Here is a 288,358-nt window from a genome sequence, read left to right as displayed (position 1 = left end):
ACACTCCGCTACCAAGATTAAAATGAAACAACTGCATCATGTATGCTTGGCGAAGCATGCTAGTTTGGGTGCCAGCTCTGTCACACCGACAGCATCCTGTCCTCTGGCAGAATAGAGCCAGGGTTGCAGTAGGAAAGTTTCCACAGCTAAATTCTCCCCATGATTCGTTTCCTGGAATGGCTTATTTCCTGAACATGGAGAAATAATATGCAGATGTGTGTTTTGAGCAATTATCATAACGGAAGGGAGGAAAGGATGATATTCTTTTCGTTTCATAATCAAGGTTTAAGAGCATGAAGGTGTGTTGTATCCAGATGTCTTCATCAGGCAGGTTTCTTATAATGATAATTCCTAAAACAGAAAGTGTGGTCAGAATTGTTTTTCTTTATCAAGTTATATCACTCCATTCTATAAAATATTCAGAGTATTTTTACCCAAGGTTATTTAGTATTGGTTTTTTGAACTTCAAAGTATATTCCCACAGCATTATTTATGCCAGATATGAAGAACACTTCACCCCACCTCCACCCCTGATATTGTTGAAATGCAACTCTCATCATTCCTGACCATTAGCCTGGTGAGAGTCAAATAATATTTTGTATGGGGTGGGGGGAAGGTATCGCAGGTTTCCCCTTCCTAGTTTAAACTCATTTAGCAAATACAGTGGTACATCAGGTTACATACGCTTCAGTTTACATACGCTTCAGGTTACAGACTCTGCTAACCCAGAAATAGTGCTTCAGGTTAAGAACTTTGCTTCAGGATGAGAACAGAAATCGTGCTCCGGCGGCGCGGCAGCAGCAGGAGGCCCCATTAGCTAAAGTGGTGCTTCAGGTTAAGAACAGTTTCAGGTTAAGTACGGACCTCTGGAACGAATTAAGTACTTAACCCGAGGTACCACTGTAAAATAGACTTGGGTGCATATCAAAATAGAAAGGAGGTGAACAGCTGGTATTAATGCAGATGCACATTTACCTTGTTATTTTTGTCCCGGCTATATGTGGACAGGCTGGATCTGGCCATGGTTCTTAACATATATTGTTGGCACCTATCTGTCTCGAGAGACAGTAGAGTGTGCCTCTAAGAGTGAAGTCAAACTGCTGCATTAGCAGCACTGAAGCTACATTCCACAGTGTGCAAGCCTGGACATTATGTATAGAGGCCCTGGGCTGCTTAGACAACAATACTTCCCTCTCAGCCTCGCTGATGTGGTTCAAAGGAAAACAGAGCATTTGGCACCAACTTGGCTGCAGGAGTTGCCAAAAGGAGGCATACAAGGACGCCATCCAACCATCTCATTCCTGATTTGTGTTTACTCCTTAGCCTTTTCTTTTCCCGAAGTACGTACTTGATTGAGTGTTCAGTTCTGTCCAATATGCACGTTAATAACTAAATAGTCTTTTAGGAAGATGACAATAAGAAGATGAACTAGTGCACATTTGAAATCTTTATTGGGAATGAGGTTCTGTGGGTTAAATGTTGTCATGACATGAGATAGAAGCACGGATCTTTATGGGCAATATCATGTCCTGCTCTGTTAGTATTTATTCAATGGATTTATTGACAATGATTCTTGTGTCAACATAAAATACAACTTGCTTTCATTGTTGGTTTTACAGGGTTTCTGGAATAAAGGGGCCTTGTGGCTTTTCAAAGTCAGCAAGTGTGACTTGGAAAACAAACCTGCAACAAACCATTTTAGCTTAATGAGGCATTTCTGTAGAAATAGTTGAGAAAAAATGCTGTACTTAAGTAAGCAAGTTATTAATGTGTCATTCATTTTGGACCTATTGCCTTATAACATCACCACTTTACTTTGTTTGGGTTACCACAATGACACATGCTGAATGTGCTTCCAAATGGAAGGTAGGCTGCTTCAATTAGGAAGCTAACGCTCACCTTACTGAAGAAATTAAAGGACGGTTCCAAAGACTCCTATATTTAGGTGTTCATAAATAGTCAGGCTTGTGCTGTATCCTTCATCCTAACAAAGAGAATCCCTAGTTCCTTGCAAAGGGCACAAGTTGATTTTCCTAGGCAAATGAATGTCATGGAGGATTGCATTAGGCTCTCAGTAGTTCTTTGACCTTATAAAAATTATGAGCTATGAAGTGAGGATGGCCTAGTAAATTCAAGAGCTTATACTATAGGACGTTATTAAATTGAATGAATGAATGCTAAACCCATGAAACAGGACTGTCAACCAGTCAAAAAACTTAAGTTGATTAAGGTCAAGGTTCAGCAACAGAGGAGCTATAGGATTTGGAAGAAACGCCACTACCCTGGAGAAATATCAGATACACTGATGAAACAGCTGGAGTGGGATGGAGTCATGGGTGGGAAATGAGTGACATAGAAAAGGAGTACAATCAAGAATGGTGAGTATGCGAAGATAAATCTGTCCATGTATTTGGAGTATCAATTCTGTGAAAGTTTGTGCAACAGAGTAAGCTTCTGATCTCCTTGGTAGTCCACATTTTTAGGCTATCTGATACATGTATTCACTATTTTCAGAAGAAGAAGAAAAACTGTTAAGTACCACAATAGAAATGTTGACATCCTGTCCTTCTGCAAGGAGAATGAGTAGAATGTACTTTCTTAAATACATCTAATAATTTATAAACCTCGTCAGCTTAAATTTTAAAGTGTGCAGCACATTGACTCATATTACTGCCTTCTATTTCAATATCGCTCTTATTTATGTTATCAGCAAATGAAACATGCCAGTGTAGAAAATGAACTTCCAAAGATTCAATACTGGAGGAGCATTTATTTATCTGATGTGGCAGCAGAATTTAATTTTGACCTTTATTGAAATCGCCTCTATTTAATAATGTGAAAAAGATAAACAGAGAGGTTTCAAAGCAGATTCAGGATTTACTATGGAGATTAACTCATTACAACAGGATCATAGTTTACAACACAAGTTCATACATGTCTGCACAAAACTAGCTGCGACTGAGCTCAGTGGAGCTTGTTCGCAGGAAAGTGGATATAGAATGGCAGCTGTAATCCACTGTTTCAAGAGACTGCGGCCACAGTGGCATACATGAACCTTTTTTGACTACAACACTCTGTTATGACAGGAGTGAAGACCAGAGGTCAAATATGGCATGTGCAGTTCTTTGAGCGCCTAGAAGTGTTAACAAATGCTAAGTGCTCAATTGCTCAATTGCTAGACCATAAAACTCAGGGTCATGGCTTCAAGACCCACATTGGGTGAAAGATTCCTGCATTGCAGGGGGTTGGACTAGATGATCCTTGTGGTCCCTTCCAGCTCTACAGTTCTAAGAACTCCATGTTTGGCTCGCAACATGGTATCAGGTGTGGGGCAGGTAGAAACATATCTAGATCAGAGATAGGGAACCTGCAGCCCTCCATTGTAGCCTACTTAAATTTCCATCACCTCGGACCCTTAGCTGTTCTGGTTGATGCTGATGGGGGGAGGTGGAATCCAACAACATCTGGTCCCCCCTGTCTCTGACCTAGGTAGAGCAAGCTGGTACCTTTTGTTGACCATTTTCTGTCTGGCAGCAGATGGCACTAGCCTTTGGTCAAATGGGCTGGTGTTCTATGGGGGAACAGTCTCCTGCTCCAGCAAAATCTCTAGATGAGATGACAAATTTGCCTTCCAGTTCTCTGTGTGTTTAATCGAACTCTCTCTTTTGTTGAGTTGGCCTTACTTCCTAGTTGTAAATGTGCATTAGATTGCAGTTGGGTAGGGCAGTAGTCCTATAGTCTAGCTATGATGACTCCATTAGTTCTAGGATGCCTTTCATTTTGCCCAGCCACCCTTCTCCCCGTCTTACCAAGTCCTCTCCTTTTTCACAGGCAATTAGGCCATTGCATTATCCATTTCCCCCCTGCTCAAACAAAAGGGTGCCCCCCACATAGGAACAACTGTCTTGCTAGATGTTAGTGTCAAATGTTAGTAGTTGTCCCAGTGTATTAGCTGAAACTGCCCCTTTCATATTCTAAATTGACTTTAGTTGTAAAAAAATACTGACTAACATGTATTAAAAGTCTACTTGTTCTGAAGCCAGAAGTACAATTTGTATCCTCAGCCTCTGCTCAATACACTGTTATAGATAATAAATTATACAAAGAAATGGTCTCCGGTGTTTTGGGGTAGAACAGAGTTGCATTATAAATGCTTCTGTGTCATAGTCTGAAACAAGTAAAATCTATATTCATGATTTGTTTGTGCCTTTTAAATAGCAGTTATGGGATTGAAGTAAATATATTCAGTGCTGGGTGGGTGGAAGAGGAGGATAATGAAATTCTTTCCAGCGGAGAAAAAGAGAACAACATTATTTAGAAAAGATCCACACAGGAAATAAATATTCAGATTTGAAATGCTGGAATTCTAGTCAAAATTATTAACTAGACTCTATGGCATAACCTTAACAGTATCAATTATAAATATTTGCAACTTCTATTTTGATGAGACTTTGTTTTCAATAAGCTAATATAATAACCCTTTTATTCATAGATTTGTATATTGCCAATTGTACTCATGAAAATATATTAGAAACAAGAGCCCCGTTAAAGATGCAGTCCTATTCTCTTGAGCTCCACTTCTAAAATATTTGCGACCCACTGCCTATGGAGCTGTAGCAGGAGTGGGAAACTGAACCTGACCATCAGGCCTGATCTTTTATTTGTCACACCCACCTGTTGGGTGCCCAACTTTGTGCCCACCTGCCAAACTCAAAGGGGCTTGTTGATCAGTAGTTATAGTGAGCCCCTTTGAAGTCAGCTATCAGCTGATCAGTGCTGACAGCAAGCTCAGTTTCCAATCAAGTCCGTACTGCATCTGAGTCCAGTGGAGTCACTGGAGAATCAAAGGAAGTCCTGTTACAGCAGCATAAATCAATAAATAACTTCTGGAGCAGCTTTATACCAACCAGAAGAGGGTACCAGAGGAAGCGACCACTTCCTTGCCAGTGCAATGCTGCTATCATTTTGCCCACCAGTGTGGTTTCTGCTTACACACTACCAAGACCAACTTTGTTGCTGCCCCTGCAGGAAGCCAAGAGAGTGTTTGGCTTCCTTGACTGAGCAGATATGGAGAAAATACCTTTCAGAATGGAAATGATTTCTGCAACAGACAGAAGCCAGTCCAGTTCTTCAAAGAGGCTAACATTGCCAAGTGTTTGGTTTGTGTGGAATGGCACAATGATTAAAGAGTGATGGTTCAAATATTCTGGGTTATACATAAACCTCATTGCTATGATTCCTCTGTAATGAAGTTGATGCCTTAATCATCCATGGGCAACTGGGGGGGGGGGGAACCATGCCAAAAATCTCCAAAAAATTTAAATAAATGGTGCCACAATTATGGTGTAATGAACTTGGCAATTAACAGAATTAACATGGAAGAGGATATGAGCAGACTGAAGTTCTAAACATTGTCTGTTGGAAAGCAAGAACCTTTTTGTCTTGGAAAATGCATGAGAAATGCAATACAAGTTTAGCAAGGTAGACCCAGCAGAATTTTTATATGTGCTATTTTAAAATAGCAGAAGCCCCCAAGGCCTTCTCCTGTTTTAGCTAGACTGTCCTCTTGCCCCACAGAGCAAGATGCCCTGTGAGAAGGACCCTGATTATTATACTTGGTGCTGAGGCTTGTTTGTATAACCGAAGCCAAGCTGTACAGGAATTTAAACATGAATTTATCAACATCAGGTCTGAAGCTGTGGGGTGGAGATGAAACCCCTATCCTGCCTCTGGCTTCTCCCTGCAGTTCATTCCCTGAGATCATTTCATTTTCGTGCAAGCTTTGATACGAAAGCCTGGTTGAAAGCAAAGTGTAAGGGGAAAGTGAGGGCCTGAGAGAGGTTCAGTACTCTATCCACACATTTGCTTCTGGACTTCCCAGAAGCATTTGGTTAGCCATTGTGGGAAACAGAATGGTGGACTACATGGGCCTTTGGTCTGGTCCAGCAGGAGCCACCCCTCCTCCACTCTACATGTGACTGGGGCAGCCCCGTCTTAATGACTGAGGTCTGCTATACAGCTGTTTCTCCCTCAAAAACTTCCCTCAAGGATATTTCTGTGAGTACAACATGTTTCAAGAAGCAAATCGAGGCAGTCAAAAACATGGGCTTTCGTATTTTGAATGGGAAGCCAAATTCTGACATTGATTAATAGACCGGTGCCTTTATCAATCTATCAGAGAGACAGACTCTCCATAAGCTGATTCCTTTCAGCTTCGATATATACAACCATATATATTATCACTTATGGCAGCCACTTACAGAAGCCCTGAGGGACAAACTGCAGAAGGGAATAAATAAGTAGACCCAGATAATCATTCACTGAAATTCCGTTTTATTTTTTCATAATACTGCATGATTTCAGATCTTAGCAGAAAGTGACAGTGACATTGTAAGAACCACAGTTGAGAGGGAAGGTTCTTACGTATTTGAACTATTTGATCTCCTTTTCTAACATGGTTGGTAGATGTGTGCTGCAGCCCATAAATACCTAACCAACGACGGTGTTTGGCACAAGGGTGGCATTCTGCATATACCATCCTATCAGGTGGTCTGTTCCACAGTGTTGGAATCAGGCCTTCAGTGCAGCGGTACTTATTTTTGGAACTTCCAGAGCATATCAGAGAGGCTACTTCTCTATTGTGGGTGTGTGCAGTGCTAGATTAAACCCTGTGGAGGCCCCATGGCAGTCAAAATTTTGGGGGGGCCCTCACAAATTATTTCCTCATATGTTTTTTTATTTCACCAACCAACAATTATAATAAACCAGTTTTGACCCACTGTTGTGGGAACCCTAAATGGCCTGGGGACCACAGGCCTATTCTGCCTATTTGGTAATCTGATACTGGGTGTGTGTTTGTTTTCTTTTGTCACCTGCTAACAACATTCCCCTTTCAACAAACCTTATAAAATCTTTAACCCAGTTGCCTTCTGCCCTGGATCAATTTTTTTGGATGTCCTCCTTTTTAAACTGTTTTTATATTGTTACATACCACCTCAATCTCTGATGACTGGCTGTACAAGATTCTAGGGGTTGCAGGCCTGCTTATCCAGAGTTTGAGTTTCCTTTGGGACAATAGGCACAATGGAGGCTATAGTGCAGGGGTCAGCAAACTTTTTCAGCAGGGGGCCAGTCCACTGTCCCTCAGACCTTGGAGGGGGGGCGGGGCAGAGGACTATATTTTTTGGGGGGAAATGAACAAATTCCTATGCCCCACAAATAACCCAGAGATACATTTTACATAAAAGCGCACATTCTACTCATGTAAAAACACGCTGATTCCCGGACCGTCTGCGGGCTGGATTTAGAATGCGATGAGGCCAGATCCGGCCCCCGGGCCTTAGTTTGCCTACCCATGCTATAGTGTCTTTATGGCTTATTTACACACATGTACAACCTGTCGGAATCAAGCCTTAGTCAGAGGAATTTGCCACTCTCCAGGCACCCGGCTTGAGTTCCTTGTTGACCTCCCCGTCTGCGACTCCCGGCAAGGTCAGGCGAGATCTCAATCGGCGATCCTCCTCTAACGTGAGAAGAACACACCACCCCTCCCCTGCCATCCCAGGGAGGGGAGAGAGACAGACAGAAATGTATTTACATGCCTTTATTTCTGTCCTTCCAGCAGTACAGAGAAACGTGTCTGCACTTTCTTAACACCAACAGCAGAGAGAGAGTAACTCCTCCCATGTACTTCCAGTACAGGTCAGGTGACACACTCTGAGCTAACATCCGGTGCTCAGTGGTGTGAATAGACTGTTCCTTTGTTCCCACGGAACAGTCCCAAAACATCAACATCCTGTTTGGCTTTCCAGCCACCTGGAGCTCGCTGCTGCATTGCTCCTTTTTCGTAACCTGGAGGGACTCATAGCAGCAGCAGCAGCACCCCAAAACACACCAGCTTACTCCATAGTGGCAATATCAGCATCCTTCCCCTACAGCCTCTCTTGCTCTGTTGAGTACATCCCAGCTCAGTGTTCCTCTCTGCTTCCTGGTTATAGTGCAGGTCATCAGCACCACACTCTAACCAACTGAACTATCCTTATAAGTTTGCAGGTTCAATCCCCATATGGGACAGCTGCATATTCCTGCATTGCAGAGAGTTTGACTGGATGATCCTCAGAGACCAGTTATATGTACAGGTATATGATTCCACATTATTAAAAAATGCCAGCCTACTCAAGAAGTGCTTGTTGTAAGTTTTGTGAAATCTCATTCAATTTGCTTTTTTATTAAATAATGGAATACGGTACAAGAAGAGCCAGTCATTTGTGTCTATGCTTAAAAAAACCAAAATAAAAGCAACATAATAAAAAACAGAGTTGTCTTGAACTCAAACCTATTCAGAGTAGACCCAATGAAATTAGCCATGTCCATTCATTTCCATGGGTCTACTCTGAGCTAGCACTGGGTGCAACCCAGAGATAGCAACTTCACAAGCTTAAGAAGGCAGGTGTTTCTTTCACCAGCTCACTAAATAAATAATTCCCAACCAGGCCTCACAAATCAGCAGCACTTACACTGCCAAGCTCAATAAATAAAGCAATGCTTTCCACTGCTATTCCTTTTTGGTTCCTGGGAAGCCAGCAAATAACCACAACGAGGTCTGCATGTGAAAACAGCTGAAATGTATGGGCCTATGGGCCAGTTATTGCAAATACAGTATTTTAAAAGACCGCAAAAAGGGGGAGGGGGCAATTGCCAGAAAAAGTTGTTAAAATAACAAAAGACTCCCCAGATTCTAAAAGAAAATGCATTTACTATGTGGCCTGGCTCAGAGGTAAGCCATCAATACATTCAAGATAAAAGGATCAACTAGAACATGAAATAAGAGCATGAACGTAAATGTTCTTCAGTAGTGAGATGTAACAGGAATAGAGCAGTGGAACCTCAGGGACCAGCAATGGCAGAAAAATATTGCATAGCGTGGACTTGCAGTCCTGCAATAATTTCTCCTGGATGACTTGCTAGGTAAGTTTAGCTAATACCCGCAGTCTAACTCATCATTGTATTATGTGGAAGAATTACAAAGCATTTAAAGCGATGACTCCAGTCAAGCTATATCAGGCATAGACAAACTCTGGCCTTCCAGATGTTTGGGACTACAATTCCCATCATCCCTGACCACTGGTTCTGTTAGCTAGGGATGATGGGAATTGTAGTCCCAAACATCTGGAGTTTGCCTATGCCTGAGCTATATAGTCTTTTTGCTTTCCAAAATAATGTTTAAAAAGGAAAGGGGGGGCACAAAGTTATACAATCTGGACTGAGTTTGAGAGGAATGCAGATTCCAAAGGATTTCTACAGAATTATTGCCTGACATCAGCTTTCAATTTGATCTTCCCTCAGCACCCTTAACAAACTAAAGCTCCCAGAATTATTTTGGGGGGAGTCAGAACTTTTTCAAGTGGCATCATGATATGAATGTGGCCATTAGCTGGAATCTTGTGTTTGATCCTGCTGGTGGGAGCGATGTGCTAATGGCATTACAAGATAAAGGAAAGGGTTAAGACAACGATAATGCCTTTTATGGGTTTTGCTATTAGATATCACACCTTAGAAATTCAAAGACTGTCCTTTCATGTAGGGACTGGCAGGCAGCCCACATGTAAACCATCGCATCTGATGAATGTGCATTACGTTTAATCAGTAAACATAATTATACATGTCACTACAAATGTAAATGTAATTACAAATACAGTGTACATGGACTGGGAGGCCACAGCCAATTTCGGCTTCCCAGTGAGAAAGCACAAGAAAGCACATGTCTGATTGTTGAACGTGATGCCTTATTTACAAGAAATACCTAAGTGGGAGTATGGAATTTTGTAATATAGAATCCCCCGGAGCCATAGAAAACACTACATATCAGTTTAATGGTCATGACTTCCTGGGAAGCAGTGTGCCATTTTGGTTTGCCATAAAGAACAACCTCCCTTCCCCCTCTGTGCACCGTTCCAGGGTTTCTCCACCCCACCAAGCCAAATTCAGGAGGCATGGCGGGGTTTCTCCCAAACCCCTGAGCTGATTTCAGGGAGGACAGGGAGAAACTCATTGCACAAGCAGAAGTCCTTGCCTGGGCTTCCTCTGATGGGACTCATTAGTTGAATCCCATTCTTTTCTTTTTCAAGGAAACTGTGAAGGATTGCTAGGGACTGCTGGAGTGAAGGAAATGCTGTGAAAATGCCACAGAGCCTTGTATAAAAGGAGCTCTGGAGGAAGGGAGAGGGATAGTATCAGAAGGGCAATCTGGAGTCCCTTTCAAGTCTGAGAGAGAGCCAAAACTCCTGAAGGAGGAACTTGGATGCCCAGAGAGCTGTGGTCCTTGTGTGAAGATAGGAGCCGACTGGACTTTCTGGAAGGGGAATGTGCAAACAGGGAAGCAGGTCTCATTCATTAAACTTGCTTACCCCAAAGTTTGCTTACCTGGAAATGTGGAAAGGTCTTAGAAGGGAACTTCATTCCTGCTCCAGAAAAAAGTTGTAGCCAGAGCTGCCAGGAAAGGCATGACCATGCTTGAATAAGTAAAGCAAGGACTGTCTGCAGAAGGCCTTCTGAGTGGGATCACTGGCATGAAGTGGGATATTTAGAGTGTGCTGTAAGACCTAATGCCTAATACAAAGTGTTGAATTGAGCATTAAGTTGAGTCAGGTCATGTATCCATAGCAGTGACCAGAGGAGGAATGACTACTGGGAGGAGCAGAGAGAAGAAACGCTGTGGTGCATCTGCAGCAACACAACTGGACACCTTCATCTGCCCCAGGTGCAACAAAACATGTCTCCCAAAGCGGTCTCTACAGCCACAGCAGGCACTGTAACCTTCCAACAATTTGACTTCACCGTTTGTATAAAAGTAAAGGAGGATGGTGAGAATGGACATTGGTCCATTAGATGTGCCAAACAGAAACTTGGATATGTAGATTAACTTTAAAACAATTTCAGCATGTAATATAGTGTAAGTCCATACCTCTACTCGTGTTTGTTGTGAAGAGCAAACTGTATGTGCGGGGACCAAATATGAGTGGCATGCTGGATTATGAAACCTATGAAAATATGAGATAAAGTACCGGTCACTGGCAGACACAGAGGAAGAGGACACATTGTCAGAGGAGCACTCACCCCATCAAGGCTAGAGGATATGGCCTTGCCTGACTCCTCTGGCTCAGAGGACACTTCTCCAATTCCACCCTTACTACCTCTTCACAGCCAGAAGCTACAGAATAGGGCAATCACCCTTTAAATGAACAAGACAGCTCCTTAAAGGTCATACTGAATAGGATGTATTTGGCCTGCCAGCCTTCATAAGGCCTTAGATGGTTTAATACACTGTTGAGATAACAGTGTTTCAGCCAATACTGGCTACGGGGAGCTCTCCAGGGTGCTGACTAGGATGTTGTAGCACTTAACGTGGACCAAACCAGACCACTGGACTTGCCTTACCAGGTCGCTGCTCTTTGTGGCATGGCAATGAGTGCCCTGGCTTCAACCTGGCCTCCCCGGCATTCTAAACCAGGAGAAGGCAGTAGAGTATCCCGTTGTAGTGCTAGCCCAAGACATTTTGCTGCCTGAAGCAGAGCCCAAAGCCCCCACCTCATCTGCTTGGGCCGACATGGTGGAAACTGGTGCCACTTGCAAACAGTAAGGTAGGAAGGAAGCAGAGAGGCCAACAGTGGGTGGAGCCAGAGAAAATGGCTGCTGGAGCCAGGGCCAATGATAGGTGAAGCTAACTAATTCTGGTTTTCACCCTTTCCTCCTCCTTTTTGGGTTCTACAAAGGAAACACTGAGACTAAGGAGGAGGAGGCCAACAGCCAGTAAGGAGGTAGGTGGGTGGAAGGACAGCTGAAGGCAGTCTGAGCTTGAGAACATTATAAGAGCCCTGTTGGATGAGGCTAAAGCCCCATCTTGTTTGGTCATAAATGGCCCTAAGCAAGATAAAGTGACCAACAAATTCATAATAATAATAATAATAATAATAATAATAATAATAATAATGGCCCAGCATTCTGGTTCAATAATGCCTCTGCGAAGCCCACAAGAGGGGACTGATGGCAATAGCACTTCCCTACTCATATTTTCCAGAAATTGGTATTCAGAGTCATACTGCCTCTGATACAAAATAGAATATTATATCTAACCAGTGCTATTTTTCTAGAAAAAGAGGTGCTGGAACTCACCATGAACACCTCTCTTGTTCTCTTATCATGACAATGGCATCCACCTGAGTGGTGCCAGAACTAAGTTCTAGTGAGTTCTGGCTAGGGGGAAAAAGCCCTGTATGTAAGACTGGTGACTGGTAACTGTTGATCACCTTACCCTTCATGAATTTGTCTAATCTCCCTTTCAAGCCATCCTAGGCAGTAAAGAGAGGGAGGGAAGGTTTTGATTGGCTGCTGTGAGGGGCTTGCCTTCCACACGTACAGAAATGGAGTGGAAGCAGCCAGATTGCATGCTTGCAATTCTCAAGAAGCAAAGGCAATGAGACAACATGCATGTTTTAAACTATACACTTTTTTTAGTATGTCCCACAGACTGGATTCTCAGAGGTATTGTTAAAAGAGTAAACATCACTTAAATATCCTCAGGAGGATTTTATAGATAAGAAAATGCTATGAAGACAGTTGAGAGCGCATCTGATTTGCATATTTGTCTCGAAGGGATGTGAGGATAAACACACTAAGGAAGGTAAATCAGTTTGCACGCAGCGTTAGGCCAAATGAAATGCATCTCCTTGGAACCACACCTGATCGATTTTAGTAGATCTCAGCTGGAAATGAGAATGTGCTTTATTGCATCCCCCAGTGGTATAAAAATAAAGGGATATTTTGAGCAATTATTTTGGCTGCTCTCCAATGTTAGTCATACTTGGAGCAGAGCCATTTATCTTAATGGGTTTACTCAGAGTATGACTTCATAGGATTCCACTATTTAAGCATTTTGTTATAAGTTATAATCAGGAATTTAAAAAAGGAAAAAGGAAAATTATGGAGACTTAGGATTTGAATATTTTGCAGCCTTTGGTAGGGTATCACTAGATGCTAGGATTTAATGTGGACCGTTTGGATGGCTGTTTACATATGCAAGCATGTTTACAGTTTACATATATATTAATTAGTGCATTACATACTGAAAGCTCAAAAGCAATAATTCCAGAGTAATGTGCTTCATAGAAAATTTCCCCTTTTTGCTTCAGAGTAGTCCTATGAAGTCTACGAAATTGCTATGGAGAAAGTGTTTCAAAGACCGGAAGCCAGGCACCGCTTTTATAGCAGTGTAATAACATAGATTGCAACTAAAATAGCCTCTGTTGCAGAAGCCATTTCTGATATACTGGAAGAAAAGATGCAGCATCAACGATGCAGAAAAAAGAATGCTAAAATATATCTCCATTCTCCAAATCCAATTTATTGAATAAGTAATAATAATTAACTCCAGATACTGAGACTATATTTTTAGTGCACCATCAGCACTCCCTGCTTCCTGGCACTCTATATCTATCATCTATCTATCTATCTATCTATCTATCTATCTATCTATCTATCTATCTATCTATCATCTATCTATCTATCTATCTATCATCTATCATCTATCATCTGTCTGTCTGTCTGTCAGTTTCCATTAGTCCTGCCCTCTGGATCTTTGCACACAACTGCTTTAGAGGACGTTTGCCTACTTTTCTGCCAAAATATGGAGATGGGTGCAACACTGAGGACATGCAAGCCAAAGATTTTACTGTATGGTGAAAATCACATGCAAAGCTTCAGCAGCAGTTTGTATATATGTATGTGTGTGTGTGTATAATTTTTATTCATTTTTCTTTATTCAGTTTTTGAAATACACAAATGCATAAATAACAAATACATACATTGATAACATCTATATAAATCAGATAATATCAGACTTAGAAACCTTACATCTCAACATACATAAAAAGGAAAGAAAAAAGAAACAAATCAGAGAAAAGACAAAGACAAAACAAAGACAATAACAATAAAAGATTCAATAACAAAAAGTATCTTCTGTTTGATACAATTCAATATGATTCAGTCCTATCATAATATTTCTCATATATATATATATATGTCCAGCAGCACCTTAGAGACCAGCTAAGTTTGTTCTGATACCTTCCCATATGGATTGAATTGCTTTACCTATTTTAATTACTGTGATGTGGTGGACTTCCACCTATCTCGTAATGGTTCATTTCATCTTACTATAATTTTTTCCTATATTTAATGTTTTCTCCTCATCTTGGTATGAGGGAGCGATGTATCCCTATTTACAGAGTTATTCCAAACACAACCAAATCTTAGACGGGGACCTTGTTTCCCTAAGTAATTACTGAAGCATTCCTACTCTTTTTTAATATTGCCTACTGGCTTATTTCTTACTGATTCCATCATTTTTGCGAGTTCCAAGTACTCGCAAAGTTTTAGCTGCCATTCCTCTCTTGAAGGGATATTCTCACTCTTGTAGTACTGTGCCACTAACACTCTAGGTTTCAGCAGCGTTTTTTTTTTAATTTCAGTGACAGTTTGCAAGAATGGTTATTGAATTAGAATGACCTAGTTCATCCCTGGCTAACTTTTCATGGCCTGAGGGCTTCACTTGTGATTGGCCGACCCTCCAAGCGCCACATAGCAGTGACTGGAGCAGCCAAGACAAATGGTTCAGTTGCCACTGTGTGCAGAAACAGGCAGACACACACCATGCGTATACACACACAAACAAACACACAGATGTACAGCTCCCTGCTCTGCCAATCCATGCCACTCAGGAGATGAATGGGGAGCAATTCCCTCCCCAGCCTAGCGCTGTGATACAGATGCCTCTTGCTATTAGCAGGTGGAGAGGTGTCCTTCAACCCGCTAGCAATTACAGCATGCAAGAGGAAGCAGCAGCACTGTTGAAAGGTTCAGAAGAGTGTCCTGCAAGGGCCAAATCAGGCCCATTGGCTGCAGATTCAACATTCCTGATCATGGACTCATAGAACTCCTATGTGCTCTTACCTGGGACTAAGTTGTATTTAACTTTCTCAATAGACATCTTTGGATGCATTGCATGTCTTGAGACTACATGACTCCCCCTTGTTTTTGCTGCCAAACCCACTAACATGGCTACACCTCTGGAACTGAATAATAAAGGATGCTTTGATCTTAAAAGTAGTCAGGGACTGAGCATTCAGGCATCCAAGGCTAAATCTGCTTCTCATAAAAATTAGCAGCAGGAGAGAGATAGAGAGAGAGAAAAAAAGCATCCCTCAGGAGATTGGTCTAAGAATAGTCATAGAAAATCCCATTGGCTCCACTCTACTTTCTGCTTTTCAGCATGCAATTTAGATTTAAGTAGCACTGGGATCAACTTGAGCCAAGTTCGTGGTGTTTCTCTGTATTTGCCTTTGCTTCTTTCTTTTTTGTAATTTCTTTTGTAATGGTGGAACTTAGCGCTTTTTCCCAGAGTGCCCTGATGTATGGCTGCTGGTTGTGAAAAGTCATTATCCTTTTCCCTCAGAAGAGTTCTGTGAACGCGGCTGTCATAGACGGAAGAGACAAAAAGCGATTGCCTTTTAAAATAAAGGGAAGTAAAGGGAGGGAAAAGGCAGTTTTGAAACAACAGCACTTTTCTCAAGGATGGCAGTAAATTATGCTTACTGCGTAGGAATAGGATGCAGAGATGGAACTCCAGAATAAGCAAACAGATAAAAAAGCAATGAGCAAACAAATCTGCAACAGAAAAAAACTATTTTCAGTGAGGTACTTTCCCTTCCTACTTGAGTACTGTAACTGCCTTTCAGTGTTTTGAATCTAGTTTGCTTGGAACTGTGAAACTATATTTAAGTGTATCGGTCTTCTGATGAGGAAAAGGGAATGCAGTAACACAAATTATGAAAAGCTCTATTTAAATTTGTGATAATTGGAAGATATTTTTCTCACTCATTTGTGGTACTTTGTGCAGTTTTTGTCTAACTAGCATGCTTATATTGTTGTTGTTGTTAAATTTCTATACAGTGGTACCTCAAGTTAAGTACTTAATTCATTCCGGAAGTCCGTACTTAACCTGAAACTGTTCTTAACCTGAAGCACCACTTTAGCTAATGGGGCCTCCTGCTGCCGCTGCGCCACCGGAGCACAATTTCTGTTCTCATCCTGAAGCAAAGTTCTTAACCTGAAGCACTATTTCTGGGTTAGCGGAGTCTGTAACCTGAAGCGTATGTAACCTGAAGCGTATGTAACCTGAGGTACCACTGTACTGCCTTTCATCTGAAGATCATAGGGTGGTTTACAACATAAAAGCGCAAAAATACATACCATAATAACAAACAAAAGCAATATCCCCCACAGTATTATTTTTTATTACTTGGTCTCTCTGAGGCCCATTCCTCACATAACTTTTTTATATGGTAAGTTCAACATGAGATTTTTTGCTTCATCCCAACAGCCAGATCCTATCCATGCTCATTCAGAAGAGTCCAAACAACATCTTGATCCTAAATAAGCATGAATAAGATTTGAGCCAATTCTTAAAGCATGGCAAGATTGCTCTATGTGCATAAACAGCCTTCCACATGCAGAGTATGCAGATGCAGATTCACATCAGGGTGAACATCTTCATCCCAATTGCCATGCTCATCTGGAATGACTGAAGCACTGGTTGGATCTTTCAGTGCAAGTTTGCATTACCATCCAAGTCTGACAGTTGTTAGATGTGGCTGGTTGCCTACAGCTACAGCTGAATTGTGACCCAAGGTATAGTCAATCTGGTTGGCCACTGGGAGCACAGGGTGCTGGATGAGATGGGCCTTTGGCCTGATCTAAGGAGCCTGAGCCAGGCTGATCTGAGGTGGTCTCGACCCAACCTGGTCAAATTCCAGATCCACCCCAACCCGTTTGGTTTGGACTTTGGCCAAATTTGGTGCACAGCCCTATTAGCTTCATGCCAAATTTGGTTAAACTCATTACAGTTTTGAAAGTTCTGCCCACCATCTTCATTCAAAATGGTGTCCAATGGTATCTATATATAGACCCAAACCCCAGTCCTTGATCTTAGGAACTGCCATACCAAATTGAAATGGTGATATCTTCAGAGGCATCCAAATCAGCACAGTTTGGAACAGTCTCACAAAAGGGGGTAATGTTATGCCAAATTAGGTTAAGATATCTTCAGAGGCATCCATCTACATTGGTAGATCCAATACAATACAATCCATGGCTCACAAGTTATTGTGTTTGGAGCAGCTGGGGAGGGAGATGGTGGTAATAATAATAATAATAATGATAACAACAACCACAACAATCCTATGCTGAACTCTGAAATAAATGGAATATAAATGTGCTTTAACTGGCCTGAATCATGGTAATGGTTAAAAATGAGAAAGCCTGAGAATGCAAAGCAATTCATCAAGACATAGAGACATTTGGAAATGAAAGATTGCAATAAACTCCGGAGAGGCGATAAATTCTGCAGCAAGTGTTTATGAGGTTGCTAGGTGAAATAATAATTTTAAATAAGTTTAGAAGTGAAATGATATGCAGCACAGTGCTAAGTAACCAGAGGAAGAATAAACGAACCGAGAGTGGCGATCTGTGGTTGAGGGACTTCAATAAATGTATGAGTTTATCATTAAATCTCATTTATTGCTATCAGGGGAGAATGCACATAGAACTTTCAATGAACTATGATAATTGACCACCCAGGGAAATGCTTAAATGCACTTCAATAAAAAAGGCAAGTAATTGTAAATGCTCATGGGAACAAAAATTGCTGTGGTGTGTTTAGGAAATATTACGAGTTACTAAAGGAAACTGATAAATCATGCAGGCAAGAAATGTGGTCTGCTGCTTACAGATTATGATACCTTCATTCAAATAAAAGTAGACAGGTAAAACTAATGCGTTGAGGGCCAGTTACCCTGCTGACCATCTAAAGATTTGCATGCCAAGACCAAGATCATTTGTACTGTTCTACATTGCAACGTGTTGTATAGCAATTCCAATAACCTATAATCTTGATAACAGGGTGTGTGTGTGTGTGTGTGTGTGAATATTTAGCTATGCTAGACTGTATAATAAAATCCACCTGGCAATCAGAGGGAGTGGTGAGACAGGAGGGTCAATAGCATGGACCCATCTGGCTGTGAGCAGCTGCCATTTGACTCCTCCTCTTGTGGAATTGCCTCCATCAGCATTCCAACATTCCGTCCGGTTGCATCAGATGGAGGAGAAAGGACAGAGCCATGCCCTCTGCCATTGCTTTTGGCATATAATACATCATTGATATCTCTGATTGAGCAGCAGCTCCAATTATATGAGCACCTACACATCCACACACACTCATGGCTGCATGATATAACATGGAGGAGGCAGGGCTAGCTGGTGTGATTCTACCTCCTTTCCACAATAGCTAACCAGAATTTCTTTGAAATGTCAGATGCCATGGAACAAATGACAGTGGAAAGCCAGGATGCTAACATGCTGTGCTTCTTTCCAGAGGCTTCCGTCAGCCTCCGTTGGCAACATGGTGCTAGACTAAAGAGATCCAGCAGGACTCTTTTTACGAATATGTTGGGCAACTTTTGCTCTGAGTCACAAGAAGATACAAGAAGTACAAATGCCTATACAGTGGTACTTCAGGTTACATACGCTTCAGGTTACAGACTCCGCTAACCCAGAAATAGTGCTTCAGGTTAAGAACTTTGCTTCAGGATGAGAACAGAAATCATGCTCCGGTGGCGCAGCAGCAGCAGGAGGCCCCATTAGCTAAAGTGGTGCTTCAGGTTAAGAACGGACCTCCGGAATGAATTAAATACTTAACCCAAGGTAGCACTGTACACGCGGGTGCAGTCTTATTGTATACAGGCTGGTCCAACTGAACAAGCAATCTCAGCAGTTGTTGGGGCAGCAATCATCTCAGGGGTAACAATGAAGCAGCATGTGCCATTTTGAAGAAGGGCAGCCCAGGATCCTCACACAGTTCTTGGATTCTGCAGTGCAGTTCTATAGATTGCTGACAGATGTTTCCTACCTACCACGTTGCAGTCATTGCAAACACTGGGTTCACTATTGTGCAGGGAGCTAGAAGGCCTTATGAGAAGAGACTGTATCGCCCAAGCCAAACATAGCCAAAGCAGCACACTGGGTAGTTGCTAGGGCTGCACATCAGCTTCTAACAAATCCCATATCCCAAACTGAATCAGGTCAAACTGGGATTTGCCTGGGGTGGGTCAAGACAGTCCAACATTGCCCCAGGCTCAGTTCACGTGGCACTGTCAGTAGGGTGGTGGTCAGGCAATCAGGGTTTTCCTCCTTGTGGGTGAGGAAAGGAGTGTTGAAGAAAGAGACACAGGCCTGTCATTCTCTCCCCCCACCTTCACTTACCGCCAATTACCTGTTTAATTAAACCCTGATTAAAGATGCAGTGGGGGTGGGGAGAAGGAGACACAGATGCACCTCTGTCTTCCTTCCCCTTCTCCTCACACTGACTGCATGTTTAATTAAGGTTTAAATCACTAATTAAGTCTCCCAATTCTGTTTAGGGCCCAAATCAAGTCTGGATAACATCAGGTTGGCTCTGGGCCATCTTGGGTTGGATCAGTCCTGATCTGAGGTCCTGAATCAGGCCCCAAATCAAATCAGTGTGTGCGCGCACACACACACACACACGCACACACACACACACACACACACACACACACGCCTATTAGACAACAAGCCCAGAGTCTGTGACTACTAGGCCTAACCATTTGTTTACTCAAAGGACACTTGATCAATTATCCAATTCTGGTCAAATATCTTCAAGCCCATTTAAGATCCATCGAGTTTAGCTGGAAGATAGTTGAGAGCATATGCTAATCTAGCCTACTGAAATCAGTGGGATGCAAAAGTCTCTAACTTTGGCTGGATTGTTACCCAACGTTGCCGCTTGCAGTTATAAAATAATAGCTTGCCAAACTGACGTGCATTCCAAACCTGACTGTCTCCTCTCTCCCACGTTTATGTACCAGCTAGGACTTTTACATTCAACACCCTTCATTATTCCTGTGCATTTCAATATTGGGGAAGGATGTGGGAATATTAAACTCACCGACATGGAAGGCTTCATAAATGAATTCCATTTCACAACCCCTGCTAATTAAACTATAACTGATGTGAGATAATTTTAAATGAGACCTGAATGATACTGGGAATTACATCTACATTTGGCACTGATTTTCACTGGAGCAGTGTACATTTAATGTGTGCCAGCTAGAATCCAATAGGCAGAATTTGACAAATGAACAGGATACATCTCTTGAAATAAAATAATGTATTACTCATCAAGAAAGGGAGCAGGGTGTTTGGAATTAATACACTCATTTATTAAGGAGATTTATGGATGATGGCAGGCTTCATGCCTTACAAAATCAGGCTCACCCTGGCTGGAAACCAACTGGGTTGAAGTTGACAAAAAATTACTGCCATTAGAACACTAATAAATAACAATAATGAGGTGGAAAGTCAACTAAAACTCCCTTGAATTAGATTGCAGGCTTGGACAATGAAGTTTCAAATCACATGCTGCTCTAGACACCATTCTTTCCTGATGACATTCAAACGGCATCCAACCACGCAAAGCTGGAGCGCCTCCAATGTAACTAGAGGCAAACACACCTTCACCAAAGAGATTCAGCCACTAGCATCCTTAGGCAGCAATCCAGATCTTCTGGTCTACGTACTCAGCAGCTCCCACTTCTTTCTGTGAAAGGACAAACTAGATGGAATGACAGAGATGTGTCAGAGTTGCTTTTAACTTTTGCAAATAGTTGTGGTAGAGCGGGACAATGGTGGCAGGCACAGCAGGTTTTTCAACCTAGTCTGAAAACTACCCATCAAGCTACTATTTTTCCTGTTAGGAGGAATTTATGTGCCAAAACAAAAACTGTGGTGATAGACCATGCACACATATATGATGCCATCTTAGAAGAGGCATTCTCTCCCACGTCTCTTCTAAGAATGGACACCTGCACTTTTCAAATTAACTAACCTGTTACCTGATTATTTGGGGTTGCACTTTTGGGTGATTTTTAAAAAAGTTGATTAATCAAAAAATGGATTAAGATTGCAGCCTTGATGCAAAATCACATCAACATTCGGCCCTCTATCTTAGCCACATGGTTGTCATCCTTGTTTCTGGAATGCTCTTTTGTTTCCTGGCAAAACCTTCCGACTTGCACACTGACTAGCACCCATAAGCTTTATAACTTCTGTGACAGAAGAGGGGGCCAAATCCAGTCTTCTAGCCCTCTCTATCAGGCCCTTGGGAATCTTCCTAGGCCCCACACCCTCTTCAGGTCATACCTCTTGCTGCAAAATGTCTTTGAAAACTAAGTTAAAGCCTTTTGCTGGTGTGGAGGATGGAGGTGTATTTGTGTGTGTGTGTGTGTGTGTGTGTGTGTGTGTGTGTGTGTAGAAGCCTCTCACCTTTGGGTGGCCGAAATGTAGTCTATTGTACAAAAGTTAAATCCATATTCTTTGCTCTAACCACTTCTACCTTTGCTGCTCTACTCTCTACTGCAAAGTTGCCCGTGCGGGAATGTGTCCCTCTGACTCAAAATGGTTATTCAGGATGCCTCCATTTGATCAGGTCTCAGGCTCTGGTAAAGGCAGAAATAAGGATGAGAAGGAAATGCTTCTATCCACTGCAAAGGTACAGTTATTGTAACCTTTGAAGAACAAGACATTATCAGGCAGTGAGAAAGACAGGAAATCATGTAGCAGGGGCAATTCCTAAAGAAGGCTCCCCACAAACACCTATTTGCAGCAGGGAAGGGAGGATGCTGCAGGCAGGATGTGGGCGCCCACATCTGAACTGGGGGTCAGCGATTCTTCACTCCTGCTGTCAATTAATCCTCTGCAAGGAGAGCTCCTAGAAAATAACCTCTTATCACTCAGCAGCAAAAGGAATAAAATAATATATCAGCATGTGCAATTTATATTGCTCCAAAAGACTTCTATCTGGTATGTATTGATTCGGCAAGCTCCTGAAAGATATCGATTCTGTCCCTTATGTAGAATGCAGTGGCTTTTGTTTTCCGCTCATTTAAAGAGGTGTCACTTTGAAGCAAGAGGTCTGCTGCAGTAAGTCTGAGAAAATGCTCTGTGATTCCAAGCCTTACATTCTGAGGATCTGCATAAACATCTTCGTGACCAAGGCAGACGCTGACGTCCTCAGACAAACTGCACCGTTATGTTCATACCATGTTTCGAGAATGTGTTTAAGGCTGCCCATGCTTCTTCCCCTGGCCCCAATAAGGACCACAGTGTGGCTTAACCCTTTCCCTGTGCTGTTTTTCTGCTGACAATTTCCCTCCTACCAAAGCTGGCATTTGACCCCAAGGTACAGCAGGATAGGGGGAGAAGGGACAACCCCCTCCCACACAGCACAACCCCAGTCTTGATAAGTGACCCTCTCCAAGTGCCTTTTGTTAACATAAGCATGGTAAATAGACAATAATGGTATTTAGTTAAGCACACGATTAGCTTACTGCTTAGTTGAATCAGCAGCCGCAATTTGTAGCAGCATCTAGCATTCCAAAGATTCAGGTCACCTCCACACCATTTGTTTAAAGCACGTTGCTTCCCCTAAAGTACCCCAGGAACAGTAATTCCCCCCTTTACAGAATGGCAGCTCCCAGCACCCTTAAACTACTGATCCCAGGATTCTTTGTGGGGAAGCCATAGTCTTTTAATGTGCATTGGATGCACTTTAAATGTATGGTGTGGATGTGGTCTCAGACACAGGAGCTGTTCCCAGCTCTACCTTGAGATGCCAGGGAACAATCCTGGGACCTTCTCCATGCTGTGCTTGTATTCTAACAGTCCTTACCCCGAATCCTGAGCATTTCTGCAGTGCTTTTTGAGTGTTCAAAACCCTTCGCATCTATTGTCTCAGTGATAGCAATTGTCTCAGGCAGTCCAGCCAGTCTTAATTCAATAACTGTTAGTGGCATTAGGAGAGACTCTCCTGTCTATTGCAAGCCCAAAATGCAAAGTGCCTTCAGGCAGGGCTGTAGCTAGCGGGTGGTGAGGTGGGCCCCGCCAGGGGCACAGGCGATGGGGGGGGGGACACGAAATTGGCTAAAAGATATGTCCATAAATATAAATATTGGTTATTGCCTCATAAGAAATGGTTTTTAAAAGAGGGTGAATTAAATGGTGCGGGGTGGTGGTGGTTGGAGGAGAGGTGGAAAGAAGAGCTAATTTGTCCCTGGCTAGGGGGTGCAATCTGGACCGTCCTGCCAGGGGTGCAAGATCACCTGGCTACAGCTCTGCCTTCAGGCCCTGCAAAGTACCATGGGCATCCCAGGCCAGTGCCCTACTGCACACATCCTGCCATGGAGTGGAAAGGCAAGTTTAGATCCAATCAGATCCAGGAGGTTAGGAGAGGGAAAGGTGGAGGAAGTAGCTGCCTGGAGTGGTATGTCAAGCTTCCACGGGTTCTGAAACTGGGGGGAAATAAAGTTGCCAAAGTGTGCTAGCCCAGCCAGCTTCTTCCACTTTTCCCAGTAAGTAAACAGGATCCTCTGAAGGCTTTAGGATCCTCTGTGTTTGAAATTACCTCCTTCTGCCACCCCACCCCACCCCAGATGATTCAGTGCATGGTTTAGCATGCAAATATGAACCAACGCTTCCTGGTTCCATGGGTATTTCAATGGCATGGAGTGGTATCTAATGCTAATCCTACGCAGAGTTAACCAATTGAAGTTAATATACATAAGCTAACTTAACCATTCTTTAATTTCTGTGGGTCTACTCTCAGTAGGGTTTAGCTGGATACAACCTGGAGTCTCACATTTCACTGAAGCCAAATACTGAATCCTACCAGAAACCTAGAACAATGGTCAAACTGTAAGATTCTTAAAAGACCTTAATAAGACCTTGGTATTTTATAAGCCCCTTGTCACCTCAATCTCTCTCCTGTTTCTATTTGGCTTCCACAGTGGCTGTTTTCTGTCAGCTTTCACTTAGTTTTTATTTGGATTCTTTCCCTCAACCATTTATTTGTTAGATTTCCATCTTTCTTTAAAAATTAACCTTGGGGCACATACTCACATTATGTTGGTATTTTAAAATTGAGAGCCATGCTTTCCCAGAAATATAAGACACAGCTAAGGCACTGGACTTTTATTGTTATTGAGCCAGTCTAATGAAGCAAGCCTCATTTAATTTAAACAAACAAACAAACAGCAATGTTTGTTCCATCCGATCTGTAAATGGCATATTCCTTTAACCTTGCTCTGTAACCAACAGCCTGTCTAATAATTGGCTCATGGTAAACATGGGGAAATATGGGTGTCAAAGACCATTGGGAAAGATCAGATTGCAAATGACTTTTAATTACATTGTGAATGTATATAAATAAATAAAACCCCTCATTTTCCCCTCCAAAATCTGTGTGCTACCCTTCTCAAAACCCTCCCCATGGTAAAGAACTGAAATGAAGCAATAAATACAGAAGCATCCTTGCACTTCTTCTTTAACAGGTTGAGCAGGGATTTTTCTTGACTGGGGAAGGGGAGATCTGTGTTCATCTTCCTTGCTGTCTGAACAGATTTGAAGCAGATATTATTTCGAAAATTAAAGTGGGCCTCTCTGTTGAAATTATTTGGAAAGATGAAGCAGCCAGAGTGAGGTCATCTGTTGACCCACGCCAATTTTCTAAGATGTTAATTTACAGGAAGTGCTAAATAAGGTAATGAGTTAACATGGGCAGATGGTAGTTTGAGAATTAATGGCTAAAACACTGGCTCAAGGTTTCATTTGAGAAACATGAAGGGCTGTGTTATCATGATGCTATAAAGGATGACACAATATCACTAGCTGCCAGGTCTCTTCTCTTTTTAGATTTCTTCATATTTTCTTCAGATGCATCCACAGCATGAATGAAGCTTTGACAGGATGAAAGCAAATGGAAAATGGCATCAGTCCATGTTTCCTCATGAGAGAGAATGCAGCATAGCGTGGAACCTGTGAACCAAAAGTGCTCAATTCCAATCTTATTTATCCTTGTCATAAACAGCCCCTCAAATTTTAGTGTGAGTTTGGAGGGGATATGATAAGATTGGCCTTTTGGGTTTTAACTTGTGGGTGGCAGAAAAACGTTCAGGCTTTGTGCCACAAACAGCATGGGACTAGCAATGGATTTAGACTGGGAACCAACACAGATGTATGTGTGTGTAAAATTCAGTCAGATAAGGAATTGCCCTGATTGGTCCAGAATCTCTCTCTCTCTCTCCCTTTATGCTCACCAATGTATGGTGAGCAGGGGACATGGTGACTACCAGTGGTGGTTGATGGCCATTGTTGCTGGTAGGGCAGAAGGCAAGGAGCCCAAACAGTAGGTGGAGCCAGAGTCAATGGCAGGCAGAGCCAAATAATGCTAGTTGGTCTCCACCCTCTTTCCTGCTGAGTTGTACAAGGGTAACACTGAGAATGAAAAAGAGGAAGAAGCTGACAAACAGTGCTATCCCTTGGACCAGTTGTAAGTAGGAGGGCAAGCAAGGGCAGGCTGGTTGAGGGCAAACTGAGGCTGGTGGGGCAGTGCCTCATTTGCCCTGATGGACCAGCCTGCAATGGTTACTTACTGCACATGTTGGCAATGAGGCCAGTAGGCAACATGTCCCTCCAGGTGTGAACCCCATTCCCCCATAACTCAGTTCTAAAGGTGTGCGCGCAGAATTTTACATAGGCACTTGCCCTTTCCTATCCACACACACACACCCGCTGTAACCTGTCACGCACACACTAAAGTCACTCCTGAACATTGAGTTCAGGAGCAGAAGAGCAGCTTCTGAAGGAGAATGGGGTTGGGGGCGACGTCACATGTGTGATGTCAGGACCCCGGGAGGAGCCAGGGAGCAGAGCCGAATGCAGTGGCAGCACAGCTTCAGTGGTTGTGGCTCCTCCTGCTGCTGCCGCCACCACCCCTTTTCTGCCACCTCCTTTCCCTCTGTGGCAAGAGGAGAAGGAGCCAGCCACTGAAGCTGCATTGCACGTGGCTCTGTGCTTGGCCTCCTCCACTTTTGAATGTTTGGGGGTTCCCTCTGCCCAAAAATATTGGGGGCCCAAAAGGACTTGGCCCCTAGGAATCGGCGCCCCTGCTCCAGAGCAGTGTGTGGCATAGCACAGGGGCTACAGCTGTGGGGGAGAAATTTGTGGCCTCCAATACTTGAAAATGGAAGAAGAAAGTAATATCGCTGAAGTAGCTGAAGGATAATGCCCGCAGTTTGAAAGGATGACATTGTTGTGCAAAGTCATAGGATTGGTTTTGTAACAGATTACATCGGAGGTCAATTTTCTCAGAGGATGGCATTGATTACTGCAGTTAATAGCATGCAATATAATTAGCAAATCTATAGCAGGCTCTGGGTGTGAGCGGAAGGGGTTTGTGATCTCCAAAAGGTTCCCCAGTCCATTTTTTCAAATTGCCTTTAATAAAGACTGTGGAGGGGGAACCTTCAAAAATGTGGAACTTTTAACGAGGCAGAAAGATTTGATAACTGGAAAAGAAGCTGCAGCATTATTAGATAGAATCCAGTGTTATTACCTGAGGTGTCTTCAAAGTGAACGTACTCCTGACTCCAAAAGACTCTGAAGAAACTTGCCAGACCCCACATTTATTGTAAAGTACTCTGGGGTGGGTTTCCCTTTTCTTCTCCTCTAACCATCACAACAAATGTGTTTGCTGAGGGGCAGAATCACATCTGAGCACTGAGAAAGGACAATATTCCCAGCACCAGAGCTGCTGCCTTGGGGAGAGGCATTTGAATCCCCCTCACAAAGGTAACTCCTGCACATTAATTGAAGCTGTCTAGAGAGGGGACAGCTATGCTGAAGATGTTCACAAAGGCATCAAGAATGGGTAATCAATCTGACAGGATAAACAGGGAATTTTGTACATTGCACTATCAATAGACATTTTTTCCAACGTATTGACCATTGTTTCTATGCTTATTGACCAGGTCTGAATTTTAATTCTCCTCCTTTATTCAGAGATAATAATAATCATCTCTCTTCCCACAACACTAAACATGTTCCCTGCAGGTGGGCAACCCAAGACTTACGTATACAGTACAGCTGCAAATAAAATGTTTTGAATGTGTTGTAAAGTGCAATATACAATTGTGACACCAGATAGTGACTGTGAGCTATAGCAAATTCAATGAATTTTTCAAAACGATTTTTAAAAAGGCATTTTCACAAAGTTTTTAACATGTGCGTAGTTTTCACCCTGACTTCAGTTTATTTAGTCTCTGACTCCTTCAGAAGCTGCCCCATTTTTCCACCCTATCGGAGTTTTTGCCCTTACCTTTATATCATTTTTCATTTTTCCTGGCTTTCCAAAGTGCTCTCCCCCCATCTGTTTAGTTTCAGAACTTAAAGAGGCAATGTTTTATCTGATTAAATACTAATTGATGGCTATAGATATAGCTATTTTTTTTAAAAAAAACCATTTTTCCTGGTTGTATGGCATGAGAAAAGGGTGCTTTCCCCTTAGCTGAGAACAAATGCTAGGCTTCTGCCACATATACTGTACGTGTGTTAAAGGGGAATGTAAGTTGAGTGGTTAATGTCCATAACAGCTGGTCACTGTGCATGTTCACTAGGCCACATGGAGAATTCAGCTCATTACCTTTCCATAATGAGGGAATTGTGCACATTTCCTAGTTAGTATACATAATCCCCAACAGGCATGATGGAATGTGTGTATCTTGACTGCAATATGCACAATCTCCAGTCACTATGCACAGTCTCCAAAAAAACCATGCATTTTTCTATTTCTTGTTCAGAAGTATGCAATCTGTGGCCCCTAGGCTGTTTCTGGCCCCCTCTGTAATCTTACACAGCCCACTACATACCCTCTCACTGATCACCCAAACAGCAGGAAGAAGGGGGAGGAGTCTACATAAAGATTAACTTATTTCTGCAGTTCAGCCCCCTTTTCACCACTCACAGCTAGTCCCCAGTCAGTGGAGCAGAACAGCTCAAGGGGGGATGTAAGGAGAACAATATTTTAATTTGTATTTACCCCTTAATAATATCTGTAAAGGGAAAGGGACCCCTCACCATTAGGTCCAGTCGTGGCCGACTCTGGGGTTACGGCACTCATCTCACTTTATTGGCTGAGGGAGCCAGCGTACTGCTTCTGGGTCATGTGGCCAGCATGACTAAGCCACTTCTGGCGAACCAGAGCAGCGCACGGAAATGCCGTTTACCTTCCCACCAGAGCGGTACCTATTTATCTACTTGCACTTTGACGTGCTTTCAAACTGCTAGCTTGGCAGGAGCAGGGACCGAGCAACAGGAGCTCACCCTGTTGCAGGGATTCGAACTGCCGACCTTCTGATCGGCAAGCCCTAGGCTCTGTGTTTTAACCCACAGAGCCTCCCATGTCCCAAAATGATATCTGTAGAGGCCCATAAAACCCCTACCAAGGGGATCGTGCAAAAGCTCCTGTTACAAGTTTAAATATTAACTTTCCATTTAATCAGGATAACAAGATGAACAAATAAGATGTCTGGAGTTTTAAGGGTGCTGAAAGTGTTTAATAGAGCTTTTGTAGCTGTGTGTGTTAGAAATGGGTGGCATTTTTACACAGATATTGGTCTTCAGAGACAGCTTGTTGACAAATTAGGCAGATTTTATGGTAGAATTCTATAGTCACACAGTGTTTAATTGCTGTTCTTGTAAAAGCTTTTTCCTTGAAGGTGTAAAAGCAATGGAGGGAGGATGATTTTGAGTGTTAAATGGGGTTTAAGCAACCTTTCTGTCTCGTCTTCCCACCCCACATTTCTCCATGGGAACATCTGGCTTCCTGAAGATACCTTTGGTGTTTTTATTTTTGTTATATTTTTGTGTGTCTTAAATCATCAGGGGAAAGTGTTACCAAGGGACTCAGCTCTTTCAGGGCTGGTGTGATTGTGGGCAATGAGATGAGACAGGCTTGTGCGAATCAGGAATACAGAAACATGAGCTGAGGGTCAAGGTAGATGTGGTATTCATTATTCACATCTTCAGCCTTAGTGTGAAAGATTTAAGACAACAAATAAAACAAGGAGCAAGCTAGATCAGGACTGTGTCTCAAAACCTTTGCCCCCAGGGTGGCCTAGTTCAGAATCCTCCTTCTGCACCCAAATGCTGGCTATTTGCAATGGGGGGGGGGCTATCCCATTCAATCACATCCAGTATGGTTTTCAGAGCACTGGGAGTGACAGGCTACTGAGCAGAGGCAGAACATCAGCAAACATTTTCAGCAGGGGGCCAGTCCACTGTCCCTCAGACCTTGTGGGGGGCTGGACTATATCTATATCTATATCTATATCTATATCTATATCTATATCTATATCTATATCTATATCTATATCTATATCTATATCTCTATATATCTATATATCTATATATATCTATATCTATATCTATATCTATCTATCTATCTATCTATCTATCTATCTATCTATCATCTATCATCTATCATCTATCATCTATCATCTATCTATCTATCTATGAACGAATTCCTATGCCCCACAAATAACTCACAGATGCATTTTAAATTAAAGGACATGTTCTACTCATGTAAAAACACGCTGATTCCCGGACCATCCACGGGCCGGATTTAGAAGGCGATTGGGCCGGATCTGGCTCCCGGGCCTTAGTTTGCCTACCCATGGTCTATCCCTTGACCACAAGAAGCTCTCCCTAAATCCCTCCATGATTTCCAGGCATCCAGAACATGATGTCCCTTTCTATTTTCAGACTTTTTGTTTTTAAGTTATCCCTTCCTTCCTCTGAACTTCCTGGCCCTGACATGGCTACAAGTTACCAGTGGGTACTCATTTCCCCGCTAAGCCTTGAAGGTAGATTCTGAGGTGGAATGGAGAGAGGAGGGATACGCCTCTCCATCCTTCACCCTGAAATCCTGAGAGCAATTGGTATGCCCTGCAGGTGTAATTAATTCAAGAAAGACAAGAGGTGTAGCTGCACATCATACATGAAGCACCACGTGTATTTGGACCTAAGAATAGTATTGCAAAGAACCAGTGTTGGGGAAAACACAGCCATCTAGTCTGCTGTATGTACGGTGCCAATGTCAGGGAAGATCAAGGGGAATGGGATCAAATGCAATTCACATGATTGTATAGAGACAGCACTGGGTTGCTGTTAAGAGATGGCAGATAACAGGGTCGTCCCCGCCCCCCGCCCCGTTGCACTGTTAGGTTTTATATTTGTTCTGCTACACTGATATGTGAGTGAATTATTTAATGGTGCCACAAGACAGCACCTTACAGTGTTGTTATTGGAAAAACTGTACCTACTTGTGACATTTATCAACAAAACAGTACATGACAGCTTCTTTTTCCATCTCTGCTTCTTCATGATGAAACTGGATCAAATTCATTAGATCCCCTCTTGGCATGACACATAGTCAATTCTTGGTATGAATGGTGTGTTAACATGAAGGGGGCAACAGGGTCATGCTGGATCTCAGAGTGCACATGGGATATAGCAACATCCCTCACAACTGTTGTATCTACACCTCCACCATTACTGTCCCTTTGCTCTTAAACTTAAAGCGTTCCCAGCTTGTAATACTGATGTACACAACTGCCATATTATTAAAGGTTAAAATAAAACAAGGAACCGCAAGGAGTCATCTGTGATCAGCTCACGCCTCTCTATTTGCAGAAACCCTACCCCTCTCTTCCCCTCACAGAACCACAATTCTCAAACTTCCCTGGGAAGATGGATTGACAGTTAAACAACTCTGGGAATTGTAGCTCTGGGAGGAGAATAGGGGTCTCCTAACAATTCTCAGCATCCTTAACAAACCACAGCTCCCAGAATTCTTTGGGGAAGCCTTGAGTATTTTAAGTGGGGTCATAGTTCTTCAAATGTATGGTGTGAATGGGGTCTGGGTGAACAAAAATGTCTTTGCCCAGCGCTGAAAAGATACCAGTGTAGGCATCAGAAGAACATACCGGTGGAGCATTCTGTAATTTTTTTGCAGGGTGGGGGGACAGAAGAGAAGGCCCTCTCCCTCATAGCCACTTTTGAATATTAGAGTGAGGGGACACTTGAATAAAGTCTCTCTTAATGATGTTGGGAATCTGACTGGCCACTATGGGAACAGAATGTTGGACCATCAGGCCTCTTCTCATTCTCTTATCAGATGATGTTGGTGGGTACTTATGGGAAGATGTGGTCCTTTAGGTGCTAAGATTCCAAGGCACACATAGGGCTTTTTAGGTCAAAGCCAGCACTTTGAATTGGCTATTAGCAAAACCCTCTTCTGTTGGATAACATTGTGCCTTGGCTGCAAGCCAGCAGATGATACCAGGGAAGAGGAGCACCAGAGTGCAGAACGTTTTCACACTGAAGCTCCTTTCCTGCTCATGCAAAATGCAAATCATCAGTTTATATACAGCTCGCTGTTCTCAATTCAAAAACATTTCCCCTTCAAAACAATTTGAGCTGCTAGCAGAGAGTGAATCCATTTGCAAACATATGAAAATGCATAATACAATCTCTCTTTTTTGGAAGCACCTTTCATTACAGCAGTTGGAATGTGTTAAGATATCCTGACTAGCGGTATTTTGACTGCCAGCACTAAAATATGCTCAGCAAAAAAACAAAAACAAAAAAAATTCACCCCCACCATCTGCTCCACCTGGAAGAGACCTCTGCTTCAGAAGGCAATGCAGCCTGCTAGCTATTGAACCCAGTTAACTGGGTAGTGCTTGCCTTCCCTCTTCTTTTTCAAATTCCCAGCAACTTCTACCTAACTACACTGGGCAGAATTCTTTGAGCAGGAAAAATGTGCTTTAAATGTCCTTTAATTATACAGTGTGCATACAGCCTAAATTGCCAAGCACACAACAACCAGACAGTTCTCAAGGGTTGAACCAAGTTATCTAGCTACCTGAAGCAAAACAACAAAAAGAGGTTTTTGAGACTGGCCTAGTTGCTTGGCAGCTGAGGCAGAAAAGCCCATAAGCACCTCTTCTTGGGCGGAAAAATACAAGAATGATGCATTCAGCATTTCCATGACACCCCAAATCAGTTGCCTGAGGTGGACCCCTCACTTCACCCATCGGTAGGACCAGCTCTGGTTGTGCTTAACTTAAAGACGCTTGTACATCATACGTTTAAAGCACCCACCCACATGCATACCAAGAACCCTGGGAACTGTATTCCACTCCTAACAAAGCTTCAATCCCCAGTACCCTTAACAAAATATGGTTCCCACAGGAGTCTTGTGGGATTGCTTTAAAAGTATGGTGTGTGCACCCACTAAGAAACGCATCAGAGTAAATGGTGTAACGGAAAGAAATAGGAACTCCATCCAGCTGTTGTTTTTAAAGCACCTATTTCTTTCCAAATTTCTTTGCACCAAGGCTCAAATGTTACAAATACAATGTTGCTCCTTTCCATCATTTCCAGGAACCTCTCAAGGAGACCCTCAGGGGAAAGCTGCTGTCCTTTCCGCTCCCACCCCCACCATGCGCTGATGGAGAAGGAAGATTTAATTGTTTTCTCCAGCAGGTCAGTCAGCAAGAGATGCCAGGAGGTTCCAAGGCAGAAGCCCCTGGGCAAAACCTCTTTTGTCCTCTGTTTGAGTGCTTAGCAAAATCGGAGAAAAGACATGCAGCATGCCTGACCTTGAAAAACATTCAGCCTGATCCTGTGCTTGCTTACTTGAAAGTAAACTGCACTGGTTCCGATGGGTCTTACCCCCTATTAGAATTTCACCAAATATTTTCCAAGCAAGAGAGAGCACCCAAATTCTCCCACAGTTTTCTCCAAAACCAAAATTTTAAAAGTTTGATGGAACCTGGGGGGGGGGGATTTTGGCTCAGCCCTAACTGAGATTTAACTGGAAAAGGATGCCAGCTACAGCTGGAATGTCACATTCGTGCCAAAACACATGGCTTGTCCTAGGCATATTACCCTCCACTTGCCAAAGTGACTTGGAGCTACACATCTCTTGAAAGACTTGAGGTGATACAAACTTTTCCACAGAGTTTGCTATGTGATCGTTGTTTCACATGCACAAGGCCTACTCGGTCATCATTATGAGCATGCTGTACATCAAGTCAAGCCATTGGTCCATCGAACTCAATATTGTCTACACTGACTGGAGCAGGGTTTCAGTCAGGAGTCTCTCTCACACCTATTTGGAGATATCAGGAACCGCACCTTTCATGTGCAGAGCAGGTGTTCTATCCCTCAGCTACAACTTCTCCCCACATGCGTGAGTTTACCTGCACTTGCACCACTAATATTGCACCACAGCTGCTTTTCAGTAGCGTAGTATCTCTATGCATCTTCCAAACATGATCAAAGAATCGTAGAATTGTAGGATGGGAAGGGACTCCAAGGGTCTTCTTACATGCGTGTAATATGGACCATTTGAATGGGGAGAAATAGCACCAAACTCCAAAGATTCTGGCGCATTCCATGCAGTAGCAATTGGTGGGCCAGCAGCGCTTCCACCATTGTGTCACTGCAGCTAACAAGGAGGAGTGAGACTGGTGCTGTGCAAATGCACAAGTGGAGCCAAGTTTCCAGTACATTGGCTACCTTGTCCCTCCTGCTCACCCTCCCAGTAAACCACAGCCCTGCCCCACTGACCACTCCAAATCAAGCCTTTCATGAAAGTATCATTTGGGAAATACTTCTTTTGTACCAAATACTTCTAGTGGCTACATCCTTTCCCCACCTCTGAGAATTGCCTCCAGAGACTGTGCCAGCTCTATGGCCTTATCAGATTTTATTATTTACAGCCTCCTAAAATGCCAAACGCCTAACCTTTCCTGGCTGTTCTCAAACACCCGCGGCTCTTCCTGCACAGGCAGCTCTTCCAGAAGCCGATTAGAAATGGCAGTGCCATAAATGCGGCTGTAAATTGTGCCCATAACTGCACAGGAGAAGGTATTGTTTGATGCAGCCACAGAAGCCTTTCATTGTGTGGCCTTCGCTGCTGGTAGTGACTGAGATTTTACCCAATAAAAGCTCTGTTTCTTGGTGCAAATGCCGTCCTCACATCCTGTGTCATCCATGCATACATTTCACTTTAGCAATACTGTCCTATCCTCTTCAGACATTGCTCTGGAAGTACAAATGCAGGTGTGTGAGTCACCCAACACAACATGCTTCTCCTGTGGAGTCTCCTAACATTTAAGGTCACTCCGAAAAGGCGCAGGTCACAGTGGCTTTGGAATCAGACCACAATGCCATAGTTAGCATTTTCTGTACCTAGGGCAGGATCCTGAGTCTCCTTTGTGCTGAAGTCATTTCAAATCCCATGCATTTGGGATCATGCATCGTAATAAAGCTGCAGTGGTGGCAGCAGAGGCACAGCTACTGAGGCACACAAATTTCCTATTGAAATCAATCTCATCTTTCATATATGCATTTTCTTCCCAGTGAAAGTAATTCCTCCTGTGTGCTTGGTACACTTTAATAGCCACATTGTACAGAAGTGATCAGTGAAGGTTAATTGTGTTGTTGTTGTTGTTGTTGTTGTTGTAGGTTCCAGGAAGCATTTACATTTTCTGTTTGAGCAGAGACCAGGGGCGCCAACTTGAATAAAATATTGCTGGGGGGGGGCAGGTAAGCCCCACCTCGAATAATCAATCACATGACATGGAACCCACCCATCAACCTTGGGGGACCCCAGTCACCTCAAATATTTTATGGGGCGGGCAAAGGGACCTCAGCCCCTAAGAGTTGGCTCCTGTAGCAGAGACAGTTTGGAGAAGTAAGGAACTGAAACTGTGGCCTGTGGAAAAAAGAAAACCACTTGGAATTTAAGAAAGGAACCAAAATCAAAGGCAAATCCCACTTCTCAATGTTTATATGGAGCCAGGTTTCAAAACAGGAGCCAGCAGCTGAATGTACATGGGTAGGTTCTTCTGGATTTTATTCTAGACATTATACATTATTCTGGACATTATACAGGAGGGTAGGGCCAGTGACCACAAGTGGGCATAACCTGTTCTTGTCCTGTTCATGAGTATTACAACTGCTTAAGAATGCCTTGGCCAGAGACAAGACTGTGACCAAAAACTACTTCAGTGCTGGCTGGTGCCCATTAAGCCTGGAAGCCAGGGATCTCAACAGCAGGTAGAGCCAGAGTCAAGGACAGAGTTGGAAACAGCTAATTTGAGTTTTGTCCTCTTCCTTCTCACTGCTGAGTTATACAAGGGCAACACTGAGAAGGAGGAAACTGACAGGCAATGCCACTCCCTGGACTGACTGTAAGTAAGAGGGCGGGCAGGTGGGGGCAGGCTGTGTTTGGTGGGGAAGCACCCCTTCTGCCCCAATAGACAAGCCTCCACTGCACTTGCTAATATATTGACTCCTGTCTTGGAAGCAGTGAATGTAGCCAAAGGCTGTAACTCAGCCTGCCAAAGCAGAGAAGCCGCGTCTACCTTTGATTTTCTTTGAGGTGGATGTGCCTCATTGCGCTCTTTCTCAGAACACTCTTCAAAATTCTAGAGGATGGCGTGGGGGAGAGATTTCCTTGATATTAGAACATGGACCAATTAAAACCCAGGCATTTGTGAGTAGCATGTGGGAGAGACTGATAATAAATAAGATTTTTTTTAGCAAACAGATGCAGGTTGGAAAAACATATAAAGATGAAAATATGATCTGTAAATATAAAATTATAACCTCACTTCTCGCAGTGAGGGAACCGCCAGAAGGTCCTCGGAGGTGGACCTCAGTGTCCAGGCTGAGTGATGGGGGTGGAGATGCTCCTTCAGCTATACAGGGCCGAGGCCGTTTAGGGTAGTGTGGGTGGTTTCCCCTCACAGGGTGCTGAACTGAGGGGATGCAAAATTGAGAATATCTATAATTGATAAGATCCATTTGAGGGCACCAGATTTTGGCCTTGCACAGGGCGCCATATTATGAAAGATTATTGAGTCTGCCCCTGCAGAAGGTCCCTAGTTAAATCCTTGGCATCTTCAGGTAGGGATGGGAGAGAATCCTGCCTGAAACACCTGGACAACTGCTCCAGATAGGCAAGACTGACGTTGATGGACCAGCCGTCTGACTCAATACAAGGCATCTGCTTGTTCTTTAGGCTACAATCTTATGCCCAATTTTCTGGGCTAAACCAGTTGAACTAAATGGGTCTTACTTTTAAGTAGATTATCTATATGATCAAGGTCTTAGATGTTTCATGGCAAGATGCGGGAGGCTAAAATGGTTTGAATAAATGAAACCAACAAAATAATTAAAAGGCTTCCTTAAAGGTAAAGACAGCAGCCAGCTTAGGTTTATTTTGCCTCAAGCCGGCTTACTGTGCAGCAGGGGTTTATTTTGCTTAGACGATGCACCCTAAGTGTGGCTCACCTGTACTGCAAATAAAACATTACAACTCAATAACACAATGCATTGTCTAGTTGCAAGGCTGAACTTACCATCTGTTACAGCAAGAGGAAGTGGAACTTTGCAGGAAGGCCAAAGCACCCCAAGTACTCTTAGATGGCTATTTTCCAGATGAAAGATACATCTGGTACACTGAATAATCACAAGTGCCTGTTTCATCACATTGAAAGTACAGTGTGTGCCAATGGCAAACATATCCGGCAGATAATGTTGTCATTGTGTCTGGGGAACAGGAAGCAGTTTACCTACATCGAATCTGGGGAAGTGATCTCAAGTGCTTATTGACTTAACTTCTTATTGATTTTTTTCATAGATGTTAACTATGGTAAAGAAATTCTATGTTCAAACAAAACTGACATTAACAGAGACAACAAATAAGTCAGTCTGAGTCTGAGATAGCATCTCCTCTGCTCAGATTCCTGCGTTGGAAGCCCAAGAGGCCACCAAGTTCTCCATATGCAAACAAAGTGGAACTTCGTGTATACCCAATTTTATGTGAATGCTTTCCTGTGGAAGTGAAAGATAAAATACCTGAGGTGGATAAGCAGGTTTGGGACCATAGCTGTCTGATGAGAGCCAATGGAAAAACTATTGGTGACTCAGCTGGCCCAGGGATGAAAACTATGCAGGGAACAACCAATACAGTAATTTGTAACCCAATAACCCTGTCTAATGATGGCAAGCTCAGACATTTTCCTTTTTTTGAATGGGTGTTGTGTTCATTTATAGTCTGCATTACTTGGTCTTTTCACTTCACTTTATAAAAAAATGTCCTTTCCTGTCTCTGATCTCAGGGTGGGCAAATATGCATGCGTCTACACTGAGCTTGCCACATCATATATCTCACAATGATCCAGCACACACACAAATGCCTGCGTAGTTATTAGTCGTTTGGCGTGGGTGACACCATTCTATGTTCCAAAGCACAAGGCACTCTCTGAAGGGTTGCTCTGCCATTTTTAAAATGGGTTGACTCCCTGTTTTAGGTGTCATTCCTGCAATTGGCTTCTTAAATACCTTGCTCCATTTTTATTTTTATTTTTTCGAAAATGCAATCTGGTAATTCAAGCTACAAAGCCCGAAGCCAACTCTGGGTCCCCATAACCAAAAAGAAACTGCATGAAGATGATCTGTGGCAAATGGTTTCTCAAGCTTTCTGAAAAATAAAAATAGTTCACTCTGGATAGATAATTTTAATAATGTTAGTATAGCTGTGATGCTTTCTGCCGGTTTGTACCAAAACAGAGACACCATGTGGTTATAAATCCCATTCTGAGCTCTTTTTTTGGAGCCCAGGTTGGATTGCAGAAGCTATTTTAGCAGCCAAAATTCACTATGAAGTTTGGGTGGACCAGAATTAATGTATCTGCCAACATGTTTCAAAGGGCAAACGCCCCAGAGGTTGGGGGGAAGGAGGGAGGAGAGTGAAACACAAGTATGAAATTATAAAGTCCTTGACCTCAAGCATTCTTAACATTATGAAGCAATTTGTATTTTGATGCAGAACCTTTCCATCATAGCAAAGCATAGTATACTGAACGAATGCTAGGAACTGGGCAAACACACTTCCCAGTAGACAATCATATTAACAAGAACAGTGCAGGGGGACGTGGCTGACTTTGGTATTTAATAGGCATTCAAAACAAGAGCAAGAAAAAAACTGGAGAACATCACAGTTATCAGTGCTGTGTTCAAATTAAAGTTTATTTGACTTTTATGACATTTATATTTCTTTAATGTTATTGAAGCCCAATCTCCAGGGTGTCAGTGAAAGTGTTTTGGCTTCCAAATGACTCTTAATGTGTTCATAGAGACGCTAATGACATTTTGAAAACCTTGGCTTAGAAGCAAAAACATTTCCTTTGGTTTCACAATAGTCTCAAGAACTGGCAAGAGTTAGATGTGGCGTGGAGAGGCGACACCAAGGGAGCTTTTGAAACAAGATTTTCTATAAAATGCTTATTTTAAAAAAAAGTTGAGGATTTCCTGAACCAATGTATAATTTCATTATTGACTTGTTGTCCTTGTGTTGTTGTGAGTTGAGTACTACTGCTACTAGTAATATAAATGGAGCTGGTATCTTTTCCACAGTATTTAAACCATTTAGAATCATGAACATATGGATCAATCACCTTACACGTGATCATTCTTGCAGGGGTGCCCTGTATATTATTGGTAACTGTGTGATTGGTGGCTATTTATTTATTATTTCATAAAATGTATTGTCAGCGCTGCCCAAGGTCCCAGCTCACACAAGACCAACGCTGCTTCTTTCTCTAGTATAAAAGTCTTTATTGAAGTTCAGTTTCACTTCCAGACGCGCAGCGCGCAACGCTACGTCTATACCTTAGACCTTCGAAGTTCCATCTGAATCTCCTCCCCCCTGACACCAGTTTAAGATTCTAGCCTTACTCCACCTCTTCCTCTGTTCCTTCCTTCTCTGGGTCCGCCTGCTAGTCGGAGTCTCAGCCCTCCTAGACTCCTCTGACGCTGAGTTCCCTGAATCTTCTCCCTCCCGCCTTCGGGCCTTTGGACCTGGCTCCCAATCCGGGTTTTCTGCTGTCCCACGCTCCTCCACATTTGAACTTGGCGCGCGCGCGCAGCCTCCCACTTTCCTTCTGACCGTTACACTTGTGTCACTGCTCCCTCTTTCGGGGAGGCTAGCTGGACCTGGCCTTCCCTCCGTTCCCCCACTTCCCGATGGGGGTGTGGTTACCCCTGACTCATCTTCTCTCCCCGCTGGAGGAGAGGCTGATCCTGGCTCATGTGACTCTTCCCCCCCACTGTGCTCTGGTGGGGGAACTGGTCCTGATCCTCCGCTGCTCCCTTGGGAGTCCTCGCTGGTCCCTTGTTTCTGGAGCGTCCCCCCTGGGACCCCCCTCGCCCTTACCAAAGGCGCCCCCTTCTGGGAATCTTCTGATTCGCTGGAGAAGCTCATGGAATCTCTCGGGCCACTGTCATATTCCCCTACGCTCCCTTCTGATTCCTCTCCTCCGCTCTCTATTTGCTCTCTCCCCTGCGCTTCTGTTCCTGAGCCTCTGACATCCATCCCCCCCTCGAAGCCCCCCCTCCCTCCCTCCCCCTCTTCGGGTGTGGGTTCCGGGTGCTCCAGCGCTGGGGGTGTGAGTGCTGGACGTCGTTCTCTCCCCCTGGTGTGCAACCGGCTAGCGGGATCAGGCCCCCCCACAATGGGTTCGTCTACGTCGACTTCCTCTGCTTCCATTTCTCTGCTGTCGTGCTCAAATCCAGGATCCTCCCCCCACACGTCCATGTCCTCCTCTCCACCCGGTCCCTCGGGTGAGGCTGTGTGTAAGGGCCCCCTCAGCAGTTCCCTGCTCCACCCCACTTCTGGTTGAGTGTCCCACCAATAGGAGCGGTCTGTGACAAACCCCGAGAGCGACCCCTCCTGGGAGCTCGTTCCAGGCGTCGGCTCCTCATCTGATGAGAAACCCTGGAATGTGCTGGCTGACAGTGTGGGTGTGAAAAGCCAGTCGTCGAAATACTCCGCCAGCATGGGTCTGTGTGGGAAGAGCGAATGGAACTCGTCTTTGAGGTAGTGCTCCTCCACGGCATAGGACGGCACCCACTCGTTGGCGCTGGCCGGGGTACCCTCCCTGGCGAGGAGATATTCAACTCCCTCTTCCCCCCATCTGGAGTCCAAAATCTCCGTGACCTCGTTGAGTGGCGTCGCCCTCTGTGGTCCCTCCCCTGTTGGCGATGTGCTACGTGGGGCTGGTGCGTTCCCTGGCTCCTGAAACCTGTGGGGTGCCTTGTAGGGTGTGAGCACTGACCTGTGAAAGACTGGGTGCATTCTGGAGCCCTCCGGGAGTGTCAACCGGTAGGCCACTGGATTGATTTGTGCCGCGACCTGGTAAGGTCCCAGCTGCTTGTGTCCGAGCTTCTTCTTAGCTAGCGTTCTGGCCGGCACTGCCTGAGCTGCTAACCAGACCCAGTCCCCTACCTGGATGTCTTCCCCGACCCTCCTGTGCCTGTCTGCCTGCATCTTGTAGGCGTGTTTCGCGAGTTCCAAGTGCCTTCGGAGTTGCTCATGGACCTCCTGTAACTCTGCGGCTAAGTGCTCTGCCCCCCGTGGCTCCCCCTCCCCCTCGGTCTCCAACCCCGGGAAGGTTCTGGGATGGCGCCCATTGTTGGCGAAGAACGGTGTCACCCCTGTAGACCCGTGCTTCGTGTTGTTGTAGGCAAACTCGGCTAGCGGTAGGTAGTCCACCCAGGTCGAGGGCTGTTGATTGGCATAGCATCGCAGGTACTGCTGCATGATGGCGTTGACCCTCTCCGCTTGTCCGTTGGTCTGCGGGTGTCGTGCCGACGCTAAGTTGATCTTGACGTTCAGGATGCCCAGCAGCTTCTGCCAGAAGTTCGAGATGAATTGGCGGCCCCGGTCGGACAGGATGGACCGCGGCAAGCCGTGAGCTTTGAACACGTGGTCTATGAACAGCTTGGCGGTTTGTTGCGCTGTGGCCACCTTCGCGCACGGAATGAAGTGTGCCATCTTGGTGAACAGGTCTACGACCACGAGTACCGCTGTTTTGCCTCGCGAGCTGGGCAGATCTGTAACAAAGTCCAGGGCCACTTTCTCCCATGGTTCGAGCGGCGTCTGCAGCGGTTCCAGCAGACCCGCCGGCTTCCTGTGTACTGGCTTGGCCCTCTGGCAGGTGTCACACCTGGAAACGTAATCCGCGACTTCTCCCCTCACCTTGGGCCACCAAAAGTCCCTGGTGACTAATTCCGCCGTCTTGTCCTTGCCGAAGTGCCCAGCGCTGGGCGCGTCGTGCAGCTGCTGCAGGACTCTCGCGCGAAGGTCGTCTCCCGGTACGTAGAGAGCCCCTTTGCGGAGGAGTAGTCCGTCGCGGATCTGGAACTCGTCGTCCTTCGCTGTGCCGTTTCGCACCTCCTCCATCTTGGATTGTGCAAACGAATCCGCCTGTAGCGCGCAACGCACTGCGTCCAGGTCCACGGCGGCTGAAGCGCACACCCACACCTTTGGTGCGAAAATGTGTTTGGCCGCTGCCGGTGCCGCTTCCTCGAGATACTGCGGCTTCCTGGATAGCGCATCCGCCATGATGTTGTTGTCTCCCGGGATGTATTCTATCCGGAAATCGAAATCCGCAAAGAACTCCGCCCAGCGGATGTGTCTCTGGTTCAGGAACTTCGCCGTGCGCCAGTACTCCAGGTTCTTATGGTCCGTGCGGACCTGCACTGTGTGTCTGGCTCCGACCAGGAAGTGCCGCCACGCCTTGAAGGCTGCATGAATGGCCAGCAACTCCCTGTCCCAGATGGTGTAGTTCTGCTCCGACTTGCTGAGCTTCCTGGAGTAGAATGCACACGGTCTCCATTCCCCTTGCGGATCTTGCTGCAACAGGACCGCCCCCACCGCTCTGTCCGAGGCGTCCGTTTCAACCCACATCGGTTTGCTGGGGTTTACGTGTAGCAGCTGTTCTTCGGACGCGAAGAGACGCTTGAGCTTCTGAAAGGACTGCTCCGCCTGGTCCGTCCAGGTGAACTTCTTCTTGGAGCTGAGGGTGTCCGTGATGGCCGCCGTCTCCTTCGCGAAACCCTTGATGAACTTGCGATAAAAGTTGGCGAAACCGACGAACTTCTGGACCTCCTTCCGATTGCGCGGGCTCTTCCAGTCCAACACCGAGCGGACCTTGGTGCTGTCCATGGCGAGTCCCTTGTCGGACAGCTTGTAGCCCAGGAAATCCACCTCTGTCGTGTCGAACTGGCACTTCTCCAGCTTGGCGTAAAGTCTGTGCTCCCGTAGTCTCTGCAGGACCTCCTTGACGTCCTCCTCGTGCGCCTCCTGCGATTCCAAGAAGATCAGGATGTCATCTAAGAAGCAGACGCACTTCTTGTAGAGGAGTCCCGCTAACACATGGTGCATGAAAGCTTGGAAACAATGGGAGCCATTTTGGAGACCAAACGGCATGACTCGGTATTCATAGGTTCCTAAAGGCGTAAACATGGCTGTCTTCCACTCGTCGCCCTCTCGCATGCGTATAAGGTTGTACGCCCCTCGTAGATCCAACTTGGTGAAGATCCGTCCCTTCCTCACCGTCGCGAGCAGGTCGTCAATCTTGGGCATGGGGAATGCCGTGGGCTTTGTCCTGGAATTGATGATCCGATAATCCACTATGAGCCTCCGTTCGGGCGTGTCCCTCTTTTTCACGAAAAACACGGGACTGCCCCCCACTGCTTTGGATTCCCGGATGAATCCCCGCTTCAAGTTGCGATCTATGAACTCCCTGAGTTCTTGCATTTCGTCTTCAGACATGGAGTACAGTCTCCCAGTCGGCAGCGTTGCCCCCGGCAGGAGGTCAATCTTGCAGTCGTAGGGCCTGTGGGGAGGCAGCTTGTCCGCTTCCTTCTCGCAGAAGACTTCCAAAAAGGCCTTGTACTTGTTGGGTACCGCTTGTACCATGCCTAGGTGTAGCTGCGGTTCATCCTCTTGCCCCTCTTCTTCCTGGCAGGTCTGGATGCAGTGTGCTGCGCAGTAGGAAGAGCAGAAGGTCAATTGCCGCTGGTACCATGCTAATGCCGGGCTGTGCCTATCCAGCCAACTCATGCCCAACACTATGGGCGTGTCCGACAGGTGGGTGACGTTGAAGCTGATGACTTCGCGGTGGTTCCCAATTTGCATCACCAGAGGCGATGTCTGCTGTACCACCTCTCCTCCCAGTATCTTCCTGCCATCTACCGTGACAACATTTAGGGGCATCGTGGCTGGCAGGAGTGCTATGCGATGCTGCTTGACGAAGTCCACTCCTACAAAGTCTGCATTGCTACCAGAGTCAATGGTAATAGGGACCTCCAGGGTGAGCCCATCGGGCAGCTGGAGCGATGCGGTGAGTTGCACCACTGGTTTGGGTGGGAGGGGGTCTGTGGGCTGCAAAATCTCTGGGGGCTGCTTCACTGACTCACCTGGTTGACCCCCAGTGCTGTTGTTTCCAACCAGGCTCCGTCGTTTCCCTGCAGTTGCTCCTCCTGCTGAATTGCTCCTTTTACAGTTGCTGAGGCTGCAGTGTGCTTCTGGATCCTCTGGGGACACTCTTTGGCCATGTGCAGTGCACTGTCGCAGATGTAACACTTCCTGCTCCCTCTAGGAGCCTTCGCCTTGACTGCTCCTGGTGTTTGGGCTCTGCTTGCTGTCTGAGCCCTGGCACCTCCTATCTCCATCGGCTCTTCTCCCCTCCCCAGCGGAGGCGTGGATTGAGCGCGCTCTGTCTCTCTGGGTAGGAAAGGAGTTGTTCTGGCTAGCGTGTTTGCTCTTCACCCCTCCTCCTTGCTCCAAGGGCGTTCTTCCAGGCGCACCCCAATTGCGAGCGCCCTTTGGACTACTTCTGTGGTGCTTTGGGGCCCCTCTCCCCTCGCCAGCTCATCTTTCACGGCTCCATTCAGCCCCTCCCAGAACAGATCCCTGACGGCAGCTGAGTCCTTCTGCCAGCCCAGCACATTTACTAACCCAAAAAAGCGGGAGTAATACTGGCGCACCATTGCTTTCCCTTGCCGCAATCCATGCATTTCCCTTCTAGCCACATCCACATCTACCGTTGATTTAAAGCAAGCGTCCATAGCTTCAATAAAGGTGCTTGAATCTTTGAGGGCGGGATCATTTTCGCGTAATAAGGTTCGCAGCCACGACTTAGCTTCCCCATGCAGATGAGTGATTATGAAACCCACTTTCTCCTCCTCATCCCTAAAGTCTTTCCGAAGCAATTTGAGCGCGAAAACTACTTCTGCTCTGAAGTTAGGGTACTGCTGCAGGTTCCCGTCGAAGTGAGTTACTATACTGGCCCCCCGTTTCCCGAGGCCAACTCCCTCCGGCTTGGCTCCTAGCTGCCCCTCCTTTCCCCAACTGTCCCACCTGGCTTGCAGATCCTGGCAGAGCGCAGCTGTTTCTCCTTCCTTTTTCTTAGATGCGGCCAATTCTGCGTAAAGCGCTGAGACTGCCTCCTGCAGTTGCGTCACTTTCTCCTCTGTAGTCATCTTTGCCTATCTTCGTCAGCTTGCAAAACACCAAGTTCTTCCCCCTCGCTGTGCCCACTCACGCTGCGAGGGTTGAATACTTTTTATCGGAGATGGAACTTACTGTCAGCGCTGCCCAAGGTCCCAGCTCACACAAGACCAACGCTGCTTCTTTCTCTAGTATAAAAGTCTTTATTGAAGTTCAGTTTCACTTCCAGACGCGCAGCGCGCAACGCTACGTCTATACCTTAGACCTTCGAAGTTCCATCTGAATCTCCTCCCCCCTGACACCAGTTTAAGATTCTAGCCTTACTCCACCTCTTCCTCTGTTCCTTCCTTCTCTGGGTCCGCCTGCTAGTCGGAGTCTCAGCCCTCCTAGACTCCTCTGACGCTGAGTCCCCTGACTCTTCTCCCTCCCTCCTTCGGGCCTTTGGACTGGCTCCCAATCCGGGTTTTCTGCTGTCCCGCGCTCCTCCACATTTGAACTTGGCGCGCGTGCGCAGCCTCCCACTTTCCTTCTGACCGTTACACTTGTGTCACTGCTCCCTCTTTCGGGGAGGCTAGCTGGACCTGGCCTTCCCTCCGTTCCCCCACTTCCCGATGGGGGCGTGGTTACCCCTGACTCATCTTCTCTCCCCGCTGGAGGAGAGGCTGATCCTGGCTCATGTGACTCTTCCCCCCCACTGTGCTCTGGTGGGGGAACTGGTCCTGATCCTCCGCTGCTCCCTTGGGAGTCCTCGCTGGTCCCTTGTTTCTGGAGCGTCCCCCCTGGGACCCCCCTCGCCCTTACCAAAGGCGCCCCCTTCTGGGAATCTTCTGATTCGCTGGAGAAGCTCATGGAATCTCTCGGGCCACTGTCATATTCCCCTACGCTCCCTTCTGATTCCTCTCCTCCGCTCTCTATTTGCTCTCTCCCCTGCGCTTCTGCTCCTGAGCCTCTGACATCCATGTACCACTTGATAGCTTTTTTTAAATTAAACAAAGCTCAAAGCAGTTTACAAAAGGATAAAAGCAGGAAAATCAAGAAAAAATTACAGCCATACTTCAAAACATACAAAGTTAAAATGCTAAACAGGTTAAAATTACCTCAACTTTCTAAACATCTGGGTTGTCTAAACACCTGCTTGATCTTAGTAGGCAAGGAGTCCCAAAGTACAGGTGCTGCAATGCAAAAAATCAAGTTCTTATAAATGTGGAATGCTTATTATGTGGCATTTGCGGTAGTGATGATTCCGCAGACAGAAGTGGCCAAGTGGGGTAAATGTGAGGTGAAGTGACATTGTAAGTAAACTGGTCCCAGCTTGTTTAGAGAAAGCAACTCTTAAAGCCCCTGCTGTGGTCCAAACAAGAGAGGCCTCAATTATACCTCTATGAGGGGTATACCCCCTCCTGCAATTGTTCCTTATTATGCAGCTAACTATTTTGGTAAATTCAGTTTCATTGTCCCCCAGTATTTTGGGTTGGTAGAGTTCAGTTAAAGAGAAAATCAAAACAACGTCTTGTCCACCAAGCGGATTGAAGTGAAATTATGAGCACAAAAAGGAAACAAACTATTGGCCAGTATCAAAACCAGTCAGGCATCGCCTGGTATGATCTGTCCAGGGACAGTGGCTATGGAAGTGAAAGAGAACTGACATTTCCTCACACATTCTTCCCAGTATGGTTCTCCTCGTAGAGCAATATTTGATGCAAGTTGAAAGCAAATGAGTATTTGTTCCTGCAGAGATCTTTTGTTTTCAATTATTGGCAAATATGGTGTTATGAGTTTGTGGGTGCCAAACCTCTCTAAATTCTGGGATTCATTAAGTGTTACAATTTAATCAAGGCTCGGGTTGTTGTTGTTGTTGTTGTTGTTGTTGTTGTTGTTTTAATATTCTTTATTGAGTTTTATACTGATTAATTATATACATTTTCCATTTGTTCTTCAAAATATGTTAATTTATACACAAATGTAAACCAAAATAAATCAATACTTCTTCCCACGTGACTTCCCTGCACCTTCATGTGGCTTCTTTCTTCTTCCTTATCTTTTTAACCGTGTTGTTTTCCTTATTTCACTTCTCTTACATTAGATATGTTAGCTATCTGTTGTTTACTTTGCAAACTTTAGTCAAAACATATCAAAGATTTTGTTTGAGAACAATGTTTTTCCAGATATTCTTTAAAACAGTCAAGGCTTGGGTTGTTAAACTGGGTGCCACACTTTTAATCCCTGGATCCCAGTAAGTGCTGAAAGCTAATTAACTCAGGCCAGCCTCCTTACTCCTTCCTGTTTTCACATAGAGGGGAAGTCCTTAACTCACTGAGGGTTTGAGACCCATCAGCAGGAAAATAGATTTGGAAATGTTATGAGGTAAAATGTCCAAAGGACTTGTTAAGATTTCAGTAAGCAACGTGCTGGTTACCTATTTCCTTGCATGGACTTCTTTCTATCTATCTATCTATCTATCTATCTATCTATCTATCTATCTATCATCTATCTATCTATCTATCTATCATCTATCTATCTATCATCTATCAATCTATCTATATCTATCTATCTATCTATCTATCTATCTATCTATCTATCTATCTATCATCTATCTATCTATCTATCTATCATCTATCAATCTTATACAGTTCTAGTCTTCAGTTAATTGGATTCCAGGACATACATTTCTCCAGAGAAATTTGTTGACATGGGGTCACAGCTGCCCTGTGGCAAGGTAAGTCCTGCTGCCACTGAGCTTGAGCTGCTGTGCTTGGAGGAAATAACTGAGCATTTCTACAAGACAGAGAGACATAAAGGGAAGCTTTAGGAAACAACAGCACACTCATCTGGAGAAAAGAATATCTGGAGAGAAATTGCATTCTCGAGAAACCAGGTGAATGGCACTAAAATGTACCAAGACAAAGAAAGAGGGAAATAAACTGTCTTATGGAACCGGGGAAAAGTCCTTGTGTAACATTAAACTGTACCTTGTAGGGACAAATTGAGACCAATTAGGGAGCTGGGAGGGAGTCTGAAGGCCATTCCAGGCACCATTTTCCCCCTGTGCAGCTCTTGCTAATCAGCCAAAGAAGGTTCCCCAGTGCACTTTCCCATTATTGGTCAGTTTTTCAGTGTTCGCAAAGTGAGCCAATCAATTTCCCCTTTAGTTGCTGCCTGCTCAACATCTATAAACCCCATGGTGAGATACTGATGTGCACTACATGGAAGACACTCTCAAATATATAACATAACTATCACAAAACTACCTTGTAAGATGAATTCCCCCCCCCCAAAAAAAGGGGGGAACAAGGTGGCCACATAATTTTCACATGTGATTATATATAAATGACTGTATGCTGAAGTGAAATTCTGGCTTGAATGTTTTCTAACCAGGAGGAACTTCCTGCATCGGGAGACATTTTCATTTGGCATGTAGGAAGAAGGGCTAGGTTTCTGAGTTTCGGAATTGACAGAATGATAGAATTGTAGCATTGCAAGGCACCCCCATGTGTCATCTAGTCCAAAACCCTGCAATGCAGGAATCACAGGTAATCAATCCATGAGAGATGGCCACCCAACCTCCATTTATAAAGCTCCATTGAAGGAAAGTCCACCACATTCCAAGGTAGTCAAGTTCCATTGTTGAACAGCACTTACCGCCAGAAAGTTCTTCCTAATATTAGTCGGAATCTCTTTTCTTGTAATTTGAATACATTGGTTCAAGTCCTACCGTCTGGAGCAAAAGAAAACAAGCTTGCTCCATTTTTCATGTGACAGCCCTTTAGCTATCATATCACCTCTCAATCTTATCCTCTCCAGGCTAAACATACCAGGCTCCTTCAACAGTTCCTCATAAGGCTTGGTTTCCAGATCCTTTATCATCTTGGTCACTCTCCTCTGCACATGTTCCAGCTTGTACCCTTCTTTAATTGAGGTGCCCAGAACTGGACATAATATTCTAGGCAGGGGCAGACTTTGGTCTTTCAAATTTCAGTGGCACCCTGTGCGAGGCCAAAATCCCCGTCACCACTCGCCTTCTGTTCTGCTCAGTTCACTACATCATAGTTGCAACACCCTAGGCTCAGCACCAAGTGTGACGGAATCAGTCACACTGCCCTAAATCCAGGTCTGCTCCAGGTGTTATCATCTGATGGACAGGTGAGTGCAGTTCAGGAGAAATGACCTAAGAAGCCTACTTGGACTGCCTGGTGTGCCAAGATAGACTTGTGAGATGGAGGTCCTCCCCTCCCCCGATGTTAATAAAACTGCATCTCACAATGGCACCACAGTCTCCAGTGACTTCCATTCCATGGAAACCCAATCTGAGGTGTGCACTGACACCTCTGAAATCTCTCACAGCTCAAAGGCTGGGGAGCATATAACAATACAGAAGATATTCTTACGAACTGCAGTGAAACAAAACCAAAAAGCAATCTCTTGGAGGTGGAAAAATTATGGGGGAAGACAAGCTCTTGCCCTGAAAATGAAATGCCAACCTCGCCAAGCAGGAGGTTCTCTGTCCTGCTCAGGAATCTATAGACTGTGGATGGTTAATAGTTAAGCTCATAACAAATTGATTTGGGCTTCCTGACCCTTAGCATATTGAATGACTACTTGAAACAGAGTCATGCTGGTTTCCTGGAAAGAAATGCTACCATGGTGACAAATAACCTGCTCAGTCTTAGCTACAAATATATCTCTTTTCTGCTTAGCAGTAACTGGAGCTACATGGCCTCTGGGCAGCAGGAAGTTTTAGAGGAGTGATGGGCCAGGCCTCCTGCTGTCCGGCCGATGCTGCTGTTCAGAGCAGACAGGGAACATGTGGCCCTCCATAAGCTGTTGGGCTGCAACTCCCATCATCTTTCGCTAGCACTGCTGGAGTTCAACAGCATCTGTGTCTTTCAAAGGGTGAGGGCCTGGTAGTGGTTACGTGAAGGTGCATTTAGTGGGATTGGGGGTGTATTTACGAACCAGGCAGAGGGCCTTCTCGGTAGTGGCTCATGGCCTGTGGAACGCCCTCCCATCAGATATCAAGGAAATAAACAACTATCTGACTTTTACAAGACATCTGAAGGGAGCCGTGTTTAGGGAAGTTTTTAATGCTTGATGTTCTATTGTGTTTTTAATATTTAGGGAAGCTTTTAATGTTTGATGTATAACAGTATTTTAATATTTTTTTGGAAGCTGCTGGTGGCTGGGGAAGCCCAGCCAGATGGGCGGGGTATAAATAATAAATTATTATTATTATTATTATTATTATTATTATTATTATTATTAAGAATTGACTTTTTGATTATCCTGCCACCCTTGGAAGGTATATACTGAGAACATTGTCTACTGTCGCTGGCAAGTGGCTCTTTGAGGCCTGAACAGAGAAAGCTATTTCTTTGCTCTGCAACTTGAGATCCTTGCCAGGGATTAGATTTCAGCATACCAAGCTCTACCACTGAACTTTGGCCCCCATTATAAGATCTGTTCAAATATTAACAATAGCCTCTCACGGGCATCTTTTTTTTATAGATGAGGTCATGATTTGGCAGTGAGTATTTCTAAATATTCCAGAATTATTATTATTTTTAATTTGTGGAGGCACGAGTGAGATTCTGGAAATGATTTTTGGTCTTCCCGGGACAGGTTTCTAATATTTTCTCTTCAGTCTCTCTTACAGCCACACATCACAACCAAAATGCTGTCAGAAAAATAAATGAAATAGTTTATTGCTTTTGGGCTAATGCATGCACGCACATCCCAAAGCAAAAATAAGCATTAAAGTAAGTACACACAGAATGTGTTATCATGAAAAACTGTTTATGAATCTTCCCTCACAAAAGCAGAGCAATGAATTTATTTTAATCCATATGATCTTCCAATGCAGTCAATAGCTTTCACCCTTCCAGTGCCTATTTAACAAATCTGTCGATTCTATATGATTCTATATTCAACAATAGAAGTAGAGTTTTACTGGAGTCGTGTTTTAGGGGCTCCAGATAATGCATCTTCAAATAGCATGTTGTAGCATGTTGTTCTCCTTTGGAAAACTGGCTGGGCAATATCTTCCCACTCAGTTCAGAACCTTATAATACCCCTTCACTTTCAACAGCCGCAGAGAATTTAACCTACATTTCATCAAAAGGCATATCAATTCATGTAAATGGATAAGGGACAAAGAAGGGTGGCGAACAAATCCCCACCCCATGATTAATTTTCCTTCTTAGTTTAAAATTGGCTCTCTGTGAATAATCAACTAAAGCGCTAACAAATTATTTTGCCAATTAAAGCTTGCAACCCCAGTTAAAGGAGCCGGAGAGGCCTTTCAACTTTTGCTCATTGTCTTACCCTAGAGAAGAGGATGCAGTCGGAAAGCAGGTGTAGATAACAGGGTTTGGGCACTTTTTAATTTTTACTTTAAATCAGAGTCGTTTTAATGAGGCAGCTGCTGCCAACAGGCGTAATACAGAGAAGCAAGCCAAGGCACGAAGGCCCTGTCCCAACAGCAGAAGCGAAGCAGATTTGCTTGTTTACACTCAGATTAGTTCTGTTTCTGTAATTTCCCTTCCTTCTCTAAAATGAGAAAATGGCACAGCTCTCAACAAGACAATAGTCTACTGCCAATCACTGTGATTGCAAAGACACGATGTGCAATTTAAAAAGAGCCTCTTTGCCACTTGGTAGGATGAGGGAGATGACCAAAGTCCTCTGGAGTGGACACTGGACTTAGTCCCTCTGTTCTCCCTTTCCCACTGAACAGGTGCAGGACTGAGGAGAGGGGGAGGAAAGCTGGTATTTCAGGGACCAAGGGTGCAAAAGGGGCCAAGGGGCTGACTATCTTGCACACGGTCTTATGTAAATCTTAACAACTTATGTATTTTATGTTCAACGCACGCACAGTTCCGAACAACGATTTGTGAACTTGTGCCGTGAACGTTGCCCCCTCTATACGAACATTCATCCCTGCGCTTTGACAGTATGACAGTGCAGTCACATCTTTTTACACACAGTTGCATTTGTATGTTTTTGTTAGTGAACACCGCATGAATGCAACAAAGTTGTGTGGTACACATTGTGTTGTGTCGCACATGCAAGTTTCACGCTTAAATTGATTGTGCAGGTGCTTCTACTATTGATATTAGAACCAAAGAATTGTAGAGTTCGAAGAGACCACAAGGCTCATCTGGTCCAACCCTCTACAATGCAGGAATCTTTTGCCCAACATGGGGCTCAAACCTGCAGCCCTGAGATTAGAGTCTCATGCTTTACTTGCTGAGCTATCCCAGGTCCCTAGTCTTTGTAATCTTAATATTTTCAACAGGTATGACTAATCATATTTATTACTTACATAAATATGAGTTCACACATTTATTTTATATCCCATGCAACATTTTTAAGGTGGTCTGCCCTTGCTGGTAGACCTGGCATTTTTTCCACCAGGGCCCAAACCTGTTGTTAGTGGCCCTGAGCAGGTGACTGCTGATGTTGTGTGTATATAACTGGAGTTGCATGCACACAGTTGGATTTGGCCCATGGTGGTTGGTTAGCCACTGACCTTGCCTTAAATCAGGGGACTTCTATATGCTGTTGGACTACAAATATCATAATCTTTGCCTACTAGTCATGGTGGCTGGGGCTGATGGGAATTGCAGGCAGACAACTTCTGGAAGGCACCTTGGCGACTGTTGGCATCCGTCTTTCTTGGGAGACAAAGGAGGACTGTGCCTTTGTGGGTGAAGTCAAACCATTGGAGAGTTTCAGCTCCTGCTGTGGCTGGCTGTAAAGGCCAATATGGGAGAGACATGTTTTGTTGCAGCTGGGGCAGATGAAGGCGTCCGGTTGCGCTGCTGCAGATGCACCACGGCGTTTCTTCTCTTTGTGCTCCTCCTCCCAGCGGTCATTCCTCCTCTGGTCATTGCTCTGGAGACACAATTTGACTGCCTGTCTCTAGGCATTGAGCTCATCTGCAAGGGCTTCCCTCAGGGCAAGGTTGATGTTGCCAGCCTTCATGTCACATTTGCAGACATCTTTGTAATGCAGAGTTGGTCTGCCAATGGGCCTGGTGCCTGAACCAGCTCCCCACAGAAATCTTGCCATCTTCCATTCTGTTGACATGACCAAGCTAGCCTAGATATTGCTGAGACAGGAGTGTAAACACGCTGGGAATGTGGACTTGGGAGAGCACATGTTTGCTTGCAACCCTGTCCTGCCTTGTGAGGCCCCAAATCTTCCTGACTCAGCACATGTGGAAGGCGTTGAGGTGTCACTCCTGGCGGTTAATGCTGGATTAAATAAGAGCAGTCAAATATGTGGAGGTGTTGTCTCAGCATTCTGAAACAGCACTGTGTATCAAATGTCTCCTTCACTCTCCTGCCAGCTGAACCTCACCATTCTCAAACCCATTATAATCTGAACTGCATGTCCTCTCCTTCACCCTCCTGGCACAATTCCTGTCCAGCACCTGCTGTTTTCTCTGGTGCGGGGGGTGGGGGGAAGGCAAATGGGAAACTGGAGAAGAATATCTGAAATTCCAGTAAGAGATTGCAAGAGGAGGGCAAATCTTCAGCTGCAAAGAGGTTGGATTCCCCTGCCTCTCTTGGGGGGGTTCTCTGCTCCTCCTAGGTTGTGTAGCCCTCCTATTCACAAATGGTTTACTGTTGCCCCTTAACCTTAGGCCCATGACATTTGCCTCCCAAGCCCTTTCTGTTCTGCATTGTTTTGCAGTTCACCATTGCTAAAACAGTGAGTTGGGCATTTTCCCCACTTGGTTGCAATTTAGATCCTGCCAAGAACTTTTACAAAAATCTTTACAATTGAAAACTCTGTCGGTTATTTTTTTTAAAAAAAGGCTCTTGAAATAAGCAGAATGATGGCGCTCTTGTTTCCCTGTGTTAAAATTACCCCTAACTACTGCATTATATTGTTCACCAAAAGCAATTTTCTTGGACAGAAGTGCTCCATTAGCTGAAAAAGAAGGCATTACCAAACTGCAGCAGTGGAAGAATTCTGACAACCATTAAAAGCAACTAATAAGGAACCAAGATCAGAGTATGTTAGTCTTGCACAGAAAACGTGGCCTGAAGACAAGAACCTAGCAAAACATAAAAATTGACACAGGAGCAATTTAGCCCTAACAATATGCATAAGCTTTTACCTTCTCCCTTTCTATTAGTCATGATCAAACCTTGCTCAGTGGTAAGGAAAGAAAGAGGAAGCGTGTTTTTTGGGGGGTGGGGAAGAGAGGGGAAATATGTTCTTGCCTGAATGGAGGGTAGAAAGAGATGTGTGGGTATGAAGACATTGCCCCAGGGAGGAGGAGGAGGCATCTGACACTACAAACAAGCAGGGAAGCAGGTGCAGCAGTCAGACCCAAATCTGCTGCCAGTCCCCCCCCCCCTCACCAGAAGCGCTGCTTGAGGCAACTGCCTCAGAAAGGGCCATGGTAGCACTGGCTCTGACACAGGGTGTGCATGGCGGGAGGGGACTGCAAGTCTCATTGCACAGGTGAAGGTTGTTGCAAACATGCAAGGAGTTAGGCAAATACTGTCCTTTCCATTTACACAAAGAGATTTTTTTTAAAAAAAAATAAGTGTTCATTTTAGTAGTAAAACACTAATTTAGGAATCCTTGAAGTAAATTTTATACAAAAGGATAGAATGGCTTCATGGGTCAAATAATCAAACAAGATTATTTTGACTTCAATAGCATAAAGGCATTGGAAGTTAGAGGGGGTGGCCTGTTTTAGTTTAATGCTTCTCACCTCCTCCTAGGTGAATTTGAAGAGAAGATAACGGATTAATATTAAGGGTGTTTTTTTTGGTGAATGTCAGCTCAACAGGAGGTGCATGACTCAAAGGGTCCCATGTGAATACAAAATGAATAGAACACCAAAGAAGATGTGGAGTAAAATGTTCCAAAAATAAGGGTCGGGATAAGCCTCCTGTCTAAAATCCAGATACACTACGCTAAAACATAATCAAGCAATAATTTGCTAGCTTCCAATTTAAACAGGAGTGAAGCTTTCTGATGGCATGGCAAATTTTGACATTCAAAATTTAGATTCATAACATGGATGACATAATTCATGTTAATTTCCCGAGTGCGTACTTTATCCAATAGAACCACAAGTATGTGATAGAGCAAATCAAACAATATAGCCCACCAGTGCCCCCTGGTGGTATGAAGAGAGGATGAAAAGATGCTACAGCGACAGATCTACTTCTATGAAAAGCTATTTAATGGAAATAGAAGAAAACTAGAAGTTACTCTGAGAAAGTCCCCAATTTCTCCTGGGCATCTGTTGGTTTATCATGATCTGTAAGTAAAAGATTTAACTTATCTACTATGTATTTTGGGAAATGGTTTGTCTGTCCATTTTTCTTCTGTGGGTATGGCCACCTCTTGAGATATTATTGTCAAACTCGTCATGAGCGTTCTTGAGGTGTGTGTTTTTTTTTGGGGGGGCAATGTGCCATTTTGATTAAAATGGTGGACCAAAGCATGACTTCGGTGTGACGCTGTCCATTTTGGGGTGGTTTCCAATGACAGGTTGTGTAGATTTGGACTAACACAATGGGACCTGCTCTCCTCCTCCCCATTGCAGCTGCTTGTACCCCCCCATCTGGATGGTCTGTTCTGCTGATGAGCTAACCACTGTTGCATGGCAGACCCCATTGATCAACATGCTACAAACACCTTTGGAGGGTTACTATGATACTAGCTCATCCTGCTTTTAATAGCAAATCGGGATCTTGATTTTCAGTGAAGCTGGCCCAAGATGCCATCATGCAGCCAGAGAGAAGGGAAAGCACAAACCGCACACAGAGCTGCTGATCACAAGTCTCTTCATCAATTAGTCTTTCTGTTTGGATTTCATGCCAATTGCTAGCAAAGGAGGTTACAAAGACATACTTAAGTCTATCTTAAAATGGTATCTGAGCTTAAGAGCTCAGATTAGGTAGAAGTTCTCAGATTGCTGGAAAAAGATGAGTGTGCCCTGGCAAGGTAGGAGAATATATAGCTGTGCCCTCCCTGTCAGTGCACAGTGGGAGTGTCTCTCTCAGAGTTCTCTCTAGCAAGTTGACAGGAAAACTCTGTGAGCTTCAGCTCCTATCATGTGCCTGTCTAGCAACACATGAATTGTTAGGTTTGACTGCATTTTAAATATCCCACACTTGCGACTGTCCCACAGAACTCAGTGGGCCTCACTTCCAACTAAACAGATAACGATGGATTGTTTTAACGACGTAGCATTTTAGAAGCTTAAAACAAAGCAAACGTGGGCTTTAATCTATGACAACACTCATCCCTTCAAGAATCAGTTTCCAAATCATTGGCTTTCCTAGTTTGCCATAGAAAACCTCCCTACCTGCTTTTAAATACATATGTGAAGGGGCTCGTGATGTCTCAGCTAAGAGAACAGCTCCAGAATGGCAAACTGCACTGATGTTTTTCTTAAATCTCTCCTTGCCAGCCAAAGTATTCTGCTGAGCAGCATTACTGGGAGTTGTGACAGGGCTATTACTACCACCTAGTGAACATGGAAAGATGCTGGAGGCGATTATGCCCAAAGCACCATATTTTCCTTCCCAGTCACTGCACTTGTCACAGTTTGTAAAACTGCCAAATATCAGTAGGCCGGGGGAAGAAAAAGATTAATCTTCACTTCATCTTTAATACTGTTGGAGAACAATCAGCAGCACAAAGGGCCATCAATTGTTTCCTTTCACTTGCAAAGTTATATATAATTTTAACATCAATTTTTAAAATAATAATAATAATAATAATAATCATGATTGTATGAAGTTGAAAGTATGGCTAATAGTCAGGGATGTAGACTGAAGTTGGACTTGAGCAACATGTGGAAGGGCACAGGACCCCTCCATCCCAGACCCAAATGCTGCTCAGAAAAATGATATTTTACAAACAGATTAACAGAGGCAAAGGGGTGCATGTCCTGAGTACGGCTGCAAGTTAAAGCAGAGATGGGGAACCAATTTTCCCTCCAGATGTCCATTGACCATGGGGCTGATGGGAGTTGGAGCCCAACCACAGCTGAAGGGCCTAAGTGAACAGGTTTGTGAGCAACTCTGGAAGTGTACAAAATTTACATTTTACAGGTGATTGTATCATAAAGCCTTCACCCAGGTCCTAAGCCGCATAGGGCTTTAAATGGTGAAAAATCAACAAAATTGAATCTTGTGGAACCGTGTAGGAGAAAAGCCAATCTCTGTACAAATGATGAAAGTTGCCTAAACTGTGCTTCTCAAACCCATCACTACAAGGTAAGCCCGGGAGGTTACTGCAGCTGGTCTCAAACGCCTCTGAGCAGTCCAGAAAAATGGCCATGGGAACATGTCTACGCCAATGGATATGCCTACGGAATATGACCTGCTAGGATTATTAAATGTATAGGCCACTTCAAAGCATAAAGTGGTGTGCAAGATAAAAACAGAACAAAACACAAAAACGCAAGCCCTGGAAATAATAAAATAATAAAATCAATTTGACGTTTCTAAAAGCAATTCAACCAATAAACAATGAAGTTATTCCCATGGAATCCAAAAGTAAATGATCAGGTCACACTTCGGGGAAAGTCTTCTCAAACATTCCAGCATGAGATGGCTGTATTGATTTCGGCTTGTAATTCATTCCAGGGAGCTGGAACTGCAACACTAAAAGCCTGTTTTGACAACAGCCTGGGGCATTGAAGTGCTGTCTGCAGTGGCCTACTTGAGGAGCACGGTTACCAGGGATATATTGAGTGAGGTGGCTCCTTAGATATCCTTAGACCACCCTGTGATCTTCAGCTGAAGGGTGCTATAGAAATTAATTAATTAATTAATTAATTAATTAAGTCCTTTAGATATTGATAGGGATAAAGGAAGAATGTTTGGAACACTTTTGGGCGCAGACCAATTGGATTTGAGGCTCCCTATCTTGCTTGCAAATTGGAATGAAATTGGAATGCAACTCCCAGATTATTCACTAGGCCCATATTTCACTACACCGTTTCAGCGCACAAAAACATGAATATTACATTTAAAAATGCACATTTTAGAGACTATTTTATGAATGCATTAAAAATGCAGATGTTACGCAAAAGGTTTTTTTAAAATCTGCAATTTAAACGGGGTATTTTTGTGCATCCTTCCATCCTTTAAAAAAAAATCTACAAAAAAGAAGAAAATATTGATCAAAACTGAAATGGAATGGAATTAGGCTACTGAGTCTAACCCTATTAATTAACTCAATTAACTTTACTGGTGATATATGCCTTTTATATTAGGAGGAAGTGGTTCTAATGCAGTTCAAAGGGACAGGAGACAATTGGATAGGAAAACATTATGCAATTGACATGAGGATTTAAACTTTTCAAACGAACGAAACCTTTTTATTGTGGACAGTTCATTTTTGGGGCAGTTTATTCAATGCAAAGCACTCCCTAACAGTTACCTGAAAGTATTGCTCTACATTTTACCACTGATGTTTAGCATAACTTCTAGACAGTTATTTGGGCAGGCAGGCACACATCTTTTTGGCAATACTGTTTTATGACGAAATCAGAACCCACTACACAATCCAGCCAAAATAGAATGTACCTCAAATACAGCAGCTCTGGCAGACAATTTGTATGAGTGGGCGAAAAACAACAACACTCCTGCAATCAGAAGGCAGCGCCTTCCAATTCCTCCACATACTCCATCCTGCTCTAGACTTCGTGGACCCGTCCCAGGAGTGGGTTGGGTTTTTTTGCTGGGGGGGGGGGAAGGAGGTGTGCAGGCTTTTTGTGGAGGCTGTACTAGGTGTGTGTGTATCATTGTTGCATGAGGAGAGGTCAGAACAATCTTCTCTGGATGCAATGCAATGATTTTAAATGGGTGTGCTAAGCAGGCACTTATCTTCCTCTCACCAAAATAAATGGGACTTCACAGAGCATCCATTTAACTTTAATTGCGAAAACGATTTTTTTAAAAAATGGATTTAAACAAACATTTACAAGGCATTTGATTGTGAAACCTGAGATAGTCATGAACAAGGCAAAGAGAAACAAACTCCACGGCGTATTACTGCACAATCCAAAACTAGTCTCTCATTCCAGAAAAAAGGACCGTACACAGTGTCTCCGGATCTCTAGGGGTTTATCATAAACTTCAGATATACACACCAACTACATGCAAGGCTTCCCCAGATTTTCTTATACACCTGAGTTCTTTTATATAAAAGAACTAAATCAGTGTAAGTTTTAAATGATAAAGCACAAAATCTCAATTGAACTGTACACCAGATGTGGTGAACCTCCAGCCCTTGGGCCTAATTAGGTACACCAGGCCTTCCCATTTGGCTTTCCAGGCCATTTGGCTACGCCATGCCCACCTGCTAATCACATGACACTGGGTAATTCAGTTTGTTAGAATGTGGTGCTGAGAAAACCACAGGTTACAGGTTCTATGGGACATCTGCATATTCCTCCATCGCAAGGGGTCAGACTACAGGATCCTCAAGGTCTCTTCCAACTCTACAATTCTGTGATTCTATGAAAAAGGTTCATATATGATGTCAGGTATGGACAGGTAAAAGGCAGCTGGTCTGGTCCAAAAGGGGCTTATGGGGTGCCACCAGTCAGCTGACTGTCAGAAGCCCCATGCACAGCGCTTCAGAACTGTACTGAGCTTATGAAGTGGTGATGATCAACAGTACCTCAAAGCATAGTGCAGGGTTCTTTGAAAGCACTTTGGAGCCTGACAAGCAGCTGATTGTTGGGATTTCAAAGTATCCCCCCCCCCCGCCCGAATCTTTGCAAGTGACTGGCAAAGAGTCCTGTTCTATGCTTTGAAGTCCCACTGATCAGCTGATTGTCAGGCTTCAAAATGTAGCACAGGGCTCCGAGTGTCAGCAGATTGTTGGGACTTCAAACCACGATCTCACTGACATCACTGTGACACCAGGTGCTTGGCAGGTGAGTGGCCCTACCCATCTGTCAAATTTGGCTGGCAGGGGAGGATGAGTAGAATCTGGACCACTGGCCGGATTGTTCTCTTCCCCTGCTCTACCCAATACAAAGGGGCAACATTTTAAAAGTACTATGCAGCACCTAAGGTTTTTTTCAAAAGAAGAAACTGACAGAAATATAAAATGCTTTGAAGAGAAACAATAATCAATAAACAAATAAAATAACTTAATTACTATCTAGTAGACAAAGACCACACAACTTACAACTAGCAGGCAATGTGTCTTAAAATTTTTGAGCAGACATAATACTTTTAAGTCCAAAGAAACACTTGTAATTTCTTCTCTTTAGTCTCTCCCTGCCCCAAGGAGAGTGTTCACCACTCTGAACAAATTAAAACGGAAAACCTTTAACATGTCAGCAAAATACAACATACAATTGCAGCTCATGTCCTTCAGAATTAACATGTCCTTTTGCAATGGAACCTTAGCTGAATATGGAATGCCATCTATGGCTTTGGACTAGAGGACTGCGGTTTCAGTGGTGGGTTCCATTGTCTCAAAATTCACAATGCACAGTCAAACCTTACGCTTAATGATTGAAATAAAGGGCAGAATCCAAAGGGTTGTGTATTGTGTTCCCCATGTACACTGGGGGCTCTTGGCACTCCCCACCCCACGATGCTCTTGAATGTCAGAAGACCTTCTGGAGTGGGACTCAAAGTGGTGCGAAAGCTACAGAAAGAAAGCAAAGACCAGCACATGCGCATGTGGGCTTCCTACTCATGCACTGGGGTCCTTGGCATTGCAGACAAAGTCCTTAAGACAGGAAGACACACAGGTAAAAATACTAACGATGCTCCATTAAAAGGCAATTTCATTTCTTCTTCATATGCAAATCTACCAAAAGGGCACCACTTCTGAACAACTTCTAATTTAGAAGAATCAATTTCAGAAAACCTATCCATTTTACATTTTAATAATGCCTCAATATCTTAAAATACCTTCAAGAATTTATTTCACATGAATACTATAATGTTATAACTGGCCAAAACAGGATTTCATTTAAATTGCTCACACAGTTTGAAATGCATCTTTCTCAATAGGTAATTGTTACTGTGAAATTCTTACTGTATTCTGTTTCACATACTGTAGTGTATGCTGAATAAGAATCCAGATCTATAAGACATTAGACTTTAAAAGACCATAAAGGAATTTAAGAAAATTATGATTGGCACAGTAAAGCAAAACATGTGTTTCACTGGAACTTTTTCAGTAATTAAGATTCTCTAACAGCATTTTCAGTTCTACAAGAGATTAAGCACAGTGAACAACAGGAAAAAAATCAGTTTGAAAGTGCCTGTCTTTTCCATTTGTTTCCCATAACCTTACTCAGAAGTACCACTGATTTTGGAAATTGTGATCAAGTTAATATTAATATTTACCTTATTTATTTTAAAAAAGGAAACCATACACATGTATATCTACACTGCAGTGTATCATTACCATTATATGATGGGTTTCCTTGCGAAAGTTCTTAAAAGTTCTTATTTTTAACAGTTACTGCCTTTGGGGGATTGCCTAATTAAACTACGTTTCAATTGGGAATTGAAAAGCTGCATACTTCTGAACAATTCCATGTTTGATTACAAGTAATTCATTGTGTAAAATCCTACTTTTCTTTTGCCTGCAGACAAAACTTCCATTGGCTGCAACTGGACTTTAGGATATAGCAGATCAAGTTTTTAATGAGAAAAAGCCAAAGGTAAAAAGGGCCTGCTGTTCTGCAACTAGATAAAGGCAAATTAAAATTGTGAGGAATTAAATGAATTCCACACACATATTCATTCAGAATACTGTTATTAAACACTCATATCATGTACGGGTGCTGCAGAGCAACCCTTCCACTGTATATTCTTTCTATATTTAATGTTTTTCTGCCTGGTGTAATACCAGCACTATTGGTCAAAAAGATTAGGAGAAAAGCAGCATAAAGTTGTCATGCACAGAAAATGTTTCTTTAGAAAGGGCACAGGAAAAAAATCAAGGCACTTAAGACAAGAATTCTCTCTCCAGTTCATATATTGATGGCCGGCACGCTTTACTCTTCAACCTACACAGAGGCACTGTAGAGTCACTGTTTTGACCTTCTACATCAATATCCAGCAAAGATGGCATATGGGATTTAGTTCTCTCATCAGTGTCTGTCAGTGAGTTAACCGTTGAACCTCTATCACGCTCTGAACCGACAGACTCAAAAGGGCTTGACTTCCGACGTTGTGGAATAGCCTGCCAAGGATCTAGCCGACTTCTTAGAGAAGAGGGTCGAGGTCTTGGTATAATGTTGACAATTCCTTGCTTTACAGGTGAAGTATTGCTTCTTTGCTGGAGAGATGGGCAGTGAACACTCTCTGGAGCCCCATTAGCAATTCCATTACCTAGAGTGGAGGGAAAAGGCAACAAAGACAAATTTAAAACAACCCTAGGACAGTGCATATACAGTGTATATGCTAAGGGGAACTTAAGATGAGCAGTTAATCTGCACAATAACTGGCCATTGTACACATTCACCAGGCCCAAAGGAGAATGGAGAATCCTTCCACGATGACATTGACATATATTTTGATCAGGCAACATTCAAAGACTGAATGTGCACCTCTCTGCTGAATTTTGCACATTCTCCAGCCACCATGCATAATCTCCAGCAGGCACTGTGGAATATTTTGTACATTCACTCAGCCATATGCACACTCTCTAGTCATTTTGCATAATATAAAAAAAAATGCCCCATTATTATTATTATTATTATTATTATTATTATTATTATTATTATTATTTCTTGTTCAGAAGTGTGCAGTCTGTGCTCTCTGGGCTGCTTTTGGCCCGCTGCCTCAAAATATATACATTCCCCAAAGCCTAGTGGAAATTATGCATAATGGTCGGAGAACATATAAAAGTCCGTCACTGCATATACATTTTCCAAGGCCTGTTGGGGATTATATATATTGACTGGGAAATATGCACAATTCCTTCTTCGTGGAAGGATTATATGCACATTCTCCATGAAGCCTAGTGAATGCACATAACAGCCAGTTATTATGCACATCAACGGGTCAACTTAGCTTCCTCTTAATATATATATTAGAAATTAGCTAACGTTTTTAGCAAATTGAAAAGTAAGGCAGCTGTATAATAGATTACATCACCAGGGAGGCTAACTAGGTGCGTGTGTTACGTATCTTTTGATGCCAAGCAAAAACATTCCTCTTCTCCCAGGCTTTTTGCTAATTAAACAATCTATGGGCTTTTAAATTGTGTGGGGTAAGGTTATTGCTTTTGTTTGTTACTATGGCATGCATTTTTGTGTTTTTCTATTGTAAAGTGACTTGTGATCCTTGGATGAAGGGCAATATAGAAATTATTAAATAATGATAATAATAGTCATCATCATGTCAGAGTACTTTCTTCGTCTCAGTAAAGAAAAGAAAACAAATTACAGATTGATTGATTGATTTTGCTACTCACTTATGGAATGGCATGGGTTTCCATCTGACACGGTTCGTCTGTGACCCAAAACTCTTGCTTTTGAGGAAGAGGCATTGGATATGAATTGAGATTCTTCCTTCAAAGGAAGATGGGGAGATGGCACATTAGAATCAGCAGCAGGATCAGCTTTGGCCATTTGTTCTCTTTTACTCGCAGGACTTTCAGACAAAAAGTGTCTAATGGGAGCATCTCTGTTAAAGGGCAGCGTGCTCGTAATTGTATCTTCACTGTCAGACTGAAGGAGGCATTTAGTGGAAGCAGAAGAAAGAGAGAAAAGGTTCACAGTACTTGCGGGTGGACATAGTGAAGGGATGTGCGCTTCCTCCTTCTTGGACTGCAACCTTACAGGGCTTGCACTTCTGTGAAACTTGGAAGCTCGCTGAAATATTCCATCACGCCTTTTCTTTTCCTCCTTGGGCAGTACTTCTTCAGGAGCCTGAAATCTGTTCAGCTCCCTAATATCCACGCCCAGTGCTACTGATGCAAGGAGGACCCCGCATCCATAAAGCACTGTGTCAGTTTTCTTTTTCTGAAATGTTCTGCTGAGGCTGTTTGTAGGGGTCATTTGTGGAGTGCTATTTGCAGAACTTGCTGAATTTCTTTCTTCAGAGCTCTCCTGTTCTGCAGAATTAAATCCTTGGTCATCCTTCCAAAGAGGTAGATCGATGTAGGCCTGATTTGGCAACTTTAATTGCTTTGGTCGCTTAGTATCCAGACCTTCAGAGGAAAGCCTCTGTTCTGTATAGAGACATTAAGTTGTTTACATTCAAGTATAACATTCTTTTCTTTACCACCAGTATGTACTTTAAAAAAAAGCTTAGCAACTGTAATATCTCTGCAGAGTTGTGAAGTGCATTCAAACACCAAAACAAATAAGAGGAGAAGCTATCGTGTATCATATGGCTTGCTTAAGTAGAAACCTTAATCACACACAAGTAAACAATAAAGCAATTGCTTTTCAAATTGACCACCCAGATAAACTGCCCTTCTGAAGAGCTAGATGGCAAATTTCTTTGGTTTTAATTTTTAAGTTTTGGTTTTTAGTTTTTAAGAATGTAGTTGCTGGCTGTATGCTCATACCATCTATTTTGCTATTTCTCCTGTGTTCATGAATGTCTCTGGGGTAGCAAATAAGACAAATAAAGTTGAAATTCTGCTCAGTGGTGGAGCTCATGTTCTGCATGTGAAACCCCATATGAAACCCCAAGCTTCTCCATTTAAAGACTTTCAGGTTCGTGACAAGACTACCTAGATCATGATTTGCTGCTGGCTACATCACATGGCAATGACTGGACATTAGTCACATTTGTGCATCATGGCTTAATATGACTTACTGAAAATGAGCAGATTATTGATGCACACTGTCCAATTGCTCCATCATTACTTCTCCCCTATGCTTCATGTCCAAATCAGAAGCTGTGGCTTGCTTCTCTCTAACAAGCCACAGTTGCAAGCCACCTTAAAGCTGTGGTTTGTTGTCTGTTCTCAGCAAGCCACAAGAAGCAAGAAAGTCTGGCTTATCATGATGTGTGAACATGGTTTTGTCTCTGAACATGGTTCCACCTTAAATCTCATTTAGAATATTTCTGTTTTAGGGTTTTTAACTACTCTTATGAACTCCATGTTTAATTCTGAGTGCTGATGCCCACAAGATCTTGAAAAATAAAAGGAGTATTTCCATATATAGCTATAATATATCACTATATATAGTATGCACACTCACCTTGGTCTATGAACAAAGACGCTAAAGGAACACCTTTCTGATTCTTCATCAAAAGTGTTGGCCAAGGACTACTGCCATCTGAGAGAGGTCTTATTCTGAAACAAGAGAAAATCTTTAGTATGAAGAAAACCACTCTTGATAAACAGATAGCTAAGAAAATGAAAAACCTTAACGGGACAAACCAACAGAACATGATCTGGCTATTGTTGCAGTTCCTATGCAGCAGTTAAAAGTTGGCTTGCTTGAAACAAATGATTTGGACTTTATTTAATCCCACCCACCCTTTTCCTGCAGTGAAACATTTCAGTTCAACTACTTTTGGTGATTGAAAACAAAAATTTCAGGACATTCCTACAGTATACAAATAGAGCATGACCTTTTATATATATATAAAGTCCTATAAACTTGTTGAATGAAATCTTCAGTGATTTAGGACAGTGGAAAATCTTCCAATTCAAGGTTTTCTGGAAAACCCACATCTCTGATACAAATGTTACAATGTTAACCAGGAGTTTGAAACTATTCATTTTCCTGCACTGCATTAAGAGATAAAACCTATTCATTTTCAAGATCCAGAGTCAGTAGTTTGTAGCTAAGCCACAGGACTTTTGTATAATTGATGGTTCCCAACATTTTCTTCAAGCAACGAAGTGAGTGAGATGGGTGCACTTTTTCAGAATAAATCTGAGCAAGACATCTCTGAATGTTTAACCCCTGGCATGCCTCAAATTGTGTGCCTTAAAACTCCAGTAATTCATGTTTGCATTAAGTTAAAAACCTAGGATGTTTTCAAGTAAGAGATTGTTTCTGCCCTCTGCCCTCCTCACAGTGTTTGAATTTTGCTGCCAGAATTTCTGACTCTTATTCATTACAGCCAGTGCTTTTTTTCCTTTAAAAAATATTTAGGGGTACTCTCATTTTCCTACTCATATCAAAATACTGCCCATCAATGAGGCCAAACTTAGATTCACAAAATGTTTAGGGGTATGTGTACCCCTGCATCCCCCCCAGAAAAAAGCACTGATTACAGCTGTTCAATTAGGCATAGACAGATGCATCCTAACTGGACCTGCATCAGGAAAAAGCCCAACCAGGTTTAGCCACTATAAGATGGAAAGTAAGTATGCTTTTGCAAGCCTCATTCAGTTCAGTTGTACTTGTTGACTCTGATTTCCCAACACATTGGCTATATTTGTGCATCACACCAAACCATGGTTTTGTGTGCTGTGCACAAGAAGGAATGAGCCAGAACAAGCTTCAGACCTGAGTGCTCCCTCTGCCCTCTCTTTTGTTCAGAAGATTTCACTCCTGTTTTAATTAACCACAGCTTCCTGTGTTGTCCAATCTGGAACCAGAGTCAGCATTAAGTATGGATAATTTAAACAAAACAGCTTCAGTACTCCCAGATTACTCTGTGTACAGTACACAGTACACAGAAGGAGTGTGTGTGTGTGGAACACTTCAGTGTCCAGAGTGGGCTTCTTCAAGAATCATTACACCACCACTTCCTTCAAGGCCCCTAATACAGTTCCCTCCCCAGGCAATCCCCAACTAGCCATGACGGGCAAAAGTCGAGACTACAGATCAAACAGATTCAAATATACTATACTATACATACTATAAAATGTATGTATAATTTTACATATGCATACTGGTTTTTATTAAGGTGCTGTTGCATTCATTTTACAGTGGTACCTGGGGTTAAGTACTTAATTCGTTCTGGAGGTCTGTTCTTAACCTGAAACTGTTCTTAACCTGAAGCACCACTTTAGCTAATGGGGCCTCCTGCTGCCGCCGCGCCGGTGAAGCACGATTTCTGTTCTCATCTTGAAGCAAAGTTCTTAACCCGAGGTAATATTTCTGAGTTAGCAGAGTCTGTAACCAGAAGCGTATGTAACCTGAGGTACCACTGTATTCTAAATAGCCCTGAGACTTCCAGGTAAAGGACAGGATATAAGTTTCTCAAAACAAAAACAACCACAAAAACACCACCTTTGTATTGCATTCCTCATGCCACATACCTCTCTTTACAATCCGTACGCTCTTTTGTTTGAACTGAGCTTGGCCCCCATGTACACCCTTTCTTTTTGAAGCCTCGCTTGACATCTTCAAATTCTTCCTGATGACAAACTGTGCTCCTTCCCCACGTTTTGTTGCTCTCATCTGAGGTCACTGCAGAAAGATGAAAGATCTCAAGAGCAAGTCCAAGAAGTATGGCTTTATAGCAGTGCATATCCGAAAATACCCGATGCTTTAGCATTCACATTATGCTACTGTAAAAGAGATTACACCCCCCCAATTAAAGGACAGCTAAGATAAAATCAAATTCAAGCAGGCAAAAAGTTATTTCATCTATGAAGGTAGGAGGTAAGAAAAGAAACTAAGCCAATCAACAGAAAATATCCGATTTCTTTTCATGCTTTTGATTTTTCCTTATACATCTTGGCAAGCTATAGTTACTGAGCACTTGTATCAGATATACATGTAGAATAATGCCTTTTGTAATATAACTTAATAGGACAAAGTCATAATATACAGTTAATGCATTTGCATTCATTTGAAACACAATCTCTGGAATGGATATCCAAGTAAGTGCTCAGGCTATCAGTGCATACAAATTTAGCTTAGAAATTAATTTAACCAACACCTTTTATGATTTAATGTGGTCTTGCCTTTTTTCTTAACCCCACTGGGAAGTTCATATTCGCTTGTGATATCTACATCTTGGTGGTATACATATATACTGTTTCTTTGCCCATTAGCTGTATTTGGGTCAGTTTTGGAAATCACTGAAGAAAGAATTAAGAGAATAGAGATGAAAATACCAAGTTGCACTTCAGCTTGGTATTAAGCAAATACCATATTCTTAACCAGGCATCCCAAAGTACAGAGGCCTTCCATTCATCCTAGGAATAGCTTCTCCAGCTCATGGAGATGAGAGGTAAGTGCTCACAGCTGATTACTTTGTGATCCATTTTTAAGCAGTCAAATCCTATGGTTGACAGCACCACCACCACCATCATTAACAACACATCTTTAGGACTGGATATAACAGCTGCTGAAATAGTGCGATATGTATTGTGTTGTGGCAGCTTTCCAGTTCAGACACGACACCACGCTATAGTCATCATGTTTCATCTAATCCAGTGTAACAACCTGGCCACAATGTTGCACTGATACAGCAAAGAGGATTGGGCAGCCACACTGACAAGAGCTATTTTGTACATTGCCCAGATAACTACCAACAGGGAAAATAATAATTATTTACTAAGTGAAGTGTTGCTGTGCCACACAATACTATTATACAACACAGAAACAGGAATAGATGTGAGTGAAGCATGTTTAGATGGAATGTAGTTTGTAGCTTGGCCATATAGAGTTGAGAGAATTTTACTCAAAAAAATCCCTATATTCTCATTATACCTTCCCTAATTTTTCCTAAACATATTGGACTGGACTCTGAGTGGAAGAAACCTTGCAGAATGATACTTCTGCACCACTTTCTATCCACAGTCAGTCATCTGCCTGACCAAAAGTCACTCTGAGGGTGAGAGATCTTCTGGAATGGGCTGTCACCCCAAATTGGATAACAGTACCTATCCAATCCTATACCCCCCCATCACACACTATTCTGAATTTCAAGAAGTTGCAGTGCAAAGGAAGGACAAGGCAAATCCTCTTCTGCAAGCTTTCTCTTACTTGTCATTCCAAGATCCAGCCCATTGGATGATGTACAATAGATTTAGGTGGCATACATGTATGAGGAAAACAAAATTGGTAAAGTTACACTGTAACTTTTTGTGGGTTTTTAATGCTCTCTGTTCAGATTACAATCACAGGGATCCAATTACTGGGATACAAAGATCCATTTTTACAGGAGGTGACTGCATTAGAAAAATTAAAAAATATCTCCTGTATACATATCCCAAGACTCCTTGGAACAACCTCTATGCAGGATTTGGCCTAATGTGCATGTGGCCCCTTCAAGGGCTTGCACACCACAGACTCCATAACTGTACAGCCAGCATATATTCTTTTCTTCTCAGTTCCGTAGATCCCAGGCAATTCTAATATTCTAACTCTAACATTTTATGTTCTTGAGAAGGATTATGGTGGTGGTGGGAAGCTTGCAGACTTACTTGTTCAGTGAAAGAACTACAAACTCGTTTACAAAATCTGCCCAATTCAAGGAGTCTCTCAAAAATATTCAAGAGTTCACAGTCTAATGAATATTCAACATATAGTTCCAATGTATAATTTTTAAAGAAACCAAATTTAAAGATATAGCCTCTCCTACTTCAGAAAACTTCCAAGTTGGTAATGACCTTTACAAAATCAAATCAATAAAGCCTGATTAGAAGCATTACCAACAGTTAAAAATAAATCCTGCATGAGGAAGAATTTGCGTTTTATAGCCCTTTTGATTATTTTCATTAAAAACCTGAAGTGACAGGCCCTGGAATTTCATTTCCAGACAAAGGTGACTAGACCTCTGTTTCTAAACTGTATTGAAGGGGCTCCCATTCCTTCCATTATGCCACTGCAGTGCAGCCCAAAATTAGGTGAAGGGAGAAAATGTACCACAGAATAAGAAAACAGTTTCAACTTCAGCCAAATAAGTACACAAGTTAAATGTCTGTAAGAACTCCCCTTCAGCTTTATCTATCAAGTCTGAAAGAACAGAAGATAATGGGAACAAAGAATTAAGAAAATGCTGTTCAAAGAGAAGAAAATAATCTTTTGTTTACAAGACATCCAGGTTGAACGACAGACAGACAATAGCCCCTTTCATTTCTGGGAAACAGGAGTGATAATTTATTACCCTCAAACAGAAGACACTGAATAATTAACCAGTGTTAGGCTGTGTGAAAGGGGAAAACGCTTGGAACTAAGCTGAATGTAAAAGTCCCTTCATGCGTGCACAGAGGCAGGCAGACACACACACACAACATACAGTAACTCTACTGAAAATCTCAAGATGCATTCCAGCAAACTGCCCACCTATATTCATATTTCTTTTCTCAAATATATATATATATATATATATATATATATGAATAACATTATTTAAAATTCTACCTACAAGTTCAGTCTTGGGCACAATTCAAACACCAAGCAACAACCAGAGGCTATTCGTGTTTAATTGCACAGTCCAAATTGACAAACCATGGTTTGTAACATGCTAGGAAACCAGAATCAGAAGTTGATGGCTAGTTTGCAATCCAAGGTGCTGCAGTCTTCAGGTTTTCTGAACTGACCAGCCATAATTTGTGGGCATCACACTACCTCCAAATGCCACAGCACCTTGAGAAAGGAATGCTGAGCAGGTGGGAAAGGGAAGCAAAAAAGCAGTTCTAAACCAGTTTGGATCAGAAGCTCAAATCATGGTTTGTGGCTGTAAACTATTGTTACCAGAAACCATAGTTTGGTGGAATGCCTATTTTAAGCCTCCGACATAGTTAAAGTCACTATCTAATTACCATTGTTAATGCTAACCACAGTGTGCAATAACCCTGAAACTAATAACAAAATCTTTTTTGAATTTGAGAATTTTCTGTCCATTGTTTTAAACTATCATATCTTCACCTTCACCTTGTACTGGCTAACAATACTTTACAGTATACTCCTATACATGTTTGATTGGAAGTAAATCCCACTGAATTCAATAGGGCTTACTGCCGGCTAAGTGTGTATAGGATTTCAGACTTAGGCTGTATTAAAATGTACTGCAAGATCAGGAGAGTTCAGGCATTCCAGATTAAGAAAATCAAGATTAGAGGGAGGGGGGCAATACCTGATTTAGACTTACATTGTATAGCTCGAAGACGGGGAATTATGAGGGGGCTACTTGGTGGACTAGAGCTGTTACTGTTTAAACTTCTTCGCTTATCCAGGTTCGGGGAGGCTTGCACTGTTATCTTGTGTTGAAAATCTATTATAAATAGGAGAAGAATGTATTTGTATGAGAAAATAAAAACCCAAATTCAAACTAACATGCTACTTCTTTACATATAACAATAGTTACAGGCATTATTATTATTTTTTAAAAAAACACCTTGGTATAAACACAAAATTGATTATTCGTTGCACCTGCAATTTTGCCTACCTCTAAAGAACTTGGTGCAGTGTTTTTACAGCATAATCACAACCTAGCTTCAACACAGCAGTGGTGCACTGCTTTTCATGTTGGCTCATATTTAATTGTCACTAAGTGCCAGAGAGACAACTCGGAAGGTAACATGCAACACAATCCTAGTACGACTCTTTGAATCCAGTGGTTCTTACTCCCTGGTAAACAGGTACAGGAAGAAGAGCGGCCGCAGCTACTGAGCAGAGGAAGGAATCCATGTTTGCTGCTCTTTCACAAACCCTTGACACACCAGTAATAAATACTTTGGCGTGAACAAAGATATAATATGTTATCAACAGGGGAATTCCCTACCAGAATTCTACTTCAAAGCAACATTCCCCAGTATATTTTGTTTCCCAATTCAGGAAGTTTAATTGGCTGGTAGAACAAAATTCTAAATCAAACACAAGGGAGGTCTGTGCTAACGCCTCAATATCTTAAAACTGTTGCACATTTGTCACACTGAAATGCATAATATGATATCAGTATTGTATCTAACCTTTCAATAGCAACCTCTGAAACTTTCAGCCCAGTATTTGAAATCTGCAAATGCAGTAGCCATCCTAAATAAATGCATAGATGAGGAAAATCGAACCTGAAGGCAGACTGATTCTGTGGCCATCTTTAAGCTTTAATCTGCTTTTTTTGAACTTTCCCTTTCTCTTCTTCACATTGGGCTTGTCTTGGTTTAACTGGAATATCAAAATATTGAGTTCTCGCTCCAGTACATCGATCTCCCGTTCTGCTAACTGCTGCTCACGCCGCTTCAACAACTCTTCTTGTGACTTCTGATGGAGGGCAGCTCTTGTCAATTCTTCTTCTCGTGACCTCAGCTCCTAACAAGAGTTATAGAAATACTAGTTAGGACACAAGTCTTCTGCCATGTGATGGGAAAAAAATCCGTAAGTATTTTACCTGACAACTTTTCAAACAAGAGGGAGATAGGGTGAAATCTCCCTCTTTCCACACCAAGGCTATTTTTAAAAGAGGTGGTCAACCAGACTCTAGCCAGGCTTTGTTGGATTAAGGACAAATGGGAATTTGGGACATTGTTTCCCTCATCAGTTTGTTTTGTTTTTAGTTAACCTCCACAATGTGTTCTGAAATGTGACTCTAAATTATTATTTTAGCAAGTAGACTGCAGAAGAGGAAAAGTATTCTGGGCTCGGCCCAGGATGCCTAAAGGAGCGTCTCCACCTCCATCATTCAGCCCGGACACTAAGTCCCAGATCCAAGGGCCTTCTGGTGGTTCCCTCAATGTGAGAAGTGAGGTTACAGGGAACCAGGCAGAGGGCCTTCTTGGAAGTGATGCCTTCCCTGTGGAACATCCTCCCTTCAGATGTCAAGGAAATAAACAACTATTTGACTTTTAGAAGACATCTGAAGGCAGCCCTGTATAAAGAGGTTTTTAATGGTTGATGTTTTACAATTTATATATATATATGCTGTAAGCCATCCAGAGTGGCTGGGGAAACCCTGTCACTCTGGGTGGGGTATAAATAATAAAATTATTATTATTATTATTATTATTATTATTATTATTATTATTATTAAATACAATGCCAGATAACTAAGATCTAGTAGGCATGCCAGTGTCCCAAGAGCTCCCCTACTTTTTATGCATAAAAACTTTTAATATAGACTATGAAAGTCAACTTGGATGGCAGCTTAGGAAGTTTCCCATTAATATTTGTAACAAAAGAATAGTTAGCCCAGTGTAGTGTGTGTGTGTGTGTGTGTGTGTGTGTGTATACATATAGGAAAAGGCAAGATTTCAAATTGTACAGAAGCTTCTTTTCTTCACAATTAATTGCTCACCCAATGAAGGCTTTGTTTTTTATATATGATTAGTCACCCAACTTTTAAACAATTACATATACATTTGTATATAGTAAGCCTGCAACTTGTGTGTGTTCAGCTTTACGCACATGGCAAAAAAATAAAAATAAAAAGTGGGGTGACTTTGGCAATCCCACCTGCCATTAAGCCCAATGTGTTCTGACTATACACCACCCCACAAGGATAAAAGAGCAATTTAAAAGAGTTAAAGAGTACCAAGAATTAAGAGGGGAAAAGATCCAATTCACTCACTTTTTCCTTGGTCCTCAGTTCATCAAATATCTGTTGAATTTCCAGTTTCCAGTCATCTTGCATGGAATGGAAAGATTCTTGAGGCATCTCAGTCAAAACAGCCCCCTCAATGGCAGTAAGCTGCTCAAGAATCAAGGTAAAGGGCGGTCGGATATGGGGATCCTGAGCCCAGCACACTAAAATTCATCAATTGCATCAGTTAGAAGAACAGGGAACAAAATCTGACACAATAATAATAACAACAACAACAACAACAACAACAATTTATTTATTTATACCCCACTCCGGGCGGCTTCCAACGGAATAGTAAAATACAATAGTCTATTAAATATTAAAAGCTTCCCTAAACAGGGCTGCCTTCAGATGTCTTCTAAAAGTCTGGTAGTTGTTTTTCTCTTTGACATCTGGTGGGAGGGCGTTCTACAGGGCGGGTGCCACTTCCGAGAAGGCCCTCTTCCTGGTTCCCTGTAACTTGGCAGCTTTTAAGAATTCAATTATTATTTTTTAGCATTTCTTTTGAAACATTTATATACTGTTTCTAAACAAAACTCAAAACAATTAATAGAGCACTTGCTTGTTAGAATAGGGTTTGCTTGAGATTGCATTAAATGAGGCAATTTCCTCAGACTGTCCAGAGCTATGTATAAAAGGTAGCACGTGACTTGGATGCATGCACAGATTATTTTAGGCATGACCTGTTAAATAACTTACGGTCCTTTCACTTTGAAAAAGTGAGACCCCAAATAATTCACCATGCGCATTTTCGCCTGGGTCTCACACAATCTTCTTTTTGCAATGGTGACCCGAAGGCACAGACCCATGTCCTATAGATTAATCCAGGCTCAAAATATGGAAGGATGGCACACAAGAGCTTTTAAAAATAAGGATTCCTTCACTTCCCCCATATGAATTATTCAATCTGTAGATCCGCAAACATCCTGCATCGAGAAAATCATGCTACACCAACAAAATAAACTGCTTCTGATGTAACTTTTCATTAACTTTGAGCATTAACTGCACTGACTTGCAGACTTTAAGCAAGTAGCTCAGTTGGCTGGACCTCAGCGCTGAGAACACCAAGGCTGCAGGTTTGATCTCTGTACGGGACAGCTGCATATTCCTGCATACTAGATGATCCTCACGGCTTCTTCCAACTCTACAGTTCTATGATTCTAAGCCACACTGTCTCAACCTGAGCTACGTCACAGGCTGTGGTGAGGCTACGCTGCTATTCTGAGCTTCTTTGGAGAAAGGGCAGAATATAACTTAATGAATAAATGAGCAAGAAAGCACTTCCAAAGATGAATGCAGCTTTTTAAAATGAAATTACGTTCCACTGCTGAATGCGTTAAAAAAAAGTTTTTAGTACTGGACTAAAATGAAATGGGAAGCTGGTGTTTTCTATACCTTAACGTAAGTGATGACATTTCTAAATGAAATGCTAAAACTAAAAAAAAATGTACACATATTATAGACAACATGCGAGTTATCTCATAGCATCTCTCCCCCCCCCCCCTTTAATAAGCAGCACAAGTACCTTTCATTAGTTTAGCAAATGGTTCGGGACATGTGGATGGAATGGGCAAAGTAAGCTTATTGACAGCAACACCGTAAGCCACAGCAAGACCATCAATGCCTCGGTATGGAACTTCTCCCGTAAGGAGTTCCCACAGCAATACGCCATAACTATAAATAAATGTTTATTTGACAGTTAAATACATGGCTTAATGAAGGGCAAAACAAAAACTAAAAAGGTCATCAACCCGTCTAGAAAGAAGGAAAGCATCCAAACACACCGCAACAAAGGACATGCCATCGCCATGCTCTACATCCTTCCAACACATGGTTGCAGCTAAATGAAATGCCTCACGGCCACAGGCATGTTACTTGGAAGCAAATGAAAATCCAGCTACATAAATAAGTGTTCTGCATATCTGAAAGTGGTTTCATCATATTTGTTTCCATAAAGCCTTCACCTGGCGGTCCACAAAAAAGGAAGAACAAACTGAATAATTCCTTGAAGTGTTTAAGATGGATGCTTGATCTCGTTCCTGCTGCTGTTTTATTGTTGTTCTGGTGGTTGTGGGTTTTCACATGCCTTGTTTTAATTATACTGTAAATGAAACCTGGATAGCTCAGTTGGTTAAGAGTGTGGAGCTGATAACATCAAGGTTGCAGGTTCGATCCAAGCTGCATATTCCTGCATTGCAGGGGGCTGGAGTAGGTGATCCTCAGAGTCCCTTCCAACTCTACAATTCTATGATTCTATGAAACTGTTTTACGCATGAAGGGATGAGTGGGGTGGTGGTATTCTGCCTGGCAAGCAAAAATGCTTTACCAGACAGAACAATTGCCTTAGTGCAAAGTTGAATTCCTCTCCTTGTATATCTCACCTCATCTTTCAGATGTTAAAAAATGCACATAGGCGTATAGAGAGATATTCCCCCTGCTCTCTAGAACGCAATATAGTGAGAACCAATATATCGAGAAGTATAGTGAGAACCATTAAGGGAAGCCTAGAATCAGCAGAGTGCCAGAGTGACTGACTGGGTGAGGTTTAGGAGCCAGGACCTTGTAAGTTGTGTACACCTCGGTGGTGCTCCTCACTTGCAGCATGTACCCAGGCACCACACCAGGAACAACTACACAACTTTAGGTTGCCTCAAATTTCATCCAGCTGTACAAAAGTTATTTAAAAAAATAAAGAGAATATTGAAAACATAATTACCTCCAGATATCACTTCCTTTAGAAAACATGGATGATTTGATAACTTCAGGTGCCATCCATGCATAGGTTCCCGCAGCACTCATTTTAGTTGTTCTATGCCACTCTCTAGCCAAGCCAAAGTCTGTAATCTTCAGTGTTTTGTTATGAATATCATCGTTCTCTATCTTCTCAAGCAACAGAACTGAAAAAGGGGGGAGGAATGTATAGATCACCATTAATATGAACTTGACCCATCTGGAAATGAAAGCATAATCTGTCTGCAGCCAATATGGAGCCAAGTGTTTCCCTTTTTAGAAATTAATGTTAAAAATTTAATTTAATAAATAAAACTAGGACAACGTGGATTTAGCTCATAGTAAGAGGTTCAGAGTGCAATTCATCAAGGATTAAAGCTGTGCCTGTCCCACCCCCAAAAAACCTGATGGTTTGAGTAGATGCATATGCTTTGAACGATGATTTACTAACATAAGGTGTGGAATGTTGAAGGAGTAGACACCTACAATTAAGAGAGTTCAGATGTCACACTAAACCATAGTTTAGCATAATGTAAATAAGCGGCCTGGAACCTTAGACTTGTGTGCTTCCCTTCTCCTGAGTAACTAGTTTCAATGGCTAATTAACAGTAACTGCAGTTTGTCAGTTCAGATGATATGACAAGCTGAGGTTAATGGAAGGCAGAAGCAAAAGCTGGCAAACTCATCCCAAGATTGGGAAGGAGACAGAGGGTTACATGAGTCAGAAGCTCACTATATCCTACTAAACTGCAGTTTAGTGTGGTGTCGAAATACACCAAATAGTGCAGATTCAATTTCCAATTTTGGAGCTAATTCTCCTCACAGTTTAACCTAGTGATTGATGGATTGCAGCAGGAGAAGATTTATGTCAGAACCCTCACACATACAAAACTAGTGAATCACAGAGGCAGCTAAACTAGAACTACGACGCTGAAATTTCTCATATCCAGTTCACACTATCGTTGCCAACAGCAGGAACTATGTTTAAGCACTTGAGACAGACATGGTTCAAAGTCCAGTGTACAGATAATGAATTGCGATTAAGTTCTTTTCCTGGCCATATAAATTGCAAAGCACCATTAACAGGTAACCAGTTAAAATTATCTAGGGCTGTGGAATGCGTTCAAGAAAAAGGCGAGGTGACCTCTAACCCTTGCAACTGTGGAGAATGTTTAATATTTTACTATTCATGTATGCATTTATTTAAAAGAAGAAGACTCTGTCACTGATCCATAACAGTGTGCCTTGAGGCACAAGTGAAGTACTGAATAAAATTATATTGAAACTCAGTGCCCATGACAGAAATAATTAGAAGCAGGAAAATGTGGTGAACGTAGTGATATGAACTTGCTGCCCTTTGTACTTTAATGAAAGGCCTATTGTTTTGCATTCTACACAGGCAAAGCAAAATTCCACAAATTCCATGTCAGTCAATCTGACCGAAACCAAACACAAACTGACTTGGAAAGGTAATAACTGGCATATGGCCAGGTTTCATTTTAATGGGAAAGAGGGGGCAGCAGGGAAGAACTATTTCCCATAAGCAGGATGAAGAATTGCAGTCACTACATATACTTTGTATAATTTCCCCCCTCCCTCCCGTTTGTCAAATTGGGTGGCAGAGCACTTGACATAAACAAACTAAATAGGCGCCAGTGCCTCGTGACTGAACAAATTCTTGTGGTCTGTTGCTTAGCAACCTGCGCTAGGCCATCCCTTTTGGACTTCTACAGATATTTGCCCCTCATTAGCTTCATATCAAAACAAGTGACCTTTGCAACCTTGGGCTTATTCTGTGCACTCAACCATACATGACTGAAGTTCACAAATAGCAGATGCAGAATCTGGAAGTTACTTTAATACACATGCTATATGATTCAGGTGAGGGACTCTGCATGCAAAATGCGCTTCACCAAAACGAAAACAATTTGTAGAACTTGATCACTAAAATCACAATGTCAATATTTGCCATTCCGACTTCAGATTGAGCCCAATCCTAAAGGCTACACTTTGCAAACATTTACTTTGACGCTAAGAGAACTCAGGAGGAAAGTGTGCTTTCAGGACTAGCACTATGTCCATAACATTAACATATTTTAGAACGCACCTCTATAACATCAAGCCCAATTACTAAAGTGGATTTTGTGTATGCGTGCCACTTACTGGTATTTACCAACTACTATTTAAAATTTGGGTGCACAGAGCCATTTAAAAACCTACTCCTTTGGATTAACAGCCATAACATTTTAAAACAAGACCAATTCAATATACACACAATAAGTTATAAGATTATCTGTAACAAACCAAGGATGTTTGTAGTAGAGGAGCTACATGTAAGTCGCTCTTTTCCATTTTAATCTCTCCCATTCCTTGGTGGAGCGTGCTACCACTCCATGGGTCCTGTGAGTGCAAACATCACTTCCCTTAGGGAAGACACCACAGCAGAGGCTATAAAACTACATGAATTTGGGGAAGAAACAAGATACCACTCAGCAAGCACATCAATCCATCAATATGCTACAGCCAATAAACCAAAAATAAAAAGTATACAACACACAAGAATCTCAGAGCAAAACAGATTGTTCTTCTGTGTCACTTTATAGGCATATAAAACTACTATGATATCGAGTGAGTCCTTGTTAAGACGGCATGTCCAGTCTCAGGTGGTGAATTCTTCTCACTGATAGAAATTTAGTCACTGCAAGTTTGTTTGTAACTTCCATTGGATATTTAACATAAAACTGAACTGGTCTGCCGGGTAGTTTGGTCAACAAAGGGCTAATCAATCATATGCTGCAAAACTCCAGCATAGAAATCACATGTTCTATAAATTCTACCGCTTGATTATTGCAGGGGCTTACCCTTAAGGAAAGAGCAGCAGAGCATACATGCCTCAAAACACTTGGGATGAAAGAACATGAAATCTGGCTGTAAGAAAAACTCTACAATGCATAACAACAACACAGCCAAGCACATAGTAAAAGTGTGATCACCTGAAGTTGAGAGTACAGAAAGTTTTGTGATGAGTCGCAGGGAGGACATAATGAACCCAAAGCCCTTTGAAATCGGGCTGTAATGTTGGGTTGAAAGTGTGACAATAAACTGGGGGGAAAGGCGTTCAGATTTCTCCTAGCGAGCCACCCATTATTGGCAAGTCAGCAAAGTGTTTCATGGTAATTATGCAATAGCACAATTACTGATTGGCAAAAGAAAGCTAATGCTGTAAATGCAGTATGCAAGTACAAAATGCAAGGTTACATACTACCCCAGGCTTCCTCAGCCTCAGCCCTCCAGATGTTTTTGGCCTACAACTCCCATGATCCCTAGCTAGCAGGACCAGTGGTCAGGGATGCTGGGAATTGTAGTCTCAAAACAACTGGAGGGTCGAGGTTGAGGAAGCCTGTACTACCCTGTAGCAACATATGCCTTGGTTATCTGCATTGATTTGGCTCAAGGTGGTCCGTTTATTGGGCGGGGAGCAAGGAACAAGATGATACTATTGGTAAATTTAGGGCATTGCTTTATCAAATCACAAATCTCTGCCCTCCCATATTCCCTTCAGCTTGGCAGACAAGTTACAATGGGCCACACCAATCCATAGAAGTGTCAGATTTCACTACGCTTTGCGGGATAACCCACCATCAAGTTTGATAGCTGCTTGTGGGATATTAACATGGCCATACCTGTATCTATCAAGCCTACTGGATCTCGATGCAGCTTTAAACCAACAAATCATAATCAGCAATGGAGGTACAGCTGTTGAACTTGGTGGATGATCACAGGATTTTATGGGTCACACTGTTCCTGGACTCTCTCACACATTCTCCCTGTCTCTCTCTGCTTTGCTTGTGTTCATTTCAGTCTGCTAGGTGCCAAAACTCACAGATTAAAGAGAACCCCATCTCAATATCCATTTCTTATTGCTTGGGTTGTTGTTCTTTTAATGAAATTCCCCCTCCATCTCCCTTCCCCCTCCAATTCTCCCCCTTGCCCATAACATACAATGGGAAAACTGGTGGTGGAATGTACTGGGGTGGGGAAGGGGGAGAGAGGAATTGGTGAGTGTGGACATTCACCATATCACAAAGATGTATTCCAGCCCATGTCTCTTTTTGTAGATTTTATTACGGCAGCTCTCATGACCAACAAGACAAGCTATTGTTTAATAAATCATCATCATCATCATCATATTTTTTTCTAGCCCGCCCATCTGGCTGGGTTTCCCCAGCCACTCTGGGCGGCTTACAGCACATACAAAAACACAGTAGAATGTTAAACATTTAAAACTTCTTAACACAGGACTGCCTTCAGATGTCTTCTAAAAGTTGTGTAGTTCTTTATTTCCTTGACATCTGATGGGAGGGTTTTCCACAGGTGTTCCTATCATTTTAAGAAGCCACTTGCTCAATGTTCATGACATTTTGTATCTTATCTAGAAGAACTGTCCATGATTAAACTTTGTGCTCTATAGGCGTGGATCCAGACCAGGTTAGTGATGCTTACAACCCACTGAAATCTACATGGAAAGCTCAGGTCTCATTAAGTTCCACAAAACCCAATGGAGTTTTAATTTGCTCTGAATTCAACCCCCAAATTCTGTGTTTTCAATCACTTTAGATGAAACACGTCATTGCTATTCTTGCCTTTGTAGATAATAATTGTTGAAAATATGAGTTAAAGAACAGCATTATACAGCTAGGAGCATTAACATTCTGACAATAACTTTACACAAAATACAGGTTTCAAAATTGTTTCATTTCTTGAGTAACAACCTACAGGACACAAAACATTGCTGCTGCTGCAGTGCTTTGGAGGAAGCAAGGAGAAAGCTGGCTGGCTTATCAGGCTTGAGTTAAAAGCACACCTGCAAAAGTAAACATTTCATTAGCACTGAAAAGAACAAAGCAGAGTTGTTCTGCCAACACTGGCATGTCTGGGTCTGAAGCTGCAGCATTAGTTAGAGAAAGAGCCCCTTGGCAATAAACTTTGAAGTGAGTAACTGATTTGGGGTTTTCATTTTAGAATGCTAAGCTAGTTTCTCAATGGACATCTGAGTCATTTATGAAACAGGGGGAGGAGCAGCTCCTTGCTAAAATGAAGTACATATTTTATTTCAAAGATCAGCAAGTGAAGTTGTGCCCCTGTGAAAAACTTGAGCCTCACAATGGTGGGAGAAACTTTCTCAACTTGCAGAATAATTTTACACTACCAAAGATGTAGTCCTTTTGTACTTGCACATCCATCAAATTCCTGCAATGAACTGAAAATCTTGTGTCCTCACCGTCCCTCCTGGCTGATACATGCATATTTTGGCCTCGTCTGCCGAGCTCATCTGCATTTACTTAAGTCTCCCATGTCCTTCAGCCCACTCTTTCTGCCTGGCTTCTTCAAGCTACAGTGGTACCTCGGGTTAAGTACTTACTGTATTTTTTGCACCATAACACTCACTTTTTTCCTCCTAAAAAGTAAGGGGAAATGTCTGTGCGTGTTATGGAGGGAATGCCTATGGGTGGCATGCCTACGGATTTTCCTCCTCTAAAAACTACATGCGTGTTATGGTCGGGTGCGTGTTATAGAGCGAAAAATACGGTAATTCATTCCGGAGGTCTGTTCTTAACCTGAAACTGTTCTTAACCTGAAGCACCACTTTAGCTAATGGGGCCTCCTGCTGCTGCCGCGCCGCCGGAGCACGATTTATGTTCTCATCCTGAAGCAAAGTTCTTAACCTGAGGTACTATTTCTGGGTTAGCAGAGTCTGTAACCTGAAAGGTATGTAACCTGAAGTGTACGTAACCCGAGGTACCACTGTATTAAAGGTTTCAAGGCTTTTCTCTATTGAGCCACCTTCCAGATCATCCTGTCAAATGGGCATCTTTGACAGAAATATGTGAGATGGTACACTATGAATTAAAATTCAGATATAGCACAACCCTGCCACTCATCAGCAAGTAGTTGGATAGGTTATTGCAGCAGTCAGCAATGTGGTGCCTCCAGATATTGTTGGAATACAATTCTCATTATCTGACCATGGTCAGGGAGACTGATGGGAGTTGGAGTTCAACAACATCTGGAAAGCACCACATTGGCTGCCCCTGGGTTACAAGTTTTTAATATTAGGTTTTAAAAAATGCACAGAGTCTTTGATATAGCTCCAAATATAGTCCCCACACTTTTATTCACCAAACCAGGTATAACCAGCAGAGGTCTGGCATCTTGTATTAGAACTTTGTTACCTTACAAGTGACTCGTGAATTCAAGATTAGTAACAGAAGAACTTTAATTTTCTACAGAAAGATTAAGTGGACAGATGATAAACAAAGAAGTTATTGGTTGAGCCATATTAAAATAATTAGCTCATTGGCACAAAAATGCCCCCCATTAGTGGGGGAAGCAGAATTCTGTATACATGCTCATTTCCTTAAATCATGTGTTATAGATAATGTCTCCACAAAAGGGCCAACAAAAGGTATTGCATTTTGTTTAAAAGGTGTATTTTCTTACTCTCGAAGGTGAGAGCAACCGTTCTTTCCATGCATGTTTCAAACAGTAAGATTATTTTAATTTTACAGTATTACAGTCGTTCAAAAGCTGATGAACTTATTAAGATACTAATAACGTGAAACAGAACTGTAACATCAGCTCTATGCACCTCCTGCAAACGAAAAATTCTACATGCCAGAAATAATTGATAGGGCCTTGCATCCTGCTCCAAGAGACACACTCAACAGCAAGATATGTTTTGGCAAGTTGAATCTTTTCTACCCTCCCGGCCACTGCCTCTGTGGCCCCATATTATCACTGCAGCACCATTCTGCATTTGCATTTGCATATGCGTATTTGTTTTATGTGCATAAACAAAGTAACAAAGAGTCTTGTCTTAAAGACTAACAAATTTGTTATGGCACAAGCTTCTGTAGACAAGATCTAGTCCACAAAAGCTTATGTCATATTATATTTGTTACTCTTTCAAGGTTCCACAAGGCTCGCAGTAGTTTTTGCTGCAAAAGACTAATATGGCTACGCCTCTTGAAAAATCAACTTTCCCCCTGAAAGGCAAAAGTTTGAGGATCTGGTTAAGTTGTTACTTGCCCACAAATAAGCAATGAAAAGAGCCAGTCCCCATGGCAACAATCCATGTGAAGGTGGTACCATCTAAAAGCCCTTCACTGCATGCAGTCATACTCACATATTCTCCACATGACAGCAACAATGCACAGAAAGCAAAATGCTACATAGGGATGCTAATGTTGTTTAGGCAGAAGTATATGACAGGGAAGATTTTAGACATGGAAGTTTCCATGCAGAGCACAAATGGAGAATCTGTAGTCCTCCAGAGGTTGTTGGGACTTTTAAATCCCACCAGACTCAGTCAAAATAAGACTGCATGCTGATTCACAAGTTCAAAATCTCCATAATGCTACTACAAAGTGGCACACTACCAACTCTGTGTCCAGTTCTGGGGGTCATACTCTAAGGAGCTGGTAAAGAAACTGGAACATGTTCTGAGGAGAAAAACATATGAGAGTACTGCAAGACTACCAACACAGAATTGCCTAAAGGTTTGTATTCATACAGCTATGTATACCATACACAAAAGTTTTCTTACTTCTATTTCTTATAAGCAACCTACCTATCTGATCATAATGTTAATACCCCCAATAACTTCAATTTAGAACTCTGACCCAAAAAAAAAAAATTGGGGGGTGTCAGGTGATCATACCACAGATTTTATTTAGCTTTAGTTTTCCAAGTTTAATTTCCCATTAGAATGTGAGTTATTTTCCTTTGTTTACTTCTTCTGATGTGTCAATAATTGTCACAAGAGATGGGTTTTTGGACACAGCGAATTGCAAAAGATTATACTGGAGAAACTCTGTGGAAGGGTATTATTCCCCAGTCCTTGTTGGATTGGGGAATAATACCCTTCCCCAATCCTTCTCCCTAAACTACTTAGATTTTATTTACAATAAAATTGTATACAAATTGTATACAGCTTAGTATACAAATTATGTTAAATAAATAAAAATAAATGTATTTGTACAGCACATGTATGGTTTTGTACAGGATGCTGTGATGGACCTAGAACCAATTGCATTTTAAAAACACACATATGAATGGAGGTCAATTCTATCATCAGTGACTGCTAAAATGGAATTTCCATGCTCTGTCAAAATGCCTCTGATGTCCAGATGTTGGGGGGGGAGGAATAGTAATCTCCATCATATTTTGAGTTTCCTGAGACACCTGGCTGGCAGCTGCTGAAGATATAATGATAGACCAGGTAATCTTTTAATCTGATCTAGGACAACACTTCTAATGTGCTTATACATGTGCAGAACAGCTATAGAAAATTTACTAAACCAAATACAAGTGCTGGTTATTCAGCAAGGAAAGTGAAAATAATCCATTTCAAGAATCTGTAGGTCAGGGAGCAAATATTGTTTAGACTAGAACAAAGGTATTCTATGATGGAAACCTTTACAGTGGTACCTCGGTTTAAGAACAGTCTGGTTTAAGGACGATTTGGTTTACAAACTCCGTAAAACCGGAAATAGTGTCTTGGTTTGAGAACTTTACCTTGGACTAAGAACAGAATCCAAATGGTGGAAGGGCACCAGCGGCGAGAAGCCTCTTTAGGGAAAGCACGCCTTGGTTTAAGAATGGTTTCGGTTTAAGTTTCGATTAAGTCTGTAAACTGAGGTACCACTGTACTATGGTTCCTGGTCTAGTTTGTCAGAAATAATGTCACCCCAAAACATCAAAACAAAGAAATGCTTGACTTTGCTTGTCATTAACGCATAGAGGTTCTGCCAGATCTAGCAGAAAGGGATGTGATTAACCTCTGACATCAACACAATTCCCAAGGGATTGCTTCCTTATTATTTTCTCATGCATCCTCTATTGCACCACACAGAGCAAAAGAAGCACTAGTATAATGCCTAGCAATCAATAAGCCTTTGGGTGCATAAGGCAGGGTGTGGGTGGAGAGAAATTATTACATTTGTCATAATTTCTAATCAAACCTCAAGGGAAAGGCTATCTAATCGCCAAGCATATGTGCTTGGCTTTAAGATGAGACAATAATGGAATGCTCAGTTTCACGAGTCATAAAGGAAGCTGACTAAAAGGATGTTCAGGATAGCCTGGGCATTTCCTGTGCTTTGCTGGCTCAAACTGAAGCAGCTTGCTGCTATAAATGACCTGCACCTTACCTTCATTACTGCAGGCAGAACAACTCTGCTGCAAAACCTCATGACTCAACATATGTAGCCACCTCTAACCATTACACAATTTTATGATCCGCCCCCAAACCCCACCATATAGTACAATATTATGTAATGGAAAACAGCTAATAATTAAAATAGTAGCAGGAATGGCTAATGGGTTTGCTCCGCTAAGCAGCTGGAGGGCCAAGTATGCATGACAAGTCTCTGGCAAGCTCCAAAATATGCCACTAGCCTTCTTATTTAGTTGCTTTCTCTTCCTGCCATAGTCATTATATCTTTCTTCTCATTTATGCTGCACAACACTGTGCTATATCATGGGGTCACCCGCTCATTCCCTTACACACTTTGGCTCTCTGAAAGGTCACCCAAAGTTGTGGCCACCAGCCTGCTTGTTAGGCTGGGGAGAGAACTTGGCAGCTATTCCTTATGCATCCCCATTCCTTCTGGACACCAAGTGGAAACACTCCTGACACGGACCCTGGGTTCCTATCTTTTTGGTACCTTCAATGCTGATTTTAATCTAATGAACTTGTCTCTGTTGATGTCCAGCTTCTTTTGTGACATTATGTTACTTTGTTTTAAATTATGTAGGCCACCTGATCATAGTTTTTTTGTGGAAGCTGGAATATAAATTCCTTAAAATATATAAAAAATTAAAATGAGATTTTTGAAATTAAGGCTTAGTGGTAAAGAAGGTGAAGGCACCTGTAATGGTTCTAGGGGCTGCTCGTGCGTAAATCAGCGCCACACCTGGCTGGGTTACCTGGGTGAACTCTTTCTGTCCGGACAGCCACTCACCCGTGGCTGTCTCAATCGCTGGCAGAATCCGTCAGTGGGTATTTCTTGAACTTCTTCCAGCAAAGAAGCTCTTTCACGCCTAGTCTCCGCCTACTCTCCCTGCGCGGAAGCCTTCTGCGCAGGGAGGGTGTGGGCAGCGGAGGACCCATGCTCTCCCCGCTGGTCTCCGGCGAGGAGTCATGGAGCCACCTCGCCGATTCCCCCATCTGCCCCCCTTCTCCACTGGTGCTACGCTGATTTCCTTCCCCAGAAGATGGGCTGCTTCTCTCCCTCCCGGGACGCTCTCCGGAATCCCTCTGGACCCCTCCCTCTCCCTCTGGCTCCGATGGCAGTTCCCTGACAGCACCCATTTCTCCAGATGTCCATTCTTTTCAGTTTGGTGATTGTGCTTTACCATTGGAGCTTGCTGGTTGGACGTACTCCAAGGATGATATCCAAATGTGGCCTCCAACATCTGCAGATGGGATCTATGCTTATTCTCCACCCTGCAGCTCTCCCCCCCCCCCCCAGATATGCTCCAAGTCTGGAGGATTCTTTGGAGGAATCCATGACTGTTTAAAACCACAAGATACTGAAATGTATGGCACAGATGGGGCCACTGTTTCAAAATCCATATAAGGGCAATATATGTATCAGGCCAAAGAGTATGTCACAAAATTGTATTCAACCTTTCAGGTTCCCCAAAACTTCTCATCAGGCTGAACAAAGTGAGGCAGACAAGAGAGAGAGGGAGATAATTTTTTAGAAGTTAGCTGGTGAAAAGCTATGAGTCTCTATCCTGTAACCTTCCTAACATGGAACGTGGGAGGAGGTAGCAGACATGCAAATAAAGCTCTGTAGGTGCCATGCAGGTTTCAGGTTGCATTCAGCAAGGCCTTTGGGAAGGGAGAAACTCACGATGGCCAATTCCCCATTTCTAAAAGTATAAAAACCAGCACTTCTCCTACCCTGAAGGGAACTAGCCAGATTTTGTTTACATCTCTAAAGAATTTAATTGCATCACAACCAAGCTGCCTTGCATGTAGCAAGGCTATCCTACCCCATTTGTGTGTGGATAGCAGATCATGTTATTATTGCTGAAAAGCAATTGTGAGACCATTGTGCTAAGGCTAGAATGCAATTGGGATATATACCGTATTTTTCGCTCCACAAGACGCACCTGACCATAAGGCGCTCCTAGTTTTTAGAGGAGGAAAGGGGGAAAGCCCCGTTTTTTGGGGGGATCAGCTCACAGTTGTGCAGCTTCTTTTGCAAAGGGGAAAAGCCCCCTTTTTTGAGGATCAGCTCAAAGTTGTTGAGCTTACTTTGCAAAGGGAAAAAATCCTGTTTTTATGGGGTTCAACTCACAGTTCTGCAGCTTCTTTAGGAAAGGAAGGGGAGCCATTTCTACAGTTTCCAGACAGATAATCTAATCATCCAGTCACATGTTGCTGGGAAAACAAACAGCCTCCATCTGCAGAACATTCAACAATGGAGGCCGGGGCAAGGGGGCGGGGCCTGAAAGAGGGCCAGCGATCGACCACACATTCGCTCCATAAGACGCACAGACACTTCCCCTTACTTTTTAGGAGGAAAAAAGTGCATCTTATGGAGCGAAAAATATGGTATTTGGTTATTCTGAAGAAAGCCCAGTTGGAAGGGTGTTTATGACTCAGGGGTTAAGCGTGTAGCTTGGGAGCAACCCTGCACTCTAGAGATAACTACAGAATGTAGCACATCAGCATCTGCACTATCTAATCCAACCCTAAACATGTTTATCCAGAACTTAGGTCCCACTAGGATCTATAGGACATACTTCACGGTAATATATTTAAAACTGCAACTTTGAGGCATTTTCATTTCTTCCCCAGAAATAAGGCAGTATTTAAAGATAAAATCAGTTTTGCAAGAGAATAAATATCTAGCTTTTTCCTTGGGTGCTGAAGGAAGTGCTTGGAGGAGTCAAATGAGGCCTTTCCACCTCTCCTGCTACCTTATTGGAACTTTCCCATAATCTCATTACATTTAGTCATATTTCACATTTGAATGATTTTCAGCCTCATATTTATGGACCATGACAGAGGGATGTCCATTCATGCTTAAGCTGCACACATAGAATTTGGTTTAAGAGGACTTCTTTCCATTCCATTTCTGGTAGCAATTTCCAGACTGCAGCTGGTGCACAGATCCCAAACAAGTGACAGAACACTTATATGCAGTGTGTGTGCATGCATAAACATCTGCACACAAATGCAAGAAGGCACAAGCTTCTGACCTGCACACATAATGTCAAATAAGAAATAAACAACCCTTATATGCTACACAAGTGAAACAGTGGTTGTGTTCACATGTCACAGTAAACCATAGTTAACCATGACATGCGGATAGTTCTTCCCCAGCATATGTGGGAAGATCAAGCCACGATGCCTGGCTTCATTTTACATCCAAATTGGGTCACCCTCCCCCCACCAGTTAATTCCTAGAATGACCCTGTGAAGTAGGTTAAGAGGCTGTGATTGGCCCAAGGTCACCCAGTGAGCTTCATGACTGAGTGGGTATTTGAACCCTGATCTCCCATGTCCTAGTCTGATGCTCTAACCACTACACCACACTGACTTCCTAGAGTACTTCTGCTATGGAGCATCTATATAAATTAAGTAGGTAAACAAATATGGGGGAAATGTCACTTAGAGAAGGATCTGAAATATTTTATTTGAAGCTTGAATTTGTTTTATTCTGGATTGTTTTATTTGATGTTTTAATATGTTGTAAACCACTCTGAGATTTTTTTTCTTTAAAATACAAAGTGATATAGAAATGAAATTAATAACGATAAATTTATTCTATTGTGGCAACTACAATGTAGGTTTAATGTGCCATTTGGAGATTAGCTTATATATCCAACACGGGTGGGTGCCTTGAGAAGCAGCAGCCTTATATTAAGTCAATAGGATGCCATTGCAGAAGCTTAAGGGGACTAACGTAACTACTGTAGTGTGAGTACGGAGGGGGGGGGTCCTCCTTTAATACTGGTCCAACAAAGTAAACTGGCCATGTCGTAGCAGGAAAATGTGGAAGCTTTCTTCACTCATTTTGAATTTTCAAACTATTCCACCATTGCTTATTCTACGTGTTGCAACAGGATATTTTGAGAATAAGAAATTCCCCCTCTCTTTTCCACTTGAAAAGCAATGGGATCCTTCATTATGAGCTTTCAGGATGTGGCACGAACCCCACACCCCAAGCAACACTGATCCTCACAATCCACATTAATAATAATAATCGGTAGCAGCAGCAGTTTATTATTTGTACCCCACCCATCTGACATGGTACACAAGGACAGGTAAAGACAATGAAACACTTTTTTTTGACAGTTCTGCACACTTACCGCCCTTCAAATTATGACATTAAACACCTCAGGCACCTGGAAACAATAATAAGCTATTGGTGAAGTAAGACTGCTTCCTCCCAGATTTAACAAAATGGCACCAAACAACAACAGTCCACAGATTTGAGCAGCATTACTATTTTAGATTTTCAACATTTACAAGACAGGTAGTGTATATAAGCAATAACCCTAGTCTAAATATAACTCCTAAAACAAACAAACAAACAAATGCTTTTGTTGTTTTTATAATCAACAATGCTGAAACCAAAATTTCAGAAGAAAAATGTCACCCAAACCCTTTTTCTTTAAGAGGAGAGGCTGCTCAGGTTTTCTAAGAATGCAAACACAGCTAAAAACTGAACAGCTTGTGCATCTACAATGGTGTTGCGACAACAGAAAAGGAACTTCATGCAACAGAACTGGATTATCTTGTAACATAGAATAATTGAAAGGCAGATTCTGAACAGGAAAGGAAAAAATACTGATTTCAAATCCCAATACAAACGCCTCGAGTCTAACTTTTGCTTTTGAGACTTGACTCTTTTATCCAACTTGACTCAAGAGGTTAGAGCTTCATTGTGGCATTGCCAAATCCAGGTCTTACAGAAAAAATATTTCATTGCCTTCATTTAGAACACCACATTGTTTAAAAACAATGTTTCTCACAGTGCTGTTCGGGATTGCAACATTTAAAAATGGAAAGGAAAATGTAACTTGTCTCACTCAGTTTTCAAACTATTTGAACACTGTACTTACTGTTGCTTGACTTGAGGTCTCTGTGAAGGATGGATACTAAGGCTTCTTCATGCAAGTAAAGCATCCCGCGAGCTATCTGCACGGCCCAGTTGACCAGTATATGAGGAGGTATCCGACGGCCCCAGTGACTCCCACTGGTGGAGGGAGAGGCCCCTGACAGAGCTCTGTTGAGGGGTCCTCCCCTAGCATATTCCATGACCAGGCAGAGGTTGGGCTCCTGCAAACTTACACCATGAAGCTCAATAATGTTGGGATGTTTCAGCATGGAGAACAACTTTGCTTCCTGCCTCACACTCTCTGCCGTGGCCTTGATGTCCTCATCTGGGTCCTGCCGCGCTGCTTTCACCGCCACTTCTTGGCCCTTCCATTTTGCTTTATAAACTTTGCCAAAGCCCCCAACTCCAATGATCTCCTGCAGTTCCAGATGCTGGAAGTTAATCTCTTCTAGAGAACCCAAATGGTCTTCACCACTGACAGGATGCCCATCGCCCATAGCTTGGGCTTGGGCTTCATGCCCAGACTTTTCCAGCAATCCCAGCGGGGGGTGTTGGTAGCGTCCCGGCTGGTAGGTCACATAGTTGGCTGGGAAGATACCGAGGCGGTGGCGGATCTTGCCAGCCCACCAGCCATCATCTCCGGAGACCGCCGCATCTTTGGAGAGAACCTCCACCACTTCCCCTCGCCGCAGGCTCAGCTCATCTTCCCCGGAGGCCTCGTAGTCATAGAGCACGGTCCAGAGCGGGCAGGAGGTACGGCCGGTGGTCCCCGAGGTCCCTTCAGCCGCTCCCTCGGAGCTCACCAAGGCCATGGTCAAGGCGGGGGCCCAGATCTCATCCCCTTTGGCCTCAGCATTGGGAACAGTCAGGGAAGCCTCTGGAAGAAGACCATCCCCCTCAAAGCTTCAACTGGGCAGGAATGTGATGGCAGAGGAAGTGTAGCAAGCTAGAAGGGAGCAGCAAAGGCATTGGAAGAGCAAGGGCAGGAAGTTGGAGTGTGAGGGGGGGGCAGAGGATTGGAGGGGGGGAGTCAGGGCAAGAGTCATAAGGAGGAGAAAATGAATGAAAGAACTAGGTGGAGAGTGGGAGGGTCTCACAGTCCAGGAAGCCTAAGCTGGGAGGCTGTGGGGGCTCAGCGGAAGGCGCCCAAGCACGGGAGGAAATGGAAAGGTCTCTGGTCCACAGCCTGGGGACGGGAAGCAGAGAGGTTCGGGGACAACGCAGGCCGGAAGAAGGGAAGAGAAAGAGCGAAAAGGCTTGACCGGAAGGGCAAAAGGCGAGCGCGCTCCGGGGTCTCCCAGGGAAGGCAGGAGGGGCCAGGTGAGGAGAAGGAAGGCAAAGGGGCGCGCGGAGAGAAGCGGGCGGGGCGGCGGCTGAAGCAACAGGTAAAGCGGCCCGCCTCCGGCAGCGAAGGCAGGAAACCGAGGTCCGGGGGGGGGCGAGCGGTGTGGCCCCCTCTGCTCAAAGCAGCAACGCCGAGAGAGGCGAGCGAGGGCGCGCGACACGGAGCGGCGAAAGAGCAACTTTCCCAGCCAACCTCCTTCTCCGACAGCGGCTGCTCCCGAAAAGAAAAAAAAAAGAAACCTCCTGGCTGGCCCCCGATTGGTTGGCCCCAGCCACGTGACGCAGGGCCAGGTTGTGGGCGCAGGTCGGAGAGCCAAGCCGGGCAGGTGCCTGGGGCTGCTCTTGCCCTTCGCCCGGCGCAGGAGCGGCGGGAGCGAGCGGCGCGCGCGCGCGCGACAGAGACCAAGCAGCCTCTCCGGGAGAGGAAGGGGCGCCAGGAGGGCCGGGGGGCGGGCGGGCGCTGGAACCAGAGCGCCGGCATCAAGGCTCGCTCTTCGCCTGAAACCCGGAAGGCTGGACCTCCAAATGGATGGGGGCTGTTGAGCAGGGGCTCCCCTCGGGTGCGCGCGCGCAGGAGACGGAGAAATGGGATGGGATGGGGGGGCGCAGCAGCAGGAAACTCCTGTGAACCTATTTCATAGACTCAGAGAATTGTAGAGTTGGAAGGGACCCCGAGGGTCATCTAGTCCAACCCCGTGTAATACAGGAATCCTTTGCCCAGCTTGGGGCTTGACCCACCCACGACACTGAGATAAAGGAGTTGCGCCCTCTACCGACTAAGCTATTCTGTTCTGAGGAACTTTGGGGTGAAATGGACGCTCACTTTCACCCCCAAAGACCCACTTTGCCTCCTGCCTCGACTGGAATCCTGTACTTCCTGCCTCTCCAGACTAGGGCGAGGCATCATAATACGTGGTAGCTTGTTTTCAACAGCCTTGGACATGACAGGGGTCAGGATCTCCTATGTTGTTCTGCTGTACAGAGAGAGATGGGGAGGGGGCGTGTTTGTATATACTTTTAAAGCACGTTCAAAGCACATTCCTTCCCTCAAACGAATTATGGCACTGTAGTTTATCTCCCACTAAGTTACAATCCCCAGCAATCCTGAGCGAACTACAGTGCCCAGAAAGAGAAATAATATGCTAGAGCACTTCGTAAGCGATAGTATCCCAGGGGCACTTTAATCGCTTTGGCCCAATTCCTGTAAGCTGCCTGTGTTTTGAGACCACTTTATACCCAGACACAATTCTAGGCAGAGCATGTTAGGCAGCACAGTCTTTGGGTGGCATAAATGCCTGATTTGAAACAGAGCAAAGCTTATTTACTAGCAAACCTAGTAAAATCACTGCCCCATATTGAGGTTGTGCCTACACCTCTGACCTGAGTACACAGAAATCTGCCTTATATTGAGTTAGAAACAAACCCCCGGGTATGCAATAAGAACTAATCACAACAATACAAACACAACACATAGGGTAATAGTTCGTAGAAAATATATAATAGAATAATGATGTCATTCAAATTATAGGAGTAAGCCAATCAAAGTTCTTATATACAATATAACAGAGCGAGGACTGTCAAGCCGTGTGTTCAAAACAGATGTCTAAGGACGGTCTCACAATAATCTTTCAAAAGTATCAACAGAAGACGTCTCAAAAGTTTCAAAAGTAAAGTTTCTCAATAGTTTTTCAAAAGTTTCAGCGGAAGACGTCTCAAAAACCTCAAAAGGACAGGATCTCCGGAATGATGCTACTGTTTCGTAATACAGTGGTACCTCGGGTTACAGACACTTCAGGTTACAGACTCCTCTAATCCAGAAATAGTACCTCGGGTTAAGAACTTTGCTTCAGGATAAGAACAGAAATCGCACTGTGGCAGAGGGAGGCCCCATTAGCTAAAGTGGTACCCTCAGGTTAAGGACAGTTTCAGGTTAAGAACAGACCTCCAGAACAAATTAAGTTCTTAACCCGAGGTACCACTGTAGTCTTCATCAGCTGGAAATAAGATACAAGGCATACAACCAATGAATGATAACAGAACTGAGCTACCTGCGTACACATTGTAAAATAAAGCAGAATGTACAAAACAGAATAAAAAAAGGTACATACCCAATATTTTACAACAGAATATATAAGTAAGATTCATGATAAGGATCTGTGCTCACTAGATAGTGTAGTTGCTGATACTTGCTACACAGTTGCATAGGATATACGAAGTAGGCCTGGAGATGCTGGGAATTGAGCCATTGACCTTTTTCATGCAAAGCAGGTGCTACAGCTTCCCCACTAATGAACCTGGAATGAAGATCAGGAAGTGGAACTGTCTATCTCATCTGATACTTTCTTTACCTCCTTCCCAACAATCCCTGTTTATAGCCTGAGAAAATATTTGGAATTGTTGCGTTCAGTGGGGCTTGTTGGCAGCAATCTGTCTTGAGAGACAATGGAGTATGCCTCTGGGGGTGAACTGCTGCAATAACAGCACCAAAGTGACCTCTCTGGGACGCAAGCCTGCAGGAGTTGCCGGAAGGAGGCATACAAGGTGCCATTGCATCGCCTTAGGGACTCCACTCTGGATCTGTGTATTGTTTACTCCTAGGAAAATGTGTGTAAGACACTTATTAGGTCACTTATTGAGGTTACATTCTTCCTTGCCCAGGCCTTCATCCATTAAACAATCTATGGCCTTTTTAAAGTAGAGGGGACTTCTATTATGATGTTTTTCTGTGGTTGTTTTATTGCTTTTTATTATTATGCTATGTAAATTAATGTTTTTAATGTACATCTCCCTGCGATCTTGGGATAAATTATTAATTAAATAATAATAATAATATCAGATAATTCAAATATATGTCTAGTCAGAAGTAAGCCCTATTGACTTTTTATTGCCAAGTAAGTGAGTCTAAGATTGCAGCCTTAATGACGCTTCCAGGCCACTGTTGTATGTGCAAGATTTGGGGGTGCTTTGAAAAAAATATTGAATAGTAATGCCACTTTTAGGGGTGATATCTAGAAGGAACTATAGAACCATAGCATTGTTTTCAAGGAAAAAGGAAGATGTTAGGAACCTCCAGGGAAACTTCCTCGGCTTGGCAGCGTTTATTTATTATTTGCATTTGCCAGTCACATAATAATAAAAAGATTTACTAAGCAACATACAATGACAGTGTAAAACAAGTTTAAAAACACAACAAATATAATAAAGCCAACCCAGCAACCATTCAGCAATAAAACCCAAGTCAGCATAAAATAAACATATGTCAGCCACTGACAGCCAGTTCAATTAACCCATCAAGAGAGCAAACGCTAAAAACGAACCACTTGCCATCGGTCTGCAGAGACTAAAATAAATTATGTATTCTCTGGAGTCCAATTCATGTAGGAGGAGCATGTTGGCAGGAAATTCTGCCAGCCACAGAGAAAATGTTAAATGCTGCCAGGTACAATTATCTTTTGAGTTCATTGAGACATTATTATCTTGAGGTTTCTTGTTAAGCTGCTTAGTACAGAGGAGCCTTGTCCTGGCCTCCAGAGTAATGCTAATAGGGAGCTGGTTGAAACTGAATGGATGCTTGAGGAGGGTGAATTAAAGCCAAAGAAGCTGCAATTCTGCTTGAACAGCAGTTCTGCTTTCAAAATGAGACCATCTAGAATTATGACGTTCCTGCCATCATGAATTTGGGCTTATATATATTACATGTCTAGAGCTGTGTTCAAATTGGTCCAGTAACAGCCCACTTGCAAGCAAAATGTGCAGGGCTCATTGTCCCTCAGCCCTCAAATTATCTAGTATATTTGATTCCTTCACTCCTTCAACGGTCAGGTTGCAAAAGGGAAGGAGAGAGATGCCATTCCCATCTGCTGGGCTGGGAGATAAACTCCCATTTGTCCCCTTCCTTGAACTGTTTTTTTGTTTAGGATTGTAAGAGGTGGGTTTTAGCACCTCTTGAGAATTTATCCAAGATGAATTTGACTTGGGTGCATGGTTGTTTGGTCAGAAGTGGCTGTGTGAAATTTCAGTCTTGCTGTCACACACTGTAAATGGGCTGGGAGTTTACATGGACTGCCATTCCTCCCCTCTTTTTATTTCTTTACTCTGATGTAGTGAAATACAAAACTATTCTAATTTGTGATCTCTGGTAATGTAAATAAATCCATCCATGTCAGCTCAGACAATGGGCAGATCATTTTTATTTCAGCAGAGGAAGATAAGCTAAAGTGATGAAAAGTGATCAAACGTTCACTATTAAATAATATTTTAGATGAATTGCTTGAAAATGTCTAGGCTGAATCTTGCAAAGTCTATGGACATTGAAAGACCTTATTTCCATATATACTCTCGTGTAATCATTGTAGTATATTATATTACACATTGTAACAGGCATTCACTACATCTGGGGAAACCAGAGGAGCAGAGGCTTGGGCAGGAGAGAGGAGAGGAGGGCATAAGTGTGTGTCTGTGGTGGTGGTGGGGGGTGGCAAGGGGCAGAGATAGGCCATTCCAAGACCTAGGAGAGAGGTAGGATAAGGTCCATGGAGAAAGTGTGAAGGCGAAGCAGTCACACTGATGATGGGACGAAGGGAAAGAATTATTGTGAAGATGAAAAGCTAACAAGGGAAAATGTCTTGACAATAAAACTGAGCGTTCCCCAAAAGTCAACACAGCAGTAAAGAAAATAGTTAAATGACTTACATATTCTGAGTTATTTTGAAAGCAGTGGTAAAAGTTGTGTGTCAAAATACATAAGCAGGAGAAGCAATAAAATAGAATTTCTATCTTCCTTTCAAAACTGTTTTTGCAGGTACTGTATATAGAAAAGTTCTCCTATCGCACCCCCTAGTGGATATATTGTGAAGCACATACAGCTTTCTCGGGCTGGAATGCTCACGTCTGCTTTGCACTGCATCCACAGTACACATTTAGTGCAACCTTGAGATGCTTAATAGGAAGCATCACACAGACAGCTTGCATTCTAAATAATATTTATGTTTTTATTTGTATAGATTCGTAAACATATTTAGCAGAAAGAGGCCACTCTTCTCCTACTCCCGGGTCCCCAGATTCCACTGGACTTACAACCACCCACCATTCCCAGCCAGCAAGACCAATAATCAGGGACTGCGGCGGTTGCAATTCAACCACATCTGAAGTTGGGGCAAAGCTACCGATCCTCATTGGGAAGAGGCGGGGGAAAGACTGCGCTGGGAATGGAGGGGTGAACGACATCGGTTGCACCCTGGAAACTAAACGGGGGAGGAACCGAAGGAGGGAAGGGCAGCGCGGCGTCCAAGAATCCTGGGAGCTGTAGTTCGCCCTCACGGAGCTCCTCTTCCCAGACCCCTTAGCAAACTACAGTTCTCGGGATTCTTCAGGGGTCTGGTGTGAAATCTTCCCAAGCGGAGAGATGGGGAGTCCAGCCATGGAGAGCCGATGAGCGGCAGGAGGGTAGGACGCCGAGGAGAAAGGCAAAGGAGAAAACGGGCAGAAAGGAGCTGCTCGCCCAGCGTGGGAATCCCTCGCGCGTCAGAGCGGCCACGTACTGCGAAAGGCGTGGTGGGCGGAGCTTCCCATCTCAGGGACCGCTGGCATAGAGGGCGCCGCGGAGCATGATGGGAAAATCCTTCTAGCATCCGGCATGGAGGTCCTGGCGGCCGGCTCCAAGCAGCATCTCGGCGGCGGTGGCGGCCGGGACCAGCAACGACCAGGAGAGTGAGGCGGCGGTGGCGGCTTCCGGGGTCGGCCATGGTGTCCCAAGCCGTGCAGCTGCTCCGGCAGGGCGTGTGGGCGGCGCTCACCGGAGGCTGGTACCACGATCCGGAGCAGAGCAAGTTCACCAACAGCTGCCACCTCTATTTGTGGCTTTTCCTGCTCCTGCTGCCGATGGCGATGCACCTGGTGAGGAGGGAGCCGGCGGGGAGGGAGAGGCCCAGAGCCCCGGGGACAACGACCCGAACCAGGTTCTGTGCGGGCAGGTGGCCCCGCAGCTCCCCTCCTGCGCCCGGGATGTGGGCCCGGAGAAAGCAGGGCTTCCGCTCAACCCCGGGAAGTCCCGGTGGGCAGGTGGAGGCAACACAGCATGGGGAAGAGAAAGGAGGATTATGGGGATTCAGAAGGTGTCCTATGAGAAAACTCTAGTGACGATCCTTCTCCCAGCTGGTGCTACAATTAAACTATTATTATGTGCATTTTAACAATATGCCAGTAATATTTTCATCCACTATGCTCCTATATTTCCCAAGGCTTATTCTCTCTTTTGATTTTGTTCTGCTCAGTGGCGTAGCGTGGGGGGTGCAGGGGGGGCCGGCCGCATCGGGCGCAACATCTGGGGGTTAGGGTTAGAGGGCGCAAATCCACGGGTTAGGGGGCGCAAATTACTTGCCTTGCCCTGGGTGCTGACAACCCACCCTACGCCACTGGTTCTGCTATCGAGTATGTTGGGTGTGGGAACCTTTGGGTTGCTGGACTGCAACTCTCATAATCCCTGGACATCAGTTTTGCTTGCTGGGGCTGATGGGAGTTGTAGTTCAGCAATGTCTTGTTGGCCAAAGCTTCCCCAGCCCTGGACTAAGTGCTGAGTGGCTCTTTGGATCCTGACCAAAGTATCTGCAATTGTTGTATCTCTTGCCAGTCTGAAGAAATTATATATATATATGTGGAGCATTCTAACACCCACACATCCCTGCAAGTAAGCCAATTTTTGTTGTTGTTTAGTCGTTTAGTCGTGTCCGACTCTTCGTGACCCCATGGACCAGAGCATGCCAGGCACTCCTGTCTTCCACTGCCTCCCACAGTTTGGTCAGACTCATGTTGGTAGCTTCGAAAACACTGTCCAACCATCTCGTCCTCTGTCATCCCCTTCTTCTTGTGCCCTCAATCTTTCCCAACATCAGGGTCTTTTCCAGGGAGTCTTCTCTTCTCATGAGGTGGCCAAAGTATTGGAGCCTCAGCTTCACAATCTGTCCTTCCAGTGAGGACTCAGGGCTGGTTTCCTTAAGAATGGATGCGTTTGATCTTCTTGCAGTCCATTGGACTCTCAAGAGTCTCCTCCAGCACCATAATTCAAAAGCATCAATTCTTCGGCGATCCACCTTCTTGATGGTCCAGCTCTCACTTCCATACATCACTACTGGGCAAACCATGGCTTTAACTATACGGACCTTAAGCCGATTTAGGTAGTGGTTAAGAAAATGAGCTAAGAGGTTCCTGCTCCGTGTCTCATATCAGCCACTGAATGGTCTCATCAGCCTCATTGCTCCTCCTACATCTGTAACATGAAAATGATTAGCAATATTACTATAACTTACAACAGGGGTATCATATGTCATAACTGCTCCAGATGCTATTGGGACTCCAAGTCCCATCAGTCCCAGCCAGAATGGCCAGTGGCCAGTGATGATGGGAGTTGGAGTCCAACATCATCTGGAAGGCCACAGGTTATCCACCACTGCCTTACAGGGTTGTTGTAAAAATTACATTTCAAGCACTTAGGAAAAGCACCATGTAAATGCCAATAGTATTGTATAATTGTTAGGAGAACATTAGCAGGGTTATCAATAATCAGTCTTGTTACAAATTTAAATTGTCACACTGCAAGTAAATGAAATCTACTGGCAAACCAATGGATCAGTTGCATTAACTCTTCGTTATTCTTATGTTTAGGCATTCCCTCCCAATGCCATCACAGCCTTTGTCTACTGTAGTTCTGTGACTGTGCTTTTCACGATCATCAAAGTGGTCAGTTATCGCCTGCATCTTATGTTTGACAAAGGAGAAGTGATTCAACAAAAGGTCTCATGGAAGGAAGGAAAGCAAAATAAAGAAGGTAGAAGAGATAATGCAGTTCGGCATATAAATCTCAGGCAAGTTTTCTTCCTCACTGTGTAAGGTTATCCTTGGTGCCCTCTGAAATAATGAGGAGGCGTACATGTAGGGAAACAAGCTTCTGCATGCAAATAATTTACTGTGAGCAAATAGGCTTCCTGCCTTTGTCAGAAAATTATGGATGGTGCCAAGCAGCTGTTTAGGAGAGGGAAGGGAGGTAGATTAATCCCAGCAGAATCACTGATTGACTGCCAATTTTCTGACAGGCTGATTTGCACATATATTTGGAACAGGACTGGTGATGCTCATTGTGAGAAAAAGTCATCCCTGAATTCTTTCTTCTTTATTATTTTTGAATAGCAATAACATTGGGGACAGTTGTGCATTTGAAGAGCTCAAGCGTAATGGTTCAACACCAACCATCCACAGCAGCGTAAAAGTGCAGGCTATCCTCTCACATCACTCTTCAGGAGTCCTGGTTAGTAAAGCTTTTTCCACAATGTTGTTCACTCTACATATGCCACTGGGTTTCTCTGACAATCAAAATGTACTATGGGTTTTACTGTAAAAATAGTAGCATACCATCTCCATTGCCTGGCAAAGCAAAATGCACAATGGGATGTCATTGTGCTCCAAGTTTTGCCATCCTTGCAAGCAGCAGCTAGTGAAGCTGGGCAGGGAAATTCAGAGTGTTGTGGTGCCAGGCCATCCGTTTTGTTTTACTGATGTATACATGACAGGGAAGGGGGAATAGTGGGGCCGGTGTATTTGGTGATACCCATATACTGTAGCTCCAATAACATCTGGTTCTGGTCATCATTACCAATGCACATTTGAAAAGATCCTGTTTTAATTACTGTGTATTAATTGGATTGCATATTTTATTTGTGGATGTCTATATTTTAATGTTTTGATGGGTTTATTTTATTCCGTTATTTTAATTCTGGGTGTCTATATTAATGCTGATGTAGTAGCCTTCCAAGTGGTTTACAAGTATAGAACCCTATGTTAGCATTAAGCAGTATATGAAATAATAATAATAATAATAATAATAATAATAATAATCATTCAGTGGCCAAAAATGCTAAAGAAGGAGAAGGAAATTGAAAGATTCAGAATTCTTTTGTTCTCTCCCCTTGTCCCAAGATGTGATCAATGCTGAGTACTGTGATAGTGATAATGACTGTTAGTGAATGGGAGGAGAGGAAGGGGTCATTTGGGGTGAGTCTAGCACCTGCTTCCCTCTTCAAGGGCTCTAACAGGTCCACTTGCTTAGTTGCAGAAGACAATAGGGAAGCTTTTTAAGTGTGCACAACTCTGTGTGAAGCAGACCCACTAGAATGTGGCAATAAAAAAAAAATGATGTGAGGTTTTACCCATTAAACCAGTGTGGGGGCATCCCTGGCTACATTTTCCTGTTCTGTACATGTACATGACACCAATGTTGGCCTCAGTGGGAAGCTAACTCGCGTGGGTAGCAATTGTGTAGAGCTTTGAGATGGAGTCATGATTCAGATACATTTCAAATAACAACAGTAACAATATTCTCCAATTTACAGGTTTCAAGTATTCAGTTAGAGTTATTAGTATGTGTTTTTAAGTATTGCTTGCTGACTCTTGACATCTGAAAGGGAAAAAAAACTTTCTTAACTTGTGAAATGTACTATGAACAAAATAATTAGTTGCAACACCACCACCACATCCTTCATTGAATGTAGAGTAATCACATGGCTTACCCTGAGACATCTATGAGATGTTGGGTGCAATCCTTGTATTCTGTCTTTATTATTTCTGCCATTGATTTTAAGTGGGATATAGGCTATACTTACTATGATTTGCTAAAGTACTCTGTTTTAAATTATGCACATTTTAAATATAACATGGATCACATAATCCATTTGCTTCATTTTTAGGAGCTGCCAGCACAAGAAACAATTGAAGATCTGAAAGGTACCTTATAGATAATGTTTGTTACTATTGTTAAAAGTGTTTCACCCCAAAAACTGTATACCTCAGAGTTTAGAGCATGTTCCTAAAATAAACGGTAGCAGTGAACTTTATATAACTTGTAAACGTTTACTATTTATATTTTGTTTAGAGAGCATGTTCATGCCCCACTGAAAGCAATAGGACTTAAAGGCTTAGTTGTGTACTGCCCCATTGATTCTAGTGGGGATTTTCTGGACTGCCTAGCTTGACTGAACTTCATATGTGTTTGTGTCCCTTCTTATTAGGAGTAATGCTTCTGGAAGACCAGCCTGCCCTACCGGTTTCATCTACCTCACCCTGTGTCAAAGCAGATATTCTGTCTGCTTCTATGGCACTTATGTCAAGTTCTACCACATCAGCAATAGTGGCGAAGCCAAATGCCATGGAGACATTTATCAGCGCGGCGACCAGTGAAAAGGATGAGAAGGTGCAGCTTTCTAGTTATAGTGCAGTGGAGGATACGCCTCTTGATAAAGGTGTGGTTAAGAAATTGCCAAATCTTTCCTTATCCCAGTATGACATTATAAAAGCTGGCATTTCCTTTGAGTCTTGGAGCACTGATAATTCAGTCATCATTTCTGAGCATCTAAGCAACCCAAAGTGTTTCCGGAGAGAAAAAGTGCTGGATGCGTCTGCTCAAGACATCACTACCACTAGTTGCCTGCAGTGTAATACCGTGGCAGCCAAGGGAGTGGATGGACCTCTGGAAAGTTCCTACCTTGATGACATGAAGGTTCACCTTGATGATTCGGAGAGCGAGGTAGCTGTTGCTCTCATTGACAATTCTCTCTCTGGAGATCCGCTTACACTACACGAACCGATTAAAATTGTGATCACTATGAGTAGCACCCAGAACTCAACCACTGACCTGGATGGCTCGCGTCATTTGCAAGTTTTGGGGGCTGAAATCGGATCCAGCTCGGATCCAGAGTCTGGTGTTGTCATGGCAGACCAGCACAGTAAGCAAAGCAGCGAAATGATGAGAATCCCCGTCATCACCTTTGAACTGTCTGATGACAGCGGAGGCCAGGCTTATCAAGAAGCGAGCGAAAGTTTGAGAACGCCAGACAATTTAAACGTAGATGCCTCATCCAACCAGTGTTCGGGCTATGAATCTGGCGAACAGGACAATAATGCAAAAGAGGACGGTGACAACCCAACAGATAATCACGAAGAAGTAAGCACTTGCCCGGAGAATGCCTCTGAGAACGTAGAAGTCCTGACTTTACATTCCAAAGAAGGGCAGCAGAATTTGGGTGTACCCTCTTACAAAACGGCTCATGAGAAAAGGCACGCTCGCGTGCTCAGTGTGGACAGTGGGACTGATGTTTTTTTAAGTAAGAATTCCTCGGAGACAGTCAGCGATAAGGAGAAGCTTTTGCCAACCTCTAAATCTGACCTGGAAGCTAAAGAAGGACAGATGCCAAATGAATCTAATTTCTTGGAATTCGTCTCGCTGCTGGAATCCATTAACACCTCAAAGGCAACCGCGTCTGATGGCAAACCAGAGACTGCAAAAGATAAGCGGATAACTGGAGGTATGCTGCATGCTTTCAAAATTATGAGCCATCTCTGCACTTAAGGCATTTCTGAGCACTTGCATTAAGAGCAACTTGCCAGTCAAGGGATGGTAGCAGATAGCAATAAATAGTCCAGAATGTAAAGTGTGGTGTTTTTTAAAGCTGAAAATGGAGTTCCATATGCTGTTGTGTGCCGTACAGAAGATTCTTAAACCACATACGAATGAGTTACACACAAAAGTCCGCAGTTTGTGTAATTGATGTTTTCATTGCATGTTATGATTTGTATTGGATATTTTACAGTTATATGTAAACTGTTTTGAGGTCCCCTGTGGTGGAAATAGATGTACAAAATCTCTGAAACACTACATGAAATAAACAGTGCAATCCTGTGCTGCTTTGTCTAGCCACAGCCAGAGAAGTGTGTTAGCTAGTACCTTGGATTAGCTCCTATACCACAGTGTCTCCTTGTACTGGAACTTGTGCTGTGATTGCTCTGAAGTCAGCCCCACTAAGCCCTGAATAAATACGCTTACACTTACGGTGTAAGTGAAATTCAAAAAGCAAAAAAACGAGGGGGATGTTTATTTATGTTAGCGTTGCCTGCAGGTTCTAGTCATGGGTCATTTTGCCACTGACACAAATTCATGGAAGCATGAAGGAAAAGATGGCAGGTGATTTTAACCCCATATATACATACATATACATATATATATATATATATAATTATTATTACTTTTACATCACTACCTATGTACATGGTGCTATATAGAAGTTTATAAGCCAGGATTGGGGGACATTTTTTTTCTCTTTCAAAAGCCATGTTACTTTTCTCTTTCCCAACTGTTTTTCTCCCTCCTTCCCATTCACATGAAACTAATATGAGGGTCACAGGTAACTTACCTGACATAAACAGATCCTTGCCCAAACCTGTTCTGAATACTATATGACTTTGAAAAATTGTCTGCCAGACTGTAGTTGTTTTCGTAGTTTGGGTGTCTCACTCCTCATCAAAAATACTCTTGCTCTCTCAAAAAGAGAAAGCATGAAAACAACACATTTCCAGTGTCTTGTATAAGTAGCCTTTCTATTTTTTAGATGGCTGCACAACAGAGAAAAAGGAAGAAACTCCAGAAATGGATAAAAACAGTGCACATGGATCTTCAAAGCAGGATAAGCCAGAGATGCAAACTCAAGACTCTGGTAGTATTAATCCAACTGCCCCGGAGCCTATCAAGTTCACTGCTCAGTAAGAAGTTTCTTCTCCTCATTGACTGTGTCTGAAATGATTCATATCAGTTGCTTACAGTGTCTCTATTTTGCTTTTGTGCCTAGTTACCAGAGTACCAGGCTCCTCATTGACTGTGTCTGAAATTATTCATACTGGTTGCTTACAGTGAGAATAATTAATTTCAGTCTCTCTATTTTGCTTTTGTGCCTAGTTACCAGAGTACCAGGCTCCTCATTGACTGTGTCTGAAATTATTCATACTGGTTGCTTACAGTGAGAATAATTAATTTCAGTCTCTCTATTTTGCTTTTGTGCCTAGTTACCAGAGTACCAGGCTCCTCATTGACTGTGTCTGAAATTATTCATACTGGTTGCTTACAGTGAGAATAATTAATTTCAGTCTCTCTATTTTGCTTTTGTGCCTAGTTACCAGAGTACCAGGCTCCTCATTGACTGTGTCTGAAATTATTCATACTGGTTGCTTACAGTGAGAATAATTAATTTCAGTCTCTCTATTTTGCTTTTGTGCCTAGTTACCAGAGCACCAGGCAAAGGCAGATCATTTACCGGGTTACTTCGCAGCAAGATAGTTCCCTCTTGCAAGTCATAAGTGGGCCTGAGGCTTCTATGCAAGAAGAGATGTCTGTGGATGCAATGCATGTCTTCATAGATGAAAATGGTAAGCTCCGTAGAGAACTTGGGAGAAAGGGAGAGGTATCTATGAATAAGGTTGCTTAATTTTTTTACAAAATGCATTCAATATTTATTGGATTGTAGGATGGTTATATAAGTACCTGGGCATGAGATCCACAGCCTTGTATGCAGAAGGAGTTCATACTCTGGGTGGATCGCTTAGATCACTGTATTCATATGCCCCAAACATACACACAGACTCACTAAGCCAAGTGGATTTTAGAACTTGAGTCTTGTCCACACTGGAGTTTCCCAAAAGGGAACACCTACTGGTATGAATGGGAAAGATGGAAGTTGCTTCTCATATGCTATTTAAATGCAGGCAGGTGTGGTCTAAAGGTAAAGGTACCCCTGCCCGTACAGGCCAGACGTGTCCGACTCTAGGGTTGTGCGCCCATCTCACTTAAGAGGCCGGGGGCCAGTGCTGTCTGGAGACACTTCCGGGTCATGTGGCCAGCGTGACAAAGCTGCAACTGGTGAGCCAGCACCAGCACAGCACACGGAAATGCTGTTTACCTTCCCGCTAGAAAGCGGTACCTATTTATCTACTTGCACTTAATTGTGCTTTTGAACTGCTAGGTGGGCAGGAGCTGGGACCAAACGACGGGAGCTCACCCCGCCGCGGGGATTTGAACCGCCGACCATACGATCGGCAAGTCCTAGGCACTGAGGTTTTACCCACAGCACCACCCGCGTCCCTAATACATTCTAATTCAAACTGGGGTGAGGAAATGAATTAGCAGCTGAATAACGCTGAAATGTTGACAAACGGTCACTGCAAGTGGATTCCAGAGCTTCGTTGACTTTGGTGGTTCCCCGGTCAAAGTCTAGATGATTTGTGGAGTAGCAGATTGAATAGAGCATCGAGGCATCACCCCTGCTTCTTCACCAGAGCAGACTCCCCTTTCCTTTTCTCAGAACCTATAGTGTCTATTGGAGTGGACAGAAGGTAGATCAGGATCTTCTGGTAGATCTCTGGATTTGAAGTAGACAAGCAAAGATTTCTGTTTAATAATAACAACCACAAAATTACTTTCCTCCATCCTCCTCAATAATACTGCTAAAATGGGGAAAGTGAAGTGGGTAAGGATTGTGACCTCCATTTTGTTCTGGTCCTCAAAACAAATTATGGGAATAATTTATTGGATGTGTATATCATTTTCACCTGGCCTGGTTACTGGATCTGAGCAACAAAATAGATTCCACAAGGCTGAAATCTGCCTCCCCCCGACATAAATAAAATGGGAGGAAACTGAGTAGTGGGCAGCTGTGGTATGACTTGCATCAAAGCATGCTTGCAGCCCAGAGTGTTTAAAAGACTCTGCTGCAGCCGTGGGTCATTGTAATGAAATTCCACCTTAAAGGAGTGTACAGGTCACTGGCAAAGATACCTTAGGGCAAGATCAGTGCTTCCAGCAGAAGGATTGATCCACATGTTCCCTTCCAGTTCTGTTATTTTACAGTCTTAAAATTCAGTGTGTGAACAAATAATTACACCACTGAACTGACGGTGGCTTCTTCTTTTCTTAAAGGAGAAATTAGATCCTGTTACTTAAAGGCTGGCAGTCAAAAAGAAGGAAATATGCAAAATCCAGCACCCAACTATGATTGTATTTCTCATGCTCAGTAAGTAAACTCTTCTGTTAGAATGTATTAAGCTGTTCCTTTTCACATGGGTTGTGAAAGAATTCTGCAGTGAACAAAAAGGCAAAATGAGTACTTGAATCTGCTTTTTAAAGCCATAGCATTTTACCCCGTATTTTTATGGCATTTTATGATTAATTATGATTAATTGTGCTTGCATATATTGCTGTGCAGGGCCTTGACATTTAAATGAGTGGAAGGTTTATACAAATTATTATAAATAAATAAATAAATAAATAAATAATATAAAAATGCCCTCATGGCAATTTATGAAGACCTTAATAAAAGATAGTTCCTGATCTCAAGATTATAATCTAAAAGACATTGAACAGAAGGGAAAGGGTTTGGGAGAAGGAGAAAAGCAAGCCCAGGTACTTGTTATCTTTTGTTTGTGGTACAGTGGTACCTCTGCTTATGAGCACCTCTGGTTACGTATCCTTCGGGATACGCATGTGGCAAACCCAGAAGTATTTTTCTGGTTTTTGCCGCATGCGCATGCACAGAAGTGCTCTACCGCGCCGCGCACATGTGCAGAACAGGCACCTCCAGTTGCGAAAACCTCGGGATCTGACCGAAGCTCCGGAACAGATCCCATCCACAACTGGAGGTACCACTGTATTGTATATATAGGAGGAGTAAAAAAAGAAAGAAAGAACTGCATTTCATGATAAATGTATATTCCAGTAGCTGTTCTCAGATTTGCAGAACTGTATATTGGGAATATCATTTTTAGGAAATGAATGTAGAACATTACACCAAAGCAGGCAATTGGTGTGTCACTCTCAATACTGTCTATATTGTAGCCTATGTTTCTTGGGGAAATGGATGAATATTTAAACCAACTTTAACAAAGTAGACTTGAAACATGACTGTTTAAAGTGGTATGTTTGGATTTTTGAAACTTTTCCAAAAGAAGCTCGACAACTTTCTTTGCCTGATTCCTACCCCCCAAAAGAAAATATGGCAACCCTACAGTGTATTTGGATCCTCAATCTTAATAATGTCTCCTCATCATGGTATATTCATATTGAATGAGAGAGGAGGGATGGGTCTTGCAGCATTCAGTATATGGACAAAAGAACTTGTTTCATAAGAATGTGAGAAGAGTCTTGCTGGGTCAAACCAAAGGCCTCCTTAGTACAGCTTCCTGTTCTTGCAATGATCAACCAGATGTCTATGGGAAGCCAAGAAGTAGGACATGAGCACAGCAACTCTCTCCCAAATCATTGTTCCCCAGCAATTGGTATTCAGAGGCATATTGCCTCTGACTGTGATGAGGTTATATAGGAAGATTTTCCACCAGCCTTTGCTCTGATAATTGGCTGGAGAAAATAATGCAGATTAGGTATATGAATTGAACAGCACCATCTTGCACTTCCATAAATAATTATGCTCCTGCCAGTTCCTCACTCTTTTATTTGTTATACCCTCTTGATTTTCATCTGTCATTTACAGTATGAAAATGACATGTTTCAGGGCTATTTCTAGTTCCCTCAGTCTAGACAGAAGACATGTGGCCTCCTTGCTTACTTCCATGCAGGGCTGGCCTTAGACACATTTGTACCAGGTCACACATAGACTGGGGTTGTGGCCATGCAAGCCAGAGGGAGGAAAAACTACTTTTATGATGGGACTGTTTAACTTCGCAAAAAAAAATAATAATATTCTGCTGGCTTTATGTGTATGTCTGCCAGAAGTGAGAAAACTTGAGGCTGCTTTTCTGTCATGTTTGTATTCTGCCTCCTAAAATACATAGATATATGAAATATTTAAAATCAGAAAAACATACAAAAGTGATACCAAACTGTTGAAATCCCCACCAACGTTCATGTCTCCATAAGGCAGACAAACAACAAGTATTCACATTAATTGTTAATTTGTGCAAACATATTCATTGGGTAAATCAGATGAAAAACCATTATTTAAATTGCAGGGGCAGCACATCCTGTTTTGTCATGTGAAGTGAAACTGCCCTGTCGTGCTGCTGCTGCTACCCCCCCACCTGCTCCTGCTGCCTCCTACTCTGCCGCTGCTGCACACCTTGCCACATCTACCACTAGTGGACCGGTGCCAAATTCAGGCAAGACCTTGCCAATTTTGGGTGAGATCTCATGGGACAGGCATGCAGCCTAGGGGGCTTATGCCTCACCTTGCCTAATGGCTGGGCCAGCTCTGGTGAAATGCTCCCAGGGCAAATAGCAGCTCAAAGTGGATGAGGATTTTCATTTGGATCAAGGGGTGTTCTGGTAGAAAAGACTTGTCAAAGGTCATAAAAAGTCAGAAGAGGATAGAATGTTGTGCCATTACTTTCACTGCTTTTCAGTCTAACCTACCTCATTTTGTTGCTGTGAGGACAAAATGAGATAATCTCATGCATGCCTTCCTGTCTCCTTGGAAAGAGGATGGGATACAAATGGGAGATAGCTGCAGCCATCTTGTCATTCTGTCTTCTGCTACCACAGCGGCCACATAGATGCGTCTGATAATTCACAAGCAGGTCACGATGGATGCAGCTATTCTATGTTGTCGATCGGTGATATCTGATCATCCTCTGGTGCTGCCTCTGACAGTGACAGCAATTGTACTTGAGTTTTCTTTACCAGGCAGACCTCCCAGTCTCTTCTTTTTTGCACACTCGCAGCCCTTACTTTGACTGGCCTTGTGACAACTTTATAATGTAAATTTCCCCATCATGCAGAGAGAATTCATTTGAAAGCCTCGTGATTAATTTGTCGTGTTTGTTTTGAGGGCACGTTACTCTTTCCGGTAGAAGTCAAAGCCTACAGGCTACAAAGAATTAATTGCTGCAAAGAGAGATTCTCTGCAAGTGGCTAGGAGGAAGGTTAATTTTAAAACACTCTGCTAAAGCAAGTTCTTAAATACTGCAAAATACAAGTGTGTCTGGCCTCAGGCATGTGGAAGAGTTTCAGTCTAGTTGCTCTGTGCACTTGGTTTGGATTCATTCCCCAAAGTAACTAGCTGCAGAATGCTCTGTACTGTACAAAGGCATCTGTCTGAATACCTTAACGGTATCAGAGATCTCCTGGGCAATTACATCCATATCTGACAGTTTTCAACATCACAATGCTCTCCAAACTCTCTGCAAATGTACTCTGCACTCCAGGCTTTTTTGCTGGAACAGAAGCAGACATTATTGTAAAGTTCTTTAGCACTGAATGGCATCAAAAAAGCAGGCTTCGTCTCTCCCCAGCTACCAAGGTGATTTTAAATGACAGGGACATCCTTCAATTCTAGCAGTAAGCCGCCGATCCTTATTACTGATGCAGAGCGGATGCTGGCATTTGACAGGTTTCCACTGCTGCACAGCCGCACACATTTTCACCAATACACAGTGAAACTCTGTGGGATTATGGGACATGGAGGTTTAATTATTAACAGCCAGCTAGGTGCCTCCAGGAGACGTTCACTCATAGCATTTTTATTCTTAAAATACACTTCTACACTGCAATCCAATGCAGATACATTTCACTAATTTAATCAGGGTTTATTCCCAAAAAAGCATATACAGAATTATAGCTTCAATACCTTTGACTGTTGCTTAAAATGTCTGTTCCTATGATGTAAAAAAAAGGTAAAGGACCCCTGGATGGTTAAGTCTAGTCAAAGGCAACTATGGGGTTGTGACGCTCATCTCACTTCAGTCCGAGGGAGCCGGCGTTTGTCCACAGACAGTTTTTCCGGGTCATGTGGCCAGCAGGACTAAATCACTTCTGGTGCAACGGGACACTGAAACCAGAATAGCGCACGGAAACGCCATTTACCTTCCCACCGGAGCAGTATTTATTTATCTACTTGCACTTTGTGCTTTCAAACTGCTAGGTTGGCAGGAGCTGGGACAGAGCAACAGGAGCTCACCCCGTTGCGTGGATTTGAACCGGTGATCTTCTGATCAGCAAGCCCAAGGGGCTGTGGTCTAAACCATCTTTTCCTATGATGTATCTGATCCAAAACTAGAGAGGAAGTAAGTGGAGCACATATAGCTCTGGGAGAGCAGGGACCACCCATCTATCTCCAGTGTCGAGAAACTTTCCATTCACACAAAGGAGATGCTTGCTCAGTATGTTTCCTGCATTTGAAGCAAACGGAGAAGGTACTGTGTCATTCTTTGTGCCCACTGGAATTGGAATTACAAATGGGCCAGGAGAGAACCCAGCCTAGCCTTCTCCTGAGCCTTTAGCATCCACTTGATTTGTGGAAATGACCAGCCAACGTTTTAGCCCTGCTCAGATCTGTAGATCTAGTTGCTTTTAAAGACACAGTAGATGTTGCTGGGCTTTTTTCTTTTTTTAAACAAGTTAGCAACCCTAACTATAACTGCTGTTTTTTAATAGATACCCTCTAGACACATGAAACTTGTGTCATTGGTTGTGCTGCAAATGAGTCCTCAGTGAAAGTTCAGCATAGAAAATTGGCTTATACCAAGTGACTGCAGTGTTTCATCTTGTCCAGCAGCTCTCCAGGGTTCCAAATAGGAATCTTTTCCCATCCTTACCTGGAGAATCCAGGGATTGTACCTGGAGCCTTCTGCATCCAAGCACGTGTACCAGCACAGTGCTACATCATGATGAAATCTAAGCTGTGGCATAAGACTATTTCATGTTGGATATCTCCTTATGTTGTAGGAAAGCTCCTTTTAGGCTTAGCATTTAAAGCTTCAGAGCTCTTCTAAAAACTCTATTTCATTGTTACTATGATAAACAGTCAGTTTTTCTTCCTCGTTTGTGATCAGCCAGTCTTCCTTTCTGGCTTGGTACTTTCATGTGTCTCTTAGTATGGAAGTAAAAAATTCAGACAGCATTTATTCAAAAGTAATTGCTTAGAAATGATAAAGTAAAAAGAGTCTCCTTTCTGTAGTTAGTCTATCATGCCAAGATAATTTGAACTGTATCCATTCTCTTTTCTCCCCCGCCCATCCGCTCACAAATCAAACAACATATAATATATCTAATGTGGGATGTTCAGAGAAGGAGAAAAATGTTGCAGTTAGGTTTTATTGGCACTTGTTAATGCACTCAACAGCTGGGAATTTAGATCATGCCATAGAAGTCTACAGAAAAAGAAGAAAAGGAATGGGGGAAGCATTGCCACATGGTGGCAGCAAATGTCTTTCAAGGAGCGACTATCTCTGCAGTGATCTAAACTCTGGTGCATCATTTAGATTAGAAGGTCATAAGGGAGGGACATCAATCTTCTGAAGAAACAGGAGGGGTCTCTCGAGAAAACAGAATGGCTAGAATTGTTATCATCTTCCTCATCTTGATCTATCTTTTGAAGTATTTTTCAGAGAGTGCGAGTAAAGGTGATTGAAATTATTGGGGTACAATCCTGAACAATTGCATTTAACAAAGATATGATTTAACAGCACTTGAAGATACGTGTGTCTGTATATATAAAATTTATTTACACCCTACCTTTCCCCCTAAAAAGACTCAGATAAAAATAAGAACTGCTAAAAACATGGGGAAAACAATAATTAAATTAAAACTGCACACAATTCTCACTATCCAAACTCTTGTCATATGAAAATTCACTTATCCAAACACAACAAATTCGTCCCCAAACCTTGCTGTACACACTGCAGATGCAGATATCCAAACAGCTGGACCTGCATTTAGTACTGTAAACAAATAAGCAGCCTTAACCTAGCCTTACTGTTTTGTGTTTTGCTGCTTTGCAGCAGCCATTTCACCAGAAACCATGGGGCGGGAGTGGGTGGGTGGAGCTAAGATAAATAAGAGAGCATTTTTTCCTTCCTTGTTTGCCATTTGCAGAGTTTCAGAGGTTTTCCCTGGGTTTTCCCAGGTTTTTTCATCAGTTTATGGTCAAAATCCCATGCCCAGAAATGCATTAGAAATTAGACTAAGTAACTTGTTATGGGAATGTTCGCCTAACAAATGATTTGCTGAGAATGCATTGTGTATAGATAGTGAGATCTGTGTTTATATACATATTTTTAAAAATCTATAAAAATCATACCAGGCATATGCACGTCCTGTCCTAAAAGAGGCATCTCCCCACAAGATGGAATACCTCATTTCATGAGGTGCTACCCTCAGCTTTTATATGTTTCTATTTAAAAGAGTTGTTGTTATATCTGCTGTCCAATTAATCTGGGATCGGCACCTTTTAAAATCAATCAAAACACTTTAAAAAAAAATCAATTGAGTGAATGGACTAGTCCACTAAAGATTGGCTTCATAGTCTTGTGCAACAAGTGTCAACAGCACATTATTTTTACATTGCTAACTGAATAATTAACCAAGCAAGTTTTTAACTGGCAGGACAGTCCAGTGCATGTCTGCTCAGAAGGAAGTCACATTGCATTCATTGGGGCTTAACTCTCAGCTAAGTTTGCAGCCTGAATGCTGAAAATTCCATGTTCCTGTTCCATTTGCAGCCTAATTAAGAGTTGGTAGAGATTTCCAGTAGCCTCCTGCATATGGTTTCTTGGAATTGAGCCGCATTGGTGCTTTAGACCCTAGCAAGTGTGTTTTGAATGGTAGCCTTAAAAACTTGTTTCTCCATTTCAGTAGAATGCCTTGTGCATGCTGATTTTTTCCTGTATCTGAGGCCCTCAGTACTTGGATTAAAATACCAGTTGACACGGGTTTAGTCGTTTTGGTTCAAGCTATGTTCCCTGAAGCAACAGGATTTCCTGTGTATTGGTTATGGATACTCATGATGTGCCTATAATGCAACAGATGCACTAGATTGCTTTCCTCACCAAATTAAGCTATGTACAAAATCACACCGTAAATGAATTAATTTCTAGAGTGTCAGTAGAGGGCACTGTATACCTTTTGCATAGGTCATGCATACATAACATGCCTGTCAAGTAGATTGGTAGTTGCTAATTTACCTTTCGAAATGCATTCATTATTCCATTGCAGATATTAATTGTCTGTGGTAGCTATTTACATAATACAGCAGAATTTTAGAAATACCAAACCTCTTTTTCAAGATCCTACATTTATGATGTTATTTTTTTGGGGGGGGTGCATCTTTTACTTACTATTTTATTATATATTTTAAATAAGCACTAACACAGTGTCTAGACTTCTTACTGTTTATGCACTGTCATCTGAGATGGTACTTTAAAAAGTTAAACAACACAGGAGTGGGGGGGGGGGCGGAGGAACATGCCAAAACTAAGTTGAGCAAGAAAAGAAGCAGAGGGAATGTGGCGCACCTCCGTGATAGAGAATGTGCCTGGTGGATTGGGCATCCAGTGATTAGCAAAAACACATTCACCAAGTGGAGATCTAAGGGTAAAGGGACCCCTGACCATTAGGTCCAGTCATGGCCAACTCTGGGGTTGCGGCACTCATCTCACTTTATTGGCCGAGGGAGCCAGCGTACTGCTTCTGGGTCATGTGGCCAGCATGACTAAGCCGCTTCTGGCGAACCAGAGCAGTGCATGGAAACTCCATTTACCTTCCCGCCAGAGCGGTACCTATTTATCTACTTGCACTTTGATGTGCTTTTGAACTGCTAGGTTGACAGGAGTAGGGACCGAGCAACGGGAGCTCACCCCGTTGCGGGGATTCGAACCGCCAACCATCTGATCAGCAAGTCCTAGGCTATGTGGTTTAACCCACAGTGCCACCCACGTCCCAAGTGGAGTTCCAGTGCAAGTTAAAGATTAATGTCATGGATGGGCTGGATGCCGAGGAGCGGCTGGAGGCACCAGCCAAGGAACCCCCTAGGGAACCGCCAGAGGAAGAAGGCTCTGAGCCAGGGTGGGACGACAATGAGTGGTCAGAGGTGGAAGGAGTAGACTGTTGGTGGTGGAAGCTGAAGAGGTAGCGAGTTTAGTGAACAGGAAGATACTATGGCAGAGCACTGTTCAGATGCCAAGACAGAAGTGGGGGCTGGAGTGGAGTGAGGCCAGGAGGCAGAGAGGCTGGTTGCGGAAGATGCAGTCTCCCTCTCCTGCTGTGACCAGCTCTCCTCCTCCCGGCCTCCTAGAACACACAGAAAAATGAAATGGGCAGAGCAGAGGAGGGTGAGTGCGCAGGCACAGCCTGAGATTGCATGGGAAATGTTATGTATTCAGCGGTCTGTTTGCCTGAGCTGGAGTCTGGACTAAGGCTTCTGAACCCCTGTGTTCTGATTCGACACAGAACATCACAGAACATTTCAGGATTTGGGCCTCTGCCATTGGCCCTTGAACTCTGAGTCATGATTTGCAGCTTGGAAGTTTAGACAGCCAATCACTTTGGGAGTGGGAGTGGGAGTGGCCCAGGCCTTCAGGAATGTATATAAGCAGTTGCTTTGCCCCGTTGTCCAGTTCTGTTAGTTCGTTAAAGGTTCTTGCTGTGTCTTGCCTCGTAGCAACCCACCTACACTTCAGGAAAGACTCGGTATAAGGAGTGGGCACTGGGAAGGTGTCCTCACAAATGCTTCAACAAGGCAAAACTTCCTCGAAAGAGTTGCTGATGTCACTAGACTGCGTCTTAAATCCCTCCTCAATTGGTCCCTTATGGCTCAGGTTCATGGCTTGTATCCACCAGAAGCCATACATTCGGTATTGTGGGCCTAATTCTATAGAACTCTGCCCCAGCCCATCTCCCTGTTGAACTTCAGACCTTTCTGCGATTAATTTAATTGATTTAATCCACTGTGTGCTCTTTGTAATCTCACTGTACAATGCTTAGAAGCTCTGGTGATTAAGTGGTATATATATAGCTGGAATAAAATAAGCAAAATATATTCACCTCTGCAAAGAAAGCATTCCCCGTTATTTATGACTACTGTATTGCTGTCATCCTTGTATATAAAGCCTCGCTAAACTGTCTCTGTAACTGAGATTCCCTATCCTTGCAAAATGCTACTTCCAGACAGTGACCTCTAAGGTACTGAGTGGCCTAGGTTTTAATCACTCTGCAGAAACTGGGTGAGGTTGCATAAAACCATTTGGGGAGCTGCAGGTTGTACAAACACTCCCTCAAGCTCTATAGTCTTTTCAGTGCCTTAATGAGGCACTCACTAAAAATTAATTCTAGTCCTTTATCTCCTTTTGTGCGCAGTGAAACCCATTTCAGCTCCTCTAGTACAACTACCTCAGAGAGCCAAGAAGCATCTTCTGATCATGGGCCAAGTGCGTTGCAACAGCAGCTGCTACTGATGGTGGCGCGGAGAACCCTTTCCGAAACCCAACGGGTACCTTGTAATATCTCAGTTCCTAACACTTTGTATAAATATGTCCCAGGGAAGGAGATTTCTTTTAAATGGGCCTTTTCTGTTATTGCTGGGATTAGGGTGACTTGTTTAATAATCCTGTAAATATTGATGTACATACTTGACAGTTATTTCAGGATATTTGACTACTTTTGCATGCTTGTTCGGAAAAGATCCCATAAATACTCCCAGCAGGGAAGGAAGGCATTCCTTACTGATGGGGTCAGAGCGAACCTTTTCTGAAACCCCCACTCTTGCTGATTGTCTGGATCAGGCTGATTATGTATTCATTGTATTAATATATTCATTTATTGTTCATTATCTCTTTAGTTGATCTCCTGATGAAGAGCTGTTTTGTCTTGAAATGTGTAAGGAGAGTTTGCCTTTGTGTAGGATACACTGAAGTGTATATATAGGTGAAGCTTTTGTGGGTTTTTGGTTCAAGGTTTGTGAATTGGCAAATCTGATAGAACTATTGCTTCTGTAGGATAGCTTTGGGGATGACTGCTGTGTGAGTATAGGTGGGGAAATCTTATACAGCCGTACCTTTGTTTTCGAACAGAATGAATTCCGGATGTCCATCTGACTTCCGAAGCGTTCAGAAACCAAGGCACAGCCTCCAATTGGCTTCCGATTGTGCAGGAGTGCCAAAAACAATAGCGGAAGCTGCATTAGATGCTTGGCTTCCCCAAAAATGTTTGAAAACCGGAACACTCACTTCCAGGTTTTGATCATTTGGCAGCCGAAATGTATGAGTATCAAGCGTTAGACAACCAAGGTACGACTGTATATGTATGTGTGTGTACACACACACACACACACACACACGTATTCCTGTGCTTCCTGGGAGTGGTGTGCATCTGTTGGGGCTCTTGCACTTGGATCAGGAGTTTGATGGCCTGGGCCAACAGCCTAGCTAAGTGGGCTACAATGGAGGCTGGAATATTGGGGTAAATGGAGCACTTCTTCACCAGCTTCAGTCTGCCCTCAGCCAGCCCCCACCTTCCTGATTCCTCACTTGCAACAAGCCCAGGGGGTGGCCCTACCTGACAGATTCCTCTTCCCTAGTCTCAGCAAGGAGGAGGATGGGGACAAAAGAGGAATTAGTTGGCTCTACCGTCCAATGGCTCCAGTTCCACTTCCTGTGCCATTGTTTATGTAGCCAAAATGCCACTATCCATGCACATGAGGCAGGTATCAGCAGACTTGTGTGAACTGCAAGGTCTGCAAAACCTTTGGAGGTGGGGAAACTCCTAAGGGGAGCAACGACAGGGAGAATCCACACTGCGGCATTTTCTTGCAGTTCCCACTAGTGAATAGTAAAAATTTGGCTTTCCGCCCTTGCCCATGTTGCTTCATGGTAGCAAGTATGTGCATGCAGAAAGTTTTCATTTAATTACTTCATGTGTTTTAATTCAGTTCAGCTTTTTTTGGTTATAACTATAGGTCATCACAAATATAAAAAAGGGGAGATCTCCATTAATTAATGAATGAGATGAGACTCCATTTTACTTCAATGCATGCATTTCTCTTCTTCTTTGGTAATCACTCATAGCCAAGTAACATTGTCTTCCATGAACACAGTCTTAAAAGTGAGTCCATAAGTGACTGTGGAGGCCAATTCCACACGTCCTTCTACAGTGGGGACATAGGTTTCTGGTTGGGAATTGATCACGGTGTGGGTTTGCCAAACGTGCCTTTCTCTTAGCATGTTTCTCCCTTTCATCTTGAGTTCAAGCATCTTCAGAGTCCATGGCACCTTTGGTAAAGGCTGTTCTCCGATTGGAGCACTCGCAAGCCAGTGTTTCCCAGTTGTCGGTGTTTATACTACAGTGGTGCCTCGCAAGACGAAATTAATCCGTTCCGCGAGTCTCTTCGTCTTGCGGTTTTTTCGTCTTGCGAAGCACGGCTATTAGCGGCTTAGCGGCTATTAGCGGCTTAGTGGCTATTAACGGCTTAGCGGCTATTAACGGTTTAGCGGCTTTAAGAAAAAGGAAACAAACTCGCAAGAACTCGCAAGACGTTTCGTCTTGCGAAGCAAGCCCATAGGGAAAATCGTCTTGCGAAGCGACGCAAAAACCGAAAAACCCTTTCGTCTTGTGCATTTTTCGTTTTGCGAGGCATTCGTCTTGCGGGGCACCACTGTACATTTTTTAAGATTTGCCTTGAGAGAGTCTTTGAACCTCTTTTGTTGACCACCAGCATTACGCTTACCATTTTAAGTTCAGAGTAAACATGACTCCACATTTTGTTGCAGTTCCCATTAGTAAATAGTAAAAATTTCACCCTAACATGGAGTTTCCATGCATAAGAGACATTATTACTTGTTGATTTTTTTAAATTATACGATATGCTTCAGATTGGCCAGAAACCTTCCAAAATCTGGCCAGAATAATCCTCAAATAGAAGAAGGGGAGTTTTTCTTCACTAACTGATGGAGAAAGTTATTTTTCATCTTTCACATAAAGAACAATGTTGTTGACATTTTTAAAAAAAATTAAAAAGGAAGTCAGAGCATATCCTTGCTTCCCCCGCCCATCAGCTGAAATAAATCCACTAAGAGCCCTTTACAAAGATAGTTTTCCCTTCGGGGAGGTGTTAGAACAAAGCATCTAGAAAAGAATCAGAAGGCATTGGTCAATATTGGTGCTGGATAGCTTGAGCCACAACAATGGTTTCAGAAGCAGCTTTCAAATTCACAGATACTGCAGATAATAACCCTTTCACGAGTCTTGAATATTTATGTATTAGATGGCTCAGCATGAAGCAGTTGTGCAGAATGAAGAATCTGCTCCTAAATCTTTCTTGTTCTTCCATGAAGATGTTATTTTCTATTGTCCAGGCTTCAAGTTTAACTAACAGATACCTCGCATATATTTTAGCAACAGTATCAAACTGATTGATTGGTGTATAATTCAGTGGTAAAATTTTATCTTATCTTCTGTTTTATATATGGGAGTGGGTTTAATTCATTTTATTATTCATCAATTTGCTTTTCATTTGTTTTCACAGCCGATACATAACACTGGGCAACAATTTTTTACTTTTTGAATGTTGTCTAGATTTCTACAACTGGTTTAGGGTATTTTTGCACTGCTGAATCAGGAAATGGCATCCGTTTCTCTCCATCAGGTCAGGTTTACTGTAAACTGAATGGTGGGCATTGATAAAGGTAAGTACACATAAATTGCATGTTGCTTCACCATTTTTCAAACTTCAGAAGAAGAAGAAGAGTTTGGATTTGATATCCCGCCTTTCACTCCCCTTCAGGAGTCTCAAAGCGGCTAACAATCTCCTTTCCCTTCCTCCCCCACAACAAACACTCTGTGAGGTGAGTGGGGCTGAGAGACTTCAAAGAAGTGTGACTGGCCCAAGGTCACCCAGCAGCTGCATGTGGAGGAGCGGAGACACGAACCCGGTTCCCCAGGTTATGAGACTACCACTCTTAACCACTACACCACACTGGCTCTCACAAGTTCAGGGCTTGAACTTCCGTTTCTTGGAACTCCAGGAATGCTCAGCGGCAGGGAGGTCTCTCTTCAGAGTCCACCAGTAGTCAGCCATCATGACTGCGTCCCAGCAACCCTGATACCTGGTCTCCATCTCTTTCATGTCCTGATGGAATCTCTCCCCCTGCTCGTCAATCATTGAACCCAGGTTCTCAGGAAACCGGTCCATATGTGAAAATAGGTAGTGCATCTTGACGCTCATGTTGCAGCCCAGGTTTCTGAAAGCAGTCAGCATGTTGTTGACAAGTTCTGCATAGTTTCTGGCCTTATTGTTGCCAAGAAAGTTCTTCACTACCAGAACAAATGCCTTCCATGCTTCCAGTTCCACTTCGTTCACTGAGTTTCTGAACTCTGGATCTCTGATGAGCTGACGGATCTGAGGACCGTCAAAGATGCCAGCTTTCAACTTCTCCATGGTCAATCCTGGAAAAGCCTGGCACAAGTAAGTAAAGCAGTCACCATCCTTGTCCAGAGCCTTGGTGAACTGCTTGATTAAGCCGAGCTTGATGTGCAGCGGTGGGAAGAGTATTCTGTCTCTGTCCACCAGAGGGTCGTTGATGACGTTCCTTTCTTTGCAAGGCACCAATTCCTCCCGCACAGGCCAGTCCTTCTTCGTGTAATGCTGAGCATAGTCCCTACTATCCCACATGCACAGAAAACATGGGTACTTGATGAAGCCAGACTGTTGTCCCAACAAAAAGTTCACCATCTTCAGGTCAACATAAATAAACCACTTATGCTGATCATAATCAATTTTCTCCAGTACATACTTCACCGCTTCATAGTTCTCCTTCAGTGTACTCGAGTGAGCCAGGGGTATAGAGGCAAATTGGTTGCCGTTGTGTAGCAGAACACATTTCAGTGATCGCTTGCAGTGATCGCTGTCAATGAACAGTCTCCAATCTTTGGGTTCGTACTGTGGCACTCCAAGCTTGAGCAGAACCTGCGCAATATCTGCACAGTACACCAAGCCCTTCTCTTCCGAGAAAAAATGGAGGTACTCTTGATGCCTGTTGCGGAAGAAGCTGATGCGAGCACTGTCCGAGAGGAGGTTTTTTTCCTTCAATCTGGATGCCAACAGTTCGGCAGAGTCCTTTGACAAGCTGAGGTCGCGAACTAGATCATTCAACTCCTTTTGGGAAAATGGATGTGGAGCATCATCTTCAAGAACCACTTCTTCATGTCCTTCAACACTGGAGGCATCTTCGTCACTAATGTCAGGAATTTCATCACAATGAGCTACAGGACGACGTGCTGATTTAAGATCAGGATACTTCGTGGGGCGGCTGCCCCATTAACTTAGTTTTGATCCCCCAACTTTATGCTTTGCCACACCAATTTATGGAAGATTTCGAGGGTTTATGACTTCAAACTGATCCCTTTTCGACATAATCACCCAGAACTATCGGACCTGAATACTTCTTGTCATTAAAATAATCATTTCCAATCAAAACAATTATTCGACATAGCATTTTACCCCCACCAACTTCTTCTAAAATGCTCCACACAAGCGTACATGTGAACAAAAACGTAAAAAAACGACATGCGGCCATAGCTCAAAAACTTGACCTGATTGAGCAAAACCAATGTGATTTTTGGATTCAGCGCATCAGATTCGTCCTAAATCAACTGAAAAAACGCAGACAACAAATTTGTTGTTGACCAGTGTAATTAGTTCATTCATTTTCATTTCCCATTCACTGTCGTTTTCTACTTCCTTAAGTGAAACTTAGCTACATACTCTTCAGCTGCCTGTAACTTTAGTGTTTTACATTTTGAAAAACGGCATGGTATTTTTTAGCCTCTTTCTAACTTTCCAAAGGATCAGACCTACCACATTCCAGAAAGATAGGACAAAGTATACCCATGTTATAGGCAGTTTAAAAATGCACACCTTGTCACTAATGAGCTATGAATGAAGTGAATGGGAAATGAATGGGTTTTTTTTAAATCAAAACTTATTCATTCAAAAGTCTACTCACTTTTTCAATAGAAACAAATGAAATAAAATGGGGCTTTCTGCCTGTTCCATTCCAGACTTTGGCTTTTGAACTCAAGGATTCTAGAGTGGAGAACACCCTCCCTAGGGTTTGTTTTAGGTCAACTTCTGGCTTTGTTAACTTGTATTATTCCATCTGAATGTCTTATTCTGATGTGATATAATACATGACTGTAGCATTGTAGGAACCATACCATTGACGCAAGTATTACTTTGGAAGTCGACGGCTGTTAGATTTGGGGCAGGGGCAGGATAGCAGTCAACCTGTAACTTTAAAACAGGATCTGACTGCCCAATGAAAACATAGCTTATTTTCTACTGTGGTAATTTTTCATTAGAAAGTATGTTAAACTTTTTAGATGGTGGTTTTGATTCCGAAAGGTTAACCGATGATTAAATTGAACAATGTTTTTTAAGGAGCAGAGAGTAGTTAGAAAACAATTTTAGTATTTCAGAGAAATAAAGGTCAAAGGAACTTATTCCAGCATCTTACAGTAATTGAGTTTGTGGTTTGATAGATTCAAATCACATACAAAACCTAAAGGTCAAAGAGCAATCTTGGCTGAAGTGGGCTCAATAAGTATTTTGTTCCTGTATATTGTAAATGGTCTGTGGCACAACTTTATGACTACAATGAAAGATAGACTAGTTTCTTCTATGCACACAAAATTGGGTTTCATTCATGGTGCAAGCAAAATGAAATCTATTTTTAAGAAGTTCAATATAGAGACTCGTTCAAAAGTATCCGCTGGAAAAAGAAAACAGTATGAAATTGCATAGCTTTCTCTTAGGCAATACACATTTATATTCATCTTTTATTTTATTTTAAAGCATCTCAGTGAAGACCTTGAGGATTCATCATGTTCATCGGCACAAAAGAAAATTAACAGGCAGTTTTACAAATTTATCGTATTTCCTGGCAAATGGATAAAAATCTGGTATGATCGACTTACCTTGCTGGCCCTGCTAGACAGGTAAACTTTTCTTTTTTTTAAATTACTATTTTACAGTGACATTTATTTGTTCCTTAGAATAGGGCTGGCATTTCAGATTCTGGGAGGTAGACCAAAGGGACTTAAAAGGAGGCGAAGATTCAGTGTGAAAGGTCTACTCGCAGATACGGTAGAGATTAAATTGTGAAACACTAGCATATTTTTGAAGAAAATTCATTAGGATATTTTCTTGTTTCATTGTCAGTTAGCAGCCTTGTGCTGGGCTTTGCTCGGGAATGCCAAGAAACCAAAATGTTTTCGACGCAAATAAACTAATTTTGAAAATGCACAAAGGGTTTTTAATATCTTTGACAATGCTAACGTTTATATAGACCCATTTATTGTAGCAATCATACAGAAACTGTGGGTTGCCAGAAATGCACGTGCTCCTAAGGAATAATCACATGTAATTTGAAACATGAGGAACATTGATGGTCTTCCTACCTTTTTAAAAAATAATACCCTTGCCTGTCACTCTGACTCAGCAATATTTTGCATGTACTGTGACTTCAGTACACACATCTTGCTTTCTCACTCGTAAGGGCTGTTCTGTTTCCTTTGGTTGTGGGGGCAGGGGACAACTTTGCACAAAGAAGCCATCTAAGGATGGAGTATTGTGTCTTCATCAGGGCATAATACAGATTTGTTTTAGGGCATCCAGAGAAGGTTAAGCCTGATGCAAATAACTGAGATGGTAATATTATTATTATTATTATTATTAGTTAGTGCACAGTTATGGACTTAAATTCCATTAGTTTCACTTAATTTCTTTAGATAGCACATTGCACCTGCCCCCTCCTCTCCCTAATGTTGCTATAAAGATATGTTATACATATGGTTGTATTTCTCCTTTGAGTAAAACACTTGTGTTTTATTTCTATAGGACAGAAGATATCAAGGAGAATGTTTTGGCAATTCTACTAGTGATCCTTGTTTCTTTTCTTGGCTTTGTAATTATGAACCAAGGTTTTTGTAAAGACATTTGGATCCTCCTGTTTTGTCTAATCATGGCAAGCTGTCAATACTCCCTTCTAAAGGTAAAAGTAAAAAAAAGACAAGTTCAACAAATACATATGGGGTCCTGTAATTCACTGATAGCTAATGCGGTGAATCTTGTTTTGTTTTCAGAGCATTCAGCCTGATCCTGCCTCACCAATACATGTAAGTTTCATCCAACAGATAAAAGCTTTTACCGGTGACATATCTATTCTGTCAGTTGGTTCAGCTGAATTTCTGGAAATAGTTGAAATAAGCCATCTCTTTAGAATCCTAACTCCATTTTTCCAACTTAAAAGTTAAAACTCAATAAAATGACTTTTTTATTCTGATGATGGATACAAAGTAATTAGAAGAAGACTCAGGTTGACTGACTTGCATGTGACACATGTTTTCTCCTTGCTAAATTAACTTGTACTTTGTCATTCTGCATGTCTGAATCACCCTTTTCGCATGAGCACCAAAGTACTGTAGTACTTTGGGAGAAGCATAATTAAAGAATCAATACTGGAGAGTTATGATATATACTAGGAATTTTTTTATCAAGTGGCATCAAGCTGAGTTGCATGGGATCTGCTAATTGCAGGAACAGAATTCACTTATTCCCAGCTGACAAAGTGTGGCTTCTGATGTTACTCAGAAGCATTGAAAGAAAATGTGCAAATGACTTGCACATCTCCTTTCCATGCTTCCAGACACTGTCTGAAGCAGTGACTCACATCCTTCTCTCCATGGGGAGATGTGTGCTGGAGGTGCATCTTGAAATCACACATCTCCCCCAGTTTTGCTGCCTGAGTCATTTGTTTTGGATGTTAAATGGGTTTCTGGTAAGATGAGTTATGCAATTACTTGCTCATCTACTTATTTGGGCTTACACAGGTGATATCAAAAGTCGCCCACAGGCCATTATAGAGGGTTCTAAAAATCCAGGTAGCCATTATTATAGTGAGCAGAGAATAAGGATTTCCCTTTTTAAATTGGCCTTGGTGTACAGAATTCTTGGAGACTTATTAGCGATGGTAACTATGAATTTAAGCCAGAAGTCCTTTGTAATGGCACATACCACTGTGAAAATTCAATTTGTTGCCAGTTTTAACTTGTCCTCACTCAGGGCTCAGGGTAGAATTTAATGTACTATTTGATTCTCTGCAGTAAAAGGTGTGGGAAAGGGGGAAAAAAGATTGTGGCATGTGACCGTTTAGATACTTATTGATACTTATTTTGTAGGTTATCAGCTGGCTAGGCTTAATGCTGATTAGAAGACTGATGACCGCCCCCCCCCAGCAAATAATTGATTTGCTACTTTTACACACAAAATAATATGTAAAATAAAACTCAACATGCACCAGTGGACAATATCGTTAGATATAGCACTATGTGTGTAACCTTGAACTCACATACTCTAGTATTGTGTGTGGATGTGTTTCAGAAATGGTTGGAAGCCTGATTTTTTTTTTAAAAAATGGAAATTGTTGACAATGCTGGTTGAATTAGTTAATTATGTCTGCCTTGTTGAGCATAGACAGAATGGCATTTCTGTGGCTGTTAAACCTATTTATTTTATATGCTCGTATGCCACACAATAAACAAAGTATCTAGGCAGTTAACATACCCATAAAACGGCAAAAAAGTGCTTAACATCTGGACTGTAGTACACAATAGAAACTGGGTTGAGCCATATATCAAAAAAAGTTTGTGTAAACAGATGAGTCTTGAGCAAACATCTGAAGCAAAGTACTGATGGTGTCTGCTTAATATGAATAAGGCAGGGGCTTCACGACTGGATGCAGACAGACTGAATGCCCTGTTTCTTGTAGAAGGAAAGCAAGCATCATGTGACACTCTTAACAGTTCTTCTCCAGCTGAGCATAAAGACCAGGCAGGTATGGGGCAAGTTAGTCCAAAGCTGTTCAGAGCTGTATATACTATCAGCAGAATCTTGGATTTGACATGATAGCTAGTTATATGCAGTTGAGTTATATGCTGGTGATGGGAAGCTGCCATCAACAACTAGGCAGCTCCATTCTGGTCTCGTCACAGCTTCCAGATCAAACACAACAGGCCCATCTAGAATGAATTAACGTAGTAGTCTGATTTTGAGTTTGCCAACACCTGAATCACAGTGACCAGGAATCGAGGAATGGGTGTAGTTGTCTCATCATATGAAGCTTATAAAAAGGTATTCTAGCCACCTAGACCACTTGGGCCTCAGTGATATAGATGGATCCAGGAGTACCCCTAGGCTGTGAACCTGGTCTCTCAGAGGAAGTGTGACCCTGTTCAGAATAGGTAATCCCCTGGACACAGAAACCACCCACCCAGAGCTCCCCCATTTTACCAGGAATTAAGCTTTATTTATTGGTCCTTATCTTGCCCACTACTGCATCCAGGCACCAATCCAGTCCTTACACAGTGCCACCTGATTCAGATGTAATAGGGAAGTAAGAGCTTCATCTGTGCACTGATGACACCTCGTCCTCGTGACTGCTTCTAGAGGTTTCATTGAGATGCTGAAAAGCATTAATGAGAAAATAATACCCTGTGATACTAGATGCCATAAACACCATGCGGCCAATGACTTCTCTCAGTACTACCCTCTGGGCTTGACCCTAGATTCTATAATTGCAACCACTAGCCCAATATTCTCAACTTTTGAGTGGCACCCACACTTAACTGGGAATGAATCTGGGATCTCTCTCACCCATTTGTAGCTCTTCCCAAATTTGTATAAGCCCTCCCTTGCATCAGTCAGAAAGACTGTAAAACTCGAATCCAGAACTCCATGGGTTCAAACTTAAAGACTCTGCATGATCCCAAATCACCAAGTCATTTTGCTGTCAAAGTTCACTGCAATTCATGTCACAGCTAACATGCAAATTAGCTAATCCTGAACTTCATTGTGTTTCTTTTCCCTGCAAGCATAAATAAATCACAAAGCATATGGAATTGCTAGATACATCAGAGCTGAAAGGCATTTCATGCTTAGATGCAAACTGGGCATTGCTATTAGAGAGCACATTAGTTTCTAGTTCCAATCATTACTACATATGATTTCCAGTGATTTATAAGAAATAAATATTCAGACCTCGCTAAAGAGGTAATTTTCTCTGTGCTAAATGTAAGTTCTGTTTGTCAGTTAAACCATATAAAATAGCATGAGCGGTAATCAAATCAGTTGCATGGGCAGACATTAATAATGTGCACATTTGTTTTAAAATGAAAAGAAATTGGCTTAATCAAAATTGCATTATAATAACATCAAAGCCTGATTTGAAAGTACTGGCAGAGACAAAGCACCTAATGATTTTTAATGAAAGCATTTTTCTAATGCAATATTGGGGACCTAAGTTCAGCAGTGGTAGTCAAGTTTTATTGAAATACTAAATTTATGATTTCTTTTATGAAATGCTATTATATAGGGAAATCTGCCCTATTTTTGATTTCACTGATTCTGATGTCTTTTTAGTATGGCCATTTCTTTCAAACCACCGTGCTGTGCAATTATAGGCTCTCCATATCCCCTGTTTTGCAAAGGCTTTGGGAGGAAAGACGTGGCATCTGTTGTGCCCATCGTGACTGTAATATGAGCCCCCTCTCCACCCCTATCGCCAGCTATATCCAAACAAATAACTCAGTCCTATGAACATCTGGATGGAATCTGTGGATGGATCGCCACCCACAGAATGCGCCTATGGAAGAATAGGAGAAGCACTTTAGCTAATTCTCTCTGCAGCCTCCTATGCACCCCCTGAAAATCTGTTTGGAATGTTAGGGGACCCTCTGGAACTGTGTGGGAAGAAACTCGATGGGCAAGGGCCGAAGGCAGAATCAACAAAAGTCACTTCACATACAACCTTCCTCCAGCAAGGAGCTTCCACTGGATCTCAGTTCCTTCATTGAACAGAAGAAGGAGCCTTTCTGTTTGCAGAGGGGCAAATCCCACCAAACCTTGGGATTGCATGGATATGCACGGGACTGGAAAAGAGGGTGCAGCTACTTTGATCATCCATGCTGCTTTTATCTGTCATGTTAAGCTCAGTGGCGGAGCTTCATGCTCCGGCACCGGGGGGGGGCCGGAGAGCAGGCGGGGGCAGGGCTGGCGCACGTCCTGGGGGCGTGGCACCCCACCAGGATCGCTTTGCTGGGTGCACTCCCCCCGCACCCCTCTTCCTCCGCCAGTGGTTAAGCTAAGACAAGTTTTAATTGATGTCACACAATCCATAGGTGTTCAGACCAAAGTTCCTTCCAGTCCACCCAACATCCTGTGATTCAGGTCCTCAACATGCCTCATAACAACAAAAGCACAAGTCTTCTAAAACTGGATCAGTACCACACTAAACAGCATCATCAAAAAACAGAAAGGACTTCTCTGCTAACCACATCACCCTTCCCCAAACACCTTGTAAAAGGAGATCATTTTGACCAGTCTCCTGAAAATCTGAATGGACTTTGGAAGAAGGCTCCATAAAGTTTTTGCGCTTCTACTTTCCCTTCTCTTCTGTGCCCAAGTCTTCTTCTTCTTGTTGTTGTTTTCAAAACCTCCTGTATATTTTTCAGATAGCTTTACAGCAGGTTTTTCCATGACAAAATGGAAAAGCAAGGCACATATATAAGACATCTGAAACAGAGCAGTGCTGCATAATGTGTTACAAGCACCAACATTTTTTCACATTTTATAATACATGCAAATGGAAGCACAGGCACCCTTATGAATGGCTCTGCAAGTCGGCCTGACAGGCTGCCATATTGTACTTCTTCATAATTCACAGAATTGCATTAAAGTGAAAGCACACAAGGCAGGTTGATGCTAATGCCAGGACACACAACAGCAGGGAAATTAAAGAATGATTGGAGTCCCCACATGTTTGCCCTTCAGTATTAAAACAGCTGGGGGAGACTTGGCATAACTGTCCCCGAGTGGTTTCCCCCAGGATTTTTATGTGAGAGCTATAAGTGCTCTTCATCTCAGGCTGTTTCCGTGGGTTTTGCAGTTTTGAAAATTTGCACAGACTTCTTAGTTGGGGGTGGAGTGCCCCTTCCAATGTTATGTTACCTGGGAGCTGCTGTGTGGGTCCTTTCTGTGTCCTTCCATACCAGTGGGTATCTGACAGCACACAGGAAAAGTGAAGATCACATCTTCTCCTGCTGCCACTTTTGAGGTTTCCAGTATGAATCAATGCTGATCTTCCTATGTATCCAAGATCTTCCGGCATTGCTGGGCTAAGGTTACCAGATTTTTTTCAATGAATCGGGGTACACTTTTCAACTTCAATGGATTTTGTATGCGGACTGATTTGTAAATCTGGGGACTGTCCCCGGGAAACGGGGACGTCTGGTAACCTTATGCTGGGCAGCATGGGAAGAACATGCAATACAGCAGCTCCCAGGGTGCTCAACATAATGTTACAAGAGACACCCCCAAAAGTGGGGCGGTGGTATGATCCTTTGACCACTTCATCCATGGCATCAGTGGTACACGGCTTGTGGCTCCATATAATTGCTATTAAGCTGGTTCACATGTAGCATTAAACCGTGTTAAAATAAACTCTGGCTTGACATGGATGAGTAGCAGGCTTTTGCACACAGTGAATACCAGTGCATTGCTTGTTCGCTTTAAACCATTTATTTTAACTATGGTTCAGGATTATGTACAAACCAGGCCATTGTAGTTAATGACATATACATTTGGATTTTGGAATAAAAAAGAAAATCATAATATACTGCTATTCTCTGATATTTGAGATGCATATCCTAAGTTTTGTACTTTTCATGTTTTGAGATATGGAAATATTTTTGTGATGTACAATATGAAAATTTGCACTTTGCGTATGAAAGGGTATAATGGCAGCATTAAATATATTTTTGTTTTGTCTGCTCTTCTAGGGGCACAACCAGCTGATAACATATAGCAGGCCTGTGTATTTTTGTATATTGTGTGGCCTTATTTTATTGCTAGATGCAGGATCCCAAAACAAAAGTCCCCCTATTTATACGGTATATGGCTTGAAGATCTTCTCACCAGGATCATTTCGGGCAGCCAGAGACCATGTGATTGGTGAGTTAAACATTAATAATGGGCAGTCTGGTGCTCTTATTTTGTCACTTCTTTTGCCTCTTTGCTTTTTATCTCTGGGGTTCAGAATGTGGTAGAGAATAAACCTTTAAACATGGACGGATGTCTTGTGTGTTGTACATGGTCAAGCACTGGTAACCTCTGATCTGTGTAGTGCAGGGACAGGGAAATTCAGGCCTCTGTATCTGAACCACAAAAACTTCCCCAAGCCACACCCCTCACTGGCCCTGGGTGTAGAAACATCCTACTATGCAATGGTAAAAATGACATTTGTTGCCCCACCCACTTTTGCCTCTGGTCTCGCCAATCACCGCCATGTTCTTCTTGGAAGGTTGAAAGCTCCCTTGGGTTGAAAAAGGTTCCCCACCCTGATGTAATGGAAGATGCTGCTGAAGTTATCATAATAGCTGGGGGTGTTTTCAGAATGTTAGGAATGTTCAGGTGTTGTTTAATGTCTTTATTATGCAGTGCCATGTTTTGTTTTGCTTTTTTAAAAAAGAGCCTGAAAAGAGGTGGGACGTCTCTTTAAGGTATATTGCTGCTGCTCACCCTCCCCAAGCTGCCCCATGTCTCCTCTCCCCACCTCACCCTGCTGACCTCCTCCAGCTGCTCCAAATGCATGTTTGTGGAAGAGAACTTGCAGCTGGAGTCCTGAGAGATGGGGAGAAGCGTGGTGAGAAAATTCCAATAGAAAAGTGGTGAAAGGGTTAAATACCCCTCTGAGATTACTTCCCTGCTCCAAACTGACCCCTCTGGAAGATGCATTGAAATAGTATTTAGGATTGTAACTTGAAACTTCTCAATCATTGGGGACAGCACTGGAGACCATTTTGTGTTGTCTTCTGCCATTGGAAGTAACATGGGGTAGGTAGCACAAGGGACTGGGCATTCTCTGTCATTGTGCCAAGGTAAGGATGTTGCCACAGAAGTCCACCCAGTTGTATTTCTGCCTACCTTTCAGGGTGCCGTGAAAACACCCAGTGTGCTTTTGGAATGCATATTTACCAATTTTAACAATACCATGTTTCAGATGCTTTAAACTCATTGGAGGAAAACTGAGATAAAAATGTGAATAAATAAACGTTTACTCTATGTATTTTATAAATTCTAATTTTGTTTTTATTCTCGGGGGTGGGTGGGGATTGTTAGCCACTTCAAGATCAAGCATGTTATTATGAAGTAAGAGTTTTTAAACGTGATAGACAGAGAATCAGAAGTCTTCTCTTTTTCTTTTCTTTCTTTTAGTTCTTATGTTAAAAATGCTTGATATTTGATGTTGATTTCTGTATTTTTTTTATTTGTTTTTCAATAATAAAAATAGCTTTAAAAATAGAAAAGCTAGGTCCAGCAGGGGAAGTACTGGTACTTCCCACGAGTGGTGTGGACTCATTACGTGGTTGTGTTCTTGCATAGTGTAACTGTATTATGAGTTCTGGGTGGTGCTGAAACTCAACCACATTGGTGAACAGATAGCTTTTGTGCCACCCTGGCTGACATAACAAAAACACTGGGCTTAGTCCCTAGACCTGCCAAAGCTTGCTTGCCTCCACAACCTGACCCAGAGGTCTCTGGCAGACCTAGCCCTAAAGAGGAACATTGAGGTTTGGTAACTCCCTGGGTATATCTTGTAAGGTCACCTCCTTGACTTAAAAATAATAATTTATTATTTATACCCCGCCCATCTGGCTGGGTTTCCCCAACCACTCTGGGCGGCTCCCAGCAGAATAACAATAATAATAAAGCGATAAAACAAACATTAAAAACTTCCCTAAACATGGCTGCCTTCAGATGTCTTTTAAAAGTAAGATAATTGCTTATTTCCTTGACATCTGATGGGAGGGTGTTCCACAGGGCGGGCGCCACTACCAAGAAGGCCCTCTGCCTGGTTCCCTGTAGCTTCACTTCTCGCAGTGAGGGAATCACCAGAAGGCCCTCGGCGCTGGACCTCAGTGTCTGGGCTGAGCGATGGGGTTGGAGACGCTCCTTCAGGTATACTGACTTCCTGCAGATATACTGACTTCCTACAGCCACTGATGAGATTCCTACAGCAACAGAGGAAATCCACCAGTGAATGATCAGTCCTTTCTGTGATAAGCACTGGCACATATATCTTACAGCTCTGACATGCCAGTTTTACAGTTCTCTTGTTCTAGTCTCTCACAATGAAATGGCTTGTCTGCCAAACAATCTCTCTCTCTCTCAGCATTTGGCCCTTCCTCATTAAGGGTCACTTATATTATGTTTTTGGGGCATAATATAATTTTATTCTCTCCTCCCACCCTATTTTAATGATGGATTTAATTTCCCATCTTAATAAGTGTGTAATTGGGCAAATGGTTCCCTTATTACTGAAGAATGGACCTTTTGACTCCAGCAGATGTGTTTTCGTTATTTCCTATAGTTGCTTGGTAACCTGTTGATTCGGCCTGCTCATCAGTTAGCACTTAGGGTTGGAAGAATTTAATAAATAAGAGATAAGGAGTTTGGCTGATGCATTGGCTGATGGCATCAAAAAGCCCGTGAAGCCCTAGTACCAAACTAGTCTTGTTGCGCCAATCTCCAAAAGGACCTCTCCAAACTCAGTGAATGGACAATAAAATGGCAAATACAATTAAATGTAGGCAAGTGTAAGGTGATGCATGTTGGGTCAAAAAATAATCATCTTTATTTCACATATATGCTTATGGGATCTAAACTGGAGGTGACAGACCAGGAATGAGACATTGGGATCATAGTTAGCTACCTTGACGAAGTTGTTGACCCAGTTTGTGGTAGCTGTGCCAAAGGCAAATTCCATGCTAGGGATCATTCAGAAAGGCATTTGAAAACATATCATTATGCCATTATACAAATCTTTGGTGCAGCCAGATTTGGAATATTGTGGTAAGTTCTGGTCACCTCACCTCAAAAAGTATATTGTAGAGCTGGAACAGGTTCAGAAAAGGGCAACCAAAATGCTGAAAGCCCTAAACGGCCTCGGTCCAGTATACCTGAAGGAGCGTCTCCACCCCCATCGTTCTGCCTTGACACTGAGGTCCAGCTCCAAGAGCCTTCTGGCGGTTCCCTCACTGCGAGAAGCCAAGTTACAGGGAGCCAGGCAGAGGGCCTTCTCGGTAGTGGCACCCACTCTGTGGAACGCCCTCCCACCGGATGTCAAAGAGAAAAACAACTACCAGACTTTTAGAAGACATCTGAAGGCAGCCCTGTTTAGGGAAGCTTTTAATGTTTGACTGACTATTGTATTTTAATATTTTGTTGGAAGCTGCCCAGAGTGGCTGGAGAAACCCAGCCAGATGGGTGGGGTATAAATAATAAATGATGATGATGATGATGAAGAAGAAGAAAGGGATGGAGCGGCTCCCCTATGAGGAAAGGTTGCAATATTTGGGACTTTTTGGTTTAAAGAAAAGGTGACTAAGAGGCAACATGATGGAAGTTTTTAAAATTACGCAAACCTGGAGAAAGTGGTTTGTGATCCCCCACTCCATAACACTAGAACTTGTGGACATCAGATGAAGCTGAACGTTGGAAAGTTCTGGAAAGATAAAAGAAAGTGCTTCTTCACACAGCACATACTTAAACTATGGAACTCGCTGCCACGGGAAGTGGCAATGGCCACCAACTTGGATAGCTTTTGAAAGAGGATTAGACAAATTTATGGAGGGAGAGGGCTGTTGAGGGTCACTAGCCACAATGGCCGTTCTCTCCCTCTACGGTTGGAGACAGCAGTTCTTCTGAATTCCAGTAACTGGAAGCTCTTGCGCTTGAATCCTGATTACTGATTTCCCCCAGGCATTTGGCCACTGTGAGAGCAGGTTGCGGGACTAGATGGGTCAATGGCCTGATCCAGCAGGCTCTTCTTATGTTCTTACATGCAAATATGTACTCATAATAGAACTCATATACCTGTTCAATAGCTGCTCAAGAGAGGAGTGCAAATGAATGCCAGCATAAGCACATGATTCATCCAGCGGATTTATCTCACCACCACGTTTATTTTAATTTTATGCTAGACAGCTTGATATCTTCTTTTGTTTTCTGTTGGAAAGGTGCATGTCATTAGAATCCCTTAGGGACGTCATATTACAAATCGTTGTTAACTGCCTAGAATAAGAAAACCTTCCTTTCCCCCACTCCGCCTTAATTCTCTCAACGTGAAGGCCTAGTGAGCCTTCCTGGGCCAATGTTTACAAAGCTAGATGCCTTCACTGTGCTTGCCCAGTACTGAGCCATGCAAGAACTGGCACCCTGTAAGAAAGGAGCCAAGTAACAGTGGGCCAGGTGCTGTATAGTAAAATGTGAAAGTTCGCACAAGCTGACTTTTGCTCCCCCGGCCCATTTATTTTCATTTTCATGGCAGATTAGAATAAAAAATGTAGCCTGCCCAGTCTGCTTAAGTAACACATGGTTTATTCACAGGGGGAATTGCCAGAAATAACAAAGTGTCCCCCTGCCCCACCATAAGAAGCAGAACAAACAATCTGTGTGCAATTTGAGACCCAATTTTCTACAGCCTCCCTACGGCCCTGTTAACATAGCTGTCTGATTGCTTTTTTCTTGAACTGGAACTATGACCCGACAGGAGGCGCCTCCCCCTCCTTTTCCCCATGGATTTCAGATCAGATTTTTGTTGGATTTCTCATGATACGGCTCCAGCGTAACTGACTTTGCAGCAGTTTACATGCTGTCCTAACACAATATGCTCCCTTCTGCCTGCTACATATTTGAAATTGGAAACGAGATAAGCGATTTCCCTCTGGCTTGTGTCAGATTGGCTCATAAACCAACCAAGATGCTTCTCCAAATATCTGAACACTCAACCCCCTCCCTCTTTTCTTCAACTGGTGTTCTAGGAGCAGCAAGGAGAGGCGATGGAGGGAGGTCTTCCCACTTCTGGTGTGATCCACCCCATAAGGCCTTGCAATAGCTCATGGGAAGGATAGTTTTCTCAATGTATGCTGGCCTTGCAGTCACATATTCACCTCACATTTGCACTAATTGGTCATCTGTATCTAGTCTTATATCCATAGGCCAACCACTCCTGAACAAGATGTCCTTCTTATATGTCTACCTAAACAGCCAATCATTTCGTTGCATCTTGACACTAAAAAGCTTCTACTCTTCGAGCTCTGTACTAGCCCACTAGGATGTTGACCCCATAGTGTAGGGAATAAGATCAAGGCAGTCTCCAGACTTCACGAGGGTGTAATCGTTTCTTCCCCAAATTGTATTTTTATTTAGACCATAGATCAAGCAATTATTACAGTTTCATATAATGATACTCAATATATTTATATTATAGCCTTTTCATGTGGCAACTAATAAGATAATAACAACAGCAACAAAGGAGAAATGTGTAGGTAACAGCTTCAGTGGAGTCCCAACAGTTTCCCCAAATCCCTTTCTTGATTTTGTACTCTTATGACATAATTTTTTTCCAGGTGCAGGCAATAATCTAATTTTCTGACTCTCTGCATGTTTAATTTCAGGATTTTTATTTTGCTTTCCTGCCATTTCCCTTCTTGGCCTTTTCCCACAAATCAACACTTTCTGCATATATCTCCTGGAACAAATTGATATGCTGCTGTTTGGAGGTTCTGGTAAGTAACTTATATTGTGTAGATAATGCCTGCACGCAACAACTCTCTCTCTTCATGATCATCAACACGGATAAATATGGCGACCAGAAAACCTTTGGTGTTGCCTCTTTGGTAGCAAGAGCTTGGGACACCGGGGTCTGATGGCACTTTCTTCCATCTGTGTCCCATTGAGCAACCAGTCAGGTGCACTAAATGCACATAGTTCCAGCCTACAGCAGCCTTAGTGCGTTTCTGGGAGATTGGGGAGAAGTGATGTTAAACAAGGCCCTTCTCCTCAATCACGGTTCTTCCTCTAGCCCAGCCTTTCTCAACCTGTGGGTCCCCAGATGTTGTTGAACTACAGCTCCCATCACCTCTAGCTAGCAAGGCCAGAGCTCAGGCATGATGGGAGTTGTAGTCCAACAACATCTGGGGGCCCACAGGTTGAGAACCACTGCCTAGCCTCTCCATGCCTCTCCTCTTCAACTGTTTTACTATCCCATCACAGGTCTCGCTGTTGTGGGCAGGCACTGTGGTGTGGCGGAGCTGCCTGAGGCTGCCCACAGCCATGTCCTGTTCAGCAATCACTTTGATATGTGTTGAATTAGTAATGCTTCAGGTTGTCATTTTGGTCTCTCCAGGTCCAATAACTTATTCGATTTTTTTGACTTGGGCAAACCCTTGTCATAAGTGGCAGGAATCTGTCAAAGAATCATAGAATTGTAGAGTTGGAAGGGACACTGAGGATCAACTGGTCCGACCCTCTGCAATGCAAAAATATGCAGCTGTCCAATGTGGGAATTGAACTTGCAGCCTTGGCATTATCAGCGCCACGCTCAAACCAACCGAGCTATCCATGATATACTTTAATTTGCGCCATAACAGCTATATCCAGAGAGGAAGCAGTGCCTTTTGATTTTTGTATTTCAGCTGCTGCCGGGATGATCTCTTCGCTGTACAGTATTTCTCGGAGCTTCATAGTTGTGATTGTCCTGTACGCATTCTGTTTCAATGCAGTAAAGGTAAGAAGGGGAGTGATTCTGGTGGCAAAACAGGGCAGCTGCTACTGTGGTTCCAGTCTCAGTTTCTCTGTTTCCTTCTGTCTACAGACCTGTATAGATAATGCTCAGATTTGCAATATTTTCCCTCCTTGCAAAAAAAAGGGGGAAAGTTTGTGAAACTTGGTGTATTGTGCATATATGCTTCAACAAGGAGACCCTGCATCATAACTTACGTTTGTGGAACATAAATGTGGAAGGAAGGCCACTGTGCAAGTGGAGCATCTCTTGTGAAAAATGAAAAAGGAGAATTTAAAGTGGAAGGAGCTGGGAAATATTGTATGTGATTATGGAGGAGAGAACGAAAATCTTAATGCTAACACATTAATCAGCTGCTTTGTATAGTTTTGTGCTTTCCGAGGGTTAACTGAACTTCCAAATCGCCTTTGGTAAATACCGTTAAGGACAATCCTTTTAAACATGTTCTGCCATTTGCACATCTTTTCACAGCACAATCAACTAAATTACAGCAGGCAGGTGGCTTTGTAGATAAGCAATCTTGCCCATAGGCTCGACTTCATACTGCTTTGAAATGTGCTCATAATGCTACCCTGAAGTTGGAGTGCGCTGCAAAAGATTTACAAGATATCTCCTTCAAATTACACATATTAACTGCAGACTTTCTGTTCACACAGGAAAATTATGCCTCATTTGAATTTTTATGACTCTGTTCTTTTTGAAGATACTCCTAAAGCAGAAAAATTAGGCATGCAAAAATGATACTACTTATCTCACCTTCTAACCTTAGTCCACTCTGGTTTGGAATTTTCATACCTCTTTATGGTGTGTGAAGTGAAGGCCTACGTGAGCCTGATTTCCTTTCTAAAAATGACTTTCATTTCCATTTCAGGGCATTCTTGTAGTGGAGTGGTGCATGCTCCAAATTCAGTAGAAAGGGCACTCAGATTGCATAGTGCTTTCCCTCCTGCTTTGCTTGTGGTCTGCATAGATAGAATATAATAAGAAATACACACACAAACACTTTCTCCACACAGAGATTACTTGTCCTATTGATCAGTGCAAGTGGTCATAGACAACTGAAAAATGATAAATAAGAAGGAAACATTTTGGATGTGTTTTAATTGTTGTAACTCACCTTGGGAAACTTCGGGTAAAGGGCAGGTGATAAATTGTAATAATAACAAACAAACAAAATAAATAATAATAAATGAACCGAGCAGATGTGGAACAGAAGATATATTTGGGTGGGTGCGCGCGCGCACACACACACACACAAAATGCTATATTTCATATAGCATTTTGCTGCTTGTGAAATGTAAAACCCAATGTGTTAAAGCACACAAAACACAATTTCATGCAGTTCCCAGGATTATTGGGGAGGGGGATGTGCTTTAAATGTGTGGCGTGCATGCAACTTAGGTGACTGCACCTTCAATACAATTCAACACCACATCCTCTCCAGTGTGGTGTAGTGGTTAAGAGTGGTGAATGAATGATAGAATGATGTTGGATAGAAATTAAGTGGTTTCCAGCTGTAATGCTATAAGGGAATATGAAAAATGGATTATTAATAGGTAAAAATTTAACGTTTACAATATTTTAAGATTAAAGACTAGGATAAACAAAGAGGGTAAGGATTTGCTGAACCAACAAACCGAACTGGAATACAAAAAAGGGAGGCGTGAGGAGGTCCGGGAAACAAGCTAATGAAAAATAAGTAATGGAAAGACTGAGTGGTTTTTAATCATTTTTATTTTGTATTTTGTTTTTCCCCCCTCTTTTTTCATTTTTATTATGTAACATTTTGAAAATTTCAATAAATATCTTACAAAAAAAGAGAGTGGTGGACTCACAATCTGGTGAACTGGGTTCGCGTCTCCCCTCCTCCCCATTCAGCTGCTGGGTGACCTTGGGCTAGTCACACTTCTCTGAAGTCTCTCAGCCCCACTCACCTCACAGAGTGTTTGTTGTCGGGGAGGAAGGGAAAGGAGATTGTTAGCTGCTTTGAGACCCCTTAGGGTAGCGATAAAGCAGGATATCAAATCCAAACTCCTCCTGCTCTTCTTCTCTCTTGTAAATTATCCCTTTTGAAACACCTTCTTTATAATGGCCACCTCTTTCAGTGCATGTATTGAAATGGGACTGGATTGAAGCTGGAACCTTCCTTATGCAGCGTGTCTTCTCTGTCACTGTTCTGTGGCCCAGCCCCTGAGTTTGCATTTCCCTCAGAAGCACTGAAACACTTTTTGGACAACTGCCTGGCTTCAGAAGGCAGTGACTTGCACCAAAGTTGTCAGATGGGAGTTGTGCTGTCTGTGAAGGAATAAGTAGTAAGGTGGAGACTCAAACCTGCCCACCCCCTCAATCGAAAGGAAGGCCTAGTTAGCATCTTCGTTGCAGGATCTACCAGGAGATGACCAGCACTGTCCATCAACTACCTAATAGGACCCCATTCCAGTTTTAACTTGGGCTGTTCCTTAGCCTTTGACTCTCTCAAAATTAGCCCCCCAAATCAATGGGAAGTAGGCTTATTTGTGGCATGATCCAACATGGAGTTATGATGATACCCCATGAAGTCACTCATACTATTCAAATAATTCCCCTGTATCTTCCTGGTAATGGTTTTTCCTAGTTTACAAATGTTTATTATTCATGCCCAGCCACTTATTTTACAGTAAGTCTACACTGGAAACTGATTTGCTATCCCTGCTTTTAGGCACGCTTAGTGGCAGTACATGTGCCGGGGTGCATTCTGTGCATATGTTCTCAGGCGCATTGAAGTACAAAATTGATTTACAGGCTCCTGTAGCTAATTACTGTTCAAGGCTTTCTTAACAGGTGGAATTGGCATATTTAAATTCTCTCACACCCATTGATTATATTAATGAGGCATGAAGTTCTTTGTGAGGCCCACTTTTTAGTACCAGTAACTTAATCCACACCCATAACTTTGACTAATTTGTCTTAATTAACATTTCTGAGCGGCAAACTCTACAACGTAAAGGTAATCTTCAAACAGCTAGAATTCTCGGTAGAGTTTTAAAACACGACTTGATATCCACAGAAGCACGTATAAAAGAAATCCATGATTCCATTACATTCTGTTTATAGAGTCAAGAGAAAAACATGATCTGTATTTACAAATACTTCAGAATATGTGAGGCAGTTTTGGAGACAGGCTGCAAATTGACAAAAGTTCTTTAAATTAGAAAACTTTGGAGTCTTTCCTACAGCTATTCGAAAGATGAAATAGCTTTCAAGTTTTACTATCTATTATGAGTGATATGATTCTCACAAATGTCAAAATGAATATGATTGTGATATTTCTTCATGGTTTTCCTTAGCAACTTGGTTTTGAATATGTACTGAGTCTTACCTTATCATTTTATTTATATATTAAACTTATATAACCCCCCCCTTTCTCCCAAAGGAGCCTGGCTGTCAGTCACACAAGTGATAAAACAACAAAATAACTTCTAAAAGCACCTTAGATTTAGGAAACTATTATTAGAGTGGCAACAGAGAAACGTCTGGACCTCAAAGCAGAAGGAGAAAGATAGGCATTGCTTGCCTATACAACGATGGACCACAGAATGCTGGCATAATTAGGCCCAATTTTACTAGATGTGCAGGCAATGGCCATAGTGTGAAATGCCACCAAGGGAGGCTGCTCCCTTCAGCTTTCAGTGGGTGTGAGGCAGCTCCCTATACAGTTCCCACCAATTTCTTTCATTTCTAGCTTTGCAATGGAGACATCGAAATTGTCCGCAATATGGCGGGAGCTATATAACACCTGTGGTTTGCCACATGAAGCTGCTTCTGTGTGGTTTGCATTGTTGTTTTACAGAACCAATACAGCAGCAGTTGTCTATATTAAGCAAGTGATGGAAGACACTGGTGTTTTATCAACTGCTTTGCACTTTTAAGTGTTTTAAGACTACTCCATGTCATTGTGCTGGAAGGGAAATGAGATGGATTCACTATAAAGTATTCATTGTTCCTCTGGGTCCGCAGGTTTGTAGGAAGGAAATCGGTGGTCGGTCAGCGGGGTGGGCGGGTAGAATCATCTGACTTCCTGTGGTTTTCCTTGTTTCTTTTGCTGCTAACTGCTGATTTGAAAAGCTATTGTGGTTTATATAAGGATGCTATTGTGGTTTATATAATTATGCAGTGTGTCGGAAACATCACAACTTCTCCCAGATTAGAATTAACAGTGTAATTCTTCTAATATGTGGTGTTACAGTTGAATTTAAGGACATTTCCCCACCCCCATTTACTCCTGCAGGAGCCGTGGGACGCTCAACACATTCCTGCATTGTTCTCTGCTTTCTGTGGCCTTTTGGTTGCCCTTTCATACCATCTCAGTAGGCAAAGTAGCGACCCGTCTGTTTTAATGTAAGTCATCGGCAAATCCTTTTATAGATCTTTGTCACTATGGCTTATATTGATGTTCCTGTAAAATTAACAGAAATGGAATGATGTGGCTTTGATCTGTGTGGTGAGCATACCTATGGGAGGAAAATCATCATGAAAACCAGAAGCGAGAGGGTTCTGTGAGGTTACAAACCATTGCGCTTGATTGATTTTTGGTTAGATCCAGAAAGTCAATTCTTACATTTTTATGAGGGGAAAAAATAGCAGGCTTCTTTCTTTAGGAGGTCTTTAGGAATCTGTCTAGATGTGTAGATCCTGGGCTGTCTAGATCCTGGGTTGGGACATTAAGAGTGCATCTATATGACATGTGACTTGACAAACAGTGTCTTGACTCGCTGATCACAGTGATGCTCTGGGAAGCCCAAATCTGCACAGATTTTGCACAAGAATGGAATAAACACCCATTATAGCTCTTTAAAATTCCCCCCAAAGTACAAACATGTTTCCCCTTGTTGAAAACGTACCCACTTTTCATTCATGCTTATTTACAAGAAAAGAAGCTCCTGCGTTTTACTTTAAGTGAGGAGTTTTGTGTCCTTGAAATATTTGCTTGCTTGCCTTGTACAGTATCTAATCTCCTCTAATACCTTTAATCACATCTCTGCAGTTCGAACTGCTCTTAAATATCTTGTTTGGGATTAAAACACTTATTCTGATATTTAAAAAGCATCAAATATTCATGGACTAACCACGATTAAAGTGCATAATCCTCTTCCCTCCCCCAAATTACTTTGAACTAAATTAAAGGGTATTCAAGGGATTGCAAATGTTCAGATGAGATGCAGTGCCATAAAGATGAAAAAGAAGTTGGAACACAAAACTAAATTTGAAATTAGCATTCCCGCCCCCCATTGATACAGCAGTTCTTAACCTCTTAATTATGACTGGTTGAAAGAAAAGAAACACTAACATTAAGTATAATTTTGCAAAACCCTTAAATCAATTCTCAAATTGTTTTCAGGTTATTTTCTCTAGTGCATTTTGCATATGTGCAAAAAAATGTTTTTTAAAAAATGTAGGTGCTAAGGATGTGGGGGCAAACTCACACTTTGAAAATGATACTTTTTTGCGTCTTATATTGTGTTTATTTAACTCCTTTTTGCTCAGTCTCCACATACCCAATTAACCATTGCACAAGGGGGAGAGTGGGGATGAAACTGTTGGTCCTGACTGCACAGACCCCATCTCTGCATCCCACTATGTCTTATGGCCTGGATGCTTGCATGGAGAGTCTGCTGTACCTGAATAGGCTCCCGAGACAATGCAGAATCCTGATCTTCCAGGTTTCTTATTTCATGGGGAACCTCAGAGTGGAAGGTCTGCCTCTCCCCATATAAACCATCCCAGACTCTGTGGTCATCATCTGAGACCCTTCTTCGTGTTCCTCTCCATGTGAGAATGGAGGGTGGCAACACAAGAAAGGGCCTTTTCTGTAGTGGCTCCTCATTTGTGGAAGGTTCTCCCCAGCGAGGTTCTCCTTGCACCTTCATTATATATTTTTAGGCAACAGCTGAAAGCGTTCCTCTTCAACCAGGCCTTTGGCTGATTAATACCTTTTAAATGTATCTTTGGGAAAGGGGGGTATTGCTTTGTTGTTATTGTTTTAATTATTTACTTGTGTTCTTACCTTCTATTTTATTTTGTGATCTGCCCTGTGATTTTGTGATGAGGGGTGGTATCGAAATTTAATAAATATAAATAAATACAACCTCCTTGTGGGTACCATTGTTGACTTTCTGTCCCTGACACACAGAGGGCTGCAGGAACAGTGACATGAGGCACATGGGAACCCAATGGCTGCATCTCCGCTCTCCCCCTTGTATGATGGTAATCACAGTTGGGGGGGGGCAGGGAGAAAATAACTATACTTGTACCCAGACCAGTCCTGTAGTGTTGGCCTGTTAGTCATGAGCAGTCACTTTCAGCCAGATCCTGAAATATCTCCATGTGATGGTCTGTTGAGTGGTGATGATCTTCTGTCATGGGTCACTGTAGCGCATCAGAGACTGGGTGGGGCTCACATATTTTTGTAGTGGCTTCCCCTTGTTTTACCCAGACGAGTTAGAAAACATAGCCACTAATGCCTAGTTTGCCCTATAAATAGCTCATTTACAAGCTGTTATATGAAAATGTCCTAAATGAGGGGTTTTTTGTGTGTTTTTTTAAACCAGGTCTCTTATTCAATGTAAATATTTCCCTCACTTTCTGCATCAACATTTGGAAGATTCACAAACTGATCCGCTACCCGAGAAGATGAGAGAGTCAGTGGTAGGTTTCGTTTCTTTGTTTTTACGGGGAGCCCATGCAAAGGCGTCATCTGAAATCCCACAACCATGCTGTGATATTATTTCACACACAAAGTGTCAAGATGTCTGGTCAAATTATTTAAATCTCTAGCAGAGAAGCAAGTCTGGGGTAGAGCTGTGAATTGCTTCAGATGAATGACAGTGGAAGAAAGAAAGGCTTTACAGACGACAAGGCTGCTTTCCTTGCTCTTAACTTTTCCTCCTTTGGCACGTAGACGGAAGTCGCTGGGATTCTTCAGTGCTGAGGGTGTTGCAAAATTGCATCTTGTGTGAATGGAAATCATTATGTCTTCCATGAGAAAATTAGCAGGAGTTGCATATGACGCCCGTGGTTAAAACAGGCATTATCCGGGGTGTTTATTAGAAACAGAACCTTAAAGCAGTCGTGTTGGGTCTCTGATTTTGCTCAGAACAGCAGTGAAGCCTGAAAGGGGTTTAGCTTTCCCTTCCTGCGCCACTTCTCCAATCTAAATGTGCTCCTCCAGAACTGTTAGCTCATTATGGAAAAAGCACATGCACAATGTCGGTCCCTGTACCGGTATTGGAGAAATACCATAGATAGCTAGTGATAGAGATCCTTGCATGCAGAAGGCCCCAGGCAGCACTGGGGAATACCCCTATCTGAAACCCTGAAGAGCCTCTAGCATTCATTGCAGACCAGGGGGTAGAAATAGTGCAAGGCCCAAAATCACATGAGAATCCTTCATGAGTAGAGAAAGCCCCCATACTTTTGCTCTCAAATGAGTAGAATGCTATTAAGGCACCAGGTGATGCATTGGAGGGGATGGGGTTTGGCAGCATGCCATTGCCCTCCTTGTGTGTGTGACATGTGAGGAGGACAAATTCCTGTGTGCTCTGTATGTGTGCATGGAAAGTCGTGTCCATCACTGGCGTCTGGCCCCTGGAAAGTTGGCTAGGAGGGTTTAGCGCCCTCAGGCCCCAAAATAAAAAGGTTCCCCACTCCTACAGTAGTTACTTCCAGGCTAGAGGGACCAATTTGCTAGTCTGGCACAGTATCCTATATTCTTAGCTATATTTTTCCACACTAAGATTAGCGGGGAGGATTTTAGATGGAGAAAACAGGTGTGTCAACAGGTTAAACAGTCGCTTCCCTCCACTGCTATATTAATAAAAATTGAAGGCCCCTGAGCATACTTTGCATCCCCTGCTTTGTTTCTTTTTAACTTCAATCATAGACCCCCCCACACACTTCACACACTTCTTTTGTCAGCTTACGACAAGCTGCTTTAAACTTGAGTACTTCACTGGGCGAATGCTGCTACACGCCAACCCAATCGCCACAAGCACTGTGAGATTCCAGGGGTTGTAGATGTGCCTTAACCCAGCCAGGGCTTGTTTTCCTTTTGGACAAATGAGGCATAGCCAAGACTCTGGTGTCTTTAGGATATATGGCTTATTTACACATATATACAACCTGAACCTAGAGGGGCTCACAGCACTAGCACCCAAAAAGGTCCCTGCTTCTTCCATAGCTTTAGCTTTTCACTCAAATGGACAGCAAGCATCATCACGCCCTGCCCCTCTCCAGTTTACATTTCTGCTGCTGGTCTGAACCCTCTGCTTTTATCCCCTGAGGGATAAAAATGTGTTTTCTAGATTATTGAGTTGGGGGTTATAGGCAGTGTTCTGTGTGTTTTAAATACTACTATTGTTAATGTTTTTATATGCTGTTACTTTTCCCTGGATCTCTTCTCACTGGTGAAAGGTGAATTAAAAAGTAACGATTAATACAATATAATATAATATAATAATGTAATTAATAAATGATGCAGCCCTACCACGAAGCAGCACGAGACAGCTACTTCAGGTAGCTGACATTGTTAGTTAAAGTAATTAAGAAAGTAAAGTAATAAATTGAAATATTTATTCCCAGAGGTAGGGAGAAGGCCTTGTGGGATTTTCTGCCTCAGGTACCAAAGTAGCTTGACACATCAACTTTCAGCTGCGGAGGTGGTTGCTACATTGCCTGAGGTAGCAAAAACTACTGAACCAGCCCTGGATTCCTCCAAAATTAATTAAAGGACATTTTTGACAACTCTAACAGCTACAGACACAATTCCTGCTCCTCTGCTTAAGTTTGTAATAGATACCGTTAATGGACTGACACTAGCATCCAAGAGTTAGCAGAAATCCCCACGTCACAGCAGTTGCCTCATTTTGTGTCCATGCAGTGATTTTTCTATTTATTCCAAAGTCCTGTCCACGTGGCAACTTCCTGCACTTCTGATTGGGTACTGTGGACCAGACAGGGATTGCAGAAAAGACCTTGGAAAAGGCATATTCCTTCCCTTGGCATCTTCAGACCCAGATTCAACCTTCAAGATATTTGTAAATCAAGCATCCCCTTAAGTGTTGACTATGGTGAATTGAACAATATTTTGCAGTGCCCAACCACACTTGAATATAACTTGGTTTACAAGTTACAGCTTCCCTTAAGTGGGATTTATGTCCCTTGTGGCTTGCAGAGTCGAGCTGCATCAAGTAATATTGTTAAATGTTGAATTGAAGTTGGCATGTGAAAAAGTAATATAACATATGTGTGTTCCTGCCTATCCAGCCTGATGATTTCAGTTTGGTAATAAGGAATGTAATAGCTAACGTGTGTTACACATGTTTGTGTGCGCACACACAGAGAGAGTATAAAATTATGTGGATGATACTTATTTTTAAGTTGGGTGCCTTGAAATCAATACCATCTGAGCTGAAGATAATTGGTCGACTCTTCAGGATGAATCTAGAGGGATTTACTATTTAAAATAAGCCTCTCTGATTCCCCTCCAAATTAGCAATAACTTAGCACTGCATTTCCCAGTGACCTTTGCTACATTTTTGTTGCTTGAATGGCACTGTAACAATTGTCAGCCTTGGTGACTGGAATCAACAAGGCGGCTGCATTGGATAATTAACCACTCAACTTGGAGAATGGAACTTCCTAGCTTTATAATTAATTTCATAGGCATCCACATGGTTGATTACTGCATTAACCAGCAGCCTAAGGGTATTCATGTGTTACATTCAGACTCTAACTTCCTTCCTGGACTGTAGCAGTAGTGGAGAATCACAGCTCCAAAAAAACCAAACAAACCACAATTAAATGCAAAAAGAAGAATTGCATAGTTCTCTCAGATTTGAGACAGGGTGGCATGAAATTGGCATTTTCTTTGTAGAAGGTTAGACGAAAGTCTAAACTATCAAAAATCGCAACCCAAATCCCACCAGGCTCGTTTTTACTGGGGGTTTTCCCCCCTTCCTGTTATACATATTCCAAACACAGTGGGCTGAATCTATAGTCACCCTGCTGCATCCACACTGTTGGATTCTGTTTTGCATATCTATTGGTATCCAGATCGCATCAGTGGATACAAATTTCAGTGCAAATGTGCATCGCACCATATCCAATAAATCTTGACTCCAGCGGGAGAGAAAACAATGTTGTAGATGCAAACCCTAATTGGTGGGCTTCGGTGGTGTTTCCAAGGGTGTTGGTGGTCTGCCTACTATTTTTATGCCTTGGGGGGATGTTTTTGGTTGTGTGTTTTTCTGCTTCTGGGCTTAGCACATGTACAGTATAGAGGCCATTCATTCCACTGCCAGAGTATACTAAATTCTTGAGACTAAGCAATTGCTCTGCCCTTTTGTTTCCATTTTCTGTTGCTCTTCCCAACTGGCATCAAGATGTGGCTATACTGCTCTATGCTCATTAGAGGGCTGATATAAATAGTATTATTATTATTATTATTATTATTATTATTATTATTATTATTATTATTATTACATAACGTTATGCTTTAGGATAAATAAAGCAGCAAAGCTTCAGCCAAGGAGGCAATAAATAAGTGGTTCATTCGTGCTGTGCAGCTTTATCCTAACAGTTACCCTGACCCTTAGGCTAAGTTGAGAGAAAGTGATTAGCCAAGGGGAACTTTATGGCAGATTGGGGGATTCACACCCAGGTCTCCCCAACTCCTAGTTTGACTCCGCTCAACCCACTAAGCACTGCTCCTGTACAATCCCCATGCATTTCAGAGGTGGAGTGTGTGTGTGTGTGTGAGAGAGAGAGAGAGAGAGAGAGAGAGAGAGAAAGAGAGAGAGTTTCCTGTGTTAAAGGCAACTAGAGCAATACTTTGCCAACTTTTTTACCTGAACAGCAACTGGAGAATGCTTTAATTCAGGGCTTGTCAACATTTACGGGTGACCCATGGGCATATTTTGGGGGTCCCAAGACACATTTGCAAACTGGAGAAGCTGTTGTGGGTGGCTCACACCCACCCAACCAACCAAACACTGCAGTCTATTATGTTGGCTACAGCAGAATGCCTTTTTTCAAGCCCCATTTCAGCCTGCGGGGTTGCGGGGGGAGGGGACTCTGTGTGTGCCAGGGAAGGCCTCTGCCTGTGTGGATGCCATGCTGGCAACCCCTTCTTTGAGCAGTGACTGATGTGAATTTCATTGCAACTGTCAACTTCTGAAGATGGAGTAGCTTCATTTAGCAAGTCAAATTGGTCTTAACTTGAGTTTGATCATTTTAAAATTATATTCACAGAGGGAAACCTTGAAATCAGATCTCATTGTGTGCTCCGTGGCGGCTGTGCTGTCATTTGCAGTCAGTGCCAGTACTGTTTTCTTGTCATTAGGGGTAGGTATTATAATTCCTTTCTTCTACATTATTTCCTAAGATATTGTCTCTGTTATTCAAAGCAAGGGGATCTCATTATAGGCCATTATGGAAGACACATTAGCAGACGAAGGAATATTTGCTTGTGAGTGGTACTGGGAGTTTTGTATCACTTCACACATATGAAAATCCATTTTTTAAATATGAGGTGTGATGCACTAAGATGTTTTTTGGCCATGGTGACGCAAAGCCTCTGGTACAAATTGGCTGAGCTACTCTAATGGCTTGGAAAGTTTATGAGCATTCAGAATACTGAGAAAACCTGCCAGCTATAGGATATCTGTGACAGTCAGGCTTCCGTGAGTTGAAGTGAAAGGTTTTTGCCAAGAAAAGCCTGCCACGGTGTAAGGACAGGAGGTTCCCTAGAGCCCTTGGCACTAGGGAGGAGTTGGGGGAAAGTCCTGTTGTGCTAGTGGAACTTATTGCACAAGATGCAGCTAGCTTATCTTCTAGCATTATGTCCAAATAAAGCAATTGTATGGAGTGTTTATGTGCCACTATTAGCAGTGGCCAGGTGACAGTGTCATGCACACCAAGATCATAACCATTTCAGGTGATCTTCACATCCTGGCCATAGTGTGTCAACCAATTGTTGTAGCCCTTATTTTCTGACTTCCATTCATATTTATCATGGAAGCAATTTCTATGTACTGCCTGAAGCATTCCTTGCGCTTCAGCCTTGTATCTGGCATATTCTGATTTTCTATTGGCATTCCGTTAAAAAAGACACTTTCCGTGTTTTATGACCCAGCACAACGGACTCCTTAGGCTGTGAATGTGCAAAAAACCAAACAAACCCAAACAAAAAGCATGCGCGCGCGCACACACAGAGAGAGAGAGAGAGAGAGAGAGAGAACAAGTTTAGCAAAGGTGGGTGAAACACTACAGCAACCTTTCTCTTCTCTTGAACAAAAATATAAGTAGATAATGTGTAATAAAGCACATGGTAAAGAGTAACTGAGAGACAGGAGAGTTTGCTTTCGTTTCCTCTGTCCCACATCTGCCTGTACAAGCATATGTTTTCCAAAATAAAAATGGGCAAATGTTGAATGGAAACACCAATACAAAAAATCATGTGGTTCTTTTTTAAACTATATATATTATAGTACTTAATATGTTGTTTTTAAATGAGATTTGGTTTCTCCCCCCCCCCTTTCTTCTCCTTTCAACTCAGCCATTTCTCAGCATTGTGCTTTATGCTTTAGCGTGGACTGTGGGATTCATAACACACTACCTGATTCCTCAGCTTCGCAAGCACCACCCATGGCTGTGGATCTCCCACCCGATCCTTAAAAATAAAGAATACCAGCAGAGAGAATTAAGAGGTGTGTAAAAGCTTCTTCTTCTTTTAAGAAAAAAAGTTTTAAGTGACACTGTCTATATGTGCTTTACATTATAATGATTTTTTTGTACATCAGTGAGAGTACCGTATTTTTCGCTCTATGACACGCACCTGACCATAACACGCACATCGTTTTTAGAGGAGGAAAACAAGGGAAAAAACATTCTGAATGAAACAGTGGATGTATCATTTTTGTGCTTCATGCTGTGGCCACAGACATGTGATCTGATGGTGAATTTGGGGTGACCCAATGCAAAAATCCTGAGAATTCCTGTGGATCCATGCTTTGTAACCACATTTTTGCACCATTGCAGCCCCAGGCAACAGTGGGTGCGTGGTTTTTCTGGTGCAGGCTGTAGCCATGGACATGCTATGTGATCTGATGGTGAATTTGGGGTGACCCAATGCAAAGATCCTGAGAATCCCTGTGGATCCATGCTTTGTAACCACATTTTAAGTGGGGAGCGAAGGAAAAACAAAGAAGGGACATAAGAGGGGTGTGCAGAGAAGCAGCTGGCTAAGAATGCAGGAGAGGGATTTAACGGGAGGGAGGAAAGAAAGGCAAAAGTTTTCCCCCACCCAAGCCAGCCATCTCTCTCTCTCTCTCTCCCTCCCTCCCCCTCCCCCTCTCTCTCTCCCTCTCCCCCAGCAGCACCGGAGCACAGAGAGGAATTAGAAGGAACGACACTCTGCTTTCCCCTCTGCTTGCCTGGAGGGGAGGGGCTTTCCCTGCTCTTTGTTCCGTTTCAGCAAACACAGCAACGAAACAGAGGAGGGTGGGCAGTAAGACCCTGAGGCAGAATGCAGGAAAGCAGCCGCTTCCTCTTTTCAGGTTTCCCTTCTCCGTGAAGCGCGATTTGATTTTTGCCTGATTTTTCGGCTCCAGGGACCACACATTCGCTCAATAACACGCACAGACATTTCCCCTTCCTTTTTAGGAGAAAAAATTTGCGTGTTATAGAGGGGAAAATACGGTAATCATCCACGGAATACAAAGGGAAATGAAAACAGGCAGGTTGTGGCAAAGTCAATTGTTGGGTGCAAGAATAATAGCATATCAGGGATCAGGCAGAAGCCTCTCTGAATGTGCAGTTGAGACACCAAGAGGAGAGAGAGACAGAATCTATCTGATCCTGAATTCTCTTTGCCCATTCCAGTGATATTACTCAAAGTGGACTCTTGCAGATAAATTTGTATACATATATATATATATATCTTTTTTAAAAAAACTGTATCAAAAGTGTTTAAAAATTATTACGATATAAAAACCATACAATAAAAGCATTAAAAAGTTCAAAAAATAATATAAAAGCAAAAACATTAAAAACTTTTAAAAAGTCAATTAATTCCCCTGTGGACTCCATTCTGAATAGAACTCCCATGGATCATGTAAACACACACCCCATTTTTCATTACTAATTCTTGTTAGATTGTTTCCCATTGCATTTAACTCAATTGTTGCTATGTATCTTTGAAAACCTCAAAATAAATATTGCAAGAAAGCAATGTTGCAAAATTGGATGCATTTTGACCTACCCAGCTCTTCCTTAGGGTATTCCTGTAAGCACATCCAGCAATCACATTTGTGTGCAGAGCTGTTCCTGATTCAGGCGCTGTTAGTCAGATTGCTGCATGCGCTTGTGGTAAGGAAGCATAAGGAAACAGGTCAGGGGTGAGAGGAAGCAAGACAGGTGAGCGATCCCTCTTCCTGCTAAATTCATCTACCCTCCCTCTGTGTGTGATAATCCTGGATCATGGCTTGTTTTTACCTTTGACTGGAGATAAGTAAAACACACACACAACAATTTATGAAAGTATATTTGAACAAATAAAGTTTGACAATAGAAAGCAGCATTGCTGAATTGCTGAAACTGTTTTTCTGTGGTTGCTTTTCTTCCTTTCTTTTTGTATATCCGTTCAGCATTTCGACTGCTGTCAGGGATGGTAATTTGCTGTTCTCTCAGTGACCTCAACCCACTAAGCCCTGCTGCTATGTAATTTCCTAGAGGCCTGGCAGAGATTCAGTAAAGAACTAATTGGCATAAACGGATATTGTGTTGTAGTAGTGGATGACAAGTTTCTCCCTTTGTTTAGAACAATCTTTACAACCTGCATCCTCTATTTATGTCAACCAACTAACCTGAGCGCTTGTAGTTGTTCTGCCCTTTGACTTTAGTTTTGTCCATTTTATCAGGAAGCTATTTATATGAAGTCAGACCATTGGTCCATCTGGGTCAGTATTGCCTGCTCTGATTGGCCGCAACTCTCCAAGGTTTCAGGCAGGGAGTCTAGGTGGATATGGCAGAGATTGAACCTGGAACCTTTTGCATGCAAAGCAGGTGCTCTGCTGGGGAAGCTGTAGTCCTTCCCCAAGCTTCTTACAATCTTAAAAGAAACAAGAACAAAAAACCCACTGCAGGCTGATTAATGAGTTTAATGCAGTATGTGCAACCCATAATTTTAAAATGCATCTCGGTGTTTAAATTTCTGGCAGAATTCTTTTTCAGCTATTTGGATCCAAAATAAAGTTTGGGTGGCATGAATACAGTATATGAGACTGTGATTTAAATTTCCTGCCCTGTAGTGTCGTGAGGAACATTAAATTTGAGTTTTTAAAAAAGTCATATTGTGGGTATTTTGGAATTGCTATCTTCAGCAGGTGGTGTCTGGAGACTTCTTCCCAGTTCTCCTAGAAATCTGTTGGCTGGGAGCCAGCTTGTCTTTGGATAACCCTCACTTTTTCTTTGCTCCAATTAAGAAACTTGCTGTCAACTTTTGATGGGTCTGTGCTTTAATCGCTCTCAATGTGAGTTTTTGACATGTTTGAAGATAAGAACGTCAAGACAGTAGGTCTCGTCTGTGACCTCAGTCTCTTCTTGAAACCAATCCAACAACTAGATACTCTGCAGAGAAACATATTTATAAGACGCATTATTTAAATAATAAAAAAAGATGCATTATAATACTAAGTGTCTTTGGCAGGAGGGTGTTGCATGGAAATATATTCACAGAACAATCAATCTCGAAAGAGCATCTTTGATACCAAAATGTACTGAACAATTTCTAGTTTGTTACAGTTTATTACAGAATGTTTTCATACTAGCAGACAAGGATTGTGATGCACTCCACCAAATACTTTATTCTTATATGGCACAAGATTCAACTTTGTTCCCCCCCCCCAAAGAATTCTTCCAAAGCCAACAATATTATCTAAGCTATGATTTGTGCCCAGGTTGGAAACCAAATGTGTTTCAAGCTAAGGGTTACCTGGCTCAGTTCAGAAGATAAAATGTTAAATACTAGAAAAAGAAAACTACCTGCAACCAATGTATCTTTGAACAAGAATTTGACTCTCTGATTTGAAATAGTCACCCCAGCTTAAGATGTGTTGGGTTTCCTGCCTGCTTCCCAACTGCTATTGCTATTGACCTGCCTTCTCTGATGTTTTTGCTGTTGCACTGCTATTCTCATATAGTGCTATGGCTTGTGCATCCCCTTAGTTAAGACTAGTTTTCTTCACTGCAATTTTCTGTTGCTTCTAGAACTGCTGTTAAATCTGTATTCTTATGGAGCTCTGATCTAATTACATCTGCAATACTGACCAGGGATCCAACGCTTAATCAACTTCTAGTTGCTCATATGAATCCAATGCCCCTTTGGCGTTTCACTTTGGTATCCTAGCACATTTCGGATTTTGATGAGAGATCAAACCCCCCCCCCCCCAATCAGAGCCAATTTTGGCATTCACATTCCATGTGATAAATGAATAAATCAGCTAATGCCATGTGTGAGACAGATGAGCTATACCCTGTTATGCACAGCAAGAGTTTTGACAGAACATTATTTTGTTTTGAAATGTTCAGGTGCTGCCCATTTAATGTGGTTTGAAAGACTCTATGTGTGGCTTCAGTGTTTTGAAAAGTACATCTTGTATCCGGCAATAATACTGAATGCCCTCACCAATGACGCCTTCTCAATCAGCAAATACAAGAGGCTGACTCCACAGTAAGTTGCTTAAATGTTGTGATACATTATTTGTAGAATTAAGACCTGGACAATATCATTTATGCATCTGGTCTACCATTCAGGCTTCCACAACTTGTGACCTGCCTCTCCTAAACTGCTGTCACCTATAGCAGCCATTATTTGTAACTGGAGAGGTGCTTGATGTCTCTCCTGCCTCTCCCTCCAGGTTGGCCTACCCATTGGCCACATTGAGACCTTTGCATCAGATGGTGCGACAGGAAAGGCGATGGATTTATGTGCCCTCACCCCACTAACTCACAACTGTTTAGAGTTGTAGGAGTGCTCCTTTGCTGAAAGTGGGACTGTCCAGTGGGGCCTCTTCCTTGGAAGTGCTTTTCCTCAGAATGAGGTATGCTGAGTAAGGTGGCCTCAGAGATTTGTCTATCCCCACACACATGGGGCCATAGGAGCTCTGCTTCAGGCGGAAAAATGTCTTGCACTAACCCTGGCCATGCAGGCAGCGTGAGCCTGAACCTGGTGGGCTGCCATATGTGGCTGGAGGATAGCATTTGCTCTTCTCCTTGCCCTTCCTTCTTGGACTTCCTTCTTCTCCAGGGATGCCAAACCCAGCAAGCGCTCTCATCACGTTGGAGCATGCCTGCCAATGAGTTCAGAACTCGTCTTATCTGTGTTGCTTTCAAAACTGAAAGTACGGATGAGAGAAGAAGCTCTGACAGCCTCCGAAAGAGTTTCTGACATTTCATTCACATGGCAACATTTAGCTGATTGTTTGGAGTAGCCTTATCTCTAGCGAACCTAAAGATCTGCTTGAAGGGACATGGAGCAAAGAATAAGTGCCTTTTAGATTCATATCCACCGAAATCCATCCAGGCTGAAAATCCCAAATGGAACGACCAGAGCACAACGTGTATCAAGGTCTTGAAAATACTGGCACATGTCGCTCATTGGAGAAGACATTCTGAAACCTTGTGGCTTGTTTTCATTTAATTTGAAGATAGTGGCAGCATCACAGTTCCTTTATGAAACAATGAGTGCAGGATTTGCATCAATAACTTATCTCAGGAATGGGGAAACCTGTGCCCCTCTAGATGCTGCTGGATTCCAACTCCTGCCCTCCCTCACCATTAGCAGTGTGGCTGGTGCTTATGGGAGTTGTAGCCCAATAACTTTTGGGGAACCTCAAGTTCCCCATCACTGCTTTACCATCCCTTCTCTGAGGTGACAAAATTCCCACTTGGCTGATTTCAGTAGTCAACCCATACAGTAGTTTCTTTCCATGGATGAAAGGTGCCCTGAAAGTCCTAGTACATCCCTTTGGGAATGGGTCAGGCAAGCTTCTATTACAAAAGGAAATTGTTTGGTTCACTGAGGTAAAAATAACTAAAACTGAACAGTGAGAAGGTTCACATTTGCAATCTTATATGAAAGTCAAGGAAGGGCAACCCCCTTCACAATGAACCCCTGTTTTCTGCTACCCCAAATGGTAGTTCCCTGGCCCATTTGTGCAAGAGGTTTGTGACCCTCTTCCATTATTTTCCACAGCAAAAATGGATCAATGTACAAATAAAGGTGTAAAACAAAGAGCACAATGCCTACTAAAAGATAGAAGCAAGAATTCTGGGAAGTTTGCCAACTATCTTTCTTTATGTTCTAATTTTCTAGTACTTAACAGTATGTTGACACCAAAACTGTTATAATGATTAATGATCTCTGAAAACATATAACGCTGTGCTTTCAGCAGGGAAATCAGTTTAATTCATGGGTACATCTTTCAGATATGTTATACATATACTAGATAAGGACACCAGCCTTTTAAATCGTTATTTATTTGAAATTTGTTCCAAAGGATTCAGGGGAAGTTGTGTTATACCATTTCATCTTAATTCTTTCAATAGACTTGTATGGTTGAGCTGGGAAATAGTGACTGGCCCAAAATCATCCAGTGGGCTAAAAGGCAGAGCAGAAATTTGAATCTGCATATCCTGCTTAATGCTGCCCATTGTGCTGCACTTTCTACTCTCCTCCTTTCCCTTGTAGTCCTTTCATGTGCCCCCAAACTCTGCTTTGGGACATTCCTCAACCCTCGAGCAGATTTAGGGGGCACCCAGGGAGGGAGAAGAAGAATGGGAAGTCACATCATGCAAGTGAAAGTCCGGTCACATGATGAAGTCTGGTCAAGGAAATTGCCGATGTTATCTCAGCGCCTCTGTCTATTATCTGTGAGAATTCTTGGAGAACAGCGGAGGTTCCTGCAGACTGGAAGTGGGCAGATGCTGTCCCGATCTTCAAAAGGGGGGTGGGGAGAAGACCCAGGTAACTACCAGCCAGTCAGTCAGCTTGATGTCAATACTAGGAAAGGTCCTAGAACAGATAATTAAACATTTGGCCCAGTATGGGTTTCTCAAAGACAAGTCATGCCAGACAAACCCAAAGAGTGCTCACTAATGGTTCCTCGTCATCCTGGAAAAAAGTGACAAGTGAGGTGCTGCAGGGTTCTGTCCTGGGCCCGTTGTTGTTCAACATCTTTATAAATGACTTGGATGAAGGAATTGAGGGGATGCTCATCACATTTGCAGATGACACCAAACTGGGATGGGGAGCAAATGCTACTGAAGGCAGAATCAGGATACAAGATGACCTTAACAGATTGGAGAACTGGAGCCCAGACTAAGAAAATGAATTTCAGTAGGGACAAATGCAGGATTTTACATTTAGGCACGAAGAACCAGCTGCACAAATATAAGATGGAGGACAGTAGTACATGTAAAAAGGATCTAGGGGTCTTAGTAGACCACAAGCTGAACATGAATCAACAGTGTGATGCAGCAGCAGCAGCAGAATGAATGAATGAATGAATGAATGAATGAATGAATAGCTAACTAATGCTATTCTAGGCTGCATCAACAGAAGTATAGTGTCCAGGTCAAGGGAAGTAATAGTGCCACTCTATTCTGCTTGCTTAGGGACGCGGGTGGCGCTGTGGGTAAAACCTCAGTGCCTAGGGCTTGCCGATCGCATGGTCGGCGGTTCGAATCCCCGCGGTGGGGTGAGCTCCCGTCTTTCGGTCCCAGCTCCTGCCCACCTAGCAGTTCAAAAGCACCCCTAAGTGCAAGTAGATAAATAGGTACCGCTTTATAGCGGGAAGGTAAACGGCGTTTCCGTGTGCTGCGCTGCTGCTGGCTCGCCAGAGCAGCTTCGTCACGCTGGCCACATGACCCGGAAGTGTCTCTGGACAGCGCTGGCCCCCGGCCTCTTAAGTGAGATGGGCGCACAACCCTAGAGTCGGACACGACTGGCCCGTACGGGCAGGGGTATCTTTATTCTGCTTGCTTAGACCACGCCTGGAGTATAGTGTCCAGTTCTGGGCACTACAATTTAAGAAGGATGTTGACAAGCTGGAACGTGCGCAGAGGAGGGCAACCAAGATGATCAGGGTTCTGGAAACCAAGCCTTATGATGAATGGTTGAGGGAATTGGGTATGTTTAGCCAAGAGAAGGCTGAGAGATGATAGCCATCTTCAGATATCTAAAGGGCCGTCTCATGGAAGATAGAACAAGCTTATTTTCTCCTGCTCCTGATGGTAGGACCCAAATCAATGGTTTCCAGATACAAGAAAGGAGATTATGACTAAACATCAGGAAGAACTATTTGACAGTAACAGCTAGAATCGACTTCCTATGAAGGTGGTGGACTCTTCTTCATTGGAGGTTTTAAAGCAGAAGTTAGGTGTCTATCCAATATGGATTCTTTAGTTGAGATTCATGCATTGGAGAGGGTGGGATTAGATGACCCTCAGGTTCCTTCCAATTCTACAGTTCTATGACTCTATTATGTTGAATGTCACCTCCTGTCTTTTAATACAGGACCAGTCCAGATTAAAGTTGTACCAGAACTTTGGAGAGCCATGTCATTGTGTTTTGATTCAATAAAGTCAATTAAAAAATGGTACTACTGCCAGACATAGTCACCTTTGTATAGTGATTAGTTAAACGAAACAGAAGCCATCCTGATAAGTTGTTCTATTGAAGTTTTACTTTCCTGATTTTTTTCTTTCTTTTCTTTCTTTTCCCTCTTGCAGCTGTGATATCTTTCTGATTACAATTGCGGGAATGAAGCTATTGCGGTCTTCATTTTGTAACCCCATTCACCAGTTTGTTACATTAAGCTTTACTGTCATCTTCTTCCAGTTTGACTACTATGGTAACTCCGATAACTTCTTGTTGAATTTCTTCATGATGTCCATTGTGTTTAATAAGGCAAGTGAATTGTTACTTAAAACTCTGTCACAATTTTGAGTGTTTAAGAAAAAGAAACAAAAATCCATAACTAATAACATGTGTCTAACTGTATCCTACAATAACACCTGAAAAACATAGTTAACATGTCACATTAAAGCATAGTCTAAAAGAAACAAAATGGAAGTTCCAGCTCATGCTGCTGCTGCTGCTACACCACCAGGAAACAAACCAGGCTCTGATTGGTTGGAATATCTGAACCTGTGTTCCTTGTTTGTTATTCTCCAAACAAACCACAAGCGGTAACCAAGGCTGTTTCTTGTCTTACTGATGGTTTGTTTGGAAAGAAACAAACTATGACTTGCGCCAAACCCAGAAATGACCCCAAAAGTCACAAAGACGTCACAAAAAGGGACAAGGTGAGGGAGGAGGGTTTGTAGGCTTTTTCAATGGTGTTTCAAATATACAGGATTTCACTAAAACGCTTGGTGCCTTGGAACATAACTCTCACATAATTTGGGAGTTGCCTGTACTAAAATCACGAGTACATATATTACAGGTTTATTGAAGAAATGCTACAGGCTAGGGGCCAATTAAACATATTTTTGAGAGGAAGTTCTTGATTATTCTTAGAGGTTTAGAACATCCCTAAAAGTTTATATGAGCTTTTTGGGGGCAAATGTTTTATATATCTATAGATCTATACCCATATATCTCACACTATTGAGAAGTTGACCACGGTAGCAATATCTTGGGAAACAAGTGAATAAAATGGAAATAGCATGTGCGGAGTAGTCATGCTGAAATTGTTTCATTCAGAGGCATGCTGAGACAATGAGTGAAAAGTACAATCTCATTGAGCTGGTAATTAGAGATTTGCAGTGGCTCTGTAAATGAAATACTTATAGGATTGCTGGGTTTTGAAGATTAATTATTACATTTTGCAGGTTATTATTTTATCACATGGATCTAAATCCCCAAGAATCTGAAATGTTGTGGGCCGGCCTTCAAAAAAATTAATTTGGGGTAATTTTATTCCTATGAAAAGTCTATCTGTCAGGTCCCTGCTCAGATGGCGTCAGGCACTGTATCTGTATCTTTCCCAAATCTCTATGGTCCATTCTGCTTCAGCAAGAAAAGGAACTGACAGCTTCAATGAATGCACTGTTCAATCACCATAATGTTGACAACTATTTTTGAAAGATAGAAAGCACATTTTTGCTGCCACCACCTTTGGCTATGTAGAAATAACTCTGGAAGTGACAGCCAGGAACTTATTATTCTCTGAAGGTGTGATTTTTCCCATGTCTGAGCAGCAAGGCTTTTTCCTAAGTGTTGTAAGTCTGTGTAATCATTTCAGTAGAAAAAACAATCCGTGTGAAGCCACGGTTGAAGAAGCATATCCATTTTTCCACTAAAGGAAATGAAATAAACCCACAGTAGACAACATCTCCAGCTTTGTTATTCCAGGTTAGATGACACTTTCTTCATCTGTCCTCAGTAACGTGCTTTGCAATGGTGACGGGGATCACAGGTGGCAAGGGAAGGGGTACCCCTTCCTCCTCTTCTGTGACTGCCCCCATGCCCCAAATTGTCCCACTGCTGTAATTAGGCTTGCAATAAAGCTTTGTAGCCAATGGAAGGAAGCCTAATTACAGTGTATGGGGCATTTGCTGTGTGGGCGGGTCACAGCTGGGGAGGGGAGAGCCCCCCCCAACCCCCATTGCAATTAGGCTTAAATAGCCTTCTATTGACTACAAAATAAAGCTTCTTTCAAGCCTAATTTGAGCAAGAGAAGGCAGTGGGCACCTGTGGGCCCCAAGGAAGGGCCTCTGCAGACTTCTGAACACCTGCAAGCGCCACATTGGTGACCCATGTATGTAATTAATGCAGTCCAGTGAGGATGCAAATCAACCTCACTGCTCACAGGGCATTGCTTTCCACAGCCACTTTCCTCCCCCTATCAGCTCCTTGTAGCTGCTTTTGGATGTGCTACCGCATACTGGAACATCCAGTTCAGTAAATTGGTTGGGAGCCCTGCCCCCAGAACCAAAATTAAAATGGTGCATAAAGGTATTGGGAGGGCGGTGCATGGATGATGCATTTTGGCTGTGATCCAGGATTAGAAATAGCCATACAATATGTAGGGAACTGAGACTGATTGAAATAGTGGAGGATAATTGCCCGTTAGTTATTTACTGTGAGGCTCTGCTTTCCTTTGGACCACATCAGTGAGGGCGAGAGGGTAGGTCTTGTTATCTGGGCAGCCCAGGTTCTCCATGCACAATGCCCAGGCCTGCACCCCAGGAAAGTTACTTCAGTGTTGCTAGCACAGCAGTTTGACTTCATCCCAGATTTTTCACCCCATTTTCCCTTGAGACGGATGAATGCCAACAGCAGATTCCCTGCGCCCACTGTTTCTTCTCTGGAAATACCCTTTATGCCACTACTTTGCATGATTGCAATGGTTGTTTATTAGAGACCGGTGAACTTTAAGTTTGCCATGGGAAATTGCTGGTGTTCACATCCCCCTACAGACAGATAACAAAAGTGGAACCAAGTTGTCCAAAAGAATTAAGCCCTACAACTCACACTTCACAAACTGCAATAATCTATCTTGCCTGGTGAGTGGTGTCTCTTGAATACACATAGAGAGTCTGATAAGTTCCACTTGGATTATTTCATCATACAACAACGCAGTGTTGTAAAGATATGTTCAATGATAGGACAGAAATCTGCTGGCCTTTTTATTCTGATAAGCAACATAATCACCTGAAATCCAAAACATTTGTTGAAAAGGTCTTTGATATCTCAGTCTGAAATGTTTTATATGTTCAGTTGAACCCTTGTCCTTTGGCAATATGTGTGCTTGGCTCCGATTAAGGTCAAAACCTGTCAAAATTTCTTATGAAAAACGTTACAAAATGAATCTGTCAACTTAATCTGCTCAGCACAAGACCACCTGCTGGGCTTCTCCTTGAGGTTGTAATGAAACTTCCTCATCTGCAAGAAAAATGGACTGTTCTTCATTTATGGAAAGCTCTTTGATACAACTGAGCCTTTTATGAATAGTATGGGGAGGAAGACCATTTTTAAAAATTGCCCCCTTTTTCCTGCAGTTCCTTGCAACACCTCCCATACTATTCTGGAAGTTCCTCCAGGCCTCTGGAGGCTGGATCAAATGGGGGCGGGACATAGGGGGCTGAGAAGAGGAGGGAAAATGGGTGGAAATCACTTTCCCCCTTTCCTTCATGGAAGTCTCCAGAGGATTAAAGAGCTCTCCATGAATGGAAGGTTACCGCTGGATACAACTATTTACTGATAGCAGAACTGAAACAAATTAAGGGGAAGAGTTATAAAGCTTTTAAGTTCAGAGACAAGATTCACTTGAATGACATTCTGTATAGAAAAATAGGTGAAAGCATAAACAGAAGCTAAGATGTACACAAGTCATAAATGACTTTCAGTGTTAATGGGAAGTTAGATTTGTAGAAAAGAAATTGCACTTCAATGAGGAAATCTTTATCATCGGCAACATGTAACTCCCCCAGCTCTGCCAATTTTCTCCAAAGATGCAGAAAGATTGCTCAAAACATTCATGAGCAATGCACATTAAGGGAGATAAACACAAATTAGTCTGCAAATGGGCAAAATATTATCTCTAATTGGATGCACATAAAAGAAAAGTATTATAATTCCAATTCAACAGTGGAAGCAGTAAGATGTTTCAAAATAGGTAACCGACAGTTATGTGGTTATAACAGAGCTATGAATCTGGGGGTCTCAAATGCGGCATTAAAGCACCCCAAGCTCTGTGATTACAAAGCTCAAATACTGCAGCAGATAACAAGTTTTGCAAATTGGGCAGATTCACATAATGCTTCTGAATTTTCATGATTCACACACTTTGCATAGTTGCACAGTTTGCTCAAAGAGCCTAGCTGACTTAGTGATTTTGTGTGCTCTGCTCCGAATGTAGAGTTTTGTGAAAAAGCAAGGGATGGGGATAGAAAGGGATAGAACGGGATTGTGCACAAAATTACTTTCAATGTTTGGTGACTTTTTAATTGGTTAGTCTGGATGGACAGGCACAGTGAAGCAGTCGTCAGTATTCAGCCAGACTTCCAGATTTATCAGACCATTTTGAAAAAGGAAAAAAAAACCTAATAAAAAATAAGTCAATGCAGCGTGCAACTTTGGGAGTGGGGTGTATGGTAGAACTGCATCTTCATTTACTCTGAGTGAAGGGTCACATTCCTTTTTTGGGGGGTGTCTTTGCAAACTAGGGGACCCGGGTGGCACTGTGGGTTAAACCACAGAGCCTAGGGCTTGCCGATCAGAAGGTCGGCGGTTTGAATCCCCATGACGGGGTGAGCTCCTGTTGTTTGGTCCCTGCTCCTGCCAACCTAGCAGTTCGAAAGCACGTCAGAGTGCAAGTAGATAAATAGGTACCGCTCCAGCGGGAAGGTAAACGGCGTTTCCGTGCGCTGCTCTGGTTCGCCAGAAGCGGCTTAGTCATGCTGGCCACATGACCCGGAAGCTGTACGCCGGCTCCCTTGGCCAATAAAGTGAGATGAGCGCCACAACCCCAGAGTCGGTCACGACTGGACCTAATGGTAAGGGGTCCCTTTAGCTTACCTTTGCAAACCAGAGGAGGTCAGGGACACCGTACACACGGCAGCCACTCATACACCACAACCTAGTCTATTGACTACAATATAATGTTTTTTTTAATCTGAACTTTGGAGAGGGGGCCATGTGGGTGCCAGGGAAGGCCTCTGTAGGCACATATGTGCCCACAAGTGCTATGTTGGAGACCTTTGGTCTTGGCAGTCAAAGCAGAAACCACCATAACTGAAAGTAATCTTCAAAAATGGCTGCGTGAATCACCCCACTGAAAAAGACAATCGACTGGATGTGTTTCTCCCTTTGCCTCTGAAAGATGTACTTTATCTGGAACCATGCCCTGATGTCATAACTCACAGCATTATAATGTCTGGTTATGGAGCAAGTTGCCCTGCATGTTACAGAGGGGCAGAGGAAAAGATGCAACCTGCAGCTGCTCCCTTGGGCAGTAGCTCCTTTACCTGTTGTGACCTCACCTTCCTCCCTAAGAGCATGGAACACAAAGAAGTCTCTCACACATTTAGCCATTCTATTTATATATCTTCGTTTTATTTTAGGAAAATTCTCCTTCTTCTTCTTCTTCTTCTTCTTCTTCTTCTTCTCCTCCTCCTCCTCCTCCTCCTCCTCCTCCTCCTCCTTCTTCTTCCCCTTCCCCTTCCCCTTCCCCTTCCCCTTCCCACATTTGTGATGGGGAACAACATCTTGGCTAGAAAGCTCATTTTTCTACAGAGAAAAATCTGGTGGATTTATCTGGTAGATGTGTTCTGTGTGCCATATGGCTATCCTGACCACTCACGTCCCCGATGCCTGAAAGATCGCCTACAGACCCTCTTGAGTGCTGAGATCAGCAGAGGGGGCTCTCTTGGTAGTTCCTCCACTCTCAGGGGCTTGGAGGGCAGGTGGCAGCCCTGGGGAGGGCATTCTCTGTGCTGGCCCCAAAGATGTGAAACTCCCAGCAGAGGTGCACAAGGCACCTTCATTATATAGCTTATGGATAATGCTGAAGATGTCCCACTTTGCACTTTTGACACCAGAGGTGTATGTTTTCAGGACCCAACTTTTTATGATTGCAAGTTGTTTTAAATTGTTTTTAATATTGTGTTTAATGCTGTAACCTGCTCTCAGACCTTGGGGTGAAGGGCAGGTGATTAATAATAATATTGATTGATTGATTGATTGATTGATTAAGTAAATATTGTGTTAAAATAAAAATTCCACTTCACTTTCTATATGAACTGAATACCAACAATCCAAGAGGTAGTATAATTGTAATATAGGTACGTGGACATTGTGTGTTGTATAGGATATATATGGTAAAATGCTTTCCTTCTTTCTTTCTTTCTTTTTTAAAAAAGTGCTTTTCACATACACTGTCATAACTTTTCTGACTCTTTTGCTTTCAGCTGTGGGACCTCCTGCAAAAGTTGCAGTTCATTCTGACCTATATTGCTCCTTGGCAGATTGCTTGGGGCTCTTCGTTCCATGTATTTGCTCAGCTCTTTGCAATACCTCATATCCTTTTTAGTGTACCTGCTATTTTGTTCTGCATTCAGAGGGTTAAGGAAAGCAGGGTGTTCTTGGGCAATTTATATTAAGAAAAGTATATTTTTTTTATGTTAAAGTTTTGAAAAAAAAGTATGGATATTCCCACAGGGAGAAAATGCAATATTAAAAAAGATCCTTTGAACAATACTTTGAAAAGTGGGATATAAATTATTAAACGGATAAAAATAAGAAAAAGCAATGAGTTGAGAAATGTATTTCATTATTGCTTGTGACATTATTACTTCTTCGGTGAGGTGTGTAACTTAAAGTCTGTTTTGCTTCAGAAGGCACTCTAGTATGTAGGCAAGAATGGCTAAAATGTATTGTTGGCTCTCGGACAGATAAGGAAATTGGACAGTGACTCTTAGACTTTCCCAGACTCTCTGGGAATCTTTGCTAATCTCATCACTCTGATACGACATTTTCAGAAATGGAAGCCCTACTAGTGGCACTGCCTCTATGTCATTAATTGTGAATAGAGAAAGTGACTGAACTACAGAGATCAGATTAGCAATAATTGTTGTTGTTATTATGATGAATGTTACATTTTTGTGGTGAAGTCGTGAAAGTCTGTTCGCTGGATTATTGCTGGGGTCCTGCTGGTCTTAAAGACGTAGGCCAGGCATAGGCAAACTCGGCCCTCCAGATGTTTTGGGACTACAACTCCCATCATCCCTAGCTAACAGGGCCAGTGGTCAGGGATGATGGGAATTGTAGTCTCAAAACATCTGGAGGGCCGAGTTTGCCCTTGCCTGGTGTAGGCCTTCTTTTTCCCAAGGTCATCCATTTGCTTATTGGCATGAGACCTCTTACGTTTTTTCTCCCTGTTTATTATAGAGGAATATATGCATGGATTGAGTGCCTCCATTGCCTTTGAGTGTGCATAGATATTTTTGTAATGCTTTTGATTTTGAAGTAGTCTTTAGGAGGCTTCCTCGACCCCTCTTCTTTGGTTTCTCTACCTTTCTTGCTCCTTGCACGTACTCCACAGTGATGACTTTCTGTCCTTCCAAGCCAGTATGAATCACGAGTCCACAATATTATGGCAACTGAACTTTGTTGACACTTCCTTCATCCCCATATCCTCTCCATTGGGTTTGAGAGGCTCTGAGGGCAACTCATCTCACATAATCACTAATAGGCACAGACATCATTATATAGCATCCTCTCAATAAATTAAAGGAGTTGCAGATATATACTTGATAAGTATTTACTAAAACGGCAGATAACATCAAACGTTTGATTAATTAGGCCTTAGGAGAAAAGCTGAAATGTGATTATTACTTCAATTACCAACAAAACATGTCTCTCCCATATCAGTCTCTGCAGGCACTGTATGTAACCTTCCAACAGTTTGGCTTCACCCCCAAAAGCACACTGCTGAGACAGACGGATAAAAAAAAGAAATCATTAGCATATTAGTTATTTATGACAGTAGAAGTTGCTCATATATGACAGATTAAGAAGAAATGTTAGACACATTTCAATACAGGACCCTGAATTAATTCAAGTGACAAATAGCCCAATCTATTATTCATTTATTTTTTATTTATTGCATTTATATTCCATCTTTTAATACAAAGATTTCAAGGTTCTTCCTCTCCTCATTTAATTCCCACAACTGTTTGAGGTAGGTTAGGCTGAGAGGTTAGGCACAAGGGAGCTTCATGGCCAAGTGAGAATTTGAACCCGGGTCTCTCAGGACCTCGCCAACACTGCACCACACTGACTCTGTAGCCAAAGTAAAAGAAAAAGAAAAACACTTCAAAGTACTGTTGATTTCAATGAGGCAGTTATGCATATATTTAGAGCTCTATCATTGAACTCAGTCAGACCTAAAAGGGCTTAGCTTCAGCTAAAACGTTCTTCCAATTGGCATTCGAAGCCCAGGGACACTGAAAGTTTGGACAAATGTCAGTAATCTTGTCCATAGCATAACATTCACTGGGGACAAATGATAGACACACAACTAAGTCAGGTAAGTTTGAATGATGGTGACTCTCATCTTTTCCGTGAGACTTCCTTGCTTCTGCCTCTTTGTGGAGAAAGTTAGTAAGATAAATAGGTCAGAAAGTGCCCGAAGGACAGCATAAAAGGCAGCGACTTCATCTGTGTTACCTTAACTTGAAATTTTCAGATTCGGCAATGCTCTTCTTTCAGACTCTGGCCACTGCAATCTTTTCTACTCCGCTGAGTCCATTTCTCGGGAGTGTCATTTTTCTCACATCATACGCCAGACCAGTGAAGTTCTGGGAAAGGAATTACAAGTAAGGCAAAGTGTTATACATCTGTTTACTTTATTGTTAAATGTTTTTTGGAGCTTTCGAAAGCTTTCCTTCTATGCCTAACAGTTCCCACAGCTTTTCTGTGGACCTTGAAGATTGCTCTGCTTATTTTGCTACCGTTCCCGGGTATGTTGCACCAGTGGCTGTTTGGTAGAATGTTAGTCATTTTGGAAAATAAATGTATTTAAACAATCATCAGAGTGGAGTTGTCACAACCCATTTACTGGGCAGAGAGGGCAAAACCCCCCCAAAAAACTACAGGAGTAAATCATAACTGCCTCAAATGTCAACAGCTATTGATTCAGCAGCCACAGTTAGAAACTAAATCATTTCGGCCTTTGGGCAGCAGAAGTCAAAATGGATTAATACAATTTATGTTAGCCAGTTAATGTTCTGTCAGATAAGTGGTGCTGGGTGGGCAGCAAAGCTCTCACCTTTAAGGCTGAGTCTGTTAGAGCCAAACTACACATTACATGCAGTCATGTGTAAGGAAACCCTGACAGTTTACTTCTTCGCTGAAAAGCAATGTCAGCATCGGGGGGTGGGGCAGGGTGATGATTTTCCAATCATTTTCTCACTTGTTTTTTCTTTTGGGGGGCAGTAGGGAGAGCAGGTTGCAGCAGCTCTCCTCCCCCCCCCACTGCTATTCTCCCCAGCTCCAGGGTTCCAAGTACCGTATTTTTTGCTCTATAAGACTCACCTTTCCCCTCCTAAAAAGTAAGGGGAAATGTGTGTGCGTCTTATGTGCAGCTATCACAGAAGCCAGAACAGCAAGAGGGATCGCTGCTTTCACTGCACAGTGATCCCTCTTGTTGTTCTGGCTTCTGAGATTCAGAATATTTTTTTTCTTGTTTTCCTCCTCCAAAAAACTAGGTGCGTCTTATGGTCTGGTGCGTCTTATAGAGCGAAAAATACGGTACATATTTGCAACACCCTTCTGAAGCCCAGCCAGGGTGGTAGGGAGCCACAGAACTGAAGTCAGACAGGCAGGGTACAAATAATAAAATTATTATTAATCAGCAAGAAGGGAATGGAAATGGGATGGCACTCAGGGCCGGATTTAGGTTTGATGAGGTCCTAAGCTACTGAAGGTAATGGGGGCCTTTATATGTCCAGCTGTCCTTTGTCAACAACAAATTGCCACTGTTTTTTGTGTTGAATATATGCTCTATGGTAATTTATGGACCTAATAGGTATCGAAAGCCATTTGCACATAACAAAATATGCATTTTATCAAAGTAATTGTTGAAAAGTCCATGCAGAATGCAGGTACCCGAAATGAGCAAACCAGTGATATTTTTGGGAGCAGATTAGTAGGCGGGGCCCATTACTTACAGCATAGGAGCCTACACAACACAAAACACTGTTGCTGTATGTAGGTTTTATTTTATTTGTTTTTTATCTTATATTGTGGAAATGTACATCCAGTTTTTTTCCCTTTAATTTTTTTGGGGGCCCCAAGAGAGTAGTTTTTCTTTTTCTAATAAGAAAAACAGCTTCAGAATTTTGTTACACACACTTTTGGGCAACATGCAACTTGCAACCACTCTGCTGCATATATTCCAAATGCATTTCACATGCCACAAAGCCATCAACATAAACTCAGTTCTATGCCCCTAATATGTGCTGGTAGCCTTTCTAATGGTATTATAGCTGGAACGCATAGTAGAATAGTTGTGGCCCACTTGCTAAGCATGCCATGTCGCTATAGGTACACTGGCAAATGCCACTGTGTGCCTTCAGAAAAATCCTAGCAATAGGATCAAAGTGGCAATAAACAGAAGTGCTTTTATTTTTCTTGCTTTTCATTCTTCCTTCCTTCCTTCCTTCCTTCCTCATGAAAGGTATACTATAAAAATGCTTGCTACACATATGCATGCCATATGGAAACATCTTGTGTGAAATGAATGCAAGTTGCGCAAGAGGAAGGCTGTCGTTTTCTGCAAACTCCCATTTTAAGCAGGGTTTAGTTGATTGATTGGCCAGATTTATTAATTTTGAATAAACCTTTTATGTTATTTTTAATTTACATACCTATATAATCCCCAATGGTGGGTGCCATCTAAGGAGAGGCATTTGTACGGGTCTTTCATACTCTGACATATTCACGCATCACCTTAATCCAAAGAGAATTCTTTCATTTTCAGAATCCACGTGCAGATTTATGCAAGTTCAATAAATTAATTAATCCATCAAAACTTATTCAATTAATTAAGATATATTTAATTGGATGGCAGCCCTCATGTCAAGGGATTTATTCAAGAGACATTCCTGATGGCTTGCATTCTGTGCCTGCAATGATTTCAGTTGATCACATGTACACGCACGTGTGGACATAATGTCAATCACAGCCTACAAGAACAAGTCATTCATTTTGAATTGCTTCCTGCTCCAGCGTAAAGAATCATTGCCCCACATATTCATTCCTGGCAGCTTGAGACAGAAAGAAAGAATCAAGACTCTAGTTACATAACCAGGATAAGTCAGGTCAGATCTCCAGAGCCTTCTCTCTCCTCCTCTCTTCCCAGTGAGCTGCAAGTGCTGTGATATCCCCAAACTCTGAAGATACCAGCAGGGTCTGTTTTTCTCCACCTCCTATTCCTCAAATGTCCACCTAATAAGAGCAATAACGTTTGGTTTTTGTGGTTTTAGGGAACAGAAGCAACTTTACGTGTGTGACTATGAATGGGTAGGGGAAAGGCTAAAGTGAGTTGTACAAGTTGTGTATTTACTTGAGACAATTCTTGATTTTTCAGGAAAGAGTTTCAGAATCTATTGTTCAGTGCCAATAATTTTTAACACAACAGGGAACAACCGTTCGACCCTATAGAGTGAGATCACATCTTAGAGAGGGTTCGGTTCTGGGCAGAGTGCATGCACGCAAAATCGTGTATAGGCCAGAACCTCAGACTCCCTGGGATTGCCGCCCTCCAGTCCAGCCAGGGCCCTAGAAAACTGCCTCTCTCTTCCCCCTTTGGTAGCTCTTAAAGCTCACTGCAGGACACTGCTTCTCTCCTATCTTCCAAACACAAGTCAGGAGGTCTCCACTCCACTCGGACATTCCTTGAGAGCCTTTCTCCCTGGTTTCCCACTTGAGAGATCTGTCCCCCAAGAACCCCAGAGGCTGCAGCCAAAAGCATAAAACTGCATTTGTGTTAAGCAAGATGCATGTAAGATGTGATCGCACTGTATACAAAGAACAAATGCATGCTCTGAGTACCAACTCTTTTCTTTCATCGCCACAACAGCACCACTCACATACAAGTGGGAAGGATCAACATGATTGTTGAAATCCAAAGCTTTGCAGAGGTATAACAAATATTTAGGGGGGTAACTTAAGGGGACAACACCCCCCCAAAAAAACCAACCCAATGCGGACTGAGATGGAAGAGCCTCCATGCTTGCTTTACGGTAAAAATAAAAGCACAGAGAGATGTAGTGAGGGACCCTTCATATCAAATCCACTTTAAGCCTGAAGGAAGAATCAGTTCCCAATCTGATACTCCACAGAGTATCTAGCAATAAATGTGATACTTTGCCATGCTAGGTTGGTGAATTATGGACTTCAAAACATTATCTATAACCTTTCCAGGATTAATGATAATCTTTATTCAGCAACATCATAGAATGATAAAGTTGGGAAGACAGTGATCTCATCTATCTGCTTTCTTCAAAACACAGAATCAATCTCTGTCCTCCCAATGCATGCAGATAGAGCAGGCATAGGCAAATTCCAGCCCTCCAGATGTTTGGGACTACAATTCCTATCATCCCTAGCTAACAGGACCAGTGGTCAGGGATGATGGGAATTGTAGTCCCAAACATCTGGAGGGCCGGAGTTTGCCTATGCCTGAGATAGAGCATAGTGTGTCAGATCAGATGAAGAAGACTGGAATCTTCCATCTCAGAAAATACCTGAAAAGAAATGGTTTCTGATGATTCCAAAAAGTGAGCCAAGCCAAGCCACACTTTGCAAGCAAATGCAACATTTTAGGAGTAGACATAGAACCACAAATCTGCCATCTTAGACCACCCAGTTATGGGTGTCCAAGCACCCATAACTGACACTGAATTTGCTTGGAGATAGAATCACTTGTTTTCCTTGCAGAACACCTGCATTTTAGATTTAGGCTTATTTTCTAAATGTTGCAGTCCTTGCAAAATGAACCAACAGCAAATACATTGTGCCCAAGAAATACACCCAATGTTGGTCCCTTGTTGGTGATGAAATCATCCCCGAGTGGGAAAATGTTGTGATCTGTCATTAATTTCTCAGCACAGTCCCTTGACTGATCTAACTGGATTCTTGCTTTCTTCCTTCTCGTGCATTTAACATGAGCCCCACTCCCCTGCCCTCAGTTTGTTCTTGGCTTCTATCTTCATCTAGCTATTCCTTTTGTTTCCTTAATTTATTTTTATCCACATGCTGTTAAAGAATTTTCTCTTTTACATCTGCTTTGATGTCAGCTTCTTATATTTCCTATTAAATTGTTCTTTGTTATTTAATCATTTCCAGACTTGTTTAGCCACTTTTCTTCGCCACAATATGCTGCTCTGCAGCATATGTAAAAATGGCCACGATCCAGCTTGCTGTGTGAGGGACAGGATATGGAGGCCATATATGTGAAGCAGCCATATTCTGCAAGCTACTAGAAAAGAGATGTGTGGCGATGAGTGAGGCTTGTCTGTTCCTCCTCTTTTCTGTCACTTTTAGTTCCTGCTCAGCACTGTCAATCACAAGCTCAGCCAAAGCCCTCTGCTTCTTTCCATGTGGCACAGAAGAACACAGTGCCCATTCTTCGAATAGACTCTTGCTCTTGAAATAAGTGTCCTGAGATGGGTACCTAGATCAGTAGATGACCCCATGTAGCAAATGTAATGCTCATAGCGCAAGACACAATTTAATTTCAACAACAGGACACTGCTGAATGAACTGGTGTAGATGATCCATGAGTCTTCTGCCGGGGTGAGGGGTGTGGGGGTTTTTTGTGGGAGCAGGAGATGGAGACAAAGCTGTTTGTCCTACATAGAAAGCTAAAGGGAAATACATTTCTATCCTGTTGGAGACTGTGCAAGTGAATGAGCCTTTGATGTTTGGGCAGATGTTGCATCATTTATCAGTATTGCGGAAGTATAGATGGGGGCAGAGTTGGCAAATTAATTTGTTGCAGGGTCTGATTCTTCTGTTCTCAGTCTCTTTCATAGGTTTGTTTGTTTGTTTGTTTGTTTGCTGTTGTCATTGCTAGTATTTACCTGTTTTATTTACGGGTCTGCCTGTAAATAAGTCCATGCCTCATGCCCAAAACTTGTAAGGAATGACATATCATTCTCCAGGATAGGCTGTAGATCCTTGATGATATGTTGGAGTGGAGTTGCAGGAGACAGCCAGTAGTGTGGTTCCCCCCCCTTTGTTTTATGTTTCTGCCCCATGGTAGATTATTCCTAGGTTCCAGCCTGACCTTATTGAGCTGTTTTGTCACTTTATTGGGTGAGTACTATGTTTAATAAAGACACGGGTGGCGCTGTGGTCTAAACCACTGAGCCTAGGGCTTGCCGATCAGAAGGTCGGCGGTTCAAATCCCCACGACGGGGTGAGCTCCTGTTGTTCAGTCCCAGCTCCTGCCAACCTAGAAGTTCGAAAGCACGTCAGAGTGCAAGTAAATAAATAGGTACCGCTCCAGCAGGTAGGTAAATGGCATTTCTGTGTGCTGCTCTGGTTTTGCCAGAAGCAGCCTGTCTGTGGACAAACGCTGGCTCCCTTGGCCTATAGAACGAGATGAGCACCGCAACCCCAGAGTCGTCTGCGACTGGACCTAACGGTCAGGGGTACCTTTACCTTTACCTTTACCTATAGTTTAATAAAAGCCCAATGTCAGTCTTCAGTCCAATGAGCTGGAACAAATGTATTGTATTGGGGGGCTTTCACAGGCAACACTGTTATAGGATCGTGCTTAATCCAGTAAGTGCTAGCTGGTGTTGTAACTAGGCAGTGTTTTCCTCGGGAATTGAAACTGGGAGCAGAGGAGATGTTGGCTTTTCAAGGAAGTGAGACCCTCCACCCTTAGTGAACGTGGACTCAGGGTATGGGGCACCATAGTAAGAAATGTTTCACAGTCATGGCCGTTTTGCTAGATTTCACATACTTCTGTCTTCTTCCCATTGATGGCTACATCTTGGCTCAGATTCCTGTTTCAGTTCTCTGGGAGTGAAGAACATTCTCCTGCATGTACCCCCCATCTGGGAACTATTTATAAATATCTATGTTCCTAGTGCTTTCTTGAAGATGAACATATTGCTTCCTCACAGTTCCTCAGACGTTGCTTTGGGACATGATGATCACCTGCTATCACTTCGACACTGGCAAAATTACATTATATTAAGGTGTCAAATTCAATTTTGGTTCAACATTTTCAAGAAAAAGCTAAATGCCACTGTTTTCAGCTATAAAAGACTGCATCTAACTAGTTAAACTTGGGTAGGGGGAGGGGGAAGCAAACTTGCTACTGAGATAGTATCTTTAGCAGGACAGTGTGACAAGGGTAACATATAGACTAGGGCTCAGTCCTGGGGATTACCGTATTTTTCACTCCATAAGGCACACCTGACCATAAGGCGCACCTAGTTTTTAGAGGGGGAATTCAAGAAAAAAATATTATTTAAAGGGAGCGCTGAGCAGAGCCTGTATGCATCCCAGGCTCTGCTCAGCGCTCCCTTTCACAAGCCACGTGGAGTGTGTGTGTGGCTCTTGGGGGCTTTTCCCCGAGGAGAGAGAAGGGCAGCCCATCACTGATGGGCTGCCCTTCTCCCTCCTCGGGGAAAAGCCCCCAAGAGCCACACACACTCCACACGGCTCTTTAAAGGCAACACGGCTCTTGGGGGCTTTTGTGGGAGGTGGGGGAAGTGAGAGAGCCTCGCTCTGTCACTTCCCCCACCTCCCGCAGAGCCACGCGCTCGGCTATCCCTGGCTTTTGCGGAAGGTGGGGGAAGGGGCAGAGCCGCGTGAAGCCTCCGCAGGGCAGCGGGATGAAGGCTCCCTGCTGCCCTGCGGAGGCTTTGCGCTGCTAAGGCAGAAGCGAAAACAGCTAGAGGGAGTGCTGCGCAGCGCTCTCTCTAGCTGTTCTGGCTTCTGGGGTAGCCTGCGAAACCTCCACAGAGCAGCAGGGAGCCTTCATCCCGCTGCCTTGCGGAGGCTTCGTGGGCTACCCCACAGCTGCTCAGGAGCTTGTCGGGGCTGGCGGGGGAAGCCCAGGTCCCGCCCAACCCCAAAGAGCAGCTCAGGGAGTATTCCCCACCTCCTGCAAAAGCCCACAGGAGCCACGCACCCTTTAAGGAGCCTTTTCTACGAGGAGGGAGAAGGGAGTGACACAGCCAGTTAGTCCCTTCTCCCTCCTCAGGGAAAAGCCCCCAAGAGTGGCACCCTCTTTAAAGGGTGCACAGATCCTGCGGGCTTTTCTACGAGGTAGGGGAAGGGACTGACGCGGCCAGTCAGTCCCTTCTCCCTCCTGGGGAAAAGCCCGCAAGAGCCATGTGGAGCTTGTGTGCGGCTCTTGGGGGCTTTTCCCGCCTGCCTCCCCCCTGCATTCTCTCCATAAGACGCACACACATTTCCCCTTACTTTTTAGAAGGGAAAAAGTGCCTCTTGTGGAGTGAAAAATACGATAATTCACATGCGGAGTAATTATCTCTTCACACACATTCATGTTTTCTGCCTGTATTGCCAGAGTGAAGTGGGAAGCTGCCACACAGAGGTAGCTCTCACACCACCTATATATGAATTGGCCTTATATGATGAGACTTTCATTATGAGCAATGGGAAGCTCTATGGCTGTTCCCCATTTACCTAGCACAGAGTGTTAATTTGACTGTTGGTACCATTGAAGATCAAGCCAACTTAAACAGGTTTGGGCTGCTGATCTTCACTGTGATACTGTGACTTTTGCCTGCTATAAGCACTGCCATCATGTTTTATTTACAAAGCTCCTTAGGTGACTAAGTACCACACTATAAAAAAATTAAAAGATAAATCCATGCCTACAGGCTCACAATCTAAAACCGACTGATAAAATAGGTAAAGTAAGGGAGTGACTGTGGAAAAGAGGCAAGAGAAAGAAGGTGTCTTCTGTAAACATACATCACACATCGAAAGGAAACAAAGTCTCATTGTGGTACCTACTGAATTGTTCCATCTGTCTTGCCTCTTAGTAAGTGGCCACTATATAAACCAAACTCTGAACACTTCTTTGTTCCCTTAAAAAACAGCACCAGCCTTGAATCCAAGAGTCCCACGTTAGCATGTGTTACTTCCCCAGTATGGAGGCTGCTCTTTCCCCCTTATTTTTACAGCTGCTCAAATTATTACATCCTATAGGTAGGAGGAGTGAAAAGGAAATGGCAGTAAATCTCATTTAATGTGTGGACACTTGAAAGCTTCGGCTGTATGTTCAAAACCTGACCTTTCCCCGGCTTGCAAAGAAACCCCGAACAGAACAGTAGCACTAGAATTATGCCTTTTATTGTTTTGTCTCTCCTAAAAGTAACAGATTCAGCAGTGCAATAAGGTGATTTCTTTCTTTCTTACGGGTTTGCTGAACCCCACGGCCCAAGCTCTGCATCGTGAGTGTGATGCCTCTCAGCTGTGGAGCTGCCACCAGGAATCTTGCACTCTTCCTTTTCAAGCCTCTTTCTTGCTTCTCTCCTTCCTTCCTGTTTCTAGTCTGTCCTTTCAAAAAGCATCTGTCAGTTTCTATTTTGGGGAATGGCACAGCTTGTGTTTGCTCTGGGGGTCTCCAGTGAATTGCTGCATAGTGTAACTAAATCAGTTAAGTGTCTCTAAAGAGGTTAGGATAGCACTGCCAGTTTTCCGTGCGTCGCAGTCCCAGCTTTCTCGCTGTATTGAGGAGAAAACTGTAACAGGCCTCCAGCTGTTCAGGCATGCCCCACACATTCTCCCAGTAATTATGATCTCGAAAGCAGACACTCAGAATGGTGCACTCTTAGGCAAAAGTGGACGTGAAGCCTTCTACTTCTCCTTTTTCCACAAAGTTGACATTTGTTTTGTTCCGTTTTCCTGCTTTCCTCCCTGTGTTAGCAAAGTGGAGCAAAATTGCTGTGGCCAAGGTGGATCGCTCCTTGGGGCCAATTCAGAGTACCTCCTTCCTGGATTGTCTTTCGGCTCTGTCTTCCTGAATTGCATGGATACATAGTACATTGGCCAGATGCACACATTCAACATAGGAAGCTGCCTTAAACTGAGTCAGGCCAATGGACCATTTTGCTCAGCATTGTCTGCTCTATCTGGCAGCAGTGGCTGTCCAGGGTTTCTGGCAGGGGAACTTCCCAGCCTTACCTGGTGATTCCAGGGATCACACCTGGGCCTTCCAAGCCCCCGTGCTTGACTCTTGTATGCTCAGCACTGAAACCACATGGGAAGCCAGGTATCTGTACTGTCTGCACCATCTAGCCATGGAAATATGAAAACCTTTGCTATGCTTCTTCGTGGTTAACATCTTACCATGTGATGGCCAAAAGAAGTGTCATGCTACTACCACAATGACTCAGAAATCCAGGAAAGTAGAGGGCAATGGCAATCCTCACTGAGCAGCTACAACAGGGAAACCTTTTTTCAGTTCAAGGGTCTGAAAGGGTACGCCAGGGCTACATGCAAGGGGTGGGCAAGGCAAGAGGCAAAAATTGGCACAGCAATGGATACAACTCTTACCTTTGTACAGTAGGCATGCAAGTCGGATGTTTCTACAGACATTGAGCCCACACAATAAGATGTCACCTAGGTACTATAATTTAAACATGAAGCTTTAATATATGAGATGTACAGCTTCTGACAGGCCAAATGGCATGGCTCCATACTGATAATGCCACCCCTGTTGTGTGAACCAAAGGTACTGCATTTGAAGGCCTGGGCATCTGGTTCTTGCCTGGGCCCCTTGTGAGGCACTGCTTCTCTCCCCAATACACTCTGGCCTCTGCAGGTCACGTGAGTCACCCCAGCCATCGAGAAGAAGTGCTAGTGAGCAACTTCTAGCTGCTGGTGGGCACCTTCAGGGTCCCTGGACTCTCTTCCTAGGGTTATCTTTAAACTGGACTGGGACTGGACACTGAAATAGAGGGCTGCCCTCTGCAAAGTGAGGCATGCGGCTGCCCTTTTCCTCCCCAGATAACCACAACTGTCTCCCATATTCTGTTGACTTAAATATCTGAGTTTTGATCTGACATAGGACTAGATTTTTCTTTCTTCTCATCTATTTGGAGTGGCCTAAATGAGCCTTGGGGAACAAGAATTACATTTTGGCTAGTGGAATAAAAATGGGATACACGGTATTGCCACAAGAAAACAAACATACTGATAAAATGATGTGATTACATACATGCTGAACCTTTTCTGATCAGTCTTCACGGGCATTTAAAGAGGAAGAGGAAGCAGTGAAGTCATTTTAACAATTTAGCGGAGTCTTTCAGAATTAGTTAGCTCCCTGCTGAAGAGACTCTCACAATTTTCACATGCTCCTCTGGGCAAGCTCCAGAGGACCTGCACTCAGTTTTTGAGGAATAAGGCCACTCAGGAAGAAATTCAATTACTGAGCTAATTATCACCCTGGCTGAGTGGTAAGAACAAAATTTAAAGTAAGAAGCCACTGGAGAAAAGCTCCCATTGCCCAGTAGTCTCAAAAGTTCATTTTTAAAAGAGATCCTAGCTGACAGCTGAAAGCCCAAGGGTGAATGTGCAGCTGAGTCTGGGATACAGGATATTAGAATTTTAATACTGTACAGATTCTTGGAGCTTTTATCAAGTTGCAGCAATTCAGCTGCCATAATTGTGTGGAGATTTTAAAGTCCAAAATAGACTTTGCGGATGTCCCTTGGCTAAATTACTTCTGATTTCCACAACTTTAGGAGTGAAATAGTTTCTCTGTACTTTGGTTTTGCAACAGCTGTGTCATTTTAAACAGTTTTGAGAAGGCTGGGCTTGTGGTTAAAGAGGCAGATAAGAGCAACGTTCTAGGGTTATCTCATGTGTTATTCAAAACTTTACAAAGCAGTTGTGTGAAACTCTTTGGGCCAACACAGATGAATCTGCCAGGAGGAAAAACATGCTGTTTTTAATGGGTTTATGGTGGTATCTCTTTTGTTTCAGGAAAGCTACCCTATATATATTGGATTTCCAATGATGTGGGAAGCAAGACTCTCAAATCTTTATAGAAACTTCTGATTGGCCATACCAACATTTTAACCATCTCCTCTCTATATATGTGTAAAAGTTTATAAAGTAGTACAGATCTCTAGATAATCCAGTACTGTTTATTTGGCAGCACATTCAAAATGCCCATGTCTTTTTCCTTCATGAATTGATGTGTCTTTATACAGAGGGTGTTTTAAAATATTATTTGTTTGAAGCAGATATATATTTATTGTTTGAATGTGGAAAGCTGGGAATACATTTATTTCAAACTTACCCACATTAAGTTATGAGGAATATTTTGAAGATGCAGGTGTCAACAGCATAATTGTGGTCAGTATGAGATCTAGTGTTTTAGATGGTTCATTGCATAAAATGGCTCGCTTTCTGGAACTGCCATCTGAAACAACAAGGAATTCAGTCAGCACAGAAAGCCAGCACTGTTGGTTGATGTTAGAAGAATTTGGGTTGTGTGCAAATGAAACACTGCACAATAATATTTTATGTGGACAAATTAATCCAGATCAGGAATCAATCACTTGTACAGAATAGAAATAGAAAACAGGGATAAACTGTAGGTATCTGTTTATTTCCAGCACAAAACGAGTGGACCATTCCAACACGAGACTGGCACTTCAGATTGAAAAGGGTGCAGGTAGGGGACAGAATTTATTTTGCTCAAATTTATAATGACGGATTGTTCAAAATACTGGATGTAATTGGGTTGGATCCAGGGAGACAACAGTAAATGAAATTCTGGCAGTGGTGCAAACTGTTGTGGAAGATCTGTCAGAAGATTTTGCACAACACGGACTGGGCACAAGCATCTTGAAATAATTGTGCAAAACCTTGTGCACTAAGGGAAACTTTCAGTCCTGTTTTGTCACATTAGAAACTTGTTCTAAGTTGGAAAAAGCCTTTCTTCCTCTGAAGGAGACGGTCCACTTGTAAAGGGAACCTCTGGATCCAACCCATTCTGTTTGTAGTTCAAAGCATAATAATATTCTAATAGAAAGGGTTATTTCAGATTTTGAAATATTCGTGCTTTAAATAATATTTTTGATGAATTTGTTTTCATTATGTAAGATTTATTTATTTATTATTATTATTTTTAAAAAGGGTTATCAAGCTGCAAATAAGCCTATTCACAGAAAATATTTTGGATGAGTATGTATAGTATCACAGCCATCTATCAATTTAGCTGGTGCAGGGAAATCCTATACTGATGTTATCTCTGTGCGTCACCCCCTCACACCAAAATCAAGCTTGTGCCTAATCTTGATGCCTGAGAGTACATCCTTATGAAGCTACAGGTGCTCAGTGAAGTGCAGTAACTCTAGAGCAGGGTTTCCCATACCTGGGTCTTTAGCTGTTATTGGACTACAACTCCCATCATCCCTAGCTAACAGGACCAGTGGTCAGAGATGACGGGAATTGTAGTCCAAAAACAGCTGGAGACCCAAATTTGGGAAATCCTGCTCTAGAGCAACCAGCAGCTAGATAGGAACATTTCAAGCTATGGCTTGAACAGGGGGGCAAATGCAAAAATGGTAAGTCTCCAAGAAGAGGTGGTTTTGATGGATGAAACTTGCTGAACCCAGTGAAGAAGCTGTAACAACCCCCTCATCTGGATGGCTATTAAAGACACAGGAGCCTTGTTGTCTTATGCTTCAGGTTATTATGGGCTGAATGAGAATCTGGCACAGATGATCCCTTCATCACTGCTGTTCCATCCCGCCCCCCCAGGAGTCTAATTTCAAGTGTGCCAATACAAAGGGAGGTGTTTTAAGAATCAGCACAGTTTTTGTGTGTGCCTCTTGCAGATTTTGTGCGTGATTCCTGTAGTCAGTTGTGGCTTTAGAATCCTTCCCTTTCCCTTTCCCTTTCCCTTTCCCTTTCCCTTTCCCTTCCTTTTCCTTTTTCTTTCCCTTTCCCTTTCCCTTTCCCTTTTTCTTTCCCTTTCCTTTCCTTTTCTTTTCTGTGGCCATGTCAGCCCAGCAGCCATATAATCAGCCTTCAGTGGGGATGTGCTGTGAGGATGTGCTGGAAAATCAGTAATCCAGATACCTAACATTGCCCTGCACTCTTAATTCATGTTTGATCTTCATCAGCATATTCAAAAGGGAACTTTGCTGAAAGTTTTTGACATCTACATTTCCAAGGACTTCAAGGACCTTGGGTAGCCTTTAAATAGAATATTTCGGTGGGCACTGATGCATGGGAGAAAATGGAAGCCCTGCCCGAGCCAAGCCATGTTAATTAGGCAAGAGAATTCAAGCTCACTGGCACTGTCAGTTAGACTGTGTGACACTGTTTTGGCACACATGGAAGATTTTGCTTCATTTCATTAATCATATTTCGTTTCTTGTTTTAATTTGCGTTTTAGCGCTCTGCATGCTACGAGTGCTTAGGTTTGCGAATTAGACTTCGCAATTCTCAAAGGACTGAACAGTCCAAAGTGTGGAGAAGCAGATGAGGAGTTGGACTGGGACCAGGGAAACCTAGGTTCAAAAATTCCTGCTTGGCCAAGAAACAAACTGGGTTGTTACAAGAATAACATGTCATAACTTGGAGGTTATATGCAAATAACTAAACCAACAATGCATTATTTACCACCTGTTTCATCCACCTCCCTACTCGGGATGAGCCACACGCCTGTTGCTTTCATACCCCAAAGTCGCTTCTGCATTAACTCCCCAGTCCAACCAGTCATGATCAAAACAGGCCTACACGATCCCTTTAAGGTGCTTCCTTCTGTCTGAGGGACACATGCCAAGGAATAGAAAAATACTGGCAAACTTAATGTGGCGTGTGAACACAGGTGTGGACATCAGACCAGATTTCATAGTTGGTGTTGGGTGTGGTGCAATCAATTTCATCCATTTGATAAAAAAAAAAGACAACAACCCAAAATGGAAATAGCTTCATTAGGAGACACCAAAATCACATAGTAGTCAACTAGCATTTGGGTTTCACGAAATGCTTCCTCGGCCTTGTCTACAATTTACTGCAGATGAGGTTTCAACAGTGCTTTCTAACAGTGACAACTTTTTCTTCTCTCCTTCTGGCTCCTGTATTCCCCCACCTATTTTTAATGTTGAGCCTGAGGAAGATTTCTGTGATACCCATAACCTAGCTCACTGTTTTTTGTTTTTTGTTTTAAATATTTTTTATTAAGGATTTTCTTGTTTTACAGAAGTGTAGTGCCTCATATTTTTTTTTTCTTTTTCCATGTAACATTTTTACAAATCCGTTTCATTTGTTGAGGCAACCTAGCTCACTGTTGTGCGATTTCTGGTTGGTCTCAATAAAACTGCACAATACTGTTCCCATTTGAATTCAAGGTCTGTAATGTGACTTAGGGTTTTCTTCCAATTTATTAAGGCAGTGGTGCCTCTGGTTGGTTATCTGTGACTAACAAACCTGAAATAGTAGAATCTGAAAGCCAGAATATCTATTGCTTTATTCATTGTCTTTTAACTGAAGCATTTATAGTCTGGTGGGTGCATGAAGTGCATTACATTTACTTATTAACTTTATTTTTCACAAGGTTACATCAGGGTCAAGCATTCTCAGCTAATGTTACTTAAAGCAGGCAATTCATGAGAGAATCTGGAAGCTACAGTTGTTATAATGAATCATAATGGCTGAGGTTCAAGACGCCAATGTGTCCATTGGCTTTGTTGTAGATCACTCTGCACAACACACTCTAGCAAGGGAATAATTAAATAAATGTGGAGAGTACTAAGTAAGACTGGGAGTCTTATTCCCCATTTTGTAAGACAGTGCTCCTCATACAGACTGTAAAGCACAATTATGAATGGGGCGCTTTCTACTCCAGTGAAGCTGCCTTTTTCTCATCAGAGACACAACATTCAAAACTGAGCAACTGGGCTAAAATTATGGAGGGAAAGGCTCCTCATATTTACTTATCCTCTGCTCTTCTTTGAAAGAGTCCAGAGTGCCTTACAGGTACGTGTGGTTCGCAGGCAGCTTATGGGACAGACCTGCAAACAGAGCAGTATCCTGTGCCTTCAGACCATTTATTTATTTATTTTACTTATATCCCACTTCTTTTTCTCCAAGGAGCTCCAGGTGGTGTACATGGTTTTTGCCTCTCCAGTTTATCCTCACAACAACCCTGTGAGGTAGGTTAGACTGAGAGGCAGGGATTGGCCAAATGTCACCCAGCGAGCCACGTGGTTGAGTGGGCATTTGAACCCTGGTCTCTCAGGTCCTATTATTCCGGAACCTAAGAAATATCCGGCGGCAGAAGCACACGTATGGTGACAATGATGGAGTTTCATATCTAAATATCTAGCAATTAAGCTCCTCTTTTCTGTTTCATGGCACTCAAACCTCTGTACAATGAATATAAATCATTATGTATTGCAATTTTAGAAGTTATTATGATCTATAACTTTGTGGCTTGTATAACAACCGTGCATCCAAGCATTTCAAGAGGGCAGCCGTGATCACAATTGCTTGCATATTCAGTAAAACTAAAGCAAATGCCTGCAAGTGTATCTCTCATGCCCTGACTTCTCACTATTTTCACACCCTCCCCAAGACCCTTTGCCAAAGTTTCTGACATTGTTGTTGTTATTATAATTATTCAAATTTCTATCTGGCCCTTCCTTCTAAAGGAGCTTAGGACAGCAAACAACCAAGCAATAAAACCATACAAAATGAAATAAAAGTATATTTGAAACATTAAATAAAAAATACAACCCAAAACAAACTTTAAAAGGTGTTCAGTGATACATGTGGTAAAGTGGGCCAACATTTAATGATGCCGTGTGCTTCCAATATGATCATCATCATCTCCAAGGATGAGCTTCTGGTTGAGTAAGCAGTCAGAAAAACAGGACTCCTTTCTGAGTCTCCTGCTGGGTGATTTGTTGCTCATCCCTTTTACATTCTTTTGTGTTGTTGTGATTTTAGGAAATGACGATAACAACCTCAACTCCATCTTTTATGAGCACCTGACAAGATCTCTGCAGGAGTCTCTTTGTGGAGATTTGATACTTGGGCGCTGGGGAAACTACAGCTCTGGGGACTGTTTTATTTTGACATCAGATTACTTGAATGCCTTTGTTCACTTGATTGAAATCGGAAATGGTCTTGTCACTTTCCAACTCAGGGGGCTAGAATTCCGAGGTAAGCACCTATGTAGCTCAAAGACTAAAGAGCTAGAAAGAGGAGAAAATTCACTTGCTAAGTGCCCTTCTCATTAGTAAGCCATGTGTGCATTGCAAATCTGAATAGTGGCGTAAAATTCTCTATCTGGGTTGTTGCTACATCATCCAAAATTATTTGGGCACTGTTTCTGGGAAGAAAAGATGGTGCCCCCCCACACCATTGGTTTAGTACTATCTGGTTTCTGTTCTAGCCATGCCCACTGCCAACATGTGACACACACACCCAGGCAACAGATTGTCCCCATTTCGTCTCCAGCCCTTAACTGCTTTCTTTATAAGTTTACCTGCTGCGGTACTCATGACAAGAGATCTTAGCAAGATGTTCCCAGTTCACTGCTTTTGGAAGAGTAATTTGTGGTATAGCAGTCAATCTTAATTGGTTAGAAAGAAAACAGTGTGAAGCTTAATGCTTTTTTGGTTCATGGAGGTCTGGGAAATTATATTTTGGTCTTGATGAACATGATACCTGCTGCTTTAGCCCCAAAAGCATAATTTGGAATTTAAATCAAAAAGCTAAACAGCAGACTTTTGCTTGCTATCCTAAGTGCAGTAATGCATTGCTATCATAGAAGAATTAGAGACAGAATGTGAAACTATTTATTAGTAAGTTGAATAAAACAATGTGGATTTCCCCCACCACCACCACCAAGTGCACAATAGACCAGTTTTAGTTAGTTAGTTTTGTTTTGTTTTAAAGGCCATAGGGTTGTATCCAATGCCACCTGTGCATCAGTGGAACAGACCTCCACTTGTGCACTGAGGATTTGGGGACTCTCCAGAGAAGATTTTAATGGTGCAGAGGGAAGATTCAGGGAAGAGGAGTTACTGCTGGAGTTCCATTGTGTGGAACTCCACACAACTCACGCAAAATAGGATTCCACTCATATTTGGCCCACTGGTACATAAGACTTCAGCAAAGCTCATGTTCCAGGCAGGCATTTCCGGGCCCTGGAGGAGCGAGCATCAGCCCCAGCAGACCAGAAGCAGGTACATGGCTGGGGACAAGGTCTTGAGTTCCTTCTCCCTTTTCCAAACTCATTCATAGGCTCTTCAACCCTGTCTAGCACACCTGCCTCTTGGCATTTCTGATTTCATTCCAGGCAGGCAAAAGCACTCGCAGAGCAGAGCAGGTGAGAAGTGCGGCATGGAGAAAGTGGGCATGGCCCAGAGATGTGCCAAGGGGTCACATTCAGCCCCTAAGCCTGGGGTTCCTGTTCTAAACACTGTGCTGTACTGACTCTCATATGTGGCCAAAACAGCTGCAGTACCTATGGCTTGCTGCTAATTGAATTCCATTGATTCCTTAGGTAGAGGGAAGTCTACAGTTAGCATGTTATTTATAACAAATCTTGACTTTTATAGGCAAAGCACTATTACTTTTTTTGGGGGGGAGGGGGTCCTGTTGCTGAACATGTCCCACCTGGGTATAACAGGTCTGTAAAAGCACTCTGGGTTTATCATTTAGATATTCCTTCCGAAAGCAAAGACTCTGGCATGCACTTCTAAATCCCTATCATTCTACATTTAATGTAAAGCATTTACCGTATTTTTTGCACCACAACACTCACTTTTTTCCTCCTAAAAAGTAAGGGGAAATGTCTGTGCGTGTTATGGAGGAAATGCCTACGGGTGGCATGCCTACGGATTTTCCTCCTCTAAAAACTACGTGCGTGTTATGGTCAGGTGCGTGTTATAGAGCGAAAAATACGGTAGATATAATTAGGCTCCATATAATTTATGCCAGGCTGCCTAAAGCATAGAATTCAGCATATTTTACTTTATAAGGTGAAATCAACAGTCTGTACCTCACCGCTCTCTCTCGAGCACAGATTAATTGGCACATTTTATTCCATGCTGGAGCTCTCCCCTCCACCCCCTCCCCTTCCCACTTGCCATTTATTAAGTATTTGAAGGAGCACCAAGTATTAGCCACAAACAGTTTCATTCGCATTGATCTCACCAGTAACTGCCATTGTGTCCTTCTGCTTTTCAATTATTACTACACTCCAAGGGACATATTGCCAACAAAGGGAGGTGGAGGCTATAACAGAAGGAGATGAGGACAACGAAGGCTGCTGCTGCTGCAAACCTGGACGCCTGCCTCACTTGCTGTCATGCAACGCAGCTTTTAACCTTCGGTGGCTGACCTGGGAAATAACACGGACTCAGTATATCCTGGAAGGCTATAGCATTATTGACAACAATGCTGCCACAATGCTCCAAGTGTTTGATCTGCGAAGAATACTCATCAGATATTACATCAAGGTAAAAGCAGTGTCTGTCAGTACCTCTGGGAAGAATGGCCTGTAATCTGGCAGCCCAAACCCTTGTGTGAACCAGAAGCATATAAGTTTTGGGTGCATTGGCCCCTGCATGAATCACAACACTGTGCTCAGGGCCAGCCCACCCATGAGGCAAAGTAAGGCCATTTCCTCAGGTGGCAGAATCCACAGGGGCAGCAGGTCCCAGTGTAGAACTTTATCCACCCCACCCCTCTTGTTCCTGACATAGATCTTCACAGGGAGATGGCGTGGGGGGGAGTGCCATTTTGTAGTTTGCCTCAAGTGGCAAAATGTCTTGGGCCGGCCCTGACTGTGCTACAACCTGTATAACCAAAAAACAAACCAACACAACAACCTCAGAATATAAAAAATGTAAGTACAACCCTGCTAGATCAGGCCAAAGGCCCATCTAGTCCATAATTCTGTTCTGACAGGGGCCAACCAGATGTCTGGGGGAAGTCCACAAGCAGTCCTGAAGGCAAAAGCACTCTCCCCGCATGTGATTCCAGCAAACCAGTATTCACAGGTGCACTGCCTCTGATGTGGAGGCAGAACACAGCCATTGATAGCTGTACCCTCCATGAACTGGTCTAATCAACAGACCCATCCCCTGGCTCCCATACAGGTGCAACACTGTGATGAGAACAAAACATGGTTATTTTTTCCCCCAAAACTGTATCTAGTGAATGCAAAGGGCTTTCACTAAAACAGCACCCACACAATGATGACCAGGCATTGTCACTGACCTGCCTTGCCAACACTTGCATCAAGGTCAAATGTCGGGCAATGGGCAGCAAACACAGCAAATGCCAGGCTATCACATTAAGCTATTGATGAACGGGATGCTGACAGGCATCTACAACAGCCATTTTCAATAGGATCAGGCAACTAGTCACAGATTTAGCAAAAGTAATAATTGCAAATTAGGTCATCACATTTTAGCTTTCAGTCATCATCTTTAAGAAAAGTGCTTGTGTTCCTTTCCTCTTAACCATGGAGAGAGTGGATGGAATTTATTGACTATTTTGATCAGTTGGTGATATTGACTAACAAAGATGAGCATCCAGCTGTGTTGGAGATGCGTTTCTTTATTTCATAAAATAAATCCTTGAGATAAATTACCCTTGTTGCAATGACTGCCAGAGAATGCATTGCTTCTTTCTCTGTGCTTGATGAATATTGAATTTAGTAAATGGGAGGCTGAGACTAAAATGAGGGATGTTTACAGTAATATCCTATGCGCACTGGGGCATTGGCCAATGTGGGGAACAGGATGCTGGACTAGGTATTTGATCTGATCCAGCAGAGCAGTTCTTATGATCTTAAGGACGGAGGTCTGAGAATAGCAGATACCAGACACTAAATGTAAGTAATAGCATGTGGTCTGAATATAATATGCACGATTCACTCAATAACTGACATTAGGCAACTGCCATCACCGTACCCTTTTAAGATGCCTACTGAAAACTTTTCTTTTTCAGCTGGCCTATTCAAACACATGATTTGGTTGCATCTGTCTTTAAATGTGTTTTAAAAAGTTTTGTGGTGTTTAATTGTTTTTAGATATTTGAACAGTTTTTAAATGTTTTGAATTTTATTTTATTTTAATTGCATTTTTATTACAGATGTGTTTACTGGGTTCCTTTGGGAGGAAGGGTGGGATATAAATTAAATAAATAAATGAAGAATAGGAAGTAGCCATTTCTGCACCACCACTCCTCCCCAAATCATATTAAATGCCTTTACACGTGCATTCCTGAGTAATACTCCAGTTTTTACATGCAAGGCACTGGTGCATACCAACCCAAGACCAGGTCCTGTGCTCTACCTTGGCTATTTTAGCTTTAACCTAATCCAGAGATCAACAAAGATTATAACATGTCTCATTCTGGTCTTAATATGCCACACAGAGTACTTTTTGTTATGCAGGGATGGGGGGGGGGAGTACAAATGTTTTTAATAAATAACACTGATGCTGGCTGAGCTTTGCAAGGTGTTGTCTCAGCAAAAGGACCAGAGTCACCCCAAGGCTGCCAAGGCTCTAGCCTATTGAGAGAGCTGTCTAAAACTGTTAAAGGCCCCATAGCTTACACTACAGTGCAATAATCATCCTCAGACTATGAGGATGCAGGGAGAGCCAGGTCTTCAGGCTGGGATGCTGCAGAAGGGTCATCTGAGGGCTCCCTCCCTCCAAGGTGGGATGACTTGTGCATCATCTGAATCTGAGCCCTCCGCAGGATGACCCTGGGAACCTGATGTAGGGTACATGATGGATACTGGAGTTAAGGATTAGACATCAGTACAATCTAAGACAAATGGAAAGTTTTCACTATTCTGCTTTTATCATTCTGAAGTGTAGGAACATGTTTATGCACAAGCTGTATTTAAAATCAACCAAGGAGGCTGGAATACATTGAATCAAAAGAGAAGGAGAATTAGAGGTTAAAGACCTAATACTAGAAATCAGGAATTTCTTTTGAGGAAAGCATGCTGCTATGTAAACATGCTGGAATAGCAGAATTAGCATCTAGTTTCAAAATATTTAATTTTACATTATCATATGCTTGAAGATTTCACATTTATCTTTTAAACAATGCTAGCAGTTGGCTTTTTGAATTGATTCTCTCTCTTTTTGTCCAACTTGCCATTCAATTGACAGCCGGGGGGGAGGTGGAGGAGACTATTTCTCCACATAAAAAGAATTTCTGCTCTCCTCTAATAAAGTGGGTCAGTTCCTATAGCCTTTCTGCATATATTTGAAATAATTTCCTGCCTGGTTACTGCCGGTTATTTATTCCCCCAGTGCCTACACATTCGCTTTTCAATTTATTCCTTAAAAAAATATCTTTAAAGAATAAGTCTGCTGCTGTCTTTGAGTGTGTGTGTGTGTGTGTGTGTGTGTGTGTGTTTTGAGTTCCATTTTTATGGCTCTTCTTAAAAGGCTCTGTGCTTATCAGGCTCTGCACAAAAAAAACCTGTCCTTGGTTTGTATCCATCACTCTGTCTTGTTTCTGTGCACTAAGTAGGGCCTATTTTCCACATTTACTTGCTAATTTGAATATGCAACTGAGAGTGTGGCACCCATGAATTTTAAATAGGTAGAGTAATTGTGCTTGTTCTATTGTGGCCTCTTTACCTCCTAATTTTACTGTTGCTCTTTCCATTCATTTATTGTGCACACTTGAAATACAGTCTCATCATCCCCATTGTTTGCGATTCATCAAAGTCCCAGGGGCATGTAAGACTGAAGGGGTCACATAACTGCAATAAGATATTGGAGAATATCACTTTGTTCTCCTTAGATGGCTTGCCTCTCACCTTTGTAGTATTTAAATAACTTCTGGCTTCTTGTGTTATTAAAACAAGCAACATCATCTTCTTTCCTTTTTTTTTTTTTTACAGAGCATTATATACTTTACTGCAAGCTCCCCCAAAATCCTACATTGGCTAAGAGATGAGTCGTTCCAAAAAACACTGCAGCCTTTCTCCAAGTGGCATTACATAGAGCGGGACCTTGCAATGTTCAATATTAACATTGACGATGACTATATCCCTTGCCTTCAAGGAATCACCAGGGCAAGTTTCTGCAGTGTTTACTTGGACTGGATTCAGTTCTGTGCTGCAAAAAGAATGGAGGTACATTTCGGTCTAACGCTGCTGATTTAATGGGGGTGGGACGGGTTCTCGCCTTTACTTGAATTCTTGTTAGGAACAGATGTTCCAAATCAAAACAAGAAAGTTTATTGGAGTGCGAGCCATCAGCAATACGTTGTGGTAAACATGGTACGCGTTTTCCAGTGAGATAAGAGGCTCTTGAGCTGACTCCAAAGAGCTCCTTCACTGAATTGGTTGTAAGAACTGGGGAGCAAAATGGAGGAGAAACATGATGGTAACACTTGAGAAAGCAGAAAGTGTTGGGAATAGAGAGAGCGTATGTATCTTGTTAGCTACTGGGTATGACCTGCTGTGGAACTGATCTAGTGCACCTTACACTGATATGTTATGAAATTAAAGGACTTTAGTCACAAAGACAACAGTGGTACTTTTTGTGCATATTTGCATCAAAGCACAATGGGTTGTTGCACTGACAATGTCCCCCCCCCTTTGGGATTAACTGAAAACTTGTAACTATTTTTCAGCCAATAGAGTGTGATGAAGATTCTCCTCTGGTAACTCTTTCCTTTGCCCTGTGCATTTTGGGTAGGAGAGCACTAGGAACAGCATCGCACAATATGGCCATCAGGTAATTTTATACCAATGCCATGGAAATTATGGATGTAATAGTTTGCTGGTTTTTCATTTGCCATTAAATTCTGCAGGGTAGTGGAAGAAAGGAAAAACACGAAAGATAGGTGTAAAATCATTTGTAAAAAAAAAAATGGTTACAGTTACAAATGGCAGCATTTGTTACTTAGTTGTCCCTAATGAAATACAAAACTTAATGATTATCTTGAGAGTTAATTTCACCAATGAAACCAAAATAGCCAGATGAATTGGCAGAATTGGAAAAAGATTGCGTCCTTTTTGCTTTGGTGATTTACAGTGTACATATTGCATGTTGACCTGAAAAGTACACCCCACAGTGCTCAATGGAGCTTTTCCCCTAATAATAAGTGTGTATAAGAGTGTAGCACTAAAAGATTTCCCCCTGTTGTGCAGTTGAAACCATCCCTCACTTTTGTTGTTCCAAGAAGACATGGTTCACAATATGGTGGCGGCGTTTTTAATGAAAAATAGATAACTGGTTAAGTCATACTTTGGACTCACCAACTGATCTAGTGTGCATTTGAAACACCCAAGTTTCCATCCACTGTAAAAGAGAGAAAAGTGGCGGGCATTTTATACACCTCCCTTTTAATGTTTAATGTTTCTGCACGAGGGGGACAGGATCCTTTAATTTAAACCTCTCTTCAACCAACATGTTGAAGTAGCAGAACCTCTTGGCTGCCATGGGTTAGTTCACACATTGCCTTGACATGATCTGGGGTGCAATGGAACATGACCTGCACAGTGCAATGATATTCAGAACCACCACACTTTCCCTGAAGCTGAATTCTTCAGGAGAAGTCGTGTGCTTTAAATTTGGGGTAACTGTGGATGTGACATGAGAGGAAATGCAGCTGAATTTTCCCTCTTGGCTGTTGGGGAAGAGGAGGGGGAGCACATGATGAGTCAAAGGTTGACTAGGGCTTATTTGTGCTCATGCACATTAATTAAAGCCCAATCTAAGCTGCCAAGTATTCCTTTGTAGCCCTGCCCTACATGCATGGCACTAGGTGGCCATGCCTTCCCCACATGGCCTTCTGAGCCAAATAGGGAGGCTTGGCAGGCCAAATTTAGCCTATGGGCCAGAGGTTCCCCATCCCTGCAATAAGCCATGGTTTCTCAGGATATGTGGATGCAGCCAATACAATAATGCCATTTTGATGACTCTGCCATGCCTATGCTTCACATGTGTGTGGATGGGAGCTGGGAACTGCACAAGGTGGAGGGTCTCATCTGTACCTTATCACATTGGCATCAGAGCTGTGTATAAACCCATGACTCACTGCTAGGCCGTATGCCAAGAAGAGAATGGTGTTATTATGCACAGTAAAGTTATGTAGGATTTAGCAGACAACAAGTAAGACCGGGCCTTTTATGTAGCTTGTTTCATGTTGATGCTACATTCATTTAAAAGCCATTACTGTTTACAAGGCAAAATGCATATTTAGAGAGCAACGCTGAGCTGTATGCTACTACATACAAAGTGAAGTTTACATTATATATGTACGCTGGCAATTTGCATCCATTTACACATGAATTACCTTTAATCAATTAATGGGAAGATTTTAATGGTAAACCATGAAGGTAAATATTCTCATGCAATGTATGTAAATAACATTTCTGTTACCTGTCACTGTGAACGTCAGGAGAAGCCAAACATTATCTTTCAAATTATGCAGTACAGTTGCTAATTAAGAAGCACAGCATAGCTATAGAAAGGATGCATATCCTTCTAGCTAGACAGCCTCTTATATATGACCCAGCTATATTATTATTATTATTGTTGTTGTTGTTGTTGTTGTTTGTTTATTTATTTATTTATTATTTATACCCCGCCCATCTGGCTAGGCTTCCCCAGCCACTCTGGGCGGCTTCCAACAAAAATTAAAATACAGTAATCCATCAAACATTAAAAGCGTCCCTAAACAGGGCTGCCTTCAGATGTCTAGATCCATTATTTTTATGGCTCAATTAATGGAGGCAGTTGTGATCAATGGTAATGGGGGGGACGACCAATGAAAAAACACATGTTTTCAAGAGGATCTGTTTTACTGTGTCCTATTCTCTCTCTCTTTTTTTTACTCATTTGTCACCCCGTTTTCTTCCCATTGACCGTTTCATTTCCTTCTCCTACTTTCCTAGATTGCCCCTTTCCATCCTACCTCTCTGTTGCTCCTCTTTCTGTTCAATTGCTCAGATGCCAATCTGAGGAACCAAAAAAGGAAGGGGGAAGGAGTTCTGCTCTTCCTACTTCAGCTCTATTAAGCTCTTTTGAAAGGGAAAGGTAGCACCCTCACCACTTTATGATAAAGGGGGCAGTCAGCGGGGGGTGGGCTAAGCTCAGAGTCTTTCTCAGCACCGTTGCCCCATGGGCATCACATTGGAGACCCCAACTTAAATTGGTGCAGAATGCAGTGTCTAGAACGCTTGTGGAGCTCGGTGGTTCGCTCATATTACATCTAGGTGAAGGTAAAGGGACCCCTGACCATTAGGTCCAGTCGTGACCGACTCTGGGGTTGCGGCACTCATCTTGCTCTATAGGCCGAGGGAGTTGGCGTACAGCTTCCGGGTCATGTGGCCAGCATGACTGAGCCGCTTCTGGCGAACCAGAGCAGCGCACGGAAACGCCGTTGGAGCGGTACCTATTTATCTACTTGCACTTTGATGTGCTTTTGAACTGCTAGGTGGGCAGGAGCCAGGACCGAACAACAGGAGCTCAGCCCGTCACGGGGATTCGAACCGCCAACCTTCTGATCGGCAAGCCCTAGGCTCTGGTTTAACCCACAGCGCCACCCGCGTCCCCATATTACATCTACTCTTTGCCAATTACATTGGCTGCCTGTTTTCCCCAGGCCCAATTTAAGGCATTAAACTTAAACGGTTTGGGACCAGGCTATCTGAAGGACCACCTGAACTCTGGTCCAGAGGTAAGAGCTTTCAGGTTAGTTAGTATAAGGGACAGGCGCTTTCCTGTGGTGGCAGCTCCATATCTGTGAAATAGCCCTCTGCAGGGAAATGTATATGGCCTCTTTTTTGTTCACCTTTTATTTTATTCCAGTCTGTATTTAGTTAATTTTTAGTGCTGGGGTTTTATAATGGTTTTGTTTGCTACTGCTATTTTTAATGTTATTTTTATTTTATTATACTTTAATCATTTGGATTTTTAGTGTATTGTGAAAGTTACATGATTATGTTGTAAAGCACCTTGTGAGGATAAATATCCTGAGAAGAAGATTAAAAACCCATTAAATAAAATAAAATAAATTGGCCAACAGGCCAGAAGAAGAAGAAGGGCCCTGAGGGAGGTTTTGAGATTAAGAAAGCTAGGAAAATTTCAATATAACCTTATTAAAGTCTTCCCAAGAATGCATGTTAAACTGAGGAAATGCAATAGATTTGAACTAATAGATCTGCCATACGTCGAAAAGAGAAATTTAGACAGTTTCGAGTTAAAGCGTTGGTACAGTAATAAAATTTGCATATTTTATTTCATCTCTGCTTTCATAACCTGATCTCATCATATGGCACTGAAAGACATATAAAATATTTAAAATAATGGAGCTGTGTAATTGTCTCCTACTATTTTGCTCCTAATGTGCATCTACTTTGCTTTTAAGAAGTTCAAGTTGCTGAACTGGCTGTTTGCATTTAGGCAGACTGAGCCCTCCATGCATTTCTATAATAAGCTGAATTATTCCCGGTAATTGTGAATGTGGGTCCAATAAAAGCTCTCACCCAGAGCTCTATTGTTGCAGCCGATGTCTTGTGCCACTGTTACCATAGCTGTTAATGTTATTAGTGAGATGATATTAAAATGCACGTTCCTTGGTAATAAATCCAAATCCCACTTTATAAAAACCCAGCAAATAAGCTGTTGCCTTCTCTGCGATCAGTAGTACATTTTCTTCTGGTCCTAGTACATCTGCAGATGGGCATAATATTTTAAGGGTCTTTGGATGCCCATGTTTCCACTACCACTCAGAACAATTGCCGGCTCATCCTCCTCCCCAAGCTCAGAGGTGGCAGCACTGGTGGAGAAAATAGAAACATTCCATGTTCAAATCAGAAGCCCAGATGGCTTTCATAATTCTGGGACTGTTCCTGGAAAATTGGGGCTCTTACAGGGTATGCACAGTGCTGTCATGTGACTTGCATAGGAAAACAAGAAGCAGGCTTATACTGAGTCAGATGATTGGTCCCTCTAGGTTAGTATTGTCTGCTCTGACTGGCTGGTTTCTGTCAGGAGCTTTTTCAGCCCTTCCTGGAGACACCTGGGACCTGCAGGCAAAGCAGATGTTTTGCCCCTGAACTATGGCCCTTCCTGGCTTCCACAAACATTAAAGTTGTGTGAACACTCTCTTTGTTACTATGTGCTTATGTGCATTTGACACTCAAAAGCTTTGCCTGTGCCCAATATATGTGAGCTTTTCCGTTCATGGTCAGTGCTGAAATAGAGCAGTCTTTCAATAAGCTTTCCTCCTGCTGCTGTTTGTCAGTTTTAATAGTATGCTAGCAGAAACAAAAAATAGCAGCATTGTTTTGAAGCTCTGTAAGAAGAACAGAGAGTTTAAGAAAGTGCCCAGTCAAACCTCGGTTTCAATACAGCACTTCTACTTTTGGTCTATACACATTTTTTTCTACTCCTGAATATAATTAAAAATGCTCTGCTATGTAGGCAGTTCACATTTTATTTAAATTTTATTTTTTTAAAAAAAGAAAGAAAGAGGAATGGTACTATATATAAAAAAGAACTTCTAACATCCTCTCCAAGGACGCAATCAAAAATACGCTCTTGTAAAAATGGTAAAACCATGTCAGGTAGACGAAGCAACATCCTGTGGGGTTGAAACCAATGCTCCAAGGTCTAGTTCTGGTTTCCTGAAAAGCATAACCTAGTTTCCTGGAAAACATGCTTCAAGGCAACTGCATAAGTAGTTTTTACTTTTTTTAAGAATAATAAACTCATGCAAACATCTGTTCTTTGAGTCTGAGGGGGATTGTAGCTCAGCGGAAGAGCTCGCACTTTGCATAGGGAAGGTCCCAGCTTCAGTCTCTGGCATTTGCAATTATACAGATCGGGTAGAGGGGAACGGGACAGAAACTTGGGAGAATGGCCAGCAAGAGCAGGCAATGTTGGGGGTAGATTGGCAAGGCGTTGGCACTAAAGCCAGAGATGTAGCTCAGCTGGTCGAGAGTGAGACTCTTAATCTCAGGGTTGGGGGGCTCGAGCCCCACATTGGGCAAACAATTCCTGCATCTCAGGGGGGTTGGACTCAGTGGCACTTGTGGCCCCTTCTAACTCTATGGTTTGAATACAAGGCAGCCATTTGTGAAGGGAAGGGTCTCCTCTGCTGCTATCAGGTCCTCAGAAGGTTGGCATTTTCTCACATATATAGGTCCCAGGCATTCAGGACTTTATATGTCAACATAAGAACCTTAGGTTGAGCCTGGTAACATCAGTGCAAATCCTGAAATATGGGTGCCAGTGGAGACTGGTCCGCTTGGACAAAAGGAGCACAGCACCGCCCCACCAGTCTCATTCTGCCCTCAGCCAGCCACCACTTGCCTTCCTGCCTTCTTACATCCAGTCCCGGGGGTGGTACTACCTGGGGGTGGTACCAGCTGTCAGCTTCTACTTCCTTAGTCTACAAGCTGCTATTATAGAACTCAGCAGGGAAGAGGAAGAATGGGACAAGATGAGAATTAGCAGTGGTTCTGACTTCACTTAATATTGGTCTCCTTGCCCTATACTCTACCAGTTCCGATGGGCACCAGCCACCACTACCAGTCAGCAATCTAGTGACAGTATATGGCACTAGCTGCAGTTTTTTGGACCACCTTCAAGGACAGCTCTACAGAGAGGACATTGCAGTAGTAGAATTAGGAAGTTACCACAGCATGCAAAACTGTGGCCTGGCTATCCTTGTGCAGGAAATGCCCTAGGTGGTGAACTAACTGGGCCAGGAAAAAGATAAGCCCTGGCCACGGAAGCTGGTCCTCTAATGACAGTGTTGTTGGGTGAAAAAGATTAACTAATGACATTCTTCCACAGTTTAGAGTCCTTCCTCCATGGACTCCATGCCTTGTTCAAAGGAGACTTTCGGATCACATCAAGAGATGAATGGGTGTTTGCAGATATGGATCTGTTACACAAGGTTGTTGCTCCTGCAATCAGAATGTCATTGAAACTTCATCAGGCAAGTTTTCCTCGCTTTATGCTTTTCTCTACCACTATTACCAATAATATGGTTTATATTTCTAAATATTGTTTTTATAATGATTACAATATATGGTAGCTGTAAAAAGGAGGCCCACAATTCTCTCAAATGGATCAATAAAACACAACAGTGCAGTTGTGGTTTTCTTAAACATTTTTTCTGTAGAACTAAAATGATTTCTCCTGTACTTCTTGAGCCTTCTGCCTACATGCAAACTCACCAGTTACTTATTCAGCCATCACTTTACTTGTATAGTGAAATGGTGAGAATGTGTTATTAAAGCCAGTTCATTTTAGAGTGTGACTTGAGTTCAAGGTAGACTTGGATTACTGCCTATTTGTTTGCCACAGTTTGAGTCTGACTCAGAGTAGATTTTCAGCCCATAAACTAATCAGATTTCCTTCCAAAGTTTTCAAGCGAAACTTTTCAGATCCATTTAAATCCTCAGCAGACTTCAGTGGGTGTGGTTTCTGCTTTTTTCTGTGTGGTGGTAGCTGCTCTGAACTCCCTTTCCTCTAATCATGTTAATCTCCAATGAAGTCTTTTCTGAGCTGAAGTAAACAGTTTTCTGGCAAATCTCATGGGGAGCAAGATTGCATACGCTGCTGCCAACAACCTCCATCTTCTTCACAGAACTTTTTGATCATAGCAATGCCTTTTCATTTAATAAAAGGACCAGTTTACCTGTCCAGATGAATATGAGGATCCTGCCATCCTTTATGAGGCAATTCAGTCATTTGAAGAAAAAGTGGTAATCTGCCATGAAGGTGATCCTGCCTGGCGTAGTGCTGTTCTCTCAAACAAAGAGGAGCTTCTCACTCTGAGGCATGTGGTGGAAGAAGGGACAGACGAATACAAAATTATTATGCTCCACAAAAGCTACTTAAGCTTCAAAGTGATCAAGGTACCACAGCTGCACAATTTTCATTGTTTTGCTCTTATGCTCATAATATGTCTCTCTCTCACACACAAATAAATGAATAATGATTGCCTAAAAAGATGTCCCCTGTCATGGACACACCAATTAGGAAGGTCGACAAGAATCATATTCTCTCTTTAAAAAAAGAAAAAGAAAAGAAATAACAATATATGATTAACATACTGTTGAAAGTCTACCTGTGATCATTTCCTTTTTCCTGAATATTTTATTTATCACATTCCTGATAGTGCATGCGGTTGAAGTTTTTCTTGCATTCTGTTGCACCAATGCTTTACAGACATCAAGAAACAATCTGTTGATTTGTCTACCTTCCCTTGCCCTTCACTATATGAGTAAATGTTACCATATACAAAGAGTTATTACTTTTCCCCATTGAAGATGGATGAGTATATGTACTGTAGTTAACAAATGGATTACCATATTATTACCGACACATATTATTTGTTCCTGTATATATCCTGTTGAGCCTTGAAGTTGTTAAATACCATTGAAAAACAAATGCATAAAGCTTTCCTTTAAGATTTGCGCTTAAGGTGTTTGGGGGAACATGTTGGCATATCCATATGTTTGCTTTTTAGGTTAACAAGGAATGTGTCCGAGGGCTCTGGGCTGGACAGCAACAGGAACTGATATTTTTACGCAACCGCAACCCGGAACGAGGCAGCATCCAGAACAACAAGCAGGTTTTGAGAAACCTGATTAACTCCTCGTGCGACCAGCCTCTGGGGTACCCTATGTATGTTTCCCCTTTAACCACATCCTATATAGGGACCCACAGACAACTGAAGAATGTTTGGGGTGGACCAATTAGCCTGGACAACATCAAAAGATGGTTCAGAAACAAGTGGCTTAGGTAAGCTGGTGGCACCGCAGCAGATGTTCAGTCACATCTGGAAATGAGTTTGTGTGTGTGTTCTTTTGTAGGGGGAGCAGGGCTCTCAAAATATATAAATTGCTTGGGGGACATACAGCTTTTTCGCTTTAATGTCTTTCACTCCAGCCCAGGGTTTGTGTACACCTGAGTTGGGTCAGAAGAGAAAGTGTGCTAAGTGGCCAGCCTGCCCTCCCTTTAAACAAGTGTGAAGGCTCTGTGTGCTGAACTTCTTGTTCTGTTAAAACAAAATAGAGCATCTCCTTGTTGTTGCATTTGCTGCTTTCCTGGAGTTCTTCCTTTCAGGAATTAAAGCACAATGCAATCCACAGGGCCTTGTGTTTACTCTCCTTATAGTATTTATTTGCCACCAAGTAAACGGGTGGCACTGTGGGTTAAACGACAGAGCCTAGGACTTGCCGATCAGAAGGTCAGCGGTTCGAATCCCCGCGACGGGGTGAGCTCCCATTGCTCGGTCCCTGTTCCTGCCAACCTAGCAGTTCGAAAGCACGTCAGAGTGCAAGTAGATAAATAGGTACCGCTCCAGCGGGAAGGTAAACAGTGTTTCCGTGCACTGCTCTGGTTCGCCAGAAGCAGCTTAGTCATGCTGGCCACATGATCCGGAAGCTGTACGCCGGCTCCCTCGGCCAATAAAGCGAGATGAGCGCCGCAACCCCAGAGTTGGTCATGACTGGACCTAATGGTCAGGGGTCCCTTTACCTTTACCTTTAAAGTTAACAGAAAAAGTAAAAAAAGTTGTACACACATATAAATGTTTGAATGCTAATGAAACCATAAAATCTTACACAACATAAAACTCACAAACTGAAAGTAACAACCAGAAAACAGAAGTTGACAGCAGTACAGTGCCAAACTACAGAACGTACAAAAAGATGTGGGTGGGGAAATAAAAAGTGCCTTCAGCTGGTGCCCCAAAGGCCAATGTCATCTGTGGAAGGCCTTCCATTGCTGGGCTGCCACCACAGAAAGGGCCCTGTTTTACACCTGTTCCTCTGCTTCAGTGATTCTGGTCTTGAGTCATTGTTGCCTGCTGAATTCCTTGCATTTCCTATATTCAGGCAGCTGCTAACTGAGGGAGGCTCACTGTGACAAAGTGTCCTTCATGAACAATGGAAGACTTTCCCCCTCCTCACTGCTATGAGTCCTTTTTTAAAGTCAGCTGTGGGTGCGCCTGACAATTTTGGGGTCCCCTTTTGTTCCCTTGTATTTTAAACAGGATGCGGAAAGACTGCCATCCAAGCCACAACAGTGGAGGAAACCTTGAGGAAGGAGCGAGTAGAAATGGATCTTCCAGCAGCAATCCAGTTAATAATTCAAGTCAGAGCAGCAGTGCCCAGCATACGAGGAACAGCACACCCCAGCTGCAGCCTTCTTTAAAAGTTGCTCAGTTTTCAGGTATTTACACTATTCATTTATTTTACTTTTTGCTTTACAATATCTATCAGCAGGAGTGCACCAAAGGTAAGATTCGGTTCAGGACACTCTTGGGTGCTTCAGAAAGTGGGCCAGTTCAACTTGGACTGCTTTCAGGAATGACCTGCTTCTCCCTGGATCCGAATCGGAACCTCACTTTGGAAAATCCGCAGTCTTTTATATCTCCTTATTGACTTACACAGGTGTCAGGTGTGGAGGTGGTTGCTCGTGAGTAACCAGGGAGGGCTCTGACCTGTCTTTTACAGGTTTTATTGGTGCAAACTATTTACAGTGCAGAACCCCAAAGTTCATGTCTGTCTCAGTCACTTGCAGATTCTGGGAGTGCCCCTTTCCGGTTTCTCCCCCAGCATAAGAACTTAGACACCCCAAATCTCCGCCTCCCCTCCTTACGTTTCACCCCTCTGCACAAGCAGGGCAATGGAAGCAGCATGGCTGCCTCCTGGCCGGCTGGGCTAGGTGAGGCGCTTGGGCTCTCCGTCGCATCTTCGAGCCCTCCCTTCACCTGGCTACCCACCTCCCCCTCGGCTCCACTGGAGGTGTGGCTTTCTCCACCGCCAGACGAGGACCTGCTTCTCAGAATCACCGGAGGCTCTCTGTATCCCCCTGCGTCCCTCTCCCATCCCGATGGCAGTCCCCTGACAGCAAGCAAATGAACAAATGGCTCTAACTTTTTGACCAAACTGGGTGGCATTGGCTGGGGTACTAGTCATTTCTGAGCAGTTGAAGATGGCTAAAGATCAGACAAATAGGTGCAGAAGTTTCTATGATACTTTCTATGAATATCTCTTTATGTGCCCTTGCAAGGATGAAATGGTCCAGTAGGAGATATTGGATTTGTTGAACCTTCAAGTTAGCTGCATTTGCTATATTTAGGTATAGATTCTACAGCTACTTGCTGAAACTTCAAGTCCTTGCCATTAATAGGCAAGGCTGGAAATGATCTTCCCATAAATGAAAACTGCAAGATTAGAATTGCTGCTGCGTCTTCTAACTTGGCCTAACTGAACACATATGACTGTTTATTCTTGTAAACTAGTGCTGGAATAATTGGGAAGGCAGGCTTAATTGCAATATAATAATCATGAGATGCCCAAGTGGGTTTAAATGTTTCTTAATTTAATATTTAATTATATTGGCATCTGCAAAATTCGGTTATAGTTGTTTTTTTATGACCTGAGTAGAACCAGGCACAATGGGAGTGGGTTAGACGCCTCGAAAAAGTGTCTTAAGTGTATAGGGGAGCCTTTGTTTTCTAGATGTTTGCAGATATTTGGTTATTTATGTGCAAATATGGGTGGTCTACTGTACAGCACTGCAACCATTTAATTAAAAGACAAATATGCAATATTTCTGGACAGTGGTCAGCTTAGCTGCTGAAATTGTGAACAGATGTTTGGCCACACTTGACTGTGAACATCAGGGTACCAGATTCCCTTGTTTCACTTCCTAGCTGTATTTTTTTATATAAAGGTATTAACATTAAAATAATCAACAGACCCAGAAACAGAATTTAATCCAGACTCTGAGCTTGAAGAAGTGAATGTTCAAAATAAGGGTATTGTTGCAGCAGAAGTTTGCTGTGAAGGCCTGCATCTAATTACAGTTTAAAGTGGAAGATTCCCTCCAGTTCTCTTCCAAACTGCAGCGCTATCTGAGGATGCATGTTCAAAGGTGTGCCAGATGATTAATAGCGTTGTGCCTCTTTAATAGGAACCACAGGGCTTAGACTCGGGGGCCACCACAACCTGTCATGCCAGCTCTGAAAATAAGCTGTTTGTTATTTTAAGCAGAAAAAGTAGAAATGCTTACTGGTGCATTGCTAATAGGTGAGCAAGATGCACATCCAGTTCTGTATTGCTGATTTTAATGATTTTTTTAAAAAATTGTTTTAAATAGTTTGTCTTTACTGATCATTTTACTGTTTTATTATTTTTTGTAAGCTGCTTTGAGGGTTTTTTTACAATCACTTAGTATATAAATTTTATGAGTAATGTATATACATTTACATCCCCCCCACCAAAGTGGCTAGGCTACTCATTAAACAGGAACAGCGTTAACAGTATATGTCCATTACATTCCATCAGCATCCCACGAGGTTAAGTTCCCTGTTCCACTAGAGAATAGTGGATTGGTTTTTATTTACCAGGAGATGACCTCACATTTGCGATGACAGCATGTAGCTTGTTTTGCTACTAGTCATGTCGAAAGCCCTAAAGGGGGTTGATTCTTTCTCGGCTTAAGCATATAACCATGACCATTGGTTCAATTCCAGTTAGTGTGAATGATTTATAGATTTTGCTATTACTGGAATATTTTAATTTTAATAACACAGAATCGCCAAGTGGCCTGCATTACTTGCATATTATTATATTGCAATGTGAACCAGTCTCTCCTTTTGACTGCTGCTACTTTTTACTATCCAAGAACTCCTTCTCATGACAGCAGGGAAGATTTCCAATTGCACCTGAGCCTCTGAAGTCATTTGCTCCAACCCAGACCTTTGAGTTGCTATACTAGTAATGTTAAATCAGGATACTTTGGCAAGTGCCCTTGTGCTGGTATTGCAAGCTGATCCAGGTACTCTGATGCAATTGTATATCTCAGTGTCCTGAATTATAGCTGTATCACGAGAGCATCTCACACAAACCCTTTGCATGGCACACAGTTAAGGACCGGCTGTGTCTGCGCTGCATCGTCAGAGCAACTCCAGGTGACTCAAAGAGTTAGCGGTGCTCTTTTGTTATGAGTTTCACCATCATCATCATCATTTTATTTGTATACCGCCTTTCCATAGTTGAAACTGTGCTCAAGGCGGCTTATGACATGACAAGATTTACATAATTACAAACATGACAGAAGTCATAAACAATAAATAAAACATCAAAAAGTACACAACCAAACGGAAACAATTTCCACGTAAATCATAAGATCTAAAACTAAAGATGCAACAATAATATCAATAAACAATACTCCAGCCCAAGAATTTGTTCAACAGCTTCAGCTTTTGTAGCTGGAGTCAGTCAGCATTCCACTCTCCCAGGCCAGGTGGGAAAGGGTCAGCAAGACAGGGTGCAGCTCTTCCAGCCAAGATGGTCTCATTTAAAACAACACAGATTAGAATTAAAAACAATTTAAAAGCAGCTGCAGTCCTTGTGAAGTCTGTCAAGCCCTGCTCCAAGCCAGGTGGAAAGAGGCAAGGGCAGGGTTCTTTGGACCCTCAGCAGGCAGTCTTCCTGGGTAGCAGCAGCAGCAGCAGCAGTCCTTAAGAGCCTGAGTTTGCTGTGCACAAGGTATCTGTGGAGCTGTTGCTTTGTTGGGTTTGCTTGCTTCCCTTCCTCCAAAAAGCTCCAAGCAGCAACTGTCAGGTTTGTCAACTTTTATTCCCACACAACAGCCCTGTAAAATAGGTTAAGCACACACACACACACACACACACACACACACCCCTACCTGAACTTAAAGGCTGAGTCAGTGTGAACCCAAGTCTCACCCATTAAAGTCCAGCACTTGTGTTCCTGCACTAGACTGGTTTTCAGTGTCCCTCCAAGCCCCTATGCACATATACCTAGAGGATGGGGGCTTCAAGAGGTGCATAGGATTGAAAATTTATTTCTTGCAGGATTGCTGAGCAAAACTTGCTGTTCTTGTGCAGAGAGCAAAAGATGATCCATAAGAGTTCCCAGGAACCTAATGACTATTACATGCAACAGGGATAAGGAAATGTTGCACTCCAGATTCAGTTAGACTCCAGTTCCCATCAGCCCCAGTCAGCACAGCTAACAGTGGGGGCAAAGGCAATTCTAGGGTGGTGCGACTGGTGTGGCAGCACCGGGTGCTGCTCTGCAGAGGGTGCCACAGCAATGCTGTAGAGCAGAGCACAAGAGAATTTTAGTGTTACGCAGGGCACCACTGAAATTGGAGGGCCCAAAGTCTGCCACTGGTGGGGGATAATCAGAATTGTGGTTCAGCAACATGTTGGTTCCCTGTCCGTGTCTTGCAAATCTGCTAGTCCATAGTAATGGCTGTGACATCAAAAGATTTGGGCGGCAAACATTTTAATTTATTTGAATAACAGAGCCAATGTTCAGTGTTGCTTTCAAAACACAGGTATAAAAGCAGCATGGGGAAGCCACAAATGGCACATGTAAGATCCCTGCTGTTAATGTTACAGAGACATTTGCTCAAGCAGATGTTCTGGGCATTCAGGACTTGTTTGTTTATTGTCTAAACAACTCAGATGGAAGAGGCGAAAAGAAACCTAGATATTACTTCCACGGTTAAATTACTCCTGCCACTCAGTTAACCTCTTCCCAATTCAGCGAGTACAGCCAAGGCACTCCAAAGGGAAATCTTGGCTTCTCCGCAGTCGTAAGGACAATTAATGTGACGAGCAAGGGGGGGCGGTTCAAATAGGTCAACTCAGTACTGCTTTCTGATACCAACAATACTGTAAAGATTCACCACATTCTCAGGCCTCTCTGTTCAGAGGTCCAGCATCATTCTGCTCAACCTTCTCTTGTTTCATGGTCTTATGTATCTAGTCGTTGTATCGGTAATGTTTACACTGGTGCTTTCTGTCCACTTTTGGTGACCCTTCACTGCTTCTACTCTGCTCCCAATACTTTCCCCTTGCTTTCATCTCATTCCATGTTTGACACTGAGCAAGCCAGAAGATGGGCAGTCGCATCTAAAATCTGTAAGGTAGAGTTATGCTTGCACAAGCCCTCTTCCGAGGTAAGTCCCAACCCATTCAGATCAGTGAGAAATAAATTAGGGCTTAAGAGTGAGTCAACTTTCTCTGAATCAGAGCCAAGGGATTGTGTGTTGGATTGTGACCATTGCTTATAAGACTGTGTTCCTGTGCCAAAGCTGGAATCCTAAAGATACTTGGAGACTTGGAAGCGAGTCTCATTGCAATCCGTAGGATTTACTTTCAATAAAGCACAGTTAAGAACTGCTGTAAAAGTCTTGGATGTTTTGCCATGGAATTGCATTGGAATGGATGCATAGTTTGGATGATGTCACCTACTAGTTGGCCAGATTGCCAGTAGCACTCTAATTTTCTGTATCCCTAAAGCTCTTTGGGATTTTCAGGATAAAAAATGTTTAATTGTTATCCTTGGTACTTCCTACTGTGCGCTAATTGGATCGAGGCGGTACATTTTGAAGGCTATTGCTGGAGCTGTCATTTCCCAAAATAATCCTTTCTTCTCTCCCTCTCTCTCACAGGCAGAAGAAAGTTCAGGAGCCAGTCTGTTCAGACACATGCTGCTTTAAACCAAAGGCCCCCTCGTTCGAGTCATTCTGGTCCCATCGTAGACAGCCACCAGCCATTCATCCAGACTTCCACTTCTGCTCATGAAATTGCCCACGGGCTTTCTGGCAGCCAGCTGTCCTTCCACAATTCAGCAACTTCCGTCTTCTCCCAGACTCCTGCCATCCCTACCCTGGGCCAGCTCACTGTGCAGGAGAGAGCTGGCGCGATGCTTCGCTCTAGCCTGGCTTCTTCCACCAGTTCAACGCTCAGCCTTTTATTTGGCAAGAGAAGCTTTTCGAGCGCTTTGGTTATTTCCGGGCTCTCAGCTGCTGATGGAGGAAACACCACAGACACCCAGTCGTCCAGCAGTGTTAACATCGCAATGGGACCGTCTGCTAGAGCAGCAAGCCGTACTATGCAAGAGACCACGCGGGTAAGAAAAGGCTACCAGAAATGTCGCTGGCGGATATTTTTCTATTGACTCGTTCACCGCAGTGCCCCACTTAGTCCACGCAAGCCTCCTCCTCGCTATGTGGAGTGCGGAAGCAATAAAGATTTTGATAAAGAGCAGTTGAGCAACTCCCTCTCTGTTGGGAACAGAACACTACTTGTATTAATATCACATCATCTGAGATTACCAGATGGAGACAAAGTAGTGGAGTATTATAAAAGGATAATGGAGGTCTCAGAGCTGTCATGTCAAATAAGGCACGGGATGCTTTCCTCAGGAATAGATTGGCATCCTAATACTACAAGTCTGCTGTAAATTTGGCAAGCTGGCTGGTGCTGTGACATTCTTGCTCCGCTTTTCCAGTCAGAAGCAACCCAAAACCCTTTGCTAAATATGGTATTAGGACTTAATAAGCTAGTGATTTAAGGGATCCTTGCCAACACTGCCTCTTTCCCTGCTTTGTCTCGGCAAAAGCCGTATCAAATACTGTAATGCAACAGGCCTTCCATCAACGATTGCTCTGCTGTGGCTGGGGTAAAATCCCAGCCCAGAATTTACATCTTGGCCAGGATCTAAATGTGAGCATATCTGAGATGTTTCCAGGGGTGCACACGGATGCAACTGATTTTCCATTCTTCCTCCCACCCTCTGTGTGCTCCTGTGGATGGACTCTGACATCTCCAAGAGCAGCTTTTTTATACAATTATTTATTTATTCCAATTATTTATATCCCACTCTTTAGCTGGAAAAGCTCCCAGAGTGGCTAACAAAGCAATGCAACACAGAGGCATTTGGGGGGATGGGACCAAGGTGAAAACACAGACCTAGACATCCTTGGTGCCTATTATTTATTTATATCCTGCCCTATACCCGGAGGTCTCAGGGCAGTTCACAAAACAGATCACAATATATAAAATAAAACAATAACCCAATAATATACCCCCCCAAAAAAGAGCCAAATTTTAAAAGGGTATAGGATGTTGATCAGGTCAACCAAAGGCCTGGTTAAAAAGGAACATTTTTGCCTGACACCTAAAGCTGTATCATGAAGGCGCCAGCAAACTTCCCTGGGGAGAGCATTCCACAGACGGGGAGCCACTGCAGAGAAGGCCCCGTTCTAGTGTTGTCACCCTCCAGACCTCTCAAGGAGAAGGCACATGAAGGAGGGCCTCAGCAGTTGATCTCAGGGTCCAGGTAGGTTCATATGAAAAGAGGTGGTCCTTGAGGTATTGCAGTCCTGAGCTGTTTAAGGCTTTATAGGTCAAAACCAGCACTTTGAATTGGGCCTGGAAACTAATTGGTAGCCAGTGCAGTTGGACCAAGATCGGTGTAATATGCTCAAACCGCCCATGCAGAAGAGTACATGCCAATTGTTCTAAAACACCATTTCGAAGGTTACTTAAGACACTCCTGACAAAATCTCCTTTTCTGTTTTAAAAGCAATCGTCTGAGGATTATGAAGCAACTGAGACGAGTGAATCCAGACAGCGAAGAGATCTGGGTGCTGCGCATGCTCTTCTGATGAGCCACATGCTGGAATGTAGGAGAGCCAGCCAAGAGGACATGGCGTTGGAAGACACAGGTTCCCAACACAGTCTTTCAGAAGAGCAGTAAGGAATCCACTTGCACCAAGGGCTAAAGCTCTGTTCACATGACATCAAAACACATCTAGTTTCACCTCCCAGACAAAATGTTAAGGTTATTCCAAGTATAACAAAAAGCAAACAAACACAACACAAAATGTAAAGTATCTATTTTTTTAATTCTTTAGTGAAAAATATTACAATATAGAAGCAGGATGTTCTACGATTGGCATTTAGTGCTATCCAAAAGCACTGGGCGACGTCATCTCAAGTTCATGAAAATTCAAATGCGATCTGGAAAAAAACGTCAACAACTTGTCTTGACTTTCCTTCCCCCGAAGTGCTAATATTTTTCAGGTGGAACTTGGAAAAGATTTGAGGAGGGAGCGAGAACACACATACGTGGAACTAAGACTGAAAGCAACAGAAACTCTGAATGCATCTCCGTGAAAAAGCACATCAACATCTGTCTCTTGTTGTAACCAAACAGATGATTGCATGCTAAATAACTGGCATTTTATACATAATGCATCAGAAACGATTGTTTTTTTAATTGAAGCAATGAATATGTAATAGGAGAGAAAACTGCATACCCCAACATTAGTATGCAGAATCTTTTTCTTTTTAAAAAAAGGAAAGTCAAAAGGAAGGCCTCATTCTTCTGTTTGTTTGAAGTGTTATGCAGCTGACAATTATGTGCCGCAACATATTAATCCAGAAGGTGGCCCACTGCATGCAGTCATAATGAAATAGTATATGAAAGTGCCAGGCTGCACATTGCCGTAAACCAAATATAGCCAATGCATGAAAAGCCTTCACAAAGCCAACGGTGCTCCTTATTTGCAAACAAAGCTGCTTTTTCTAAAAGGGCTGCATAGTCTTGCAGTCCTGATTTGGTTGGCAGAAATTCATGCCTATTTCTGAAACCGAGAGACTCAAAAGCACTACGATGCTCTTTCACATACACAAACACAGACAAACATGTTGAATTTTTTTTTTTTTTTTTTGTAATTAAAGACTTTACAACTACCAGTGTCTGGTTCTGCTGTTGTTGTTTGACTATCTCCGGAAGGATGCACAACATTTCTGCTCTTAATGGTTATGGTCTATTAGTGAAATTATCAGGAACTAAGACAAGGAGTTGATTCACAGCCAGGCAGGGGCAAAACTAGGTTTTATTTCACCCAGGTCAAACACTCAGTTTGACACACCATGCATACACAGGCTGGGTGCCTCAATGGCGCCCCTGTGGAGGCTTCAACAAGGACAAAAACCAAAACACCTCAGGTAGTGCCCCCGCAGCTACAGCTCTGCAGCCAGAGATGATTGGAAATGTTTTGTGAGTAGGGGACAAGTATTCACATTGCTTGAAAGTAAAAATGTATGTTGTGGGATACATGAACAAAGCCTCGGTGTGCAAGTAAGGCAGTCATATAAGCATGTTTATTGGGCTTCTGCTGCATCACAGTGGCTTGCAACATTTGGTCCACCAGGATTCCTACAATACTCACCCAAAATTAATCCCCTTTCAATTTTTGTGGAATTGTGAGGGCCATGTTTATCACCTCTTTTACTATCCTATAACTCTGTGCCCCAAACAATACAAACTATGCATCAAATCTGACAGGAAACTCTGCGTGGAGGTTGAGGTTGGGCCTCTTTAAGTATTCAAGGCACAGACCCAAGTGGAGCCTGCAGGCCCAATTGGTTCTGCCCCTTGAGCATTGCCTGCTCCTGAGGCTGCCTGACATTGGCTGAATATGCAGGCAGTCAGGATTCTCTTCCCTGGTGGGCAAGGAGACCTCTGGGTGCCCTGCTGACCTTGAGAAGCCTCCAAGCAGCTTCCCCTGTCAGGTAAGTGCTTGGGGCAGAGGCGGGCGGCCCACAACGCCATCATTACCCAAGAAAGGTAAGCAAACTTATGCGTCAAATTCCAAGTAGGCATTTGGGACACAGGAACTTGGTCTCTTGCATGCTGTGAACTGCCCTGAAATCTTCAGATGAAGGGTGGTACATAAATTTAATAAATAATATTTTCCAATAATATTATTCCAATGTGAAGACTAGGGTGGAAATGTGCTATTTCTCGGGGTGGGGAGGGGGGAGAAGAAGAAGAAGAAGAAGAAGAAGAAGAAGAAGAAGAAGAAGAAGAAGAAGAAGAAGAAGAAGAAGAAGAAGAAGAAGAAGACTCTGAAATCTCAAAGATTTGTACTGAATTTACTTGGGGTGGAGGAGAAAATGCTGCCAAGGATTGTATGGATGCAGAGAGATGGCCAAAGAGATGGCCGGCTGCTGCTCTTCATTTTTGGGAGAAAGACAGCAGGAGTTTCCATGGTTTTGAGCCCCTGCAGCAGAATTAGCTTCCTCTTACCTCCCTTTTTGGTGGCTGTCAGTGAAGCACACAGCCAGTGCCGGATTTACGTATAAGCTAACAAGCTATAACTCAGGGCCCCACTCTCTTGGGGACCCCAAAATTTTTTAAAGAAAAAACAATTGGATGTACATTTCCAAAATATAAGATAAAAAACAGGTAGAATTAAACCTACATACAGCAACAGTGTTTTGTGTTGTGTAGGCTCCTATTTGTTATGTGCAAATGGCTTTAGATACCTATTAGGTCTATAAATTACCATATATTCAACACAAAAAAGAGTGACAATTTGTTGTTGACAAAAGGACAGCTGGACATATAAAGGGCCCAATTACCTTCAGTAGCTTAGGGCCTCATCAAACCCCAAATCTGGCCCTGCACAGCTATAAGAAATAAACCACAACAGCTCCCAATACCCATTCAGCTGCAAGCTCCTCTTCCCTTGCCTTCACTGTGTTTTGCAGAAGACGACTGGAAAGGAGCACAAGGCACCTCTGCATGGGGCTTTCTGGCAGTTCCAGCTGCCTTTTTTCTCCACATCAGAAGAGCCCCACTGGATAACACTAAGGCCAAGCTAGCGCAGCATCCCATTTGCCACAGTGGCATACTAGATGCCTCTGGGAAGCCCCCAAGCAGGACATGAGCCACTGTTTGTTCCCCAGCAAAGACTTTTTGTGGCTCAGCTTTTTTTTTTTAATCAGGCCATGCCTAGCACAAAACTTCTGTCACATCTTTAGTTCAGTTCTGCAGAAGTCCTGCAAACAGGTGATTGGAGCCTGGCCTCTGCCAATCCTCACCTGCCTGCAGAGCAACCTCTAGCCCTATTTGTTGTACTAATTCCTCAATAATTGCTTTTACCACACCTGTGTATATGTTTTAGTTCTTTTTTCTCTAGAAGCAAAAGAGCTTGGTGAGTTAGGAAATGTTGCATAATCTCATTTAAGCCTTTGTTTGAAATCTATTCATCACATCCCTGCATCGCAGAAATTTCCGTGTGAATACAAAAATCTTACTCTGCATTGGATCAAATGCAGTCCAGGCTAATGTACAGCTTCTGTAAACAAATGCTCCATGATTAATCACAGGGCAGCTGCATTATGAGATGAGCGCAAATATTCATGGGCAAAAGCTTTGATGCCTTTCATATGATAATTGCAGGCAACACATGAGCCGCTTTTTTACGGTGTTACAAGGATCACTTTCTTCTGCCAGGCAATTCTGTAATAGTTGGGAGGCAAACTGGAAAATGATACACCTGTCACATATTCTCTCCGATTTTAAACTATTTGTGCAAACTCGCATTGTGTTTGCTTCTCATTTTCCTGGAATGAATTCAAGTTGTCTTTCATTCCCAGATGCACAGCTGTCCCATGTTGATTTTGAGGGCATTGTTTACAGAAGTCACAAGCTGAAAAGCACACGGGGGGGTGGAGTTGGTGCTGGAAAGGATTTTAAGGTGAAGGCTGCACCAAACCCATTTTGTCAAAATCTGCATTGTTTAGCTCTGCACTGCTCCAGTACTAATCTTTACGCATTTCCTATGCCTATGTGTTTTGCATCCCCATACAGTGGTACCTCGGGTTAAGAACTTAATTCGTTCCAGAGGTCCATTCTTAACCTGAAACTGTTCTTAACCTGAGGTACCACTTTAGCTAATGGGGTCTCCCACTGCCACCACGTGATTTCTGTTCTCATCCTGAGGTAAAGTTCTTAACCCGAGGTACTATTTCTGGGTTAGAGGAGTCTGTAACCTGAAGCGTCTGTAACCTGTTACCCAAGGTACCATTGTAATTGCAAACATGGGTTTCCTCCTTATATATATCAATCACATCTCAGCCAATTCACTTAAGGCAGTTATTGGTAGAATGGCTTCCAATTTAATAGACATGATAACTGGCTGCCCATATGCTAGGTTCTTATATTCATTTACAAGGCTATTGACAACTTGGGTCCAGGATACCTCAAGCACCACCTGATCCCTGTTAAATCACTAAGGTCTTGTGGGTGGTCACTGTTAGTGGTCCTCCACTGACTCAGGTGCATAGCTCATCCACCAGAAGCCATGCATTCAGTAACATGGGCCTGATTTAATGGAACTCCCAGGTGAGGTCAAACATTTAAAGAGGAGAAATCATGGTGGGGAGCCCATGGCACAGGCATTTTGGTTTCATTTCTTTAAAATTGTTTTCTACTGCTTGGTCTTAATCTTTATTTTTTTTCCCTTTCTGTGGTTGCTCTGCTTAGGAGGCAAGTCTTTTTAAAAGAAACCCTCTCATTACTGGATCTCCTTTAAAACCTCTGCTTTTTAAACTTGTTATTGACAGTTCTCCAGACTGTATTCCATCTGATATTCTTTTAAATGTGTTGTGGGAGGGGGGATTATTGGTTTGCTTTTGTTCTTATTTGTATTCTGTACTCTGTCTTTTTTTTATATAGAACTTTTTTGTTGTGAACCAGCCTGAGATCTACAGATGGATGATATACAAATGTAATAAATTATTAGTATTATTATTATTATTCCACAGCCAGAACTAGCTTGAGGGAGGGTAGTATTCACAGCAGAAACTACTCAGAAGTCAGTCTCACGATACTGAACTCCAAACCATGGCACAGCGAATCACTACTAATGCTGGCCAGATCAATTTTCAATTTATTGTGTTAGTGCAAGATGTTTTCACTCTGCTTGTACTGGTGAAATAACTTGAGACTCCATTGCACCCAGCAGGTGTTCCTTCACTTGGTGACAGCTGCTGTAATGGCTCCTGTCACCCCTCATTCCACACACAGATGTGCTGCTTCTATGGGAACAGAAGCCGGTGTAGAAAAAAACCAGAGATAACTTCATCCATTGTTGGTTCTTTATAGAGGCTCCAAGAACACTATAAGTGAACTGTGAAGGTTAGTCTTCCCATTGTTTAGGTGGAGAACTGAGGCAGACAGAAAACGCTTTCTGTAAAATCACTGAGTGGTCATTGTTGACGTGTAGCCATTCCTGGCCAATTTCTGCTTCTCTTTTCTTTCTGAAGTAGGTAAAATGCAACACCCCAGCACAAAAGTAGAGGAGCTGAGGAAAGCTGTGTTCAGTGGGCTTCTGCTTCAACAGTCAGAATTCTTAAAAAAATGGAATTGTTCTTTTCCCTCCTCCTAGGTCCTTAATGAAATAGCGCTGTTTGCATTTCCACCACTGAATCTCCCTAAAAATCTCGTGTTACTGCCTTTGAACTTCTGCAAACGTTACAAAATTCTTTCTTCGGAAATCCTGAGTGCAAAATAAATACATAATAGACCCAACACAAGTTGAACAAAACAGCCTTTGTTACTCCATCTGGATACTTTTTCTTGGCTCGAATTGCTACAAACATACGTGCTGAATGGCCTTGATGCACAGGCCCGTGGAGAAGATCAAGCACAAATTATGCTCTTCCTGTTATACCAATTAAAATCCACAGGTGCAACGCAACTTTAATCAGAGCTCTGCAGATACACCATGTGCCGTGGAGACCAGACTCATGAATTATTTGCTGTAGGGCTGCTTCTTGTATCATAGTGCTCTTGGACCTTCCAAAAGCAGATAATGTACTATTGTCAACATAAGGTCTCATGAAACAAAAACAGAGTGGGAAACTTGCTCATTAAGGCTACCGGCAAACCACTGGGTTCATTCTCCTAATCCAGTTTCTTCCTTTATTGATACACGTTTGAAATAGTCACGCTGCATTCGTGGGATACTGATGTCTTAAAATGATATCGGTATGACGCACAGAACACCTGCAATAGCAAGAAATGACTCTCAGGGGAATTGGGACACACATTGCAAGGAAAGGAGAAAAAACCTTGTCAGTTCTACTTGGGGAAAGTTCTTTCGTGATGCCAAATATAACGAACAGAGATATCGTCTATGAAACAGGGCTGCCAGTTTCCCACTTCCAGCTCACTCTCAATATTAAGTGGTGAGAAAATTGAGTGAGGTCATAATATTGCAGGAGTCTAGTAGCAGACTGCAGTTATAATTAGCCTTTACCACAAGTATATGGGGCAGGGGAGACTCGTTCATTACTGTCAAGTCCATGGGCAGACTTCTAAGCACCTTCAATAAGGTAGAGCTGGTAGCAGGATAGTCCTATGGGGAAAACGTGCACCCACTGACTTTTTGCTATTGTAGACAGATTCTAACCTGGTATCCATATAAATGGCTTTGAAGACACTGCAGGTTTCCATATTGCGTTAACCAAGGGATGTCTTGATTCAGTATTTGTTACACTTCACACATGCAGGGCAGAGGAAGAAAAGGGCTAAATTCCTTTACAAATTTTGCTATAGCCAAGGAACACCACACAATGCATGAAAACAAATGTGCACCTGGCTGGGAATTTAGCTTTCACGACATGCAGAACTGATTAAGTGGTAAACACTTTTCCTGAACACCATTCATAGGTCTTGTGGGACACAAGCTGTGCCACAGTAATTTATACAGGTAGTTCCTTTATTAATGAAACGGTGCTAAACGAAACAAAAATGGTTAAGCATTAGTGGACACTAATTGTTTAACTAGCACCACCAGAAGTCAAGCTGAGTTATAGAAAAAGGTTGGCTTACATGAGAAATATTATAGTTTAATGAATGAAATACCTACCAGAGATTTGGAAACTGAAGAGCTAGCAAGCAAACAACTGAAAAACTTGGCAGAATCCTGATCAAATATCACATCAGCGGAATAAAGCTAGGCTTGTTTTTTTAACCCCAAAAGAACACTAGAAAGATGAATAGGAGTATCCCTTGGATCCCATATCATATTTTTCTTCTTCACTTACACTGAGAGATAAGTCGAGCTGATATATCTGTGTTTCTTAACTGATTTGCCTAAAGAGCATTCCATGTGCAATTCAGGTATGTGCCTACTGTACATTTGTGTACAGGGCATGGGTAGAAACAGGATACAAACTGTTTGCAGGGATTTATATCAAGAGAAATTTCTCCAATTCCATCAGGATACTACAGCTGAAAACATCTGAACCTATTTCTACTAATTTTGATGTGGGACTGTGTCAAATTGGTTCACTACTCATGTAGACCAAAGTTAGGTACAACTCAATTCAGAGTCTGCCTCCCATCCGTATTGCAAAGCTAATAATCCAACAGCTTTACTTTCAGGTCTTAAGATCAATTTGCTGGCTCTTATTTTAACTGCAAATGAACCAAGTCTGATTTGAAAATCAATGGCAGGCCACAAATGTGAAACATCACAATTCACACCTGCATATTCAAAGACAATAGAGTTTCAAAGATGGAGGTTGCCCCACCTACTCTCAGCAGCCAGAAACATCATAGGCAGACACTGGAGGGACCTGTCAGGAATAAACATGGAACACTGGTATCAAGTAATATGGGAAACAGCCTTACTAGAAAAACTAACCAATAGACTGAAACCGACATGGGGACAAATAGACGAGGACGCCTTCATTCTGGTATGGCTCCCCTTTATCACATAAACAGCCCAACAAGGCAACAACATGAACCCACTGACAGCATACGATTCAAAATGGCTAACTTAACCAAACAACTCTCTCTTCCCCCCACACACAAACAAATCCCACTGCAGTCAACCAAAAACCACACCCTAGGCCACACCAACCTCTCTCACTACCAAGGAAACATAACAAGAAAATAAAAAGAGAACCTACCCAAGTGACGCTGACACAAAAACCCCACACATACACTAAGTAAATGAACATAAGCTTTACCACTCCACCCCCTTCTCCCGTTACCCCCTCTTTTCTTCCCAACCCTAAACTGCAGAAAACGCAACCTGAAGAAAGAGGCAATGCACGTGCTTTTGTAAACGAGGAAAATCTTTAATAAACATTATTTTGAAAAAGAAAAAGATGGAGTTTGCACCGGGATGGAAAGAACACATAAAATGGTGTGCATCATTTTAGGCAGCTCTGCACAGCTGCCACAATATCTTGCAAAATGCTGTCTCTATTCTCCTTTGTAATCTAGAATCAGAAAAAAAATATGGATTAGTTAATGTTGCTGGCCATTTATTGTGACCAGTGTTAGAAACCGAGATATGAAAGCTAGGAGCTAAATGGCACCTTAAACCTAGGTTATGGGCACGTCAGGGGAATGTCTAGGTGTGCTTTTTTATAGCAAGAATACAAAGCTGAAAATGAATGAACTGCAGCTAAAATATTATGTTCATTTTTCACATTGTCTAGTCCTTTCCCTGCCCACCCCCCTAATATTCTTAAGAGGGTCTCTTCTCCAGTCTTCAGAGAGTAGCTGGAAGTAGAGAGGCAGAAAAAGCTTCTCCTTTCCTTCCACTCTGCAATTTTAATCTGAAATCTTAGGTGCAGTACAGCGCCCAGAGTTCAGAAACTGCTCACGCTAATGAAATTCTCTGTCGCAAAAGTCGCATAGAACAGGCATAGGCAAACTCAGCTCTCCAGATCTTTTGGGACTACAACTCCCATCATCCCTAGCTAAAAGGACCAGTGGTCAGGGATGATGGGAATTGTAGTCCCAAAACATCTGGAGGGCCGAGTTTTCCTATGCCTGGCATAGAACAATGGGAGTTTCGAACACTGATTGTGACAGTTGTCAATATGGAAGGCTGAGGAAGTGGATAATAATTTCTTCACTGTAATTCCCCCATGGGATAAATTTTCTTTCTGGCCCCAAGGTATCCACCTCCAAATTACCCGATTCGTATGTTAACTGCTTTACAGCAATCAGGTTCAATAGACTGCATGTGCTGCTGCAGATGTGAAAATATGCAACCAGGTGCAGTGGGTGTCGATGGCATATTACCAAACTAGCAAAGAGAGGCAAGACCTGTAAATTATGAATGAGTGAACTATATATGCCATGTTTGCAGAGAAAAAGAGGGCCCTGGAAAGCATAGGAGGCACAACAATCCTCCTTCCAGAGGGCTGAAAGCTTTTATAGGCAAAACACTACGAGCATCCCAAGCATGCATGACCTAAATTAGCAAGAGCTATATTGGACAATTTAAAGTGGGGGGAAACCAAAGATGTTTGGGCAAAGATCAACTTGCAGAATCAATCTGGGGATGGAGCTGCTGATGAGATAGGGGGGGAAAGTGGAACTATAAATCCATATTCTTAGAAGATTCTATCAAACTAAATTGACACAAATGAATCAAGAACATCTTGGGCATTTGCCTGCATTGATTTTGTGTCTGGTACTTCTGGTTTCGTGAGGTGCAATCTAAAGAGGCCTTGACATGTTGTTACCAGGTGCCAGAAACAAACATGAGGAAGAGCTATTATTATGCAGGGAGACGAATTAAAAGGTCTTCCGACACAAACAAGCAACAAGAGAGCAATGTGGTGGAAAGCGGTAGGCTTCGTGGACACTTCTGATGCTATTGCTGGTCCCAAGGAATCTGAAATGTTTTCCTACCTCTAGTGGCAAGCAAAAAAGAAAAAGTGTGTTGCATTTGTTTTAAGGTCTTCCCTTAAAATATCTAATGGACTGAGGGGCTTTCAAAAGGGCAAGAACTCGAGTTAATTGACCAGGCTAGGCCCCTGGTGCACCCATGAACAGAGGTCTCTGTAGCCAGCCACTTTCATTAGCTGAACGCCATAGCTAAGGTTTACATATGACTATAACCGAGTGCATGAGGACATACCATCCTGTTGGCAGAGGACATGCTTAGCCCACAGAAGATCCCAAGATCAATCCCCATCATCTCTAGTGACAAAGATAGAACTATGAGCCCCTCACAAGCAGGAAGCCTATTCCTCCAAAGGACATGCAATCCTGTCCAGAACACAAACCAAATGGTGGTAAGAGCTGATTGCTAAAACTGGGCTAGACTTCACAATGGGCAAAAGATGAAAACTTGCTCAGTGGACCTTCAGCCTACTTACATTGAAGACCTTCACCTCCTTTCTGCTTCTGATCTCCTCCACAAGCCCCAAGGGCTTTCCTTTAGGCACTGGGATCGTTCCAAGAATCACAGTTCCTGATCCAGTCAGAATTTGATGGACAGCTTGAGTAAATGACTGGCTGAAGAGCTCCATTTTACCGATCTCGTCAATTATGCAGACCTTTTTCGCTGTGCTACTGGCAAGATCAGGCTATAAGGAAAATATAGGTATCTGACTGAAGCCACCAGTAAGAAAATTTAGTAGATTAAGTCAATATGTCAATCATTCATTCAATTTATTACTGTCAATAGGCCAAAAATAAAATTAAAACATACACAGTACATCAGAATCTTAGAGCAAAACATATTCAGAAGTGCGACATAATAACCTCTGCTTGGCCCCTGGAAATAGTCCTTCCAGATTCAGACGGCGAGTTATTCTCTTGTTTTCACTGCTACTGATAGAAATTTAGTCACTATCAGGGATATCCTCAGGATTTTATCTTCCATTAAATATTAAACGTTAAACTGATCTGACCTCCCTGGTAATTTGGTCAGTAAAGGGCCAACTGTATGCTTCCAAATTCCAGCATAGAAATTACAGAACAAAAGGATGTGTTCTATAGATTCTACCTCATGTGTGTTACAGGGGCAGACCCTTGGGGCTTTTACTTCTGAGAAAAAAAGTTGTGTAACTGCAATGCATCATTATAACAGGGCAATTCTATGAGTGCTTCCTTGGAAGTAAGTAATACTGAGTTCAAAGGGCCTTACTCCCAGGTTAAATGTGTACTGGACTGCAGCTTAAGATTCAAGTCATACAACAAAGAACCCAGCAGGTTGCTCAGATCACCTATTTCTTTAACAAACTATAGTTTTACATTACTTTGCCATGCCTTTTTGTTCCTGTTTGTCCTTCGTTATCTGCCTGCCCATCTGGTGCTCCTCATCCTCACCCCCCCACCACAAAATCATTTTTAAAATTATTCTTATGTTGGTCTGACTACATATATGGTCCTGCACCTACTGAAATAACAGTTGACAGAAGCTAGCTAAAGTGGTGTTATTTCATCCTCTGGGGTTCATCATACTGTCCAAGCCACTTATTACCCTGCTGCTAAATACTCTATGATGAGGCATATCTGTATTAAACGCTTTGTGTTTGGATAAACTCTGCGGGACAAATGAGTTATGGTAGTTTGTCAGCATCATTCCTGGAGAATTTTCAGGACACTAAGTGTTTTCTAATTTGTTTAGTGATCACATCGCTGATTTATCTTGGAATTGCATTTACCAATCCTAAATGGTGCTGAATAAGAGCAGTTATACAGTCACCCACACAGTTGCAAATTTCTCCAGTGGCATTTTAGCTTCCCACTAGTCCTGTAAGCCATGTGTTGAGAATCATTTGTTCCTTTTTGCAACTGAACAGAAATCTGAACCTGTAAACCAAATGTGAGAACTGGGAGGAAGGGGACTCCAAACACTGTGTGTCCACTCTTACACTGCACACCAGAACTCTGGGTAACACACCATCTTTCATGGAGTGCAAGAGGATGGGGTGGGGAGAGACAGACAGACAGACATGTAGGAAGCTGTGGGTGCAGAGGGACAGGAGGATGGTGGGAGCTGGGAAAACTCATAAATGGAGCTGACAATGGAAAGGGGTGCTGGATCTAAGCTCTACCAAGATAGAAGAGTACAAGACATTTCACTATAAACTCCTCATCATGTTTTATTCATTTATTCATATTGTTCTCCAGAAATTCCAAAATATTACTCACATTTCTCAACAAAGGAAGAGCCAACTGTTCAAATGACATTAGATCCACTACATACTGGCCAACACGGTATTCACGCCTTGCTGTGGAAGGACCAGAGCTGAAGGAAGGAAGAAAATACCCAACACAGTGAACAATAAAGCATTCTAGAACCCTGTTCCTTAGCAGATAACCCTCAGACTATGTGAAGCACGTCAAAATTTTCACATGCCCTTGCAGTGCCCCTCTTTAATCCCATTAGAATGTCCTCCCACCTTTCTTAGATGCCCCAGATGGTTGCTAATATTGCAATCCTGGTGGGATATATGCACAATATCACAATGAAACACATCAACTGGAACCAGAAAGTGGCAGCTACTAAGAACAGAATTCTACAAAAACTGGTAACTGCCCTGGGGTGATATAAAAAGGGCGTGGGATTGGCTCAAAACCCATATAATTGTTCCAGAAACTTGCTGTAAATTTCAACTGGGAGTACAGCTGCTCGTCATTTGCTCTGCACATCATTCTGGTGGACCCTGTTGCCTCTCATTTATTGCATGCCCTGATACTTTGCTTGGTTTCTGTAACAAGAGTTTTTTGCCGTTTGGCAGCAACAAGTCAACACTAAAGATCAGCACAGCGACTTCACAATCTTATTCACCACTTCAACGTTTCATCTGATTACAGCTACCCTTGAATGAGCAGCACAGGAGCTTCAAAGGGCAGTTGTGCATTCTACAAAGGCATTCCCAGATTAGGTGTCAGAATGTGAATTTTAAACGTCATACCCAACTCTAGACAAAATTCCTCTTCTTCCACTCAGAGTGACAACATCAAATCCTATTCTCCTGCCACCTTCTCTCACTTCTTCTGTATAAAATCCATCAATAGGGATACCGGATGATTTTAAAACTTCAGTGGCTTTCTGGATCAGTGTTGTTTTTCCAATTCCTATAACAAGAAGAGTGCTTTTTAAGCCTTGTTTTCAGTATCATGGATGTGCAACAAAACAAATACACATATGTATTTATGGACTCCTTTGGCTCCTTCTTCCTAACAGAAGCACACATTGCCCTTGCAATGGATGCTTCATCCAAGTTGGCCTCCAGTCGTGGCAGCCTGCACTGCAAGTTATGCTGAGAAGAATTCACCATACACACCAGAGTCATCATTATTGTAAGTCTTTGTGCCCCTTATCATGGCAAAAATATGAGATGGAAACATGAAGACATGACACAATGGGTCTGGTCTACCGGGCACATGATCCTACACACTGTGATCAGATTGTTCCCCATTTGTTTCAGGGGGGAAATGGTCAAGGCTGTGCCGTTTGCATTTTGGAGCTCCCAGGCAAGTAACACATTAGGTCATTGCATATAATCCATTGTCTTATTTTGGATACAGTGTCAGTTTTTAAGAGAGAGAGACAGTCTAAAAAAATGGAAGAGCATCTGCTTAGGTATTTTGTACCCTCTCTATTACAAATATCCCCAGTGACAAATATCCTCAGAAGTGATAAATGAGGGCCATCATCTCAATTTCTGCATCTTCTAGAATGCTACACAATAAAAAGAGTTTTGCTTATTAATGTAACATCCACCCACCCCAAGCTCTATTGCTGTCATCTTGTATAATCATATTAACATCCACTGATAAATGACTGTTTCCTTGGCTCATAATTTAAATTTTCAGGAATCCAATTTACTCCAATAAAAGAGGAGGACAGTGATAATTGTATATTATTTAGATCTGATGTACTAAATCATTTTTTAATAATTAAGTCACACAAACTAAATGTTAATGGGAAGAACGGGTGCTTGCACTTTAACTGATGGGCAGATAGGGTTTCAAAAACCTGCAAGGATCAAAAAATGTGGCATGAGTTATAAGGAAAGAAAAAGAAATTAACCTTAATAATGATAGCAATATGCAAGATCTGTAAAATATTTAAATGTGTTTTGTCAGATAAATCCAATACCACATTTCTTCCATAAATTACAAACAACTGTGTGTTTTCATGGAGTAACAGAATAGATACTGCAGCACAATACTATGCATACTTATTCAGAAGTAGACCACACTCTGTGTGCACAGTGCTGCAGTCTTGAGTGGAAAACATTTAAATGCTAAGGTTTGATATTATCATTATTGTACAGTGGTACCTCGGTTTACGAACTGAATCCGTTCTGGAAGTCCTTCTTAAACCAAAGCCATTCTTAAACCAATGCACGCTTTCCCTAACGAGGCCTCCCGCCGCCGGTGCCCTTCCACCATTCGTAGACCGAGGTAAAGTTTGCTAACCGGAACACTACTTCTGGTTTTGCAGAGTTTGTATACCGAATAGTTCGTAAACAGGGCTTAAACCGAGGTACCACTATATTATTTACAGAGAAAAGGACATACCTATTTGCAACCTACAATACTAAGACAACAGAAGCCTGGTTTAATTCAAACACTATACTATTGGGGGGTTGTCTTTCTGGAATACTTTTCGGTAGACATATTTGGATCTGGAACAAAAGAGATAATGGGGCTTAGAAGCAATGTGGAAAGTGGAGGCGGAATTCCAAATATCTGAAGTAATCAGGCAATTTTCTTAGCAGCAGGTGTCTAGTAAAGATGATAAAATGAGTTATGTGCTGTTATATAGATAAATATTACCAGAGAGAAGCGTCTCTCACAAACAGTGCAAAAGACTTCCTTTATTTAGTACTGGCATTTAAAGCAGAACAGGCTTACAACCAATCCTAACCATGCCTTCTACACGGGGGGGGGGGGGGGGGCTAAATTATGTCAGGCTGCAATCCTGCGCCTGCTTCCCTGGGAGTAAACTTCGCTGAATGGAGTAGCACTCACTTCTGAATAAGCATGCATAGTATTGCACTACAAGGCTGTAATTCTTTATGTAGTTACAGTGGTACCTCAGGTTAAGTACTTAATTCGTTCCGGAGGTCCGTTCTTAACCTGAAACTGTTCTTAACCTGAAGCACCACTCTAGCTAATGGGGCCTCCTGCTGCTGCCGCCGCGCCACCGGAGCACGATTTCTGTTCTCATCCTGAAGCAAAGTTCTTAACCTGAGGCACTATTTCTGGGTTAGCGGAGTCTGTAACCTGAAGCGTATGTAACCCGAGGTACCACTGTACTTCAGAATTACCCCACTGAACTCAACAAGGTTTATTTCAGAGTGTAAATAATTGGAGGTTTATAGTCCAAGCAGGGCAGAGAACCTGAAGCCTGGAGACCAAGCATCTTGGAACTTCCTTCTTGAGTGTGCAGCATTGATCTCTCATAATGCCTCTGGCTTCCAGGAAAGAGACGGATGCACAAGCGCCAGTGTAGACTTTAGCCTGGTGTGCGAAACTGAAATCTGCACTCATTGCTCTGTCCACTTTTGCCCCTGGCATGTACCCCCCTCCCAAAGAAAGGTCGTCCAGATGGGAGTGAAGCCTTCTGGCTGCAAAGGGTTCCCCGCCCCAGCTACACTCTATTACTACTCAGATTTTATTTTCTTGTAAATTTCACCGGGTTCAATGGAGCTTCTTGTCAAGTTAAGTGGGTGCACCTAGGATTGCAGCCTGAGCGCTTAAACGCAAACCTTTCCAGTTTAAAAAAGTTTCGGGATAGAAAGCACACCGTGCAGGCGACTCAAAACACGCCACGGAAGGGCGATCGTGGGAATGATTTACTCGGAAGTAAGTTCGCCCCTGGCAGGCAGGAAGCAGCCGAGGCACGGCTCCGCTTTCTGCCCGGGAGGAGGCGGCGGAAGAGGAGGCCTGGTTTCAGCCGAGCTCTGCCTCCGCCTTCCCTTCCTGGAGCCTCGCAGCACCGGGCCGCTGCCCAGGCAGGGCCTCCCGCCCTCCTTCCTTCCTCTCCGCTCCCGCCGGGTTGGGTTACCTGGCGGTCCCGTCAGGAAAACGTGCTTGGCCATGGCGGGGGCCTCCGTCCGGGTAGCGGCGGGGAAGCGGCCTGCCGTAGCGGGAGCCCTCGCGCTCCCTCCCTCCCTGCAGCCGCGCGCTCTCGGCAGCGGGGAGAAGAGCCCGCGCTGCTTCGGCTGCCAGCCTCTCTCTCTCCTTTCTCCGTCTCTGCTGCTTCCAAGTCCGGCAGCTCCGTTGCCCGCTTTGCGATGGACAGCTGCTCGCTCTTTTTCGCAGGCTTGGGCTGCGACGACCCCACGTTCACTTACTCGGGAGTAAGTTCCACCGAACACAGTGGGACCTGCTTCTGAGGAAGCATGCATCGCTTAAAGCGAGTCCCCTCCTGGCCTCTTAAAGTCTATCAGCATTATTATGGCTTAATTTTATTCACTTATTTATGGCACCTATTTCTCGCTCATCATGAACCCCTCTGTCGAAGTTGTCATGGGCGCTGTAACTCCGCAGCGGTTTGACTTTACACGGAAGGTGCACGCTTCCATTGTCTCCTGATACAGGCGGATGCCGACCAGTATTATGTTTTTCTCCAAGAAGCTCTAGGCGGCCTACACGGCTCTTCCCCTCCTCGGTTAATCCGTACAACAACCCTGTGAGGTAGGTTAGGCTGAGAGACAGTGACCCAGTGAGCCTTGTGTCCAAATTGGGATTTGAGCCCAGGTTTCCTGTTCAGACACTAGCCACTATATAACCCTGGGTCTTTCATGGACTACAATCCACTTCATAAAGTGTTAGCCTGAGAAATGGGCATGTACATATATGCATCTGATTAAGCGGACTGTAACCCACCAAAGCTTGTAACATAATAAATTTAAGGGACAACGAGGCTCTGGTGTATTCTCTGCAAGAGAGATAACATGCATGAGAACAACCTGCTTAAGGCAGGAATCACCACTTCTGTGTGCGCACACATCCCCACCTTCCCTTTTTTTTGTGTGTGTGTGGGGGGGGGGGGGGAACCGTCCCTTTTTTTGTGGGAAATTCCCTTATTCCAGCAACGTTTCCCGCTGCTATCCCGGATTGTTGATATCCCGTGGACTGTCCCCGGGACACGTGAGGCTGCTGATCCTTTATTTCTGAGGCTGCTGATCTCTTATTTTCAAATCTGAAAGTTGACAGCTATGATCCCCACTTTCCTCCCTGGTGAACAGGTTTTTGCATTGTTTCAAAAGCCTACGTACCCAGAGTTGAGAGACAGACAAACGAAATGGGTGTACATGATGGGAAGCAAAGCCTCATCACTTTCAGGTTTGTTTGGAAACTTGCCTGCCTCTCCCACAAGTAAGCAGCTTCTAGGCTGTGGAGAAGTACTAAGCTGTGAGAATTACCATTTTTTAGGTGATCGCTCCTAAATGGCCCTAGAAATCTGTCATGCTCTCTCCAAACTCTATTAACTTATTACCGTATTTTTCGCTCTATAGGACGCACCGGACCATAGGAGGGGGAGAACAGGAAAAAAAAAAATTTTTTCTTGTTCTCCCCCTCTAAAACAAGGTGCGTTCAAGGTGCATTCACCCAAAGCCTCCTGAGCGCAGCGGCAGTTACCTTGGAAGCCTGGAGAGCGAGAGGGGTCGGTGAAGGCACCCCGCTGCCCTGCGTAGGCTTTGTGCAGCCATCCCCAAGCTAGAACAGCGAGACGGAGCGCTGCACAGCGCTCCGTTTCCCTGTTCTGGCTTTGGACATAGCCGCACAGCCTGCATTTGCTCTATAGGACGTACACACATTTCCCCTTAATTTTTGGAGGGGAAAAAGTGCGTCCTATAGAGTGAAAAATGCGGTATTTCCTAATGTTCATATCCTGTCTTTCCTCCATCATGGACCCCATGGTGGGGTACACATTCCCAGGTAGTCACTCATCCACACGCTGACCAGTTTAAGACCTGATCAGCTTCAACAAGATGGTAGCCTCCTGCCTTCAGACCATACCCGGCGAGAGTGGTATTAACCACATTATTTGCATGCAGCTTGTCAGTCCCATACACTGGTGCTCTTTGGAACATAACAGGAGCTCCAGTTCAAATCCTCCCCCTCCTGTTCTGTTTGTATGGCTACTGGGATGCATTCAGCATTTCAAATTAAAAGAAAATCAATTTATGATTCTGAGTCAAAATGGCAGTAAAATAATGGAAACCACATGGGAAATCAGTGGTACAATTGAAGACTGAGCAAGATATAAGGGAAAGATGAAGGACAGGAAGACTGACCTGGGAGCAAAGTCAGTTGTTAACAGATTACCAAACAGAGCAATAACCCCTTCCCCAAAAAATGAATAGCCTTGTACCCTGAGCCAGGGACACAGGGACATGCAGTTATCTATGCCAGAAGAGTGGGTCTTTATTGCCTTTGCAAAGTTTTAAAATAAAAATTGCATTTTAAAAATAAAAATTGCAGCAGCAAATTGGGGTTTGAATGCTGGAAGCATGTGATTTCCACACAACGGAAACAATTTCTTCAGTAAAAGATCGTGTGGATCCTGCACTACAAAGTGCCTAATAATATCTGATTCACTGGTTTGATGAATTGAATTAAAACTTGTAATCAAATAAAAAGGTGCCACCAATTAATCAGGCAACAGATTTATATTATAATTGTTGATAATATATAACAACTGCAGATGGGAAACATAATCTCAAAAGAAGCATTTTGCTTTCTGTGTTGCAAACTGGAAGAGGTTATTCTTCTAAGATTATGACTGATTGACACACGTCCATAATCTAGAAACAAAGACAGTATGCCTGCTGCTTGTTCTGTTTTTACTCATGTGTATGGGTTTAATCGACTTAAACCCATACAGTTAATTGACTAGGTAAAGGTAAAGATACCTCTGCCCGTACGGGCCAGTCGTGTCCGACTCTAGGGTTGCGTGCTCATCTCGCTCTAGAGGCCGTGAGCCGGCGCCGTCCGAAGACACTTCCGGGTCACGTGGCCAGCGTGACGAAGCTGCAGCTGGCGAGCCAGCACCAGCGCAGCACACAGAAACGCCGTTTACCTTCTCGCTATAAAGCGGTACCTATTTATCTACTTGCCTTAGGGGTGCTTTCGAACTGCTAGGTGGGCAGGAGCTGGGACCGAATGATGGGAGCTCACCCCGCCGCGGGGATTCGAACCACCGACCATACAATCGGCAAGTCCTAGGCACTGAGGTTTTACCCACAGCGCCACCCGCGTCCCTCTAATTGTTAATTGACTAACATTGTTTAAATGAGGTGGCAGTCTTAATCATTGCACAAAACCTTACCTGTAAAGTCTCTTGATGGTTCCTCATACCTTCTGCCCACACCAGGAAATGTTTGCTTTTAAAACAAACTTCTAAAATACAACTTTCCCTGGGCTCAATTCTACTTGCTTGAATTTTTCTTTAAAATTAAAAATTAAAAAAATCACCTAAAAATCTCACCTGGGGGATTTGCTGTGGTGAACCCTGTGGTCGGCATCCTTTGCATATGCTCAGAGACATCTCTTTTCCAGCCATCTCAAAGGGGAAGAAAGGGTCTAATAATAAGGTATTAGAAGCAAAATTAGCTACCAAAAAGGCTTTATGTTCCCAACACTGGAAAGCTCCCATTCAAATTAATCAGAGGGAAGAACAGAACTTCACTCCCCTCCAGACACACTTATCAGATAGTGTAAATCAAATAGCTCTGGACTAGCAAACCTGGGGCTCATGTTGATAGAACAGATTACAAAGCTTGAGAACAGGACCATCAATCAGCAGGTAGACATTTCAGCTCCGTATTTTGCTGAAATTTCAGCTTCTAATTTGCCAAAGGGGAATGATGAAAGCTCTGTACTTCAGGGCAACACAACACATTCTAATTGGAGTGGGGGCCTTGGTGGAAGTCTACTGTAATTTAGGTAAGGATATAGATTTGAAATGCAGCGTAGGCTTTTTTCTTCTGCAGGGTAGAATTTGGATTCCGGAGTTCATCCCAGCAAATTATCAAGCAAGGGGAAGTGTATCTCCTGCAAACACACTGTAAAGCCTGAATGAATTTCTAGAGCTTCTGGTTGAATGGGGGAAATCAATTAGCAGCAAGTTTCCAAATCAATGGCTGAGAAAAGAGGTCATTTAACCAACTGCTATTCGCTAGGGGAGGAACTGGAAGGAGAGAATGAGAACAATATTAGGCTGTGACCTGTGCCCTTGCTTGGATTCAGTAGTTTACACTGAAAGAATTGTGATCTTATAAAGCAAAGCCCAGCTTGGGGCTCTAATTCTGGGCTTGAGGGCACCATTTCAGCTTCCAGGAGTGGGAAAACAAGATTTCATTAGGGCAGGGCAGATTTGCAGAAAGGTCACGGTTTGGGTATTTTCAAAATTAAATTGCAAAAAAATTGTATATTTGAAGGGGATTTGTTCTGGTTCTTTATTATTATGAAGTATAATATTATGTTATTATTAAGTATACTATTATGAACTATAGCAATCCTAGCAACAGTGGTCAAGTCTTTTTTTATTTTTTAAGGAGCTTGTGCCTTTGATATCCAAACCTTGGTGTATGTAGTTTTTTCTAGCAGTGTTGAACCAATGAATGCATATAGGTTGCTTCAAAGGAATAATGTCTGAAATATGGAAGGGGTGGTGGTGAATTACACACCCTACTGTCTTCTTTTTTTGTTCTCCAGTTAATTTCCTTTGATTTATCTGAAGAATGTTCCATTGCAATATATTCTCCTATCTCTTAACTTGGCGCGCCTACAGACTGCTAGCATTTGACCAAAAGGATTCAAGTGCATACATCTGAAGGCAGCCCTGTTTAGGGAAGTTTTTAATGTTTGATGTTTTATCGTGTTTTTAATACTCTGTTGGGAGCCACCCAGAGTGGCTGGGGAAACCCAGCCAGATAGGCAGGGTCTAAATATTAAATTGTTGTTGTTGTTAGAAAATGTAGGTTTGCACAATTAATGTAGATTAAAGCACTCTGTCACTCTAGCGCAAGAAATGTACTTTTAAAAAGAAACAGACCTTTTGTGGTTAGGGAAGAAATGGGGAATGATGAACAGGAAGATATAAAAATACCCCACAAGCATATGTGGGTGAGTGCTCAATAAAAACCAGAGATAATCTAATTTAAGGTTACCAGATTTTTTTCCCCCAATGAATCCGGGGACACTTTTCAACTTCCTACTAAATAGATGGATTTTGTCAGGGAACTGATTTGTAAATCCGGGGACTGTCCCCGGGAAACAGGAACGTTTGGTAACCTTAATCTAACTTCTGCATAAGCTTTGTGTGAGCAAATCAAGATGAATATTCAATAAATAGATCATTTGAAGGAGCCCTAGGCTTGAAATATTTGTGACATACTGGATTTCAAGCTGAAAGGCAGCATTGTTTTGTAAAGCATAATACTGAATAAAGTTGCATGCTCAGGAAATACTTCTGAGTGAATATGGTTAGGATTGGGCTGCACGTGAGCTGGCTCCAATGGTTAGAGCATGGTGCTGACAATGCCAAGGTCACAGGTTTGATCTCCATATGAAACAGCTGCATTGCAGGGGGTTGAACTAGATCAGGGTTTCCCAAACTTGGGTCTCTAGTTGTTTTTTGGACTACAGTTCCCATCATCCCTGACCGCTGGTCCTGCCAGCTAGGGATAGTGGGAGCTGTAGTCCAAAAACAGCTGGAAACCCAAGTTTGGGAGACTGTGGACGAAATGATCCTCAGTGTCCCTTCCAACTTTACAGTTCTGTGATTCTGTGACTATAAACCTATGCTCACTTACTTGGGGTAAGCCCAATTGAACACAGGCTTCCTTCAAAGTTATGCAGAGCGTTGCACTGTAAAGTTGCATTTCTATACACACACTTACTTGGGAGTAAGTCCCACTGAACTCAATGGAGCTTATTTCTGAGTTTGTTTGTTTATGAAATTTCTATACTGCTCTTCAGCTGAGGACCATAGGGTGGTTTACAATAGAAACACACAAAAGTACATAACATATTAATAAACAAAAACAATACCCCCCCCCCCAGTTTAAAAGGCCATAGATTATTTAATTAGCCGAAAACCTGGGAGAAGAGGAATGCATACTCACTTCTTCAGAGGGAGTGTAACCCTATTAAGCACTAGCAGTGCTTCAGTCTTATCTGGACTGAGCTTCAGTTTGTTGGCTGTCATCCAGTCCATAACCTAGACAAGGCAACGGTCCAGCACATCCACTGCCACACCTGCAGACGTAAAGGAGAAGTAGAGCTGTGTGTCATCAACATACTGGTGACAACATGCTCCAAAGCTCCAGATAACATCATTCAGTGGTTTCATGTAGATGTTAAATAGCATAGGGGATAATATCGAACACTGAGGAACCCCACTCTACATGAAGCAGAAGAGCACTTCTCAAGCACTACCCTCAATCATCCCAGTAGGACTGGAACCACTGCAAAGTGGTGCCACCCACCCCCAACTCGGACAGCCGCTCCAGAAGGATACCATGGTCAATGGTATTGGAAGCTGCTGAGAGGTCAGGGAGAATTAACAGAGACACATTCCTCCTATCCCTCTCCCAACAGAGGTCATCATACAGGGTGGCCCAAGCAGTTTCTATGCCAAAACTGGGCCTAAAGCCCGATTGAACTGGATCTAGAAAATCCGTTTCCTCCAAGAGCACCTGGATCTGGTCTGTGACCACCCTTGGAGCAACTTACGCATTGTAGGTCATTTACTGAAATTCCAGCATGCCTTGATATAATTGATCACTTGCTATATTTAAATAATATAGGCTTGCTTCTGTTCTATCCTACAAAGATCTGTTTTATTCTGATATACTTCGGAAAAGCTATGAAGGTTATATGTCATAAAAATTAAATGATTCTTCAGCTTGCTTTGCCCAAGTCTGCGTATCGTAGTTCTCTTGGAAACGAGCTGCTTCTTATTACAGTGATTATATAACACATGGAACATATAGCACTGCACAAACCAAGTTTCTTAGAATTTTTGCATCTCTCAGATACAATTGTCAAAAGTTATAGGGCAAACAGGAATGTTAATCTGAATGTAGAATTTTGTCTCAGTCAGCCAGTTATGTCACATTGTAAGATTTATGCAAAATTTGTGCCTGGTTCCAGATGGCAATATGAATTTATCATGTTTCCTAAAAGCATTGTGAGGGATTTTTAAAAGTGTAATTAAATATTAACATCCAGTACATTTCTCTATTTTAAATGTCCCCTCCCCCCACAGTGCCATCCTCATTCCTTCAAACATTTTCCCAGGGTCACTGATTCAAATAATACTCCAAGGGGAAAATATGCTACATACACCCTACACGCTGATTTCGCCTCAGATGATTGCATCTTAGGAAGAGGGACATAGAGAGAAGGAAAGGAGGGAGAGGCCGAGTGGGAACAATAGCTTTTGCCAAGACAATGCACCATCAACCAGGCCAGAAACCAAACAGACGCATATTTCTGTCTCCCAAATGGTGGTGGAAGCACTGGAGAGCCAAATGCATCCACTGATTAATTACTTCTTCGGGGCTTTCTACAGGGTCCCAAGACCCTTTCTCGGACTAGGTGCCACCTCCCCAAGGTGTGGGCCAGACCAACTTCTGAAACATGCCTGACATTACTGTGAGAAAGTCAAGGACACCTGGTGTTTCGTGATGACTCCCAAGACATCGCCAGGGCTGTACAGTCTCCTCTTTCCGGGGTACTGGTACTGTGTAGCCAAGAACACCATCTTGGGCGCATCCTTATGACATCAAAAGTGGCCTCAGAATGTGCCTGGCAATGTCTGTCGTCAGCAAGTAGCCATTACCTACAGAGGAAGTGTGCACAGCCAGGCAACTGTAAATTCTTAGCATGCTTTACACTTGCTTTGCGCACGGACTCTTCAGGGTCATTCTTTATTGGCCTATATATAAAACCCAGAATGACAAATTCAGCATAAACAACAGAGAGTCTTGTGGTACCTTAAAGACTAAGAAATCTACTGTGGCAGAAGCTGTTGTGGACTGCAGTCCATTTTCTCAGACGCAACAGACTAATAGGGCTATCCTTCTGGAAATCAATTCAGCATGGTTGTCACTGATAACTAACTCATTCCTAATAGGTCCCCAGGCAATTGGCCACAAAAAGACTAGATCAAAGAAGCATGCAATGGAAATACAAATGTTTCAGCTACACTCTTTCTCAAGAAAGGCACGTGGTCCCTAGGGTTAGAGTGATATTTAAGCATCCTCATGCCCAGTGAATGTGGATACTAAAAGTGCACTGGGGGGACTGCAGTTGACTCCGACATCAAGGGCAGCCGTACATCAAATCCCGGGCACTCTTTAGGCCATTTGCAAAACAGCAGCACTAAATATGACAATACAATATGTTTTCTCCCTTTGGGTTATTTATTTCTCCCTGTCATTTTTATTTCTTGGACACCTCTAATAGCTAGATTTTTATAGCTCAAACGAGAACATACCATGTATGGAACCATATATGAACACTCAACGTCTCCGCGCAGGTGGTCAAAACAAATGTTGGAATTCCTGCAGCTGTAAAAGCAGCATCAACAGACCCAGTTGGATAGACCAGCATGGATGCCACCCATTTTAAAGCCAGGAGGGAATATAGGTTGACTGGATCTACGGGCTCCTTTGGGAGGAAAAGCAAGATACAAATTCAACAAATGACATCATCATCAACACAGTTTGATAGCTGATGTGCTTGTGACTTGCAGCAGTGGCAGTTGGTGCCCATTGAGACTGGAAGGGCAGAAAGCCTGGAGACCAGCAGCAGGCGGTGGAGCCAGAGCAATGACAGGCAGAGTCAACTAATTTTAGTTTTGCCCACATCCTCTTCCCTGATGAATTCTACAAGGGCAGCAATGAGAGCAGATGCACACCAGACATTTAAAGCACATCCAGTGCACAGCACAAGGTACTTCCCACCACATGCAGCTACAAGTCCCAGCACCCTTAACAAACTACAGCTCACATAATTGGGGGGGGGGGAGTCATGTGCTTTAAATATACACTGGATATGCTTTAAATGTACAGTGTGGATCTGCCCAGTGACAAAGGAGGAAGAGAGTGACGCCCAGTATCATCTCATGGACTGGTTGTGAGAAGGCAGGAAGGGGGCTGGTTGAGGGCAAATTGAGGCAGGAGGGGCAGTGACCCTAACAGATCAGCCTCCACTGACCTGAAGAGCTTTCCTCCCTCCCATCACCCCATCTATTTGGCTGCCCTCTTTTCCCTCCTGGCTCCGCCTATGAGTATGAAATTCAGCTGAGGGGTGCTTGGTACCCACCCCTGCCTTGAATATGTGCTGCTAGTTACAGTTGAGATTACGCTAAAAAACCAAAGCACCTGGGGAAAAATTTTTTGATGTGATTTTATATATCATAACTCTAGAAATATTTTTTTCTGACACAGACTCTCTCTGAAACCAAGAGACCTATGCCTTTGCTAGGCATTCCTAATATATAGGTACATTTAATGGTTTGGAACAAAAAGCCCACTTTCTTGAGACCAGTCACTACTGAACACAGAGGAATTAACTTCCAAGTAAACCTTGTGTATAACCAGTGTTCCATCCTAAATACTCCTGATAAATAAATCACATAAGGTTTCAAATGAGGGAGAGTAGTCCTTGCTTCTGCTTCTAAATGATGCCCCTGTTTGCTACTCACCCCAATAAAACTACTATTTATGGTCAAAACCAAAGCAGTGCATCTTCCTTGCAAAAGAAGAGGTGTTTGTGTTAGAAAACTGCAGATTTTTATAGGCTTAATTGTGCCTTCCAGCAAACCGGGAGGCATGGGGGACTTTGTTACAGTGTGTTAAAGTCAAGCAGACTTCATTTTTTTTTTACCTCTGATGAGTCTCATAAAAAAGAGATAAGCCTTATATGAGCATAGCAGCTGATTTCTCAAGCTGAAAAGCTCATTGTGATGTACTCTCCTTCCCAAAAAGGGGATGAGAGCCAAACTCCACAACTTAGAGCACCTTTAATAGAAATTAGCAGTCACTTAGTCTTATATAGCTTCAATTTTGAAGGCAGACCCATGGCGTCTTCTATCTCCTGCCTCCCCTTTTATAGAAGTGTAACAAGAAAATAGTTGGAAGCTGCAATTATTTCTTCTTTGTGCTGAAGACATCAATATGGCGATGCATGACAGTTGGTCACACCGTGCAGATTTTACATTGCTATCCTATGAGACCAAATTTATGCCAGTTTGCTAGTTTAGGCAGCCACAGGTGGTAAAAAATGCTTCAGCACAGAATATACGGGAATGAATGGACCCAGATTTGCCCATATTCACTCCATACTTTCATAGGGACGCGGGTGGCGCTGTGGGTAAAACCTCAGCGCCTAGGACTTGCCGATCGCATGGTCGGCGGTTCGAATCCCCGCAGCGGGGTGCGCTCCCGTCGTTCGGTCCCAGCTCCTGCCCACCTAGCAGTTCGAAAGCACAATTAAGTGCAAGTAGATAAATAGGGACCGCTTACCAGCGGGAAGGTAAACGGCGTTCCGTGTGCTGCTCTGGTGCCGGCTCGCCAGTTGCAGCTTTGTCACGCTGGCCACGTGACCCGGAAGTGTCTTCAGACAGCGCTGGCCCCCGGCCTCTTAAGCGAGATGGGCACGCAACCCCAGAGTCGGTCACGACTGGCCCGTATGGGCAGGGGTACCTTTACCTTTACCTTTACTCCATACTTTTAAAGCACTATGATACCACTTTAAGCAGTCATGGCTTCCCCCAAAGAATTCTGGGAGCTGTAGTATGTAAAGGGTGCTAAGAGTTCTTAGATGACTCCTATTCCTCTCACAGAACTACAATTCCCAGAGTTCCTTGTGGAGAGGGTTTTATTTTTAAATCACTCTGGGGATTGTAGCTCCAAGAAGCGACAACTCTCAGCACACTTCCCAAGATTCTTTGGCAGAAGATAAAATATGATACTACTTTAAATGTGTGAGTGTGGTCTTCCTTTGTTTTACATCAAAAGTCTAAATACAAAAAAACCCCATCACATTAAAACATAAAAATAATGTGACATTAAAACAGCTGCAGGTAAAGAAATACAGAGTACCACATATTAAAATGCAGTTTGGTGTTTGTGTTTTGAGCCTTAAGAGTCTGTTAAAACATCAGCCGAGTAAGCGCTATATGTATCTCCCTAGGGAAAGGATTCCACAGCAGGGCCACCACTGAAAAGGCCCTACATCTCATGCTCATCAATACATCTTGATGACAGATCCACATGCAGGGTCTATGGGGGTAATCTCGAGGCCTGGGCAGGTCCACAACATCTGATAGATAGGAATGGGAGAGCCATATACAAACTTATGGGGTTCTCAAAGGTTTGTGTCAATTCACTCCTAATAAGGGGGGGGGTTGTAACTGGGCATACTCTGTGCCACTGTTCTCCTATGAAGCTCCAGTTCATTTTAATGGGTTTTGTGCCAGAGAGCACCCACATGATTAGGCCCACTGCTATTTACTAATTAACTAATGCATGTTTACATTGTTGTCTTTGATCAACTGCTTTAAACTTCATCTAAAGCAGCATACTTTTTCCTGCCTTTGATGAGCTTAAAAAAAGGTAAAGGTAAAGGACCCCTGACAGTGAAGTCCATTCACGAACAACTCTGGAGTTGCGGCGCTCATCTTGCTTTACAGGCCAAGGGAGCTGGTGTTTGTCCGCAGAGAGTTTTTCCGGGTCATGTGGCAAGCATGACTAAGCCGCTTCTGGCAAACCCGGAGCAGTGTACGAAAATGCCGTTTACCTTCCCACCATAGTGGTACCTATTTATCTACTTGCACTTTGACGTGCTTTCGAACTGCTAGGTTGGCAGGCGCTGGGACCAAGCAACGGTAGCTCACCCTGTCGCGGGATTCGAACCACCGACCTTCCAATCGGCAAGCCCTAGGCTCAGTGGTTTAGACCACAGCGCCACCCGCGTGAGCTTAAGCCACTACAAACTTTATTTCAAGCTGTGTGTAAACATCAACAAATCAGCAACATTGTGAGGACAAATCAGGGCAAGTTCATTGTATGTAAATCACTTCAGCCAACTTTACAATGTGACATTGTAATTAACTCCACTGGTAAAATAACATCTCATTTGTATTTAAGAGATCCCACTTAACTCCAAAAGGTCTCTCATAACAACATTCTTAAACAATAGCCATATTCTTTGGAAATGCGCAATTGGAAATTAACATCTGTTACAATGTAGTGGCAACTTATGTGCCTAATAGTAGTCAATGACCCAGCGGATGTCTTTATTAAGATGTCATTTTGAAAGAACAACACTGAACAATTTAACTTCTGGCAAGCATACCAATTAATTAAACAGGCTCTCTTTTAATTATGCTTGTGCAACCAAGATTGCGCCTTTGCCACATAATAGAAGACTAACTATTCAGCTCACTGCAGATATATAGGGAGATGAAAAGACTGATGAGCCACTCAAATATTCCTCTCTGAATTGGTGTAGAGCACCCAAATAGAAAACTCCCTTTTTAGAAGCATATTTTTAGAAGTGGTTCTAAATTATGACAATTTGATGATTAGAAATATCGCATTTGAGTGTGTGAAGAGCACCTGGGGAGTATGATGGAGTCAGGGTTGAATCATAGGCATCAATCTGGAGAGATTCAGGAGCTGGCAACTAGAAGCCAGGACCCAAGATCTATCAGGGATCAGAGGGCAAAGCAGAGAACTCAGCTGGAGATGCTGCCTTATACTGAATCAGACTATTGGTTCATCTTGCTCAGTATTGTCTACACTGACTGGCAGCCGTTCTCCAGGGTTTCAGGCAGGAGGCTCTCCCAGCCTGACCTGGAAGTGCTGAGAATTGAACTTGGGACCTTCTGCATGTACAGCACATGGCCTGCCACTGAGCTATGGTCCTTTCCTATTCCTGACAATGAAGGACCAGGATCAGAAAAATAAGATTCACTCGAGCTCATTGCTCACGCAATGGTGAGCTTCAGAAGAAGTCCTCCTTATGCACCACTTCCTGCCCTGGAGGGGCCAGCGGTCAGCTTGCAGGGAAGGATGGATCTGGTCCAGAAGGTTCTTCACTGAGGTTGCAGTCACATGGGGCAATGGGCAGCATTCTTGACAAATTACTAGCTTAGAAGTTATGGAAGCTGTGCCTTAAGAACGAAAGAACATAGAAAGAGCGTGCTGGAGCAGGCCACTAGCCCATTCAGTCCAGCCTCCCGTGGTCACAGGTGCCTGTGAGGAAACTTGCAAGCAGGACCTGAGCACAAGAGCCCTCTCCCCTGCTGTGTTTTCCAGTAACTGGTATGCAAAAGCAGTGCGGCCTCCAACTGTGGAAGCAGAGCTTAGCCGTCATGGCTAGTACCCATTGATAGCCTTCTCCTCCATGAATTTGTCTCATCTTTTTTTGAAGCCATCTAGGTTGGTGGCCATCACTGCCTCTTGTGGGAGCGAATTCCATCGTTTAACTATGCGCTGCGTGAAGAAGCACTTCTATGAATCTTCCAGCATTCAGCCTTTAAAGCTATGACTACAGTTGGATGGGCAGGAGGTCCTCAGTGGGCCAGTGCCACTGTCTGAGAGCGGAGGGGGGTCACACTCATGCCAAAAGGAGGTGTGAGGTAGCAGATGGAGCAAGGAGAGGCTCCGTCAACACTTTGCAAGTGCACAGATCCCGGTTGGCTGGCTGGCTGCATGGGTGTTGATCACCCGTATCAGCAGACCATGGTGGGTGCAGCTGTCCACTCAAAAGCCACCTGGCTACATGGTGCCAAGATAATTACCTTCTTCCTTTGGCGGCTGCCTTCTCTTGTTTCCTTTTGGTAAGCATGGGGTCTCCCTCCCCCTTGACTTCCATGTAGGCATCTTTAAAGGCAAAAACACCCACAGACTTGAAGATCTGGCAACCCTATTTGGAGCCCGCCATGTACCATGCATAATTCATCCCTTTCCCCCCAGGCAGCATGTATTAGAAAGTCTGCATTTGGTTTTTATTTTTGGTTTGATGAATGGGATTAATAATTGCATAATGGTATGAACGTAAAACATTATCTTCTTTTCCTTACAGCTCTTCCAGCATCTCAAGACAGGCAGCGCATTAGATATTTAAGCGGAATTGCTCAGAGGGTATGAGTCATCCAGTTACTTTTTTTGTTTTGCTTTGGTTTTTTCCAGCGTGGACATAGAAAGATTCTTGCTAGTTCTCAGTAATTCAGAGTGATTTCAGAGCAGAACCATCTCCAAATATAGATCACACTGAATAATGGCTGTGAACAGCCCTTGTTAGTGCATTCAAATGTCTGGGGAAAGAGGGGGAAACATGCTGGAATGAAAAATGGTGAGTCATTACCTGGGCCCTTCATACATCCTCAGACAGTTGGGCATCAGAAACAAAGACAAATGGTCTGAACAAATTTCAGTTTTTTGACCTGCACAGTGTCTCTAGGCCTTCATCACGAGCTTGTCTGTCTCTACGTGATGCACAACTCAGTAAATTACAGTCTTTTACCATGGTGCTTGAGTACTTCCAAGCGATTTCAGAGGCTGCTACCTTGTTCCATAGATAAGCTATTTATCACACAAAACTGTTACAGAGATGGAGCCCCCACACTGCAGAGAGAGAGAGAGAGACTTTTGGGACAAGCATCAGCCCAAACTGCTTTTCCAACTCAATAAAGTAGTTTTTGCTAAATAACTCACAACATCTGTTTTTTCAAGATAAAAAGCATTCTTTGATCAGAGTGTCTACAAATTATGGTGCATTAATTGGATCCTGTCACAAGGCTGCTTCATGCATTACACTTTTAAAAGAGTCCTTTTTGGGTGGCCATGTGGTCTATGTCACTGAGTACAGTCCTCTATTTGAAGGTGTCCTCTATTTGGATGTTCATTCCAATTATGACCCTTTTAGACCAGGGTTTGCTTACATGTGGACTTCCAGAAGTTGTTGGTCTTCGACTCTCATTAATCCCAGCCAGCATGGCCAATAGACAAGAGAGATAGAAATTGTTGTCCAGCAACACCTTAACCTTCATCTAGTGGTGGTAGTGGGCATCGCAGTAATAGCTTTGGGGGTTTATTTTTCAGCCCAATGATATTCCCAATTATGAACAACAAAACTATTTTTTTAAAAAAAAATGTTATTAAAATATTGTAAGCTGTCTAGAAAAAACTTACAACTGAGAGCAAACCTTAACAACGTTTCCACTCCTGCCGTTCAGCCCGGACACTGAAGTCCAGCTCCGAGGGCCTTCTGGTGGTTCCCTCATTACGAGAAGTGATGTTACAGGGAACTAGTCAGAGGGCCTTCTCTGTAGTGGCACTCACCCTGTGGAATGCTCTCCCAACATATGTGAAGGAGATAAGTATTAAATAACCTTTAGAAGACATCTAAAGGCAGTCTTGTAAAGGGAAGTTTTTAATGTTTAATGTTTTATTATGTTTTTGTATATGCTGGAAAGCTCCTAGAGTGGCAGGGGCAACCCAGTTAGATGGGCGGGGTCATAGCTGTCAACTTTTCCCTTTTCTTGCAAGGAATCCTATGCGGAATAAGGGAATTTCCCTTTAGAAAAGGGGAACATTGACAGCTATGGATGGGGTACAAATAATAAAACTATTCAGTGCTATTTTTCTAGAAAGAGAGGTGTCAGAATTCATCATGAGTTGAATTTACTGAGAGGTGCCAGAACTGAGTTCCAGTGAGTTCCGACTGAAAGAAAGCCCTGATTATTATTCTTGTAAGAGTTTCACGGGGTGTTTTTCTGCCACCATCAAGAAACCTGCAAAAAACAAACAAACTCCCAAATAAAACCTTTTCCTTAGTTGAAATATGGTTTGTGCCAGCCTGTAGACACCCCACACAGTTTCTTGCCCTTTCCCTGAGCTCTGAGCTCTGTAGAAAAAATGATAGTGTGCTTTGCTACCCCATCCGCTAGCAATGGCTGGGGTAGTGAACACACCACAATGGCAAAGTTCAATGGTGTTTGGGGCTGCAAAGTGTGTTTGTTTGTTTGTTTGTTTGTTTTTGTTCCCAAAAGGAAAATGATAAGTGGCACTTGGCTGAAATTTAAGAACATTGTACAGTACAGATGAAAATTTGTGAAAATGTCCTAGAATGACTGCTCTGTAGGTCAACTTTTTGTGAATTGCACAATGAAAAGTGCACCAGGAGCCCATCCAAATGGATGGAGGTTAAGGCAGTGGACCCCAAATGTTTCACTCCATGAGCCACCTGAAAAAATCCACTATGATAATACAGCTGGATCAGGTGATCCTTTGATATTGCATAATATTATGTTCTGATAGGCAGGGAATGGAGAAAGCACTATCAGCAAGTATAAAGCAAGCAAAATTAACCATATGAATTCTTAATGCCATGGGAGACAGCTGGCAAAGTTTCACAGGTCCAAGGTAACACATGCGAGAAAGATGCTAAAGAGAGTGCAGATCCCAATCTAAGGGACTAGAGAAGGAAGTGCTGGTGTGTTTTCTGTCTGAAAATTGGATATGCTATTTCCTGTGGATCTTTTCCACCTTTCATATGGTCATCCCTGCTCCACTCTATACTCCACAGAGCATAAGAAACATTATAGTTGGTATATATGCTGACAGATAAGGTTAGTTCAGTGCTTATGGAAAAATAGAAGTAGTAAAGAAAATATATAATGTGAGACACCGGAATCAGCTTCATCACTTTCCTCTTGACTGTGGGAAGCTGCAAGAGGAATGTATCAAAAGCATTCTACGAAAAGTCCAGAGACCATGAGGAATCATGGGAGGACAGGATAAGTAAGTCAGGAGATTCCACCCCATAGTGGAAAACGGTTCAGTTCTGGAGCCTGTTTTGGACACTGGACCTCTGGAGTATAGTGCCCTAGTAATGACCACATAAATTTGTGACTAGTTGAGAAGGAAGCTGCTCATCTAGCCCCAAACAAGAGTAGTACAGTAGGGAGTGACCTATCCTTCCATGTAAGGGAGAGCTGGCAGTGGAACTGGGGTCAGGTAATGTGATCCTTAAGGGACCCGGGTGGCGCTGTGGGTTAAACCACAGAACCTAGGACTTGCCGATCAGAAGGTTGGCGGTTCGAATCCCCGCGACGGGGTGAGTTCCCGTTGCTCGGTTCCTGTTCCTGCCAACCTAGCAGTTCGAAAGCACGAGTGCAAGTAGATAAATAGGTATCACTACAGTGGGAAGGTAAACGGCGTTTCCATGCACTGCTCTGGTTCGCCAGAAGCAGCTTAGTCATGCTGGCCACATGACCCGGAAGCTGTATGCCAGCTCCCTCGGCCAATAAAGCGAGATGAGCGTCACAACCCCGGAGTCGGTCACGACTGGACCTAATGGTCAGGGGTCCCTTTGCCTTAATGTGATCCTTAGGCACACGTCCGCAGATCCTAAATTCACTTCTCCTTTCAGGATGCTTTAAGCCAGGTATAAGCCAATGTGATGCTCTCCATATGTTTTTGGGCTACACTTCGCTTCATCCCTGACCATGGGCCATGTTGCTTGAGGCTGATGGGAGCTGCAGTCCAATAACATCTGGAGGTCATCACAGTAGCCACCCTCCACCTTCAAGCTGTTATTAGCTGTGTCCTCGACACAACTTCAGTGGTTTGATGATGGGTGATTAATTAAGATCAGAGAAAGTGCTTTCACACTGATCCTAATAATAGCTCAACCCCAAGGTGGGTCAACTCCCTTATAACAATATCCTAGAATGTAGTGTAGGGAGGTTAGAGAGACGTATGCCTCAGTTGTTGGCATCCATCTGTCTCAGGAGACAATGGAGTGTGCCTCTGGGGTGAAGTCAAACTGCTGCACTAGCAGCACCGAAGTGACCTCCCCAAAGCCTGGGCAGTGTTTCTGGAGGTCCTGGGCTGCCCAGGCAGCAAGACCCCCCTCTTGGCCTGTGGTCCAAAGGAAAGCAGAGTACAGTGGAACCTCACGTTACAGACGCTTCAGGTTACAGACTCCGCTAATCCAGAAATAGTACCTCGGGTTAAGAACTTTGCTTCAGGATGAGAACAGAAATCGTGCAGCGGCAGCAGGAGGCCCATTAGCTAAAATGGTGCTTCAGGTTAAGAACAGTTTCAGGTTAAGAACGGACCTCCGGAATGAATTAAGTTCTTAACCCGAGGTACCACTGTAATACGTCTGGCACCAGCTTGGCTGCAATAATTTCTGGAAGAAGGCATGCAAGGCAAGGCACCATCCTACCGTTTTAGGGACTCCACTCTGGATTTGTGTCGGGTTTACTCCTTAACCTTTTCTTTTATTGAAGAAGTGTCACAAGACAGCAGGGGTTGAGGATCAGAGTTTTCCTTCTCCTAGACGAGCTACCTTCCTAGGTTGATGATCCCCATCTGCCTCACTGTACATGTCCTCAATTCTACTCCATTCCTTCAGGCATACCTTAGGCCAGTTTTCTCCCATGCCATTTTCCTCCCCACTCCTTGGAAACTCAACTTTATGTGCCTCCTCGTGGTCGCTGGGCATGTTCAGTCCTCATCAGCCAATTATTTCTTCTCCTCTTCCTTTTAATTTACCAGCAAATATTTCCCTGCATACCTGTGGAGTCCTCTGAGTATACAGAAACTACAGCCTTGTCTGGTGTTGGCTGTCTTTCCCTGCCCGGGTGATAGACACCAGACCCCCAAGTTTGGTATTAGAAGGCATGATGAATTAGAAAGGTAATTGCAGTGAGTCATCTATCCAGTAGATGGCAATTATAGACTCTCCATGTGAGTTCCAGTTACCTTAAGTCTCATATAAGCTGTCATGTGACTTAATGGAATGAATATGCTTCGGGTGCTTTCAGACATCTCATTTTTCTTTGCAGGGGGAACAAGCAGCAGCACAGCGCTCCGTGATGTCCCAGTGATGACTTCCATTTATTTGTGACATTGTTGCAGACATTATTTTTGTGTATTGATAGTTGTGTGGTGTGCTGGTCCATACCTTAGATTTCTTCCAGGATGATTGAGAATAGATCCGAAATCACCATTCATTTTGCCTAGCAATTTCTCTTTGATAAATAGGAAAGAAGTACCGTACTTTTCCATGTATAAGACATCCCCGTGTATAAGACACCCCCTATTTTTGGGGACACACACAATAGACGCTAACAGCCACAGCAGCAACCAATCAAACGTCCACCCTATGCACTACCCATGTATAAGATGACCCCCATTTTTTTGCATGATTTTTTAAATTAAAAAAACCTAGTCTTATACACAGAAAGTAAGGAATATTATAAGTAAGGAATATTAAACAGGCACATAATGGATAAAGGAAACAAGAGAAGACATGTCAGTATTTCATATCTTGAAGTCAATATTGTCAAGTGGTGGCGGCAATATACCAATGCCAAGTCTTCCTTATAGTGATATCTACTCAGAACTGTCCATTGTGCCTATAAAAGTCTGTATACAGAGGAGGTACCTTGTATCTAAACAGTTCTTTTAAACAGCACAGTCACTCCATACATGTTTAACCCTTTACATGCCAGCAAAACAACACTTTACTTGGGAAATAACCTTAAAAAGAATAATTTCTTCCCTACCACAGAAGGCTGTATCCCTAAGCAACATTAGTTGCATGGGAATGTGGAGACCCTGTACCAAAACAATGAAGTACTGGATTGCAAATCTATATATAGACTTTCTTAATTTAGTTCCCAACTACCTCAGTGTAGGATGTTATTAATCCTGATCTTGACATGTGTTTTCCATAGGCTCAAAAGAAGCTGTCGAACATCCAGCTATTGATCTAGGCAGCCAGAAAATGTTTACCATGGGTGTGTTTTTCATTATTTGGATTAAGTGAATCAATGTACTTTACAGTGGAAGAGGCAGGACACATGTGGGGTGGGGTAGGAGAAAGAACTCACTGGTGGCAATCACCTATTTATTTCTATTTCACTTTCCTCCTTTGAAGTGTTATATTTCTATTTGAATTATAGTATCCTCCCCCCCAAGTTACACCTATACATAGAAGTATATGTAAGTTTTATACAGATCTGCATCATCCCCCCCGCCCCCGCCTCCTGCAGCTTTTTCTGGTTCTGCATTTGCTCTACCTTCGTAATAAGCAAGTGGACACCAGAGGAGATTATCCAAAGTGGACGACAGTCTCCATGGCTACAGTGGCCTCTGTAAAATGATACAAACCTACAGGCCCTCTGTAAACCATCTGATGTCTGCTTGGTTTAACAATGCAGTGTTCCTTTCACTCATTCTAAAACTCTATGAATTAGTAATGGAGAAAACATGCAAGCCGGCTTCTTCCACTACTCTGGTACAAAACAAAACCGAACCCAGCATCTTCCTCTACCTGTTTACTGCCATGATTCCATGGCAGGAAGCAAGTACAGTGGTACCTCAGGTTACATACGCTTCAGGTTACATACGCTTCAGGTTACATACACTTCAGGTTACAGACTCTGCTAACCCAGAAATAGTGCTTCAGGTTAAGAACTTTGCTTCAGGATGAGAACTGTAATCGGGCTCTGGCAGCACGGCGGCAGCAGGAGGCCCCATTAGCTAAAGTGGTGTTTCAGGTTAAGAACAGTTTCAGGTTCAGAACGGACCTCCGGAACGAATTAAGTGCTTAACCCGAGGTACCACTGTAGTTCAAAACAGGGTTGAAAATTTGCCTTCTCCAATACTCGCCTCCCCTTTAAGCACATCCTGCTGAAAATGCGATTACTGTACTTTTTCCAATTACTGCTCCCTTTGCCCTCTCCTTCTTCAAACAAATACACTTGTCTTGCAAAAGCAAACAACTTTTTTAAAAACAAAAAACCCCTTTCCCCCCTGAATTCTGTGCTGCTGCTGCTAAGACTGCCTGATGCCAATGGTTCCCACTCTTCTCCCTTGGCGAAACCTTGATTAATTCTGTGTCACCGTTTGTTTGATCTTGTCATTTCTTCTTTCTGGGGTTTGGTTGGCTTGCAGACCCAGGAGCTTGCTTCAGTTAATGACTTGCTCCATCCTTCCATCTCCTACAGACACTTCATCTTTTACCACTCAGCTGCTCTTTCTGTAACATAAAAGGAAGAGGAAGCAGCAACAGTGCAAATGATTGAGTATGTTTTATTCAGAGAGAAACACACTTAGAAAGATTATTTCCCCCTACTCTGACAGAGGTTGTCTGCAGGTCAGGGGGGTGACTCAGACTGAATCACGAGGGAGAATGGAAACAGTCAGCATGGGGGTCGTCTTCCTTCACCTTTTCTGCTTTTCATGTTTCTCTTTCTCACCACGGCGCAAAATCTTTCAAGAGGCTTCATGGAAATTTTAAAAAGCACAAATCTCGGCTTTCTTTACCTTCCTGCACAGGTTCTTGACACTCAGCTCAGTATAGTGTAGCTGCAAGGGATATAAAGAGCTGCCCTAGAACAACAGGCCATTAGAGACCACTGACCAATGCAAAAGTAAAACTGAAACAAGTTGGCCTTCTGCTGGAGACATTCCATCTGCCAGCTCACTTCTTTCAGCCCCTACCTAGCAGGTAGAGTGTGTGTGCACGAGCTGGAAGCCACCAGCCATCAAATGTGATCTAACAAGCTTCCAAAAACCAAGAGATAATTATCTCTTCACCGGGTTGACACAATAGTAGCCCTACTGCAGTAGCCTTATACTGTGAGATCTGTGGTACTATCTAATTCTGTAGGTCTTTCCAAGTTCTCCTTGATTGACATAGAATCATAGAATTATAAAATCTTGCCTGGTTTTTGTTAAAAAAAACAAACAAACTCTGGAGATGCCAAAGATTGAATCTGGGGCTTGACACACACAAAACCAGCAAAGCCTTTGTTCTACTACTGAGCTACACTACCTTCCATTTACAGGTGAGAGAAATGTGGTGTGTGATAGCACTTTCTTTCTTTCTAGTTTATAACACTGGATGCAATATGACTTTTGAACAACCAGTGGTTCTTGAACAATTCTTTGCTTGCACTAAAGAATGGAGAAGAGGGGTAGAGGGCCAAGGAATCTCCATTCAGGCAGAAAGACGGAACTGCACTGATTATTGCTAATGCCCACACAATGAATGGCATCCAATTTTGAAAATCATCACCATTATCATCATGATCTTATATGCTTTTCATCAGAAGATCCAGGGCTGGTACTTTACAGAAAATAAAACATAATGCAACTAAAATAGAAATAAACAACAGGAACCCAGCCATAGCCCCCAAACAACCTGTGAGTAATAATTGTGTCCATCTGTGAGTCAAAAAGACTTTCCTGTCTTCTCATTCCCCTTCCAACCCCTCATGCACTCCCCAAATCAGCTTTTGTGTTTGTGTGAAGGAGCAGATTGGAGAGAGGTTATATGGGGAGGAGAGGAGGGAAAAGTTCTGCTATTTCCGCTCATACAGTGTTGGAGAACACACTCTAGTTCCAATTTAGGAGAAATGTGTATTGATGTTCCAGCATCATTCAGTGGTCACTGATGATGTGCAGAACTATAATTTAGTGGTAATTACACCAGTTAGAAAGCAGCAAAGCTGTAATTTGGCTCCATACTAAGTCTTAAACTAAAAACTCCAGAAACGCAGACAACTTTCTAAGGGCCAAATTAGATATTACGGCAATCCTGTGGTTCTGCCCAAAGACAGCTGCCACATGTTTGTTCATCTCATCTTCCTCCCCTCATAACATCTAGAAGGTACTTGGTTGTGATGTCAAGCAGCCTTCAACATTTCCACACCTCTGCCGCATTGGTAGGTGTCTGGCAAATGCCAAATGTTGTGATGTCACTACATGAGGTAAATTCCACTACACATTGTGGAGAGGAGAACAAGGTAAGCTGTAGCGATTTCTGTTGGCAACTGTGCATTTGTTGTAATGTCTCCTTTGGCCCTGAGTCTGTTCCACATGTTACATAGAACTGGAAAGGGTGTGTGTGGAATTGTACTTCTTTTTGTGTTTCTACTCTAAAAGGCATGTGGAACTTGTGGAACTCAGATGATTTCTGGAGCTCACTAATCTTACCAAGACTGAGCCACCTGTGCCACAGCAGAGGCCTACAACACGTGCAATCATTTCAGATTTCTATGTCTTATAGAATAAGATGAAAGTGTAGTTTGGCAAGGTCCTTTTGTTTTTTCAGGAGCCTAAGAAATCTGGGTGGTCATATCAGTGTTCTTCAAAACGTGTGATTCCTGAACCTTGTTCTATTCTCACCGGGTATCTGAGTAACATGCCGGCGAGGACTTGCCAGAAGTCTCACCAATGTGGACAGGAACCCAGAGTAGGGACCAGGGCTGGTCCAATGTCAAAGTCCAAGCAAGCAGGGAAGACAACACGATGTCAGGGGAGAGACAAAGTCAGAGCAGTCCAAGGTCCAAGAGTACAGCCCAAGAGTAGAGTCAAGCAGCATCCACAAGAAGGATCAAGAGAGAAGCTGGGTCAGAACAGTCTGTGGTCTCCCTCCTCTGTTGAGGAGTGTCTTGGTTGAGGCATAACAAACCCACATCATCCATGTGATTACTGTGGACTTTCACATCATAATGCAAGTTTCTTCTCCACCATTTCCCTATACTAATGGATTCTGATTTAATCAACATTACCAAACAAAATAAAATAAAAATCAAGAGCCTTGAAGAACAGACAATATTTTTTTTAATGAGTTCAAAATTTTGAGGAGGCAATATTATACATAAAATGTACCAGTTTACATCATGTAAGAAAACAAAAACACTTCATTTGTTAAAAATTGAGACAATTAATTATTGTTTCTCGAGGCAATCTCTTCTCTATTCAGCCATAGCAAAGACACAAGAGGATGTTATATTAATGGGGCAGGATGATTGGCTGAACACTTCCACATTTGTTCTTTATAATGATCAAGATTAAAAAGCCATCATAAAGATATTACCATATTAAATTACATGACTGTCAGCAATTAATTTGAATTTGTGCATTCTAATGGCTACAAGACAGAAACGGTGTGGTTACTTAATGACTTGTTAAGAAATTGCCACTTTTATACATTATCGTCTTCTACCTGTAATTCATCTTGGAAGATGGCTGGATAAATTTATTTCTGGTATTAGTCCTATGAATTTTTCATGGATATACCAGAAATGCTACACAAACTCATCATAGTTTGATTTGAGGGTAAAGAAATACATACATTGGTGAGTCAACACATATGCTCTGTCATGGAAACATATACTGGATATAATAATGCAGCAAGTGTGTGTTCAGACAACTTCTACCATATTTTAGAACCTCTCTTTAGGGACATTCAGAAGACACTCCCTGTCCTGTTCTGGTTCTTTGGAGACACCCACACAGTAAGGTACCTTGTCAGGTTAGCTCTCACAACACAAAGGAGAGATATTAGGGAGCAATTCTGACAAGCGTCAGAGGTGAACTGAATGAGTCCTTTTGAGCTTTTGACTTTGCGTACACACCATAAAGTAAGAGCAACTTCCCCCTCCCAAAGAATCCATTGCAACCTGCAATTCACATGTTGGAGGTAGAGACCCTTCACATGCTGACCAACTGTTCTTACAACAGTGGGGGTGGTTACTGCACGTGCCAGTGATGGGGATGGAGTTCCTCATGGGTCCTTTCAGCATACGTGAGTTATCTGAATCTCCATCATTACCCTTAAGGTGTCCCTTACTGGTTCCCAGATCTGTTCCAAATCTCTGGCAAACTTGACTCATGCCATCTTTAGCTGTTGCCATCAACATAAGGCTTGCCAACTAATTTTGTCTAGATTGAGCTTAAATTGGTCACCCCATTCCATCACAAATCTCCATATCCGCTAACAGATGTGGTTTCTGTCCTGACCCATTCAGAGTTCTTAAATTGGCATTCTCTTTGAAATAAGATTTTCTGGCATTTTCTTTCAGTGGGATCACACCCCAGCTACTCCTTATGCGTGGCCATTTGCCAAACTCGCTAAAGCTTCAACAAAGGAATACCAGTTAGTTCGACAAAACAAAAGTCACTTTTGCCTTGGTAGATTCCACATGTAATTTATTCTGTGTGAGAACTGCCCATGTGCACATTTCATGGCATATAACAGTTCATGACAGGTGACAGTTCCTTTCAAAGTTTTCCTCACCCAGCATAGGAAAAGACCACGTGTGAAAAGTTGAAAAATGGTTCACTTTCAAAGGTCTGTGCTTTTTCCATACATCGGTCAGAAAAGTTGCACAGGCAGTCAATTGTAGCTTAGTTACAAAGTGGTAAAAGTTCCTAAACTATTGGTATAGGACAGGGGTCTGCAACCCGCGGCTCTGGAGCCGCATGTGGCTCTTTTACACCTTTGCTGTGGCTCCGGGGCAAATACTAGCGAGGGGAGGAGGCGCATTGTGCGCCCCGACACTCCCCACTGTGGCGGGCGCTGTACTGGCTGTGACGTCGCATGGGGGCGGTGCGTGCATTAGTTTTGTGGCTCCCAGGTTTTTTTTCTTCGGAAACGGGTCCAAGTGGCTCTTTTTGTCTTAAAGGTTGCAGACTCCTGGTATAGGAGCACAAGAGAGGCTGGTGAGAGTCATGTGGCTTTGCTGGATCAATGAGCTCAGATGTCCTCACATGCTGAATTCACATGTAGACTGGAGGGGAGGTGACAAAGGCTTGATGACCTATTTACTCTCAAGCTAAGGGGAAATGACATAGCTAAGCCTACCAGGACAGCTTACTCTATGATATTAACCCCTTCATGCATTAATTAGACTAAAGAATATTGACTATCTGAAGCCGGTTATCCTATAAAAAGAAAATCTTCAGTAAGTGCCAACAAGACAATAGAGATGACAATTTTATGATATGTAACAGGGGGGAGTTCCCAAGGGTGGGGGCTGCCACACTATTATGCATCTGCAGGAGGCCATTTCCTGCAGAGCGCCATGATTGATGGAGCATATAAAGGGTGAGAAAATATTTCAGGAAAAGAACTTAATAAGAAATAACACTGCCTTATAAATGAAAGTCAAGTGCACCATCACAAAGCACTGCATTTGCAGCAGCCAGATCAGAGTCTAAGAGAGGAATGGGGAACTTCCTGCCTAGGGGCCAGATGCGGCCTGCACAAGTCTGTGGTTTCCCCTCCACAGACCCCATGGCAATTAGGCTTGGGGGTGGGGTCTCATTCACTAATTCTTGCACTGGGGGCTGATTTTGCGGGACGATGACAGCTTGGAAGAAAAGGGTAAAAGCAGGGCAGCCCCCAACAATTTAAACAAAGTTTTCTACTTGGTGCCTTAAACTAAGCAGATGAGAGATCTGCTTGTTCTCCCTGAAAAGGGTGTTTTGCACTATCAAGAAAGCTCTAGATCACTGGAGTGTAACAGGAATTGGTAGTGGTGAGAAGTTTGAGGGGCTGCGAAGGATGGAACGTGGAAGAAATTTAATGCCCCAATCATTTGGAATGATAAACAACTCTGTTGCCATCATACTGACCTTTGGCCAGAGGTTGCTGTCGAATCTTTGTTAAAAATTGACTGTTGTTACAGTTGACTCCACACTGGATTAGCATGACCAGATCTTGGGTCCATCTGAGGTGGTGGTGGTGGGGAATCGCTCATGGATAAGTACTCAGTCTGATTCACTTTTTCCATCAGATTTAAGTGGGTGGAGAAAATGTCAATGTATCAAAGAAAGTAGGTGTATTTTCACATTTCATTTCTATCTCAGGAAATATTCCTGTAGCATGGAGTGATTTGTACAAATGTCATTTGTCAAAACAATTTGCATCAATTCTTTATTTTGCCGTTCATGATTGTCCCACAAAAGGCAGTGCACTTTTGTAAATTATGTGGAGTATACTGTTTTAAAATAAAAGCATATGCCATGAATCTTTTGTAGTTACATAGATTTGCTTGAAAATATTACTCTAAGACTGCAATCCTATACACATTTACCTGGGAATAAATCTCATTGAACCTGTTAAGACTTGTTGAGAAGACATGGATAGGACTGCTCTATCAACTCCTAACAGTATTTTGCCAGGTACTGAGAAAAATGAGAGCAGATGAAGGGAAGAGGTAAATGATGGCAGCATAACAACCTGAAGCCAATATCTTTGTATGCAGCTGAGCACATGAAGATCTCCTTGCCGCATAGATGTCACCTGTAGAAAGGGGGAAAGGTGTATGGGTTCAGAATTATTATTATTATTATTAATAATAATAAACAAGATCAGTTGGGCAGTACACTCAAAGCGTAAGACTGTCAGGGAATGGGCAGAGGAGGAATGGTGGAGACCGCTTCCCCATCCTGACCCTTCCAGAGTGGAGGAAGAGGAAGACAGTACTGTATAAATTTGTATAGATTTACAGCAGGGGTTTAAGGAAGGTCACAGCTCAGAGACAGATGAGGGGGAAAGTTGGGAAATCGTGGGAGAACCAGAGCAGCTGGCTGACACGTCCTTAGAAAGCATTCCAGATCATCCCTCTCCCAGAACCCGGCAGGCCTTAAAAGTAGGAGAGCAAAGAGCTCAAAGACAGAGGGCACTTAGCAGCACCCATAGATGAGGCGGTAAGGATGACGAATGAGGAAGGGGGAGAGACAGGGGGAGGAGATTCACTTGGGCAACGCCATTATCCAAGAGGATGGGTTCTATAGCCTCTCTCTGTTTGAAATAAAAAAAGGACTGTATTAAACTTTTCTTTGTCTTTATACTTTCCTGGGCAACCAGCCGGGAACCGCTGACAGCATCCTGACAAAGACCTTGGGCTGGATTCAGATTTAGGCATGTTTAGGGTAGAGTCAATAGGACTTGTTAGTCATTATGACTAACTTGAATCCCACTGGTTGACTAGTCAACTCGAAGCAAGGCTAAATCTGAAACTAACTCTGTATACTTCATAGCACCTATTGCACTCTCTTTTGGGAGCCACTTAAAACCAATTTGCTTTCCCAAGTTTTTACAGGGTGAAATGTAATTTGTATGGAATGGGATAGCTTTCCTTTGAATCTTATCTGGTTTGAGCATTGGTTTTATCATCTGGGTTTTCTCCTGTATTTTGCAATATATGCTGTATAGGTGGTTATATTTGCAGCCCATTCTGGGGTAAGCAATAATGAAGGTCAGGATGGAAATTGCCTAAATAGAAAAACAAATTTCATAGTGCTAGAAGTAGATTATTTTCCCATGTAGATTATTTTCCCAAGACTGCCTTCAGAAGGACACTAGCCTTTCCACTTCAGCAGTAAATTTCAAACTTTGATTGACCTTTAATTGTTTGGATGACCATGTTGTGTGAACTAGGCGAATACTGAGCTATCTGAACCTGTGGGTCTGAGTAGATAATAAGCAGCTTCCCATGTTCCTACATCTGGGTAGGCGAGGATCATTTGGAAACACTTTGCTGCTTAGAGTGGGAGACTGCCTCACAATTTCAGCTTGGTATGATACAGACCAGAAACAATCCAACACATATCTCCACTAAAATCCTTGATTTTTAAAATGCTGCAGATATTCTTAAACAATATCTGGATGCCTGAAACACTTGGAATCAGGTCTACTGCAACACTTGTACCTTTTCACTAGACCACACCACTTTATCATTTGAAAGGAGATGCATGGATAAATTGGGACAATGGCGATCTTGAGAGTCCTCCCTAGCTTTCTCATTAGTTTCCAAGGCAAGCTTTCGAAAGCAAATATAATGGATAAAGGAGGTATAGTGGTTACTTAACCTCCCTGTGTCTGGCCTAACTAATTAGTTGATTAGCTAGAATAAGGAGCGATGGATGTGTTCTTCCAGCATTGCTGTTGGTCTCACTTGTGTTTTGTCTGGTTCTTTATGTGGTCTGCACTGTTCTTCTGGGGCAGTCGGATGGATGTGGTTCAGTGAATCCCTGGAATGAGGATCAAATTGTAGCCTGTCTGCTGCCTCCTTCGTGGGTTTATTTACTTAACTGCCTTGCAGGAAGAAAATGGTAATAGGTGTATATAGTCAGCTTGTCGTGTATAATTGACTGTCTGCGACTTTCAGATTTTTAATCCCATGTCAATCAGGCCACAGCAGACTGTGGGATTTGCTACTTTGGATGCATTTGTTGATTTATTTGCTATTTTTATACTCCAGCTTTTTGGTCTGGCATACCCACAAGATGGATTACAATTAAACCAAAATGCAATCAAAAAATAAATAAAGCCAATGCTAAGACATTGTCGATATGCTGGAATGCCAGCAGAGATGGAGCTTACAGAATAAATCTGGGAGAGTGGCACTTAGTGCAGGCTGTGTTCCTTTTGACCATCAGCGAAGTTTCCTATGGGTGAACTAAGCATGGTGATAGATGCATATGAGGCATGGCGCTTGTTGAGATAACCCAATCCCAGACTGTTAAGGGCTGTATTAAGAACTAGCAGAAAAGGTTATTTACGTATGCAACAACTGCAGCCCATGTTTTGTTAGCCCCCAAATGGAAAATGAGCGAGGTCCCAGCCAAAGAAGAATGGCAACTTAAGTTGACAGAATATGCACAACTTGCAGACTTAACATACAGAATAAGAGAACAAGAAGAACATACGTTTAAAGAGGATTGGAAAACTTTTATTGAATATATGGTAAATAATTGTATACAGCTGAAAACACTGGCAGCAGTAAGATAAATTCAACAGTGTAAATAAGTTTTGATGGATGCAAGAATGGAAAACTGAATGGTATAGTTTTTGTAAAATATGCAGGGATTTAAGATACGTAAAATGAACGTATCTTAAATAAAAAGAGAAGAAGGGAAGCCATTGATAGCTTAAGGATGTAAAATGAGTATTTAAAATTGTATAACGGAAATTTAATAACATATATATATATATATATATATATATATATATATATATATATGAACTATCAAGGGTATAGTCGAGCTCTTAGCATGGCAGTGGTTAGTCCCTGTCAGCTGTGGGGCTGATGTATTTTCAGCCAGTTTCAGCTTCTGAATAGTCTTCAGGGCCACATTACAATAGTATAGTCCAAATATTAAGGGACTGCTGAATGTATGTGCATGTGCAGCCTTCAATCGATGACAAGAGCTACACTCAGTAACTTTCTATAAGTTTTATTTTGGTGGCCCTTTAGAGGAAAGGTAAGGTAAAGATAAAGGACCCCTGGATGGTTAAGTCCAGTCAAATTTGACTGTGGGGTGCGGCGCTCCTCTCTGCTTTCAGGTCAACTGTCCACATACAGGTCATGTGGCCAGCATGACTAAACCGCTTCTGGCACAACGTAACACCATGACAGAAGCCAGAGCACATGGAAATGTGGTTTGCCTTCCCGCCACAGCAGTACCTATTTATCTGCTTGCAGTGGTATGCTTTTGAACTGCTGGATTGGCAGGAACTGGGACAGAGCACCAGGAGCTTGCCTTATGATCGGCAAGCCCAAGAGGCTTGGTGGTTTTAGACCACAGCGCCATGCATATCCCTTGGCCCTTCAGAGCATCCTAGTGGGAAACAATGTCTCCTCCTGTCTCACCATTTGTTGTTTATTTACTCCCTCCCTAGCATGTGGGCAGCCTGCCTGCTTAATAAGTCCTTCTGAGTGCAATCGGTCTTGCTGTCTAGTAACAGGCTGATCATTGTAAGCTCCATTATACAGATGGATCAAGAGAGGAGATGTGCACGTGTGTGCGTTAGGCCCTGTGCATTTTGAAAGCCATTTCACTGGCACTGAGTGACTTGTTGCACTGCACTACAGAAATGCGCCAGCCCGCCCACCGTCTCTCTCTCTCTCTCTCTCTCTCTCTCTCTCTCTCTCTCTCTCTCTCTCTGTGTGTGTATTCAAAGCCCCAAGAAGTAAATACAATGCGCACATTTCACTAGCATGTGGTGAGTTAATTGTTGTATTTACCATTGATTATATCACAGACATTTCCAGTTGCACACCCACATTTTAAATATCATTCAGTACAACAATTAGTTCATTATCAGGTTTTTTAAAAAGGGAATAATATGTTGCATTTTCAAATGTGGACAGCAGTTTCCTTCTGCAGCAGAAACAATTCCTCAAGAGAAGACACTGGCATCAGGCACAAAAATCAATGCAACATGGTCCTTGTTGCAGAAAAGCCACACACCCCACTCTCTCTCACACAGAGAGTATTGCAGTAATAGGGCAAAGCATTATTAATTTTCTATAAGGAAGAGATTTGATCAATGTTAATTAGAAACAAAATACCCAGTGTATGCAGCTGCAGTTTGATTGTAATTATCACCACAAAAGCTATTGTATATCCTGTATGCATCTTTTTATGCATGCTTAGAAACCTTCAGTACCTCCACCCACATGCCTTGTAGTGTTACTCCTTAAACACTGCTTTAAATATCAGTTGGAGAAGTACAGCTCACAGTAAGATGCTGAGATCTGACAGAAAGGCATGCACACCTATTCTTTATTGATCACAGCACAAAAATGTCATGGGAGAGACAGAGAGAGCTGGTGTGCTGTGCCCTGTTCTTGAATCCATTAGAATCAAGCTGTTGAGTGCAGTGTCTCTTTCCCATTCTTCCTGGGGGTGCTCTTCCCAGTGGTAATGTGATGTCTATTATTAACCTTGCTGGGAATAAATGCCAGAAGAAAATGAAATTGCTTTGTTTCTAGTGATTTATCAAAAGCCATCAATCTCTAAGATACTGGTAAGCGTAAGAGAAAGTTGCAATAACGGCTTCCCACAGCACAACCAAGGCTCCTGTTCAAGGACCCCCTCTCCCCACTCCAGAGCATTGTGGGTATTATTATTATTCCTACTATTGGCGCACAGGCACCTTTTTGAAGCTTATTCTAGCCTAATTAAGTTCCTTGTTTCCCCTTGGGGCAGGTACTTGCATGAGATAACAGCTGCAGTGCCGTAAGAAGTACTCGTGAAGGGCAAAATATTTGTTAGCAGTTGCTATTTCCAACCTTGCCAGAATAAACAAAGAAGAGCTTAGCACCTGCAGTCTTTGCTTTTGAGGAGTCAGCACAATTTCGTACATCATCGGAGGGAGGAGGGGGCAGCAGAGGAAAAGCAGGGCGGACAGTCATCCTTTTTAATGGAAGTTGTGCAAGTTCCTCCATCTGCAGCTGCGCAGAGATAACAAATGCTCCCAGAAGGACTGAAGAATACACCGAAGAATTAAATGCTTTTGTAATTATTAATGCGCTGGGGATAATAAGCCAGTGTGGGGACCAAACAGGAGGGTGGAAAACCCAAGCAGAGCGAGTTCAAGAGAAAGCTACGATATGGGAAAGGAAGATAAGGCATCAAAAATAAAACCTGCCAGCATAGAAATTATCTGTGTTTTTCATCTCTTGCACATCGAAACCAAACCAGAAAACTCTGCAATGGGAATGCAAGAGGAACGGCAACAGGGCTCAGCACAGGGTCAAATCAAAGAGAAAATGGATGACTAACAGACTGTGCTAAAGCAAAAAATAATAATTTCTGAAAGGCAATTAGGGAGGTCAAGCCTGCAGGGGTTGAATCTGGCCATATGTTCTCACGTGACAAATTTCTCCTCCTTTGTGCTGCCACACTTGTATGAACAAGTAGATAAGCTGCTCAGAAGCAGGTGGAGAAAACTGAGTCACAGAGCGGGGTTAGGAGAAGAGGCCCACTTGCTGGCAGTCATTAAAAAGTTGCTCTTCTTGTGGCTTCTGTAGGTAGATAAGCTGAAGGGTGTGGCAGAGAGACTGAGCTACTGGCTCATCAGGAAGTCCCTGGTTTTAATCTGGTCTAGGGGGTGGGGAGGGGACTGTGGGTTAAACCACAGAGCCTAGGGCTTGCCAATCAGAAGGTCCCATTGCTCGGTCCCTGCTCCTGCCAACCTAGCAGTTCGAAAGCACGTCAAAGTGCAAGTAGATAAATAGGTACCGCTCCGGCGGGAAGGTAAATGGCGTTTCCGTGCGCTGCTCTGGTTTGCCAGAAGTGGCTTAGTCATGCTGGCCACATGACCCGGAAGCTGCATGCAGGCTCCCTTGGCCAATAAAGCAAGATGAGCGCCACAACCCCAGAGTCGGCCACGACTGGACCTAATGGTCAGGGGTCCCTTTACCTTAGGGGGTGGGGAAGCTGTTGTTGGGCCACAGCTCCTAGAAGCCCTCACCACTAGGGGTGGGCCCAGTGCTATTTTTCTGAGGGAATTCAAGGGTACACAGTACTGGCACCTTTTTCCTAGAAAAAAAGCACTGGTTAAAAATGTGGCACTTACTGTAACAACTTCAACAACTTACTGTAACAACCTTCCCCCCCCCCCAAGAAGTCAATATGTCAATTTCAGTTTCCCTCAGTTTCCGATTTTTCCAATGTTAAATTCAGGTCTCCACATCAGTTTGCATATTCTTTTTTTTAAAAAGTCCTTATGAAAAATTCATCAGCATTTTAGTGTGATTTCTCCTAATAGGCACATTTTTGCATGCAATCTTGCCTAACAGACAAAATTTTGCAAAGCAATTTCCCCTTATACAAATCATTTTTGTTATGTTATTTTCACTAATATTACAGATTTGGCGGGCAGGCGGGGGGGGGGCAATAAGATTGAGAGAATATGTCTTGTCTAACAGCCACCTAGTGAGCTCATGGCAGATGTGAGGTTGAAAGCAAGGATTTACTGAGTCTCTTAGCCACTACGCAACAGCAATGCTAGGCTATTCAACAGAGGCACTCTGACAAATTCAATAAAGATACAGGGGGTGTTTCCAGACTGTTGTTATTTTTGGGTGAGACTCAATTACATACTGGCAAATTTGGGTCTTGAAATCATAGTGGATTGAGAGGTCCTGTGGAGCAAGGTGCTTCCCCAAAAGATGGGACTTTTTGCAATAAGGAAAGTGATGGGAAATGCACTGGACAGGTGGGATAACGTTTACTGTGAAGCATTGGAATCCAGCCTCCCCACAAACAAATCAGGATGAATGCAAACAAACAGGGCATCTGTTTATGGTATTATGTTTGCTCTGCCGTAGCCGCCATTCCCAGAGCAAATGGACGACAGCCACTACATTCTATAATAATCCAATTTACTACAATTGGCCAAATGGTGATCCTGAGCTATAAGAATTTTGCTGGTGATAAAAAAAGATGTTTGCTTTGGGGAAATCCCCTGTGGGTTGCTACCCCACCACTTTACATTGTTAATTAAGTGCCTCAACCGTTGCGTTTGCACTCTTTAAACAGTATGGTTTCTGCCTTTAAAATATTTGCCAAGCACGCCTCCCGTTCAATTTTGTAATCATTGTATGTCATATAAACCAGTTTGTGAACATAACAGTAACATACCATCTGTTATGCTGGCAGTCGCTTAGACAGGAATGAAATTCCAATTAAGTTCCATTAGCCGATCCAGGAAATGATGGATCCCACATGAAACTTTGTCATCAGCAAACCCCCATTAATTACAAATGTTGCTCTTTCTCCCCCGCTATTTCTGTTTTTGGTGGGTGTTTTTTTGTGGGTGTTTTTTTTTTTTTTTGGCTATCCCTCCCTTGTTGTCAGAAAGAAACAGTTTAGACAGTTGTTGTGTTTCTAAAGGAAGACCCATATGGCAGGTAAATTGGAAAAGCCACACTGCGAAATACATATCAGGGTGGTACAGCTGGTGTGTAAATAACCTCTTTGGTCTGACAAGTGAGAATTACATCAAATGCAGATATATAAAGAAAGCTGTGTGGAAGATGGGGACCTCCTAATTAAAAAACTCTGCTCTGGAAGCAGATTCGGCTTTGTCTGAAACCTCACAGATCCATCTCCTTTCCTGCAAAGGACTTCAAGCTGTCACCAAATAGTCAGGCAACTGTTCTTCCCTGTGACTCTCTACAAATAAAGTCAGGACAGGTTATTAAAGAAATATCACAGGAAGCCTCTAAGGGGATAAAGAATGTCTGGATTTTGTGTTCTGTCTCAGAAATGTTTTTTTATTTACATAAGACATCCTCTCCAAAACTTGACACAGCTTCCATCAGAGGAAAACTACAAAACTGCAATAAAACAAATGAAGAACATCGGTAGTTCCAACAGGATTAAGAGCTATAGTGACAATGCAAAGCTGCAATGCACACTCACCACAGCCTTGCAGAAGACGTAGGTTTTACATCCTCTTTTCAGCCCAGGGGAAATGTTCCCTTATGGGAATCCTTCCAGCAGCTGCATGGTAGTGCTGGGCTAAGCCACTGGCAAAATGGGACAGAGCAACAGATGCAACTCTTACCTTTGCAGTAAGCTATGTTCCAGCCAAACCAAACTCAAGAGGTCTTTGCACACCCACATCTCTTCATCCTCCATCTAAGCAAGCAAAGGTGTTCAGGGAAACATTCCAGAGAGGGAAAAGCATTAAAGGAAGTCAGCAACCAGGCTGAGGAGGGGGTGTGGCCTGGGTTGGGTTCTGAGGGCCGGATAGAAAAGTATTGAGAGCCACATCCAGGCCTGAGGCTCCACAGCCCTGTTCTACAGAAAGCATGAGATCAGGACAGCCTGTCTTATTCCAGCCACAGGCTCAGACCAACTGGAGAAAAAGCACACTGTACCCATGCCTTGTATCATATCTCTCCTCCTTGTGCCATGTGGGAACATCAGCACAGGGACTGCACCTCAGAACACAGGCAGACCCTGGGCTCACATGAGGTGATTTCTAACTAAGGGTGGACAGAGCCATCTGTTTCCGTTTCACTTATGTTCATTCACAACTCCTAAGTTCAAGTTTCTGCATCAATGTGGGGTGAGCCAGTGTGGTGTGGTGGTTCAGAGCAGTGGACTCGTAATCTGGTGAACCAGGTTTGATTCCCCGCTCCCCCACATGCAGCTACTGGGTGACCTTGGGCTAGTCAGACTTCTCTGAGGTCTCTCAGTCTCACTCACCTCACAGAGTGTTTGTTGTGGGGGAGGAAGGGAAAGGAGAATGTTAGCCACTTTGAGACTCCTTAGGGTAGTGATAAAGCGGGATATAAAATCCAAACTCCTCCTCCTCTTCTTTTTTAAATTACAAAAATAACACTGCATGGCAACTGCTATTTGTATTTTACAAAATAGGCATTTTAGCCTGAAACATACATATTTTGTAATAAAGCCCACTTTTGCTCCTGCCCCCACCCACCACAGGCGTGCCCCCAACCCCAAGGTTGTCTAGAAGGAAACATGATCCTTGGGCTGAAGGTGGTTCCTCACCCTCAAGATAAAGAAACAACCAGCCCATCTATCATAGGAAGGACCAGACCCTTCCAGTTACAGAGTACTGCCATTTCCTACCAGTAGCCCTTCCACATTGTTTGTATTCGCTTTCAACCTGTTTAACCTCATCAGTTTGATCACAGCCTTCAGGGGCTGATTTAGAAGGGAGACAGCTGCTCTTGGCTGTCTAGGGAATGGAATATGGAGATGGTAATCACCAGCATACAACCAACTTCAAAGGCCCAGATAACACTCAGCTCTGAAAGATCTTGCCCACCATGAGCCCAGATTCAGACATAACCTTAAGCCAAACCAGTAGCAAGACTGGGGAAGGAGTGAAACTAATGTGATTTTTCTTGCCAAGTACCTGCATGCGGTGGGGGATGCAGGTGGCGCTGTGGGTTAAACCACAGAGCCTAGGGCTTGCCGATCAGAAGGTCGGCGGTTCGAATCCCCACAACGGGGTGAGCTCCCGTTGCTCGGTCCCTGCTCCTGCCAACCTAGCAGTTCGAAAGCACGTCAAAGTGCAAGTAGATAAATAGGTACTGCTCCAGCGGGAAGGTAAACGGCGTTTCGTGCGCTGCTCTGGTTTGCCAGAAGCAGTTTAGTCATGCTGGCCGCATGACCCGGAAGCTGTACGCCGGCTCCCTTGGCCAATAAAGCGAGATGAGCGAAGCAACCCCAGAGTCATCCGCGACTGGACTTAACTGTCAGGGGTCCCTTTACCTTTACCTGCATGCTCACTTGTTCCTACTTAGTCAGGGTGACTATCAGCTGAACTGAGAATTCTTGCATGTGTCACTACAACATCTTCTCATTCCTTGATAATAGACTTATCAATTTAACCACCATTGCTGATCGATTGACTTTAACATTCAGTAAGTAAAGTCCAGAGCGCTCACCTGCTGAGTCTCCTCCTTCACAATAAAAAAAAGTGAAACACTCCCCTGGGTCTAGAGATGTTGTTTGTTACATTGGAACACTGGGCTGCAAGGCATTCTGGAAAGGTTAACATTTCCCATTCAAACTGCATTATTAGTAAGTAACACTACAGCTTATACACAGGCACTGTACAAACATTGTCAAAGGACAAGAAGACAGAGTTACTGCAAAGGTTACTTCAGTCTATGAAGTCTATGCAGTGCTTTTTTTCTAAAAAAAATGTTTAAGGGTCCTCTCTCATTTTCCTACTCATATTGAAATACTGCCCCTCAATGTGGCCAAACTTAGATTCACAAAATGCGTACCCCTGCGTTCCCTCAGAAAAAAAGCACTGAATCTATGCATCCAAACACTCATACATGCAATTTGCAAAACCAGTTGGTTAATTAAAGCAGGGAGGCAAATCAAAGGTACCCAAATCCATCTAGATATACTTTTTTGATTTCTTTGTGACATAGATCACGAGAACCCAAGTTATAGGTAGTTTTGCACATCCTAAGATGGGGGGGGGGAGCAAATGCTAAACTAGACAAATGCATTACTTGTACCATCCCCCATTGTCATGTGTGAAAAGGAAAGTGCTGAATATCTTCCTATTTTTTGTAACACAAAGCCACTCAAAATATATGGAATAAAATGGCCAACAAGATATTCTTGGGGAATTATCCTGATTGCATCTCTCAGAATGTGCAAGCTTCCCTATAACCATTCTCTACTCATTACCCATTAATGCTCCACTTAAAAACACACACAAACTAAACAGTAATTTACCCTGTAATACTTTTACCAATAGCTGAAAGCCCAAGGAATGCTGATAGCATCATCCACGAGCCAATTGCCCTGTGCACTCCCAGAAGTGATTGCGTGGGAGCTGTTGAGTGCATGAAACATACTTTAGGTTTTAATAAATGGCCAGTGAAGAGCACTCAAAGTGAAAAGTCCCCCCCCCCCGCCCTTTTCAATGCAGAAAGTATCCACACACAATGCAAGAAAGTCCTCAGAGCTGAATGTGATGGTGGTGGTTTTCTTAACCCACTCTGAGCACCATGAATATGGCGCTATGGAAATGATAAATATTGGTTATCATGGGCAATAATCGCATTTGTGAAACAAAGTAGTATACAAAATGTTGATGGTGGTTTGTGTGGACCCAGGGAAGGCCTTGAGAATCTTGCTGTAACCATTAAAACCCAAATCATGTCCAGGAAAAAAAATCCAATTTTACAAATGTAGAAATGCTATGATGCTGCCACTTTGTGAGCCAATTATAATATGAGCTTCAAAAACAACAACAAATTCAGAAATTACTTTTACCGCATGTGAGTTAAGATAATTATGCTACATTGCTTAAGGCTTGCAGTACAGTTGAAGATATTTCGTTCCTTGTAAAAATTTGTTTTCATCTTGTCTGTGCCTCTCATAATAACCGCAGGTAAATGCATTTTAAAATGTAATTTATATAATTGAATGCATTTTTAAACTGAAATTTTGCCAAAAGCAATTGAAAACTCAGATGATAGCAAGAAAGCTTCTCCAGGAGGCTGTATACTTTATTAAAATGAGAAGAACCATAAGTCGCAAGCGCATTTCTTATAAATTGAAAAATGGGATGAGCAAAATCTAATAGATGATTTTAAGTGATATGACACATCCTTTCACAACATACTGAAGAATAACACACATTTTCTAGCAAGCTGCAATGGTTTTTGAGAACTAACTGGGACAGGTCAAAGTTCAATACAATATGAGGAATACATTTGAGTTGGTATGAAAGGTTCTTTGAAATAGCAGAAAAGGAATTCATTTTGCAATTGTTGAAGTATCTGCAGCACAAAACAACTGAGTGGCTATCAAAAATGGGAGAATATAAGGCATGATCCTAAATCTGATGTTAAGTGGCAGAAAATATGTTCATTACTTCTGTGGTCCTAAGCATATGTATGAGGAAGTAAAGTCCATTGAACTAAATTAAGATGTATAGGTGGGAATATGACAGCCATCCAACTAAAACAAGGTATTCCATGAATTTAGCAATTCACAGAATGGGACTTTCCTACCTCTCCACAGTCCCCTCCCCCCCCCCCCGCAATTCTGCTGCTAGGAGTTGGGGGACCATTGGGAATGGGATAGGAAGCTGAAGCAGAGCCGGGAGTTAGCACAAATTACTCTCCCCTCTTACATGAAGGAGCAACCTGGGATCCAAGCTTTGGTCCTTTAGCACAAAACTGACTAGTTTTATTTTTAAAGTATGACTTTTTGCATAAGCCCCCGTTTCCTCTTAAAATTCGAATAACCACCTTTTTTTCTGCTTCATGAAAACAAAATGCTTATAAAAGGTCCACAGAAGCTCATCCTTGCAAAATAATCTTACTTCCACCCCACTTCTTTCAGCAGCAAGAAGTTTCAGGAACTCAGCATTTATCCAGATTTGGTTTCCGTTTGAAGGTCACTGGAGGCTAATTGGCATTTTGCGATGTTCATTTCTTTATATACAGGTTGAGCATAGTTGGAGATACATCTTAAATTAGGGGTCAGTAAACCATGGACCTCTAGATATTGTTATAATACAACTGTTGCTGCTTCCACCAACATCCTTGACCATTAAGCATGCTGGCTGAGTCTGATGGGAGTTGGAGACTGCAATTATCTGGAGATCTGCAAGTTGACAACCCATCTTAAACAACTGAACGGATAAAAGTCCACGGCTCCCACATCAGACCTCCATGGAGACCAACCTGGAACCTAAGGTTGTTCACACAGCCAAAACTCTTTCTCGGTTTCTGTCTCAAAAGGGCAGACTATTGCTTTTACACCTGGATGAATAACCTCTTGTATTGGATAAGGCAGACATTTTATACTGGGAAGGCCACGATTTAAAATTTGGCTGGCATGCATGTCTTTGGTATGGGAAAGCTAAAATCTGTAAGAGTTTTATGAACCACATTCTCAGGAAGGATTTGTAGTGTTTGGGAGAAATATAAAAATTTGCTGGAAAGGAAAACACCTTTACGGTTATCCCCCATTGAAGCAATTACAATTAAGAGAGTTAATATGGATAGACAACGGGCGATTTACAGGGAACTGCTGGATTTTACAGGGGGGGCGGGACCCAGACTGAAACCTATGGAAAAATTAAGGAGCCAAGCTACGGACTGGCTACAATACCACCAGCTATATGTTTAAGTTAGATTTAAAAAACAGGTGTTTTTAAACAGCTTATCATCACTAATGTAAACTACATGTCATGATATGCAGTTAAGATTCCGTATTGCTTGAGAAATCCTTGTTAGAGCCAAGTCTGATTTAAGGAAGGGTTTAACCTTACTAAAATTCCAGCAGATGCCCCTGGCTTCTATAAATGGACAGGCTGCAAACTGACTTTTGATCCGTGCCATTGTTCTGTTGGGGTGAAAAACAGTGGAAGACCTTCCTTACTACGTATTGCACTGTGTGTTTCCAAGAATATTGGGAATATGTTTCTAAAGCAACTTCTGAGAGATTATTAACTCTGGTCCTACCAGCAGAACTTAGAATTCCTGCTGGCCAATGGCAGCAAAGCAATTTTATACAGTGACTGTTTTTGCTCTGGCAGCCAGGAAGCAACAAAAATGACTCATGTTGTGGGTTGTGATCATGCTGCTTGGCTATTGGACTACTGTAACTCTGTAGAGATGTTTTGTATGTATTTCTTTGACTACTGCCTGATTGGATTTATTATTTTTGGTTGATATTTTGTTCTGCTCTGTTATGGCCAAAGGGTAAAATAAATAAACTTGAAATGAACTTCTCAAAAGCAATCCGGCTGAAGTTAGTTGTGCTTAAGTCCCATCAGAATCAAAGGGGTGGCGTAGTTAAGTTAGTTAAGACTAATCTGCTGTATGGATTTCAGCAATGTGATGGACACAATCCTATGTCGCAGGTCCAATGGCTGGATCAAAATTAAGATTTGGAAAAGCAAAGCAATTTTTCACCATCACAGTATTCAAACAAGCAAGGAACCAAATACTTATTTAGAATACTGAGGCGTCAAAGGTATGTAGCAATAAATGAACAAAATAATAGAATTGTACAGTTGTAAGGCATCATGAGGGTTACCTAGTCCAACCTGTGCAATGCAAGAATCTTTTTGTCCAACCTGTGGTTTAAACTCATGATTCTGAGATTAAGAGTCTCACGCTCTACTGACTGATCTATCCCACATATCACTGTTTGGTCATTTTAGCCAAAGGTAAGCTGGCTGGGTAAGCTCAAGAAAATTAAGAGAAATAAATACAAACAATTTGAAACTAAATACAAGTAGGCACCCAAGCCTTTAGAACAGGCAGCTGTGGAATTAATAGAATGTACTTACCAATGGCAAAATACTGAATGAAAAGTAATTCTGTTTGGTCATATTAAAGGGAGGGGAGGAATTAAAAAAAAGGGAAGTCTTACATTTGAACGAAATGAGAAACATTAACCAGTTTTCTAAATAAACTCCCATTCAAAAATATCATTGGTGCTCCTATGTTCTGCCCCCATTGCAACATGCATTTCTGATTTCAGTCGGATTCAAACATCGCTAATGTCATCTGAATTGCACGGGTTTCCCCTACAGAAAATGCAAAAACTTTGATTTCTCTAAAGAGTGCTAGAACTGAAACGGTATAGCAAACTAGGTGCTCAGTGGACTGCAAAACTTGTTTCCTCTGCATACTTGTAAAAAATGCTTCTACATTTTTGTAGAAAATGCAGTCCGTCTATAAAAGTAAAAGGTAAAGGACTCCTGGACAGTTAAGTCCAGTCGAATTCCACTATGGGGTCAAGGGAGCTTTCAGGTCAATGGAGCCAGTGTTTGTCCACAGACAGATTTCTGGGTCATGGGGCCAGCATGACTAAACCGCTTCTGGTGCAATGTGACATTGTGATGGAAGCCAGAGCACACGGAAACACTATTTTGCTTACCACCGCAGTGGTACCTATTTATCTACTTGTGCTGGTACATTTTTTAACTGCTAGGTTGGCAGGAACAGGGAAAGCGCAACAGGAGGTCACCCCCATCATGCAGATTTGAACTGCCGACCTAGTGATCGGCAAGCCCAAGAGGCTTGCTGGTTTAGACCACAGCACCACCCCCCCAAAAAAACTGCTCTTGAGAGTATGAGAATCCTTTACAGTGGTGTGGGAAGTGCTATACTGGGCTGCAGCAAACTGACAGTTTTGCAGCACGGAATTTGAAAAACGTTAAATAGTATGTTTTAAATACAGTGGTACCTCGCAAGACGAATGCCTCGCAAGACGAAAGAGTTTTTCGTTTTTTGAGCTGCTTCGCAATACGAATTTCCCTATGGGCTTGCTTCGCAAGATGAAAACGTCTTGCGAGTTTGTTTCCTTTTTCTTAAAACCATTAATACCCAGGGAATCCGTGCTTTGCAAGACGAAAAATTCGCAAGACGAAAAAACTCGCAGAACGAAAAAATTTCGTCTTGCGAGGTACCACTGTAACTGAGAGCTAGCCAGTTTATAGCATAGTGAAGTACCAACAAGATGTTTTCAGAACCAACTGCAAATTATTTTAATTGTTTCTCTGAATGAACCCAATCCAAGACAGTAACAAATATTGTATAAAAAAGAAAATACATTTCATTTTATCATTACATTTTGAAACTAGGAAAAATGCAATTAAAGAAATTAGAATTTTTCAATCTTGGATAAAAGATTGAGAATAAAAATACTGTTTTATTTAATAACACATTAATAAAATGCAACTTAACACTAAATATATTCAGAATATTATTATATGAACTGCTGTCTTGGTGAAACGAGATTAACATCCTGTGGAAACATCTCAGCATCTGAGTGAGTTGTAACCAATAAATTTCAGATCACAATAGCAGAAAATGAGGAATTAATTGGACAGGAACATTTGAAAAAAGAGAAGAGCAAAAGGGAACCTCAGAACTTTTCCAAATGAAGCCACTGCCCTAAGGCAGGATTCTATAAATCTATAAATATGAAGCTCCAACACAAAGGGCTGGTTGAGTATGTTGAAGTTTGTGTGTGGTCTAGTCTCTTCTTTGTGACTGGGCAGATCCAGAACTATTCTGAAATGATGCAAAGATAGAAAAGTGAAGTCTTGGTTCACAAGTACATATGCCTGCCTAAATAGGATGGAATCCTTAAATTATAAATGAACAGGGCTGAAGCTTTAAATTATAAATTCAAACAATTACATTCTCAAAAAAAGGGGAGTCCACAACTTGCCTCTGGCTAGATTTCACAAGTGAGAGGTAGGTTACTCTGAAAAGGCAGAGATGTCAAAGCTGCAATTTGTGTGTACTTATGAAGTCAATATTCCTTCCTTCCCTCCTGCGCATGCACTCACAGAAAAACTGCCTCACTTTTTAGTACATTGGCTTTTCTGGATTATTCCTCTTCCAGTGACAAGAGTGAGCAGAGCCATTCAAAATATCTGTGTTTGGTCTATATTATTATTGAGAGCATGAGCTTTTTTCATCATTCATGGAAACTTACTATGTATGGTTTGAGAATGCTGTCTCCCATGACACCCTCAATTTAATTTGCCCCCTCTCCAACTTAAATGACATCTTCCTTCCTGCAGTTGAATTTCATTTGCTTTTTCTATATTTTTGTTCTATGGTGTCCCAAACCCCGTTTTGTCCTAAACACACCCTGTAAATTCTGCATTTGTTTCTCCTTTCTGATCCTGATTCACTTCAAATTGTCCTATAGTACTCTAAAATAGAACACTGAATCGAATCGAACCTTCTACTATATATTACTGTATTTATTATTATTTATTTTATTTCTATACCACCTTATACCCGAAAGTCTTAGTATACTGTACCGTTACTTCTGACATTTTGAATGCAATGTTTATGCTAATGAAACTAAAGTAGCATTTGTCTATAACAACATGACACTCACTTCTGGTACTGATGCACTAAGAGCCCAATCCTATGGAACCCCAGCACATAATCTTGTTTCATTCTTGATCTCAATCCAGTGCTTATCAAGGGTTCTTTATGGTACTTTCACACAAAAGAGTGGGAAACTCTTAAATCTGGCCTTTCAGGTACACTTGGCAGGCAGTAGAATAAGATCCTCTGCATTTCTGAATTAAGATCTGACAGGATTTTAGGTGCAGCCACAATATGAACTTGCACTATAACAGAAACAGGACTTGGCTCTTAATTGGGACAAAAAACATCTACTCTAAAACTTACATGAACTTGGTCTCACTAGTATTATTTACTTAAGCCATTTATACCCCATCCTTAAAAAAATCAGTACCGCTGATGTATGACACCCAGAGTGCTTCCAAACAGGCTATTTATCTGTGCAAAGTTAGTTCTTATCCCACTTTCTAGTGTAATTATTGTGTTACTTTTCTCACTGCAAAAAGTCCAATAAAAGTGAGGGAAATTGCCCTGGGAAATGCAAGATAACAATCACAAGCTGGCAATGTCATATAAGCACTGCGCTAACATATCAGGATGAATTCTCAATAAACTGGTGGCATCATATAGCCTCCACACAAGTTCCATGCAACCCTATCAGTGTGACTGCACAATAAACAGCCAGTTTGCAAGTTCCTTGTCTCTCATATGTCAGTTAAAAATAAATGTGAGAGTGCGCCTGTTCATCTCATTTTAACTGTTTCCCCCTTCTGAAATTAATTTAAGAATTAGACTGTTCTATTTGAATTGAAAGTATGTCTGAGGACTTGTATACAAATTGTTTTGATCACTGAACACTTATTGGACATTAGCTAGGATGGTAGAACCACTGCACAATCACATGGCATTCAAGTGGTGCTGCAGTAAAACAATATCAAAAAGCATTTTTGACTTATTCATATTACTGACTTGCTCAGCATTGATCAGACTGAATTTATTTCAGAGGATGAATTGTTGAGTGCAGCCATTGCTACATGTTAGATCTGCCTTTTGTCATAAAAGCCCAAATTCTCTTTCAAAATAATATTTGCACTAGCGTGGCAGAGGCCAAATGTGTCACATGGCAGCAATGCCATTCCACTTCATAAACTTAGGTCCAAACTGGACACATTAGTTTCCGTAGCCTTGTACTTTTCTAAAATAAAGTGGGGTAGAGAGTGTCAATTCTTTACCCCATGCAACAGTCTTGATACAAATCAAGGATCCCTGTATCTACTTGCAATGAAAGGAAACTGCTAAAAATGGGAGACACCGGCCATCAGATAGGAATTCTGCATGCGCCCAAATACTCATTGGAAACACAAAAATGTATATTTGAATGGCAGTCTTCTCCCAAAAGTTTTTGAAACTTGTTTGAGTTTCAAAAGCAGCTCACCATTGTGTACGTGTGTGCAAGAGCACTAGCCTAAAATCCAAACAGTTGCAGAGTTAATCATGCATACTCTGGATGGCTCGCCCATGGTACATTTTATATATCCATCGCTTATAAAATAAAAACTGCATTTGTGAAAGACAGTCATAATACTTGCAAACTTAGCATATAAAAATAAAGACATTTTCACTTTGATCTGGTCATTATTATTGGTAATTACATTGTGTATCCTGGAAGCTTGTTTACTACTAATTCACTGATGTGTCTATATTGATTAGTAATATCCACCATTTCAAAATTATCATCTTTTTCTTTTTCAGATGGATTGCTTTCTTCTAACCCACTAAGATCAACATCAGACACACTGGAAGGCAAGTAAGAGCTAACTTGAGATGTCCTTATTGACTGGCTCTTTTCCATAGATGATTCGCCTTTTTCTACACTATTATTTATCTCAGAGAGAACTTGTTCCTCTCCCAAGGTCTGCATATTTTTGCTCCCTTCCTTGTTGGCCCGCTGAGCTGCAAGTTCGTCCTTTGAAACTCTTGCAGGAGGAGAATCATGATCAAATTGATTAAGAGCAACACCTGTGGCTTTTTCATTAGATTTTGAATAATAGGTCTTTTTAAGAGATTGGATAGGAGATGTATCTGAGGGAACTGGAACAGGGGGTGAAATGCTTTCAGCAGTCATACTTCTTTCAGACATTTTAGAATCCGAGTCCATAACAGACTGGCTTTGATTTGGGTTTATTAGCAAGGGTTCAGAGCTGATTTCTTGAGCTTCTAAGGCTGTGCCTGAACTGTCAACATTGGTGAAATCTTCTGAATAGGCTGCATTTTCAGAGCCGAGAACCACATCACATGAATTCTTTAGTCCATAGCTGCTTTCAAAATTGTTGCTCTGGCTATCATTACGAAGGCTTGAAGCATCCCAATTATTTTTCAGTACACATTTTTCTTCTTCTGTATCAATTTTACTTTCAAGGGCATTAGTATCCTGCAAACAGACTCTCGGCAAATGGACTTTCAAACTCTTTTCTTTATAAGAAGAGCCAATACTTTCAGGAAAGCCCTTGTGTTTTGCATTTTCATGACTCTTTACACGGCGGGCTGCAACTTTTTTTTTTAGATCACAGGTTAGTCCCTTTATGGTGGCAGAGTAATCTTGGTCAGTACTGCTTTGTATTAGAGTCTCAACATTTTCATTTATTTGAGCATTTTCTTCAGAGATGCTTTTTTCATCAAATTGTACAGAAGACTTTGAATGGCGCTCGGGAGAGCTCCGCAATAGTTTCCCTTTATTTGAAGAGCTTTTGCCTTTCCTTTCAATGGTGAAGTCTCCTTGCTTTTTTCTACGATGTTCCCTTTTTTCATGCACTTTCAACATGACTGGATTGGAGTGCAGCAAACGAAGTTTTAGAGTATTTGTTAGCCCATATGTAAGCCTTCGTTTAGGGGAAGAGTTTTCCTTAGTATTGTTTTTCTCAAGATTGCCACTTCTTTCCATTTTTGTGAATCCTTTACCAGTGCTTGTAACATGCATGGAGGGATACATGCATTTTAAATGATCTGGGCGATTTCTTTTTAACTTTGGGCTAGCAGACCTTCCTCTCTCTTTATGATTAGGAGAGGGTTTTTTATATTCCCGGAAGGGGCATAGACTCTTGACACTTGAGGGCGGGGCTTTTGTACCATCTGCTACATTTTGGTATAGCCATGCTAACTGAGGATGCACAGTAGACGGCCCTGGCTGCAGTGACTGGTTGCTCAGCAGGGACAGTTCCACCAACAAAGCATTCAGCAGAGGCAGCTGGCTCAAGGTTTGTCTGAGCTGATCATGGCTACTAAGCGCTGGAGATGCCAAGGCAGGCTCTGGGACGCTACTTGAAGGCTCCTCCTTAAGAGGCTCTGCAGAGGGAAAGACGATTTCTTCTTCTGGAAAAGGTTCGCGAGGTGCAGCCACCGTCACCAACCCTGACGCCGCAGCTTTCGGCGTGGAGCAAGGATTTTCAGCCGGGCGACTATAGTACATTGGCGGGGGGCAGAAGACGTTGGTCAAAATCTCCAACTCTTGGGCTGCTTTCTGCACAGCAAGGCTGGGGGGTTGTTCTTCGGTAAGGGTGCTGTTTAAGGACTCCGTGCTGCCACCTTCCGGGGCAGAGTCCTGCTGGTCTTCTTCTCCCTCTGGGATGAGCTCCAGGTTGACCCCTCTCTCGCTGTGGACGCTGGGCGGACGAGGCGGTGATCTGTGCCGCTCCTCGATGTGGGGCTCCCCGGGGGCTGCCCCCTGCCCCAAGTGGCCCAGCAGGCAGGGCCCTAAGTTGCTCAGGCGGTAGCTCAGGCCCAGTTCTCCCACCGGCTCCCCCATCAGGTCTCTCAGCGGAAACTGCCCCCTTCGCCCCCCGGGGCCGCTCCCCAGCAGCAGCTCCTCGGCGGCGGCCGCCAGGGAGACGCTGGAGGTGCCCAGCAGGCGGGCGGGGCCTTGTCCCGGCGGCAAAGCCAGCAGCAGCGCGTAGAGTGGGGAGCGCCTCAGGAGACCCTTGAGGGCGCCCGGCCGCAGCCGGAAGAGGCACGATTTGCCCCGGCCGAAGGGCACCAGCGGGCCCGGCACCGAGTGCGGGGCGCGCACCAGGAGCGTGGGGAAGTCCAGCAGCCGCAGCGCCACCGCCGGGCGGAAGGGCCTGCTGGCCGGCATGGGCGTCGGCAGCAGCCGCGGCTCCACGCGCGCCGACTCCACCAGCAGCTCCAGCGAGAACAGGCTCTCCTCGCAGCCGTCGCCCTCCTCCATCCCGGCTCGCCGTCGACAGCAGTGCGGGCGGGCAGGCGGCGGCGAACGTTCGCTCTCGCGAGACCTGAGAGGTGAAACCGGGCTGCGACGCGCGCGCGCCAGCCTCCGCGTATAATTATCTCTATGGAAGCCGTTGTCTAGCGACAGGAGGCCATCGCCGCGTCTCTCCCCCGCTGCCGCAAAGCCCTCTGGGAATCCCAGCTAACCTCTCCTGCGATCAAGCTCTCCGGGCCGTATCGGGGTCAGGACCGCGGAGTTGGAAGGGACTCCCAGGGGTCATCTAGTCCAACCCCCCGCCAAGAGACGTGCTAATGCTGGGAGCTGCTAGACAGCAGGCCGTTGCCGCAGGCGGAGGCTTGTACGGCGCAGTATCCGCGGCAGCAGAACGGGTTTCATTGTCTTGTGCGCCTCATTTATCTTAATTTTATTGCTTAAGCAGCTGTTCGCTTAGACTAGAGCAAAAATAGTTTTTAGCATTCTGAGATACCAGTGAAGAAAAACCTGGGGTATCCCGCCTCCCCTTTCTTGGTCTCCTGACTTGAGGGGCATAATCCAGACAAAAATAAGCACCTTAAGTTGCTTTTGGGTCGTTGTCTTCAGTGTGAGCACATGCTGACCAAAATCTAGCGGAAATAAACGGGATGATTTTGTAATTTTGCTTGAATGCCCCTCAGGGTTTTAGGGGTTTGTTTTTGCATTTCCTACACATGCTTCCCCCTTTTGTGCTGTTTTTCAATGTTAAATTTTGCAGGTGTTGGAAGAGGGGGTTGAGTGGGATTTCAAAGGGGAAGAGCGTTGTTTACATAGGGATGCATGTATTTCTTTAGCTGCAGGCTTTGGAAAATGTTCTATCTTTTTTGCTGTACCGGAGAAATCATCTCCACTGCAACATGAAATTATAGGATTTGTGTTTGACTTTAATTTTTGTTTTGAGTGATCGGTTTAGCTAGCTCCGCTTTCATTGATACAAGCATTGAAAGTATGCAGGCAGTGTTCAAAATCAAGATAAATCTGGGCCCAAGCTTTTGTGATTTTAAGCCATCCTCATCAGAAGAGGTAGATGAATATCCTTTGGGGGGGGGGGTTGTCAAGAAAAAGGAGCATCCACAGATGTAGGCCCATTGAACATAAAATGTCAAACTCAACTTTCCCCTCCCCTGCAAAATAACTCCGTCATTGTAACAGACTGGTTTTCTGAGAACATTAACTTTCATAAGAACTAGTGTGTTTTTATTACTCATTGTTGCATAGAGAATGCTTGAAAAAGTTAATGAACTGTTCCAAATATTAAACAATCAGAATGGAAATTAAAACTCTTCCGAAACCATTTTTCCTCTTCAAACTCACTGATTTATCCTTAATCTGATTGTGTTTTGAGCTTCATCCAAGACTTTTAAACACTTGGGGTTTGAATTATTTGGAGTGAATAATTCACGTATGGCACTTAGTTTGCAGACAGGAAGATTGCTGTTGTCAACAGTTCAAGCCAATGTACCAGATTTGACTTGGCTTCTTCTTGTTTGTTAGGATTAATGTAACACATCTCAGTGAGCTGGAATCTGTGCTGCCTGCAACAAGAGTTGTGCACTCAAGCAGCCTGGAGAGAATACAGAGCACGTGCTCTACAGGCCAGATATGGCCTCCCTTCCTTCCATGACAGGCAGAGAGCAGTGCCCCAATTAGAATGGAGCAGTGCCCTTTCATTGCAGGAAGAGATAAGCAGATACTCCTTTTATGTTTTATGGAATGAATTACTCTTCCCCCAAAGATGACACAGTATTGCATGTATTAATGTTTACGTTTAAAATACTTAAATCATGGGGAAATGCCCAAGGTTCACATGCTGAGTAGCCTGTGGTCTGTATTATGATGCATGGTAAAGCTTGTGCTTTTAATGCAGTTTAGAGGATTAAATGTACAATGCAGGACAGGAACACTTATGAGTAGAAGATTTATTTTAAGCTAGAATGTATTTGTTAGGATTTGGTTTCTCCCTTTTGTACAAAATATAACCGTATTACATTTATAGTAACGTTTGTTCCGTTTCTGAAAACAATCTATTAAGACTGAAAGCATCTATAAACTTGAAATAGCAATTTGTCTTTTGCTTTGTCATAATATTTTAAAAAATAAATAGATTCTTAAATACTTGCAATATTGCATAGCCAAATAAATATATATTTTAAACAAACAAACGTCAGAACACTCTCAAACTCAGGCACCATCCCTTCCCTCCATAGCCTCCTCTATTCAATATGATAGCCACTTTCAGGCATCAGTTCAAAAAGCATGTTTGCATGAGATTCCCTTCCTCCTGTTTCTGGTTTACACATGCATGTGTTTGCCTTTTGATTCTCCAAATAATCACATGTTGAGAAGTAAAAGTAGTTTATGTAGTTGCAGTGCTTCCTGAATTATGCAGAATATTATTATTATTATTATTATTATTATTATTATTATTATTATTAATTATTTATACCCCGCCCATCTGGCTAAGTTTCCCCAGCAACTCTGGGCGGCTTCCAATCAAGTGTTAAAAACAATACAGCATTAAATATTAAAAAGTTCCCTAAAACTTCATGTTTATTATCAGTATATCACTGATTCAAACACTGCGTTGGAGCCAGACTTAAATCATGCCTAAGAGTAATGTGATTGATTTCAACAAGTCCATTCTAAGCATGACTAACAAAGCATGTGCACTCCAGCCGGGCAGCAGCAGGGCTGACAAAGCAGTGGAACCACCAATGTTTCCACAGCACTGTTGCTTATTTTCGGGTGCAGGGTGAGGAATAGCTTGGAGCTGTTGCAGTGATTGGGGCACACTGTCAAGTGACAGCGGTAGGGGCATCTGGAATCCAGCTGTTCTAGACTGAGTTATCTCTCCCCCTCCCCTAGACAGGGGAGTCCTGTGCTTGTGGAATTACACTGGTGTCACTGCAGACAGGGGCCAGCAGGGTTGGCAGAGGAAGCCTCAGCACCCAATTCACACATATCCAAGTGTGGATTGCAGACTAAGCCTTAATCCAACCTTACTGTCTTTTTCTGCATCAGAAATAATCAGATGGAGGCCAATGGCCCATCTATTCTGACTTGTACTCAACTCACAGTGGCCAACCAGATGCCTGTGGGAAGCATGCAAGCAGGATCTGAGTGCAAAGAATTCATTCAGCTGCTCTGTAATCCCCTTCTCCTCCTTTACACACCTTTGACTCCCTTGTCTTCCAAGGGTCCAGCTGCTTCCCTAGCCAGGGCTTTCTGCTACTACTGTATTTAAGAAACTTCCTGTTGGTCTTAATGTTTTCAGCAATGTGCTCAAATTCTTTTTTTGCATACCTTACTGTCTACCTGTGCCCCGTCTCCCCCAAAAAGAAAGTTTGTGTTCATCTTTCTCAAATGGGCAAAACTACCATATTTTGAAGGAAGTATTGTTGCCTCTAAAAGCTGCTTTGATTGCTGATTAGCCACACCAGCATATACTTGACCCTTGTAGTACCTTTACCAATCTGCAATATACAGTCCAGTTAAGCTTGATATTGTGTCTTTATACATTTTGGAGTGATTCTACCCTTCTGACTTTGCCTTTCAGCTTCCTTTTTACCAATCCCCTATTGTTGGGGAAGTCTCTTTTGAAGGCAAATGTGACTGTGTTGAATTTTCTGGACAATTGGCTATTTACCTTTATTTTCAGTTTAAAAGCAGTCCAGTCACTGCTCCCAAATGGCTCGACAAGACTTGCCTCTCGCACAAGATTCTGGGCACCACTCAAGATTAAGTCCAGGGTTCCCACCCCTTTGGCCAATATGAAGACCAACTGTGCGCTTTACGGCCTAATCCTAAACATGCAGAGGCAGGATGGTAACCCATCAGGGATATTGTTGTGCATTTCTTATGGCATAGAGTTGAACTAGACTACCTTTGATGTCACTTCCAGCTCCATAACTCCATGATCTCAGAAGTCAGTTCTACTGAGTTTAACAGGAAATATTTCTTGGCACATTTGCTTCAGATTGCAGTCTCAGCACAAAGTGTGAAAGCCAGCACCCCACTCCAAAAAAGTATGATTCATGTCCTTGCTCTCCGCAGAATTTGACTGCTCCCACAGTTCTCCCAAAGTTTCTCTCTGGTCTGCTGTGTGGTCTGCCAGATGATTGGCCTAGGTCTGATGTTTCTGTGCAGGCTTCATGTGCTAAATGAACACTTGAGACCTATGAGAAACCTCAGCACGCTGCTAAAGACCCAGATATGCCAAGGTGAATTCATTATCAGGGCATACATTACATGTGGCTCTATGTGACTTTCCAAAATGTTATGCTGTTGCCCAGATCCAGAGAAGGCAATCTGCATGTGGAAGCAAACTTCTGTGTACTTATTGGGGACTGTAATGTAATGTAAATAGGATGCATATTTGAATGAGGAAGCCTGTTGCTTTCACTGGAACAAACGTTCTGATGCACATTTAAATGTGCTTTCCCTTTTGGATATGGAGTAGAACGCACATCTAAATGTGTTAAAAGTAATGCTCCGGTTGAAGACATGACTTTTGCATTTGGATGCATATTCGCATATGGAACTAATTTACATTTGTGGTCCCTGATAATGAAGGCTGCTTCTCTGGGCAGATTGCCTTCATTTGAGTAGGATGTCTTGGGATTCTTCCAGAGCTTTGCTCTTTTGCAGGTTGGATTCAGTCACGTACAGGCAAAATCACACTGAGCAATTAAAGTGGATTTGACACTCCCATTCCCAAAACCCAGCACCACCACAATGGACTTGTTGGCAATAAGGAAAGTGATGGGAAGATGCACTGGAAAATATGCAATAGCAATTGCTTACTGTGATGTATTATAACCTCTTCACAAACAAATCCGAATAGTTGCTAAATAAACAGTTTTAGAAATGGCTTCCCCATTTGTTCTCCTTGTAAGTTTGAGGCAACTTGGGTTATACTGCTGAGAGGTGAGAATTGAGACAAGGGCTTGTTTGTTTTTTCTGGCCTTTTGGCTCCCTCGCTTCATCGTCACCTTCATCATCTCCAAATAGTCCCAGCGACACTGAAAGGAAGAAATGATGAGTGAAGAGAAACTTACATTTAAAAAGTTGTTTTGTTCAGCTGAAAGAAAACTGGTGAAACAATAAGAAACATAAACGAAAAGCCATCAAAGCTGTGGTTTATTTTTAGCAGGTTCTGATAAATGGAAGTGAAAACCAACTTCTCCCATTTCTCTTTTTCTTGACTTTCTGCCTCCTGCTTTCCCTGCCAATAAGTGCAATACACCACTTTAAGAAGAAAGGAAAATTTTGTTTCATTTTGTGGCACTTTAAAATGGTTTATAGCCACATTTAGCCAATGCATCGGTGGGCAGGGGGTTGAATTTGATTGATTAAAAGAATTGGTGTTCACAGATAAACCTGCCTTTACCCAAAGTACCAGTAAGTGCCCTAAAATTATACCTTCTGATCTGAGAGATTTGACCCCCAATCCCAATACATTGGAAAGAGACGGGGGTGGGAGGCTTGGAGGAATCTGTGGTTCTCCTGCTATGGTTGGACTCCAGTTCCCATCAACCCCCTAGCTATCATGGTCAATGTTCAAGCATAATGGAAATTATAGTCCAACAGCAAGTGAGGGCCCAGACATTTCCCTTTCCTGACATAGGGGCTGGCTGTAAAATAGATACTCTTAAGCTTGTCCAGAAAAAGCTGCATAGTGAAGTGATATTTATTCTTTGACTTGAGTTCTGGCATTGAAATTTATTCAGTTTGGCCTGAATAAATTCCTACATTTCCCTGACGTACAGCCCAGTTACAATAATAAAAATATATTTTTGTATCGCTGATTCTACAGGGACTAAGCTGACTTAAATGTTAATGCCCATCACTAGGAATTAGAAGGTGGTCATCCCTTCTTAAAGGATGGATGTCTTCATAGCTAAAACTGCAGTTTACATCCTTCCAAATCCAAGCCAACGGTGGCAAATTAAAATAGCTGCTCCAGGGAATAGCCAGAATAAGCAGAGGCCTGGCTCACTCATCATGGTAAGTCATGTACAAGCGTATGGACTCCTAGAGATAAAATTATGATCTCCTTTCCTCCTCTATTATTCTGCTATTGCACTGCAGTGAACCAAGCCATGGTTTGGCTTAGTGTGTCATTTCAGCCTGCACTCATGGCTTAGCTGTCCTGCACAAACCATAAGCTATAACTCACAGGACAAACTTTAGTTAGTCTGGAAAAGGCTAAACCACAAGCCCAGTGTTGGGCAACATCCTCAGCCAAGCCGTGACTTAGCTCTGCATGGGGAGAAACAAAGCAGCTGTAGTTTCCCAGGGTTTGTGTGTTCACAGTATGCCATAGTTTGACTTAATGCAGTGTCTGGGGGTGTCCATTTGTCCAGAAGTACCTCCTATGGTGGATAGGTCTCCATAAATATCCCCCTAAAACTCCATAATGCTTGAGAGACTCTTCCTGCTCAGTTCCTGTTTGCCCTGGCTCGTCAATCTTACATTGAATGCCCTCCCTTTAAACATGCCCACATTTGACTGGGTGCCAGGATGTGGCACCCAACCTCCCATTGTGAGCAGAGCAGAGGTGCCAAGAGTCTCTCTCTGTGAGCAAGCAGATGTAGGCGCCTTTTTTATAATGGTTAAGGACCCCTGGATGGTTAAGTCCAGTCGAAGGTGACGGGGAGGGGTGCGGCGCTCATCTCACTTCAGATTGAGGGAGCCGGCGTTTGTCCACAGACAACTTTCCAGGTCATGTGGCCAGCATGACTAAACCGCTTCTGGTGCAACGGGACACCATGATGAGTGCCAGAGTGCACAGAAACGCTGTTTATCTTCCCGCCGCAGTGGTCCCTATTTATCTACTTGCACTGGTGTGCTTTTGAACTGCTAGGTTGGCAGAAGCTGGGACAGAGCGATGGGAGCTCACCACCATTGTGCAGATTCAAACCACCGACCTTCCAGTCGGCAAGCCCAAGAGACTCAGTGGTTTAGACCACATTGCCACCTGCATCCCCTTTTTTATATATGGAGGATATGGCCAAAACATTTTGCAGTCCTGTCTCTTTCAGACTTTAGATGGGTCAGCCAATTTGTATTGTGCCATGCCCTCCAGCAGACATTTTGTGTCATGTCGAGCCCCAATGGCAGCATGCAATGTTCTCCTTCCAGGGCAGCCATTTTGCAACTGGCACCTATGGTACTTTCTCAAGGACACATCCCAGCCAGGCAAAAACACACAAGGAGACTATGAGGTTGGGCTAGTTAGAGTAGATGGCCTGGATGGAGTAGATTTGGCTGAGGAAGGGTTGTGACCTGAGCAGAATTCCAAGGGCCAAGGCAGTCACATTTGCTCCACTCTGATTTAGAGGATCTGGAGATTGCATGGCACAACTGCATTCTCATTTGCAGAGTCAGAACAGCCAGTCATCATAAGACAACAAGGAAAAAAGAAACTGGGTGCTGGCATTAAGTGTGAAAAAGTAAAGGATTGTTTGTAGATGTAATCTTTTACATTTTTCACACGTAATGGAATAATCATCACCTCATTTTTACTAATGAGGGGGCTTTCTTGAATCAAATGAACTTCATGGCTGGATCAGTAAAGCCAGTTCTAGGTTACTGCTCTTGTGACGGAAAGGCAAGTATGTGTCTTTAACCCATCAACACAGTTTTAAAATACTCCCTTGTTGGAACATAGTTTCCGCACTCTCCCCTCCCAAGAAGAACCAAAGACCTAATGAAAAATGACCACCCACTGTAAGCCCAGGAAAGAATGTTCAGGTGATGGGAGAGACAATGGAGAAGAAAACAAAGTAGAGAAGCTTGTCTACTCTGTAGCTTGTTGAGAGGGAGAAGATTGCATAAAATAAGACCTGACCTTTCAAAGAGACAGCCCTTCAACTCAGATTTTCATTCCAACATGTCAGTCTGCTAAGCTTGTCCTTTTGCTGTCAGAACACTGATTTGGCATCATTTGGGGAACAGGCTTTTGGAAGAACTACTTTTTAAAAAACTCACATTTGAAAGAATCTAGTTTCCTCTGTTCAGTTAAAGGCTAGCTAATGTTTCTTGGGTTTTTTATTCTGATCTCTTGAATTACTCATTTTTGAATTCTTTGCAAATCTGAGTTACTTTTCAAATATCGTCTCTCTGCAACTGAAGAAAAATGAGTCAAAAGCTGCTCTGCTTAGCAAATCTGCATTTTCATGTGGACCCCCAAATTCAGTCTCTACACTTGCCTACACCTATCTTTCCAAAGTGTTCTTATCTAGGCTCTGAAAGTGAAAGGGAAAATGACCCTCAGCTCTACAGCTGCAAATAAAATGTTTTAAATCTGTTGTAAAGTACAATATACAACAGTGACACTACACGGCAACAGTGAGCTATGCCAAATTCAATGTATTTTTCAAAACGGTTTTTAAAAAAGCATTTTCACAGCGGTTTTTATATGTGTGTAGATTCCACCCCAAATGACAGAGAAGCAGAGTGTTATTAGCATACTCCAAACTGTACCTTGTGGTTTCATATAGTTGTTAGCAGCCTGAGGGATATAAGATGGCACTCTTTGTGATCCCACATGGGTGTAGAGCAGAAAGTCCCCAGCTACCCTATGAATAATGAAAATAACCTTGAAGATAATGTGAGAGTTCTATATCTGATGTTTCTGTATTTCTTACATTACGAAAACCTTGGTTCAGAGGTTCTCAAAAAGTGTGACACATCTTTCTGGAGGAGTGAGGAAAATTTCTGAGGAATATATGAGCTCCTTCTACCTTGATTAGTTCTGGGGTGTACCAGAACATCAACCCCTCCACTCACTTTCCGCCATGTTTTTCACCCACCTTGGCTGCTGGCACTTCACAATAGTGTGTAGCTCCCTTCGAAATTGATTGCCAAGAACTGAGAAGAAGATTATTTTTACAAGCATTCAGCTTTGCTAGATATGCTGTGAACCTCGGTGGTTTTTCTGTTTTAATCTTTTTTTCTTCAGATTCAGGCAAAAATAAACACTGCCATTTTTAGGAAGTCTCAAATAATAATTTGCTTGACTTAGGGAGGTTTGTAGCAATTAAGTCTGACTCTGCCCCCCTTTTTGCTGTCATCTTTGGAAGCTTAGCTTTAAAGAAGAATAAGAATCAGGATTTGCTGTTCTAATATAGGAAGCATTGTTCCAGTAACTCCGTAGCACAGTTCAGGTCATGATAAAATTCCATGTTCTTTACCCCCACGGCAGAATCAGAGTTTCATCATCGTTCTCTTGTAATGTTTACTGTAGAACGTCACTCCCTCATGTGGTATTACTGGAAACCCCATGAGTATTTCTGGTGTAATTCATTGTTAATTAATGTACATCTTTAAATGTTGATACTTGTACAACTAGGATCCAGGAAATTGATTGCATAGTGTTGGTTTTTTGTTTTGTTTTTCAAGTCAATCTGTTTTCTTTTGCCATATGCAGCAACAACGTCTTCCCAACAAATGATGCTGATATCCCATTTACTTAGTCAGCCATAAAGGGCAGCTTTAACAAGCCTGCACAGTTATGTGTGATGTCAAGAAAGTATTGAGGCTGCGCCTTGAGGTGGCATTCAGCTCCTGCATCTCCTGCGGAAACCAAGCAGTCCTTGAAATACCCAGAACCTCTCCAGATTGGGCCCTTTCACTGCAGGCAAAGATTTATTCAATTTGCTCAGTGCCACCTGAAAAGCTACATTTTACAGTATTCTTATAGGTCAAGCTGTAAACCACCCAGGGCTGAATTGCAGTTAAAAACTGCACAGTGCCTTCCACTCTGAAAGCCCCTTTTGCGCCTCAGGGAGGTTTCAGAAGGAGATGAAACAATTAGATGAGCTTTTACGAACAACAAAAAAGGGCTTCAAATATTTGTTTGGGTACAAATATGTTTTTACTGTGTGCATCCTAGCATCGGCTCAAGAGATCATACTGAAGCCAAACCGCATTTTGTCAGAAGTTTATAGTTCAACTACTCTGTGCAGTTTCTGTGCCGAAAGATTTTATCTTTTCTTCAAAAACAGATGGAAAACTCAGTCAGGCTGCTCTGGGCTCTCTTGTTCATTCTGAGACTTCAAGAGGATTCCGGTGGATGTTAATGGCTGAGCTATTTAATTTTATTGCTGTTTATGTTTCAAAAGTCAGTGGTTAGATCAGAATAAAACCAAGAAGCATTGGGTTAGTCTGGCACTGAATGCTCAGTCTTGTTTGTAAGGATGGAACCAGATGCAAAACAGTCTGGGACTTCTGTACCTTTAAAGGGCACACAGAAGATGGAAATTTGGCAGGTGCTACTTTCCATATAGGGCTGGAACAAAGTGCATCTGTAGAAACCCCTCTGTTAGAGATACAAGACCCCGTTTTCCTTTGCAGCAGCTGTGTTAGGAATTCTAAGGAGAGTCTCTCAGTGTGGCAGTTGCATTAGACTTAACAGCACTACAGTAGCAGACAGTGGGGTGGGGTGGTGGTGCTCCTTTGACCTCCAGTTGCCCATATCACTGCAGCATACCAGGATGGAAAGGCGGAGGGGCATGGTCAGCATGGTGCAAATGCACCATCAGAGCCAATCGCTGCTTCTGCCAGTGTGTTTGCACCACACCAAACTTGTTGCCATCGCAGCCCTCCCCCTTTCCCTCAGGGTAACTGCAGCAACACCAGTGAGGAAAGTGTTATGTACTGAAGTTTTCACCCTGGGCCAGCAGGGGGATACTGTAGATAGTTTTCACTCAGGTCCACAGATGCAAATAAGGGATTGAAAGTGACGTTCAGTGATTGGATAGTTACAGAAAATGGTTACTGTTGCGTTGTAGTGGAGCTCTATATAAGCAGGCTGGCTGAACCCTTCAGTTCTGTTCTGTTCTGGCTTGTGAATAAACAAGAGCTGTTTGAAGAATCGCTGTGTCGTCTGATATGTTCACCCACAACTTAACAGAAAGGTCAGGTAGGAACTGTTCCACCACCGACTGCTGTGGAGTACACATATTGTTGCAGGTCCATCCAACCGTTCAGATTGCAATTTGGGCCCAGGGTAAACTGAATTGCAGGTGGTGCTGTTGCCTTATCTCACACTTCTTGCACTTGCAGCGGTGCCACATTTTCAATTCAATATTGTGACTTTCTTCTTTTAGCTGCATTAGGAAAGATTTCTGTCAGGAGCATGTATTGTTTGGGAAGACGCCGCATTAATTAAAGTGTGAATTACTCGCTGTGTGGGTGCAGGAGAGGAAGTAGATGGGAGCCGTTCCAAAGAGCCTTTAATGAGTTCAGTCATCTGGGATCCTGATTTCCATCTCATAAATAATAAACCGTCCTCAATATGCTAATTAAGACTTGCCTTTAAATTACTCGCTTTAAATTTATAGAGAAGGGGGAAAGTTCTGAAAAATGCAAGTCTGCTCTGACAAGAGTGATTGGGCATTGAGAGGGTGCGCCACCTCCTCTAATTCAAGAACTGTGTGAAGGCTATATAAAGAATCGCTGCGTTTTCCCTGCTGTAATTTTAGATTTTGTCAGGGAGAGTGGAAATCCCACTTAAACATTTTAATTAAAGGTTATTGTGTATGCTATGTTTATTCCTGAAAAGACGTGGTGGGGTTTTCTTCCCTAAAAGCCTCACCTCCTTCCTTGGTGGTTGTATAGCAAGGGGCCTCAGAATGAGAGCCCAGCTACATAGCAGCCTCTCTGTACTCACCTGACTGAAGGCTAAAGCCAGGGATAGAGAACCTTGACCCTCCACATGCTGCTGGACTACAGCTGCCACAACCCCTAGCCACTGGGCATGCTTGGTAGGGCTGATGGGAATTGGAGTCCAACACTATATGGTGGGCTGCTGCAGGGGTACCTATCACCAGCTTAAACCCAGCGTCCGGGCTGGAATTTTGTCTGAGCCCAAGTTGGCTTGAACTGTTAAATTCCTCCCCTCTTTCTTTTATTCAGTCCTGCCCCCATGATGCTTCCAGTGGCTGGAATGGTGGCCCTAAACCTGCCTGAGAGCAAGGTCAATTCCATTACAGCCACTTCTGAGTAAACGTCAACGGTGGCTCGCCGTAATGTTTGGCCTTCCAGACTTTGTTGGGCTCCAGCTCCCATCAGCCCCAGCCTGCAAGGCCAATGATCAGAATTAGGGGTAGCGATAGCCCTTCAACCTCTGGGAGCCCCCAGGTTAGACGCCTCTGCTGTAAATTATATGAGGCCTCACATGGCTTAGTCACATGATTCCTCAATAGGTTGACCACCTACATGAATGTGTCACAAGAAGAAATATCTCTGTACGCTTCCATATCTTGGGTCAGCATGTGAAGTGTCTAGAGAACATTGCCTCAGTGGTGGCCTAGCTGAATAATGAAGCCCCTTGATGATTTTGTTGGGGCAGGAGAAGAATTAGTGATAACATATTGGGCATGGTGCATTTCTTTCCTACTCTCCCTGAAAAGAAGAGGAGTGTCAATTTAACCCTACAACAACCCCGTGAGGTACAGTATATTAGGCTAATAGCCTACCCTTTGTTATCCATGGTTTGTTAACCTTCAGATTAGACTACAGTGGTACCTTGGGTTACAGACGCTTCAGGTTACAGACTCCGCTAACCCAGAAATATTGTTGTTTAGTCATTTATTTATTTATTTATTTATTAATAATATTTTATTAAGTTTTAACAATAAAGGAATTCAGAAAAATACAAAAACACAAAAATACAAAATCACAAAATACAAAAATACAAACCTTAAACATAAAAAAGAAAAAGAAAAAAGAAAGAAAAACACATAAAAAAGAAAACAAAAATCCCTCTTTTTTAGTTTCTCATCTTTAGTTAACTTATTTTCCTGACTTCCTCACGCCTCCCTTTTTTGTATCCCTTTTAAAAATTGATTCAGCAAATTCATATCCTATTAGTTTATCTATTTATCAATCCAATCTTACATTTTACCTTATTGCTAGAACCCCTTCAATTCATTTCAATGTCATCAACATTCAAAAATTTTACAATATTTCTGTAAATAAGTTTTAAATTTCCTCCAATCTTCTTCCACCAACTTTTCTCCCTGGTCTCGGATTCTGCCAGTCATTTCCGCCATTTCCATATAGTCTATTAATTGCATCTGCCATTCTTCCAGAGTGGGTAGGTCTTGTGTCTTCCAATGCTTTGCGATGAGAATTCTTGCTGCTGCTGTAGCGTACATAAAGAAAGTTCTATCCTTCTTTAGCATCATTTGGCCAACTATGCCCAGGAGAAAGGCCTCTGGTTTCTTCAGGAAAGTGTATTTAAATACCTTTTTCATTTCATTATAGATCATCTCCCAGAAAGCCTTGATCCTTGGGCACGTCCACCAAAGGTGAAAGAATGTACCTGCAGTTTCTTTACATTTCCAACATTTATTATCGGGCAAGTGATATATTTTTGCAAGCTTGACTGGAGTCATGTACCACCTGTACATCATTTTCATAATATTCTCTCTTAGGGCATTACATGCCGTGAATTTAATCCCGGTGGTCCACAACTTCTCCCAGTCGGCAAACATAATATTATATCCTATATCTTGTGCCCATTTTATCATTGCAGATTTTACCATTTCTTCCTCAGTGTTCCATTTCAACAGCAGATTGTACATTCTTGATAATGTTTGGTTCTAACAATTCTGTTTCTAACTTTGATTTTTCCATCTGGAAACCAATTTTTTTATCCAGGTTATAAACCTCTCTTATTTGAAAATAGTGTAACCAGTCTCGCACCTTCTCTTTAAGCTTCTCATAGCTCTGCAATTTCAATTTGTCACCTTCCTGTTCTAAAATTTCCCAGTATTTTGGCCATTTGGCCTCCATGTTAAGTTTTTCAAAGCTTTCACTTCCATAGGTGATAGCCACCTTGGGGTTTTACTCTCCAAAAAGTCTTTGTATCTTATCCAGACATTAAACAATGCTTTCCTGACAATATGGTTTTTAAATGCCTTATGTGCTTTTACCTTGCCATACCACAAATATGCATGCCACCCAAATACATTGTCATAACCTTCAAGATCTAAAACATCTGTATTTTCAAGAAGCAGCCATTCCTTCAGCCAGCAAAAAGCTGCTGATTCATAATAGAGTTTACAATCTGGCAGGGCAACCCCCCCCCCGTCTTTAACATCAGTAAGTATCTTAAATTTTATTCTGGGCTTTTTGCCCTGCCAGACAAATCTAGATATATCTCTTTGCCACTTCTTGAAACAATCCATCTTATCAATAATTTGCAATGATTGAAATAGGAATAACGTTCTCGACAATACATTCATCTTAATAATAGCAATTTGGCCCAGCAAGGAAAGCTTCAAGTTCGACCAAATTTCTAAATCTTTTTTCACTTCTGACCAACATTTCTCATAGTTGTCTTTAAATAAATTCACATTCTTAGAAGTCATATTCACCCCCAGGTATTTTACCTTCTTTACTAATGTTAAATCTGTCTCTTTCTGAAACCTCTCTCTCTCTATCGGCGGCAAATTTTTCTCCAAAACCTTGGTTTTTAACTTATTCAACTTAAAACCTGCCACTTGACCAAATTCCTGGATTACTTCTAAAGCCCTCTTGGTACTAGATGCTGGCTCCTGCAATGTCAGAACTAGGTCATCTGCAAAAGCTTTAAGTTTGTATTGTTTAACTCCGACCTGAATACCTTGAATCAAGTGGTCCCTTCTAATCATATTTAGTAAAACCTCCAGAACCGAAATAAAGAGCAATGGGGAAATTGGGCAGCCTTGCCGTGTCCCTTTCTCTATTTTAAATTCTTCTGTCACCACATTGTTAACTATCAATTTGGCCTTTTGTTCAGAATAAATCGCACCTATACCGTTTTCAAAGTTTTGTCCAACCCCCATCCCCTGAAGATTTTTCTTCACGAAACTCCAGGAAATATTGTCAAAGACTTTCTCCGCATCTACAAATATCAAAACTGTTTTTGTGTTGATGTTCACCTGCAACTTTTCTAAGATATTAATTATATTCCTCATATTGTCCGATAGATGTCTTCCAGGGAGAAAGCCAGCCTGGTCTTTATGTATCACCTCTGCCAGTACTTTTTTCAGTCTTCTAGCCAGAATGTCTGCAAAAATTTTGTAATCCACATTAAGTAGGGATATGGGGCGGTAGTTCTTAAGTTGTGTTTTTTCAGACTCAGTTTTCGGTATAAGTGTGATATAAGCTTCTTTCCACGACTCAGGCGCTTTCCCCCCCTCCATAATTTCATTGCAAACCTCCTTTAGTGGTTGAATTAAATAGTCTTTCAAAGTTCTATAATATTTGGAGGTTAACACATCAGGCCCTGGAGATTTACCCAATTGCATATTCTGAATCGCACCTTCCACCTCTTGTTCAGTTATTTTATAATTCAATAATAATTTATTTTCTTGAGAATTTTTTTGTAATCTGTTGGTTTTCAAAAATTGGTCAATTTTTGTCTCAATCTGTGGCCCTTGTGTATAAAGTTGTTTAAAGTATCTCTGGAAGCAATTTCTGATCTCCTGTGGGTTCTGTATGTTCTTTCCATCCACTTCAAGGTTTGTAACCGTATTTAGCTTTTGTCTCTTCTTCAGCTGCCACGCTAACACCTTCCCACATTTATTAGCTGATTTGAAAGTCTTTTGTCTCATCTGTTTAATTTTCCATTCAATATCCTGATTTATCATTTTCATATATTGTACTTGATATAGCTTGATTTCTCTCAAGATCTCTTGTGACTTTGGTTTAGCTCTAAGCTTCTTCTCTCCTTCTCTTATTTTCTCTTATTTTTTTCTTTTTTCTCACCTTGAATTCTCCTTTTTATTGCATTTTGCTGAATCAGGAACCCTCTCATTACAGCTTTGCTTGCATCCCAGGTTACTCTTTTTTCCACAGAGGTCTTCAAATTTATCTCAAAATAGTCTTTCATAATTTTTTGGGCCTTCTTGATAATTTCTGAATCTCTAAACAAGGTGTCATTCATCCTCCATCTGAAGGAACCAGTCGGTGTTAGTTTCATTTCCATTTTCACAGGGTTATGGTCGGAGCAAGTTTTTGGGCAAATTTCCACTTTTCGAATCTTGGGAGCCATTCCTCTGGTTATCCAGGTTTGGTCAATTCTTGTCCAGGTCTTTTGGGCTTCAGAAAAGAAAGTCCCCTCTCTACCTAGGGGGTTCTTAGTTCTCCAAGTATCAATTAAGTCCATATTGTCTGTCATTTCAAAGAAAGTTTTCGGTAGTCTTCCATCTTTTGTCACCACTTGTCTTTCTGACATATCCATATTTGTCGATACCACTCCATTCATGTCTCCAAGCATGATAATATTATAGTCCATAAAGTCCAACAACGTCTCGTGCAGTTTCTTAAAGAATTCTGATTTCCCCTCATTTGGTGCATATACCCCTACTATCAAGAGTCTCTCTCCTTGAAATTGTATTTCAATTGCCACAAATCTTCCTTGATCATCTTTGAAAATGAATTTTGGTGATAAACTTTCTTTTGCATAGATCACGACTCCTCTCTTTTTAACTTTATCTGATGAGATAAATTCTTGGCCTAATCTTTTATTAATTAATACTTTCCTATGTATTCTAGTCACGTGGGTTTCTTGCAGACAAATCAAATCCAATTTTTCTTTTTTCAATAGATGAAAGATTCTTTTCCTCTTGTCAGGGGAGTTCAAACCTCGAATGTTCCAACTTAATACCTGCAGAGACATTGTGTAATTATTCTGTTGTCCCTCCAACTGCTCCTAATAATTGTTCTTGATCTGTGGGTGGTATCACTTTCTCTGGTTTATCCGGTCCCAATGGTAGCTTTGCTAGGTCCAAAACTGCTGGTCTTGGTATCTTCGGTTCTTTTTCCTCTGCCTCTTTTTGTAGATCTTCCTCGTGATCTTTCAAAAATCTCACTTTGTCCTCCTCTGATCTTATCTTCACCTTTTTCCCTTTGTAAGTGAAAGACAGGTCCTGGGGAAACTCCCACCTGAAAATAATGCTGTTTCTTCTTAACAAGTACACTAGGTCTCCGTAATTAGCTCTAAGGTCCAGTAGATATTTTGGGATATCTTTGAAAATTTCTATCCTTGAATCCTCTATTTCCAATGTTTTTTGGTAGTGAAGGCTCAGTATTTTATCCCTCTCTTCTTTGGATCTGAATACAATCAAACAGTCTCTTACCTTGTTCTTTCTTCCCCCTTTGCCCCCTTTGCCCAGTCTGAAGGCAGTCACTATCTTAAAGTCTTTATCTGAATCAAGGCCCCAGAATTCTTCAAATTCCTGTGTAAGAAAATCACTCAAATTACCTTCTTCCAAATCTGGTACCGCCCTGATCCTTAAATTGGTCTGTTTATCTTTAAGTTCAATTAAGGACAATTGTGCCTTATGGTCCTCTAGTTGTTTGTTAATTGGCTGTATTTTTTCTTCTACCGCCAACACCTTCTCTTTTGCTTCCTCGGCAATTTTTCTTGTCAATTTAGATTCCTGCAGCAACCGATCAATGGCCTGTGTGTTAGAACTGATAGTTGTGGTATTTAGATCAATTTTAGCTGACAGTTTTTCCAAAGCTCCAAATATTTTATCTAATGATGCATTTAATGTCTCTTCAGAGCCCGCACCTTTTGCTCCAGACTGTCCAGTATCTTCTTTTTCTAGGACAGGAGGGGCTACTATTGATTGTCTTCGTTGCTGCTGCCTGGTTTTTATCCTTGAAGGTTTTTCCTGGGGTTTTTCCTGAGGTTGGAGCTGATCCATTACTTTATCTTTAGAACTCAAGGTCACTCTCACGGTTCAAGTTTCTTCTGTAATGGGAAAATTTCCTAGCCAGCTGTAATGGAAAATCCCCAGCTATGTTACAATCCTCCTCTAGGGTATCACCTTAGCAACAATGTTCTTTTCAAAGCAACTTGTTTCTAAAGGCAGTAGTATCCTTTTTAACTTCCAATTTTCCAATAAAAGCAACAGTTGCAAAGAGGGTCCTTCAATATTTTCAGTTCAATTGCAGAGTAGTCACATATAATTACAATGTCTATAAACGGTGCAACACTTTCCTGCTGTCTCTGGCAGACCAATATCAGGGATTAAGCGGTGGTCTTTTTTCCCCCCCACCCTTTTTCCTCCAGTCAAAAAGTTTCTTCTCCTCCCCCCCCCCCACTCTGAGAGGGAGTTCTTATATCTGGCATTAAAATTTAGCTCCTTTTAGTTCAACTTTTCCAGTTCTTAGCTTCAAAAGTCTTTGCTTTAGTCCTATTTACAAAACCGGAAGACGGACTTCCTTTTTGCGCCTTCCTGCTTCAGTGCGAAATTCAAGTTCGTTGCGTCGGTCAAAGGAGATGAATCCTTTGATCTCCCAATTTTTACAGAATCTTACTCACGGGTTGTAGTTTAGGAGCCGAAATTTCAAAGGAAAAAGGTCAGCGCTCTCCGGCATCAGCTGTGCAGCTTCACTCCGCAGAAGTAGCGATCAACTCTCAGCACCGCGCCACGCACCCCGTCTCGTTCCGGAGCTCTTTGCCGAGTTCCTTTACAAAACGGGGGGAGGCGCAAAAGGTGCCCACCGAGTCCCACGGTCGCAGGCTTCACTCGCCTGCGGTTTTCGAGAGGGTCCCCGCTTCGCTGCAGCAGGTAGACCCGATTTCTGCGGAGCTTCTCCCTCCAATTCAGAGGGATTCCGCCATTGCCGATGGCGCCGCCTCCGGAAGTCTTTAGTCATTTAGTCGTGTCCGACTCTTCGTGACCCGATGGACCAGAGCACGCCAGGCACTCCTGTCTTCCACTGCCTCCCGGAGTTTGGTCAGAGCCAGAAATATTAAAAACTTTGCTTCAGCATGAGAACATAAATCGTGCTCCGGCGGCGCAGCAGCAACGGGAGGCCCCATTAGCTAAAGTGGTACCTCAGGTTAAGAACAGTTTCAGGTTAAGAACGGACCTCCAGAACGAATTAAGTTCTTAACCTGAGGTACCACTGTATTTTAATTTTAATTTTAACAGAGGAGGGGGATTTCCCTTTGAAGATGGCAGGTAGTTCCAATACTAGCTTGTAGATCACTAATGGACTGAGTGTTATTACCATGTTGCACTGCTGCATCTACATTTTATAATTTATATATTTTATATTTTGATGATCAAAAATCCCCTGGGTTGACATGATAGAATATTGTTTCCTGAGCAATATGTAATTTCCATAATTTTCTGCTTAACATACATATGATTGTAAGTCATCATTTAACAACTAATACCTAGACTTTGCTCGATACAGTTTTATTTTCTGTGTCTCAGCTCTTTGTTCTATATTCTTTTCAAGAAATATGCCCCATCAAAACTGACTCCTAGTTATTTCACTATTGATCTCCTGTAGAAATTGATCACTTCAGCATAAAATGCTCTGGGTGCACAAATAGAATTTTCTACTTACCTTAGAAAATGTTTTGTTTGTTCAGATGAAGATTTATGATGACTTCAGTAAAACTGCTATACACCTTTCAATAGGTTTATATTGCTTCCCATGGAAAAAAAGTGTTTCATATACAGAGGCCTTGACTTGGCATACCATATTTACTCAGATCTAATGCTCACCGTTTTTGGCCAAATTACATTGCGAAAAAGGGACGCGGGTGGCGCTGTGGGTTAAACCACAGAGCCTAGGACTTGCCGATCAGAAGGTCGCCGGTTTGAATCCCTGCGACAGGGTGAGCTCCTGTTGCTCGGTCCCTGCTCCTGCCAACCTAGCAGTTCAAAAGCATGTCAAAGTGCAAGTAGATAAATAGGTACCGCTCCAGCGAGAAGGTAAACGGTGTTTCCAT

General features: G+C 42.7%; 4 protein-coding genes across 7 annotated transcripts; 1 reads left to right on the top strand and 3 right to left on the bottom strand.

Moving 5' to 3' along the window:
- Positions 1 to 60,318: 60,318 nt before the first annotated feature.
- Positions 60,319 to 91,038, bottom strand: MAP3K21 (mitogen-activated protein kinase kinase kinase 21). The gene is made up of 10 exons (XM_053382535.1): positions 89,698 to 91,038; positions 75,536 to 75,716; positions 74,345 to 74,493; positions 72,808 to 72,983; positions 71,312 to 71,552; positions 70,396 to 70,518; positions 66,608 to 66,758; positions 64,587 to 64,681; positions 62,843 to 63,601; positions 60,319 to 61,755 (listed from the first exon to the last, which is right to left on the bottom strand). Exons 1-10 carry the CDS (start codon positions 90,503 to 90,505, stop codon positions 61,370 to 61,372), a joined length of 3,069 nt encoding a protein of 1,022 aa, XP_053238510.1. The 5' UTR covers positions 90,506 to 91,038; the 3' UTR covers positions 60,319 to 61,369.
- Positions 91,039 to 96,432: 5,394 nt separating this feature from the next.
- PCNX2 (pecanex 2) lies at positions 96,433 to 205,506 on the top strand. 4 transcript variants are annotated; one of them, XM_053382528.1, is made up of 34 exons: positions 96,433 to 96,932; positions 98,697 to 98,896; positions 99,219 to 99,336; positions 100,772 to 100,808; positions 101,093 to 102,385; positions 103,466 to 103,616; positions 104,131 to 104,276; positions 105,823 to 105,916; positions 114,985 to 115,117; positions 121,475 to 121,617; positions 122,519 to 122,672; positions 122,764 to 122,796; positions 128,515 to 128,686; positions 134,194 to 134,304; positions 135,214 to 135,305; positions 139,588 to 139,697; positions 141,908 to 142,004; positions 146,607 to 146,699; positions 147,913 to 148,063; positions 151,944 to 152,085; positions 156,147 to 156,324; positions 162,333 to 162,443; positions 164,614 to 164,741; positions 176,547 to 176,605; positions 180,895 to 181,110; positions 183,163 to 183,416; positions 186,836 to 187,069; positions 187,573 to 187,676; positions 193,752 to 193,896; positions 194,591 to 194,821; positions 195,436 to 195,593; positions 196,966 to 197,144; positions 202,413 to 202,873; positions 204,332 to 205,506. In XM_053382528.1, exons 1-34 carry the CDS (start codon positions 96,780 to 96,782, stop codon positions 204,503 to 204,505), a joined length of 6,255 nt encoding a protein of 2,084 aa, XP_053238503.1. In that variant the 5' UTR covers positions 96,433 to 96,779; the 3' UTR covers positions 204,506 to 205,506. The 4 variants fall into 4 exon arrangements, with proteins under 4 accessions (XP_053238503.1, XP_053238504.1, XP_053238505.1 ...); XM_053382527.1 differs by having other exon boundaries at positions 96,434 to 96,932; positions 195,436 to 195,710; XM_053382529.1 differs by lacking the exon at positions 180,895 to 181,110 and having other exon boundaries at positions 195,436 to 195,710.
- A 7,170-nt stretch (positions 205,507 to 212,676) lies between these two features.
- NTPCR (nucleoside-triphosphatase, cancer-related) lies at positions 212,677 to 220,744 on the bottom strand. Its single transcript, XM_053382534.1, has 5 exons — positions 220,398 to 220,744; positions 217,291 to 217,453; positions 216,524 to 216,620; positions 214,741 to 214,950; positions 212,677 to 212,841 (listed from the first exon to the last, which is right to left on the bottom strand). The coding sequence occupies exons 1-5, from the start codon at positions 220,738 to 220,740 to the stop codon at positions 212,773 to 212,775; spliced, it is 882 nt and encodes a 293-aa protein (XP_053238509.1). The 5' UTR covers positions 220,741 to 220,744; the 3' UTR covers positions 212,677 to 212,772.
- A 45,215-nt stretch (positions 220,745 to 265,959) lies between these two features.
- MAP10 (microtubule associated protein 10) lies at positions 265,960 to 268,910 on the bottom strand. The gene has a single exon (XM_053382533.1). It carries the CDS (start codon positions 268,564 to 268,566, stop codon positions 265,993 to 265,995), a length of 2,574 nt encoding a protein of 857 aa, XP_053238508.1. The 5' UTR covers positions 268,567 to 268,910; the 3' UTR covers positions 265,960 to 265,992.
- Between the last annotated feature and the right edge of the window lie 19,448 nt (positions 268,911 to 288,358).

This window comes from Podarcis raffonei, chromosome 3 (assembly GCF_027172205.1).
Source record: "Podarcis raffonei isolate rPodRaf1 chromosome 3, rPodRaf1.pri, whole genome shotgun sequence".
Classification (NCBI taxonomy): domain Eukaryota; kingdom Metazoa; phylum Chordata; class Lepidosauria; order Squamata; family Lacertidae; genus Podarcis; species Podarcis raffonei.
The sequence above is the reverse complement of the archived record's forward strand: the minus strand, read 5'-3'. Positions and strand labels throughout refer to the sequence as shown.

Bases quoted from the DNA above. Each gene is read 5' to 3' on its own strand.
- NTPCR (XM_053382534.1), bottom strand. From the start codon at position 220,740: ATGCATGCTTCCTCAGAAGCAGGTCCCACTGTGTTCGGTGGAACTTAC. The intron at 214,951-216,523 runs GTGAGTAATATT...TTTTCCTTATAG, and splicing joins CTCTTCCTTTGTTGAGAAAT to CCTGATCTTGCCAGTAGCAC. The intron at 212,842-214,740 runs GTAAGTAGGCTG...TTCTGATTCTAG, and splicing joins AGGAGGTGAAGGTCTTCAAT to ATTACAAAGGAGAATAGAGA.
- MAP3K21 (XM_053382535.1), bottom strand. From the start codon at position 90,505: ATGGCCTTGGTGAGCTCCGAGGGAGCGGCTGAAGGGACCTCGGGGACC. The intron at 75,717-89,697 runs GTAAGTACAGTG...CCCCTTTTTCAG, and splicing joins AGACCTCAAGTCAAGCAACA to TTCTGTTGCTTGAGAAGATA. The intron at 74,494-75,535 runs GTAATTATGTTT...ATTTATTTATAG, and splicing joins AAAGGAAGTGATATCTGGAG to TTATGGCGTATTGCTGTGGG.
- PCNX2 (XM_053382527.1), top strand. From the start codon at position 96,780: ATGGTGTCCCAAGCCGTGCAGCTGCTCCGGCAGGGCGTGTGGGCGGCG. The intron at 98,897-99,218 runs GCAAGTTTTCTT...ATTTTTGAATAG, and splicing joins GTTCGGCATATAAATCTCAG to CAATAACATTGGGGACAGTT. The intron at 187,677-193,751 runs GTAATTTTATAC...ATTCTTCCACAG, and splicing joins TCGCACAATATGGCCATCAG to TTTAGAGTCCTTCCTCCATG.
- MAP10 (XM_053382533.1), bottom strand. From the start codon at position 268,566: ATGGAGGAGGGCGACGGCTGCGAGGAGAGCCTGTTCTCGCTGGAGCTG.